The sequence below is a fragment of the Paroedura picta genome, chromosome 5 (genome assembly GCF_049243985.1).
Source record: "Paroedura picta isolate Pp20150507F chromosome 5, Ppicta_v3.0, whole genome shotgun sequence".
Lineage (NCBI taxonomy): Eukaryota > Metazoa > Chordata > Lepidosauria > Squamata > Gekkonidae > Paroedura > Paroedura picta.
This window is the reverse complement of record NC_135373.1, coordinates 49,080,684-49,342,496: the sequence shown is the minus strand read 5'-3', so window position 1 is coordinate 49,342,496 and position 261,813 is coordinate 49,080,684. Positions and strand designations below refer to the sequence as shown.

The window sequence follows — 261,813 nt, the reverse complement described above, 5'->3', positions numbered from 1 at the left end:
ATAAGTGTCAGAGGAGGAATAGAACAACTGACAGACAGAGAGCCATACAAACAGTGCCAGAATCTAAGATCTTACCTTGGCCTTTAACAAGTTCCAGTCAGGAAGAACAAATATGTATCTGGAGCTACTGAGCCTATGCAGTAAACTGTGAATATGATGCTTCTTCCCCCTTTCCACACTATGGTGATTTGACTCTCTCTAGTTGCTATTTCCTCAGGTGGTGGAGGGCAGGAGGGATATAGACATTAAAGTCACCTCCAATTTCTTTCTGCAAGGAAAATAGCAGCTTAATTCAACAACTGATGTTTGCAGGATGGTGCAGGGGATAAGACACCAAGGCCATGAGAGCTTCACCTCCCCTGACCCGACTGAGCTAAAAAGTAGCTGGGGCAAAGTGGGGTAGGGCTGCAATGGGCCTTCCCTTCCATAGGTGGTACCTGATAAAAGATGGCCCAGCTGAGAGAGGGTAGGAAGGACAGTAGGGAAAGGAGACTGCCAAGGCTGCCAAGAAGGTTGGCAAAAGTTTTTTGCAGGTGACTTGCTCAAGGGAAGAGACAGGGTTCCCAGCTCTGGGTGTGGAAATACCTGGACATTTTGGGGATCAAACCTGTGGAGGTTGGGGTTTGGGGAAGGACCTCAACAGGGTACAATAGCATGAATAGCAACTAGGGTTGGGTGCTTCGGCGCCCAAAGCAGCCGGTCTCCCTCAGTGCAGCCAGCGCTGCGCTGCGGGGGTGGGGAGGCATGGGCGTCAGTACATTGGCTGTGCCGGGAGAGACCGGCCACTTCAGGCACCGAAGCACCCAACCCTATAGTCAACCCTTCAAAGCAGCCATTTTCTCCAGGGGAACTGATCTTTATCATCTGGAGATCAGTTGTAATACCAGATCACCAGGCCCCACCGGAAGATTTGCATTCCTACTGATCAAGCACCCGAGAGCTAAAATAACCGCAGAGAAGGAGCTCTGGAGCGATGGGGTAGGATGGACACTGTCTATATCTGGGAAGCCATGCAGTTGTCCAGAAAGATTCTGGGAGCTTGTAATGTATCCTGAGAGCCTCTTGTGGCGCAGAGTGGTAAGGCAGCCGTCTGAAAGCTTTGCCCATAAGGCTGGGAGTTCAATCCCAGCAGCCGGCTCAAGGTTGACTCAGCCTTCCATCCTTCCGAGGTCGGTAAAATGAGTACCCAGCTTGTTGGGGGGTAAACGGTCATGACTGGGGAAGGCACTGGCAAACCACCCCGTATTGAGTCTGCCATGAAAACGCTAGAGGGCGTCACCCCAAGGGTCAGACATGACTCGGTGCTTGCACAGGGGATACCTTTACCTTTACCTTTAATGTATCCTGCCACACACGTTGATACCTTCTTGGCTAGGCATCCACATGGGCTTAAGCCAAGGTAGGGCATTACAACAAAATTCTAGATGTCAACCATTATCATCATCATCATTATGCCACCACCACCACCACCCCACACACACAATTTAGGGTTCACAAGGCAGTGAATAATCAAAACATACTAATAAGCATTAAAGTACACATGAATGTATAGAGATCATTTAAAGCAATTTAATAAAACACAGACACATAGAGACACAGACACAAGCAGGAAGAAGGGCCAATGAAAGTTATTGAGGGAATGCCAAACAAAACAAAACCCACTGGTGGAAGACAATAGCAGAGGGAGACAGATGAGTTTCTTTGGAAAAGGAGTCCCATAATTTTGGTGCCATTCCTAAGAAAACTCTTGGGTCGTCACCTGTCTACCTCTGATTGTTGGGGTACCCAAGGTAGGACTTCTGATGATAACCAAAGAGGTTGGTTAGCTTCATATGGCTCCAAACGATATAAGAGTATAGTATTAAAGTATGAAATATCTTTTTGGCTGGCTGTCTTAGAATGGTAACTTTTAAATTTTCCTAACACATGACATGAAAAAAATATTTGGTAGAGACAAATTTTGTTTCAGGGCTCAGGCATGGCTTGCTTGATGCTGGTTGCCCCTTTCTGCTCTGCTGCATCTGGCATTTGGCTGGAACTCAAGTCTTATGTGGTCCCTCATTAGCAGTGATGTGTCATTGAAGGCTATCCAGGTCTTTTTCTTTTTGCACCCCTGGAACTACCTTTGTCATCTGAGCCATTGGGGCCAGTTTATGTGCCAGAATTGTCACACTCAGCAGTTATGTTTGCAGTGGATGAGGGAAAATTCCACACTTGTGGTAAGCTGCAGGTCCTATAGGCAAAAGAGGCAGCTGTCTGAGCTTCCATAACTCCAAGCTGACTCCCAATCACCCAGGATGCAAAGTTTTCACTGGTGTCCTTGAGTTTCAGCCATTTGGGACATCAAGAGCTATGTATTCTAAATTGCTTCATGTAAATCAGTTACTGAACATTGTGTATTGCAATGAATAAAGTAAAACTGAGTGATTGGAACTTGCTATATCATTGTCCTTTCAACCATACTGAAATAACAATTTAGGTTTGTCTTAGAGAACCAGTTTGGTGTAGTGGTTAAGAGCAGCAGCTTTTAATCTGGTGAACCAAGTTTGATTCCCCTCTCTTCTACATGCAGCCAACTGGGTGACCTTGGGCCATGCACAGTTCTCTCAAAGCTCTCTCAACCTCACAGGGGGTCTGTTGTGTGCAGAGGGAAAATATGTGATTATAAACTGCTTTGAGATTCCTTCAAGTAGTAAAAAGTGGGGTACAACCCCCCCCCAGCTCTTCTGTCTTTATCCCCCTGGCAAGGCTAATTATGAGAAAATGTTGAAAATATCAAAACCGATGTAGGCATTAACCAGTGCTGGGGCACCATCTTGACCAATGTGTGCAGTTTTTGCACATCATGCCCCTGGGGTGTTTATCTTAGAGTAAGCTTGCATTTTCTTTGTAGCTGTCACTAGATGGTGCAAATTCTCCATAATAAAACATTGGTATGGTTGAGAAGAATGATTTCTCTTACAGCCAAAAGACAATCCATCCTTTTAATTGGACATTTTAATACCATTTTGTGTTCAGGGCATACTTATTGGCACAGAAAGTCCAAGAACAGAACTTTGAGTAAGTACACACTATCAAATAATCCTCATCACAGTTTTAAATAGCATTTCATTTTAGTATTTTTATGACAAATGACCACTTTGTATTTGATATCTGATTATTTTATACTGAGTTTGGTTCTTGTACAGAGTAAGGCATATCATATTAGAAGCTAATAGTAAATTAAGAACTCCTTTTGTAACTTCTGTTTTGCTACTAACTGTCATTAATTTACAGCACAGAAGTTTCAGTATGAATGAAATGTCTTTTAGCATCCAGTATACTCTACTACTGAGTGGTCATGCCCCCTTCCCATTGATATCCTGTTTTAATTAAGCTCCAAAATCAGGCAATCCCTTTGGGCAGCCTCTGTAATAAGAGTAGAAATACAACAGCAAATCACAAAACCCACAGAGAAGTTTCTCTTTCAAAAGGAAACGACTGATGAGCTAAGCATGATCTAGAGCAGGAAAAGACAACCTATCTATGCAAGGTGATGTGACTACCGAAAGAACGATAAAATTCTTAAAGGGAGGTTTACATTTGTCTTTTCAAAGAGCGAGCAAGGGAGGAGGAGGTCCCTTGTCAGAAAGGCTCATGTCAGGTTCACATGGCTCAGGATCTGTAAGCCAGTAACCCAGGGAACCAGTTTGTTTGTATTAGTGTTCTTTCTAAACTGTTTTGCATTTTCTCATGTGTATGAAATCCTTCCCTCTTTGTCCACTGAAAGTAATTGAATTTCCTTCTTATTCTGTTTTCTCCAAATAAAATTAGGATTTGTTGTTTAAGAGAGCCTGTGTCATCTCCAGAATGCTTGGGTGTAAAGAGATACAGCTGTGTGTTGGCCAATTTGTAAGTGAACCAGGTTGTGTGTTTAATTGAGTGTGAGACAGAAGTGGCCCTGGCAGACTCTGTTTCAGATATCAAAATGACAGGTGATGGCAGCTACCCAGGTGAGTATATGTAAAATTTCATTTCAGGGACAAGCACTTCATACCCACGATAGGGACTAGGCATGTGCAATTATTTTTGGATAGTCCAGAAAGTGTCCAAATCAATAAAGATTCAGGCATTTTTGGACAAATATGATCAAAATTGCACTTCCCTTTAAGTTAAACTGCCCGAATCGGCCTTGGCCAAATCACTGAACCTTGATTGCATGTGATTCGTTCATGTGGAGATCAGGCAGTTTAAATTTTCCTTTTTTGTCTATTCTGTGGTTGGGGGGGAAGCACCAAATTTGCTGTGTAGATGAGGAAGCCTCTCCTCAAAAGAACCAAGCCAAGGAAGGATACTTTGGGTACTTCAGATTTGGGCAGAATCAATTCCCACCAAACCCAAAAGATTTCTGGCTGCATGTGTGAGAGAGGGCTGTAACAGAAACAGGAAGGAAGGATTATTCCCTGAGAGTGTCAGTCTATAGATCAAAGGGGACAGCAATAAAAGTAGAGACAAGGAGGATGCTAGGGCACTAGCCTAAAACTCTCTCATAGCTCCCTCTAAATGCTGAGACCAAAGACACATCACAAGGTCCCTCTCTTCCAACAGAACAAAACTTTGTTGGCCTTAAACATGGTACTGGCCTCAAACTTTATTTTGCTAAGTGATTGATTCTCAAAATGCAGGCGTGCTGAGATATATCTGATAGTGCTTGTTAAATGTTCAAGTAAGATTTAAAGGCTATATTTATCACTTTACTAGTGATTAAAAAGCGGTAATTCTATTTTTCCCCCATCAGCTACATTAACTGGCTGTCAAAGTTTAAAAGTCCTGTACTTTTCCTGACCAACTAGTGAACATTCTATACTGGCTTTGAGAAGTGCATAATAATACACAGGATTACACGAATATCATGACACAAATAAAAGAGACAAAGAAAAGAATGAGAGGTTATCAAAGAGAATTATGCACAGCAAATAATCTCAGCCCATTTTCATAGCAGTGGACTGAAACTTAGCTACTTGTACAGAGATTCTTTGATCCCTGTTCCTTAAGTATGGCCCCTACCAGGGTCAGGGCTTTTCCCCACCACCAGACTGGTAAGAACACTCTTCCTGGTGAGGACCCTTCAAGACTTCAAACAATTCTGCAAGATAGAGCTGCTCTGCTAGGCCAATGTTTGAGGGCAGGAAACTAACATCAGCAAGATGCTGGCCTCCCTCCTTAAACACCATTTTCCAAAAGAAAATCTGGCCAAACACCAACTAAGCCCCCCCCCCCACCCCGGTAAGACTAATCATAAGGAAGAAGAGGCTTTTAATATCATTTTGTTGTTGTTGTTATGTGCGAAGTCGTGTCCGACCCATCGCAACCCCATGGACAATGATCCTCCAGGCCTTCCTGTCCTCTACCATTCCCCGGAGTCCAAAAAAATATCATTTTAAAAATATCATTTTAATAACTTTTTATTGGTATCTTGGTAATTTATTAGAAACTGAATGTTTTTAAACCCTGATGTTACTCATCCTGAGCTGAATAGGGAAGTGTGAGATATACAAAGAAAATAAGAATATGTATAATTATTGCAGTAAGAAGGTGGGAGGAGTGTTGCAAGTATTTTAAAATGTACCCTGGATGTTGTGCTGGAGACTACTTGGAAACTTTAAACAAGTGTGCTACAACAGGTGACATCAGCTTCAAGATAGATAGCAAAGCCTTATTCTGTGTGTAAAGTGCCATCAAGTCATAGTTGACTTATGGTGATCCCAGCAAGGAGCTTTCAAGGCAACTGAGAAGCAGAGATGGTTTGCCATTGCCTTCCTCTGTAGTCTTCCTTGAAGGTATCCCTTCCAAGTAAGGCCCTGTTTAGCTGCCAAGATCTGACAATATTTGACTATACCATGCTGTCTTCCCTCCCTCCCCAAACCTTATTGCCTCAGAAGAAATTTACTGCTCATTCAGGACCAGACTATACACAGCACATCAGGTCACACATATACAACTGGATCCATAGTCAGATGTACACGAGGGGAAGCTCACCTTTAAAAGCACTCATTCCCTCAGTGCTGAGAGAAGTCTGTGAGGGAAGAGAAGGAGCTACTTCCTTCTCTGCTTTTTCCAGCAGAAAGGGCAGGGTGAGCTTTTCATCCCTTTTCTATGATTGATACTTGGAGCTAGAGAAAAGGGGCAGAAAGCCCCCCCCCCCACTGGCAAAAGTTGGGTGGGAGGAAAACAAGAAGCCCCTTGTTCTCCCTCAGAATATATTGTCATTGCATTGGCATGGAAAAGGATGTTGAGGAATGGGTGCAGTCTTGACTCATTTCTTCTGTCAATATAAGGAAGGGCCAGCAAGAGGGAACACCATTAGGAGACATCTGCTACTCACAACACCTTGGGAATTCATTCAAGTTGACCTGAAAGGCCCACTACCATAAATGTGAGCTGCAAATCAGTATCGACGGGTAATGTATTACTTTTCAAAATATGTGGTGGCACAACCACTTAGAAAGAAAGAACAGAGATGCACTCATTAAGTGTGCTGAGTTGTAGTTTGACTCACCAAACTATATCTACAGTGATCATCATGTTTTCTGCACAAATTGGGCTAATAACCTCCCAGTAACCAATGTATCAGTGACAAATTGGTCAGGCCAGTGACTAATGCTAAGTTACAATAGACGGTCTCCCTAAGGGTGGATAGTTTTCCTATAACTACATTGGGACTGATCCAGCCACATACCAGTGGCAGAGACATGGCAAAATTATCCATCCCAAGAAGAGAGGGAAGTCACAAGAGCAGACCCAAGAGACATATCTGGCACCCTCCTCTGTAAGTTCAAAGGAGCTTGAATCATTGCATTCCTTATTCTTGTGGCCTTAGTCTCTGGTTGGACACTTGCGTGTCCCACTGCACACATTGGCAGTTATTGGGTAACAAAGAAAGATCAAGCAGATTTTATTCAGTTAGGCAAAGTAATTGGTGTTTCGGTGTCAGTTGCCAAGGGACCTGCCAGCAGTCCAATGAGAGTGAGCAGCAGAGATATTTCTTGCTCTCTGAAATGCAGATCTGCTAGTGAAAACTGCAGTCCCAACACAACTCTTTGCTTCCTCGCATTTTATTACATGGAAATAATAGGAGGTTGCATTATTGAAATGTACCTTGTGGGAGGCTATTTAATTTCAAGAGATTCCTGTATAGAGGTTGAGACGACACATAGTCAAAATTAATAACAGTAATTAAGCAATTAAAATAATCCACTTTATTTCTACACTTGGAGCTTTTAATATTCCTTTTTTAAATAAAGGTAGCACAAAAGTATCCAAGGAACCAATCATTCAAGGATCATTTTTTCAGTTTATGTCATGCTGTGGGGCAATTATAGATTGGCCTGTCCTTTTTCAGCAGCAGCCCCACATTCCATGCAACACTTCATTCATAGAATCATAGAATCATAGAATCATAGAGTTGGAAGGGGCCATACAGGCCATCTAGTCCAACCCCCTGCTCAACGCAGGATTAGCCCTAAGCATCCTAAAGCATCCAAGAAAAGTGTGTATCCAACCTTTGCTTGAAGACTTCCAGTGAGGGGGCACTCACCACCTCCTTAGGCAGCCTATTCCACTGCTGAACGACTCTGACTGAGAAAAACTTTTTCCTGATATCTAGCCTATATCGTTGTACTTGAAGTTTAAACCCATTACTGCGTGTCCTTTCCTCTGCAGCCAGCAGAAACAGCATCCTGCCCTCCTCCAAGTGACAACCTTTCAAATACTTAAAGAGGGCTATCATGTCCCCTCTCAACCTCCTTTTCTCCAGGCTGAACATTCCCAAGTCCCTCAACCTATCTTCATAGGGCTTGGTCCCTTGGCCCCAGATCATCTTCGTCGCTCTCCTCTGTACCCTTTCAATTTTATCGATGTCCTTCTTGAAGTGAGGCCTCCAGAACTGCACACAGTACTCCAGGTGTGGTCTGACCAGTGCCGTATACAATGGGACTATGACATCTTGTGATTTTGATGTGATGCCTCTGTTGATACAGCCCAAAATGGCATTTGCCTTTTTTACCGCTGCATCACACTGCCTGCTCATGTTTAGTTTACAATCCACAAGTACCCCAAGGTCTCGTTCACACACAGTGCTACCTAGAAGCGTATCCCCCATCCAGTAGGCATGCTTTTCATTTTTCTGACCCAGATGCAGAACTTTACACTTATCTTTATTAAATTGCATCTTGTTCTCATTTGCCCATTTTTCCATTGTGTTCAGATCTCGTTGAACTCTGTCTCTATCTTCCGGAGTATTTGCCAGTCCTCCCAATTTGGTGTCATCTGCAAACTTGATGAGTAGTCCCTCCACCCCCTCATCTAGATCATTAATAAATATGTTAAAAAGTACCGGGCCGAGCACCGAACCCTGAGGTACCCCGCTACTCACCTCTCTCCAGTCTGATGAAACACCATTGACAACAACTCTTTGAGTGCGGTTCTCTAACCAATTCCCTATCCACCTAACGATCTGAAAATCCAGATTGCAGTCCTTCAACTTATCCATCAGAACATCATGGGGAACCTTGTCAAAAGCTTTACTAAAATCCAAGTAAATGACATCAACCAAATTTCCCCGATCCAGCAAACCTGTTACTTGGTCAAAAAAGGAAACTAGGTTGGTCTGGCAGGACCTGTTGGAGACAAATCCATGCTGACTTCCTTGGATCACCAAATTGTCCTCCAGATGTTTGCAGATCGCTCCCTTTAATATCTGCTCCATTATCTTCCCCACAACAGAGGTCAGACTCACTGGTCTGTAGTTTCCCGGGTCATCCTTCCTCCCTTTTTTGAAGATCGGAATAACGTTTGCTCTTTTCCAGTCCTCCGGAACATCTCCAGTCCTTAAAGAGGTTCCGAAGATGATGGACAAGGGCTGTGCAAGTTCTCTGGAAAGTTCTTTGAGTACTCTCGGGTGCATTTCATCTGGACCAGGGGATTTGAACTCATCCAGTGCAGCTAAATGCCTCTCGACCACCTCTCTATCCATGTTAATCTGCCACCCAGACACTGTCCTTTGGCTACAGCCATCTCTAGATGTGCCTAAACACTTAGACCTGTGGGAAAAAACAGATGTAAAATAGGCACTAAGCCTTTCTGCTTTCTCTGCATCTTTCGTTAGAGTTTGTCCATCCGCACCCAACAGCGGGCCTATTGCCTCCTTTACTTTACGTTTGCTCCTCACGTAACTGAAAAATCTTTTCTTGTTACAATGGGCTTCCCTGGCCAATCTTAGCTCACTCTCAGCTTTGGCCTTTCTGATGATTGATCTACAGTGCCTAGTAACCTGTAGGTACTCTTCTTTAGAGCTCTGTCCTTCCCTCCATTTCCTGAACATTTTCCTTTTCTTTCTTAGTTCCTCTTGAAGTTCTCTGTTCATCCAAATAGGCTTCTTAGAGCTCCTGCAGTGTTTTCGTATTTCTGGAATAGTCATTGATTGAGCATGCAATAGCTCTTGTTTGAGTAGCGCCCACCCTTCACATGCTCCCTTCCCTTCCAGCATTCTCGTCCATGGTATGACACTCATCATGTCTCTGAGTTTATTAAAGTTTGCCCTACGAAAATCCAACATCCGCGTCTGGCTACAAGCTTCCTTGGCTCCCCATCTCAAAAGGAATTCTATGAGGACATGGTCACTTCCCCCTAGGGTCCCCACCTCCTTCACCTCATCCACCAACTCTTGCCTGTTGGTCAGTATTAAGTCCAGTATGGCTGAACCTCTTGTGGGTTCATCTACCATTTGATAAATGAAATTGTCAGCCAGGCAGGTCAGAAACTTGCATGACTGAGGACGCTTCGCAGAGTTTGTTTCCCAGCACACATCTGGGAAATTGAAGTCACCCATGATGACAAGGTCCTGCCGTTTGGATATTTTCTCAAGCTGCTCACAAAGTGCAGCATCCACATCCTCTCGTTGGTCAGGCGGTCGGTAGCAGACACCAACCACCACACTGTTTGTTTTCCCCTCGCTTATTTTCACCCAGATGCTTTCCACTGTAGATATGCTCTCCTTCACTAGAATTTCCTGACAGGTAAGCCCTTTCCTCACATACAGTGCCACTCCTCCACCTCTTCGATCTATTCTGTTTTTTCTGAACAGTTCATATCCATCCACCATTACATTCCAGTCATGAGAATCATTCCACCAAGTTTCTGTGATGCCTACTAGATCATACCTTTCCATCAGCATGAGAAGTTCCAGCTCTTCCTTTTTATTGCCCATGCTTCGGGCGTTAGTATAAAGACATCTGAATCCTTTTACTTTTGGTTCCCTATGAGCTGGCCTTGCCGGTTGGGCTGCCTCCAATAGTTTTCCTTCCATACACTCCCTATGTTGATCGTCTCCTTCCCCTAGTGGCTTTAGTTTAAAGCTCTCCTGATGAATCTCCCCAGGTTCCTGCCAAACACATTCTTCCCCAGTTTTGATAAGTGCAGTCCATCAGGTGCTAGTAGGCCTTCCTCAAGAAAGCCTATCCCATGGTCCCAGAAACCAAATCTCTCCTGCCGGCACCAACTACGCAGCCAGTGATTCACCTCCATTATCTTCCTCTCCCGACGCATTCCTCTTCCCTTGACAGGCAAGATTGAAGAGAATACCACTTGTGCCCCCATTTGCTTGAGCTTCCTCCCCAGATCTTGATAGTCTTTTTAAATAGGAGCGATGGTATTCAGGGACATGTCATTCGTTCCCACATGGACTATCACAAATGGGTAGCGATCCGTAGATTTGAGGAGTTTGGGCAGCCTTTCTGAAACATCTTTAATTTTCGCCCCTGGCAAGCAACACACCTCTTGGGTTAGGGGGTCGGGCCCAGCCACGTTCTTAAGAAGAAAGTTCAGGTTTCCTTAATCTGTGCTGTATTCTCAGATTACAACCAACCAACAAATTAATTGATTATAATCTGAGAATAAGGCATAGGTTATGGAAGCCTGAACAAGTTTGTTAAGGACTGAAATGTCACAAGGAATTCAGGGTGATTGTTGTAAAAGACAGCTAGGCTGGTTTCACCTCATCCCCACTGAGTAATATCTACTACAGCTCACCCCATTTCCTATAACTGGAAAAGTCTATCCCTAAACTAAATTCTCCCCTTCCAAATCTTCTTTCAGTCTACTCTAAAGAACTTGTAAGTATGTACCCTCTCTTTTGAAGATTGAATTTGTTCTTCACATTTAAGAAGTTTTTAGTGTGGGCATTGGGACTTGGAGAGTGAAGGAAAGAAATGGGGTGTCAACAGCTGGCCCAACTCTTCACCTCAAGGTGTAGCTGCCAGTGACATCATGAACTGGTAGCAGCTCAAGGAAGACTTTGTCAGCTGAGAGGGACCTCATTCAGGCTGAAGACCAAGTGGACAGGGAACAGGAAGTGGGAGGGCACCAGGGAGAGCTTTGGCTTCCCAGTGTTGATGTCACCTGTCAAGGGTAAATCCCATGGGAACTGGGACAAGTGAATGAAGCAAAAATGGCATTGCAGGAGACAAGGGTGGAAATGTAAGGTTCCCCATTAAATGGGAGATGGAAAGAGTGCATATTATCCAAAAGAGGGAAGTTCCACCTCCTTAATAATCTCAGATCAGGGGAAGATGGGAGAAAGAGGATTGGTTCCCATTTTGGAGGAGCAGGGCCAAAGAAGACAGCTGCCACAACCAGCCAGGGAAGATAGGAGGCTGAGTTCTGAAAGGGAATGGGAGACAGAGAACTAACAAAGCATGAAGAGACAGCTGTGGGTCAGGTAGAGGGATTGAGGGTAGCAGAACCTCCTTTCCTTATCCATTTTTGAGACCAGAGTGGAATTGTACCCACCATCAACAGGACAGCTGAGGGCAGAAATAGAGGCAGGAAATGGTATCTCACAAGGTGGTAAACAATATGGGCATTGACACAGCCATGAAATATCCCACCAAGGTAGACCAGCAGCTGGCTGATACTCTGACCACTCATACTGAAGATGCCCACACAAAAGCATGCCACTGTGGAAGTGATTCCTGGGAACATGTTGGAAATTGCTACACGCACCATGAACTTCATTCAGTTCAGTCAATGGCTGGCTGAGCACCAAGAAAGGCTTTTCTAAGATCTTGTTGTCTACCAGTGGGAGATGCAGGCAGCCCTGATTCAGAACTATGCCATGTCTTGGAGCATAGCAGGGCCTTCAACCTAATAGCACTTGTTGGGGTTGACACTTTTAAGTACCAACCCTGGATGGACACTCTGCTTCCAAGTGACAAAAGTTGGAGCTGGATGATGATGTGGATGCTTATGTGGAAGCTTTTGAGTGGACTGCTGAGGCTATTTGCTGGCCAAAGGAACACTGGGCCTTTATCTTTGGGCTTACCTGATGGGGGAAGCTCAGACTACCCTCTTCCTAAGGAAGGAGCTGATTATGACAAGCTGAAGGAGCTGATAAGACAACACATGACGGTTGTAACTCCAGAGACATATTGACAAAAGTTCACAGGCCTAGTGGACTGGAAGGCAAACCAACCTAAGGCGGTTGTTGCATTGCTGCAGCTTATCACTTTTTGGGTTAGTGAGAGCTCTTTCCATGGTTTAGACACAGTTATTACCACCCAGTCTCCCAGTGCTCTGCATGACTGCCTTCTCCAACTTTCACTGTCATACAGAGCAGTGTCCTTTCATGTGGGCTCAGGTTATTTGTCAGGGACAGACAGAAGAGATGGATTTGGCCTGCATAAAAGTTATACCCTTCCAACTACTTCAGGGCTAAGACACCCCTTTTTTCCAACAACCATTGCACAATCTCAGAGATTACTACCAATACCATTTCTTCTGGTGCAATCGCAGTGCTGAGATGTTGGTACATAGCCACCTGACAGATTGTTGGATATGTAAAGAATGTTCATCCCCCATCATCTGGCTGGCTGCCCTCCTGGTTGTCCATCTATCATTGCTGCCATCAGCTTGGTGCTGCAGGAACAACAGTTTTAGCAGCCACTGTCATCATATGTACAAATCAAATATATATTTGTACATAAAGAAGGTGCTGCCATCTAAAGGATCAAATGACATTATTTTCTCTCCCCTGGCTCACCGGCTGTCTTCCTCTGATTACTCTGATCTAGCTTAGTAACTTGTAAGAGCCAGGGCCTTGAATCCCGTGTCCTCTAGACCGGCCCCAGAGTTTTCTCCGTCAAGGAGTATAACACAGACAGGGAGACTATCACCTTATTTCCTGGATGTTGTCCTTCTATAGGCTATAGCTGAAATAGCTAATGTATCAGCAGTCTCTGTAAGTCCTGCTGATCTTACAGAAGACATTAGTTCATGAGAGTGTGACCTGCAATTGTTTTATCTTCCTATTATGAACCGCCTTGAGCCCATTTGCAAAGAGGGGCAGTATACAAATGAATGAATGAATGAATGAATGAATGAATGAATGAATGAATGAATGAATGAATGAATGAATGAATGCCAAGCAGTCTGAAGACATCCACGTTCAGACTCAGGTTCCTCAAGGAGCTTCCTGATGACTGCTCAGTTCCACTTTCTTCTTTCCTCCTTCTCAATTCTGGCCTTGTGTGGACCAATAGTCAGGTCTGAGGGAGGTTGTAGCTGCTGGCTCCGGACCAATAAGATTTTTAGAAAAGATTGTAAAAGGTGAGAACATCTGTGTGGACTATCAAGACCAGCTTTGAGTGCTTTTCAAATGGAATTCTGTTGACTCACTTAAGGAATGACAGTTGGGAGCTGTCAATTGAAGAAGAGCTTATTAATCACTGACTATGGACTAGGAAGGAGGTTAAGGAGGATCCTCATTCTTGCCAAAAAAAGGGAAATGGCTTCTAGCAAAGAGAGTTATCTCTCACTTGTGAATTTGGTTGTATGTGCTTGCCTTCTAAACTTTGTGTTGGTGAAACTCAGAAACCTATGCTTGAGTATTTAAGCAGAAATTGAAAAGAAAGCTTTTCTTCTTGAAGTGTTAAAGACCTTGCAGAAACACTTATTTGTTTGCAACAAATTATCTGGGCTTTGTGTGAACACAAAGTTACTAGCAATTCAGCCTCTCTGATGGTGACCTCTCATGATAACTAAGCCTCTGCAGCATTTATCACATTATGAAATATGACATACTAGCTGCAAAGCCTGTTCCTAAGAACGGGCCTTGAAAGGGCCCCTGGCCAGGCAGCTTAAGGTGGCTTTGGGCGGCAGTTCACAGCCAGATCAAGTGGGGTGGGTGGGGGCTGGGAGGCCCTTGTTAGCAAGGCCAAGCCCAGCAGGCCAAGAGGCCCTTGTTAGCAAGCCCTCCACCACAACCCTTTGGCCAGGGCCCTCTTACCTGCTGCTGGCTCCAGGCACTGAGGTGTCTGAGAGCAAAGAGGGTAGAGTCCAGGGATGGAGGACGGGAGCTCCATGGGCAGGGCCAATCAGAGCAAATCTGGCTGCACCCTGATTGGCCCTATTCCAACTTGGACAGCCAGACACATCCCAACCCCTAGGCTGTTTCATAAATATATACAGGAACAACAATGGATAAGGATGGACCTAGTGCTCAGGAGTGGCAGCAGGTTGGAGTGCAGGACAATTGACAAGTCTTATGCCAGGGATGAGATGGGAACCAGAGGTTCAGTTGGAGTCTTGGTACCACCAGTTCCTTGTCCTTAACAGAAACAGGTTGGACAGAGCACATGGAAAGGTACTGTAGTGCTTCTGATACCAGTTCTGTTTCCCAATTACTCCAGTGTTAACCAGTGCAAATATTTAGATCCAAGTATTGATTACATTAAGAAAAAGCTATTAATCCAATGTAAGATGAGAGAGCCAGTTTAGTGTAGTGGTTAGCAGTGATATCAGGGCTCTGTCAGCCTTACCCACCTCACAGGGTATCTGTTGTGGGGAGAGAAAAGGGAAGGTGACTGTAAGCCGCTTTGAGCCTTCTTCGAGTAGAGAAAAGCAGCATATAAGAACCAACTTCTTCTTCTAAACTCAAATGCAGTGGGTTGTGTACTGGTTGAATAGCCATAAAATTTAGTATCCTTTCCCCAAATTACAAAAGGCAGCCATGGAAATGACAAGTTAATGAACAGAAGTAGTATAGAAATGAAACACATTTCCATGATGGACAGGAAATTAACTGTTTGTAAGTTAGACAATTTATTGCCTCACCCCTTTGCTATAACAGAAAACAGAGGCATCTTAATACTAAATGTATTCATTACTCTTGTAGTCTGCCCTTTCTATAATGACTAAAGGGAAGATTCATAGTTCCTCCTCCATCAATATGCTCTGAAAGAGTGACTGGCAAAGTTTTTTCTAGTGAGATTAATATCTAAATATCTGAACCTAGTTCTCCTCATTCTGGGCAATGCTCTCTTCACCACATTATACCCTCACTAAACTGCTATACTACAGCATGCTACAATTGCATTTCTTGCAAATAGGATTTTAAATTAGGAAAAAAATTCTAGATCAATAATACTAGCATTTAAAACTGGATTGGGGTGCTTTTGTACTTCGTAACTATTCTAGATGAAAGCTATTTTATAGAAAAATAATATTATATTTAATGTTCTCCTGCTTAGACAAGGTGCTTGTTTGAGATTCATTCACACCCTTATTTAGTTTTCCCTTGAAGAATAATTACCTTTTTTCTTTTCCTATATATTTCATATGATTTTCTCCAATCCTGATTGGCAAGGTTGCTGTTTATAAGTGTAGCTGCCAAGCTTTCAACGCCTTGTCATCAATAGTCTGTGAATGACAGACAGTGTGAATGTTGGCACACTCCCATGCTCCTCTATGCCTTTCCCAGATGTAATTATGCCACACACACTGCAGAAGAAAATCTACAGCTTTGTGCTCCCCTAGTAAGCAAGCAATTAACGCATAGTACTGCATGAGACACAGCGGCAACCTTATTAATCCATAGGGTGAATGAGATTTGGAAAGCAGTGCCTATTATAGAGCCCTACTCGTCTACTGTGCTGTACATCAAAGTGATGAACCTGTTCTGTATCTCTGACCCAAACTGTGTGTTTCTCTTATGCCACAGCCCTTTCTGGTCTTCAGCAAATACATGCATGGTACTTCACTTTTGACACAAACTGCTGAAAAATCTATAAAGGTGTTTAAAAAATACATTGTCCAGGTCTTCCCAGAAGTGACATCTCCCTGTCACAATGGCTACCCTCCCCCCACATATCCTGTCACAATAGCTACCCTCCCCCCACATAGCCTGTCACAATGGCTACCCTCCCCCCACATAGCCTGTATTAGAGGATTCCCTAAGACCATGAAGTAAATTATTGTTTCTGTTGGTTAAAATCTTCTTTGGTAGATATTTAAAACTGGCACCTCAGTTTCTGATTGGTCCAGAAAGGTAACTCCCCAGTCTTGAGATAGTCCTAAAACAGAAGTTCAAAATATGCAAGGCTTTGTCCATCCACTAAGCCCGAGTATACCATTCAGGGAGGGAAAACTGATTAATTTCTCAGGTATAAAGACACTTTTCAGATTTCAGCTATGAAGCATATTTTATGAAATTTGCTGTATTGTTTTCCTCCATCCTTTCCTGTAAACCTGTCTCACTACCTGTGCTTAGAAATAAAAATTAGAGAACCTTTGACTGGAGAGACTTAACCATGAGCCTGCCCTCCCCTTGTGAAGGGATGTGGGAACCTAGTTGTTCCTCACACGCAGGCAATCATTGCATCCCAGAAGCAACTTGCTGAAGAAGCAAGTTATTTTACCTGTGAAAAATGCTTTCTTCCATCTTCATTTTGCCCAGAGGATGGCTCCATAGTCTCATCCAATTGATCTGGGCATGTGGATCCATGTCACAGGCTAGGCAAGGCTAGACTATTGTAACTATTGAGGCTAGACTATTATAACACTTTCTTCATTAGCCGGTCCTTGAAGACAACATGGGAGTCTTCAGCTGGAACGGAACACTATGAAATCTAGCTGGAGTACATGATACATCTATTTCACAGTCACTCCATTGGTTACAGACTGATTTGGGCAGACTGATCTGGGCAGTTCAAGGTGCTGGCTATTACCTGCAAACCTTCCATGGTATATAACCTGCATATCTTTAGAATCAGGACCATTTTTGCTGTTATACTCTGTGGCTGCTGCATCTAAGGAAAGCCTCTTGGAGGTGCCACACTGCAAATGGGTAAGACCAACAGCTGCCCATGTCTAAGGGTTTTCTTTTATGGCTTGGTCCTGGTAGAATAACCTGCCTGGCAAGTTCAAGAAAACTCCAATGCTTCTCAAAGGGCATTGCTCAGGATGACCCATTTTATAAAGAGTTGCGCTGGTCTCTTGCAGAGAGGGAGCTGTGCTAGTCTATTGCAGCAAAACAAAACAAACCCAGTGGTATCTTAAAGACTGACAATATTTATTCCAGCATAAGCTTCTCCTAGTCAAAGCTCAGTTCCTCATGTGTGATAGAAAGAAATTTATTTTCTTAAGTTTTATTCAGAAAATTACAGAAGGGAAGGGTTCTGAACAAAACCAGGTGTCATAAATCAGGTAAACCTTAGATTGTTATACCTGAGAACAAAGTCTAAACTGGATTTTTTTCCCTTAAAGCTACAGTATTGTTTCTATTAGTTCAGAAGTTTTAATCCTCCACTGTATCTTAAAAAAATATTTTCCCCCCCTGCAAACCTGGGTTTCTTTCAGGTTTGTAGTTAAATCTTAATTCTTCCATCTATCCTTGGCCTCATTTTGCTGATTTTTTTGATCCATACTCTCTGACCTGGTAGGCAATTAAATATATGATTTAAAACAAATTTATGCCCTGTTCTTCCATTCAAAAATAATTCCATGTGTCATTTTATAACAAAATTTTAAATTATACATCTAATTACAAACTAGTCCAAAGATTGTGTATTAAGAGATCCATAAAATAGATGGGAGAGTGGGATTCTATTTAAACTGCCCAGAGTTGTAAGGAAGGGCGGTATAAAAATCTAAATAAATAAATAATAAATAAATAATAAATTCTTTACAAATCCAATGGAAGTTCCACATTTGCAGAAAAAATTGAATTCTAAAGGGGGGGGGCTTAAAACTCCCCCAAATAATAGAAACAATACCTGTAGCTTTAAGAAAAGAATGTGCACTGAGCAATCAATCACAATTTGGAAGTTGCTAGACAATCACAACAATATTGCCACAAGAAAAATCTTTAAAAATACAGTTGTGGATTAAAATGTAGAAACAACACTTGTTTTAAGAAAAGAATTCAGACTGAGACTGCTTTCTGTAAAGTAAAGCCATGGAAATTAATGGGGGTGTGTGGAAAGGATGGCCAAATCAGCTCTCCTAAGGGTCCTGTCCCTCTCATATCCTTTGATGGGGAAGGACTCACTGCAGAAAGATGTAGTGGCAACCACCAGAGGCTCACTACCAGTGTGAGAGTCAGTGTGCCATAGTGGTTAAGAGCTCTAATCTGAAGAACTGGGTTTGATTTCCCATTCCTCAACATACAGCCAGCTGGGTGACTTGGTCAGTCACAGTTCTTTCAGAACTCTCTTAGCCCTACCTACTTCACATGGAGTCTGTTTTGGAGAGAGGAAGGGAATGCAAAAAGGGAAGGGTAAAGCGGGGGTCTAAAAACCAACTCTTCTTCCACCCACAGAACTCAGACAGGCTCAGTAATAATCATCATACAACTCAACAAAGTCTGGTGTAACAAGCCACCATGCAACTTGGCTGAACTTTTCCTGGGAAGAGGCTATTGGGGGAGAGAATGAGAGAAAGCTGAAGCTCTCTATCCTGTATCTTTTAAGATGCCTGGAGTCTAGAGTCAGATTTGCACATATGGTGATGCTCATGTGTCTTGAAAGAGGTCTCCTTTCTGGTAACACTCCCCAAATACCTATGTGGTTAATGACCTCATCAAAGAGGCCATAAAAGGCTTCATTTAAATAGTGGAAGATTTGCTCAAACAAGATGAATAGAAAGGAGCAGAAGCACTGGCAAAAAAGACAGGAAGAAGAAGGTTGATAGTAAGGCAAGCAAAAAGATTAAAGATATTTGTACCTAAGCTGCTGTTTTTCAGAACTGAGTTTAATATAGGTAATGAAAGATTAAGTTCTAGTACTGATGACCAAATTAAAGCTAAGTTTCCAGGTCCAGATAAAATATACCCAAGTGATCTAAAAGAACTCAAGTGTGGAATTATTGATCTTCTGATCAATAACTTCTGTAACTTGTTAAAATTGGCCCATACCCCAGAACATTGGAAGTTCCAGATCAATTTGCCTAATGGTTGTTCTGGGTAAATAGTCGAAATAGTAGAAATTGTTATTAAAGAGAGAATTATTACATGCATCAAGGATCAAAGCCTGCTGAGGAAAAATCAACATGGCTTCTGCAATAAGAAGTTCTTCGTAAGCAACTTTTTGGAGTTGTTTGAATAGGTTAACAAGCATGCTGATTAAGATGATCTGGTAGTAGATGATGGTGCTTTCGTGATGGCCCTGGAGAGGTTTCGCCAATTGAGTGGAGGTTAATTCTTTTATATTTCAATTTTTTTAAAAAAAGTATCGTGATATGACCATATATGGTCATGTTGACCTACCCACCCCTCTCCAAATAGCCAATGATGGCGGTGGGGAGGGGCCCCAGCCATACAAATTCTTGTTGATTAAGGCTTATCACATGTGGTAGCGACTGGAGCCCTGAGAGGTAAGTACTTTCATTTTGACTTAACTGGGTGGGGGTGCAATGGAGATGAAACAGGATAGGCCTACCCTAGACCTATTCTGGCATTGGAGGTGGGGGTTGGAGGTGATGCAGTGGCATAGGCCTGCTCTGACCTTTTTGTCTGCAGGTTCTCACTGCAAGCTCCCTTTGGTGAAGAACAAATCGGTAGCCAGCCCAGTTCACATGTTATCTGAAAATATTTCTGTGCGGTCACTTCCTGTGCTGTGGAAGTGGCTTGGTGATGTCACTTCTGGTGACTTCTGAGGCATGACAGGAAGGTGTGACATCACTTCCAGGGTTTCTCAAAGCCTGAAGGGGTTTCTCAATGGTAAAAACGTTGAGAAAGCCTGTTTCATACTTACTGACATTTGTCACATTGTCACCCACTCATCCAGTTTGTGGAGACTCACAGGGACAGCTATTTAGAACCAGAAACAACTGAACTGCGGCTGCAGGCTTCCCCATGGCTCAGCTGTTTCAGGCAAGAACATCTCAAACCTGGTTCAGTTCACATGCAATCTTGAGATCCAGTGTGGTGAAGTAGTTAAAGAGTACCAGACTCTAAAATCAAGAGCTAATCTCAAGAGCTGGGTTTGATTCCTGACTCCTCCAAATGCAGCCAGCTGGGCTGCCAACTTCCAGGTGGGGTCCCGAAAACCTTCAGGATGATGAAAGACAGGATGAAAGAGAGAAAAATAAAGAGGGTAGAGAGAAGGAAGGCATCAAATTCTCCTGGAGAAAACAGCTGCTTTGGAGGGGCACTGGCCCTCCTACCCCCACCCCCATACAACAGTGTCTATACAGGTCACCACTGTCCCTACCTTCCTAAACAATGCCACATTTTATAAAGGCCAGGCAGGCTGTGGGGGGTGGACTGCCACCTTCCTGCCCCCCACATCTCCCAAAGCCCAGGCTGCCTGGGGACAGCCACAGGAGATGGGCTGCCTCCTTCCCACCCAGCCCCATCTCCTAAAGAGCAGGCCAGGAAGGCTGTGGGGGGCCTGACTCCTTCCCACCACCTCCCCCACATTTCCCAAAGGCCAAACTGGGTGGGGAAGGCCACAGGGGGCCTCTTTCCCACCCACCCCAGCATCTCTCAAAGGCCAGGCTACTCATGGAAGGCTATAGCAAATGGGTTGCCTCCTTCCTACCCATCCCATTTCCCAATGGCCAGGCTGGGTAGGGGAGGCCATGGGGGATGAACTACCTCCTTCCCACCCCCCACCCCCACATCTCTGAAAGGACAGGCTGGACAGATAAGGTGAGAGGGGGGCTGTCTCCTTCCCATCCCCCCACATCTCCCAAGGGCTAGGCTGGGTGGGTCAAGGCTGCTGAATCCCCCCAGCCCCTCTGAGGAGAGGGAAGGTGGAGAAAAGCAAAGAGCACTCAGATGGCCAACTTTAGGTCCATGGGAAGGTGTTGTGAGCCCAAGTTCTGTTACTGAAGACTCAGAGAAAAACCCTTGCCAGAGTGAGGGCTGAGAGGCTGCTGACAGACTATATTAGCTTGAGGCTGAGAGACCTGAGCTGTGGACCTGCTCCTTCTGCTGATGCCCTTGGACTGCCTGAACAAACTCTTGACTCCCTGGACTGAGTTAAGACATTTATTGTATTCTATCTGTCCCTTGGCATTCTGTTGTTGAAATACTGATCATCTCTGCCTCCCTGTGTCAGCTCATCTGGGATTCTTTCCAGCACAGGGCTGAAACCAACTCAGGAGGCAAAGGAAGCAGTTAGATTCCCTCCTTTGCCTGGGGGAGATGGAGGATAGGAAAAGGCTGAGGGTGGGGAAGCTTTCCAGCAGCAGGGCCTCTCAGAGAGGCCAACACCTCTTCCATCCAGCAAGCAGGAGAAAGAGGAAGACAGATAAGCCTCAGGATTGGCTGAGGATTATACCCTAATGGGGATAGTGCTCTCTTCCTATTGGTGGCACACCCCCAGAGAGAGCCAATCAGGCAGGGTGAGTTTTCTCCATGCAGTTTGAAGTGATTAGCCCTCATTGAGCCAGTGCCTTCTCTTCATCTGCATGCAATTTGAAAGAATTGGCTCTACAACAATCTTGCACCAGTGTCATGCTGCCAGCGTAGAATTGTATCGTATCAGGAATATGTGGTAAGTGTACTTTGCTGGCTTCCTAAGATTCTGTAGTACCATGCATGCTCCTGCTTGAATAATGTTGTATTACTGAAAATACTGGGACATCACTAAAATCCTATAGAAGGCCCTACACTGAGGAAATGCAAGTTTCTTTACTTATCTTTATTGTACTACCCCCAAGGACCAGCATGGTTTAGGCTGTTCAATAAGTTTGCAGAAAATCACATCCTCCCCAGCAGCTAGTCATATGCCTCTGAACCACTATATATTTTTCAGCCAAGACACACAGCCCAGATTACAAGGTGCAGGGCATGGGGCATTTATCCATCTGCATGTATCTCATACTTAGAACACACATGGGAGGCTTTGAATAGCTTTACACTTAGCACAGCATGGAGACACTAAGAACAGGCATTGCTATCTATCTATCTATCTATCTATCTATCTATCTATCTATCTATCTATCTATCTATCTATCTATCTATCTATCTATCTATCTATCTATCTATCTATCTATCTATCTATCTATCTATCTAATCCAGGTGTAGTCAAACTGCGGCCCTCCAGATGTCCATGGACTACAATTCCCATGAACCCCTGCCAACAAATGCTGGAAATATTGTAGTCCATGGACATCTGGAGGGCCGCAGTTTGACTACTCCTGACAGTACTCTGCCCAGAATCTACAGGTACTCCATCTGAGGCCATGGACAGCAAAGGACATGGAATCAGCTCCTCCAACTGAGGTATAAGAACAGTACACTCCAGATAAACAAGAAAGGAATCCATGCCTCAACAGTGGGACAATGCAACTGTTTATCCTATGCTTGTTCTGCGTATGACCTCTACTACTCTACCGTGTAACTGAGGGCTAAACTACATATTGTGGCAGGAATGGGCAGCTAACATCATTTTAGAGGAAAATCGTAACAAGAGCCTGATAATAATGGCATGGTAGCACCAGGTGAAAATGTCCCACATATATCTTTTTAAGAGTTGAAAGAATCATGGAGGAGGGGTGGGGAGACTGTTAGGGCACTTAAAAAAGGTAAGGAAGGGCGAAACAAGATTGCTTGAGGCAGCTGTGCCGGGCCCTAGTTGCAATTTTAAAACTGCTAAATTTTCCAATCTATTGGTTGGATCTGTGTCTGCTGTAATATGTAGTTTGGCTCTAAGCATAGTGCAGAAGAGGGAAGGTGTTGGAGATGCTGTCTGCATAATGCCATGTATGTCCAGGGAAGTAAGGAACAAAGATTGCACAAATGTGGTCCATTGTGAACTCAAGCCACTTTCATCTGTGTTCCTGCTGGACAACTCCTATGGTGCCTCTTGATTTGCAGGATCAGAGCTCTACAGAACAGCCCTGGCAGAAAGTGCAGACAGTGCTTCAATGCAACCCCTGCAATGGCTGTCTAGGGATGCTGAATGGACGGATTACTTGTTTGGAATGATTGGAACTTCCTGTAAACTTTTCTTTCTTTGATGCATTCTCTTATCGCCTTCCTGCTGTTTGCTACTTTAGTATGACTCTATCAACCTGATAGATGTACTCTTCATATATCTTATGAAGTGAACTTGCAAAAGCTTGTCCAGTGGTCACTGATGTTTTAGTTTGCTTTATTACTGTGTAGTGACACTTCAATTTATTTATTTCACTCAACTCCATCTTTTTATCTATACAACAACTCTATGCTGTGAACTAGGTTAGGACAAAGCAACCTTTTAACCATGGAGGTACTGCTAAAATATTTTTTCAGGCTTTGAGGTACCAGGAATTGATGTCAGCTGGTCATGGCCCCTGCCCCGCCCCCACCCTCAAAAGTGAGAGGAGCCTTAGGTGGCAAAGGTTGAAATGGCCCGGGTCTCTCTCCATCCCACCCCTCCAGGCCCATCATTGGCCATTTTAGGAAGGGGCAGGTCAACGTAACCAAATTATTGTTTATTTATTCAGTTTCTATACTGCCTTTTTCTTTCACAAGGTGGGAGGGCTCTCCCTAGCCATCATTTTGAAACCCCCCTATACTATGGTATCCTTAAGGGGCCTTTACGGTACCATATGTTATGTTGGAACTGTGATTGGGAAACCCTTGGCTAAAGGGTATGTGAGTGGTACAAGATCAGAGTGGGGATTCACATCTGAGTCTCCCAACTCCTGATGTGACACTGTAACCACTACACTAGACTACCCACCTCCTTTAGCAGCTGGAACTTGGAATGGCACAGTGGCTCACAGTGTTCATTAAACAGAGTGGGAATTCCCTGAGTGCACATAATGAAGATGAGAGCAGGCAATTTCTGCTAGGTGATGTGGAGTACAAGGATGGGCTGGCATCTACTGGGGCTCCAAGACCTGCTGGTGATCTTTCCCTGGGGAATCCCGATAACCCCTTCCCATCAATGAAGACAAGGAAACGGACAAGGCTGAGAGCTCCTTGAATCTTGGCTCTTGGAAGTGAGGCACTGCAATGGGGAAGGGGGGGGGGGTGAATTCAGCGTGCCCCCCCCTGCGCCCCGGAGCTGAAGGCGAAGGCGGAGAAGAGGGAAAGGGACACGCGAAGCCGGGCTTGCCGGAGGTGGTTGCTGCTTGCTTGTGAAAAAAGGAAAACAAAAAGCGATAGCGGGAGAGCGCCGTGTTATATGCCCGCCTTTCACCACCAGCTCTGCGCGGAGAGTGAGTGCTGGTTGGGGGGGGGGGGAGTAGGGGAGGAGGAGGAAGGCTTCCTTTATTTAGAGCTGCCTCTTTCTGTCAAGGGAAAAAAGCGGGGGATGAAGATTGGCGGCGGCTCCTTGTCCCTGATGCAGGAAGCGGTGGTGAAAGGAGCAGCCAGGTTCAAGGCTGGCTCGGTGTGAGAAAGCAAGCCAAGAGAGTCGGAGGTAAAAAAAAAAAAAAAAAGCTGGCAAGAGGGCTTGGGACTTGCTCCCCTCCGCCGCCCCTGGCCTTAAATGCAGCCCCCTGAGCCAAGGCGGAAAACCCTGAGGCGTCTCGATGTGTTTTAGGCTTCAGTAATAAGAGAAAGGAAGGTCGAGACGCCACTTCCTCCCCCTCCTCCCTTTTTATTTTATTTTTTTGTCTCCTGAAGGATTTGGGTGTTTATTTATTTATTTATCTACAAAACGTCTTTCGGCTTCTCGTGCCCCCGCCCTCCTCTCCCGGTCCTTGCCTTTTGCCTTTTCTGTTTGCAGGGACGTTTCGATGGTCAGGAAGCGGCCGGGCTGTCACCTCTTTCTTTGGTCGCTTATTAGGGCGTGTGTATTCCTCTCCCCCCCCCCTCCCCCGCCTGCGGTTTTCTTCCTTTCTGCGCCTTTCTAGATTTTTCTTCGTGACTAGTCGCGAGCTTGCGAAAATAAAATGGGGAAGCTGGCGGGGAGGCAGGCGGGGGGAATCCTTTGCACATGGGCTCGCAAAGTGTGTCCTGGCTTCGTGCAGCCCCTTTGGAAGTTACTTTTGTTTGCAGAGTTCCAGTGGAGGCTCCTCAGGGCAAAAGAGGCATTACATGCCCGCTGATGGAGTCAGAGCCCGCTGCATTGGTTTCCAGAGGGGCTACTGGGTACGATTCTGTCTCCCTTTCGCGGGTCTCTGTCTCTCTGCATGACTTTTTTTGTTTTGTTTTGGTTGCAGAGCATGACTTTATGTCATAATGTAATGCCACCTAGCGATGCACCCAAGTCTTGTTCTGGGGTGACCTTTGCTTTGGTCAAGCCGAAGACAAAACCTTTGCGTAAATGTGACGGCTTCAGCAATGCTAAAAAAAAAGTGTTTGTGTTTTTTAAAAGCCCTGCAGTGCTATTTTTTTAAAGTTTCAGAATATGAACCTATTTTGTTTTGTTCTTTTGAACGATTCAGTCAGATTTGTTTAAATAATTGATTAGAAATGAGTCTCAGTCTGAATAAACCACATTGACTCATGATCCTGCTGGAAGTGGAAATAGCTATAACAAATATAGAATGTTAAACAAATCATAACTTATACTGCAATGCTGTGACGCCCCATCCAGATATTAATTGAGACCAGTGGTCCAAGCTGCAATTAACTGGAGCCTCCTCACTTTCGGTGGGGCTTCATTCATGACTGACATTAGCTGGACTGGGGTCTTGGATGTGAGGCTATTACTATTTGCTTGTGGCCATGATGAATTTGTACAGGATGTTTTACAGGCCTCTGCCATACAGTTTACTGCATTTACAGTAACAAAACAAAAATATGAAGACAAGCCAGGAAACAATATTGGGGCTTGACTACAAGTCCTACTGTCTCTATTTGAAATCTGCAGTGGTTTTTATTATCTCCATTCCATCAGACAAATACACTTTCTGTGCAGAACTGTTTCAGGAAAGATTAAATCCAGCGATGGATCCATAACATAATCAAATGTTGTTCTTGAAGTTCTGGAAATGGTCAGTTAGCATCTTCTCAAGTGCACAGAGTTGTTTGACAAAGAAGTCATTTTTTCTGAATGCTATTTTGAATAATGTGAAAATGGAAGTAGTCTATGAGCTAGCAGGAGACTGAGAAATGTTTGGACACAGATATATGAGGGGCTATAAAAAAAGCCTAATTACCTGCAATAGAACAGAAGGATGTGCATGAACAACCTGGAACAACAAAGAAGTTTGTTGTGGCTTTTATTTTGGTTACATAATAGATTCTGCTGCTTGTGTTTCAATAAATCCCTCCCCATCTTACTTAGTATGGTGTTATGTGTGACGTTATATATGGTAAGAAGGAGGCATATGCAAGACTGTAATTTACCTATCAATAGTAGATTTAAGCTGCCCTGAACTGAATAGCTCAGTTCAGGGGACCTCTGTAGGTCCCCTAAGCAGGGTGGGCCCTGGTCAGTATTTGAATGGGAGCCCTCCAAGGGATACCAGGGTTGTGGCATGGAGACAGACTATGTCAAACAAGCTCTGAATATCTCTTGCCTTGAAAACCTTATAGACTTGACTGCATTTACCACCACCAGGTTTAAGCTGCCCTCTTGAGGTTAGCTTATTATGTTGCACACAGTTTTGATTTCAATACAGCCTTAAAATTGCTACCTGCAGAGAATTGCTATTGTATGTCTATACATGATAGTATTGCATGTTTATACGCATACCGTATCTCCCTTTCCTGAGGTTTAAGAAATGCATTTTTGTTGGAATAATTGTCTGCTAGATGGTATACATTTTTTTTACAAAACAGGTGATACTGATTCTGTTAATAGCCATTAATCACCAGGAATTATGTTTTCAAATATAAATATATAAATGGCAGGATCAACTTTTGCCTTTGCTTAACTCAAGAGTATTCATTAGAAGAGCCGTTAGTCTCTTTGTAAATAAGGTCAGTAATATAATTTTAAAACACACAATCACTTGTGAAAAGTACGTTTTTTAATATATTGTAGTTTTGGTGAGCAAATGATTTGGTTCACTAATATGTTTGTGGTCAAAGTTATAAGCTTGCTTGTTGTAGGTATTTATTCGCTACAAATTTTATCCAGCCCAAAGGTTTAAGTTTAATGTCCCACTTAAACTGCATGCAGTAGAAGAGATATCAACAGGTATTTAGTGAGGGTAGTGTTACCAGCGCAAAGGGGAAAGGTTTACACTGTGAGGTACTTAGACAGGGCGCTGTTGATTTCACTTTTTGTTAAAAAAAAACAGCTTCATTAGTATTTAATATAATTACTAGTGTACACTGAAATTGTTTCATCTGATAATATATTATTTTAAATCATGGGGTACCAGTAATAAGTATTGCAAATCACGCTTTCACTGTCTAGTTATTAAAGCAGAAATGATTCTCAGATTAAATGAGATTCCCTTTCTTGTGGATGAATAATAATTTACAGGTAGTGTGTGTGTAAGGTTTTATATTAATATACATCAGTTTTGGCTCCTTTATGTTTTATTATTGTTGAAGTAAACAGTGGTGAGAAAATTTGAGTAAAAATAATATAACTGATCACAGACTCCTAACTTATAGCTAATTATTAAAGTTTATTGGTTAATTTAGATAATTTAGATAGACTGCACTGGAAAACCAGTGTGTTATCACAGGAGAAATTTAAAAGTTTGAATGGTAACATTATTATTCCCTTAGAGTGCACAGCAGGTACTGACCAGCATGTTGCTCTTAAGCATGCTATTGATGTGAAATGAAAATCGGGAACTGGTTATTTATTTACCTCATTTATGGTCTGCCTTCCTTATGGGGACTGAAAGCACATACGGTATCAAATGTTGAACCTGCTCCCTGTGTGGATTGATAGGGGCCAAGTTCAGACTGGGCCAGGGTGATCTCCAAGTGTTTTTTCTTTTAAGTGAAAAAATATCCCAAAATGTATCTGGGGTTTTAAATCCCACTTAAGGAGGGCCATGGGACAGGCAGAACAGATGTGGGAGAGGAGCCACTGCTGCATATGCCACTTAAATGGGCAGAAGAGGGAGCAGCCAGGCAGGCATAGGTGGTGGTGCTGTGGGTGGGAGGAGGGGAGGAATGGGAGTCACATTTTCCCCCCCTCCCCAAAGCATGAACCAAGCACCTGCTGAAGGTGACTCTGCAGGTGGGCAGTCTGGTTGAGCAACTGGCCAGCAAGAGTGCGTGTGTGTGTGTTTGTGTGTGGACAAAAGTGTGAGATTACCCCCACAGGTCTCATAGAACTTAGCACTAGGAAAATCAGACCTAAAAAAAGAAGAGTTGGTTCTTATATGCCGCTTTTCTCTACCCGAAGGAGTCTCAAAGTGGCTTACATTCACCTTCCCTTTCCTCTCCCCACAACAGACACTCTTGTGAGGGAGGTGAGGCTGAGAGATCCCTGACATTATTGCTCGGTCAGAACAGTTTTATGAGTACCATGGCGAGCCAAAGTCACCCAGCTGGTTGCATGTGGGGGAGCGCAGATTCAAACCCGGCTCGCCAGACTGGAAGTCTGCACTCCTAACTGCTACACCAAGCAGGAGAAGGAAGATGGAATACCCTTGGAAAGGAAGGACTATTCCAGTGGTCTGGTAGTGGTCAGAGGAAGAAGCCCAAGTTGTTGTTGGGTGGGCAAAAGTGCAAATATGAGGAGCTGGAGCTGCTATCACATGAACCAGGTGGGATGAAGAGGTAAAGGCGTTGCTGCAGCAGCCAGCTGACCAAATATCAAAAGAGACCCTGCCACCAACAGGGAAGACCAGGAGCTGATGTTCTACCACCTCCATCTCTGTGCGAGCCAAGCATTATATAAGTACTACTTGTAGACACTGAAAACAATGCCTATTTTATACCAAAACATGCCAACTATTGCAGTGGATGAAGAAGCTAATGTTTCAGCAGTCTTTGTTTACTAATAGTGGCCATATTTTGCTCTGTGTCCAGCTGACCTGTTTGAAGATGGCTTAATTTATAAAGCTCTCTACCCCCAGGAATTGAGCCAGTTGCGTGTAATGTTCTTACATATATATCAAGCCCCTCATGTACTGCCAACATTGGCAAAGAAATAACTCATTCAGTTGTCCTTTCTCTAGTAGCCTTCATGTTGAGATTAGAAGAGTTGGTTTTTATACCCGGCTTTTTACTACCCGAAGAAGTCTCAAAGTGGCTTCCAATCGCCTTCCCTTTTTTCTCAACAACAGATACCCTGTGAGATAGGCAGGGCTGAGAGAACTCTGACAGGACTGCTCTGTGAGAACAGCTGACTAGCCCAAGGTCCCCCAACTGGCTGCATGTGGATGAAGCAATCCTGATTGAGTCAGAATATTGTTTGTTTGTTTGGATTTTTATACTGCCCTTCCATACGTCTCTGGGTGGTTCACACAGAATGTTGTAAAAATAGTTACACAGAACATTATAACAATCTGTAAGATAACAATCATAACATCACATAGCATGTCAACCCGATCAGTATTTCAACAAAACAACAACACTGACATATCCCTGGGGAGGTCAGATTGTTCAGTCATGGAAAAGCCGTCTGAGGGGGGGGGGGGGGGCGACCAGCAGATGTTTTGAGTCAGTCGGTCTCAAGCAAATGTCTGGTGGAGGAGCTCCCTTTTGCAGGCCCTGCAGAATTGTGGAAGTCTGACAGGGCTCTGATCTCCTCAGGGAGCTCGTTCCACCAGGTGGGGGCCAGGACTGAAAATGCCCTGGCCCTTGTTGAGGTCCAGTGTGCTTCTTTAGAGCTAGGGATACACAGTCAGTTGGAGGTGGCGGAGCATAAGGCTCTTTTGGGGGTATAGGCAGGGAGGCAGTCTTTCAAATACACTGGGCCCAGACCACATATGTGAATGTGACAATAAGGATTTAAGCTTGAAGATAAACTGTACACTATCTATGAGATGAGTAGTCCAGGGATATTCAAGTGCTCGGCAGAGAATAAGGGAAAGGTTCTGGGGAGAAGCATTTCCATGCATCCATCTGTCACATGGGGAAGAGAAGGTGTCATGGTAGCATCCTTGAAAGCAATGCTGACAGAGTATCGGTTCATGGTTTTAAATGATAAAGAAGCATATTTAGGGTGAATATTGTTGTTGTTGTTAAGATTTATTGCCCGCTGCTATAAGCTAAGCTGTCTCGTGGTGGGTTACATCAGTGGTCCCCAACCTTTTTATCACCAGGGACTGGTCAACGCTTGACAATTTTACTGAGGCCCGGGGGGAGGGGGGTAGTCTTTTGCCGAGGGACGTCGCTGCCTAAGCCCCTGCTCCACTTGCTTTCTCGCCGGCGCCCCTGATTTCCCGTTGCCCACTGGGAGGCGCTGCCAGCAGCATCTGTGCAGTGCCACACTGAGGGGGAGCCCCAGCCACAGCGGCCGCTGGACAGCACCAAAGGTGAGCAAGCAGCAGAGTGGCAGGGCAGCCCACGAGGCAGCAGCTGGGGAGGAGGACGAGGAGGAGCCACGGCCCAGTACCGACTGACCCACGGCCCGGTACAGGTCCCCGGACCGGGGGTTGCGGACCGCTGGGTTACATAATATAAAATCCCACATAAAAATACATAAAAGCATTGAATTGTAAATTCCCATTTTTCTCAAATTTTAGTCCATTGCAGCATGAGAAGTTTGAAAAGTGACCTTCACTAACTTGCCTTACAAAAAAGGTTAGGGTTGCTTCAAAAGCTTTCAATACATGTCACACACAACTTTCCTTCCCCCTGCAACCTTTGATTCAGTGTGTTCAGATGCTCTGAGACAGTGGTTCTCAACCTTCCTAATGTTGCGACCCTTTAATACAGTTCCTCATGTTGCGGTGACTCCCAACCATAAAATTATGCCAAGTGTTCTTTCACAGAAATTAAACCGAAACTGACTAATGGTGTGAAGATCCATTGTTCATAATTGTATATAAATTGTTTCTTTTCCAGGGTTTCTCAATTCACCTCTGCCTCTTGTCCCACCATGCTGATCTCGCTCTTTTCCGCTGCTCCAGGCAAATGAATGCTCTCTTGATCTACCCTGCAAGGCTGTTGTGTGGATGGCACCCCCTTGCCCAGCTGCTTGCCCTGCCATGACCCCTGTGAAAGGGTCATTTGACCCCCAAAGGGGTCCCGACCTCCAGGTTGAGAACCACTGCTCTGAGTTATCCGTTAAGAAAGCCAAATGAAAAATCCATTCAGGGCCAGAAAGTGCTTCTTGACCATTTCCTTTCTCCTTAAGAAAGACATCAATTTCATGATGAAGACTGAAAAAATATTTGAGAACATTGTCTCTGCTAAGCCACCTGACTTCTGCATGGTACAATACATCCCCATATTTTGCATCTACCTCTGAGAGAAAATTTTGAAACTGACAATGAGCAAGGCCATGATGTCTGATGTAATTAATACTGGATACAACAATATGCATCATGCTTTTCCACTGAAGAATCTTACTAAACAAGGCCTGCTGATGGGTGATGCAGGTTACCATTCAATTTCAATATCTCTTCATTGATTTTTGCAACTATATCAGTTTTACTTCCCACCACATTTCTTGCACCATCAGTTGTGATGTTTTTCAATTCATTCCAACTCAGTCCAAGATTTTCTACTGATTTACATACCTTCAAGAATAGGTTTTCTGCAGTTGTGGTACCTTTCAAACTGTGCAGTGCACACAACTCTTCTGTAATTCTGAAGTTGGAATCTATCCCTCTGATAAAAATTAGTAGCTGAGCAGTGTCTATGATGCCATTGCTTTCATCTAATGCCAAAGGAAAAAAATCAAAACTTTTTGTTTTGACAAGCAGGTTCGAGGGCCTCACAGAAAGACGTCTCATGTGGCCTGTGGGCCTCAGGTTGGGGATCCCTGCTCAAAGGCATTAAATCTATTCCTTTATGTGGATGACATCATTCTTATATCCTGTACTCAGGTTGGACAGAGAAGACTATTAAACTGCTTTTCAAAATACTGTAAATTTAAAGAATTTGAGATCAACTATTCAAAATCAAAGATTATTCTCCTTTTTGGAAAATAACGGGATATAAAATATATAAATGAAATGAATAAACTATATGGAACCCATTCAAGAGAGTTGTCATTCATTACTCCCATTATATCCAATGGGCCTTTAGAGAGCTTCCATTGTTTAGTTTATGAAGTTTTAATGGGAATTTTTATAGTTTTAATGTATTGATGTATTGAGTTGTAGTGAATTATTGTGAACCGCCATGAGCTGGTCTCTGAAAGTGACAGTCATACAAATCAAATTAATAATAATAATAATAACAATAATAATAATAGGCATTTTTGTCATTTGGTTTAGTAGAATCTGCTAGCTCCTAGTGGAATGGCCAGTTCTTGGGTTATCTGATAAGACCCCACTGCTACACCAGGCTTTGCTTAGCTGGGTGAGGAGGAAGTAGGAAGGGAGAGGTGACATGCAGATTGCATGGCAGTAGAGCATGACAAAAGTAGCAAGGATGGTGATGCTTTGCTCTCTTAGTAAGCATGATCTTTTTATTCACTGCTGCACAGTGAATACTTTCTTTCACCTTCTGTTTTAACCTCTTACATTTTACATTCTGAAAATCCTTCTTGAAAATTCCTTCTTTTTCGTTTCTACTTTTATTGCAGCATTATTTCATCACACAAATGTAGTATGAGTGAGTGTGTGATTAAACAAACAATTTAATTTGACATTTAGGTTACCTCCCACATGCTAGTAGTTATCTTATTTCATAAATTGTCTATGCAAGGAGCTCACACCATAATTCCCAGCAAACTAGGTCTATTTCTTTAAACAATGAGAGACAATCTTGTTCTTTAGTTAGATAGCAGTCATGAAGAATGATATGACCTGCCCATCACCATTCTTAGTGTTCCAAAATAGAATTTTGATAGTGAAGACACCTGGACACTTTCTATGAAAACAGGATATATCTTCACTATGTAACTAAATGCCCAGGTAAACTTGGCACAGTTAAAATGCTTAAAGTACCACTTTAAATGTTAACCACATGTGGCAAGCTGCCATACATGTACATGTACATGTACATGTACATGTACATGTACATGTACATGTACATGTACATGTACATATATTTTAAACACTGCATGGTGAACAGAGGTTTCTTATATATCACCATAATTTGTGTGAAAAACCCTACTTATGTTTCTAACCATTCAGAAACTTATATGACAGAGCTTTTAAGATAATGGTATTGAGCTCAAAATATATATGGCAGCAGTGAACTTAACAAGTTGGGTTTATTTGCTTTTAAATATTTCTACTTCCACTCACTGAGTAGAACCCAGGGCAGCTTACAAAAAAAAAAAAAAGGTCTCATCCAGCAGTACAGTACAAGCAGCAGCAAAGTCTTTGCCAGAAGATATTATATGGTGTTTCTCAAGCTGTGATTTCTACAGGAGAGAAAAAGTAGGATATATAAATACCACCAAGCCAACTTGGTGTACTAGTTAGGAATGTGGACTTTTAATCTGGTGAGCCAGGTTTGATTCCCCACTCCTCTCCCACATGCAGCCAACTGGATGACCTTGGTTTTGCCACTGATAAACTGTTCTGACCGAGCAGTGATATCAGGGCTCTTTCAGCCTCACCCACTTCACAGGGTGTCTGTTGTGGGGAGAGGAAAGGGAAGGCTACTGTAAGCCGCTTTGAAACTTGGGTAGACAAAAGCGGCATATAAGAACCAACTCTTCTTATTGGTTGTGGAGGAACCAGTCTCACAAGTCTTGTCATGTCTGGAACCTCAGAAAAGTCCCGCAGCTAACCTCGGTATCTGTCCATTGAATTCATCCTTTCCCTTACTCCCACATATATCAGCTTCTCTCTAGATGGTAACCACTACCAGCAATAAATCTGAAAGTGTGTCTTCTGCTAGATGGATTTGGGCATCTAGCACGCTGTATCTGCACAACTGGTACACTCGACCTAGCTGCTGCTGCAGCAAAGGTCAGGATTTTAAATGCCAGCCGAGTAGAGCTAGTATAAGGTGCCCAGATTGCCCCACTTTTGGAGGGACATCTGGGGGTACCTGGCAAATTGTACTTATGTTGAAATTAAAACATATATATTACAATACTATTTTTTGCATTCCATGCGTTCTATGAAACTTTTTGTTGCTCCATATAGACCAAATTTTTAATCAAGGACCCCCCCCCCCCCAGGTCAATGGTGTCCCGCTTTACCAATGTTAAAATCTGTTCACCTTAAGCTAGTATAATGTGAAGCTTGACCATTTTGGTCTCTACTCCAACTTCTAGCTGAACCCCAGTGGCTTCTAAATGTGTCTATTCATGGCTGCTGAGAGCTATCATGGGCTCCTCTATGTGACCCATGTGAACAGGATAATAATTCTTCATTAGGTAAGAAGCATTAAAGGAAAATGGGCAAGCTTTTTAAAGAGCACAATTTAAGTTAACTAATTTATGCAGTGCACAATTCAGTAAGGCAGGCTTTCTCAATCAGGGTTTCTCAACACTACCTAGCACATGTCAATATGAGAGATAAAACAGATTTGAATAAATGTAGCTCATAGTACTCCGTGAGTTCTCACTCCCTTTGTCTTTCTTTTAGAAAAAAGGGAGAAGCTGATTAGAGCTAATAGGTATATTGGCTTTTGCAGCTGGCTCCTGTGGGCACCATGGCATCCATAAGTGTATTTCTTAGCAAGCACTTTCTTCATCCACCAAAGCATTTCTTTTCTGAAGGAAAGAACAAGTCCCGGCAGGTGATCAGTCCTCTTGCATCTGTATTAACTTTAGAAAGCAACTCTAATCCCTGGATACTGAATTCAGCTGGCTCCAGTTCTTCCCTCCCCTCCCCTCTCCTTCTTCTGCTGCCTCCTTGAAAGCAAGAAAGAACACAGAGAATCCCATCCTTTGCTCCCTATTTGTAGGCCTTGCTCTAGTTAGCTGGATCCTGTCCATGTTAACTCAAAGTGTGACTGTGATGGGGTTTACTTGCATGTAAAGGTGCAACCTCAAATTTCCTCTCTCCTTTTTTTCTTCCCCATGACTCCCCCACTCCCCCACCCCCAAAAACATCCAACATCCACCCGTTTCCATTCACCAGCATGCAACACCAAATCCCCCACCCCCCTGCAATTATCAGATCTAGGGGCTACCAGCTTTTTCTTGCTAGCTCTTACTCTTGTGCATCTGTCAGCAGCTTGAATGCCAGGAACAAACCAGTAACAAATGTTTGCTCTGACTTGTCAAAAGTTTCCTTGTTGATTTCTAAAGGTGTGAACAAGCCCTCTATGTTGATCAGATGGCAACTTTATCACAACACCCATTGCTTTTTAGACACTGATTTCTTTCCCCCTATGATGTTCATTCTGAGCAATTGCCTGGAAAGTTTTTTGCCTCTCCTGCATCACAGTGTGACTCTTAACAGCCCTGCACCCTCCATAATGGGGCATGAAATAATTGAGAAGTCCCCCCTCCCTCTACCTCTTCCACTGCCTCCAGCTAGGGACTCATTTATCATATGACAATCCTGTTCTCATGATAGAGAAGCTTCTCTGTGCAGCTTGGGAAATGGGTCAGGGAACAGAGCAAACAGTGAGCTTTTTTGCAAGGCAGACCATGACAAACAAGGGGCTGGCTGCTGCCAGACAGATCATCATACAAAGGAGAAGGAGAACCTTCTCAACGCAGAGTATGAAGCTGGCTGGCTACCCAGGTGCAGGAAAGGTGCAAGCAGAGGAAACTGAGCCAGATGCCAGTGTGTTAGGTGTGTGGGGGAGGTGGGGGTTGGAGAAAGATTCCAAGAGAAAGGGCAGAGCTGAGGCATTCCAGGGAAAGCTAAACTTTCCCCTTTGTATCCAAGAATATAACAGGCGCTAGAGCTTGGCAGTGGAAAGAGGAAGGGGAGGAGTTGTCCAGTCTGTAAGGGCATGGGGTTGAATGTGTGTGTTGTGTGGGAGGTTGTGTTGGCGTGGTGGCAAATGAGGGCATGGGTGTGGAGATATGGGTGTCAATAACCTGTGATTTGGAATGTTTGTTGAGTGTGGGAGAGGACTGACGTTTGGGAATTGTGGCATGGTGGTTACAGATGGGCTTTCCAGAGCCATGTCTTCAGATATGTGAAGGGAAAATCAGATTGTAGACTCTTCTTAGGGGAAGGTTACATAGCAACCAATTCCTCCCAGTTTTGCGTCATTTCCCTTCTTGTGTGAATTAGGCCACAGACACTGAAATGCCCCTCTGCCCTAATACACATGGGGTAGTCATAGTACACAGGTTTCTTCTTTTCCATTTTTTCACTGTTGATAAAATGTTATGTGCCCACATGCTTCTTTCATGGTTGCTCCTTAGAAGAAGAACAGATTTTTGTACCCTGTTGTTTACTACCCAAATGAGTCTCAAAGCAGTTTACAAATACCCTTTCCCTTCGTCTCCCCACAATAGTCAAACTGTGAGGGATGTGGGGCTCTGAGAGGTCTGAGAGAACTGGGAATGGGTCACAGTGACCCAGCAAGCCTCAGGTGTCTCAAAGCATTTTCCAATCGTCTTTCCCTTTCTCTCCCCATAGCAGACAACCCATGAGGGAGGTGGGGTAGAGAGCCTCACATGGAAGCTGGCAACCCTAAGAGGAAGACTCTCTGTGCACATCAGTCTTGACCTTAGTAAGGTTTTTTATACTGGCTTTTTGTTTGTCAGGCCAAGGTTGAAAAAAGTCATTTTAGTTCCCATGTCACTCCAGCCATTTACTTGTTCACTATTTACAGTTTCAGGCTTTAAATATTTATTTAGATCTTCCTGCACTTTCCAGACTCACAGAACTGATGCTGGTCTGCCTGTCTGCACCCCAGAATACAAACAGCTGCTGGTAAGGGCTGGCCATATCCCAGGAGGGACACACCTGCACCACTCCTTCCCAACTGCAGGCAAAAATGGCTCCTTTGAAGGCTGGACTCTGAGGCATTGTACGATTTTGAAGTCTCACCTCCAAATCTCCAGGAATATTTCCAACCCAGGGGTAGCCAACGTCCAGGTGGGGCCTGGAGAGCTGCTGGAATTACAGCTCACCTGCGTAGTAAAAAGATCAGCTCCCCAGGCAGAAAGGGCTACTTTGGACAAGGTTGTGGTAGAGAAGATACATTTAAGGCTTCTCACATAGGTTGTTGTTGAATTGAAAGACTTGAGGCCTACTGCACAGGGTTGTTGTGCAGATGAAACAGGAGACAAAAGAATCTCCACAACAGCATCCAGGTTGTCTACAGAATAACGCTGTGCGGTGACCTCAAATCTGCAGAGAGTTGCAAAAAAGAAAGACACATGGCTTGGCTGTGTCTAACCCCCGGCCAAAGCTGTATTTTAATTCCTCAAAAGGAATGTGCACTCCCATGCCCTGAGGCTTCCCTGCGTTGCTCTCGAAAATGCCTCAATAGGGGCTGTTAAAGGCTCCTTAGCAGCAGGCCTGAAGGGAGGGGGAGGGAGCCCACTCACCAGCCTCCTGCCAGCTCTGTCAGGGTTCTGAGGCAATTTATAGTTGGACTTGACCGTTAGGACAGCCTTGGGGCGAAGAGGGCTGGCACGCATCCTGTCCAAGCCTCTGCTCTCATCCCCCTTGGCAGCCCTACTGACCTCCTCTCCCTGCGGTGGTCAGGGGCAGACTGGCAGCGATGTCTCCAGATTGCCCCTGGTTGGGCTGGGTGGGCAGGCCCTGTCAGAACTTTGGCTTTGTGCCCACCGACTGGATGGAACTCTGGTCTGTCCTGGTGAGGGCCCAATCGGAAGGTGTTTCGCGCCTTCTGATTGGCCCCTCCAGTTGTCAGTCCAGGGCCAATCCAGGAGTTTTGATCCCAGACTCGGCCCACCCCAACCCCCCTTACTGTTAAGAGGGACAGATATGCAAAATCTGCAGTGTGCATGTTTGAGTAGAATATAAAGAGGGTCCTGCAGGGGGTGTTGTAGGGGGTGTGTATTTAACATAGTTAGAATAGGAACTTCCTGATGATTTTCAAATTATCTCCTCCAGTGCCATAATTGGCTCAGTGAGAGACTTCCTGCTCTTTTGAACACATCTCTGTTTGCCTCTGGTTGAACAGAAGAATGACTGCAAACAACAGCTAGCTAGATAGACAGTTCTCTCCCCCCCCCCCAGTGATCTCTTTTATGAATAAAAACTTATTTTTATGTTTAGTAGTTGTTACTCTCCAATTAAACTATGAAGAAACTCATTAGGATGTGAATATTAGAGGCCTCTGAACACTTACACAGTAAAGTTTTTGTTGGGGTCCACTGAGGAAGCATTAACAAGCAAAATGCAGGATTTACTGGTTCCTCGTTTGGATTTGGAATTTCCAGAAGCATTCCTACATCTTCTTAGTATCTTTGTGGTATTACTATGTTTTGTTTGTGCATTAAAAGCATTGAATAAAGCTTTTATCTATATTGTACAAATTATTATTGTCTTGTCTTTACACAGTAATCCCCCCCCCCTTTGGTATAAATGTTATACACTGTGTATCCCATTCTGTATTTTTGGGGTCTCACCTGGAGGTTGGTCCCCTTACTGCCCTCTTAACAAAAAATGTGCCAGGCATCCAATCCCCTTTCCCCATGTTTTAAAGGTCCCCCGATGCCCGCTAATTTTTTTAAAATTAATACTTCTCTGTTTAAATGCCTATGCATCTAATCATAGATGTGTAGTGTTTTTTGAACAACCACTTATAGAATCACAAATTTTGATACTTTAAAAAATTAATCTCATTCCTGATTTTGTGTGTGTGTGTGTGTGGGGGGGGAGTTGACCTGCTTTGTGTTTCAACTTTGGGAGAAAATTATTTCTGGCATCACCTGCATGCTTGTCCGTCTATACGTTGCTCTGAGCTGTTCTTAATTTTTAAAAAGCACTTCCCGTCCCCTGGAAGAATGGAGAGGGAAGTGGTTGCAAGGGTGGGGCATTGGAGGTGGAGGTAGCGCTTCTTCGCCCCCACACATTTCTTTCGCTGGTGGCCTGCTGGTTGCTCTCTGTTAGCTAGCGCTAAATAGGTTGGAGAATCCACTTTATGCGATTCCCCAACTAGCACTTTAAAATGGAGGATGTACCGAGCAGTTTGCTGGAGAGACACGGGATGTGGGTGACATCATGTGGAGCCCCTGGAATATAGGGTCTTCAGAAGATAAGTGTGACGCTAAATTTATGGTGTGTGGGAAGGCCCCTTGTTTCACATTTGCTTTGTCATAGCATATTTGATCTGAAAGGATATGAAATATGAAAAATACAGAAAACAATACATTTATTTATTTAAATTTGTATACCGCCCTTCCATATGGCTCAGGCCGGTTTACAGTTTGGTGCCAGAGCCAGTTTGGTGTAGTGGTTAGGAGTGCGGACTTCTAATCTGGCATGCCGGATTCGATTCTGCACTCCCCCACATGCAGCCTGCTGGGTGACCTTGAGCTCACCACGACACTGATAAAAGTGTTCTGACCAAGCAGTGATATCAGGGCTCTCTCAGCCTCACGTACCTCACAGGGTGTCAGTTGTGGGGAGAGGAATGGGAAGGCAACTGTAAGCCACTTTGAGCCTTCTCTTCTACTAATGTTGCGGGGGGATACATGGAACAATCTAACATATAACATAGTCAAAGATAACATCATGAATAATCCAACAGTCATACTGAATCACACCCCAGTATGTATGAGACTACATGCCAAGGATATTCAAACTGCGGCCCTCCAGATGTCCATGGACTACAATTCCCATGAGCCACTGCCAGACATCTGGAGGGCCGCAGTTTGACTACCCCTGCTATATGCCAATGTTTTTTTTATTCACTTAATTGAATAGGAGAGAAATGAAACGCACATATAAAACATTTATTGTGTACCCCTGTGGCTTTTGCACCAAATAAGAAATCTCTACTCCAGCTGTTTGCTCAGGATAAAGCCTGATTGATGATGTGTGCACAAATTATCAGTAGCTTTTTGAAGTCATGTTGTAAAGTTGCATTCTGTTTCATATGGAGCATCTGGAAATATGGTAAATTATGGAGGTATTCTGGGTGATGGTAACTAAAATGTAAAAGGGTATTCCAATCGGTGGGTTTTTAGAAAGGGTGAACACAAAGCTGGTCAAGAACATTCCTGCAGACCTCAAGGAAAGTAATTTTGTTAGGATGGTAACTTGAAGAATATTCAATGTTTGAATCTATTGAATTCATCCAGTCCTTAAAGTTGTCAAACTGCATTTTGTTCCTAAAAATAAGGAAAACAACATCTTTAACCGCTCCTGCGAAGCGGATTAAATAAAAGGGTAAGGACTATTGGGGAGGAGTTAGGGCGGGCCCTGTCTGGGATAAAAACTCAGAGGGCCCAATCAGGAGCCGCGAAGCGTCCATCCAGGGCCAAGCCGCCTGGCTGCTTGGCTTGGCCTCGCTTGGCCCGGTCGGGGACTCACCGCGTCGACAGACCAGCCAGTCTGCACGGTAAGTCCTCCGGCCTGGGTTCTCCTACACCTAGGGAAAGGAGCAGGGAAGCCGCGCCAAAGATGCCCCGGGTCCCTTGCCGCTGGGGGGGCGCGGTAGGTGGGGGCCTTGTCCCAGCCCCAGGAACAGCATCTGCAACACGGCTGCTCCTGGGGCCGGGAGAAGGCCCCGGGATGCTGCCGGGTGGGTGGTCGGGTGGGCAGCAGCCTTCTCCTGGCCCAGGGACCAGCCTTGCCACATTCCGTTGTGGCCACAGCGAGGCTGCTCCTGGGGCTGGGACAAGGCCCCGGGATGCTGCCAGCTGGGGGGGGGGGGAGGCTGCGGCCTTCTCCTGGCCCTGGGACCAGTCCGTGGCTGGAAGAAAGCCCCAGGTCGCAGCCAGGTGGCCACGGCGTCCCAACCCCCGGGAACATGGGCATAGCGCCCATTTTATTTAAATATTTGCACCAAATAAGAAATCCCTACTGCAGCTGTTTGCTCAGGATAAAGCCTGATTGATGATGTGTGCACAAATTAGGAGAGAAGATATATTGGGGCTCTCTCAGCCTCACGCACCTCACAGGGTGTCTGTTGTGGGGAGAGGAATGGGAAGATGACTGTAAGCTGCTTTGAGCCTCCTTCGGGCAGAGAAAAGTGGCATATAAGAACCAACTCTTCTTCTTCTTCTTATCTTGTCATATATAAATTTAGTATTTTGGGTGCTGCTGGGCTCCCTATGGCAAGCCTCTCTATCTGGCAATAAAACTTGTCTAGTGATCTAAAGACATTGTGCTCCAGAATGAGATCTAGCAACACCAATAAAAAATGTAATGATGTAACCATTTCCTGTGGCTGCCTATAATTATTTGCTTTCAAATTTAAGTGCCAGCTATCAGTTCTCTGTATTAGATAAGTGTTAATTGGGAGAGAAAAATTATAATCCAATTATATTAATTCTGTGCAAATTTGTCTTTTAGGTGGTGCAGCTTTGATTATGTGAATGTAGGGTCATGAAAGTCTTGGTGGTTTGCGAACTGTAAGTTTTTACTCTTTGTTCCTTTACAGAAAATAGATTTAAATAATTGAGAGCCCATTAAGAGCTACTTTTTCACTGGTTTTATTAGGTCTGGCAATGCTGAAGCTTCATTTACAATAGAAAACATGGAAAGTTGAGAAAATCCTATATAACAGGGAAAATGCAGGATTACATACAGAATTCATAAGCAAATATGTGTTGTATACTTGTGTGATTTTTCAAAAGATGATTTTAGAAAAGATTCTTCTTTTTAGAACATCTAGATTTTTCTTTCTATTCTACTCAGTTTAAAGAGCTATTGGGGAATTTAGCACCTGATTTTTTTCAGAATGAATGTACAAAAGCAGCATGTCCCTTTGAATCAAGTCCTCAAACAGTTGGAGATAGCATTTTTAAATACTTGTAGAAGAGAACTGGATATGCCCCTGAACATATTCATTCTTTCTCTCTACTCTCTACTGCCGAATCTCCAACTAAATGAGAAAAATGGATGATCAATCAAAACACCACACTCTACAAAATGGGAAACTGGTTATGTTGGTTTGTGACTGGGATATGAAAAAACAGCAAGCAATGAATTTACTTGCACAAACCTGGAAGTCATTCTTTTATCTGTTGCTAGCATTCTTGTAAGATGTGATGAGTTTGTGACATGTAATTTAGACATTCGGAGGGGTTTTTACGAGTTATTTAATGAATTGATAATATGTCTGCTTTTCTCAACTTTTTTTATTATTGAGAACCCCATGAAACATTTTTCAAGCGGTTTGAGAAGTGGTTCAATTGTGCAGAATACAGTTGAGAAGCATAGCTGTATACTCACCCAACCAGAGCCCCTCCCCTTCCCTCCCTCCAGGCCCATTATTGGCCATTTTGGGAGGAGGGCGAGCAGTTGGACATGACCATATATGGTCATATCACCTAATAAATGCTTAACAAATTAAAAAAAATATTTTAAAATTAATTAACTCCCACCCATTCAGGAAATCCATCCAGGGCTATCAGGAAACCACAGGTTTTCACAAAACCCTGATTGAGAAAGGGTTATATATGCACATTTGTGGCAACTTTTAAGAATTTGACAATGTATTTTAATTGGGTCTATTTTGAGGTTCTACTACACAAACGGAGGACAAGTTATAGACCCAGTCCTGAAACTATTTACTAGCAAGGTCATCCCTCATCTCTTGTACACTCTGAAATCTGGGGTTGGAAGGAAGATATTACCTGCCTAGGAACTATCCAAAACCTTTCTCTCAGGCTTATCTTAGTCCTTCCAAAGGGGACATCAGCAACCCTGATGACAGCAGAAACTGGTCTGCCCTCAATTAGGGCTTGAATACATTTAGCCATTGTAAAAGTATGGAAGAAATGGAAACATGGAACATCAAGTTCATATTCGCTTAATGAACAATCATTTAAGCTTTTGATGGCCACAGATCTTACTCGCTCCAGATTTTTAAACATTTTGTCACATTATTCCATCCCAGATGACCTGTTAATCAGTAGATAATAACCAACTTAGAAACTAAGTATATATCTCAGATACCTTGATTGATAGATCATTAATCTTTCAATCTAAAAGTTCACCCTGAAACCAATTAATCAAAACAAATAACTTCAGATCTTCCTATTTAGTCTATCTTTCAACTCATAGTCTCAGAGTAGCTTTTACTTCTATACAATCCAAATAATGTCAACAGCTCCGTTGAGTGGACAATACAATAAAATATCAATGCTTCTGTATCTTCGGAGCCTTAGTTGTGGAGGATATCCCACATTACATTCTAACTTGCCCATTGTATACAGATCTTAGGGCCAAATTGCTTGATGACCTACTAGATGGGTTAAATGTTAAATTGACTAGGAAAAACTGGTGTTCTTGTAATCAGATACCAATTGATTTGTCTCTAACAGAATGCCATTAGTTGCCCTTATGGCTAAGACAATAAGGGCCAAAGTGGTCCTTCAGAGAGCAGATACGTAGAACAACTGTAGGACAGGTTAATATATGTAATCTAGAAAAGTTCTGATGGTTCTTATGGTGATTAGTAATTGTTATCTGTGTTGCTTGTTCTCTTATTTACTATTTTATTACTGATTTGAAATTGAAATGTTTTAAATCTTTAAAAAATATTTTAATATTGTAATCACCTATGGCTACATGAAATAAAATCTGACTTGACTTGAATATGTATTTATTGTTGCAAGTGTTAAAGGATTTGCTTGAGTAATTCTTAATTTTAGGAATTATGTTGAACCATAGGAGAAAACATACTTATTTCTTTGAAATATACATTTGTTTACAATCTGTGCGTGCACAGGCACATACATTCTCCATTGAAGCAACAATATAAATATTCAGGCTGCGCTCAGGAAGGAAGTGGAATCCAATAACTGTTTATGCAAAACTTTTACATTTGACGCATGATTTTTATGTAATAAATCATTATTCAGTGGATTTGTGATTAAGGCTGTTGCTGTGCTGAAGAAAGTACTGTAAAATTCCCAGCCATTGGAATATGTTTTTTTAAATGTTGTTTTCCTTCTTTCTTTCTTTCTGATTTCTTCCTTCCTTTATTAAATTGTTGAGCTGGGTAGATTTGTAATGTTAGAGCTGTTAGCATATATTTTCCTTTTCTAAATGTATTCAGTTACGTATAACTCGGGTACATTAGTTGTCAACCCTTACACTTTTTCAGCTTGTTATAGGTTTACAGAATGGGTACATATGGATCATGAAGTACAAAAAGTATGTGGACGTTTTAATCTACCATGGACAGATAGTGGAAATGATTCCCTGAAAAATTAGTGTTACCACACAGAGCAAGCATGGCTTTTGCCCAGACGCACATTATGGCGGCTCGAAGGCATCAACACAGTAGACTCATAATTGAAGTGGATGAGTACAGCACAAACCCAACACAGGCGTTCACGTTCTACAACATTAATCAGGGACGTTTCCAGCCTCCACATGTGCAAATGTGAGTATTATTGTTATTGCTATGGCATAGACTTCTGAATGGTTATTGCTGTGTCAATGTAGCACTTGCTGTTCCAGTCAAAACAAGACTTCTAGAGAAGTAGGTATCTTTGTTAATGAAGGCAAGGCGAATGAATGTTCATGGCATCAGTAAAATAGCAGTGGTTGTAGTTTTTTACTGATTAATTATGCCATTGATGAGTAATCACGCAGCATTACTCTTAATATCAAATTAGAATTAGAACCAAAATATTTTCATTATTTTGCCAGAAATTCAAGAGCTCCAGACTGTCAGAACAGCAGCAACAAATGAAATAGTGTGGATAGCAGTCTGACAAATCCTGCTTCAGCACTGACAGTATGGAAAAGGCACAGGGTGCTATAAGAGTAATAAAATTAATGTGTTTGGCTTTTGATTTTTTTGCCTTAATGAAAACATCTGTAAAGTTAATCACTCTGAAGGGTGATTTACTTTTAATGTAAAGCTGAAGATCATTATGGCAAAATGAAACATGCTAATAAAGTTTTAAGGCAAAAAGGGAAGAAAAAAGCCGATTAAGTATTAAAATCTACTGTAAAATACTTGGGTAGGAAATCAAAGGTATGTTTTATTCTGTTAGAAATTACTCTCTCTCTCTCTCTCTCTCTCTCTCTCTCTCTCTCTCTCTCTCTCTCTGATATTAGAGAACATAAAATGTACAAAGCTCAAATATATCAGGTGTAATTTGGGTGATTATTTGTATGCTAACTATATACAATGGCTGGTGAAGATTTATAATTAATTGTGGTTTAAAGATTGGGATTGTGCATACCTTGTTCCCTATGCTTCTCTCTTACACAAATACCTCCAAAACTGTTCTATATTTTTATGATCCATACTTCAACTTTCCTTAAAAGGAGCCAGGGCTAGATGACTCTAGTATCAAGTCACCCACTGACTGCTGTAAGGCTTTGCCCTAAGAGTTCTCAGACTTTTCCTTAAAAGCTTCAGTGACCAATCTGCACCTAAGTTCTCTGTCAGGGTAAGAAAGTCAAAGGGCATTAAAATAAATGAAGCAGGGGGGAATTTAGGTTCCCTAATAGCTCATAATGGTTTGAAGATTGCACATGGTTGCCTCAAGTTGATAACTAAGGGATTATAGATGTGTAAACCACTGAGGTGTCGGTGTTATTGATTAGTTTGCCTCCTTTGAATTGTTTGGCTTGATTGGCTTTACGCTTTGCGGGTACAAATAGGCTGGTAGTCCTCAACCTTCGCAAGGTTCGCCTGGCCTTCACCAGAGCCAGGGCCTTTTTGGCCCTGGTCCCTACCTGGTGGAATGAGCTCCCAGAAGTGCTGAGGGCCTTGCAGGAACTTTCTCAGTTCTGCAGGGCCTTCAAGATGGAGCTCTTCTGCCAGTTATTTGGTTGAAGCCAGGTGGAGGAAGATCTGGCCCCTCCTTCAGTGCCCTTGCCATCTTTGGCACCCTGTCCTTACATCTCTCTGGGCATTTTGTGGTAGTAATCTGGCAACTTGGTAAGGGACTAGGTTTAGAGGGTGGCTTGGGGTGGATGGGAAGGGAATCTTACTGTCTATCAAGGAACATTTCCACACGGAGGCGTAAAATGTGTGCTGCCTCCTGCTTGCAAACGTGCGATAGTAAACCATGCGTTTACATTCTTCCTGACAGAAGACCCCTCCCGCAGTATCCTGCCATCTTGTCACAGCTTTTTGACTCGATACGAGGTGGTGGAGAAGCAGGAAGCATGGGCAACTTGAGGTTTTCCTCCAGGTCCTCAGGTTGTCAATCAATGCAAAGCACCAATTCCTTCACAGCAGTGGCTTTGGGGACTCAACCTTTCATTCCCCCCCCCCCAAGTCCTAAAATTAATTTTAGAAAACTACTTCAGCATTGCCACAAGGACATGCCACAACAGTAAAACTTTTTTAAAAACCTTACAATTCCACATTGCTATGGGATCATGCCACAACAATAAAACATTTATTTAGATCTCTTTTCGGGATTCTTTGTATAATGGTCTGTTTTTATGTTCGGGTAGATTTGTGATAGGCCGGTCATGGTAATTGGACCCTGATGATTGTGTGTTCATAATGAATAATGAGGGGTTATGCAGGGACAAATTCCTTGTGTAGAAATGGTGTTGAGCTGCTGCGCCCTAACTGGCTAGGAGCAGCAGCATACAAGCTCAATCAATCAATCATTCAGTCAATCAATCAATTTATCAGAAAAAATGGTCCTTTTGGTCCCAGGTAAAGCTAATTATCTATCTTAAAAGCCCTTATAATTTAGGCAAACTCATGATAAACTTAGACCTTTGTGTTGGAGTCAAACTATAGGGAATAAGACTGAAGAATTAAGAATCCATCTCGGAGCAATTTATCTTGATCTCTACCTTGCACTATTGCTTCACATCTTTTCGACAGTTTAAAGGATTTGATTTATTTCCACCAATATATACACCTGATTGTTCAGCTAAAAGTTCTTTGATGTTATATTGGGAAGCTTGTGGTTTGATGAAGATTGTAGAGCATTCAAGTTTGCAATATGTTATATGCACTGTCAGTTTAAAATTTGTAACTCAAAGCATATATCTACTTCAGAAGTGGGAATATAAAGTTTTAAAATTTTTGGCGTGCTATTGTAGAAAAAATTAATTCTAGATCCCTCATTTCATATCATATTTCTGCTAATCATTGGAAAGAACATTTTAGGGTTCTGTATTCTGATCCATCTGTAACTGACTTTCTTCTGTCACTCGAAGATAAATCTCTTGTTTCAGCTGAAGGAGTTAGAACTTTAATAATACAAATGAAGTTAGGTAAAACTCCTGGCCCTGACATGTTCACCCTACCCCCAATCCAACTTGGTGGGCAGAAGTTTTGGTCCCAGTTCTTACACAAGTTAATGATACAAGTATAATGCATAGGATTCAGTGTCATGCTACCATTTTGCCAATACACAAGAAAGGAGACTCATCTGACCCTTGTAATTACTGCCCTATCAGTCTGCTGTCAGTTGTGGATATGCATCCCTGCTGTGGGGCAAGTTGGTAAGTTAGTTAAAAAACAAGGCAATCTTGGGGAAAGCACAGTCTGGCTTCTGAAGGGGAGCAAGTGCAATCGATCACTGCCATGTTCTTATGGACAATAAGAAAGGATCATTAAACGCAGCCTTCACAGAACTTAAAAACGCTTTTGCTACTATGCCTAAGGATAAACTATGGGCAAAATTGGGGAAACTATTTATGGACAAACATCTTTTATTTCTTATTTATTTATGGCAATCCATCAAGTTAGGTGCCGGCTTTCTAGAATACTGACAGATCCTGTTTCACCAGATAAAGTCATTAAGCAAGAATGCACTTTGGCCCCTCGGTTATTTAATCTATATATTAATTATCTTAATTCTTTTTAAATTACAAGATGATTGCCTTATCTCACATCAATGAAATTGCTAGTTCTCCTGTATGTGGATGAAGGTCTCGATCTGTGTAAACATATGTCTATCTTCTAAATACTGCTGTAGGGAAGGTTTGGTAGGGAACTAATGCAGCAAAGCTTAAGGCTGTTACTTTTATTAGCAAGTAGAAAGTAAGGTATTATAAATGGACTGTGGTTGGTGTGCCTGTGCAACACATCACTCAATTTAAATACTCGGGGATATTGTTCAGCACTGATCTTTCATGGAGAACTCATGTGATGTTGGTAATAATAGCCGTGAACAACATTAAGAAAGAAATCACTAGATTCTTTTATATTTCAGGAGGACATTAGCACCCTCAGCCCACAAGGTATTTAATTCTAAGGTAGCTGGCCATTTGTTATGTCCTACCAGTGTATGGATAGAGGCTGTTATTGAAAATATTGATCAAAAATTATTTCTTTGTAGTATACTGTGGGATACCAAATATGTGGCAAGGGTTGTTCTAAGAATTGAGGTGGGTGAAGTCTCTTATGAAGCTAGGGCATGGAGTGGGGCATTTAATTTAAAGTTAAAGAAACATATCCAAGTTTGCTCAGTCTTAATAAATTAGACAATAGTAAGAGCAACAGGGATATATTGTAGAAAGATAAGCTAATGCATCTAGGGATTTCAATAGAATTGATGGGGAGAGGAAAGAAGAGCTGTTTTTTATACCCCACTTTTCACTGCCCGAAGGAGTCTCAAAGCAATTCACAATTGCCTTCCCTTACTCTCCCCACAACAGACACTCTGTGAAGTGGTTGACTCTGAGAGAGCGCTGAGAGAAACTGTTATGTGAAAACAGCTTACAACTATGACTAGCCCAAGGTCACCCAGCTGGCTGCATGTGGAAGAGCAGGGAATCAAATTTGGCTCGCCAGATTAGGAGCTGCTACTCCTAACCACTTTACCAAGCTGTTAATGAGCTAAGACATCTGATTGAAATTAGTCTGAAATATATGGATTATAAAAGTACAGCAATAAAGTCAGAGTTTTCTTAACCTCTACAGTTGGCATTCCTCTACCACTTTTCCCCTCCCAATGTGTTTTTATGATTGAACATATCCTAAATATAGCCATGCCTTTACATTGGTGCATCTTAATGCTCTCCCATTTGCAATCCGGAGGAGTCAATATACTAGCATACCATATTCAGAGAGACTATGTAATTGTGACCTTAATTGCATTGAATCTATTGACCACATACTTTTTAGCTGCCTTGAATTTTTAAAGCTTAGACAGTAACTGATTCTCCCCCAACTTAGTAAAGACTCTGCTTATCCAGCTGCTGAGACTTCTAGGCTACTGAGCAATGTAGATGGGTGGGTTACATGTAGGGTATTTGGGAGCCATTGCAGAAACACAGGAACATTCTAAAACAACTGTTCTATCGTAATCTGTTGGGGAGATCCCATTATGTGGGCATCTTTCCATTAGTTTCTTAAATATAAACTCTCAGCAGTTGTTCAGGACCACTGGGTCAAATATATAACAATAGGAAAGAAAGAAAGAGTCCTTCCTCAAAGGCCAAAGGCCTAGAATAGGACCTCAACCTACCTTTCAACCCAGAAACCAAGCATGGAATGATGTGGTTGCCTAACAATGGCCATTAAAGGCTTCTTTCTCTTAAAGCTACAGATACTCCTTTTATCATTTTGATTTTTTAACCTCTCCAATGCTTTTTTTAGATTTCAGATTTTTAACCCCTCCAATGTTTTTTTTTTAAGATTTCAGACAGATTTTCCTTCAAACCTCAGCATTTTTCAGATTTGTAGAAAAATCTTTCTTCAGCTCCAATGACAGGGCTGAAGAATCCTCAGATTTGGCTAACTTCACTATTAGACTATATGATAAAGTACCTGTAAGTATACATAGCATATCTTCTAATAATTAAATTAAAGACTCTTCACATGTAGGTCTACAGTCATAGCATAGACTGAAGTACTAGTACCTCTGTCTTTACGACTTTAAGCCTTACCAGCAACAAAAAACTCATGTAATTTTACATAATCCAATCCTCATCTTTCCTTCATTTGTCACAACCCTTCAAAAAACATATTAACAACTTTTCTGCCTGCTCTCCTGACTTATTGAATGCTGGCACTTCTCCATCAATGAGTCTGTTTTCAATAATAAGGCTTACTACTTCTGAGAATATGTGGGATACCTCTGCATCATCATGGAAGAACTATAGATTCTAACCTCCCTGCATTCTTATAGGAATCTTTGTAATTAACTTGCCTCAAAATACAGAAAAATAGATACCATTTTGGAAGAATGGGTGGGGGAAGCAGATGTTCTGGTTGCTTGTGAGAAGTGCTGCATCAGCATTTCACAAGAGTTTATGGTTTCTTGTTTATATTTATACACATATTTCCTGTCTTTTTTTCTCCTCTATTATTTTGATTAGTCAGGACTTATATGTTCTTCTCCTTTTTAATTAACTTATGTTAGTTAGTTTGTTTGTTAGTTTTATTACGGTGATAGACCAGCACAAGATGACACAAAAACATCCATTAAAACCAGGAATTAAAACATCTTAAAACAGAACAATACAAAATAGAATAATAATAATAAGGTACATAAACACAGCTGTCCAGTTCACTTGAAACAGACCATTCTATTACGAATTTTGATCGCTGCTGTGCAGATCTTGGTAACTCTATAGGTTGTATCATTATCTATATCTGTAAGCAGCAGAGAAATATAAAATTCTCCTGAATGTCCTGGGAATCTGCCTAATAGTGGAAGAATTAGACTAATTCAAATGTCATTATAAAATCGACATTGAAGGAGAACATGTTCCATGGTTTCTATATGACCAGAGCCACAGGTACATTTCCTTTCGATATAGGGTATTTTCCTATATCTTCCTTCTAATACAGCCGAAGGGAAGGCATCACAGCGTGCCAAAGTGAAGGCCCTCCTATGACTAGTTACTTCATGCTTGGCCAAATATGTCATAGGGAAAGATGAGTATCTGTTGGGTTCACTGATTAGGACCCTCGCAGCCATAGTTTTAACAGCTGCAATTTTCGAGTCAAGGACAAGGGTAGGCTCACATAGAGCAAGTTACAAAGTCTAGTCTAGAAGTGACCATTGCATGGATCACATTCACTTTTAATGCTTTCATTTTGAATTCCTTTTAACCCATTCATTTTTATTAATTTTTATTAACTGTTTCTGATAGTTCTATTTTCTAAACTATTCTTAATTGTTTCCAATTTTTTATTTTCTTTTAACTATCTTTAACTATTCACTAAGGTAAAGGTAAAGGTATCCCCTGTGGAAGCACAGGGTCATGTCTGATCCTTGGGGTGACGCCCTCTAGCATTTTCATGGCAGACTCAATATGGGGTGGTTTGCCAGTGCCTTCCCCAAGATTATTCACTAGTGGGGTTTATAGAATTATAGAAACAGGAACTATTATAGAAACAGGAACTAGAAAAATAGAATTAGATCAATAAAGCTCTAAGACAATGTTTTCCAGCCATGGTTATGCCAGAGTAGAGTTGTTCACTTCGGTGTCCAAAGTGGCTCTTCCAGGCCGAAGCAGCGAGTGGCACAGGGGGAAGGGGAGGTGCTGGTGGTGGCTCGCAACCTGGTACCTGCACGCAGGTGCCACCACTCCCCTTCACGAAGGTGCTGGCTGCTTCGGCCTAGAATGGCGTGTGAGCTGGCGATTCATAGTTACCATGTTCTCCCAAGTGAAAAGAAAAATCCCCCCCCCTGCACGGGTGTGATTTTCGACCGAAAATAAAGGGAACTTGCAAATGAGGCTGTGTTGTACTTGGGGACTTAAGGGAGCTTTAAAGCACTTCTGTGGAGGGACTGTAGCCAGAGAAGCCTCGCTGGTTCGTTGCTTTCTGCTAGTTCCGAGAAAAAAAAATGGTGATTGCTTCGCCGGTGGTTCGGAGGAGAGAGCCAGGGGGAGGGACTTTGTTGGAACCGCAACAATGAGAATGCACAGGTCTTTTTCGCTAGTGTTGCAGATTGTTCGCAAGAGTGTAGCGTTTTTTGGAGGGTGAATCCACTTTTCCCAATTTCTCTTTAAGCGCTACAACGAATTGCTTTTTGCGGGACTGTTTCAGGAGTGTGGCAGATTGTGTGCGACGTCTTGCGGAACTGCAAATTAGTAGCGTTTACAATTTTCAAGCCTTCTGCTACATTAAAGTCATGCGGAATGGCCCTATATATTAGCGAAGAAAAAAAGACACTTCACTTCCAGGGTGCATGGCAGGGAGGCATGACCTGCTGGCATCACTTGAATCCTAAAGAATATTTCAGGTGTTTTGCAGTGGTAAAAAGGTTGAAAAGGCTGCCCTAAGAGGAGTCTCTGAGTTCAGAAGATTAGTTGAGGTTTGGCAGAAAGCCACCTTCTTCCCACCCACCCCTTCTTCCCCTAAATTCCCCCCAACTTCCCCTTCCCCCACATATTTGTAAATCTTAAATTATATGTTCAGGCTCTAAAGTTTATCTGTACACTTTTATATAAGTTTTATGTTTCTTGTTTACATTTTTATACTGCTTTTATCCTGCTTTTATCCTATTTTTAATTTAGCTGAAGAAAGAGCCCTTCTCCTTGTAATTAATGTTCTCAGGCGTTCTTCCAGTAAAACACTTGGCACTTGTTTTGAGCCATTTGAGCTATTCCCACATCTTCAAGGCTTATTTTATCTCGGTGTGGGGGAAGAGAGAAAATAGGAAAAGAGAGGGACAGAAAAGAAAACGGTTTTTCATACTAAGTTACAAACTAAGCATTTTTCTAGTATTATCATGAAAAGGAAGAGAGAATACCCTTTTGAGCCACATGCTCCTAAACAGAATAAACTGCCATCAAACTTCAGAACAGATTCTCACCGTTATCTGAGGAGATTGAGGTGAATGAAGAACCCAAATCTGCCAAGGAATTTGGTTATATTAATCTGAAAAAGTGTCCATGCACACAAAAGCATATACCTTGACTTTGTTGGTCTGAAAGGTGCTCCTGGACTCAAACTTTGTTCTGCTGCTTCAGACCAATATGGTTATCCATCAGAATATATCATAGTATGTAAGTTTCAAGGCTAAATAAACCTCTGAAAAGGAGGGGTTTTTTTAAGGACACACAGTCAGTACCGTAAATGATACATTCACTGAACTTCAACAACAAGGATAAAGTCTCATGTGGAAAATCATGACCTACCTTGAATCCTTTGGGAGAAAGATGGGCTAGAGATTTAAATAAATTAAAATTGAAAGTAATTGGGAAAAATAGCTGTCTTAAATAGCTTAAATAGCTGTCAGGTTTCTCGGTATCTATATCATACATGATGAAAAATTCTATATATTAGAACTGCAAAGAAGACATGTACAAAACATGATGCATTTCATTTGCATTTTGTAACCATGCCTCTCTAATACTTTTCACATAGGGTGGATCCTGTACCACATGATGCTCCCAAGCCTCCAGGATATACACGTTTTGTCTGTATATCTGATACTCATTCTAGAACAGATCCAATCCAAATGCCGTATGGAGACGTCTTAATACATGCTGGAGATTTCACTGAGCTGGGACTTCCTAGTGAAGTTAAAAAATTCAATGAGTGGTTAGGTAAGTATCACATTACAAGTAAATATGAAAATTAATTTGATTTAATGAATGTATAAAGCCATGACTCAGCTGATTGAACAGGAAAATGTTAATGGTTCTCTAGCATTGGAAGGGCCAACAAACAGCATAGTTCTTCTCCTGGTGTTGGTTCTTAACACTCTATTGGTGGGCTAGAAATGCTTTAAAAGTAAGTACATATGGATTTTCCCATTAGTCACTATGGCCACAAGCAGTCTCCATGAAGCTGTCTAATCCCCTTTTAAAGCTATGTGTGTTCGTGGCCAGGGATTTGGAATGGAATGGTATAGCCTGATCTCATCAGGGCTGTATCTGCACTAGGCTTTTTATCCCCAGTGACCCTGAATTTTAAAAAGTCATCTACATGTTACTCGATTTCCATTCTGATATTTAGTGTTTTATATTTTCTCTCTGCAACATCTGTGATTGATCCGTGGTGACACTACCTTTCCCCTGTGATATCCAGGAGCGGATATAACTTGCTATGTTTGAGAAAACCACTCCGAAAGCCCCAGTATTGTGTTTTGCTGGATTAACTTCCTCCCTCGTGCCTCGTGCCTCCAACACTGATGTAGTGAAACAGTCTGTTGCTGATTGGTCAGGGCATCAGTTCAAAGACTGCCTAGTTCCTGGTTGCCATTCCCTTGCAAGACTTATTTTTGCCCTCATTTCTAACGTGGCTATGCCTAATGCTGGCAGGGGCTCATGGGAATTGTAGTCCATGAACATCTGGAGGTCCACAGGTTGACTACCCCTGCTCTATAGAATATTGGAAAACCTATGGTAAAACCATAGAATTTCTAACAATTCCTAAATCAGAATGATGTAACTTCCAGGTTACCAACAGAGCAGTAGCAGGAGCTGCTGAATGGCAACCCTATCATAATGCATACCAGGCTGAGTTCCTCATCCAGTGTTAAATCCTTGATGATGGATACTTTACTGTAAATGAACCTGGCATTCAGCGGTAACACTCTTATGCTCTGTGTGATCAACAAGATTAACAGGGTACCCCCTTTTTGAGAGAAGGATCAAAAAAAGGAAAGGTTGACCTGCCTCTTCCCTTGACTAGGTTTGGCCTTCTTCCACTGCTATATCATAGAAAAAAGAGTTCTTAACATATTTATGTCCATCTTCATCTTTTGCAGGTAGAATTTAAGGCCACTCCTTTTGTCTTGTATCATGATGTAGCTCTATGAACTAGATGTCTGAGACACTAAGGTCATTTTCCTCTGAGGCTTTGAGCAGCTCTTGCATCCATTGCTTTGTAATGAGGATGTAAGTTATGTTGTCTGGAATATTGTACCTATCACAGATGCCTTGCCTCTACATTCACTTTCTTGTGAATAGCAATCACATGTCACTCATACAAGAGATTTAATGGCAATTTAAATTTCATTTATGAAATACATTCTGGCTTGATGCTAAGTGCATGTTACATAGAGATGCATACAACAGAACCCTGTCAGCTGCTTTTGTCAGGTTGCACATACATATATATAATTAGAGCTTCAGGGCTGCAATGCTTTTTGTTCAAATATATAATCTTGGCCAGGGAAATTGGTTTGCATGTTTGAAATGAAAGCTGGTTGTACTTAGCACTGTTGGGCTAGAATTGTGATGTTACAAACCTACATTTCCTCTTTTCCTGAAACATTTCTTTCCTCTTCTTAACAAAAAAAAGGGTGGGAGATGCAATGGAGAAATACACATGTGATGCCTTAGGTTTTTTTTTGTTGTTTTTACGGGGAGAAGATACAAGACAACTCTCTGAAATCAGCACCCAGAGATTCAATAGAAAAGTCTAACAAATATATTACAAGGTGAAGGGCAGCCAAACTTGCCCTGTGTGAGAATTATAGTATTAGATGTCTACATCTAATCCCCAAAACATTTTTGGGATTTAATGGCAGAAAAAAAGTGGAAAAAGTTAGCCCACTCAACAATATCTCTGTTCTAAGTTGCTTTCTCTGAGACAAGGAACTGGCAGCAGATTATTCCATAAGTCTGTAAGTAATGTGTAGTAAGGATATAAAAAGACCACTGTACTTAGTTCCCTTGATATCCCACTAACCACTCCCTAGTTCTTCTTCCCATCATGGTCTTTTTCCCCCTTTTTTATCCACTGATAAACCTGGGGCAGACTGTCTTTCAGCCATTCATGGTACTCTAGAATTGTGGTTGAAATCAAGACATGGATGCATCCTAAATATGTCTTTGGGAAGAAGGATAAAGTGTGTGGATACAGGAACTGAGATGTAAAATTTCCATGAAGTCTGAAGCCATGGAATTGTCCCATGGAAATTTGGGCAGGACCAAAGGATTGAAATATGTGCAATACTTAATTTGTTATCAAACTGCTATTTTAGTGCTTTACAATCAGAAAATGAATCATTTAGAGTTTTTTGCTGTATAAAAGTGTACTGTTTGGCATAAGAAATATGTACATATAAATGTGTTAATTTCATATATCTTAGTTTTGGTTTTCTGAGAGGTAGAAAAAAAGTTGAAAACAGCACAGATTTTGGAGTAAAAAGAAAATGTGTTATTTTTGACAGTGCCCCCCTCCCCGGGGACTCGGGTTTCGGACCCGAAGCAAAACATCATCAGGACCTCCTCTCTACCCGCTAGTAGTGGGAGGGAGGGGGGGAAATTGAGCTGCCGTTCTTGCCATGCCGGTAATATTGGCAATGTTATTATTGTTTTTATGGGGTTTTAATGGGGATTTGTGATATTGTTACCCACCACGAGCCGCAAGGGAGTGGCGGGATATAAATCTAATAATAATAATAATAATAATAATAATAATAATAATAATAATAATAATATTGTCATATAGTCATGATAAGTATGATCTATATATAAACTCTATAACATTGATAACGCCCAACTATTCAATAGTGAATAACCATATAGAATACAGAAAAATAATTGTGGACAAACTTGGTCACATTTAAACAATAGATATATTTACTAATATTGCATAAACAGAATGCTGAATAACAAGCTTTGTATGTATGTTTCTATACCATTTGATAATTCCTGCTTACTGAATGACTTAAATGTTAAATTATATATTAATTAATTAACCCCCGTCTTCTTTGCTGAGAATCAAGGCATAAAATATAAAATAAACAATGCAATACAACTGAATCACAATATAATGCAAACAGGTAGCTGTCTAAGATAGTGTTCTCCAACCCTGTTTGTTCGCCCTTTATGTACCTCTGAAATTTTGAGAGGGAGTGATGAGTACCACCCCCAAAATGGCAGCCATGGAAGTGAAATCAAACTCAGAATGGCTTCCAGAGGAGGCAGAGCCAAACATATTATCTCCCTCTTTGCTTTGCAAAAGAATTTCATAGTAACCACACTGAAGACATGGAACTCTCTTATTCAGAATCTGGCCATTGGCCTGTCAAGGTTAGTATCCTAAATTTGGTTGGAAACATGGTCCATACATGGTGAGAAGCATTGGGAGGACATCGAGCCTGAAGGAGTAGATGGGTTTCTTCTCTTGATCACTTATGTCACTTCATCAAGCCGCCCCACTCCATGGACTCTGGAATTTAGTTCCATCTCTGCTATGGAAAAAAAAACCTCATGGCAACCCTGTGCCAGACCTGAAGGGAGAATGGAAACACACTGACTAAGGAATGTCTGAGAACTTACCAGTCTTGATTTTACAGTGGCTACAGTTCCTACTTCTGCCTTGGAAAACCATTTCATTTGAATTTTTTTAGTGGAAACTGTGGAAGCTCTCTGAAGACCTGTTGGATGTAATGAGAACCAAGAATGCCAGTCTATTTGAATAGGCTTCATAGAGTATATTTCATTTCATCGATACATCACCATTCTCCCCAGTAGGGACCCAGAGTGGCTAAACTCATTCTTCTCTCCTCCATTTGGTCTGAGAGAACTCCTGGAGACTTAGGAAGCAGTAGCTGAAATATTGCAGTGCTCATAGTTCCTTGGGGCCGATGTGTAATGTTGCTTTGTGATTTGTATTGCCTGCCCTTGCTATGTAGTTTCCTTAGAACCCCTACACAGCCTGTATGTTTGTAAAGTAACTGGTTATTATAATGACATTGTAACACTTCTGCATTCTCTAGTGTTGCTGGATTGGAGCAAAAAATGTTTTTTCTTGAGGCATGATCAGATAAAGACCTCCAGTCATCAAAGGCCTCCTGTGCTCCTCCTGAAAGACCCTACTTGAGTATTAAGCTGTTGAGTGGAGCAGCTGATCACTGTTAAAAAAAATTCTCTCTCTCTTTCAGTTACGGGTGAAGAGAGTTGTATTTTGCTCAGGTTGGGGGGGGGGGAAGACACACTCTTATAGTGCCTTCCTCTCACTTAGTCTCCTTCTTCGACAGTATCCTTTTGTGAAACTGTGCAGGCAGTGTTGGGCACTGTAGCTTCTTACAGCTTGCCTTCCTAGATCCCAGCTCTTCCTACTGGCCTTCTCTTTCTCTATGCTAACTTTACATTTCAATTCCTCTCCCCACAAAGAATATGGAAAGCTCAAGGGAGGGGGAGAGATCCTCCTCTATTCAACCAGTAGTCATGGCAAATAGGAAATGAAAACCAATCACAGACACTCTGCCAAAGACATAGAAGAGATAAGTGCATCAGCATATTTAGGTGTCTCCCATCTCCTCCACCACAAGACGCATGCCTAAGGTGCTTTGGAAGGAAGGGAAGCTCTCTGAAGTGCTATCTATACAACATGGAGATTTATGGAAACAACAACAGTGAATGTCCATGTATAGCCAATCTTCCACATTTGCAGGGTATTACCTTCAGAAGGCTTTGATTAGAATTGCAAAACTATCATAGCAGAACACAGCAGGAGAGGTAGTTCTGCAGGTATACAGATCCAAAGCCATTAATGGAGAAGGTAGAAGGCACTGTTAGTGCTGGGCTGGGAGGGACCACAGAGGAATGCACTCAAGGCAGAAGAGGTAACAGAGAGGGCCATTTCGCACGGCTTCAAAGTAGCAGAATGGTTGCTATTTGGAAACGCTACTAATTTGCCATAACCCACGACGTCGTAGACAATCTGCAACGATCCTGAAACCAATCAGCAAAAAGCGCTTCGTTGTGGCGCTTTCAGGGGAATCCAGAAAAGTGGATTCACCCTCCGGATAGCGATACACTCCTGCAACCAATCTGCAACAGTAGCGCTAAAGACCTGTGCGTTACCATTGTTGCTGGTTCTTCAAAGTCCCTCCCCCTGGCTCTCTCCTCCAAACTTCCGGCGAAGCGATCACCATTTTTTTTTCTCCGAGCGAGCGGGGATAAACGCACCGGCGAGCCTCTTTCTGTTTAGAGGCTTCCCTGGCTTCAGTCCTTCACCTTTAGTCACTAAGCACAAACCACTGAAAAGCCCGTTTGCTGAAATAAAGTCCCTTTATTTTTTACAAATAAATTCAGCGGAAAAACGGGCACGTGAGAGGGGGGGGGATTTTTTTTTTATCACTCGAGGCAGCGTGCAAACGATCATACAATCAAATGACAGCTCACATTAGGCAGCTGGATGGGTCTCTCCGTAGCAACGAATCTACCTAGATTCGTTGCTATGGGTCGTTTTTTTTTTTTAAACCTTTCTTAAAGGGAAAGGGGCTGTTTGGGAGCATGCTAACGGCTGCCCATTGGCTGCTTGACGGCCAGGGGCGGGACGAGCTTGGCAATAGCGCTTCCTTTCTAGCGATTTCTGCCGAGACCGGAAGCCTGTGGGAAACGCTAAAAAACGCAACTGATTCCACTACAAAGGCAGGTATGCATAACGACGAATTCCACTATTTTAAATGGCGATTTTTCATTCCGCAAACAATTTGCAACAAAGATCCCTGTGCGAAAAGGCCCAGAGTAATGATGTGTAAGGTTTAAATGACTCTCTCCAAAGGGAGGGAAGCAAAAAGGATTTGTGGAATGGCTTGGAGCCATTTAAATGGCCTGAATCACCTGGCTTACCCAAATCAATTTGGGCTTCTCTGAGTCAGACCATTCATTCTAATGGGATTGAAATTCAGCTTGGGGGAGCTCCCCCCCCAACTTGAATCAAGTATTCAGGTATTGGGGTGGGGAGATTCTACTGAATCACACTTCCCTACTGAATGTATGTATAGCATTCTGATCTCATTAGACCAAGTGGGGACCAGAACATAGAACAACCTGGCCAGTTGGAGTTGGCTGAGCGTATTGCTTCTTGAGGAGCATAGGCAGAGAGGCAATCCCTCAGGTATGCTGGGCCCAGACCACGTATGGCCTTAAAGGTAATTACCCTTAAATTTGATTCAGGATTCAACTGGTAAGCAGTGGAGCTGTTGGAGCACAGGCTGGATGTGGGCTCTCCAAGGCGTTCCCATGAGGACCCTGGGTGCTGCATTCTGTGCCAGTTGTAACTTCCGGAGTAGGGATAAGGGTAGGCCTGCGCAGAGCAATTTGCAGAAATCCAATCTAGAGATGACCATCACATGGATTGCTGTGACTAGGTGTTTTGGGGCTAAGTAGGGCATTAGTATCTTAGCTTGGTGAAGGTGGAAAAATGCAAGACATGCTACTCTTTGACCTGCACCTCTATAGAGAGGGTCCAGGTGTCTGTCACAGTGAGCTACTGACAGTTGCACCCCATCCAGGCTTCCTCAGTAGTACCCATTCTGCCCAGCCATAGGACCTCTGTCATTGAAGGGTTGAGCTTCAGATGACTGTGCTTGAGCCATCTCATCACTGCTTCCAGACATCTGGCTAAGAACTCTGGGGGTGAATTCAGGCAGCCATCTATCAGAAAGAAGAGCTAGGTGTCATCTGCATATTGATGACACCCAAGTCCGAATTTTTATACCAGCTGGGCAAGAGGGCGCATAAAGATGTTGAATAAAACTGGAGAGAGGACCGCTCCCTCTGGCATTTCACATGTGAGTTAGCTGTGGCACGATTGTCTCTCCAATTGCTACCCTCTGTCTGCAACCCTGGAGAAAGGAGATCAGCCATTGGAGGGCTGTCCCCTGTATCCCGGTGTCAGCAATGCAGCGAGGTAAAAGCTCATGGTTAGCTATATCAAATTCTGCTGTACAGTTGATTACCATGAGCAGCGCTGACCTGCCTTGATCCAGCTGGTGACTGAGGTTATTTGTCAGGGCGACCACTACTGTTTCCACTTCTTGGCCAGGCCAGAAACCAGACTGGGATAGATCGAAGTCTGAAGCTTCATCCAAGAATTTTTTTTAAATTCCTATGCTTTTTTCATTTTTGGATTTTAACATAAACCCAAGTTAGTCTTTGGATCTGTCTCAAGTTTGTAAGGAAGAGCCTCCTTATCCAAAAATGGTGCAGAGGTTTTAATTGGTTCTCTTAGACCATTGTTCAGAACAAGATATATCAATGAAATTAAGTAGTATGTATCCATTTGCACATCCTTGGAGGACCCCAGTCAGTTTTTCTAGCAACGTGCTGGTCTAACTGCTACAACAAATAATTTCATGTCTGGAAAGTTGTTATCCCAAATCATTTGGAAAGAAGTTCTGTTAAGATCCGTGGGAATTTCTTTCAGGTAAATTGGTTGAGTTTTAGGAAGGAAGCTTTTTTTTGAGTAAAGGGAATGTAAGTTGGTTCTTTTTTACATTCTGTTAATGTTGTTGCTGAAGTATAAAGTATTTATTTGATTCTCAGAGGTTTTACTTAATTGCTAGCTTTCACATTTCTGTGGTGCTTAGATATAGCACTTTATGGATGACTTAAGAAAGTGTATTCATTTCCAACATTAATGTAAATTTTCTAGACATCAGCCAAACGTTGGAACACCAAACTGTCAATGAGATGCTAAAAATGTAATCTAAAATAGTTATACCGTCGTTACTATATCACTCATCGTGATTCTCTAAAAGGCTGAAATTTGAAAGAAAAATGGTTAAGTGGGCACTTATTATGGTTGCCCAGTGCCTCCACTATTACTGAATACTAAAATCTATTGAATAAAATATCTGAAGAAAAGCTCTGCTACTCTTAGCAGTTTACGTATTTTCGAATATTTTAAAGTTCAGTGAAGTAAAGGAAAATATTTAATCAAACAGTTAGATAATTGATAGGCTTTGTTCTAAAGCTAATGCTTGTTGTAAGATATAAACTTACCCATGGGGACTAACAGTGTAATCCTAAACAGCATTCATTGGATTCAATTGTTTAGAAGGATTGTAGTGTAAGTCCCCATAGAATCTAGCAAAGGTTGATTAAGCTTAAGTATTTAGCTTCAAGGAAGAAGCAACAATCTAAGTTCAAAGCCAGGCAAGAATTAGATGCAAATAAACAGTCCAGGTATTTAACGTTTCACCAGTTTGGTCAGTTAACCAGTCAAGTATTTTTAAATAATATCAAACAATGGTAAAGCATTTTTAAAGTGTTAACTTTATTGTAATATAAAATAATAGATTTGGTGCCTATGCTCATTACAAAAAACGAATTAGTGACTACTGTTGTGAATTCCAGTCCCTCACAGGAGCAATACACAGCAGACATCGGATCACATAGGAAGTATATTCCTTGATGTTTCCTGGAGAAAAAAAGAGATTTTTTAAAATGACATCAACATTCTGCACATATTAGATCTATATCAATGCTTGAACAATATATGTTTCATATTTATGTAAGATCTGGGATATTTTTTATTGGATTTGAATTTATTTCACTTTATGCTGAAACTAGAAAGAAAGCCCATTTTACCCATGGATAAAATGGGCACTAGGATGGGCTGGGAGAAGGCGGCGTGACCCCCCTACACACACCGGCGGCCCTCTGGAGCCTTCTCCCGGCCGCTGTAGTGGCCTCGCCACGTCTGCGATGCTCGCCACGTCTGGGAGAAGGCGGCGCGGCCCCACAGAGGACTCACCGCATCGGCTGGCAGTCCAGTCTATGCGGTGATTCCCTGGCCGGGCGAAGCAGCCAATGGGGAGCCGCGCTTTGCAAATACTGGCAGGGGCTCATGGGAATTGTAGTCCATGGACATCTGGAGGACCACAGAAGCCTAGTGGCATCTTAGAATCCCCATTTCTGTTTTTTTTTGCCAAATAAAGTCTCTTATGATTTTGTAGAAGTCTGAACATAGGAAAGTTTATGTTGAAATAAATATTGTTAAAGAGTAAGTTGCCACTGGACTCCTGTTTAATTTTGCTGCTACATACTCACATAGCTCCCCTTCTGTAATTTTCATCTTATTAAGCTGTGCCTTAAAGCACTAAGAATATAGTTCTTTTATTATCAGAGGGAAAGAAGTCAGTTGGGGCGGAGAGAAGTAGGTGAGGAAGGAGTGCAGGAACTGATATATGCACAAGGAATTCACCATGTGGTTTTTGGGAGAAAGTTACTTCATAAAAAGGGGGGAAATGAAGAATTGAGCTTTCACCTGGTGGTGAAATCCCCGTATGTACTATTGAGCCCACTAGTTTTGACAAGAGTATGACACAAAGTGAGGCTTATCACAACATAATTTCCCCCTTTGCTGAATCAGTGTCATATTCTCTACTGCTCCTTTGGGTCACCATCATATTACCCAGCATTTTCACTACATCCTGCTGTTTGCTTCTCTCTCCTCCTAGTACAAAATCTCAGGGCAAGCATCTTTATCTGATTTGGTTGCTACAGCAACCCAATCAGTGCTCAGACATCAGTTGGTTGCTTTTTTCTCCCAACATCTGTGGATGTGTAGGTGTCACTATAAAGTTTTGGGGTAGGATGGGAATTGGTTACAGGTTTTTCTACAGTGTCCCTAATTTTGCAGAAATCTCACTGGTACTCTGATGCACAAATTTCACTATCCACACAGATGCTAGTCATCAGGGATTAGGTATTCCGGCTAGTTTTAACCCCCCAAAACACAGATGTTAGTAGCAAATAATAATGGGGTGGAGTGATGCCACAAAAGATTTTAAATCCCTTTCCAAAAGACATGGTTAAAGCCTACAAAGAAGTATTGTATAACAACCAGTAGTCACTGATCTAAATGGATAAGAGCATAGGAATTTGATATGAATTTTAAAGTTTTGAATGTCCCTGCATTGAATTTTATACAGTATCATGTGTATTGCCACTTTCTCAACTCAATATCAACATAGCATTTAGATGCTAATGGAGGCAATTTATTGTTAATTCTTTTGAAATAAAGGGAATTGCTATGAAAACATTGGTGTCATTCATAACATTTTTAAAAATATCTGTGTAGCTCCTTGACCTCTTGAAGGTATTCCTATTTTCATCTTGATAATTCTTTTACAACATCCAGCTATATTTTCAGAATAATTATGCATAATTTATTTGAGTTTTTCATTCAGCAGTATAACAATAAATGGCTTTACTCTGTTTTTTTCCTTCTATTTTAGGCAGTCTACCATATGAATACAAGATTGTGATAGCAGGCAATCATGAGTTGACATTTGACCAAGAGTTCATGGCAGACTTAATCAAGCAGGACTTTTACTATTTCCCCTCTGTATCCAAGCTGAAACCAGAGAACTATGAAAATGTACAGGCTCTCTTAACAAATTGCATATACCTGCAAGATTCAGAAGTGACAGTCAGAGGCTTCAGGATATATGGATCCCCTTGGTAAGCATTTCAAAACATAGGAGTCCTGACACAGAAATTTCTTTTTCATATCTCAGTTATTATGTGAAAGAAAATGTAACATCAGCTTCAAGGTACTTTAAAATTCTACTTGGTTCTAGCAAGTGGAGAAGGAAAAAGTATCAGTGACCACATAACAAGAGGAGTTTCAAGTGTATTTTATAGCCCTTTATACTTATAGAGCTTTTGTACTGGAACCTTAAGCACTTATTTGCCTAAGAGGAAGAGATGGTTAGACAGTGGTCCTGTAGGATTCTCAGTTAAGAGACCATATCCAGCAGAAGGAACCAGATAAATCAAGCGCAAGTAGTTAGGGGAAATGCAAGTCAGACATGCATAAATGACAAATGCAGCAAGAATCAAAGCCTCTGGGTATTCCGTCTCATATTCATCCTGTTCAGTTTCTGGGTTCTTGACTTCCTTAGTTGCTCTCAGGGTTCCCTCCTCAGAGAAGGCTGATGGATTGGATGGAGAAGCTGATGGAGGCCTGAATCCATCAGGTTAATGCAAACAGCCTTGGAAATTAAAGTGCATCGAATCCTGAATTCTTTTATCTGGAACTTGCAGTAGTGGAGAGAATTAGCTGGATAGACAACTGTAGTGGCTGACACTGTTCTAAGGCAGGTTAAGGACCACTTCCTGGGTTTATTGTACCTCCCTGACAGTTCTGAATAATTAGGATTCTGGTGTTGGAAAAGAGCATCTACATAGCATGCAGAAGGTTCCAGCAGTCCTTGGCATCTCCAGCTAAAAAGATCAGGTGGTAAATAAACCAGGACTTCAGCCTTTGTTGGCTAGTGAGATCAACTAAAATGTGCATCTGAGCAGTATGCTCCCTGATGAAAATGGGGCATGAATTAGCAGATGCAGTTGACAAACCCTCCAAATACTTGCAGTTTTTTACAGTGAGAGGATGGCACCCAAAGGGATGCCTCCAGAAGGCCTACAAGCAGACTACAAGAGCCCTAGCCTCCCTCTTTTAGCAACTTCAGATATAGTGTTCAGAGTGTTGTGACCTTTGAAAATGAAACTTCCATTTAGTTGTGTCCATGTGTTGTTTTCAGTATCTTTCCTGGCATAGAATTTATGTTTTTTGAAGTATTCATCAAGCTTTGTGCCAAAATCCTAAAATCTTCAAGCTCCTTTGATTCTGATCTTGAGCAGCAAATAAGAAACCTTCATTTCTTTAAGGAAAATATGGTAGAGAGATACTTGGCAATTGTCAATGTAATCCTTGGGTCTCTATCCACCAGCAAATAGGGGACTATATTGTTTTTTGTTGTGGTTGAATGTAATTTGACTCAAGTAGGGGAAAACTTACAATGTAGTAATAGTTCTATCAAGAGCATTTCAATATCATATGAGATAGAGAGTCAGCCTTTTCTAAATTGCATTGGCAAAACCTATCCAAATAAGGCTGGTTACAATATCTCCCATATAAAACTGCCAAAAGGGCAGTATTTAGGTATGCAAGCATTAATGCTCTGCAATAGCAAGGAACTGTCAGATTTCTAATATAAACTGGGGTAATTGGGGGTGGGAGGATGCCAAAGAACTGGGCAGAGCATACTCTCTGAGATCATATAATTGAGCTGGTATCATCTAAGTCTTTTATGCATATTGTAATAATTAATAGATATTTGCTTTTCTCAAGTCTTAATAAATCATTTTGCTATGCTAAAGCCAAGTAATTTCTTATTCTTGCATCCAGCTAGTTTAAAACTGATTTTAGTTGCACTCATAAAGCAGGCCCTCCTTCTTTCTTGAAAAGATAACCTTTAATCTGTGCTTGAATGCGTGCAGCCATGCTTTAGTTTTGACAGAACTCTAGACTAGTTCAACCTTTATGTTACCCCAGCTACTTTGTATATTAAACACCTACAAGCCTCCTGGAATATATCTGCCTTCCTTGGAAAAATACGGAAGATAAAATTCTGTGAGGTGAGAGCAGTTGCAAGATGGTTTAAATACAGGTGGAAAAATAAGGGTGCCACAAGACAACTTTGCTTAACTTCTCTATCAAGATGCAAATACTCCATAGGTTCTCTCTTGTCTACATAGCATATTCGAGCCACACAAGAGGAATAAAGACTTTTTTTTATTAGCCAAAGCATCTTTTGTTGATTGAAGTATGCTCCAATTTTCTTCACAGTCTACTCCTGGGTATTGTGTCAAAAGCTCTTTTAAGATCTATAAGAGCGATATACAATTTACTTCTAGGTGGGGGAGTATATTTATTTGCTAAGTGGGCTAAGATTAAACAATGCTCTTGAGCAGGAAAGCTGTTCATAAAGCCAGGTTGTTCTCTCCCTAAAATATTATTAGAAGTTATCCATTCCTCTAATTTGAGTATGAAGTTTGTAGCTTTACCTCTGATGAGAGAAGGTGAATGTGGCAGTAGTTTGCTGGATCTGTCTTGGAACCTTTCTTGAAAATTGGGACAATTATAGTGTTTCCAGATTTGGGGAATCTTTCCCCAAATTCTAGCATTGAGATCACCTGCAATAAGGTTTGAAGAGTTAAGGAACCAGTGGGTCAAAATACCATAAGTTTCTAAGATGAAAGACAAGTAATAGATCAATACATATTGATTTTGAATTGGAGGGATGTAAGTTGTGGATAAGAACAAATTGACCAGTGGAAAGAGTTATTTAGTCTTCCAGCCAGCCGTATTATGAATTAATATTTTTCATATTACTGTAAGAATATTGTCATTTGTCTATCAGATATGGAATTTCGTATTGGACCAGCTGACAGAACAACATTGGGATTTATAGAATGTATTTGAATGTTGGGTTCAAGGGCAATTGGAGCTGAGGAGTCAGGTAATGAAGCACCATGAGAAGGTTTCTTTGTGAGGAAGGGAATGATCCATCCCATTGGTTTTTGCAGATGAGTGTGTGTTTCCCCTCTGATTTTGTCATGGGTTGTTTATTTATCTCTTTAAATTGGGAGTATCTGTGTGCTTGTAGTATAATAATTTCTGCATTATTGTTATTGTTCTTTCATTATTAGTGCATTTAATTATGTTCTTTTGTTGGACCTTAATCAAGTGAGTTTATAATTGATCAAATTTCTTAATAATATTTATTTGCTCTTCAAGGGGGAAGGCATTAAAAGAATTTAGAAATTCTAAATTTTAAGCCATCTAGGTTGTTTTCCTTCAGAAATATTGAGGAACAATTTTAATTTCCCCGCATCCTTTATGGTTCAAGCACTTGTAAAGTTGGTGGTTCAGTTAATTTAATTAATGGAACTTTTGAAGCTTCTTGGCAAATAAGGATTAGCCTGCTTCTTGACTAAGAAGGATTTACTGCCGTTATTTTTGTACAATGTGGCCTAAAGAGCCACTGGAGGTCCTTTGGGCCTTGGGGGAGTGCATCAGGTCAGGGACAGTCCCACAATGTGCCTTATGGATCAGAGCTAGGAAAAAATGGAAATAGGTGATGGTATGGCCACTTCCATTGCTGGAGCTATGAGGGCCAATAGCAACAGAAGTGAAGTAGTTGTGGCTTAGGAACCATTTATTTTACACATAGGATGGGTGGGTTCCCTCTACTGATGTAGTATCATGACAACTTGGGCCTAAAGGACTTTAAAGCTTTGAATTTACACCCCATCAATAATGAGAAGAACTCTCTCATTCTGTGCAAACAGCTTACCAACCAGCATTGCATCCAATTTATCTGGTTTCAGTTTCAATTTATTCCCTCAGCCTATGTTCAGGCACTAGCACAGCATAGGGATCTCAGCTTCTGGTTATTAGATCAAGATGATATGAAGCTGAGTATCATATTTTGATGACACTTAATTCCAAAATTGCATATGATTTTGTTCAAGGGTCTTGTGTAGTTATTCAACAACCTTATAAAGAAAACTCATAAGGTATGTGAAGGTCTGACTTTGTGGGTAAATAGGTTGCTTTTCTTAAAATGTAGTTAGAATTTAAGTAAACTGGATAAGAGTAAGACATTTGCAATATAGCTTATAACAGAAGGAACCACACAAGGAATGAAAGTCAGGTCCAGGGAACACCATCCCAACTTGCCAAAAAAGCCCCACAACATATAGTTTGTTTCTTGCAATTATTTGGCAATTTCTGTTTTCATGCTTCTTTCAAAAGCACCTATCAGGACCTGCTGGAGCTAGATCTGAGGCCAGAGCTGTCTTATCCTCCAGGGTTGCTTTTTGTTGGGCAAGTGTCCTAGGAGAGAGCCTTAGAATAGATCAAGAAGAAAGGTTTTCTCCAATTTCCCCGTACTCCTCTGCTAATTCCTTATTCTCACCTTCTGGAGAATGAATCTCGCTCTTCCTCCCTAGTTTCTTCTGGGCATACAGTTTAAATGCTTCCCAGTACCAATCCTGGGTTCAGCCTCCCTCCCCAACCTAGCTCTTGGGAATGACAGGCTCCTGGGCTAATGGATACTTGCCTCGGATTTGTGAGCTCACTTGTCCATTCCCCTGGACATCTTTAAACAGCTGGCTTCCCCACTTGGCCTCCTTTATGAAGGTTAGTGCTGCCTGCTGTCTCTCCTCCCATCAGAGCTCCCCTGTGTCTCACTGCCAGGGTTCTCCCTGATAGAAACTCTACTGGGGTTGGCTTTTACTGTTGAGAGCTGGCTGGACTCCTTCAAGCTGCTTGACTCTTGAGTATACTCCATTAAGGTTATGCCCTGCTACAGGTGGGAACCACAAAGGTTAGGGATAAAACCGAATATAGGAAAAGACAAACAGTTTATTATCAGAGCTCAAAGTGTTTAAAAAGCATATCTTATCTATTGGACACATACAAAGCATCTTCATATGTATACTATTTATTTATTTATTTTTATTTTTATTGGGATTTATACCCCACCCCTCCCAGCAGGCTGGCTTGGGACGGTTGCTATCATTTAAAAAACACATAGGTAACCATGTGTAAAATTCATCTATTTGTTGTTGTTATGTGCGAAGTCGTGTCCGACCCATCGCGACCCCATGGACAATGATCCTCCAGGCCTTCCTGTCCTCTACCATTCCCCGGAGTCCATTTAAGTTTGCACCTACTGCTTCAGTGACTCCATCCAGCCACCTCATTCTCTGTCGTCCCCTTCTTCTTTTGCCCTCGATCGCTCCCAGCATTAGGCTCTTCTCCAGGGAGTCCTTCCTTCTCATGAGGTGGCCAAAGTATTTGAGTTTCGTCTTCAGGATCTGGCCTTCTAAAGAGCAGTCAGGGTTGATCTCCTCTAGGACTGACTGGTTTGTTCGCCTTGCAGTCCAAGGGACTCGCAAGAGTCTTCTCCAGCACCAGAGTTCAAAAGCCTCAATTCTTTGACGCTCGGCCTTCCTTATGGTCCAACTTTCGCAGCCATACATTGCAACTGGGAAGACCATAGCCTTGACTAAACGCACTTTTGTTGGCAGGGTGATGTCTCTGCTTTTTAGGATGCTGTCTAGATTTGCCATAGCTTTCCTCCCCAGGAGCAAGCGTCTTTTAATTTCTTTGCTGCAGTCCCCATCTGTAGTGATCTTGGAGCCCAGGAAAATAAAATCTGTCACTATCTCCATTTCTTCCCCATTTATTTGCCAGGAATTGAGAGGGCCGGATGCCATGATCTTTGTTTTCTTGATGTTGAGTTTCAAGCCAACCTTTGCACTCTCCTCCTTCACCCGCATCAACAGGCTCTTTAGTTCCTCTTCACTTTCTGCCATTAGAGTGGTATCATCTGCATATCTGAGGTTGTTGATATTTCTCCCTGCAATCTTGATCCCAATTTGTGACTCCTCTAATCCCGCATTTCTCATGATGTGCTCTGCATACAAGTTAAATAGGCAAGGCGACAGTATACAGCCTTGCCGAACTCCTTTCTCAATTTTGAACCAGTCAGTGATTCCATGTTCAGTTCTCACTGTTGCTTCTTGACCTGCATATAAATTTCTCAAGAGACAAATAAGATGCTCTGGTATACCCATCTCTTTAAGAACTTGCCACAATTTGTTGTGCTCCACACAATCAAAGGCTTTAGCATAGTCAATGAAGCAGAAGTAGACGTTCTTCTGGTACTCCCTAGCTTTCTCCATGATCCAGCGTATGTTGGCAATTTGATCTCTAGTTCCTCTGTCTCTTCGAAATCCTGCCTGTACTTCTGGAAGTTCTCGGTCCACATATTGCTGGAGCCTAGCTTGTAGGATTTTGAGCATAAATTTGCTAGCATGAGAAATTAGTGCAATGGTGCGGTAGTTTGAACATTCTTTGGCATTGCCCTTCTTTGGGATTGGAATGTAAACTGACCTTTTCCAATCCTGTGGCCATTGTTGAGTTTTCCAAATTTGCTGGCATATTGAGTGTAGCACTTTTACTGCATCGTCCTTTAAGATTTTGAATAGTTCAACTGGAATGCTGTCACCACCACTAGCTTTATTGTTGCTCAGACTTCCTAAGGCCCATTTGACTTCACATTCCAGGATGTCTGGCTCCAGGTCAGTAACTACCCCAGTGTGGTCATCAGGGATGTTAAGCTCGGTCTTGTATAGTTGTTCTGTATAATTTTGCCACCTTTGTTTAATCTCTTCTGCTTCTGTGAGGTCCCTACCATTTTGGTCCCTTATCATACCCAACTTTGCATGAAACGTTCTCTTCATATCTCCAATTTTCTTGAAAAGATCTCTGGTCCTCCCCATTCTATTGTTTTCTTCTATTTGTTGGCACTGTTCATTTAAAAAGGCATTCTTATCTCTTCTAGCTTTTCTCTGGAACTCTGCATTCAATTGGGTGTATCTTTCTCTTTCTCTCTTGCCTTTCACTTCCCTTCTCTCCTTAGCTATTTGTAAAGCTTCCTCAGACAGCCATTTTGATTTCTTGCATTTCTTTTTCTTTGGGATTGTTTTAGTTGCTACCTCTTGTACAATGTTGCGAACCTCCGTCCATAGTTCTTCAGGCACTCTGTCTATCAGATCTAATTCCTTAAATCTATTTGTCACCTCTACTGTGTATTCGTCGGGGATATGATTTAGTTCATACCTGAGTGGCCTAGTGCTTTTCCCTACTTTCTTCAATTTAAGCCTAAATTTTGCAACAAGAAGCTCATGATCTGAACCACAATCAGCTCCTGGTCTTGTTTTTATTGACTGGATAGAACTTTTCCATCTTTGGCTGCAGAGCACATAGTCAATCTGATTTCTGTGTTGACGGTCTGGTGATGTCCATGTGTAGAGTCGTCTCTTGGGTTGTTGGAAAAGAGTGTTTGCTATGACCATTGTATTCTCTTGACAAAATTCTACCAGCTTGTGCCCTGCTTCATTTTGTACTCCAAGGCCAAACTTGCCTGTTATCCCGGTTATCTTTTGGCTTCCTACTTTAGCATTCCAATCCCCCATGATGATAAGCACATCATTTTTTGGCGTTGCTTCTAGAAGGTGTTGTAGGGCTTCATAGAACTGATCAACTTCATCCTCTTCAGCAGCAGTGGTTGGGGCATAGACCTGGATCACTGTGATGTTGAATGGTTTGCCTTGGATTCGAACTGAGATCATTCTGTCATTTTGGGGATTGTATCCCAAGACTGCTTTTCCTACTCTCTTATTGATTATGAAGGCTACTCCATTTCTTCTGCGAGATTCTTGTCCACAGTAGTATACCTGATGGTCATCTGAATTAAATTCACCCATTCCTGTCCATTTTAGTTCACTGATTCCTAAAATGTCGATGTTCAGTCTTGTCATTTCTTGTTTGACCACGTCCAGCTTGCCTTGATTCATGGATCTCACGTTCCAGGTTCCTATGGAATAAAAATCTTTACAGCATCGGACTGTCTTTTCGCCACCAGTTACTTCCACAACTGAGCGTCCTTTCGGCTTTGGCCCAGTCGCTTCATTCATTCTGGCGCTACTCGTACTAGCCGTCTGCTCATCCCCAGTAGCATATTGGACACCTTCCGACCTGAGGGGCTCATCTTCCGGCGTCATATCGTTATGCCTATTGGAACTGTCCATAGAGTTTTCATGGCAAAGATACTGGAGTGGTTTGCCATTTCCTTCTCCAGTGGATCACCTTTTGTCAGAGCTCTCAGCTATGACCTGTCCGTCTTGGGTGACCCTGCACGGTATAGCTCATAGCTTCACTGAACTACGCAAGCCCCCTTGCCACAACAAGGCAGCGATCCTTGAAGGGGGAAATTCATCTATAAATAGTATTAAATTAAAAACATTAAAACTTAAAACCATTAAAATCTTTAAATGATTTGCCATTGGATATTCAATTTTGCCTTTAGTTTTTGGTTTTGGTTGGGAGGGGTGCAGTCATATAGAGCAGTGGTCCCCAACCTTTTTATCACCGGGGACTACTCAATGCCGGGGACCACTCACCGGGGACCACTCAACGCCTTTTACTGAGGCCCGGTGGGGGGGTAGTTTACTCCTCTACTCTCAACCACTGCCCTAACGCTCTCTGATCACTATTTAAACATCCCTTCAAAATAAGATACAGACATGCCACAACAATGAACATAAAGAACATTTTATTTTCATGGAAATTTTAACTCATGACAATGACAAATCAACGGGAACCCTGAGCTTGTTTCTCTGCAACGAGATAGTCCCATCTGGGAGTGATGGGAGACAATGACACCCGAAGTGTGTTGTAAAGGGCCGGGGGGGTGAAGTAAAGGGCCGGCGTGGGGGGGAGAAGGCATCCTTCGGGGCCCACCTCCAATTAGTTGAAGGACCACATGTGGTCCGCAGCCCACAGGTTGGGGATCGCTAATATAGAGGGAGCCTATCAATGTTTTTGTTCAAGTTGTTGTACTGTTCATTGGCCCCAACTAAATGCCTGGCAGACATGCTCCATCTTACATGCCCCTCAAAACTTTGCCAGCTCTTGAAGCTCATTCCAGGAGCTCTTTCAGGAACTCATTCCACCAGGTTGGGGCCAGGACTGAAAAGGCCTTGGCCCCAGTAGAGGCCAGACATACTTCTTTAGAGCCAGGGATCACCAGTTTGTTGGAATTGGACGATGATAATGTCCTTGGGTTGGGGGGATAGTTAGCTAAGCGGTCCCTCAGATACGCTGGACCCAATCTATTTCTGAGTTCAAGCCTTTAGGGCGACTAAGCTCTAGACCTGTAAAAGTCTGTATACTTGAACATCTGAGCTGCATAAGAAACAAGAGAATTTCAGCATCACTCATTGAACTTGGCTAGGTTCTAATCACACAAAAAAGGATTTGCAGTTTTGGGTCATTGAAAAAGTCTGCACAACAGACGAACAGCTCAGAAGACAAATCAGAAGGAAAAATACATTCTGAATTTATACACTGAAATGTCTGGTGCCTGAAAGCTTGAACTCGGAAATAGATTGGTTGTGTTTATGATTAGCATATAGGGTTTTTTTCTAAATAAGAATTGTGTTCAATACCTGAGTTGGATGCATTTTGCATTGCATAAAAAGTAGTTTTTTTTTAAAAAAAATTATTCCATCCCCATCTTACCTCTGTATATCACAGCAAACAAAAGGTTAGAGTGATTTACAGGTGATTGCATCATTTGGAGTCACCTAAGCTGTATAATCACCTGTAGGAATACAAAATCACCTCTCACTCTTGACCTTTTTTGCAGAGAAACACACAGCAGGATTTTCCAATACCCAGGGGAGGTTTGTAATTGAATACATTTTATGTACATGAAGTCTGTGCTTTGTATTTTGAAGACATCAGTGTATATTTATTAATTATAAGTTATTTATTAGGAACAGAAATATATGCTGGCTGAGAATTCTGCCTGGCGCATAACCACCAATATGAATATATTGCAGGACCAGAACCAGCCATAACAGATTAAAGAAGTAAGCAATTATTATCTTATATAATTTATATAATTCAATAGAGATAACAACAGCACTATTTTTTTTCATTATGTTACCTAGAGGTATTTACCCCCTTGTTGAAAATTTATTTTTTTTTGTATCTGCATATTGGCCTCTGCATATTGACCTCAATCAGTATGACTGAAATGCATTGGGTCAGAACCTTTTGGTAATAGTGGTGTACACACTGAGATGCTTTGTGTGTGTGTCCAATAGATAATAAGATATTCTCTTATGGCTTTAAACACTTTGAGCTCTGATAATAAATTGTGTATCTTTTACCATATACAGTTTAGTCGCTAACCTTTGTGGTTCTCACCTGTTTTCCAGGTTGGGTTTTTGTTTCCCTTTATGTTATTTCATGCCCTGCTGCAACCTGGCAGACAAGTGCTCCAACATTGGGGCTTGCTGGTTTAGCATGCCTTCTGTGGGGTTTGCAGTCCTCTTGGGTAAATTCAGGGCAGAGATGTTGACCTTAAAGGATGACTACGAATATATCAGTCAACTTGCCAGATTTCCTATCCAGTTATTATGTAAGGTAGGGGAATATTTTGTTAACTTTTCCCTAGCTTCTCTACATTCATGGTAAAACCAACCTTCAGATAAATTTCTAATTCCATTCAGAGCTTATCATAAGTTAACAAATGACTGAGACATTGGAAATTGTCATGACAAAGTTTAAGGATACCTGTGTCCACAGTCAGTGTTTTATTTCAGAATGAACAAAGAGATAGGGATGAGCAGGAATAGCTCTGACTGGGATTTGGCTGGATAAGGGGTAAAAGTGAGGATAAGCTTTCATGAGGTCTCTGGAAAAAATCTCTGAGCTTTTGGGTGTGGCTTGGAGCAGCTCAGAAAGCCAAATCCACTCAGAAACTCTGGTGCAAAAGTGCCAGGCAACAGTGTGTTGGGTGGTATTTTCCATCTGTGGTAACACCAATAGGGACCTTGAAAAGCTTGACAGGCACTCCTGCCTGCTAATAATAGAGTAATAGGATGGGAAGCTATGCAAGTGCACAAGGAGCATGCATCCCCTTTGTTTTCATTGCGTTTTTGGGTGGAAAGAGTATACTCATTTTGCGAAAGAACTTCACTCTTGGGCATGGTGGTGTTGGAATTTATCTAGCTAACCCATTTAGGGGCCGGGTGCTTGCTTTGCCCTGCTCTGTGTTGTGATTTGTTTTTTGTTTCTTTGGGGGGGGGGTTGAATTCGCAGAGCAATTCAATGTGTTAAAGAAGGATTTTCGTTTAAGGGGATCTGTTTAATTGGTTTCCTTTTTGTTTTCATTTCATTCCTCTGCTCACTTTGGATTGCAGTGGGGATTGTTCTTTGGGTACTTCTATGAAGGATACCTCTGTACACTGATCCCCATGTTGAGGTAAATTTTCCCTCTAAAATGAAGTTCACTGACACACGCAGTCCCTTTTGGAGCCTTTTGGCTTTATTTAGCCCTGGAAGTTTCAAGGAAGTTGTAGAGGCATATTTTATTTTATTTTTTAAAAACTTGATCAGAGTGGCACTAAGACTGTTTTTCAAACAAACTAATTACAGATTTTATTTACAAAGAGGAAACGGTTGTTGGCATTGAGAAATCACTATATTTTTTACAAATCAGTTGTTTCACAGCTTCTAAGTCTTAATTACAGACTTTTCAGTTGTTTACAGACTTTTCTTACAGATGGCATTAAATCTTTACACTGAAAAGTTTATTTCACTGTGTTTATCTTTGTGAATCCTAATGAACTACCCTCTGGTTCTTAGAAAGTGGGCACTCTCTGGATGAATCAGACTCCCATTACCTTCTGAGGTGACAAAGTCTACCTTGTACACACATGTCTTCAGAAACATTTACCTGATTTCCCCTTACCAACTAAGCAGGATCCTACCTTCTCCTCTTTCTTAGAAGATTTCACCTCACACTTCGGCTTAATTCAGGAGCAAACACTTGTCTACCCAAATTATCTGCTAAATCACTGCCCTAGTTGATCACACACTGTGTAGATTAGCTGTGTCAATCAAAAACCCAGTACTCTCACTTGAGTTTCTCCTCAAAGGAGTTTTTAAGCTACGGATTTATCAGACTTCTCCCAGACCAGTCTCAGACTGAACTGTCTTTCCTCTAGCCCACAGCAGGTACAATAACTCCCTCTCAGCTGTGGTTGGCCAATCACAGGGCTCAGAGCAGCCTGTAACCCTGGCTTTTTCTGCCTATTGAAGATTTTTAACCCATGTTTTTTACCCCCCTCCTCCGCTTAACTCCCTTTCAGTACCTGGAATCTCCTTTTCCAGGTGCTGCCTGTCACAAGTTCTTTTTAGGACACTGGTAGGCTGGAGCTGCAAGTTAGTTTTTTGCCATTTTATCACCAGCACACAAACACTCTAGGCTGCCTTTTGCTTTTGGGGGTATGTTTGTCTCGTTTTTACTGTGGTGACTTAAGTTTACTGCTCTCTGTTTGAAACCCTACTCCTGGCCACCTCCTTGTTGGGTGATATACGTGTCTCAGCATGCCACCGAAGGCTGCCTTGGGGTAACAGAGATTTTACAGTTCCTGGGGTTACTTTCCTCTAATTCCCCCTTTTCAAGTCATACATTTCTCCCACACTTTGCTTTGGGGTAGCAATCATTCTACATTGTCTGAGATGACTGTTCTTTACTTTCTTTCCCTGTTTTCCTGTTTTAAACTCCGCCCACACCTTGCCTTAGGTAACAGTTGTTCAGTAGTGCCTGTGGCGACTTTCTCTACTTTCATTAATTTTAGATGGTCCTGTACAGAGCCATCCCCTCTCAGTCTCCTTGCTGGCAAGGTGACTACTAGAAATGAATGTTGACGGTTGCTTATTCCCTGGGGCTCATCAATAAACACCTGCTATCATTCAGGCTGATTATAGGCTTAATTATTTTCCTTGCTGTGCTGGCAAAGTAGCCTGGCCACCAACACACTCTGTTGTTTTCCTGGTGGCCACCAATACCTGTGCATAGGGTTGTGCAATTTGGATTGAATTGCTCAGAATCACTCTGAAGGGGTCCCACTTCGGAGACAGATCACTTTGAGGCAGTCCGAACCACACAACCTATCAAAAGAATGGGGCTGGAGCAGCCCGCTTTGGAGCGCTTCAGCTGCAGCCGTTTAAAATTTAAAGAGATGCATACCTTGCCCCAGCTGTTCCCAGTCTTTCTCCCACCCTTTGCCTGGGCCCGTCCATGGTGAAGGGGAGGGGGAGGGAGGGAAACCTCCAAAATGGTGCTATTGACTTTAATGGGATTTTTGACGTTTCTGCTTTTCCTGGGGCCTGAGAGGAGTGGGGATTTAAGTTGCAGCCTCCAAACCTTCAGTGTAGCTCCAGGAGGCCCTTCTATGGCTCCCCTCCAGGTTTCAAGAAGATTGAACCAGGGGGTCCAATACTAGGGGCTCCCAAAGAGGGTGCCCCATTTCTCCATCATATCCAATAGAGAGTCTGTCCCATAAGATATAATGGAGTGGATTGGGAGTCCCTAGAATTGGACCCATTGGTCCAATCTTTTTGAAATATGACGGGGAGTCAGATAAGAGCCTCCTGGAGCTACACTGAACGTTTGCAGGGTGTAACTTAACCCCCCCCCCCTAGGCCCCATGCATTAAAAAGATAAAAAGGCTCAGATTCACACATAAGCTTCTACTAAAGGGGAAGGGAATTTTTATTTTTTAATTGTGTGTGTGAGTGCGCATACTGGACACAATACAGATATGCCATCTCTCTCTCTCTCTCTTTCTGTATATGGTTGACAGATTTTTATCACTTGTGTCCAGTATTTTTGTTGATGCCATCTGTCAATTCTACTCCCGCAGATCTCATCAGCATGATCAAAATGAATATTTTAGTGCTCGATAAAAGTAATTAAGATAATTACAAGATTGCAGCACTTCCCTATGAGGAAAAGCCCTAAAAGCTTGAGACTTTTAGGTTAAAGTCAACGCTCTTTTCCACTGCTCCAGACAGATAAACGCTCTATCTCGAGCTACCCCGCAAGGCTGTTGTGTGGATGGTGCCCCCCAGGCCAAGTTGCTTGTCCTGCCGCAACCCCTGTGAAAAGGTTGTTTGACCCCCAAAGGGTCTAGAGGCTGTAGGGACAGGTTTCTCCTGTAAGAGCAGTCCAAGGGTCACAAGCAAGAAAGATTGTTTCCTGATTATGACCTTTAAACTCTACAAAGTGGCTCAAGCAATCTGAGTAAAAGATGCTTTTCCAGTTGCTATAAGCAAACACTGTGGTAATTCAGTGCCTTTTTATAACCTCCTATATCAAAATACATGTCTGGGTATATGTTGTGCAAGAGAGAGAGAGAGATTTTTCAGTAATACTTAGTGAGTCAACACATAGAAATTCTGCTCTTATTTTTAAAGAAGCAAAAATCCTGAATAAAATTTTTTTACATTCATTTTTGTGGCTCTGAAGTGCCCAACAAAAAAGTGGGAACAAGATGAAGAACTGGCATACAGAGGTATCTTTTATAGGTACACTTGAAGCAACACTGGGAACACTCATGTGACACCATTAGCAGGCCTGTACAACACATGGCCCACCAGGCCAAATACAGCCACCCAGCCATGTATTGGGGTCTGACAGATGCTTGCTGACAATCTTGTTCTAACACATCCCATATAGCAACACATTGAATTTTAATAAACCTCCTGTGGATAAACATATGTGGCTGAAGAGCTGCCCTTGTCGTGGCTGAACACAAATGGTGCAGATCAGCCTTGATGTATGACAGAGATTTTCTTATTAAAACCAGAATTTAATGTGCAAGAGAATTGTTAGTGGTCATTATTTGCAGTTAACTTAGGCAGAAATGTAAACAAACTTAGCGAAAGAAAAAAAGTTGTCCCCTTTGTTTATGGAGATAACTTCAGCTGTTGCTAAATTATGTTATATGTATTTGAATTGTTTCAATTGTAGTGTCTACTATAATTCATACCAGCTTTGAATAAGAAAAATGAAGTTGGCGTAAAGCTAGTCCATATGTTCCAATTACTTTTTGTAATTTGAAAGGGGAGAAAAATGAAAACCCTGTGTGAGACGTTGAATTGAATAGTGGATCCTGCCCTGTTTAGACTTTCCTAAGTCTCAGTATTGCTTGCTTTTCCTAAATGTTGTGGTCTTCCTTCTGTTGGAATTGTATCAGCAGGGTTATGGGAAGCTATATGTTAAGCCTTACAACCATGAAGTCTCATCTTCCAGATTCCTGTTCATGCATGTGAAGTCACATGGTGTAAAGGACAATGATGAGTCTTATAGACTGAAAAGCCAGTGTAGTTGGAGTGCTAGACCAGGGCTGATTCTGCACTTTGTTTTTTTTCCGGTGTGGATCCTGGTGAATCCAGATTGATTTCAACTTGGTCTTCCTCTCCCCCCCCCCCCCCCACTGAAACAGAAAAGTGTTCTGCACGAGGTTAGGGAGGCTCAGAAGGGGAGGGGGGAGCCAAGCCCAGATGGAGCCTCTTTCCTTTCTTTTCTTTAAGGGGGGGGGGATAAGATTGAAGACAACAGAGGAGGGAGAAAAAAAACCACAAGGCAAATCTCTACCCACAGAAATTACTGCTTCTGCAGCTTCCGGGGAGAGAAAATTAGGGCCATTCCGCACAGCGCTAATGTTTCTGAAATCTAACTGTGGTATAACACTATTTTTTTAACATTATGCATGACGTCGTACACAATCCTCAACACTCCTGCAACACTGCCGCAAAAAGTGCTTCGATGTAGCGTTTTTCGTGGAATCGTAAAAAGTGGCTTCCCCCTAAAAAAAAATGTTTTACTCCTGAGAATAGCCAGCAACACATCCGAAAAAGACAGTTGCGTTCTCAATATAGTGGTAGAAAGAATGTCCCTCCCTAGCTCTTGCCCCTGAGCTTCTGGAGACGCGAATGCTATTTTTCCCCCTTAAACCAGCGAAAGCAACAAATAAGCAACGATTCTTCGGCTGAAGTCCCCCCACAAGCAATTCAGAAGTGCTTAACAGTAAATTAAAGCTCCCTTTTGCAATTGTCTTTAAACTTTCCAAGAACAATACAGCCCCCTGTTCGAAACTGCCTGTAATTTTGGCCAGAAATTGCACCCATCGGGAGGAAAAATATTTTTTTTACTTGAAGAGCATGTAAACAATTACGCGCCAGCTCCTATGCCAGTGAAAAAGATCTTTCTGAAACATCGAATTAACAAATATTTGTTGCTACTGGTGTTTTGGGGTTTTTAAAAAACAGTTTTTTAAGGGAAAGGGGCTTTTCGGGAGCACGAACACAACAGTTCATTGGCTGTTCTGTTTGACTGACGGCCAGGGGCGGGAAGAAGTGTGGAAAAATATCGCCTCCTTTGTTGTGATTCTGGTGAGACCAGAAACTTGTGGGTAATGAAAACAGCACTAGTGGGAGAGCCTTTTTTCCGCTAGAAATGACTGTGTGCGTTATCAATACCTGCCGCTATTAATTGTAGCGCTTTACAATAGCACTTACATTTAGCTACCTTGGCAGTAGTGCAGAATGGCCCTAGGATTTCCCCTTTAAGAAAAGCTTACAGCCTGGACAGCTTTGACCAATCAGGGCTTCTCTACCATGGGAGTCAGCCCTGACCAATCAGGGCTTCTCTACCATGGCAATGCGACGCAGTCAGAGATCCACATGCTTTCTCAATCTGATTCTGAAAATATTGAGGGTTATTTCCACTCCTAAATATTGCAAGATAAAAGTGACTACAGATCAATCCTGCTAGTTGCAGAGAGAAAATTTAAATCACCCAAAATCAAAACAGAAATCGCATTCTGTGTAGATGGCAGCGACTGAATCAACCTGGGATTGGAATAAAAGCTCCGTGCCGCTTACACTTAGGAATGGACAGGTCCAGTTTCCTACCTTTGCTTGCCAGGTGCTTTGGGCCAGTCATTCTCTCTCAGAGTGATCTACCTCACAAGGTTTTTCTGAGGATAAAATAGGATAAGAGACATATATGCTGATGCTTTAAAGGCAGGGTGGGATAAAATTCAGAATTTAACAAAGGTGATATTTATCTGGATTTCATTAAAAATTGACAGTTTTTCAAGTTTGATAGGTGACACACTCCTTTTCTGAAAAACTTGGAGGCAATTTTGCTCTTTCTTACAACCTGAAACATTTATAGTTAGACATTGCCATTACAAATTAGCCCTCTCAAGAGTCTGCCCTGTGTTTTTGTATGTCTCCTAAGTGAAGAAGCAAGGGCTTGGGCAGAATTTCTGCTATGGGTGGATAATTCTGCTATGTTTTCAAATCAGAAATGAAGGGGGGTAAATTAAAAAGAGGCATGCACAGAGCAGGGAATCATGGAGAAGCACAATGAGCAACCTTTTTTTGGCGAGGGTCTTCGGGCTCACATAATTGGGGAATGAGCAAGACGAAGATTGAATCCCACATGTATACACTATAGCTCAGCTACAGAAATATGGGTGAGACAAGCAAAGACAAAAAGACAGAAGCCAGAGAAACTCAAAACAATATGAATGGGTTGGTAAAGCATTCAGTGAGATGGGCTGTTCAGCACATCTTCAAAGAACCAGGGGATGAAGCTTGATTGTGAAGACAGAATGTTTAAAGCAGAGGTAGTCAACCTGTAAATGAGTGCCCAGCTTGCTGGGGGGTAAACGGTAATGACTGGGGAAAGGAATGGCAAACCACCCCGTATTGAGTCTGCCATGAAAATGCTGGAGGGCGTCACCTCAAGGGTCAGACATGACCCGGTGCTTGCACAGGGGATACCTTTACCTTTACCTTTTACCATTTGCTGGCAGGAACTCATGGGAATTGTAGTCCATGAACATCTGGAGGACCACAGGTTGTCTACCCCTGTTTAAAAGGATGCCCAGCAAAAATGAGATGGAAAGCTGGGGGAAAATGGTTGCATTTACCTGTAACTGTTGTTCATCAAGTGGTCTTCTTTGCAGGCACAACTTGGGATGAGGGGTGTGCATTCAGACTTACCCGAGCCAAAAATATACCCGAAAACTACCAGATCGGTATTTTTTGGGTATATTTTGGCTACCTGAATGTATCCAAGCTTTCTCTGGAAGTTAAAAAACTAAATTCCGAGAAAATATATTTGGGAATTACCAATAGATCCCAAAACAGTGCAGAGGCAACAGCAGATTGCAAAAGAAAGCCCAAGGATCAACAGTGCCAAGAAGAGCAGACTGTTGTCACTGGCTTGGCTTGAGGTTGGCTTCTTGTACAATCCAATTTAAACCAGGCTGCAGGAGAAACCAGCCCCAGAAGTGGCAGTGCCCCAAGAGACAGTCTACTAACTGCAGCACAACAAATCCTGTGGCCAGCTTATCCTGCAGGATAGTTTAAACTGCACTGCTGGAGAAGCCATCCCAGTTAGGATCTGTGTGCAATAGGAAGAGACCTCCCTGCAGCATGCAGATCCTGGTGCCAGATTCCCCTGCAGGGTGATTTAAAAATCCCGCAGGAGAAGCCAAGCCAGCCCCAGAATCAGGCTGACTCTTTTTTAACAGGTATTTTTTATTTTCTGGTCTATTGGACTTGGTAGATAGAAAATGGAATTTCTGAAAAACTTCAGAATTGAATACCATATGGTATTTGGATTTGGTTAAAACAGTGGTCCCCAACCTTTTTATCACCGGGGACCACTCAACGTCTTTTACTGAGGCCCGGTGGGGGGGGGGATAGTTTACTTCTCTACTCTCAACCACTGCCCTCACACTCTCTGATCGCTATGGTAATGTTTAAACATCCCTTCAAAATAAGATACAGACGCGGCACAACAATGAACATAAGGAACATTTTATTTTCATGGAAATTTTAACTCATGACAATGACAAATCAATGGGAACCCTGAGCTTGTTTCTCTGCAACGAGATAGTCCCATCTGGGAGTGATGGGAGACAATGACACCCGAAGTGTGTTGTAAAGGGCCGGGGGGGGGGGATGAAGTAAAGGGCCGGGGGGGGGGGGAAGGCGTCCTTCGGGGCCCACCTCCAGTTAGTCGAAGGACCACATGTGGTCCGCAGCCCACAGGTTGGTTAAAACACACACACACATTTTGGAAGTAGAGGTCCGATAGACCTGAACCAAAACAATATAATGAACAAAAATTGTACCCCCCTATTGGGACTGTGTGTACTTAGGCCAGCCACAGAAAAGATTTCCAAAGCTCTGTTCTCATGTCCATTCTGCATTGTTTCTCCTTGGGAACACAGATGTAGGCTTTTGACCCAAACACCTTCAGGTGGGTTCTGTTTGGTTTGTGCCCATATGACATCTTTCTGGCACTTTATTTATAGTCAGCCTGTTATGTTAATAGGTATGAGTGTTAATCGTATTTCCACAATATTTTCAGGTAGCTTTTAGGAGCATATTATGACAGATACCTCTCTACATCTTTCCATTTTACCCAAAAACAGCAAATGTGAAACTGGGCAGTAATTGGCTGGATCAGATGGCATAACCTTGGCCTCCTTTAATCTTTCCAGTAAAGTTCCTGAAACTGGGGGCAGATTGATAATGAGCGACCCGAATTTCCTCACCACCTTCCTTCACCATCCATGAGAGTCGTGGGTCAAGGAGGCACTTGGTTGGCCATACAGCTGCCAGAGTCTTGTCCACATTGGCCAAGGAAAGCAGATTGAAGCAATCCAAAGTTTAGTTCCCTAAAATTATAAGTCTGGGAAACTGCAAGGCCCACCCAGTGACCAGCTCTAGGAAATTCAGCAGGGCCAGGGTGATAGGCATCACTACATCTACTAGCAGTGAGTTCAAGAATGTTAGTGAGCAATGAAGTCCATGCCGAACCTATTTGATGTCAACATCATGTGTTCCAGCCTTACAGAGTCAGCCTGAACTCATAGCTTGTCTGTTCCATCAGCTGCATCACTGCCCCTCCTTCCACAGCTGAAGCTGAAGGAGGAAACAGCCCGGAATCAGTGGAGAATGTCCTCTTCCTCTTCCCCAAAAACTATATATAGGAAAGACACTCTTGCTTTGGATCTCGGTTGTGACTTCCTCATCTGCATCCCCCCCCACTGTTCTCTCAAAACACAGGGCCATTCCGCACAAAGTTAAAAGTGGCTAACAGTATTGCAAACTGCTTCCCGGGACGAGCTTGCTTTTAGTGCCCAAAACTAGAGGGGGGGGGAGAACAGACAAGTAGCCAAACTGCACTCATCGTTTTGCTGGCAACCAGCCTCTCCAACCAGTCCTTTTTTTAGCATTCGGATCCAACCAAAATAAGGCAAAAGGGGGTCCTGGCAGAGGAAACTCAGGCAAAACAACAACAACAAAACCCAAGAAACTTTTATCTCTCTAGCGGGTTCTGTGCACAGCTGCATCTAATATGTAAGTCTGTTTAGATTTGCACTGTGAATTTCATAACTTTGATGGATTGGTGATTAAAAAACCTTGTCTTTGAAATCTTAATATAAGAAGCAGCTCATAAGAAGCAGCTCATTGTTCTGCCAGAGGCCATTACAATAGCATAATGCTTGACAAAATATAGTGAAATAAAAAATAATACGCTAACAACAAGAGTCAGTGATTATAAGGTAAAGGTATCCCCTGTGCAAGCACCGAGTCATGTCTGACCCTTGGGGTAACGCCCTCTAGCGTTTTCATGGCAGATTCAATACGGGGTGGTTTGCCAGTGCCTTCCCCAGTCATTACCGTTTACCCCCCAGCAAGCTGGGTACTCATTTTACCAACCTCGGAAGGATGGAAGGCTGAGTTAACCTTGAGCCGGCTGCTGGGACTGAACTCCCAGCCTCATGGGCAGAGCTTTCAGACTGCATGTCTGCTGCCTTATCATTCTGCGACACAAGAGGCTCAGTGATTATAGGGTCTCCTAAAAAAAGCATGTTCAGTCAGTCAGTAACCTTTTATTGGCATAAAAAGTATGTTAAATACATTAATAGGTTCTTCACTATGCATCTACACTAAAAGTAGAAAAAGATGCATATGCTAAGACTAACTTTTGCCACCAAAATATCTGCCTGTTGTGTTTTCCTGAAAACGATATTGCAAGTCAGATGGCATGGGATGCCCCATTCAACCACACATTTTAATTCCAGTCAGTTCAGTGATAACTGAGCTGTTTGAGACCCATATATCTTCAATGTTTTAATACTGAAGTCAAATCTCCTTTATGCACTCCTACCCTGTAAACTAAATTACATGACAAATCTGTATTTAAACAAAAGAATGCAAACATTTAAATTACAGTAATTCTTTTGCCCCAAAAAAGCAGAACTTAAATATATGTATTCTAATAAATAGTTAACAGAAAATTGCACCTGTCCATTTTTGAGGTATTTAGGCAAGGTAGTAGGAAAAGGTAATAGGAAAGGACACTTCATAGAAAATTGGAGTACTAATTATAGCTAAAGAGGTCATTCATTGGAGGTTAAATTGGTTTAATTAGAATTTATCTAAAGGTTACATTACAGTATAAAGAGATGTTAAGGGGTTAACCCATAAAGATTACACTGTAGCCAGTGTTCTGTTAGAGTCTGAATTAATTTTTCCCATGGGTTTTTCACATTCTAATTTTCAACTAAATGAGACATCTGTTTCAGAACAGAAAAATTTGCTTTGGTTGTCATAGTAACTATCATTCAGTAAGAAAATGGTTCCAATGGTTACTTTGCAACAGAAAGACAGAAATTTGGTGCATAAAGCAGGACCCAAGAGTTGTAGAAATACAGTCGTTTTGTATTTGAACTCTAAAAGTTGGACATATATTTTCTTGCCATTCATTTTCTTCCTTGAGCCTTGTACATAGCCACAGCTTTTCTGTCATAGCCATAACAGCATTTTCTGTGTATAGAGAAAAATGTATTGAGAAAAATGTGTTCTCTGGGAAGGAAATCTAAGTTAGGATACATTGATTTATTATAAACATCGGTCAAATGCAACTAAGTTATGAATTTCATGAGGTGAGAAGATCAGATCATTTCTCTGACATATGGTAAAATGCTTCATAAATAAGTGAAAGGAAGATAAAAAATGTATTGTTTTGACCACCCCCAAAAAAGTTTGGACTGAGGACAAAAATCCAAGGAGTCAAGCTTAGAATCTCAGCTTCAAATATTAAATCTGTAATTGCTATCTAAAACCATCTCAGACTTTGTTTCCCAAAAGCTCCCCAGTGCTACCTACCCCATCTTATAAAAGCATTATTCAGAATAGCAGTTTACATGACCTACTAAGGAAAATAACAATAAAATTCAAAACAGTAACAACTTCACATTTATTCAAAATCCAATTAAAACTTTTTAGTTTAATTTAGTAAAATTGATCCAGTGATATCAGCTTTCCAGATAGTCTTGCCAAGAATATTAGATATTGCTACTTTTCAGTAAATCCATAATGCAATGGATTGGCTTGATGACATTATATCAGTTTCCCAATGTCTGTTTTAAAGTCACTCAGCAAAAGTCTTAAATCACCATGTTCAGTAATCTTGAGCTGATTTCTTTGCTTGGGGAGGTTGGATGACCACACTAAAAACATGTTCCATCAAATATAATGTTTCTGCTTCTGCCATTTCTATTCTGAAACAAAGAATTTTTTTGATTAAATATTAATGAAATCATGTCAAAATAAATGTGTATGCATCCTTCGTATCACCACAGCTTAAAAGTAAATAAATATTCACAGTAAAATCAAGACAATTACATATGGAGATCATCTTTTTTACAAAGACATTTAAGTTACACTTACTTAAACTAGGAATATTAATATTCAACAAGCTGCATAAAAATAGCACTTATGTAGCCAAAAGGCAGATTTTGTAATCAACCTGTTCAGTAACAGAGAACATAGGAAAAGTAATTCAATATTACTATCATAAGAACTTGCAAAAACTTGAACATGATAAAAACATATGTGGTGATGACAGCTTCTTAAAAATGTGATATACTGATCACAGACTAGAGCTCTGGTGGCATATTTGTTAAAAATCCCAATAGTTTCCACCAGATTTCATCACTATGCAGAAGCAAGAACTAGGAGTGCCATTTTTGTAGAACTGTTTATATGCCACCTATCCTAGGCCGCGTAAGAGCCTCTTGTGGCGCAGAGTGGTAAGGCAGCAGATATGCAGTCTGAAAGCTCTGCCCATGAGGCTGGGAGTTCAATCCCAGCAGCCGGCTCAAGGTTGACTCAGCCTTCCATTCTTCCGAGGTCGGTAAAATGAGTACCCAGCTTGCTGGGGGGTAAACGGTAATGACTGGGGAAGGCACTGGCAAACCACCCCATATTGAGTCTGCCATGAAAATGCTGGAGGGCGTCACCCCAAGGGTCAGGCAGGACCCAGTGCTTACACAGGGGATACCTTTACCTTATCCTAGGCCGCGACTCCCTTCCTTCACTATTTGTCCTCTTTTTCCAGGTTGAGCACTGTTTCTCTTGCAAGAGAAGCTCGAGGTAAAGTCAGCATTGAGCAGTGTGCCAGCATCTAAGCTCTAGCCTGGTCAATCATAAGTAAACAATGTGGCCAAAGGGGCATATCTCCAGTTCTCTCCTGCCACCCCCTTGCCTCTTAGCACTCCCCACTTTGGGGACCATCTACTAGCAGTGCTGTAAATATTAGACAATGCTGTCTTTGAACACATGATGGTTCACAAAGTTTTCATATCGTGTGAATGGTGGTTCCCCCCTTTTCACACATAATCTTTAAAAAAATTGTTTTGTAAGGCTTCACAAGAAGACACAAATACCATGTTCTTAATAATGGCCTTAATCTTGCATTTGGGGCCTGTTTCTAGGGCTTCATATTTTAGTTAGTTTTCCAATATTCGTGGGATTGTCACAAAAAGACAGCGTAATGACATATCACTGAAGTGTTAACATTGCCTTTGCATAAAAGAACAGTTGCAACCGGCATAATTTGGCAGTTCTTAAAAGTATATATAATGCACTTGCAAAGTACAAGAGGAAAAATAGGGGGATTTTTCTTTCCTTATTAAGCTGATGGTTTATATTCACAAAGGAAAACACAATTTCTGAGAGGGGCAAAAATATGGGTTATGAATGTAGCAGTGGGAATTTGCATGTATTTCTACAGTTTCTTAGGACTGATTTCAGAGCATGATTTGGGGCTTGTGGTAGCCAAGTGATCATAGCAACACCATTTATTGATCTTTTGATCATTCAATATCAGTGGTGTGAACAGAGAGTTATTGTAAGATACTATTTTTATTCCTTTGTTGTACCTAAAGATACCTATAGGTTTTATTTATGATGGCATTACTTGCCTGCTTTCCCTACAATGGGGACTTAAAGCAGCTTAGAAATTGATTTAATTTAAATAAATAGAAGACAATTTAAATATAAAGATAATAAATGGATAACACTAAGCAACATCCTAGGCTGTTATTTGAGCCACTGCAACAATTATTGAAGGCTGTGGGCTTGCAAGTCAGCGTGATGTGGTGAGGGAGTCAGTGTGGTGTACTGATTAAATAGTGGTGGACTCTAATTTGGAGAACCAGATTTTTATTCCCTGGTCCTCCAACTGGTGATCTTGGGCTAGTCACAGTTCTCTTAGAGATGTTCTCACAGCAGCTCCATCTGAGCTCTGTGTATCCCACCTTCCTCACAGGGTGTCTGTTGTGGTGATAGGAAGAGAAAGGTGTTTGTAAGCCACTTTTGAGAGTCCTTTAGGGAGTAAAAAGCGGGGCATAAAAACAGCTCTTCTCTCTCTCTCTCTCTCTCTCTCTCTCTCTCTCTCTCTCTCCACCGGTGGTGCCAGATTTTTGAAATGGGCCAGTAGGCCCCACCACTCCTGTGTTCCCATGGGGAATCATTTTCAGTGGTGCACCCCATCCAACCCAGATTTCTGCCTCCACATAAGGCAGCTGGGGTGGAAAGTTTCTGCCACATGGGGGTGGGCAGCAGGGGCCAGTTATTTTTCTGTTTAGGAATGCAGTAGCAATGCCTCATTCCTAAACAAAAAAACAAGTGCTCCAGGCGGCTCGATGGTGCTGTACAACACTGTGGAACCACCTAAGGCATGTTGTGTCCCTTCCAGCACACTATAGTTGGCCCAGGTCAGGGGAGGAGCCAGGCCCCATTAGCTCCTGGGGTAGAAAAGGTGGGCCACAATTGGGACAGACCCAGGCTGGCCCCAGTGTTATGTGGAAGTGGGGCTTAGCCCTGCAGCCAGATGAGTGCCGGCCTGGGCCTAATTCCTCATGTGGAAAGATCTCTCTCTCTCTCTCTCTCTGTCTTTTTAAGCCAAGAGTCCTTTGGCTGGTGCCTCTGGCCATATCCAACCTTTAATACCTGCAAGAAGATGGAAACAAAAACTTCACTGAGATGCTGAGCCACCAATAGGCCACTTCCAAATTGCCCTCCCTTATTACAGATCTTTTTCTGTGTTAGAAATAATGGTGTCATCTGGTCTACTTTTTTGTCTAGCAAGAAAGGAACGGAGGATGAGGTAATGTTTTGTTTCATATGCAAAAAGAAATAACCATGAAAAATTATAATAGTGATTCAAATGTATATTAAGTAAGTACATTGAATAAAGATTTGAGTGGTATGGTTCACTTGCATGAATGATCATGGAGCTAGGTTTACGTTATATCTAATGTTACACCTAATTTAAGGTGACCAGATTGTCCCACTTTTGGAGGGACATCTGGGGGTACCTGGCAAATTGTACTTATGTTGAGATTAAAAATATATATATTACAATACTATTTTTGCATTCTATGCGTTCTATGAAACTTTTTGTTACTCCATATAGACCAAATTTTTAATCAAGAACCCCCCCAGTCAATGGTGTCCCACTTTACCAATGTTAAAATCTGGTCACCTTAACCTTATTTAATCTCAGTAAACTGAGAGTTTTAAGAAGCTTGCTATGCAATGCTACCTGATCTTGCATAGGTTACTTTGTATTTATACCAATGTAAGGGATGCCATTCATGCTCAGTTAAGCTGAAGCAATGCTTTTATATATGTTTTTAAAAACTGGGGGTTCAGAAAGGATTTAATTATTTATTTCACACTTTCATAAAAATTGTCTAACTACAGAATACAGCACTAGAAACCCAGCATGGTATAGTGTTTAAGAGCAGTAGACTCTAATCTGGAGAACCAGGTTTGATTACCCACTCTGCCACTTAACGCTTGACCCTAGGCCAGAGACCTTTAAGTTCTCTCAGAGCCCCACCTACATCACAAGGTGCCTGTTGTGATGAGAGGAAGGGAATATAATAGTTGCTCTGATACTCCTTAAGGTAGACCAAAGTGTGGCATATAAAACTGGTTTTCTTTTTCTCTTCTATTTGTTCATGTCTCTAATTGAAAAAAAGGAAGGGGGTAATCCAACCAAATAAGCATTTTGAAGCTTCTAGAATGTTCACCCTTGTGTCTACAATCTATGCAGAAGGCTGTAGACATGCACAGAGCTTTCCAGTTTGATCTTGGTGAAAAGGTCACAAAACTTTGTTTTATTGTTGCCCTCCCGTGAAAATCATTGGAAGACTTGTTTGCTTAGTGCAGGGCGGTTTTCATCAACAAAAATGCAATTATAGAATTCCCAAAACCGATGGGAAAACAACAGATTAGAAACTCATTAGAAACAGAGTTTATAATTTATGGAAACATGTAAAATTTTGTTATGGCTAGAGAAAAAGATAATTAAGAGGATAGTGATAATTGAAAATCTGAAACAGAGAAGCAGAAAACAAAATACATTTATTGGTGTGAGTATAAGAAGAAACCCTTTTATAAAAACGGAGACCCAGACTGAAGAACCAGATTTTGAAGCCCCTAGGAATTCCAGTGTAACTCATATGGTAGTTCCCCAAAGTTAATTTTTATCTTTCAGATTTAAATACAGGAATAAATAAATGGCTGTTGGCAGCCTCCACCCCAGTTCTTCCCAGTTTTCACTAATTTTCCAGATTTGTGTCATATGTAGTGAGGGCATATCATTACGATATTGGCATTTTATTTTCCACTACTTTCCTAATATTTCCTAGCTTGGAGTTTGCCTTTTTCATTGCTGTGGCACATTGGTTTGACACTTTCATTGAGCCATCCACTTATGACCCCAAGGTCTCCTTCAGGCTTGCTTACAGTTCAGGTTAGACTAAGCCCAACCTAGAAATTTTACTTAGAAGGATGGTTGGAGCACTTTATACATTTTAAATAAGAAATTAGATTTTAACATGTTTTTTAAATCATGTATGTATAGGGTTTTACATGCTGTTAAACTCCCTGCGGCTGTCTACAAATCATCATCCAATAAATAAATAAAATTAAATAAATAAAAAATGATGGCGAAATGGAATTTCCATGTTTGCAGCTGGTTTACTTTTGAATGCCAGGTACTAGAAAGGCAAGAACAGGATGAAATTTTGATATTTCTATCCTTGTTTGTGTCCTGGTTGGTCACTGCAGGAGAAAGAACACTGGGCTGGGCTAATCCAAAACTCAAAAATGACGTGGGCAGAGCATTCTAAAGGATTTATACCACCTAATTTCTTCTAAAAAATAATGGTTTTATGCAAGATTTATTCTCTGTGCAAGCTAGTTTACATTTACAATAGCTTCTGGTAACAAAGGTGTTTCTTTAAGACATTCTCAAAAGGGAAAAAGAAAGAGCAGCAGATTGCAGACAACACATCAATTTCAAAATGCACTAAAATGCATCAGCTGTAGAAGCAAGAGAATCACAGTTTCATGGACATTTCCTTTTGTCTTGACATATAGGGTACAAAGAAAGACATAAAGAATGATTCAGAGACCTTCTTTAAAGAAGTCTCACAATTTCTTGTTGATGCTGTGAGGGAGTAGTATGATGTTTTCCCTGAAGTAACATCTGAAAAGGAAATATGGTTGATGTTTCTATATTAATAAGCACAAAGGCTGTAATTATAAACATTAAGTCACTGCACCCTATTCATTGTTCTTCTGTGTAGGAGATACAGTAAATACCCCCGCCAGCAGCCAGAAAAAGATCAACCATTGCAAATATTCAAAAGAATCAACCTCTCACACTACTTGTAGTGTTTAGGCACTGTAACAATAAATGCAGAATTTTAACCACTGCCACACTAATCGCATATTTAAAAAAACACAGAGGTCAGAGTGATGCCACCAATCACAAAGTGGTGTGCCCCAGCTGAGGATGCCAAATACTATTACAGGTCCTGCTTATACAAGTAACATCAAAAGGCAGGGGAGCAAAGATTTCCTGGCCCCTTTATTCAGTTGGGGTGTGCATGTGTGTGTGTGTGTGGGGGGGGGGAGCACAACAGTCACACAGCAATCCAGTCATATTTATACACTATTAATAGTCATATGTCTGTTCAGTAAGACCCAAACCTATCATAAGCACAGGTTTGGCAAGTTCTCAAATAGTTAGAGACCCATAGATACATGCCTCCACCCGCAGGTCCACTGCTGTAGCTAACTAACAATAAGCTAAGCCATTGTACTGCAGAAGCCTCCATATCTGACAGCTACCCAAGGGAGGGAAGAAAGTGCTGATCCCAAACACACGCACACACACACCCCCAACAAATGTGCATCAATAAGAAGAATGTACACACCCTCATAGAAGCAACATGTTACCCATAGGTAACTTGGGAGGTTGTCACAGCTACCTTTTGTGCCTTGTGAATGCCTGCAGCTCCAATAAAAGCTGGATCCAAATGCATGAGTGCATTCAAGAATATAGGAAGGAACATGTGACTGCAGTAGCTGTCATTTTGACTGGGGGCAATATCAGAAAGTGGAAGGAGGGTGGAAGTTTCGCCTATGTTCTGTGACAGAAACAAAGGGTAAACCAGAAGACCTGGGGACAACAAGTGGATAGAGGAAGTGACATTACTGAACCTCTCTCAGGGCTCAAACATGGTGCATGGAGCCCATTAAAACAATGGAAGGCAAGAACTTGTTCTTTAAAATAGAAGGCAAGAACTTGCTCTTTAAAATCTCATCTAGTTTGTCCCTATATATACATTCAGGCCTGTGTTGGAGCTTGGTTGTCATCCTAAGCATTTTCCAGAATCATTTTAGGATGATACCCTCAATCTCTCATTGGATGAAGACCTTCCAGATTGTGCACTAATTACACCAGCCTTCCCCCTGTGTCTTTCTGAAAACCTAGACTTGTGCTTGTTCCCTTATTCCCCCATGCTTGCACATGTTTCCATGACCAGCCCCGTGTAAATTACTTGTGATCTGTGAAACCAATTGGAATTGATAACCACTGGCTGCTTTTATTGTGTGCTGAATTCTGAAGATTTTATTATATGCCAGTTGTGTTCTTTGTATGGCATTATTTTACATTGGTAAAAGCATACTCTTTGGGCTTCCACAATGCAGTTTGACACAAAAGCATTCCCCAAATTGCTGATCTTGATTGATTTTCTAGACATGTTTGAAGCCCTGAAGACCATCTTCTTTTTTGGCAGGCAACCTTGGTTTTATGGCTGGGGCTTCAATCTTCCACGAGGCCAAGCACTCTTAGAGAAATGGAATCTCATTCCAGATGGAGTCGATATTCTTATAACACATGGACCACCTCTTGGTAAGAAAATGCTGAAAACTGGTTATCCATTTCAGTTCATCCTAATTCATCTATGTACCTTTGAGGTTAGAGAATGGTTTCTAGCCTATGTTGTTTCAGCTTAATTCTTGGGATGTAAAATTGGCGTGATTCTGAATTTCATTACACTGAAACAGTATTCTGAGTGTTCCTAATAGCATAGTCATACCATCAATAAACACCATTGATTTAATAATCAGCATAAATACAATTCTAAAAATGAAAACAGGTCCAATATTATTTTCTGTTCCCCAATTCTCTGAATTATAGAAATTCCAGAGATGGTGATGCATCATTTCCTTGACATGAGAATACTGAAGACTCCTTCAGTCACTTTGATTTATTTATAAATATGCATGTAGAACATACTGGTAGAGCAGGCAGCAAATCAGCTTCCTTGCCATTTGATTCCCAGACAGAACTCAGTTCTAAGCTCTGTGTCATTCTCTCTGTTGTTGTCTCTTAATTTAACTGCAGAACACCAACTTATGCCAATTTAATACCAATTTAACTGCCATATTTTTGAACTTTGAAGGGTTTCTGAAGACTGTGTTCCAAGAAATCAGTGATTAAGATCTATTTTGCTATTTTAGCTAAATTCCCGCTGTTTAAAAATCAGTAAAGATGGGCATACTTACAGTACTTGCCTTTTCTTAACATTCACACTGTAACAAGCAAGTAAAGGATATGACTGGGAAAGAAATTCAGGACAATGACCAGATGTTCCCAGCTGACTATATTTTTGGACAGAAATGGTCTCTTGCTTCTCCAGCAATATCATCTGCTACTGTAGACCACTATTTTATTAATAGATGAGCAAATGTTGGTTATGTTTTAACAACACCAAACCTTTTGGGTGATATTCATTGTTTTTCTGAGGGTTCTTGTCCAGTAATTGACCATCAACCATTTTATGCTCCAGCTAATTAAATTTGATAAAACTCTAAATAATCAATATGAGAGAACCTTAGTACTACCTCCACTGGAAATTACTGTTGATAGTTGACTGAAATGGTCTCATGTACATCAATGACGGATTATGCACGGTGGTGGCCACACCAGGCCTTAGCCAATTTCTTGTGGTGGGGCATGCTGTCTTGCCACTTCCTGTGTACTAACGGAGGAAGAAATCCTTCAACACACATGGTCCACACCAGAGTTGTGCATGCACAAGCACAAATGGGGCAGAAAGGGTCCGCTGCATCTCACCATGGCACTGGGGGGGGGAGGGCAGGGAGTGTTTCACTGTACAAAGGGGGAATTATGGCCCAATGCTATCCCACAATTGTGGGTGTGAAAAAATGCCCCATTTGGCATCAATTAAGGTGAGATAAGAGTTGGCTTTGCCATCAATTATAGTTATATATTTCTGGTAGAATATTTGGATCCAGGATTTTTCAGAAACGACAATTTTTTTCAGATCCAATAGACCCGAACCAAAAAACTCAGAAGGGAAAAAAGCAGCAGCAAAGCTGCTAAAAACAGCTGAGAGGTGGGTCAGCTGTGGCTCTTTGTGGTGGTTCCTTTAAACTGGACTGCACAAAGAACTGGCCAAGCAACTGATCCAGTGGGGAGTTTTTGGATGGGGCCCTGCTAAGCAGCCCAGTTTTCCTGCTAATTCCTGAATATATCCAGGAGTTTTTCAGAATGCCCCCTCACCCGGTTCTCCTGAAAAATCTGGATACATTTGGGAAGCCAAAATATACCTGGAAAGTGCTGATAATGTGTTTTTCGGGTACATTTTTAGTTTGGGCAAACCCAAATGCGCTCCCCTACTTGCAACTGGTAGTAGTGAAAGATCCCATTTGAGTGTGCTCCTATGACTACTAATCCATTGAAGATTTGGCTTATGTTATGTTTCATTGCCCGAGATATGTAACTGTTTAGGTGAAGTACCTTAGAAATACTTTAAAGCACTTGCCAAGAAGATCCAAGTAAAATAAATTAGTTGTGTTACTGGCAGATATAGATAGCTGGATCACAATGCTAAATAGCAAAGTTTGTAGCATCAGTTACCAAGAAACAATTAAAATTATTGAAATAAATTATATTGATGGATAAATTCATTTAATAAGTTCCTTTTGATGGGATTTAGTACATTGTTATACGTATTTTTATGGATTTAGACTTCTTAATAGGGTTGTAAGTTTTATTGTTTTACTTATTATTTTATGTGGTAGTTTGTATTGCCATAATTTGATATTAATATTATTTGCATTTTCTTTTCTTTTTTATGTTTTGTTGATTGGTATGGCTAAGCTGAAGCAATAAAGTTTGGGACAATGTTCATGATTCACTAATTCACTAGTTCCTCATTGACTGCACATGTAGTTTTAAAGTTAGAGAGGAGATTTTGGTTAGGATTATGGGGGTTTTCAGCCCCTTCTCCCTAGTGGTTTTTACAACAGAAATTTCTTTCTTATTTATTTGTTTGTTTGTTTGATTTTTATACCACCCTCCCCCATATGGTTCAGGGCAGTTCTCCCTCACTTTCATGCAATAGTAGCTTAAAGTAAAAGTGAGGGAAAAGCAGTTACTGTTTGGTTTGCATGGTTGGTGTTAGTAATTCTGGGATCCTGGACAAAGTTGCCTGAGGGGAGGGGGAGAAATTACCACCCAGTTTCCAACTAGAGTGGCCTCTGTGGTCTTCTCAGCCCAAGCAGCAGCACCTCCCCCCATCAACTTTGCCTGCTTGCCTATCTGCCACTAATAGTCTTCCAGTGGCTTTCTTCATAAGATGTCCCTTAGTCAGTCACGCCTCCCCCCTTAATACCTGGTGTCTCCCTGAGTATGCTCATTTCACCACCTCTTCGCATCACCCACCACTGTCTCAGGTGCAGCAGCAACCTTGGGCTTCACCACATGTTCTCTTGCTCATACATACTTCTTGCCCTCATAGCTCAGTGATGGACAGACCTTGTCTCACTGGAGGGACATTCACCATCTTTTTATCCATCCACCCCCAAGTCTGCATGTCTGGCTGCCATGGATGCCACCAATCAGCTGCAAGCCCAGATCTACCTAACTGACCTGCTGGGTCACTGGCTGTCTCGCCTGTAGCCTCCAGCCACGTCTCTTGCAATGCAGCCTCTACAGAGGGGGGGACCATCCAACTGATTACTTCCCCATTGCCACTGCAGTGGTTGTGGAGATGCATCAGCAGCCAGCACCAGTGACACTGAGCAAGGCATGGGGGGACTGCCGTTAAGCTGATGAAGTTCACCAGGAGGGAGGCCCTGACTGCTTAGAGTCCTGCCCACTGCCAGAAAGGCAAGGGAACCAGGGGGCAAAATTGTGGTGGCATGGGAACAGCTGAGTGTCCCCACCCCCCCTCATCCCCCAAAGCACAGGCTCTGGGGAAGCTGCCATGTTCTTAAGATCTCTGTTGCTGGTGTGAAAAAAATGGGCCTTCACATTGCATACCTTTCCCCCCCTGCTAAGTCTGACAGCATCTGCATACTAGAGACTCTCATATTCACAGCTGGCCTTAGCTAAGATGTTTGTTCGCTTTTGGTAGGAAAGCTTAGACAACTTCAGTGCTGCCACCTCAATAACGTGATAATGATTTTAACCAACCCGGCACAGTTTTTGTAAGGTTTGCATCAAGGTAATGTGTCTCAAGTGCTTTGTGTGGCAGAGAGGGAGAGTGGCCAGTGCACTTTTCCCTGCATTCCCAGACGGGGAGTGTCTCCTTCCTAAACCCTTCTTTATAAGGAGTCAGAGAAATCCTTAACAGAAGTCTAATATGCATGAATTTGAAACACAGAAAGGGGCAAACCTATAACATGCAAAAGAAAAAAAATCCAAAAACCATTCAAAGTTTTCTCCCCTGGCCGGTGCCAGTTTAAAATCCAGCCGAGATCTCAACACCCAAGGAACTTCACCCTCTCAAACATTCCATTCTACTCATCTCTTTTAGCTAACAGATTAATCAAATTTAAGCTGTTCATAAATCTTAAATTGAAGCATTACATTTTGAAGTGGCTAGTATGCTTTTTTGAGAGAAAGTGCTACATTAGGGAGGGGCATAAACCAGCCAATGAATCATAGAAGAGTTGGGGGAAGGCAAGTCAAGGCAGGTTGGTATCTGAGGCTATACCCAGCTAGAAGAATGTTGGGGATTTTTTCAGCTGAATTAACTTGTTTTTCCAGCAAGCGTCAACAATGGGAAATACAGTGTCCTCATTGTTCTGAAGCACTATTACTTTCATCTTGTCAGGATTAAATTTCAACTTGTTCACACTTGGCCATTGAACCACAGCTGTCAGCTCCTGGCTCAAGACCTCTCCAGTGGCATCCTTGGGCAATTTGGGTAAAGGGATATGATGCTGAGTGTCATCAGCTTTTTGATGGCAACCTACTCCAAAACCACAGATAATTTTTCCTAAAGGGTTTTGTCATAGCCATGGGCTCCCTTCTGTAGAGAGCCATCATAGTGCAGTGATTAGAAGCGTGGACTTCTAATCTGGTGAGCCAGGTTTGATTCTCCGCTCCTCCTCCACATGGAACCAGCTGGATGACCTTGGGCTCGCCACAGCACTGATGAAGCTGTTCTGATGGAGCAGTAATATCAGGGCTCTCTCAGCCTCACCTCCCTCACAGGGTGTCTGTTGTGGGGAGAGGAAAGGGAAGGCGACTGTAAGCCGCTTTAAGGCTCCTTCTAGTAGAGAAAAGTATATACAAACCAACTCTTCTTATTCTTCTAAGGGGAGAAGGGGTGGATTTAGGCACAGAGCCTTGAGGAAGGTAGCAGCTCATTTGCAAAGTTGAGAGAGCTAGTCAGGCCTGCTACACCAGACAGGAGGAAGACCAACCAGCACTAGCTCCCTCTGCAACAAAGGACTGCTTTTGGGTAAAGCCTTACTTAGAGATGGGGCTTCAGGAGTAGGGACAGAAAGCATGAATTGCTAGGGGAGACATAAAAGGCTTCGGATGAAGCATGTAGGGGAAGCAGCTGGCTGCGAGCTAGGAAGGAGAAGAAGTGAGCAGGCAGGCTTGGTGTTTGGCCAAGCTGGAGAATACAGTATCTCCTGGATAACTCACAAGGCAATATTCCAGGCCCAGATGGAAGCCAAGAGGAACTTTGCCTACCTGGCCGAGGAACACTGTCTCCCTTCCCCCAATGTACTACTGCAGAAAGTGGGCAGTGGCCAGGACCAAAGTTTAAGGAGCTGGCATTGTAATACTAGCCCTCTTCAGACTTTGGGATGAGAAAGCAACAAAATCTGAACATGTCTAATGCACCCTTCTTTGTTTCTCCTATAGGAAACTTTTAGTCCTGATTTTTTTTTAAGCTTCATTTTCTCCTTTAAGTCTTTATCAGTAGCAATCTGCTTGATTGGTGGTGACAAAGATTGATACTTCCAGCCAGTTGCAGATCCCTATTTCAAAGAAGCAAACATTTTAAAAAAAATCCGAAGCGATCTCTAATTGTTAGCTAGGTGTAATCAATTATTCTTAGCTTGCGTAGTCATGTATACATAATAAGCTGCAAACATATGGGAAAGCTTCAGAAGGCTGATATTGCATGCAAACACGAACATGTTCAACATAAATAATGCTTAATTTAATGAAGAAGTTAATTTCATGGATTTTAGTTAGCAAAGTTTTTGAAGTGGAAATGCTTTTTGCCTTAATGTACAGGGCTTATTTACAATTAACTCTTTCCAACCACTAAAGGCATCTGCTTCTAGACAGTCAACAGGATTGCCATGTCTTGGGGTAATTTCCCTGTCTTGCCAGTTACGCTAGAGCATATGCTGTAGAGCAGTGGTTCTCAATCTTCCTAACGTCACAACCCTTTAATACAGTTTCTCATGTTGTGGTGACCCCCAGCCATACAATTATGCAAGTGTTCTTTCACAGAAATTAAACTAAAACTGACCAATGGTGTGAAGATCCATTGTTCATGATTGTATATAAATTGATTTTTTCCAGGGTTTCTCAGTTCAGTTCCATCCCACCATGCCGATCTTGCTCTTTTCCACTGCTCCAGACAGGCGAACACTTTATCTCGATCTACACTGCAAGGCTGTTATGTGGATGGCACCCCCCTCCCCGGCCAAGCTGCTTGCTCTGCCGCGACCCCAGTGAAAGGGTCGTTTGACCCCCAAAGGGGTCTCGACCCCCAGGTTTAGAACCACTGCTGTAGAGTATTGTGTTTTATGGGCACTTTGCTTCGATTAGTGCTGCTTGGCAAGTGGACTGATTGCTCCTGAGTCCTGACACACCATTGACAATGCCTTGATGCTAAAAGAGGAAAAAAACCTTTCCCAAGGCTACTTAACAACATTAACAAAACTAATACAGGATAAAGAAAAGTAAAAAGTCTCTTCTTATTATGTAGGTTTATTGTATTTTACAACCAGAACGGGTTCCAGATATCTCCCGTTTTCAAAGGGAATTTTCCTCAGTGGTTGTTCCTCTCACTTGTGTGAAAATTGGTACTTCAATACCTCTATTCAATCTCAAAATGTTAAGAATATACCCCGGCCTTGGGCTCTATACTGTAGGGAGGCTAGTAATCCAACTGCTCCCCATTTGTTCTGCTTCAGTCTTCTGGCACATCTACAGTTCCTCCAAGAGATCTGAAAAATGATGGACAAAGTTTCCACAAGGTCACAGGAAACTTCTTTGAGCACTCTTGTGTACACACTATGCAGCCCAGGGAATTAGAACTTATCCAGTGCAACCAGGTGCCTCTTAACAACCTCTCTGCCCATGCCATTCCAAGCCCAGACAGTATACCTCCCCTACTACCATCCCTAGATATGTCCATATTCTTCTGGAAAAAACAGAGGCAGAATAGGTACTGAGCCTTACTGCTTTCTCTCTGTCCTCTGTCAGAGTCTCCATCTTCATCCAACAGTGGTCCTATTGCCTCATTTACTTTACATTTGCTCCTCACATATCTGAAGAAGCTTTTCTTGTTATAGTGGACTTCCCTGGCCATTCTCAGCTCTCTCCCAGCTTTGGCCTCTCTGATGACTGACCTCGAGTACCTCATAATCTTCAGATACTCTTCTTTAGTGGTCTGTCCTTCCCTTGTTTTCATGAACATTTCCTTTTTCTTCCTTAGCTCCTCTTGAAGTTCTCTATTCATCTTCATAGGCTTCTTGGATCCCCTACCATGTTTCTGTCTTGCCGGAATAGTCATGGCTTGAGCATGCAGTAGCTCTTGTTTAAAGATGCCCACCCATCACTTGCTCCTTTCTCTTCCAGCATTCTTGTCCACATCATTGTGTAGCCATGAAGATCACTACTTCCCCTCTTTGCTGGCCTGTTTACAATAAAAACCACCACTGACAATAAATCAGTCTCAGATAATGGAGGTGATGTGATGAAGTCCCAGGACTAATAAAGGACAGAAGACATGACTCAGATGCATTTAATGGAATGTTGATCTACACACTGAATAATTTTAAATATATACCTAACAGTATATAGCTTAGATGAGACGTAACTTGTGTTAAGTAGTATATAGGTATTCTCTGTACTGTATAGGTATAATTGGAGTAACAGGATTGGCTGCAGCAGTCTGTCAATTGTTCACTCTATTGCAAATGGAGAGCCAGCTTGGTGTAGTGGTTAGGAGCATGGACTTCTAATCTGTCGAGCCGGGTTCGATTCCTCGCTCCTCCGTGTGCAGCCAGCTGGGTGACCTTGGTCTCACCACAGCACTGATAAAGCTGTCTGACTGAACAGTAATATCAGGACTCTCTCAGTCTCACCTGCCTCACAGAGTGTCTGTTGTGGGGAGAGGAAAGGGAAGGCAATTGTAAGCTGCTTTGAGACTCCTGGTATAAGAACCAATTCTTCTTTTTCAATTATAAATCTGATGCAATGCAATATATGGATTGAGATGCAAAAGTCTGGATTGAGATGTGAAGAGGCCTGTAGGGAAAACAGCCTTTAAACATTTTTTTCTGATGGAATGGTTAGGAAATTTTGAGAAGCACTGAAGAAAACTCATATGCAATAATTTCTTTTCTAGAAGAGTTGGTTTTTATATCCTGCCTTTCATTATCTCTGTTAGCAGCTCATTCCACCAGGCTGGAACCAGGCCAAAAAAGCCCTGCCTCTAGTTGAGGCCAGGTGCACCTCTCTGAGACTGGGGACAATCATGTTGGGTTTTGTGGAACAAAGAGCTCTTGGGCGGGCATATACAGAGAGATGGTCCCTCGGGTCACAGGTCCCAGACTGTGCAAGGCCTTGCATTCTGTTTTTAGGATGTTATAAATGATGCCTTTGGTAAAAATAAATTTAGATTTATTTTTCTCCATTTCCCTGTGGATTAGAGTGCAAGCAAAGGCCAATGTAATGGGTAAATGGGATTACTTTCCAATTTTTCATCCTGATGTATATGTCTGGATTATGCCCATAAGACAGTCACTAGACTGGCATGACCCAAACCACATCTCGTTCCACCTCTGAACAAAAATGTCTAAGTGAAGAGTACAAAAAGAGTAAAGAATAGGAGGGTGGGAATTCTTTTCTGCTGTCACTTAATAAAACCGTACCATTAGGGAGGCCATGAACAGACTCACAAGCTAAAGTTCATGACAAATTTTGGCCAATTTATGGTTCAGGAATTCCCAACCAGAGGTCAGTGGACTCCCAGGGGCCTGCAAGAGTTAGGATGGGGTCCATAACATTACCCTTCCTGTCTTAATGGACTTGGTCACAAGCTAGGGAACTAGCAGCTTCCATTGCTCCCCCTCACCCCTCACAAACTTGAGTCAGTTCTCTCATGGTTTATGTGCCTGGGTGGGGGTGGAGCCTGCATACCTTATTGTTAGTTGCGAAGTCGTGTCCGACCCATCGCGACCCCATGGACAATGATCCTCCAGGCCTTATTGTCCTCTACCATTCCCAGGAGTCCATTTAAGCTCACACTGACTGCTTCAGTGACTCCATCCAGCCACCTCCTTCTCTGTCGTCCCCTTCTTCTTTTGTCCTCAGTCGCTCCCAGCATTAGGCTCTTCCCCAGGGAGTCCTTCCTTCTCATATGGTGGTCAAAGTATTTGAGTTTCATCTTCAGGATCTGGCCTTCTAAAGAGCAGGCAGGGCTGATCTCCTCTAGGACTGACCGATTTGTTCGCCTTGCAGTCCAAGGGACTCGCAAGAGTCTTCTCCAGCACCAGAGTTCAAAAGCCTCAATTCTTTGACGCTCGGCCTTCCTTATAGTCCAACTTTCACAGCCATAAATTGCAACTGGGAAGACCATAGCCTTGACTAAACACACTTTTGTTGGCAGGGTGATGTCTCTGCTTTTTAGGATGCTGTCTAGATTTGCCATAGCTTTCCTCCCCAGGAGCAAGCGTCTTTTAATTTCTTTGCTGCAGTCCCCATCTGCATCTTGGAGCCCAGGAAAATAAAATGTCACAACCTCCATTTCTTCCCCATTTATTTGCCATACCTACATACCTACTCCTGCCTTAAATCACCACCTATCTTTCCCCCTCCCTCAGTCCTCCTCAAGACTGACTGTAACGCACATGGTGATATCACTTCTGGTGACATGGAATTTATGGGAGCATGATAAGGAGGCGTGGCCAGCTGATATCACTTGCTGGGCTCCTTGAACCCTGAAAAATTGAACCTTTTGACCATGGTCTAAAGGTTGGAAAAGGCTGCTGTGGTTTATGAACTCAAGTTCATGGCAGGCCACTGGCGTGAAGTTTCAAGCAGTTCATAGCATGCCAGTTCATTAATAGATTTATTTCCAGTCAGACTGTCTCCACTAAATCTAAATGTTACCAAACTTCAAAGCAACAGGAGGGGAGGAACTTGGAAGGCATTTAAGGGAGAAACTGGGAGAAGTTTGCTGCAACTTTAATATTTCTAGATCTGTTCTATACAGTCCTGATCCTGGGCCTGTCAATTCCTCAGAAAGCACTTTCCTGAGAACACCTACTTTGGGGAACATAACTCAACCCCCTAAATCCAGTCCTCATCACACCAGGAGGGCAGGTAGTGGAGAGTCAGCTTGAAATTTCCTGCAAGTTTGGTGTATCTAGTATGGGGGGGGGGGAATTCTACCACATCATGAACCTCAAAAATAAAACTGGTTTGTTTGGAGGCTAAACGTTCGTGACAGTTTGTGATTCACAAACTGGGCCCTCCATGAACCAAACTGTCTCTCTCAATTCATGTCCATCCCTGCATACCATATCAGACTACAATATGCTAAATATGATTCTACTAAGATCCAATTCAAGCAATCTATTTCTTCATAAGGATTTTTTTACAGGTAAGTTATAATGCTTTTATTCTGAGGCAAAAATATTTGCTATTTTGGTGCTATTTTATTTTTTCTGCTCAGTTTGTAAATCACTTTAATTAACATGAAAATACAAAGCTTTGAATACAAATAGCTTTACTAACATCATATATAATGCATCAGAATAAATGTCAGTTTTTAATCACAGTTATAATTGTATTGGGTGCATGAGAAGTTGGTAGAGGCCCCAAGTATTGAACATTATGGCTCCTTGTATTCTGCTATCTCATTACTTCAGTAGGACTCAGATGGCATCTTAAACAACAGCTGGGAAAATGAGATGAAAACTTTATAATCATTAACAAGAACAATTATATCAGTACTTATTTAAAATCCCCTGCACCTTAATATTCTGAGAGGGAAAGATTTCTTTTCAGTAACTGTTTGTGTCACAATGAACTCTGTTTGCATAGTTTTATTATTCTATTTTATTCAGTTCTTTTTCTGCATATTGACCAACGATTATATAACCTTTCAAAGGTAATTCTCCAGACATTCTCATAAAAATTAAGAGGCTTTCAACTATGTGAATTTTTAATATTTAAAGTATAAATTCCCACAATTAATTTGTTTTGTTCTTTTACTTTTCTTTATTGTGAAGGTTTCCTAGATTGGGTTCCCAAGAAAATGCAAAGAGTGGGGTGTGTTGAGCTGTTGAATACAGTCCAGAGGCGAATACAACCTCGTCTTCATGTTTTTGGACACATCCATGAAGGTCAGAAGCCTTACTTGTGTATGAAATCCCAGGCTAGGCAATCATTACTGTGATGTAAACTACGGTTGTCAACTAATTTAAGTTCTTAAAATCATCTTGACTCAGGCAGTGAGTCACTGGCCTGTCACTGATGACAACATAACAAACAACAATAGATTCCGGTATCTCAGCAGAGAGAAGAAGTGACCCAATCCCAAAGAGCTGAGAGCAAAGCAGCTGCCCCAGGATCTGTAGTGACAATGTTAACACCCACCAATCATGGTGAATCCTGTCATGTAGAAGGAAGAATACCTCCCACATGGCACAGCATTTCTCTTATCTCAGTGTAACAGGAGGTATCGTAGACCATTTGAAATCTTCTATTGTCAAAATTAGTCATGTATACTAGAATAGGAAAGAGTGTACAGAAACCTATAGTAGTGTGGAGTATATTGCACAAGGTTAGTTTACCTGAGGGCTAGGAATTCCCTGAGAGTGCTTGACCAGGCTCCCTAACTGGGGAGTTTTAAACCCAAGGGATCGGTGGAGGGGCTTCTCTCCAAGGGTCAACTATTTATTGGGCTGTGCATGGGGAGAAGCTCTAACCAGCCTTCCCCACAAAGCCCAGGGGATCTACAGAGAAGCTCTCCATGGATCACCTGTTTGCTGGAAGGAGGATGATTCAAGGGAGAGAAATAGGTTTCTGGATGAGACCTTGAAGAACCTACTTGAACTGTCCCCTTCCTGGGCTGACATGTTTGAGTTGGAGGGCATTTAGCTGAGGAAGAGGGAAATATATGGGACCCCTTCCTCTGATGATGGACCAGTTTTAATGGGGGATTGGATAGATTCAGAGAGAATAGATCTCAGTGGCTACTAGCCATGGTGAGTGAGGAGAACCTCCGTGTTCAGAAACACTAAACCTCTGAATAGTAGGTCCAAGTGACAACATCAAGGGAATATCTCATCCTCCCCTGTTGTTTGCCCTCTGGAGGATCTGGTTGGCCATTGTGTGAGACAGGATGCTGGACTAGATGGACCGCTGGGGCTGATCCAGCAGGGATCTTACGTTCTTGCAGTTGAGAATAAAATTTATAAAACTATGAATTTATTTCAGTAGAGGGAGTATGTATTGTATTCTTTTCATCTTTGATCAAAGGAACATAGTTTTTATTTTGTTGCTGTCTTAAAACAATAAGCTAAAACTTTACTTCATCTCTCACCACTTTTCCAATTTGACTGGTACAGACAAATCAAAGTATATTCTGCTTTTCTGAAAGTACATTATTTAGTTCATATTTAACCTTTTGGAGTTCCCAATAAAATATCTGTTACGGAAGATATAGCACATTAACTAACCAGATATTTTAATCTAGCTTCAAAGTCCTTTCATTTCTTTAAACTGCTTCTTATGAGAAGCATAAGCAATGATTCTCCCTCTAGTAAAAGCTTTACAAGCATCTCTTTCAATAGCACAAATTCTTGTTGTTCCTTGATGAATATTAAAATACTCTGAAAACTCAGCTATCATCTGATTTTTAAAAGTCTCAACATTAGGAAGAAAAATATTAAAACATAAATCAGATTATCTAATCTGGGTTGAAAACTGAAGAACTAAAGATACAGGGAGAGGGGTGTGTAGGTTAGAGATAAATAGCTATATCACAGGCAGTAATCTGGGGCATCGGACAAGCTGAACCAAGAACACAATTATGATGCTCAGAAGAAATTAAAGATTAATCTCTGTGTATTGGATGCAAGAATCAATCAAACTTATTTCAGCCATGTAGGATTTGTGTGGATTTTATCTAATATGTCATTAAAAATCACCCTCCATCAACAGATAGTCATATGTAAAATTTACCAAGCGGCTGAAACATGGATGGAACATACCTGGTGAATTCACATTTGGACCATAGACATTAATCATAAAAATAATACAATCGGAATTTTTCAGACCAAAGTAATAAAGTGACCATTTGGATCTGTAATTACTTGCTGAACCTGAAAAGAAACCCAAATCTTATCCTTTGCCATTATATGAGTTTCTTGTAAAACAAACAGTCCTATCAGCTTTTTCTTTCAACTTCGAAGTAACGTTTTCACGCTTAAGGGAATTCTTGAGGTTCTTAACATCCCACGATATCACATTGAATATAACACTTATCCTAAATGTTCAAATCCCCTGTCATTGAAAAGTTACAAAATGTCATAGAACCTTGATGTCTGTAGAATATTTACCAAAAATGTTTAAAAAACATATAAAGTTAGTAAGACAAAACAGAGGGAAAATAAACTAACCTCCAACTATATGACAAAACAATGGCCATCCCAAAACAAAAGTAAATTAAACAACTTTTTTTGTGCGGCTTCCAGATTAGATGCCAGAGTTTTCTACAGCACTGGCGACTCCCATTCACTTGCTATTAGATAACAATGGACAAATGTCAACAGTGACAGATTAAAACTAATAACACATGGGAGAGTGAAGTCATAGAAATGTCTGTTTAAAGCCTGAGAAATAAAACAGATGGCAAATAGGCCTGTGCACCAAGGGCCGATCCAGACCAATTTGGCTTCAGCACCCATTCAAGTCAATGGCACCACTGACTTTAATGGGAAATCTGGCGTTCCTGCCCTTCCCGGTGACTAGGGAGGTGGGGGTTCCAGTTTCAGTTCAATACTGAACAAGGTTCCCTTAAATCCTTGTTTCAAAAAGATTTCCTCAGCAGCAAAGCTAAAAAATAACAAATAAAATATAAAAATACAAAAATTAAATCCCAAATTACAATCCCCAAAATTACCGTATATACTTGCATATAAGCCAGCCTGCATATAAACCGAGGTACTTAATTTTACCACAAAATCTGGGCAGATTTATTGATTTGCATATAAGCTGAGGGTGGGAAATGCAGCAGGCTACTGGTAAATTTACAGGGTGGCCAAAGCGCTTAATCCATGCTCAATCACCACAGGCTTTCCTATCCAGCCCCCCCCCCAACAAATACAGAAAAGTCAAGAGGATGAATAGCTGCTGGTTTTTGTACCCCCTTTCTCTGTAAGTCTCAGGGCCATTTTGCACGGCTTCAAAATAGCACAATGGTTACTAATTGGAAACGCTACTAATTTGCCATAACCCACGATGTCGTAGACAATCTGCAACAATCCTGAAACCGACCCGCAAAAAGCGCTTCGTTGTAGCGCTTTCAGGGGAATCCAGAAAAGTGGATTCACCCTCCGGATAGCGATACACTCCTGCAACCAATCTGCAACAGTAGCGCTAAGGACCTGTGCGTTACCATTGTTGCTGGTTCTTCAAAGTCCCTCCTCCTGAGCCTGTCCTCCAAACTTCCGGCGAAGCGATCGCCATTTTTTTTTCTCCGAGCGAGCGGGGATAAACGCACCAGCGAGCCTCTTTCTGTTTAGAGGCTTCCCTGGCTTCAGTCCTTCACCTTTAGTCACTAAGCACAAACCACATAAAAGCCCGTTTGCTGAAATAAAGTCCCTTTATTTTTTACACATAAATTCAGCCGAAAATCGGGCCCGTGAAAGGGGGGGGGGGATTTTTTTTTTATCACTCGAGGCAGCGTGCCAACGATCATACAATCAAACGACAGCTCACATTAGGCAGCTGGATGGGTCTCTCCGTTGCAACGAATCTACCTAGATTCGTTGCTATGGGTCTGTTTTTTTTTTTTTTAAACCTTTCTTAAAGGGAAAGGGGCTGTTTGGGAGCATGCTAACGGCTGCCCATTGGCTGCTTGACGGCCAGGGGCGGGACGAGCTTGGCAATAGCGCTTCCTTTCTAGCGATTTCTGCCGAGACCGGAAGCCTGTGGGAAACGCTAAAAAACGCAACTGATTCCACTACAAAGGCAGGTATGCATAACGACAAATTCCACTATTTTAAATGGCGATTTTTCATTCCGCAAACAATTTGCAACAAAGATCCCCGTGCGAAAAGGCCCTCAAAGTGGCTTACAATTGCCTTCCCTTCTTCTCTTTATGACACCCTGAGAGAGCACTGACAGAACAGCTCTGTGAGAACAGCTCTGGCAGGAGAACCAAACAGTGCCTCCCAGGCCAGCAAACCAGAGCAGAAGAATAGTACCCAAAGTTGGCAACCTACTACAAAAAGTACAACAGCTACCAAATTGGGGGCTACAGTGCCCCCAAACAACAAAACACTGAAATAAAGAACTGTGAAACTGAAAACTGAAAGAAAGAACTGTAAAAACCAACTTTTAAAAGAAACACAACCCCAAGAAGAAAAGGCAAACAATGTTGCCCCTCAGATAAAAGAAGAAAGAAACACTAGAAGAAACAGTAAATCCCAAAGCACCCCCAAAAGCCACCCCACCCACAGAAATCAAAAGAATAATTTGGAAGAAGTAATTAGAAAAAGCAGGGGGAAAATATCGGAATTCCTCAGTCAAACCATTGATATCCTACAAGCTGCCAGAGTAAGCTCAGCTTTCAAGATATTTGCAGAAGGCAAAGGTTAACTGGGAGCAACTAGCTCACTTGCGAAGAGCTCAAGTTGCAAATGCAATGAGTAAGCTCAGCTTTCAAGATATTTGCAGAAGCCCATGGTTAGCTGGGAGCAATTAGCTCACTTGCAAAAAGCTTAGTTTTTAAGATCTTTGCAGAAGGCAAAGGTTAATTGCAATTAGCTCACTTGCAAACTGCTGATGGTGCAAATGCAATGCTGCGACTGGATTGCTGGGGGCAGGCTGTTAATCAATTACCCGTGTATAAGCTGAGGAAGTCTTTTAAGTGCTAAAAACTGTGCTGAAAAACTCGGCTTATATGCAAGTATATACGGTACTTCATTTTGCTTAGAATGAAGAGTTGTTCATATAATAGACTTTTTACTTTTTTTCATTGTGCGTCTCGACACAGATTCATGTTTTAGCCATACAATTATTATTATTGTTGTTGTTGTTGTTTAATTTATATCCCGCCTCCCCCCGGAGGCTCGAGGCGGGTCACATAAAACCAATACACTAAAACAATAAAAGCACAATAAAACATAATACAATTAATACAAAAGTTAAGACAAGAATGGCGCCAAAATTCAATATAGCTAACCCAATTCCACACCCACTAAGAAGGGAAAGGGCAGATGACAGATGCAACCGTCACATTTGTAAGGGGGGCTAGATCTTCTTGCTGCCCGGACTCAACTGAAAGCCTGGCGGAAGAGCTTTGTCTTGCAGGCCCTGCGGAATGATGACAATTCCAACTGGGCCCGCAGCTCTTCCGGGAGCTCATTCCACCAGGTTGGGGCCAGGACCGAAAAGGCCCTGGCCCTGGCCAAGGCCAGGCGAGCTTCCTTGGGACCGGAAATGACCACTAGGTTAGCCCCCGCAGAGCGTAAGGCCCTGCAGGGGGCATAGGGCGATAGGTGGTCCCTCATATACACTGGGCCCAGACCACAGATGGCCTTGAAGGTCAAAACCAAAACCTTGAACCTGATCCGGAAGATAACTGGTAGCCAATGCAGCTGCCTCAGCACTGGCTGGATATGTGCCCTCCAAGGTGTAGCCGTAGGACCCTAGCGGCCGCATTTTGGACCAGTTGCAGTTTCCGGATCAAGCCCAAAGGCAGGCCAGTGTAGAGCGAGTTACAGAAATCTAATGTGGAGGTGACTGTCACATGGATCACTGTGGCCAAGTGCTCAGAGGACAGATAGGGCGCTGGTAGCCGAGCCTGGCGGAGATGGAAAAATGCCTGGCCAGCTACCTGTTTGACCTGTGCCTCGAGTGTTAGTGAGGCATCCATGGTCACCCCCAGGTTTCTGGCCTGAGACGTGGTCTTAAGTTGTGTCCCGGCTAGAGAGGGCAAGCGTGCTTCCTGGTCTGCTCCCCTACGGCCCAACCACAGGACCTCCGTCTTGGAGAGGTTGAGTTTCAGGCGACTCTGATCGAGCCATCCAGCCACTGCTTCCAAACATCTGGTGAATGGTTCCGGGGGGGAGTTCAGGTGGCCGTCCATTAGGAGAAAGAGCTGAGTGTCATCAGCATACTGATGGCAACCCAGCCCATAACTCCGCATCAGTTGAGCCAGAGAGCGCATAAGGGACCCCACAAGGGAGCCGGTAAGAGGTATATAATTCCTCTCCCACAGCTATCCTTTGTGTTCGGTTTTGGAGGAAGGAGTGTATCCAGCGCAAGGTTGTACCCCATATCCCCATACCGGCGAGACGGCTCACTAGCAGCTCGTGATCGACCACATAAAACGCGGCCAACAGATCTAAAAGAACTAGCACAGCAGAGCCGCCTTGGTCAAGCTGGCGATGGAGGTCATCCAAGAATTAGTTGCTTCTTTTGTTTTATTAGATTGTTCCCATGTTTTCCTATAGTGTTTAAATTCTTCTGAAAGTTTTGGGGTAGAATGGGCACAATGGAAGGCGCAGACAGAGGCTCCACAAGTTTCAGGTGCGGGGAGCAAGCTTGAGGCCAGACCATTACCCCAGACATCTCCAACATACTAACATCGTTTTTGTGTGACATTAGCATGCTGCGGAGCTCCTGGACCATGCTCCCACGTTGTCGTCCCCCTTTGCTGATTCCACCTTGTTACCCTATCTTCAGATCAGTGTTTTTGTATTTTTTAAAGAACTCTCCATTCACTGCTTTTGAATCCTCAGCTTTTCCCTCTTAAAGCATTAGAGATTACTATTAACAGCTATAATTTTGTTTGTCTGTATTTAGGTTATGGAGTTATGGCTGATGGAACTACAACGTATGTGAATGCCTCTGTGTGCACAGTGAATTACCAGCCACTCAATCCTCCCATAGTTATTGATCTGCCTACTCCAAGAAACACTTGATTATTGCATGCCATAGGCCTGGAGTCTACAGCACAGCATTTACAGCTTTGTGCCACTAGCAAAACATGTGAGAAATTACACAAATGCTTTTCTATGGACAATCTGGAGCAGTGTGAATGGATGGGGGGGGGGGCAAAGGCAATTTGGGATAATGGTCTTCTAGAAGTGCTTTAAGGAATCCAGCATTTTCCATTTTAAAAAGAACTTTTTAGTAGAATCTTCATTATACAAAGAGACATCAGTACTTTTTGTATGTATTCTATATAAAATTAAGCTTACTATAAAGAAATTGATTCCCTAAAATGTTTTGTTATAAATGTTTACAGTTTTAATGTGTTAAATACAGACATTTATTCATTCAAAGCTGTCAATCAGATGAACATGCTGGGGCGGGGCGATTGTATTACATTTTTAAAAATTACCACTGCAGGTATAACATGGTACGCTCATGTATTTAAAAGGTTATTTTGTATGCTTTTCAAATGTACAATCTTCCAGTCTCTTAAACCTAGTGCAGTTAAAACTTTTGTCTTGTTGTATCTGACACAAAATCTGAAGTGATATGTCCAGATTGTTTAAGTGTTGTAATAAATATAAGAAAATGCAAAAAAGGACATGGCTTAAAATTAGCTGTAAACTCAGGACTTGAAAATTTGCCCCCTCTGTAAAAGCTAAAGCAAAAAAAAGCTAAAGAATTTTGTTACTGTAAATCCTTTTTCTGTTTTAATTCTATGGGCAATATTTGTACCAATGTTCAGAGGCTCCAGTAAAATAAGTCTCATCTATTATAATGTTCCACGTTGATTATTTGTGGACAGTAATACTAGAATCAAGTGAAATCCACATCTACTCAGATTTAATTGAAATGTACTAGAGTATGATGTTGTTACTACTCTAAAGAGGGGAAAAAATCAACTTTTTAGCCCATCAGATACAGCACTTTGTCAAATCATGCATTGAAATTCACTTTAAAGTGCCAACGGGGGGGGGGGGGGGGGGGAGAGAGAGAACTCTAAGCAGCTTTTGTTTTAAGAAAAGGTTTTCCATACTGAGTGGCAATCCACAAGAGCCCACTATTAGAAACATGAATATGCATTTTGACAGCAGTATCTGCCCTTCCTTCCTTTCTATAAGCGGGGGGCTCAGGATAAAATCTGAGGTATAAAGACTTATAAATTTGTTTCATGTTGTTCTCCAATTTGTACTCTCAGGATAAACCCACACACATTCAATAATCTCTTGCCAGCCCTGAAACCTGGAACATAAAACCAGCCTCATCATTTTATGGCAACTTTGTATTATTTATGGTCCATACTCATCTCTGCACACTCAAGTGTATACTTTTAGGTTAGCGTACTGAAGGGTTCATGTGAAATAGGTTGTTTGTGCAGGGAGGTGGCAGGTATCACTAATCACAGCTGCAGGGAAATGTGTAAGTATTCATGCAGCGGTAGCTGCCATCTCCCTACATGTACAACGAAGTTCAACTTGGTTTTTCTGCATGTGGTCAGGCAACTGTGAAGAAATTTGAGATTGTGAACCAGTCTTGCTATGGCTAATTTTAAAAGCCAAGTCTGGTTAGGAGCTTTTCTGCATTCTCATTTTATTTGTTGTTAAATTCTTACCCCCCCCTCTCTCTCTCTGTCACACACACACACACTACCCCCCCCCACCCCATTCTGCACATTCTTTGCTCCCTCTAGGAGTTAATTTGATTTCAAAGAGCTTCATTTCCGATTTATATGCAGGGAGATATGCTAGAAATACAGCTATATCAACCATTAGAGGGAGCAAAGGGGTGTGTGTGTGAAAAAATGGGAACTTAACAGCAAGTTAAATGAGAATGTTGAAAAACCCCTAGGTTTTGTAGTGAAAAGCCAGAAAGTTGTCAGCATAGCACTTCAGAAACATTTTTAAAAGGAGGCAATGCTTTCCGTTACAAGAGGCCTTTTTCTTTGCCTCAACAAAATTTCTATGGTGTTTAGGAAGTATTCCCTAAACAGTATTTTTCCTTCAAGATAAAATGCAGTTGTTACCTTTAAAAAGGAAACATTAAGAAGCATTTGAGGTTATCAAAGTTGAATCATTTTGGCACAACTGGATGTTGTAACTATATGTCAAGCATGTTAGACAAATAAAAATATTTTAAAATCTTGTTTTATTGTGTGGTTTAAGTATTGATGAGAAGCAAGCTGTTGTACACAAAGAATGCAGCAATTATATTTTTATAAATATCTGAATTAGCAATGCTTTTTCAGTCTCTGTGCATCACACTGATAGGAATTTGCCTGTGCAGAGTATAATTCAAAATTTCAAGAGCTAGAAAAACAATTTCTGTGCTGGTCAGTCATCTTACGATGTGACTCTGATAGTTGGTTCAGTGGGCTTACCCATTTTTGTCTGCAACTCCTTCAACTGCAATCAGGTTCTTAAAAGGTTTAAGGAGGTTCTCCTCAACGACACCCTCCCTCCTTCATTCCAGGCAGATCTCCTCCCTCTTTCACTTAACAAGCAGGTCCTAGGAGGCAGGGATGAGGGCAAAGTTTTTCTTCTTTCTCAAGCAGGAGCAGAATGGCGCTTTTACACAATAACAAAGGAAACTAACCCAGCTCTTTCCTACCCAAGACTGGAATTACTTTCCTAGGTCAGATCTGAGACCAGAACTCAGCCAGGCATGCTAAAACAAAAAAATGATTCAAGAGCCCAAGACAAATATGCAAGACAACAAGAAGTGCCCATGCCTTTCTCCCTCTGGTGTCGCTTAAATACAGCACCCCATTGCTCGCTTGATAAGTGAATATGATGGGCTGCCTGACTTTAATAGCAAATGAGAAGACGGGAAAATACTTTGCTCCTGGGTGGTTTTCTTGAAACACTACACACTGAGACACTGCAGTTTTCTTTCATAAGAGATGCAGCTGGTCTGTATTATGGCCTTTCACTGCTCCTTTGATTTGGTGTGTCTTGTGGCAAGACTTGTACCTTCTGCCACCACCCCTGCTGCAGTCTGCAAAGCAGGCTTTCTGCCTATCTCCCCTACCCACCCACCCTGCCTTTGCCTTTCTAGCAATTACAAGCAAAATGCTCCTACCTGTCTATAGTTCGTTCTGTTCCAGACAATGGAAGCATACCTCAGGCAAACAGATGGGCTTACACAGAATAAGAGCATTCTCCTAAAGTCATCAAGAAGGTGCAATGACTGGTGGAAAGTAAAACAGCACAATATGCTAATTAAGGGCCTGTGGCTGAAGTCCAAGTTTCCCAGCCCCTCTCCCCGCTGCTTTAAAAAACAGAACCAGAGAAGGCACCAGAATAACTGTTCATCTAGAAGGGTTCCAAGTACTACTCCAAAATGTTGCAAATCGTTGTGGAGGTGTAGAGCTCCTGGTGGAAGGGAATGTCTCAGGCGTGGTATAGCCTGATCTTGTCAGATCTTGGAAGCTAAGCAGGGCGGGTACTTGGAAGTGAGACTGCCAAGGAAGACTGTCTAGATGAAGGCAAGGGCAAACCACCTCCGCTTTTCACCTGCCTTGAAAGCCCCTTGCTGGGATCTCCAGAGGGTAGCTGCATTTTGGCAGCACTTTACATACCCAGAGCTTGTGATAGGAAGGGAGGATGTTTTGACTGGATCTTGGATGGAAATGATTTTTAATACAGAATACTAAGGCATTTGATAGCAACTGGAAAAGTAGGGCACAAGCTTTCAATCGTGTGCCTTTTAGAATTCATTTTCTTAATAAAACATTTTAATTTAAAGAAACTAAAGCTATTCTTTTTTGAAATGCCAATTAAGAATCTCAGTCTAAACCATCACTGTAACGGTTTTTATTGTTTTCCGTTTTCCCAGTTAAAAGGATTATCTAAAAATTAACAGCCCTGACAATGGAAATATTTCCGCAGTCCCCACAGTAGTTTCTCCTATGTCAGCGTCAAAAGATTCCTGATGAACTGTTTAATCAAGAGATTGGATTTATGTAACTTTATTTGATTTAAATGAAGGAATCAGTTTTGGTAATCACACTGCTCTTGTCTACAGAGCTCTCAAGACTGGAGATAGCTCTCCCTCTACTGCAGAAATGCTCGGAGGAATTCGTTGTAGGAGATTTTGGAAGTTAAGGCTTTGTCATAATATTCCAAGATGTGAAAAAACTCTTCTTCGGACAAGTTGATGCTATACTTTCGGAGTACCTACAGAAAACACACACACAAAAAAACACTGCTTGTTTTAAATTAGGAGCTACCTGTAAAAGTTTGCAGCAGCAAAACAACAGGGAATGCATACTCTTGGCTGAAGGTAAAGCACTTCATTCTGCCCCTATGGCTTATGTAATATTTGAAATTACTTTTCTCAGTGTTGTCAGGAGAACAATATGGTTCTACGGTTCCCACACCATCTGCTAAGAGCCCCCTGCCCCTCATGTCACTACTAAAAAGTCAATTACCTGTCTGAAATCCTGAATGCTGAGGAGTCCATTCCCACTTGTGTCATACGTCTTAAAAGTTCGTCTCATTGGCCTCCAGCAGTACAGGATCTGGGGCTGAATTCTCATCATTGCATTAAAAAATGTTGGCGTTTGTGGCCCAAAGGATTTCTGACAAAGACAGGATAAATTGTTCTCCATTAATACATCAAGACTCTTAAATTTCACCATTAAGCTATCACAGGGAATAGACTTCTATTCAGGACTTGAAAAAGAAAATATTGATTTATAAAATTACAATTGCCAAATGGCCAGAATGAAGAGAAGGCTTATCAGTTAGTAATGTCTGCCTAACAAGCTATCAATAATAAACAGAACGTGGCAAAGAAGCAAAGCCTTATTGTATGATTAATGCAGTCTCTCAACTTTACCATTGAGAAGCCTCTGAAATATTTTTCAGACTTTGAGAAACCCCAGAAGGGCCCAATTGTGCAGTAAAAAACCCCGACACTGAGACTTAACGGTGTTTGAACAGACGGGGGGGATCTGCCTCCCTTGCTGGGCAGGAAATAGAGGGAGGAGGGCGGGACAAAGCTGCTGAGTGTATTGCACCTTTCCCCCTCCATACGTTCTTTGACCTGGTTGCTCACTAGTTGCTCACTGGTGGCTTGCACATTTAACAGTGGTAAATCCACTTTTCACAATTCCCGAAATCACGAGTTTATAAGGGTGAAATTGTGAGCCAGCTGCTAGCCAGCCTCTGGATGTAGGCGACATCATGTGGAGAGGCCAGAATACGCCGCCTACATTCGGAGGCTGTATAGCTACATTTTTCCCATGCAGAAATGACCTGAATTTATTACTTATGCTGACTTGAATTTATTACTTATGCTGACTTGGCCATTTGATTCTGGTGCAAAATGTATGGTTGGCTGCTTGGTCCTGATGTTAGGTTTTACCTTAAGTGAGTTGAGGCTTGTTTTGTGCAGTGTGTATTTCCCCTCCTTTTTTCTGAGGCTTTTTCTATGTAGTGTGTGTTTGCCCCCTTTTCCTGTGTCTGCTGATTAAGGTGAGTCACCTGATGAGTTGGTTGAGGGTGGGGTCTGCAGTTGCACAACTATATAAATAGCATCACAAAGCTAGTGAGCTTATGATCAGGAATGAGTGAACCTGAGGAACAAGCAAGAGAGCTGTTAGATCCGTGGTTCAAAGAACAGGGAGGCACTGGAATCTTTCAGCTCTTTATTAGTTCAGCTCATGCTACAATGTTACTGAGAAACCCCCCAATATATACAGAATGGGAACTTCCCATTGGCTGCTTGTTAGTTTCAACCGATTGGATCCCTAGTGGATCGTGCCCCAAGTTGTCCAATCCAAGCTGCAGTGACACCTTTGAATTGACTAGATCCTGGGGTTGGCCAGCCAGGCACAAGCCAATAAGTGGCCCAGGATTTTGATCCTGCCTTGGACCTCAAGCTCAGTCCTCAGCAGATCTACATACACAACAGGAGTTAGGCAGGGAAGTACAAGAAAGACTGGGGTACTTCCTATATCAGTGGTTCGCAACCTAGGGGTCACAACCCCATTTGGGGTCGCTTGGCCTGATCTGTAGGGTCCCCAGGTTAGTTGCCGTGGCGGGTAGCAGCAGTAGTGGGCGGCAGCTGCAATCAGCAGCAACTGGCGGCAGCAGCAGGCAGCGGTGGCGGGCAGAGATGGTAGGCGGCAGCAGCAGAGCCATTGCAATGGCTGCCTCCCGACTGTTGTGTGCCTGCGCGCCTGCACGAATGGGCACGCTGCACATGTGCATGCGTATGTTGCCTGTGCGCATGCACACACCGCCGCTGCTGACCCCGCCGCCACATTTGGGGCCGCTGCGTCAAAGTGGTTGAGAACCACTGTCCTAGATAGATCAACATGGTGGGTCAGAGAGCTGAGGAGCAATGGAGGAGATGTGTGCTTTGCCTAGTTAGAGTAGGAACTTCCTGATATTTTTCAAGTCTCCTCCAATGTCCTCATAGGCTCAGTGGAAAACGTTCTGCTCTTTTGAGCACACCGCCTCCCTGCTTGCCTCCAGAACATACTGAATTAATGCAGAACAACAGTTGACTCTGTCTCCTCTCCTTTTATACTAAGTTGTTTCTCTTCTAAATGAAACTATTGTGTTCTTTGAAACACCTTGGTCCTTTACCTCCATTTTATATATTTAAACTCTGCCAAGTGTTTCCTGGTGTCCTAGAAGGTTAGACTAGAACCAAAGGATAGACATTTTTAAAGTTTCCCCTCTAAACACTAGAATAGGAGCCTCTTGTGGCGCATAGGAGCCTCTTGTGGCGCAGAGTGGTAAGGCATCAGAAATGTTGTCTGAAAGCTCTGCCCATGAGGCTGGGAGTTCGATCCCAGCAGCCGGCTCAAGGTTGACTCAGCCTTCCATCCTTCCGAGGTCGGTAAAATGAGTACCCAGCTTGCTGCTGAGGGGTAAACGGTAATGACTGGGGAAGGCACTGGCAAACCACCCCGTATTGAGTCTGCCATGAAAACACTGGAGGGCGTCACCCCAAGGGTCAGACATGACCCGGTGCTTGCACAGGGGATACCTTTACCTTAAACACTAAAAACAAGTTCCTAAAGCTTTGGAAATTATTAAGCAGAGGCTAGATAGCCATATGACAGCAATGCTGATTCCATGAATTTAGGTAACTTATGAGAGGAAAGGCAGGAAGGGATGAATCAGTGCTTGGCTCTTGTGGCCATATTTATATGCCCAAGGAAATGCTTTGGGGTCAGGAAGGAACTTTCCTCCATGCCAGATTGGTCAGAGAACAGAGGTTTTTTAAATCTTTCTCTGGGCATAGAGCAGGGGTCTCCGGGGGAGGGAGGGAAAGGTAGTTGTGAATTTCCTGCATTGTACAGGAAGTTGGACTAGATAACCCTTGAGGTTGCTTACATATCTATGTTTCTGTTTCTTTCATTTTCAGTCTCAGCCATTTCAGACTCTTCAGCATATGCTTAAAAATCCCCCTTCCTTAACAACACAGAACTTCATTTGCCATGTTGTTGCCAATTCACCCCATTCAAAGACATCTTCCTATAGTTCTTCATAGTCTTAGTTTTTGTCATCCTGAATAATTTCTTTTGAAAAATACTTAGACATACTTTTGTTTGGCTTCAAAGATTCCCTCTATTTGCCCAACGAATGCTTACCGGTATTTGTGGATTTTGAATCACAGTCCTTTGTAGAGGAGATGAGTCTTGTTGTTTAAACAACAGCACACAGCTTTGTAAGAAGTCACAATATGCAAATTTGCCAGAACTTTGAAAATCATATTTCGTTACTAGTTGCTTACTTTCTTCTTTGGTTAAATTCAAATGAAATTTCTCTGCTATAGCTGAAATAAACACAGGAATATCTGAATAAGTAGTATGCCAACTATGTCTTTACAGTACAATTAGTTCTGGACAAGAATAATACACATTCAAAGAAAACATGAAAAAGTTTATCAATCCTATTCAGTTCCTATTAGAAATAACTCTCTCCAAGGTGATACCTCTTTGCCTTTACCTGCAAATGGAATTCGCTTTACCATGGAGTTAGTGAGATAGATAAGAACACTGACCTGTCCCTAGAGAGTTAACTTCCTGTTTCCTACTTCCTTCAAGGCTGAAACATGGTGAGTAGGGAGATGCCTCCAGCACCTGTCCCCATCCAGCTAATTAGATTAGAATAGAAATCTTCTCTTTACCTTTTTATGTGTAGAATTAAGTTTACTAATAAATAGTTTCTATATTACTAAAGGACAACCTTGGAGAAGGTCTTTGTTGTTTTCTGACCACACGCACTCAGCTGCACACTGCACTTATCACCCAAACCAGGCACTCTGATAACTTTTAGGATATTAAGACTTTACCACAAGTCTACCAATTAATATCCTTCAAGTTATGGGACCAGCCTATATAATATTTTAATGATTTGTTTTTTTACAAAAAGGCACACATGGTTGTTGCAACTGAAGCTTTTGGCACATGTTGATCTCCTCCAGTAACAAGAGGCTTGCTTGGTAGAAATCACTGGACAGAGAAATCAGCTTGTTTTCTCCCTTTTTGAAGAGCACAGATTGATCTCTGTTGTTGTACAGCTATGAGTGAAACTGGCAGATCAGATTTAAGAGCAAAACTAATCTGCAACTTTTTCAGACAGGGTTGGACACCTGAAACTGGTACTGAGAGCAGAGAAATTAATCAAAATTGTGGAAGAACCTCCTGTAGCTCCAAATGCAAACAAGAATATGGAAACCGGACAGAGAAAGATGCAAAAGCCTCTAAATTATCACCTAATGTACAGCTGAAGGCCCTGATATACTAAGGGGCTTTCCGCATTCGTCCAAAATAGCACAATGGTTACTAATTGAAATCACTACAGTTTTGCTGTTATGCACGACGTCGTTGACAATCTGCAACACTCCTGAAACCAATCCGCAAAAAGCGCTTCGTTGTAGCGCTTTCAGGGAAATCCCAAAAAGTGGATTCACCCTCCAGAAAGCGCTGCACTGCTGCAACCAATCTGCAACACTAGCGGGAAAGTTCTGTGCGTTACCATTGTTGCGGTTTCTGCAAAGTCCCTCCCCCTGGCTCTCTCCTCTGATCTTCCGGCGAAGCTCGCTCTGCTCCGAGCGAGCAGAGATCAACGCAAGGCTTCCCCGGCTGCAGTCCCTCTGTTTAAAGTCACCAAGCACAAGCCCGTTTGCTGGTTTATTTTCACTTTATTTTCACTTTATTTTCACACTGTTTTCGGCCGAAAATCGTGCCCGTGAGGGGGGGATTTTTTTTTTTTTACTCGGGGGGAGCGTGGCAACGATGAAACGGCAGCTCAAACATCACCTGCTAGCTGGATGGGTCTCTCCATTGCAACGAATCAACGCATATTTGTTGCAACGTGTTTTTTTTTTTTTAACCTTCCTTAAAGGGAAAGGGGCTGTTTGGGAGCATGCTAACGGCCGCCCATTGGCTGCTTGACGGCCAGGGGGCGGCTCAGCAATAGCACTTCCTTTCTAGCGATTTTTTCCGAGACCGGAACCCTGTGGGAAATGATAGAAATGCAACTGGATTCCACTACAAAGGCAGTTATGCATAACGACAAATTTCACTATTTAAAATGGTGATTTTTCGTTCAGCAAACAATTTGCTACATGGATCCGGTGCGGAATGGCCCGACAAAAGTCTGCCCATGACATGCTGAAGCTTTTGGAGACAGCTCTTGTTAAAAAGAGATGGACTTACTCCTACAGACTAATTAGGAGACAGTACAGCATGAATTATCAAGGAGAATCCTTTGAGCATATATTGGAAATTAAAAAAAATACTTTTTCAGGAGATAGATAGCTCTGATGCTGTGCTATCAAATGTAAACAAAATTACTGCATTATTTCTCAGTGTGTCCTATGACTCATCTGCACAACCATTGAAATGATCTATTGCACAAATAGTACCGCAAAAAACAGTGGGACATGTTAAAGGCACTCCAGAACAATGGCCATTTCCACAGAAGGAAAATGTTCTTGGACAGCCTTGGGATGTTGACAGCATATATAGCCTCCTCCACATGGTGTCCCTAACATCCCGAAGCTGTCCAGTAGCTGGGTTGGGATTTGGCCATTTTTAAATTGTGATGTGGTAAATCTAGGAAAGTGGATTTACCACCTTAAATTGCGCAAACCACCGGTGAGCCACCAGTGAGCAACTAGGGATAAGACCATTTGGAGGGGGAAACATGCGATAGTCTCAGCAGCTTTGTCCTGCCCTCGCTCCCACCCTCCCCTATTTTGTGTTCGCTCTGAGTAATTTTTCTTTTTTTAAATGGCACAGTCCATGTTCCAGCACAACTGTAAACCCACATTATCCAAGGTGAAATAAAATCATCTTTAAAATGCCCACAGTCTTCTTGGGATCAGGCAGGCAAAACACAGCCCCGTTTCTGTTTTCTGGAGATGAGAAATAAGCTGGGAAAGGGGGGCGGATGATCTGTCAGCTTTCTCTTGATCATTCAGCATATCTGCACTTTGTTTTTAAGCCTCCCATTAGCACAAAATGTCTTTTTGGGCTTCAGTTACCTGTCCAGCCTTCTCACAACTGGGGCAGACAAAAACAATCCTGTTTGCATCTTCGGGGGGTGGTAAATGCAGGCCCTGTGGAATTGTGGAAGTTCAGGCAGGGCCTTGATCTCCTCAGGGAGCTCGTTCCACCAGGTGGGGGCCAGGACAGAGAAAGCTCTGGCCCTTGTTGAGGACCGACATGCTTCTTTGGGGCCAGGGATCACCAGCCGGTTGGAGGTGGCAGAGTGTAGTGCTCTTTCGGGGGAATAGGCAGAGAGACGGTCTCTCAGGTACACTGGGCCCAGACCGCATATGGCCTTGAAGGGAAGAAACAAAACCTTAAGCCTGATCTGGAATTCAGTTGGAAGCCATCTGAGTTGTTGTAGGTCAGATGTGAAATCTCCATGGTGAGAATCCTGGCTGTGGCATTCTGAACCAGTTGTAGTTTCTGGATCAAGGATAAGGGTAGGCCTGCGTAGAGCGAGTTGCAGAAGTCCAATCTAGAGGTGACCATCGCATGGATCCATTATGATTAATTATCAGTAAATGTTTGATTTGTATACCTATTTTATATACCCATATACTTGGAGTCATGTAAAGATTTCTCACATGAGAAGGGGTCCTGAGTGGAAAAAGTCTAGGAAGCCCTGGACTAGATGACTCTTGAAATCCCTTCCAGTTCTGTTTCTACATTTCTAATTGAGATAGACACAGTCTTATAAATTTGTAGAGTGAACTTTAGATGTGTTTCTGGACTCAAATATAATCCCAAGACCACTGTTATCCCACAGCAGCAGTGAATGTATATTACCAGGCAAGTAGGTCAATAATCATAGAGAAATATTTATAAGGGGAATTGATGGAAGTTAGGGTTGTCATATTGCAACCAAAATCCTGCATTCCACTAGCAGAACATATTTTCATGATTTTAATGTAGTCTAATTACATAGGGTTTGAAACGTGGATAAAATAAAAAGGGAAGTGGGGAAGAACAGGTGCATGGGTAATTATGAAACAATATAAAGGAACGATATGCATTAACAGTAGTATCCTAAGAAGAGTTACAAGCGTCTAAGTTCATTGACTTTATAATATAGCTTATGTCTATATAGTAGTTTTAAATCAGTTTTGAGATGCTGTAATTGTCATAGCTCCCAGTGAGAAGTAACCCTGAGAAGTAACTCTACTTCTAAGACGCTAAGAAAATGACCTACTTAAGAAATCTTCTGTCGGGATTTCTCCTACACGGTCAACATCCTTCTCTCGGCATTCCTTCAACATATCTTTCCAGCAGTGTTGGACCCTTTTTTGGATTTTATTTTCAATTGGTTTGCAGTTAAGAAGAGGCGGAGTCTGAACTGCAGCAGTATATGGCCTGTTGGCATCCGATATCTAAAAATAAGAGAACGGTAGCTTTAAAAATGAGCATAATTAAAGACTGAAAAGCAAATTAATTGAATGGTGAATAAGTCTTTTAAGATAGCTTTTTGTTTAAATTCAGAACATTAAATACATCTCATTTGACATTTCAAATTTAGAAAAATGGATATAAGATCTCCAGAACGAGTTTCACTGAAATGAATGGGACCTCCACAAGAACTGTTAACTTCCAGCCTATGTAGATTTCCTTGGGAGAAAGGCCCAGTGGGCCACTGCTGTATACTGAAGTATAAGATGAGGCAATGTGAATGATCCATAAGAGAAACCACACATCAGTCAGTATTTCCACATTACATCAAGTGCAATGCTTTTCAGTGGAGTCAGCCGTCTAGAATAATTTAACATTCCATGCCCCTAACGTGGTGGCACATACCGGTTTTGCTCACTTATCTTTTACTTATCAAGAAACAGAATGTAGTTGAAAACAAATAGATGCACACTTTCTCTAACTGATTTGGGGCTTGTTAGTTCAGGTGAAAGATGAGGTTTATAAAATTATGCATGTAGTAGAGAAAGGGATAAGAGATTTTTCTCCCTCCATCTCCCATTGATGGGAGCTCCATGAAAATAATGGGAAATATATACAGGACAAATAGTGGCTAACTTGTGGAATTTGCGCTTGCAAGATGTAATGATGACCACCAGCTCTGGTGACTTGAAAAGAGAGATTAAATAAAGTCCTGGGAGATGGGAGTATTTGCCTCAGTGGATCAACTGGATCTCCAGAGTCAAGCAGTGACCCTCTGAACAGCAGCTGAGGGAGGCAACAATAGAGAGGCTTTGCCTCCATGCCTTGCTTGTAAGCTTTCTGGAGGCCTGGCTACACTGTGAAACAGGATGCTGGGCTAGATCTGGCATGGCTGCTCTTATGGCTCTATCTACTTTAAGGTATTTAAGATTTTTTTATTTTTCAGAATTTTAAACCAGAATGTGGATCAAAAAAACAGCAGACTGCAAGTTTGTAGCTGCCTTTAGGGGAATGTGTGTGTGTGTGTGTGTTGCTTAGTAGCCTCATTAAAACATGTAGTGGATGGAAGAAAGAGTCAACAATTGTAAGGAAGCAGTGGCTGGTGGTGAGGAAACTCGGTAAGGGAAAGAAGTGGGGGCTCTTAGATGAGTAAGGCAGCCAAGACTGCTGCTGCAGCCACCACTGCATGAGAAGCACATTTAGGAAAAGAAGGAGTAAGCAGAGATAGTGCAAGTGGATGACAAAGAAGAAGATGACACAGGAGAAGGGAGAAGGAATCAGGAGGGTGGGGAAAGGAAGAAGGGGGAAGAAAGAGGAACAGTGACAATGGAGGGAGGGCAAAGGAAGAACAATGCTGGCAAAGAAAAGGAGGCTGAAGGGAAAAGGCAGCAGTGGGAGCAGGCAGTAAGAGGTCCGAGAAGAAAATGGTGACAAGAGGGGGAACTTCCCCATGGGTTTCTTGCAAACCCTTGCTTGCCCTTTGGTGGTGGAAAGTGCCATCAAGTCACAGTTGATTTATGGCAACCCCGTGAGGCTTTCAAAGCAAGACACATTCAGAGGTGGTTTGCCATTGCCGGCCTCTGAGACACGACCCTGGTCTTCCTTGGAGGTCTCCCTTCCAAATACTTGCTAGAGCCAACCCTGCCTGGCTTCCGGAGCCTGATGAAATCCGGAGCCTGGATCACCTGGGTCACCTGGGTCAGGGCCACTTGCAGTTTTGTTGTTGTTAGGTGCGAAGTTGTGTCCGACCCATCGCGACCCCATGGACAATGATCCTCCAGGCCTTCCTGTCCTCTACCATTCCCTGGAGTCCATTTAAGTTTGCACCTACTGCTTCAGTGACTCCATCCAGCCACCTCATTCTCTGTCGTCCCCTTCTTCTTTTGCCCTCAATCGCTCCCAGCATTAGGCTCTTCTGCAGGGAGTCCTTCCTTCTCATGAGGTGGCCAAAGTATTTTAGTTCTATCTTCAGGATCTGGCCTTCTAAGGAGCAATCAGGGCTGATCTCCTCTAGGACTGACCGGTTTGTTCGCCTTGCAGACCAAGGGACTCGCAAGAGTCTTCTCCAGCACCAGAGTTCAAAAGCCTCAATTCTTTGACGCTCGGCCTTCCTTATGGTCCAACTTTCGCAGCCATACATTGCAACTGAGAATACCATAGCCTTGACTAAATGCACTTTTGTTGGCAGGGTGATGTTACTGCTTTTTAGGATGCTGTCTAGATTTGCCATAGCTTTCCTCCCCAGGAGCAAGCGTCTTTTAATTTCTTTGCTGCAGTCCCCATCTGCAGTGATCTTGGAGCCCAGGAAAATAGAATCTGTCACGATCTCCATTTCTTCCCCATCTATTTGCCAGGAATTGAGAGGGCCGGATGCCATGATCTTTGTTTTCTTGATGTTGAGTTTCAAGCCAACTTTTACACTCTCCTCCTTCACCCGCATCAACAGGCTCTTTAGTTCTTCTTCACTTTCTGCCATTAGAGTGGTATCATCTGCATATCTGAGGTTGTTGATATTTCTCCCTGCAATCTTGATCCCAATTTGTGACTCCTCTAATCCCGCCTTTCTCATGATGTGCTCCGCATACAAGTTAAATAGGCAAGGTGACAGTATACAGCCTTGCCAAACTCCTTTCTCAATTTTGAACCAATCAGTGATTCCATGTTCAATTCTCACTGTTGCTTCTTGACCTGCATATAAGTTTCTCAAGAGACAAATAAGATGCTCTGGTATTCCCATCTCTTTAAGAACTTGCCACAATTTGTTGTGCTCCACACAATCAAAGGCTTTAGCATAGTCAATGAAGCAGAAGTAGATGTTCTTCTGGAACTCCCTAGCTTTCTCCATAATCCAGCGTATGTTGGCAATTAGATCTATTAGATCTATAGTTCCTCTGCCTCTTCGAAATCCTGCCTGTACTTCTGGAAGTTCTCAGTCCTAGCTTGTAGGATTTTGAACATAACTTTGCTAGCATGAGAAATGAGTGCAGTGGTGCGGTAGTTTGAACATTCTTTGGCATTGCCCTTCTTTGGGATTGGAATGTAAACTGACCTTTTCCAATCCTGTGGCCATTGTTGAGTTTTCCAACTTGCAGTTTACTAACCCACAAATTCATAGCTTGTCAAATTAAAGAGGAAGGAGGAGAGTTAGTTTATATACCCCACTTTTCACTGCCTAAAAGGGTCTCAAAGCAGCTTACTATTGCCTTCCTCTCCTCACAACAGACACCCTGTGAGGTAGGCGGGGCTGAAAGAGCTCTGACAAAACCGCTCTGTGAGAACAGCAGTATTAAGACTGTGACTAGCCCAAGGTCATCCAGCTGGCTGGATGTGGAAGAGTGGGGAATCAAACCCGGCTCTCCAGATTAGAAGCCACCACTCTTAACCACTAAAACAAGCTGGAGACACAGTCTCTATGTGGTGAAAATTGCATCATGAACATGAAACTGACTGCTATGGAGCTCATAAAAGACATTATTTTGTACAAGTTGTGGTATGCACATACTAGATGTTCTGGATGGCTACCTACAAAAGGGGAGCTGATGCTCTTAATTGGAAAAATCATCAGCATATAGCAGTTCACTTTGCATTATAACTTGAGCACCAATGCAGCGGACAGAGCTTGCACAACTGGCAACGTCCCTATTTGTGCAGTCTAAGACAGGAAACAATTACATGTGATTTGGCTTGGTATAAAGAGATCTGGAGAGGTCTCTACTCTAATCTCTACTCAGCCATTGGGTGACCTTGGTACAGTCTTTCCCAATTGTGACGTATACCGCCATAAAGAGTGACAGTGCAAATGGTGTAAGTAAAAGTGAGAAACTGGGATTTCTTTTTCTAAACCATACCATACCATGAGAAGAATCCTGTCCACTTACTTTGTTTGGAGATGTCGGAGAGGATGCTGTTTTGGGACGTGAAGGCAATGGTGATGTGGGCTCAGCCGGCGTTGCAGGCATGTCAGCGCCTTCAAAGTGGTTTGCGCTAGGTGTATCAGGCATTTCTGACGCTTCAACACTGTACTTCCTCAAGAATGCAGGATATTTCAGTTTCCCGTTAAGGCCAAGAGGGACTGTGTTCCAGAGACTCTCAAACTATTCAAGTAGACCAAATTACCAGTGAATAGAAAAAACAGGCAAAAACACACAATGCTCTTTCCTGAAGAGCTCACTCCTCCCCGCAAGCCCCTTTGATCTGGAAAACATTTCCCAAATCCCTGGCACATGGGGCCTCTCTGTAGCTACTCAGTGGAGACAGAAAGGCACTCTGAACTTGCCCAGGGAACTTTCACATAGTGCCCAGGACATTTTTCATATCTCCCAAGGTGGGAAGTCTTGTGATTCGTATCCAGGCAGGAATCCCCCAAACTTCTGTTTGTACTTTGCTGAGCATGGGCCAGGTTAGGAAGATAGCAAGTTCATAAGAGGGGGAAAAATTACATTTACTTGCATTTACATCATTGATAAAACAGGGTTGCGCTTACCTGTAATTGTTATTCATTAAATGGTCACCTGAGTGGTCACACATTGGTCATTATGACATGGAGATTTACCATGGAGACATGCTGAAGCGCAAACATTCTAGGGGAGCTCCATGTTCCTTTCTCACCTTTTGCCGCATAAAAGAGGGGGCAGAGTTCCCTTCCCTCAGCTGCTTTTTGCCACTACTGATGAGAATACCTTGACTAATTCTATAGGTCAGACCTCACAGAGACCAGCAATAACAAGACGAAGTGTGAGTAAAGGCACCAAAATCACACCAAGTGGGGGAAAAAATCAAAATGTGTTCAACGACAATAGAAACTGATGGTGCCAGAATGTGAGCTGGCTTCTTTGTTCTCTGAGCTGGATGCTTGCTGGACCCTAGTTTTCCTCAGCTCTGCCATGGCAGGCTGGCTAGGCAAGTGGGACTGCAGAGTTCTCCTCCTGCCTGTGGAGAATATTGCTCAGCTCTTTGTCAGAGGAGGCCCCATGACTGGAGGTCTCAGCTGCCCATCCAGGTGATCCACTGTGACTGAAGCAGCGGGCAGGAGAAAGAAGGCAAGACACGGGGGGGGGGTCTTTTTTCAGGGAATGACACACAAGAAAGCACACAAGTGAGAAAGGCAGGGAAAAAGGGCAATCAAAGAGCTCCTTTAAGGGAAGTCTCAGGAGCATTCTCAATCTACTGTTCTCACAAAGAGAGGCAAGGAAAATATTAATGGTGTACCCCTTCTCCACCTGGTGTTGGAAAGTACATTCATTTTCTTGCCCCCAGGAGATTGCAGGAAGTGGGGCCCAAGCACCTCAGACTATCCTCCTCCCCCTTGAAAAAGGACCTCTGGAAATGTCCTGGAAAGCAGACCCAGCCCAGCCTGATCAAGGCATGGTGGCCATTATATATTTTGACCTAACCAAGTAACCAAGGCGATGTAATCAAGCTGACTTCATTCCCTTCATGCCCAAGATTTCTTCATACCAGCTCTTACTCTAATGGGCCAATCCTCTTTCACATCTCCAGTCTCTCCCTCTCTGAAAGTATGGCAAGTCTCTGATCCGCTTCTCCCTCCATCCTTTGCCGATCATAATTCATTCTAACTTTTCCAGATTTTCTCTGTCTCATGGCAACTCCATGAATCGTGCTTTCTAGTGCAGAACAGGATAGCTAATTGTGTCTCGCTATCTTCTTTCCTACCACTGTTTACTTCTTGCTCCCCTTTTCTCTTGTGGTTTGATTGCTCTGCACACTACTCTGTGGAGGCAATGACTGGCTGGAGGCCCAAATCATGGACTGTTACTGAAGGGCTGTTTGATATTCTGTGCTGAAATGTATCAATATGAATAGTTCTCTTCAATAAACTGGATTAATCCAATTTATTATCAGCTTTGGGTTTACTTTCTAAGCCTAAACTGCCCTGAGCCCCCGGGGAGGGCGGTATATAAATATAATAAATAAATTAAGTAAATAAATATTTTGGAACTTTTCACTCTATTCCCAGGGCTATGACCGTGCAGTACTTTTTCTCCTCTATTTGAGTCTGGATCTGAATCCTCTACATAGAGACAAGAAAGTTTACATAGGCTGCCCCAAGTATATTTGGTAATAGGCAGAATTACCGACTTTCATGGAGGCTGAATGGAAGAAGACATGCAGAGATAGGGAACCTCCCCTGTGTTGGGTATTGAGCCCCTGGTGGCCACTAATATTTTGCACAGGCTTGGTTGGGTCACAAACAGGCTATAGTGGCTTGGATGATCACAAGTTGCACAGGCCAACATACACACAATGTTATTTATGAGTGCGGGGCCCAATCTCATGAAAACAGTTTCCATGCCCTGGCAGAAACTCTCAAAACATTCCCTAGTAATATTTGAAGAAGACCCTGTTACAGAAGCTCGCATAAATATCTGGGAACAGGGATTCACATTTTTGTGTCCATGTTTGACATTTGATAACTAGGAACTAGAATGGGAATAGGGCTGTAATAAAGTTTCTGAAATTGTAGGCAGTTCATTGGTATTGTTCATTGTATATTCTATGCCATATAGACTGGACTGTTCTTAACACTGTAATCCTGTTTCACTGCACTGTTTGTTGTCTGTATAATATTAGCCTTAATTGCATTGTTTTTAATTGTATACAGTCCTTATTGCACTGTTTTAATGGCATATTCCACCTTTTAATTATATTACTTTTCTTAATGCAATCCCCCTTGAGTCTCAGCAAGAAAGACCCAACCAACAAATAAATGCTATCTTTAATAGCATAGCAGATAATTCTGCAGGTGACATACCTCCTACCCATTGCATTCCTGGCCTTTCTCCTCAATCTCCCTTGTAGAATATTAACATACTGTGTGTTAAAGTAACCCAAGGATAGGGGCAAACAATAGCTGAAGAGAGAGCACAGTCTTCTGCTGCACCATTTACTTTGAATGACAGTTCCATGGGTTACTATTGACACACATGCAAAGATCCATTAGATAAATAATTACACTTAAGAGACTTTGGGAAAATTCCCTTCTGCTTGTCTTACCTGCTGATCAGTCAGAAGCATAAACCACCGATGGCAGATACTTCTGAAGTCTTCTTTGGACACAAGATTTGCTTTTGCACTATCCGCATTTTTAAAGTCTTGCTCAATGGCCTGAAAACGAGCACTCACTACTTCTCGTATACGATCCAATACCTGTTGATTCGTCAGCTCCCAACAAGCACATTTCATACGCTCTCTCTCAGTCTAGATGGGACGTACACAAAAGAATCACCATGGAATCCACTGACGTATGGAAAAGAAGGAATTCCACAGACAAGGCCAGCTTTCCCTTCATGCATTAATGCAGTCAATTGGAAACGAGGCTAGCGATGCCACACAAATGGCAAACAAACAAAAAGTCCTCCATCAAAATAGGGATTTACTCAGCACAGCAAGATGGGAGATATGTATAGATGGCACACTGTTGCACAGAAAGCTTAAAAGTTAATTGTAGAGAAGTGCCTTTAACACTTTGAAAACTTTAAATTATATAAGTACATGAGATTGTTTTAACCTGTATACACTGTATTGGATTGTTTTTTAAGATGTGTTGTTACCTGTCCTGAGCTGCTCAAGGAAGGGTGGGTTATAAGAATAGAATTCCAAAACTACTACTACTACTACACATTATTAGCCAAATTAGTAAATACGAACAAAATATGGCTTCTTTTTCCCTTCTTCCCACACTTGGATGCAAAAGGTCTACATAACCGTCCCTCCATGGGAATCTGATATTTACACCTCTCAGTGGTACAAAATCACATCTCAAGGAAGGAGATTCCAGTGTATGTACTAATTACCACATAAAGTAATCCATATATCATTTACATTATTTTTATAACATCATGACTGTACATGGTATTTTATGATGTAGTGTAACACAAAACTGAACATTGCTCCAGTGAGCGAACAAACTAGATTGGGGACTGTGGAAGGGTAAGAGGTGAGGAAATACAAGACAACACATTTCAGATTCATTTCGATAGGAGATGCAAATGAAGTGGCTGCTTAAGGATTTAGACATTGTAGTAAGGCCAGATCAGGTCATTTCAGTAACTCTGGAACAAGTCTCCCAAGGCAGGCTTGGTGCAGGGAGGAGACTGAAATACATCACATGGTTCATGACCATCCCTAGAAATCCGACTGCTACAGAAACCCAAGAGGCACAGAAACCATTGGCTATGCAGTGATTGCTGTTCCAGTATAAACAATGATCCATTAATCCATTGATGATTTTGCTGAAGCAGTTTAGGAAAGCTAAGAACTCTTTAAACTGCATGTTGTTTTCCTGAAATGAAACTTAAGCAAAACTCCTTTCAGAAGTTCAGTTCCTCCCTGTCAGCAGCATTTCTTCCCAGAGAACATAACCTGGTGATCTATACCAAAAGGGACTGCCCCTCTAAAGATCCAGGAAAAATCAAGAGGCCCACTCTCTAAAAAACAAAATACCATCAATTCTTAGTTGATGCTAAGTGTGGCCTAGCAGGAGGCAGCCTGCAGTATCCAAATTTCGGGTAAGGTGTATTCCAGAATCCTCTGCCACAGGGGAAATGGTGGTTGTGGGCCTTCAGTTCACAGACACCATTCTTCTCAGCTTCCCACCAGCCCACTTCGGCCACAGGGGTCATCTTATGTAAAGTAGGCCAAAGCTTCCCCAAATCCAGGACTGGCCCTGTCTCTGAAATTTCATTTCCCCACTGCTTGACTATACCTAGTGGTTCTGACGTTTAACAACCTGCAGAATATCCTTCAGTTGTTCAGTTCAACTGCCCTGGAACTCTGAAGAGAGGGCATTCTGCCAGCCAGTTTAAAAGGGCCAAGCACTTAAAAGTAATTTTGCTTCTAATTGCGAAGCAGCAAGGCAGTGCACAAAGAACACACAACCAAGAATAGTTTGGGGCATAAACAGGGCCATAGCTTTATTGTTATTTACATGAGTGTAGGCACACCAAAAGTGCCCCTCCCCATGCTGCAGCCAGCAGAACACAGCCCCACGGAGAGGGAAACCCATCAGCAGGCCTGCCCATGGGGACCGAGCAACACACCGATCAAGTTCCCCCTACCCATCAGGCCTGCTGGACCCTGGTAAGGCTTTCCTGAGTGAAAGTTAATTATTTTGTATGTATTTTTTTAATTTGTTAAACATTTATTGGGTGATGTGACTATATATGGCGATGTTGACCTGCCCTCCCTCCCAAAGTGGCCAATGATGGGCCTAGAGGTGGTGGGGGAGGGGCCCTGAGTAGGCGTTTATACAGCTCTGCTTCCCAACCATATTCTGCATGATCCTGCCACTTCTGGGGTTTCTCAAAGCCTGAAGAATGTTTCAGGGGTTTCTCAATGGTAAACAAGTTGAGAAAGGCTGCTCTACACAGCTAACCACCCTACTTTAATGTATCTGAAGGAATTTGCATCTGCCTGTGCTAAGTCTCTCAGTTCTCATACCCAGAATTAAACTTTGTGGGTCTCAGAAGTGCCACTGGACACAAACTTTGTTCTGCTGCCCCTTTACAATGGACATTCCAAAAACTATTTGAGTTAGCTCCTCTCTGGAGAGATGAAATTTTCATCCCTCCCATCTTCCAGTGCCAACTCCCTTTCCTCACCTCAATCTTAGCCAAAACATTTAAAAGGTTATCCCTCAGTCCATCCAATTTGTAACAGGTTTTACATGCCACTCTCTTACCCCAACTGTATAGTTGGCCCCTCTACTTTTCCATCTCATTCTGCTGTGCTTCTCCAGAGGTGCCCAGCTGTCTCCAGGAAGCAGGTGTGTATGTTTTTGAATCTTGCCTTTCATTTTCTCCCCTAGTAGCACATAGTTTGCCACAGAAAGTGTTTGAACTGTACCTGTCTGTACTTCACACGTGCATTTATTTCCTTTCTGAAGTGCCCTGTTTTGGTGTGTGAAATGTGTTTTAGGCATCCCGAATCATTCCAGGATTAAGTTCTGCAATACAAAAATAGCTCCACTACCCTTTATAGTAGTGTTCTTTCACTGTTCACTGTTCTTAAATGAACAGTGCAAACAAATAGAAGAAAACAATAGAATGGGGAGGACCAGAGATCTTTTCAAGAAAATTGGAGATATGAAGAGAACGTTTCATGCAAAGATGGGTATGATAAGGGACCAAAATGGTAGGGACCTCACAGAAGCAGAAGAGATCAAACAAAGGTGGCAAAATTATACAGAAGAACTATACAAGAGCGAGCTTAACATCCCTGATGACCACAATGGGGTAGTTACTGACCTGGAGCCAGACATCCTGGAATGTGAAGTCAAATGGGCCTTAGGAAGTCTGAGCAACAATAAAGCTAGTGGTAGTGACAGCATTCCAGTTGAACTATTCAAAATCTTAAAGGACGATGCAGTAAAAGTGCTACACTCAATATGCCAGCAAATTTGGAAAACTCAACAATGGCCACAGGATTGGAAAAGGTCAGTTTACATTCCAATCCCAAAGAAGGGCAATGCCAAAGAATGTTCAAACTACCGCACCATCGCACTAATTTCTCATGCTAGCAAAGTTATGCTCAAAATCCTACAAGCTAGGATCCAGCAATATGTGGACCGAGAACTTCCAGAAGTACAGGCAGGATTTCGAAGAGGCAGAGGAACTAGAGATCAAATTGCCAACATACGCTGGATCATGGAGAAAGCTAGGGAGTACCAGAAGAACGTCTATTTCTGCTTCATTGACTATGCTAAAGCCTTTGATTGTGTGGAGCACAACAAATTGTGGCAAGTTCTTAAAGAGATGGGAATACCAGAGCATCTTATTTGTCTCTTGAGAAATTTATATGCAGGTCAAGAAGCAACAGTGAGAACTGAACATGGAATCACTGACTGGTTCAAAATTGAGAAAGGAGTTCGGCAAGGCTGTATACTGTCGCCTTGCCTATTTATCTTGTATGCAGAGCACATCATGAGAAATGCGGGATTAGAGGAGTCACAAATTGGGATCAAGATTGCAGGGAGAAATATCAACAACCTCAGATATGCAGATGATACCACTCTAATGGCAGAAAGTGAAGAGGAACTAAAGAGCCTGTTGATGCGGGTGAAGGAGGAGAGTGCCAAAGTTGGCTTGAAACTCAACATCAAGAAAACAAAGATCATGGCATCCGGCCCTCTCAATTCCTGGCAAATAGAAGGGGAAGAAATGGAGATAGTGACAGATTTTATTTTCCTGGGCTCCAAGATCACTGCAGATGGGGACTGCAGCAAAGAAATTAAAAGACGCTTGCTCCTGGGGAGGAAAGCTATGGCAAATCTAGACAGCATCCTAAAAAGCAGAGACATCACCCTGCCAACAAAAGTGCGTTTAGTCAAGGCTATGGTCTTCCCAGTTGCAATGTATGGCTGCGAAAGTTGGACCATAAGGAAGGCCGAGCGTCAAAGAATTGAGGCTTTTGAACTCTGGTGCTGGAGAAGACTCTTGCGAGTCCCTTGGACTGCAAGGCGAACAAACCAGTCAGTCCTAGAGGAGATCAGCCCTGACTGCTCTTTAGAAGGCCAGATCCTGAAGATGAAACTCAAATATTTTGGCTACCTCATGAGAAGGAAGGACTCCCTGGAGAAGAGCCTAATGCTGGGAGAGATCGAGGGCAAAAGAAGAAGGGGACGACAGAGAATGAGGTGGATGGATGGAGTCACTGAAGCAGTAGGTGCAAACTTAAATGGACTCCGGGGAATGGTAGAGGACAGGAAGGCCTGGAGGATCATTGTCCATGGGGTCGCGATGGGTCGGACACGACTTCGCACATAACAAACAAACAAAACCCTTTATAGTACACTTTAGCTCTCCATCCCATCCCATCCCATCCCAGCTTCATATGCCAGTTTATCTACCCTCACCTCCTCTAGTGTGGAACAACACAGCTATCTTTAGCATTTTCCCCTCTCTGGGATGTAAACAGATCGCTCTTCTTCTGTGGACCTGAGTTATACTTGAACCAGTGGTTCTTCTACCGTTCACTTTAAAGTGCCCTTTGCTGGAGAGCAATGTGGTGATTTGTATAGACTGCTGGATTTGTACAGAGTGCTGGATTGGATTAGGGAGACCCAGGCTTAAAGTCCTCCTCAGCCACTGACCAGAAGCCAATATAACAAACTTCCCAAGGTTGTTTCCACAGTTCTGTTTGAAGCCAAGTCAGGATACAAATACAAGCAACACAATATAAACAAATCTGTCCATGTTTTGGGTCTCCAGCCTTTCTCAAATCGAATGTCCAGTTAAAAAACAAAAACAAAAAACCAACTGCTGTCCCTCATCCCCCAGCCCTGAGCATCATCCTCATTTGAGAGGGCCTTGGTAGCATCCTTACCTCTGAGAGAAAGTTGAATTTTTGAAGGAAATATTTCCAGTCTACAGAGTGCTCCCCGTGAAGCCGCTGAAGTCTGAGGAGATGGTTGAATTGCTTTTCTGATAGCGTAAAACAGAAGTGGTGAAGCACCTGCCGGAAATCCTGGGCTGAAATTGCCCCTGTATTCTCCTTGTCAAAAGCAGAAAAGGCCTGCCAACAGCAGAAAATAAAGGCAGTTCTAAATAGCTGGCATTTGGGAAAGCGATTTCTAACAGAGCTATTACTGAACGACAGAGGCAAATGTATAGGTAATGCACAGCTCTTGGAGTATTCGACATACAAAATTGCCAATGAAGATTCCCAGTGGATTACCCTTTTAGCATTTTGCCAACTTTTCCCCAAGAGCTTTTGTTTCCTAGCAGGGTTCATTATCAGGTGGAAAGTGTCAGGTGGGTAGGCAGTCTGCAACAGGTCTCCATGGAACTGAAGGCGACTCTGAGTGTTTCAAGATGATCCGTGAGCTTCACTAAGACCATGGATGACAGGGAACATAAGCATCTGCCTCCTAGTGAGCCCACTGGTGTGACTGACCCTTTCCACACATTACAGGGTAGAAAAATAGGGCTTTGTGAATGGGCTGGGGCAGGAGCCAGTATTAGTGATCTTATTAGTATTTTCAAATATGGGCTTGTCGTTATTCACATATTACATTTATATGCAGAGGTTTTTAAAAAAATCTCTGAGCACACACACAGAAGTAATATGTCACTGAGCTTCAAATGCAGCCCACTTAACATTAACAGGTACTCAACAAATGCCCACAGTGCATCCTGAAACATGTGAGAAGAAAACTCCCTGCAGAATGGACATGCAGGATGTACAGGGTTCTGTTTTGTAACTGCAGGTTTCCCTCTCACATATAACATGGAGGGTACTTGCAGTATGTATGTGGCACACCCAGTAATTTTGTTATGTACCAGATCCTGTAAAAATAGGTTTCTTAATGATATATTAATGGTTAATTGGTGTAGTCATACTAATGGGTTCTAAACCATGCAAAGTTATGTTTGGAAGTTTTGGTGGAGGGATCACTGGGGCATGAAATTGGAGTCACTGTGGGTGGGCAAGTAGTTGTGAGTTCCTGCATTGTGCAAGGGAATGGACTAGATGACCTTGGAGGTCCCTTCCAACACTATGATTCTATGAATTTTCTGGAGTTTGTTGTGGAACTTTTTGGTAGCGGGCTTGAGCCAACTTGAGAGAATGAATGCCAGTTTTCACACTCTTGCTTTCCAACGCATTTCTTCACTGACATGGCAGATAAATAAGAGCTCCTGAAGTGAGATGGACAGCAGGCTTTGAGTCTGTGCAGGTGCCCACTATAAACATCCATTACATGTGTCAGCTGTTTTTTTTCCTTGTAGTCATTGTCTAAGAAGGTTGAAGCGCTCCCCTACAGGTTTTTCAGTCTACATAGGGCAAACAGGTCAAACCCTGCACCCAAAGTATTAATGGACGTAGTCTGGTATCAAAAACCACAGGGCTAAAAAAAAAAAGTAGGGAAACACTTCAGCCTTCCAGTTATTACAGCACTTAAAACAATGGCATATCCTGGACTCAACAAGGACATAGGTTTTTTTAAAATCTCACTATGCATGCTAACCTCATTCAACACTTATGCTCACATTCCTTACAATTCCCTCTTCTTTTTAGTTTCATTTATTTGGGACAATGTGACTGTAATGTGATGTTAGTAATATGTAACATCATTCTGAATCTCTGGTCTCAGGACACGATAACTTGCCAGCACAGGACAGTTTTATTTCTCTGATGTTTTTGTGAACTACAACTGAATTCAAAAGGACTGATTAGCTGTTTTAGCAAAGAATTATCATATGGCATAATATAGATATTATGACACAGTTTACTAATTTGCCACTAATTTACCTTTGCTCTATATCTGTATGGTCATGATCCTTGTTCTATTTTGTCTGAGGAAAAGTGCCTGCACACAAAAGCTCGCGCCTTGAATAAATCTTTGTTGGTCTTAAATGTGCTACTGGACTCAATTTTTGTTGTGCTACTTCAGACCAACACGGCTACCCACTTGAATCTATCTTTATGGAAGACGTATTATTGTTTAGACTTACAGATTAATGAGAAAGTGCCTATAATTAAGCAGTTGTCTATCTAAGGGAAAATATGATCTCTAGTCAATGGAGGTGTGCATGTCAATCACTTCCGAAAAGTGGGCCACTGCTTCATAAACACTGGGTTCACAGCAGAGAACAGTAAGCCAGAAAACTGCAAATCAAAATAGAGAACAGCAAGAGAAAAGGGTAGAATCCAAGTAGAAACAAATAAATAGCAACTCAAAAAGTATGGTTGAAGAGAAAACTGTAAATGCTGCTGCTGTGGTGGCTCCCACAAAGCAACTGAGCAGAAGAGCATGGTCCTTGCGCCTTAACAGCATGTGCACTGGTACTGATGCCTTTGTATTCTTTGCCACCAAACATTTCAGCATTAGTTCTATGAAGTTTTGAGCAAGGCCCCTGGCAGATGGAGAACTCATTCTGCTTGCCCAGAAACCATTAAAAAGGTCCTCATTTAGTATCAATTTGTTGTCAGTTGCCTAGCTGTGCCTGCCTTATACAACCTTTCAAAATTTAAGCTGATATAATTTTGATTCAAATCACAGAAGTCTTCTTCCTCTCCAGTGTAATGATGCTTTCATTCTGGCCTACCAGCTGAAGCCAGCCTCCTTGTCTACATTGGAAAGAGAGATTCCGCTCCTTACTGCAGCTTCTTCCTGAATATTATTGTTTTCATGAGTCTTATAATTCTTTACATAATATATTCGGGGTCAACAGTGACCCTGATCCTCTTGTACCAGTAAAAATGTGAAAAGATCTTACCCCTAAATTTGATAAGCAGAGTGAGGTGCACTGCCAAAATTGTAATTTGGTGCGGGATCTCATCCCTACTATATGAAATATGTGTGTAAATATTTAGCATAGCATCACTGCTAAATTTGAGACTGCATATTATATTGAATACCTTTAAGATGATCATTTAATTTACCTTGTATAAAAAATCTGATGAATCTGTAACTATCTGTTTTATCTTCATCATGGCCTCATCTATGCTCAGTTGCATGAAGCTGATAGGTGGCACAGGTGGCAGGATGCGTTTTTTCCTTCTGAATGCTCCACGATTACCAATGGATCTCAGAAAATCAAAATATGAGAGCTTGTTGTTCTGAATGCTAATGCCCAATCTGAGGAGAAAAAGAAAGCAGAATTCTCAGGCCTGCCTGTTGAAAGATATTTTTCACTAAACAATTTGTATATATTTAAAATAATTATTCAGTCAGATTTCTCTCTTGCACATCATGAAAGAGATGGAGAAGAAAATCTCAAATTGTAGCATCAAGATAAGAGCACATGAAGTCCCTGCAAAGATCAAAGCTTCCATTTTAACAAGTTCTCCTTGCTTGGCTTTCAGTATCAACTTAACTTCAGCTGGGCCAAAAGGAAAGTCTTTTTCTCCTTTTTGATTTGCACTCCCAAGTGTAGAGTCAGGCTGCTTTGCTGCTCACTAAGGTCTCAGAGAGTATCACAGAGAACAGTTGAGACTCTTAGAAGCTCACCAGTGTGTCAACAAGGCAAAAGACGCATAACAAAGATGTGGACCAGTAGATGTCATTTTTAATATGAAACTATTAAACCCAAATGCCTCTCATGGGCTGTATTCTCTGTAAATCATTCACTGTTGACTGTTTCCAAAATAACCTTTTGCGACAATATTTCTTGGTCACGATACTAATTAAATGGGGAGAGGCTTTTATTTTTAAGAAGGGATGTAAGAAGGGAACCCTGATACAAAAAAAAAAGACTTGGTTAAAGAAACGTAACACAGAGATTCATATATCTGCTGCTGGAAACAAAACAGAACAAAACAAAAGCCCATTCACGAGCAGTGCTTTTACATCTAGCAGCTGCAGACCAATCCCTGTATTAGCTTATGTCAAGCTGGCTCAGATGTTAGAGACTCAGTGGAAAAGGAAATAATCAAGGCTTTTCAGTGAAGGAATAAATCGCCAAGTTGGTATTAAAATTTTCGTAATAAACCAAATGCATATGCTAATCTACTCTATTATTTAAGATGGGGGGGGGGAAAGACTTCAATCTGGAAAGGACTAGTCTGCAGAAAATTACAATGAATGGAAGTGCTTATCATGAAAAAGTCTTTGAGAAAACGAGCAATGCAGCAAAAATTCTCATTAGAGATTTAATTCAGGGGAGTTTAATCACTCAGTTTATAGGTGGAGGAAAAGATTCTCTCTTCCTTTCAAACAGGAAAAAGAGAGTCTTTTCTGGAAATGTAAGTCTGCTGAATCCCAAAATGTCAGGTAGGAAGGTGAATAAGCAGAACAATCCTGAGGCATGCCTGCACTGCCATGGCTGGCCACAGTGTAACTATGACGCTGTTAGTCTGCTCCCCATAGGGTTTGGCTATGTGGAGGCCAGCAGGGAAAAAACAGTCAGTAGCTGGGTTTCAGTGACCACAGCTACTTTAACGTCTCCAGAATCTATACTGAACCATTCCATGGAGGGGCCATGACAGGCAGGGCAGCCAGAACCAATCAAGGGTCACCAGGCACAGGGTCAAGCCAAGTGCCCATCAGAGCCCAAAGGCAGAAAGGAGTGGGACTAGGGATGCTGGCTCTCTGTCCACAGCATATATCCCACTCCTTTAAGGAGACAGCTTCTGTTACCAGTCCCTGTGCACCTGAAAGTGTGGCCAAGTGGCCTCCTGCATGGACACCGAAGCCTGCCCTGGCCTGGTGCTCCCTTATGCTCTCTCACCTCTGCTCTTCATTCAACATGTTCACTTACAGCTCATGCTCTATGTCAGGCTGGCATAGCAATGGTAGAGAAGGCTCTGTGCTCAGTGATACCAGGCACATATCAGCAAGATCCATCTGTCAGACAGCACATGACTGGACTGCTTCTGCCTGGACAGGGCAGCCATCCAGGCCCTGTGTGAGGGATTCAGACCAGCTCTCCATGGCGAAACTCCTACAACAAATATTCTACTGATGTTTGTTATCATCTTAGAGCACACGGCTCAGGGGCTGACTGCAAAGAAACTCCTGGACTGAGAAAGCAGTTAATTGTAGAGATAAGCACCATTCACTCCAGAGGCAGTTAGAAGCATCTGTATTGGAAATCAACCTCCCCACCCACATTCAAACACCACCACCCCACAGTTTTGGCAAATGTTGACACTTTATTAGAGGAATAACGGGGGAGGGGCTGAGAGGAGCAGAGTCCACCTCCATGAACCTCAAAGGAAATGGGTGTTCTTTTCCTGGGATGAAGACACACAGGGGCAGCAGGCTGTAGACATTGTCAGCTTCTGAAGGTGATCTTGATCTGTGAACAGGAAACAGTGGGGCCAGAGGGAAAGTGGTCTGAGCCAGTGCTTACCCTGTTGGTTCTTTACCTGCAAGATGACAAAACACAGACAAGTGCAGCTACAAGGGGCCAAGACTGCTTTGGTGGCCACTGGTAGGTCCATTGGGGGTCACCAGGGGATCCATTATGTGGCCCATGGGGTGGTACTATACTGCAACCCATCCTCTGCCCCCCAGCAAAGGCTTGTGCCATGCAAAAATCCCTCACCTGTCTGGTATAAACATCCAAAACAACAGGAAATGACAGGAACACCTTGGTAGATACTCCCTAGGGCTCTGCTCCTGCAAAGGAATGAATTCAAGGATGATGTGATTACCCACTCCACTCAGCACGGTGTGGCTCAGCCCCTCTCCCCCCAAAAGTGTCCTGTCCAAGGGGTAGCCAGGCCAATGCATTGTCTGTCAGCCAAATGCAGAGCAAGAAGCTTGGGCCCTTTCATCAAATTGCTCTCCTGATCTAGACCCCATGCACCAATCCTGTTTGTATGTGAGGGGCCATGGTGGTGATGATCCATTGCTTCTGGTACCCCCACTGGTGCCTCACTACTGGGTTTGCGTTCCAGACACAAACAAAGGGAAAAGGGGGAAGCAGGTTGGGGAAATAGTTCCTGGCTTACCTGTCAGTGCACAGCTGTCCCTTTGGGTCCTGCCTCCAGAGATGGAGTATCTATTTGAGTTCAAAACTGGGAGAGGTCAGTCAGCTCCCTGAGCCCATTCTCCCCCACCCAGATTGCATTGTTTACTTTTAGCAAATATCAAGGGTTCCCGGTTATCATTAGTTATCTTTATTTTTGCATACACAGAAAAAACGTGTATTAATCTTGGTATTCAGGATTCAGATTTTTGTGCACTAATTTGCTGCTGTGAATGCTCCAGAAAATTAAAAAGAAAATAATCACATTTCTCATCAGCCCAATCACAGCAAGCAAAAATATTATATTTGAAATCATTGTATTTATACAGTATTGCTAAAATGTTTCTCTTTTTATATTTTGAATATTTTATATTTTAATTATTTGATGACTAAACAAAATTGCACTGAACGGATTCCTTACTAGGAATATGCAAAAAAAAAAAAAAAACAACCCCCCCTGGTATTTATTGGGTTTGAGTGTACTTTACCCCCAAAATATTAGTATTTCCTGATATTCCTGAATCCCAGTACCGATATGATATTTGGATTTGGTAAATATTGAGGAATGCTGAAATTTGTTAGCTTCATTATAGCTGATGTGAACCAATGGCCTTATAGAGTTTAATGGAGAATCGATCTGGGAGTATCTGGGGCTCTGGGAGAGCTGTTTTTTGAGGTAAAGGCATCAACCTCCCCCCCCCCCCCGAAGTTTGAAAAATACTGGACCAGAAGGTTTAATTTTATGGGCACCCAAGAAGGTTTCCTCATCCTCAAATATTTCTAATGGAGGAAAAGGGGCATTTAAACTTCAATGGGATTCAATGGGATTCTGCACTCACTTTGTTTATTCTATTGCAGATCTAAATTCAGATCAATTTGAACTCGGGTCTTCCTCTATCCCCACCCCCACCCCCAATTGAAATAGAAAATGTTGTGCACGTGATTGGGGAAGCTCAGAAGGGGGGAGGGGAGCCAAGCGCAGCAGGAGCCTCTTTCTTTTCTTGAATGCAGGGGAGGGGGGTGGGGAGAGGATTGGAGACAGCAGAGGAGGGAAAATAAATCCCAGGGGCAAATCTCTGCGGAGAGAAGTTAGGGCTTCTGGAGTGCAGTTACTTTAAAGGAAGCCTTGCAACCTGGGAACCAGGAAGACATTGGACTGATGCCCTGGCCAATCAGGGCTTTGCTACAGTGTTGGAGGCTTGAAGTAGCAAGTTAGTTCAAGGAAAAGCAGAAAGCTGCACCTTTACTCATGCCGATTTTTCAAATATCGAGGGTTATATCCACTCCAGGATATTGTGTGGGAAAGGTAGGGTCACTCCAGATCAATCATGCTTATTGCAGAAGGAAATTTTAAAACGCCATAATCAAAATGCAAATCAAATTCAGTGTAGAAGGCAGGGATTAATTTGAACTGGGACTGGGGGAAACGTCCCGTGCAGACAACACCTCAGTCCCTTTAAAATTTAAATGCTTTTAGCAAGCTGTGGTAGCAGCGCAAGTGAATGCGGCAACCTTTCATATACTGAAACCAACTGGACCTAAGTTATTTAATTATTTTAATTTGTAGTATTAGTCAAGCACTATGTTCAGGATAACTCAAATGTTTCAAGTCACAGATATGATACTTTTACGAAATGAAAGACCCATACAACCTGTATAGAAGTTCACTGTACTGCTGATAGTCAAGGCAACAGTTGAAGTTTTCTAGCATCTTGTGCAGGTTGTCCACTGTTATATAGCCTTCTTTATTTTTATCCTGCTGCAAAAGGGCCTTGTGGAAATCTTGGGAGCAATTCTGGTATTTTTCCCTAAAAAAAGGTCAATCATCATTTTAGTTATTCTGTGAAACAAACATTACAGTATTTAGCATTAAGCATTTAACTATGGATAATTATACTGGCATAGGTTGAAAAGATTATTGAGATGTGTGTAAAGTACCCCCTGCATATATCATATGTTGAATAAATACTACAATCACTACCATAAATGCTACCATCGGCCATCACTCATCCTCCAAGGAGGTACATGTTTTTCCTTCTTCCATTTTACTCACAAAGCAGTTCTGTGAGATGGGTTAGGCTGAGAGTGTATGGCTGGTCTAAGGACGACCGGGGGAAACAGGTCGAAGCAGGTCTACTTTTCATTAAAAGGGGCTTACTCCTAGGAAAACGTTTTTAGCATTACAGTTCCTGTAAGCTTCATGGCTGGATGGGGATTGGTCTCCTTGCACTGAGCAGGGGGTTGGACTACATGGCCCCATCCAACTCTATGATTCCTCAGTCCTAGTCTGGCATACTAACCACTGCATTACACTAACTCTCCATATATTTGAATGTCTCTTTAGGTTCCTAATACCATATAAACCACCGTAGTGTAATAGTCCAATAGCAGTAATTTTGAATTCCTTTTCAGATGCACATCACACCCACTCCTATATGATTAAAATTATAACTTTTCATCATTGCTGCTATCTTGCTTATATACCTTCTAGAGGAGAATAAAAAGATAGGCAATCAAACCCTTTCTGTCTTTATTTTTAGAATAACGATTTCTTGGACTGAGTAAATGACTGTAAAGCAGTAATTATTCAAATTTCAGCAGTAAAACTGAGCATATGCTTCAAACTACAGATCCTGCCTGGCTGCCCAACAAACCAACCAACCAATCTCATCCTACAGTTTGCATTTCTCTTGAAGTGCTGGAGAATTGCTATTCAAATGTTTGTAATTTGAGGTATTTGTTCTTCTTTAGTTGAAACAAAAGGAAAAATTATACACCCAGATCCTCTCCCCTGCTCTTGAGCATTAAGCTGTTCAAGCCCTCTTGTCAGTTGTACAGAGTTTAAAATGTACGCTAATGAACATGCTCTACAGAGTGTTTAGGATTCAACTGAAAGAGCATAAAACACTTAGTGTCAGGATGTTACAAGTCATGCTGCCACAGCAAAACAAGAGGCATTTTAATGTCTAGCAGATTTATTAAAGAAATAAGAACTGAAATAATAATAGTTTATTTCTCTACCTCCCTTTCCTGGTGGGCTCAGGGCGGTTGACAACAAAGCTCAAAACAGTCATATTAAAACATTTTTACATCACTGAAATAATAAAAACCATCTTTAAAAATGTGTCCTTATGAGGACTGCACAATGCTTGGAGGGCTTGTCTAACTGTGTGGTTTTTTGGCAGGGAGACCCAGATGTTATTCTTCTGGCCTCAACCACAGGCCTGGCACAAGTGCTCTGTTTTACAGACCCTCAGAAATTGTTTGAGATCTTGGAGGGCACATATCCAAAAAGGCCCTGGTTCTGATTAAGGCCAGTTTTATCTCCTTGGGGCCAGGAACCTTGAGCAACTGCTTGATTGGAGATGCATGAACTGAAACAGTCAGATGATTGCTAGGATAGATGATAGATAAATAGAGTACAGAAAAGAATTGTGAAAGACTGGTTCCTCCCACCTTGTTTGGCCTACTGAACTGTAAAGGGAAACTCACTGCAAATGGCCCTTATGAGCCAAATGGCCCCAATTCATACTTCAGTGGGTAATGGATTACCAATAAGCACCTCTAGATAAGTAACAATTGGATTAGTTCTCTGTTTGCTCAAGAAAGCCCCAAGAAAGCCCCAAAAATATTTGCTCACTGTACACTAATAATGCCGCCTTTGCTCCTCCCTTGCTGCCTCCCTGTCAAAATTTGAACTTTTCTGGGAAAGAACCCGCCTTTTCATTTATTTTAGCTATAAAGCTGCAAACAACTCTAAACAAAGCAAGACATCCCCATGTGGAAGAAATATCAGTTTTCTGTGTGCCATAAGGAGGAGAAAGGTCTCATTCATAAATATAAAGGTAAAGGTAAAGGTATCACCTGTGCAAGCACCGAGTCATGTGTAACCCTTGGGGTGACGCCCTCTAGCGTTTTCTTGGCAGACTCAATACGGGGTGGTTTGCAGTACGTTCCCCAGTCATTACCGTTTACCCCTCAGCAAGCTGGGTACTCATTTTACCGACCTCGGAAGGATGGAAGGCTGAGTCAACCTTGAGCCGGCTGCTGCGATCGAACTCCTAGACTCATCGGCAGAGCTTCAGACAGCATGTTTGCTGCCTTACCACTCTGCACCACAAGAGGCTCTATTCATAAATATAGAACCATACAAAAATATGATTTTCAGAAGCACAACAATAACAAAAATAATTTTCTTACTTACTGGATTTTAGTTACAATCTCATTGATGTCAGTTGCGTTCCTTTCTACCTTCTTGTAATGATGCATAAAGGGCACACAGTTGTCTTCTGTACACTGTCTGTTGAGTCCAGTGCTAGGAGGGGTTCGCTGTACTCCCAATTTCTGTAGAAACTCCTGGTGAGTGAGGTAGCCTTTTCCATTCACATCATACCTTTCAAAAGACATATTTCCTTTCATCAGATATTAAAGCTCAGCACAGTAAATCTTATTTGCTTCTTATTCAAATCAATGCAAAATAATGCAGTTATTATTCAACAATTGCCAAAGTCTGTCTAGTCTAACATTCTGTTTTCAAGAGTATCCAACAGGTGTTCCTAGACTGTCCTAGAGTACTGTGGTGATGTCTGTGGTTAATGACTTCTGACAGATCTAGCAAGGAATATGTCTCATCCTTTTAAAGAACAACCTAAGCTAGTAGCCATCACCTTGATATGGTATTGTGATGTGTTTTTAGTTCTTCTGTTCAGAACATAACTGGCTCTAGCAAGATTCCTGAAACTCATATTCTTTGGGAACATAAGAAATACAGGAGCCTATAATAGCTGGATTTAACATGAAGACAAGCATTGCAGCCCAAAATTCTACTGCGCCACAGGCTGCATTTTTAAGCCACAGATGAACTCCCCACCCTCCCCCTCATCTGGTTTTACCTGGCAATATTAGTGGTAGTAGGTAGCAACAGGTGTCAAGAAACAGCCCTCTAGAAGAGCCCAGCACTGAATTTTAGTAGTCCTTGGCCTCTTGAGCCTCTACTTCTCCCCACTTCTTTTGCTTGCTTGGGTGCAAACTACTCCTGGTTTCTAGCCTTCATCCCATCTGTGTATTTTTTTTTATTTAGTCGTTGGTTTTATTCTTATATTTTCAAGATTCTACCTTCTTAGAATCCTGAATTGTCAGAAGACATACACATTATTTAATTCTGATTTTCTGTAGGTATCAGATTTCCTATAGATATCTAATTTTCACTAGTTTCACAATTTTGCTATGTTGATTGCCATAACTTAATTTAATCACATGGGAAGATGGATTTTGTTTTCATATTATCTGAAGAAAAGCTTCTGCAGCAGATGGCTTAATGATGAAGACCTGCTGTCACAAGGCATCCTTAAGGGATAAGAAAGGAAACTGAAAATTGAGGAAGTAGAAAGTAATTCAGTGCTAAGTCACAACTAGGAAATATTTCATGCAGGCTAGGCACTTGGAGTCCAAGGAACTTTATACCCGAGTCTTGTATTGAAGAAAAATGTATTTTTCATGATAAAATGTGCAAGAGTGTACTGTATATATAATACCAATAAATATTGGTTTGAATACTGCTGGAGATGCCCGGGTGGGAGGGGGCAGTAGCTGTGTTAATCTATAGTATCAAAATAAAACACAAGTCCAGTGGCACCTTAAGGACTGACAACATTTATTGCGGTATAAATGCTTGTGACTGACATGTCAGATGTCATCTGCCTTTGTTCTCTGAAATCTGCATCTCGGTCCCCAGTGGCAGTTGATGTAAGTTTTTGTCCTCATTTTGCCAGATTTGTGAGGATGCTGTTTACATATCCACATGGCCCAACTGATATCCTGGGACATCTTATCACTGCTCACTACTCAGCAGACAATTGTATAGAGCAATGTTTTTCAACCTTTTGACTCTGGAGGAGCCCCTGAAATAAATGTTCAAGCTTTGAGGACCTCCAGAAATTATGCCAGCTGACCACGCCTCCCTGCCATCTCCCCCTGCCATCGGAAGGGATATCACCACATGCATCCTTCGCCCTCCTTTCACTTCCTCCCTCACTACTACTATGGCACCTTTACCTCATGTTTGTTTGAAAAACTGGCGGCCTGAAAAGACATCCCAGACTCCCCAACCATGACACAACTGACTCTCCCCTCTTTGAGCTGAGAAGACTGCCCAGACTCCCTATAACATGACACAATTAGCTCTCCCTCCTTTGATTTTTACACCCACCAAGCCCTCTGGGCAGAGGCATCTAGTTCCCTAGCTTGTGGCCAAGTCCATTAAGGTAGGAGGGGAAAGGCTGCAGACCCTCTCTGGAGCCCTCAAAGACCCCCAGGGGTCTGTGGACCCCTATTTGGGAACCCTGGTATAGAGAGAGGACAGTCCTGTAGATATGAGGATAGTAGGCCATGAAGGACTTTGCAGCTGATACCCAGTACCTTAAATTTAATCCAGAAACTCACTGGTAACCACTGGAACAATAGCAGAATAATTGGGACACACATACACTTTCAAGCTTGTGAGAGTAATCAAATCATAGCTGGAATTTCCAAATTATCTTCAACCACAGATCCATGTAGACTATGTGAAAACCAGTCAGAGAATAGATTATTCTGGATCCACATGGCCAGTTAGGGTGGGTCATGGGAGGAAATTATCATCAGGGCTAAATTATGATGAAAGCAATAATGTTGTCTACTATAATCCCTAGATGCTTAAGGAAAGTGAGGGTCCGCTGAACCCCCACTGAACATGAAAGATTCCAACTGTCCAGGACCTCAACCTTCTGGTCCTTTTAAAACAAAGATTGCTGTTTGTTGTTGGTTTGTGCTTTTATTGTGGTTATTTTGCAGACATGTGTTCTGACACAACCTTATGGGAATCATAGTATCCCCAACTGCAGTTTAATTATCTGACCTATCCATGATACTTGGGGATGAAGTGATGTCACCTCCTGCTGAGATGCTTACAAGAGGCTTGCAAGGCTGAAGGAAACCAAACACAACCACTGTGTCTCTTACAAAATCATCTGGCAGCCATTCAAGCTGGAGATCCAAGTCTCAGCTCACAACTGATCTTGGCTGTTAAACTTGTATATTTGTCTGTTAAATCTGTTCACTGTGAAGTTCACCTCATCCCTGGTGTTGAAGAAAGCAGAATTATTCCTTTGTGTGACTTTGTGTATGAGTAGTAACAGATATTGACTAGTGGGTCTGTATCTTGGAAAGGTGGTTGAATCACCTGTAACCCTGAGAGACTAAGAGTATTTCTTCTTACAAAGAATAGCCTCCATCAAATATTTTTGCTAGAAAGCTCCTGCGAACAATTTATTCCTTGGTGGTTCAGAACACACTTGAATTCTCTTGCTCCTTACAGTCATTTTCTTCTTTGCATGTTCTTCATACAAAACCCATCTCCTTTTTTGATGGTTGCCTTCTGCTGTTGTCCTTGCTGTAGTGCCCCTTGCATTCTGTTTTAGAACATCTCATTCTCTCTTGAGACGAGAAGTATGAAAATAGGGTTGCACTTACTCTACCTGTGTTAGTGATTTATCATGTGGTCATCTGTGCAGTCTCATATCTGCAGACAGGCCATGAAGCTCAAAAACTCTATGCCTCTTTCACATTACTTTCTCACAATTTCCAGGAGGGGGCAGAGCACCACAAAAGAAGGAGCGACCACCCTTCCCCCCCCTGGTTCCTCACTGACACCACTGGAGAGAGCTAGTCTTATACTTGTTATAATCATTACAGCTCACAGTGGCTTGATTTGGATATAATGGCAGTTTACTAATTTGCCACAATTTGCTTTTGCCTACAGTTATGATGATTGTTCATTTAGTCTGAGGAAGAGTGCATGCACTTGAAAGCTCATGCCTTGAATAAATCCTTATTGGTCTTAAAAGTGCTATTGGACTCTATTTTTGTTGTGCTACCAACATGGCTACTCACTTGAGCTCACAGTGGGGCAATAGGCATAGACACAAAACGGCAGGTGACACTTGAAGAGAAACAGTTCCAAGTAAGACAGCACTGATAAATCCTTGTATTTTTTTCTGCATACGTAGTTTGGTCCCCTTTCTTTACACCTATTATTACTGTATTTTCCTTCTCCTTCCTGAGACAATATGCCAAATATCTTTCAGGTTTGTTTGCATGTTCAAAATACCTTTGTTTAATGTCTTCTGTATCATTTCTAGTTAGTTTTTTGATCTCTGTTAACATGTCTTTATTGAGGTTTCTTTTTTTGGGGGGGGATGGGGTTCTTATTCCAATCTCTGGATTTTTTTCTGCTAATATCTTGGTTTGTTCAGATTTTTCTCATTTCTTTTTTGTAGCAGCTGCTAAGAAGATTCCTCTGATAAAAGCTTTGCTTGATCGCCAAATCGTGGCTGAGGACATTCCTTCTGTATTGTTTATTTTTAAAAATTCTTCCAGTTTTTTTTTTACACTTGCTTGCTACATCATCTTGTAATAGAAGATCATCATTTAGTCTCCATCCTCCTCTTAGTTTCCTGTTCTATTGCCAAACTACTTCTATGGGATTTTGGTCTGCAAATATCTTCAGTTGCATTTCTTCTTCGTTTAGATGCATTGTTATTTTATAAAATACCCAGTACATATCTTTTCTTGAGTATGTCTGCTGTCTATTAGAGAAGAAAGTAAAGTCTCTGCCCTATGGGTGCTTGATCCTCCAGGCATCTTCTAATTCTAGTATTTCAAAATATTGGAATAGATTTTGGGGTCATTTCCCACATTTAAAATTCCTGAATCTGTCCTTCTTTTGATCTAGTATTCTGTTCATGTCTCTAACATTTCATCTTGAAATTCTAGCATAGTCTGGGTAAAGTTCACAAAAATTTAACTTCAGCATTGTTTGGAACTTAAATCGTTGCTATCATACACGCTACCTTCCATGGGCCACATTTTTGGGATTAGATATATTTCATTTAATTCTTCTAATATTTATATAAACACATTTTGTTTTGAGCTAAAACAGGGTATTGTTTACTTATTTTTTGTTATTAAAATATTCTTTATACTAGCTTCAAAGCCCGTTCCTAAGAACAGGCCTTGAAAGGGCCCCCTACCCGGGCCCCCTGCCAGGCAGCTTAAAGTGGCTTTGGGCGACAGCTTGCAGCCAGATCAGATGGGGTGGGTGGGGGCTGGGCAGCTCGTTAGCAGGGCCGGAACAGAGCTCCTTAGTAAGCAGTCAGCAGGCCCAGTCTAGCAGGCCAGAAGGCCCTCGTTAGCAAGGGCAGCCTAGTAGGCCAAGAGGCCCTCATTAGCAAAGCCTCCACCACGACCCTTTGCCCAGGCCCCTCTCCCCATACCTGCTGCTGGCTCCAGACACTGAGGCATCTGAGAGCAAAGAGGCGGGAGCTGCAGGGGCAGGGCCAATCAGGACAAAGCTGGCTGCACCCTGATTGGCCCTATTCTAACTTGGACAGCCGGACACGTCCCACCCCTAGGCTGTTTCATAAATATATAGAGGAACAACAATGGATGAGTTACTTGAGTGTATCTTCTCTATATGAGTTACTTGAAGGTATAATATACCTGTGTTTTGCTTTTTAAGTTTGTTAGAAGTCTTTATATGGATTCATGGGACAGTTCATTCCATTAATATTTACTAACACTATTTTTAATTTATCCATTTTGCCCCAATGTTGATGCAACCATTGCTTCTACTTCTGAGCTCATAGGTAAAATTGCCCTCAAAGCTTTGGACCATCTAATGCTTCTCTATCAAACCCATATTCATCCCTGATGCTCCACTGAGCATCTATGCCTTTGAAGGCTTCTTGTCCTTTTTTTTAGGGTGTCTACTAATATCACTCTCCTTTTATAACTTCCCAAAGTCATTTGCCTTTTTGCATTTGAAGTTTTGGAGAGTCACTCCCCCTCTATCAAAACCATATTCTTCCCTGCTGCCTTGTTTTCCCAAGGATCTGTGCTTCTCCCTTAGTGATACAAGTTTAGTGTTCTACATGCCTTTTCACTAGACCTACTAGCCCAATGTAAAAAAAAACTTTTAAAAGATGGCAAACTGGAATGCCAGTGCAGATGGTACACTGATGAGGGAAGTAGGAGGGTGGAATGTACAGAGTGGGAGAATCAATCTCAATGTGGGCAGTGGAGGACTCCCAGACTGCATTCATCCTTACTGCCCCTCCCTTTTGAGTTTCCTTTGGCCTCAGCATGGGCTTTCAGTGCAGAGACTTTGGTTTGTGCTATGCAACCATCTTATCTCAGTGTTCCCCCTCTGAATGTAAACAAGTTGTATTTTCTCTAAAGATGTTTTCACACTTGCTATTGAGCCAGACTAGCTGTTTCTAACTTTCACACTTTCCTGGATCAAATGAGTTGTCTATGGGAACAGATTTTCCTGTGCAATTGGGTGAGGGGAGGTGAGCCAAAATTATAATTGCCCTGCCCTGTCCTGTTCGTGCTTTCTTGATTATACCCTCAATAATGACTAACCTAAGTTCATGGTTCCAATGCATGGAACTCCTGTTCTGAGGGGAATTCTTGGACTGCATCCCATGGATCATGACAGCAGCAGGAAAAGGGTAGAAAGAATAATTCCTATGGAACTTTTATGCTTTTGAATTATCTTTTGCTTTGGGGTGAAGGAAGAGGGGAAATGGCTGCAACCCCCCCTCCCAGAGAAGCAGTGAATGGAATGAAAACTGAATGCTGAAGGATGGAAAAGCAGTGCTGGGGGGGGGGTTGGCTTGATGCATGTAAAGTGGGGTGAAATACAGAAGGAGTAGAAAACTCAACAGGAATGCTCTGTGAAAGCGAAGGAAAACACCAGTGCAAAAAAAGTAGAATAGATGAATTTAGGGATGTAGCTTATTTCCTTATCATCATTTCACAAACATTGTTATTTCACCAACAGAACAGCTTATAGTCCATTAAAATATATTTTTGGTAAGAAAAGGAATGGGAGAAAGAGCTAATAAGAGTAGGAAGGGAGGATGGAAAGAGAGATCAATGGAAAAACAAATGACAAAAGAAAAAATAAAAAGAGAAAAAGAAAAAGAAAAAATGTGGTTTTGTATTATGTATTATTATAAGCAATTATACTTAGGGGAGGGAGAAGACAAAAAGCCATAAGAAAGGAAGAAAAAATTATTTGATTAATTTTAAGAGGCAATCTAGTATATCTCACCCAAAGAAAGGATATTTCACAAGTATAAGCAATAATAAAAAGTTCATCTGGGAGATTAAAATGGAGATTGCAGCCAGATCAAGCCTCCCTGTGTGAATCAGACCTCTATACCTGCTCTGTTTTATGTTAGAGCTTTCTTGAGGGGAGACCTTAAATTAAATGTGGTTCAATAGTTTACCTGTTCCCCTGAGGAAAATCTCATAAATCTCTTGTTGGTTCTCTGTAATTTGTAATTCATAAATTTTCAAAACTCCTCTTACTGGTGAGATACAATGGTGCTGGAAATCTGCCAGTCTTCTGAAACAAATAACAGGTCTAGAGCGGGTCTGTAAGATCTAGCCAAAAGGTCACAGATTTATAAAGAGAGAAGGGAAAAAAGGTAACAATAGAAGAAAATGGGAGGTTGGCCTTGAGGGTATGTCACTTATTCTCTGCTGATCTTGGTGTTATTAGAATTTTAATGGAACCTGTATAAATCAGGCCCTCTCTATGGATTCACCTATCAGTTGTATCTCCCCCATGTGGGGAGAGATGAGGATAGAGGAATAAATTCTCTCTATCCTCAGTGAAATACGTTTGGAGCCTTTAGATACACTACAAGTTTGGCTGCCCTTTCCCCAGAAGTTCCATCCTGTAGTTACTTCTAAGAGTCCCTCCATGACAGGGAAGGTACCTAGATCAGTGGAGTTAGGATACATCACCTTGAACATGGGTTCTGTAGCCCTTGGTGGGGGGGGGGCAGGAGATATTGATGTTAAATTACCTCATAATTTAGATAAGTTAATCACTACAGAGTGTAAAGTTAAAGTTTCAGATGAGCATCAAGCAAGGAGAGAGTTAAGGAAGAAGCCAAAAATTGAGATGTGAGTAAGAGGTAACTAGATAGGATTCTGTGGTCATTTTAAAATTAAAACGTATTAGCAGGTGTATATTTAAACTTCATGGGACTGTGTTCATAGTATTCAATGTAGTTAGGATTGCAACTCTACCACCTAGTAGGCCAGATTCACAATCCATTTTTTTTTAAAAATGTTCCTAGCCTGTGTATATAGCCCAGTGTTTCTGAGAACTGTAATGGATGGGGGGGGGGAATCTTCTTTGCCACTGTTGAATTGAAAATCCTCAGCTAATAGCAGCTAGAGTAGAATGGATTTAATGGGAAAGGGAGGAGTTAGGCCCCTAAAATTATGCTACTAATCTTTTTATTTATTCAAGGATAACATTGAAACTCTGCTGCAACTGCTGCTCTGCTAAAAAAATAACCCTGTAAGATGTCTGCAAAAGGAAGTTCTATTCCATAGAAACAAAAAATTGAACATGAGTACCGTGTCTTTAGTGACAATTACATCAGGCATCATGGTCTAATTTATCATCAGTTTCAAAATTTTCTTTCAGAGATAGATGCAGAATATAGGGATGTTTTGTACCATGCAGAAGTCAGGTGGCTTAGCAGGGGAAAAGTCCTCAAACTTTTTCATTATTCAACATGAAATTGAAGTCTTTATTAAGGACAAAGGAAAAGGTCAAGAAGCACTTTCTGACCCTGAATGGTTTTTTTATTTGGTTTTCTTAACAGATATCACAGAGCGCCTGAACACATTGAATCTAAGGTTGAAGGGGAATGGAAAGCTTGTGTGTGACATGTATACTGAATTGAAAGCTTTTGAAGCAAAACTAAACATTTTGTGAACCAAGTTACTGAAGGTAACTTTTCAAACTTCTCACACTGCAATGGACTACAGTTTGAGAAATATGGGAATTTACAATTCAATGTTGAAAGATACATTAAAGCACTGAACCTATTGGAGGTGGAATTTCAGAACAGATTCACTGATTGCCATAAGCTTGAAAAGGAAATAAGAATGTTTCAGAATCCATTTGAAGTAGCACCAAAAGACGAAAGTAACTTTTTTTCAGATAGAACTAATTGATTTGCAAGCCACTGGACATCTCAGAGACATTTACAAAGAAAATAGTCTGTTAGATTTCTATTCTTGACTACCTGGTATATTTATCAACCTAAATTAATTTGCTGCAGGCATGTTCACAGTCTTTAGCACCACATATGTCTGTGAATAAACCATTTTCCAAGATGAAAACTGTGAAATCAGAATGTAGGTCAAGACTTACAGATCAACATTTACATGACATTTTAAGATTGTCTGTCACAAACCTTGATGTGGACATCAATGCCTTGGCTAATGGAAAACAGCCACAAAAATCATACTGACTAGGTAAGCATGTGTAGCTAAATAAAAGGATTCCATAGTAAAATATAATTCCAAAATGGATTGCATTAACATTTCTTCATTTATCCTTGAATGTTTACTTTTGATCTAAATAAATAGGTTAATTTGTTACATTTTGGTTTAAGAGGTGGCCTTCTTTAGGCACTGGGCATGCGAATGTGGCCCCATGTGTCAAAAAGTTGGGGACCCTGGATCTACTGGCAAAGCAAATTTAAAAAAAAACATACTACTGAAACTGTCTTACCTTGCCCAAAGTTTTTCAAATTCTTTTGGATTTATTGGAATGCCACATCTGTACAGGACATCTTTCAGATCCTTTTTCAGAACAATGTTATTTCCATCGCTATCATATTCGTGGAAAAACTAAAACATGAGATGCCGTTAAAATAAGCTACTCACTTTTTCAACATTGCTTTCTCTATAGTCTTAATAACTATATACTTTGACTTCCAAAAAGTTTTTGACAAAACCCCTCATCCTGAATTTACAAACAGCTACAAAATAAGAACAAAGGTCATCTCAGGGTGGGGGCAGAATACACCACTCATTTGCCACACAAAGTGACTAAGAATGAAAGTTTACAGTATGTAACTGGCAGGCATACTAGCAGCAGGTATTGGAGCTGGGTGGAATTAATGCTGCTCTTAGACCAGTGGTCCCCAACCTTTCTGAGGCTGGGGACCGGCAGAGCATCGGGCCGCGCCCACGCGGACCGCGCCCGCTCATCAGGCCGCGCCCCCGCGGGCCACGCCTGCACATTGGGCCGCACCCGCACGGCACGGCCCTGATTCCCTCTCTCCGCCCTCCCGCAGTAAGAAGCTTCCCGGGCCGCAAGCTTGCGGCCTGGGAAGTTTTTTACTGCGGGGGGGCGGGGAGAGGGAGCCGCGGCCCGGCGCCATGGCCTTCGCGGCCCGGCACCGGGCCGCGGCCCGCAGGTTGGGGACCACTGTCTTAGACCTTCCAAATAGGTTAATTATGTCACTTATTGACACACATTAGATGCTGTTGGCTACTCTGCAGATGCCATAAAAATCATCATATGAGCCATTTCAGATGTTATACATGTACCAAGAGACCCCAGCTGTGCACAAATCCTCCTGACATGCATGTTGTCAGATGCTGACACATGTTTCCATTCTGTGTGATGCTCTCAGCCATATGGAGCTCCTTATTCCTCTTATCCCCTTCCCTATCCCACCTGTCACTTGAAATATGCCAGTGAGCTGAGAGATACATCTGTCCAGAGGGTGCTGTCGCATGAAAAAATCCCAGCCTTCCCTGTGAGATTCCTTTTCTACTCCCCCAAAACATTACAAGACTTTCAGGGAAGCCTTGGGTGAAATGGCTGCCATCATATGGAGGCTGAAGTTGGTTCCCAGTTCCTTATTTGCATTTTTCAAGTTCCTTTTTGCTAATCAAATGACAAATATTGAGGATAATTTTAAAGCTATGAACCCATAAATAAGTTTTCAACTACCACATTCCATCCACACCTGCTTACAAGGGACTCTATCCTCTAACGTGACCTATGTGGTTTCCTGGTCCAAAGTCCAGTTCTTGTGGGAGCTGCCTCAAAGAGGAGTGCCCCCAGAACGATCTTATGTATTGAGGGCTAGTTATCTGCTAAGATGAGTCATCACAGCTCTCTGCAACAGTCAAAATACATCTTTTTAATTAATTCTTATCCATGATATATGTGGCAAAACAGAGCCAATTAATAGGAAGGTTTAGAATCAACTGAAGATAATTTTCAAAAGGAGTAATACCCAGGAATTAATCTCTTATTTATGTAATCACCATATTTGTATACCTCCTATGTGTATTGAAATTGAACAAGACATTGTCATATATTACATATTGCATTATCTTGGATTTTTTATTTTTCATATGAAAATCAAATACACAATATTTATGCACGTTATCAGTTTGTTTTCCAGAGGTCTTTATTGCACAGTTTTTTTTCTTCATTTGTCCTCTACAAACTTTCCTCCCTTTTTCAGTTTGTGTATACCATATGGTTTGATTTGGGCCTTAAAACAGATACTTAACTGTTTTATGCAAATGAAGTTTTATATGGGAATGAAAAGTTTGTTCATTTACTGTGAAGTTCTCTTCTCAGTGGTTCTAGGATGGGGCCTTCACAACTCATGCATAGAAGCTCCTTCCTGCAGGCAGGTACTTATTTATTTTTATTTAGATTTTTGTTTCCCACCACTCCCAGAACCTGCTTGTGGCAGGTTACAAATAGTCCATAAACTAAAAAGTCCAATAAAACCCCATTAAAATATCAATATAAGAACATAAAAATTACAGCATCAAGTAAAAACATGGAGGTATAACTCAAGAACCCTTCCCCCCAACAACAACATCCAACAGAGGAAGTGGCAAAGGGAGCCAAAACCCAACACCATAACATGATATATGGCATAACTGCTTCTTCCCAGGAAAAGAACCCTGGAATGTAGGTTTGCCAGAAAGGCATCTCTCATCCAGTTCCTGCAATGATACTTATATAAAGCCCTCAGGAAAGAAAGGCAGTGTGGAGAAGAATAAATAAAAAACATGAAGAAAAGGGAGTTTCTGCTATGAAGTAGCCACTTGTCTACAAGCAAGACAGGGCCTACAATGGGGACAGAGGGAGAAACCCTACTCACTAAGAGTCAGCAAAAATGTATGGTCCTCCTTGCCTCCAGGGAGCAGCTTCTACCCAAGAGATGTGATTGCCCTACTTTCGAGCACTGGAGAAATATATATATTTGAATATATTCATACCCCATTCTTTTCCCCAGTACATATTCAAAGTGGCATATGTTGTTCTCAGCTTCTCCGTTTTATCTTTACAGCCTCGTGATGTAGATTATGGCCAAGACCCCAGCAGTCTTCCCAGATCTTAATTTGACATCCTAATGACTATACCTTGCCATGTTCAACAGAAGAGACTGCTCATTGCTATTTTGAATGAATCACTACTTTTGCCTTGTTCTCTTCATTTACCCTCTGGAAGGACCAGCCTTTTTCAGAACCTCAACACTGGACATGATTGGATATCTCAACCACACCCAGATATACAAGCAGAATCTCCCATTCCTGTGGAAAGTGCATTCTCAGTTTACCATAAGACTGGCCTTCCTTCTGCCAGTCAGGAGGCATGTCCGGAAGTGTGACTCTCACAGAAACAAGCATGGAGTAAATCTTACCTTTACACAGTGAGGAGAATGAAGTAACAGTAAGAGAATATCAACCAGTGGGAAATATATTGGGTGGGGGAGGTCCTCAGCAGCAATGCAGTGAAGTCACTTCCTGTGTGCCCAGAAGTGAATTCACAATGTTGATGAGGACACTCGAGCTAGAGCATCCTGTGTCACTTCCAGTTATCCCAGATGTAGCTTGCGTGCACCAGGGTGCCACTGGGATGCTGGGCTTTCCTCCCCCTCCCAATCCTTTCACTGATACTCAAGGCTTTGGAAAGCATCCAAGGTAATTACCAGGAGGCCTCCTGCTATATTGGTGGTTCTAAGAAAGAGAACCTCCAGTTTATTGCCACCAGTTCTGGAAACAACCCCTCTGAGCCCTCAGTCAGGAATTACAGAACGTGCCTCTATAGTAGGGCTTTTAAATTACATTTCTAAAAGCTGAGGCTTGAATTCCATGCATACAAGTGGGGGGTGGAGTACAATTTTTGCTGACTCCCCCTACTGTGGGAGACCTCTGTCTCTCCCCAAGATATTGCCAAGTGCCCTCTGTCCCCCAGGAGAAGCATTTGGGGATATATTTTGAGTTGCCATAGGTTGGAAGGATTGATGAAAATCCTCCCCACCCTTTGCACCCAGAGAAATCTAGGCAGCAAGCCAGGGGCTTGAAGAGGAAGATATATAGTATTGTTAAGCTTATCTTAAGTTCTGACCATTAATGAACTATTTGTTTATTGTAGCTAAATGGCTGCTGTTGTTTTTTTTTTAAATATCATCAAAGTTAAACACCATGTGAAGTTCTCAGATGTGTTTTAGAGAAGGATATTTATTTTTCAAAAGTAGAGCTTACCGTGGCTAGGTCATTCCATCTGCTTTGTGCTTTGATACAAAGATAGTAATGAGCTTGTTCACAAGCTAGATCCGCATCTGCAGCTATCTGTTTGGATCTCAGAAAGTAAGAAAAAGTATTAAGTTAACTGTGATTTATTTAATGATATCATTAATACCCCGCACAGTTTATTTGGGTAAAATCTTTTATTATAGTTTATAGTATACAGATTTGTATCTCAAGAATTTACATGCAAATGAATTTCATGCAAATGTTGTTACAGTTCTCCAACTGCAAGTTAGGGATGACACTTTTACAAGTTCTCTTTATCCCTGTTACAATTTGTGGATGCTTAATTGTTGCTGACATTTGAGGAAGAAGATTTATACATCAAAGAAAAAATATAAAAGACAAAGTGGTGATGAACTCTGAGAGGGAAACAGAGAACTGCTCCATTGTGAGCAGACACTAAAACAACCATGAAGAAGCTGAAATAAAATTCTATGGGTGAGACCCAGACAGCTTTAATTCCTCTCCTTAGCCTCCCACCCCACCCCCCAATTTTGCATGTTTTTGTCCATGCAGGTTTCATGATTCCCAGAGTAGATTTCTGATGGTCAAAAAAAGACCAATTCAACCGTGAAAACACGGTTGGATCAAACCATAGGGTTGCAAATCTTCTAGAATTCAGGACCAAACTGGATATGACACAAAGAAAGAAAAGCAACTGAAAAGGATGGCTGTTGAGGTGACGGATGGCCATGGTTAAGCAATCTCCATTCTTGCCCTCTCACCTGCTACTCTCCTCTTCCCAGTCACAGCTTCCCAACACATTTTAATTTTTTAAAAACCCTAGATACGAGACACTGTAGCATGCCATGTTTATTTTGGCCCTGCATTCTGCATTGTAGCACTTTAGGCTGCAGAAGGAGTCATATCTTTGATCACGTGGCATACATAAAAAGGTATCCCTCTCACTTCTCTCCATCATGCGTCATTTTAGGTCACCTGAGGTTTTACCGTATTTGCCAGCATATAAGATGACTGAGTGTATAAGACGATCCCTCAACATTTCCACTCAAAATATAGAGTTTGTTACATTACATTACAGTACCTGTCATTGTCACCATTGTACGGCCGCAGCACAACCGCAGCGCAATCGCAGTGCCTCCGGCCCGCTCCTGCATCTCCCTGTGACCGGCACTAGTGCGCAAGTGCGCATGTGCGAGCTCTACGTAGACAAGGGACGGGCCGGAGTGCCACTGATTCCTGCCGAGGAGAATGGGCCAGTCACGCCGAAAAGGCTGGCACCCCTGTCTCGCTGCTGATGCTCACTGCAGCCACGCTGATGATCCACGACGGCCATGCTGGATACCGCACGATACTGGATGGAATGTAGAATGAGGTGGGCGGGCATTGGGAGGCCACTATGGGCAGCTATGTCTATCCCAACTGAAGTGTACCCGGCGTATAGGACAACCCCCCCCCCCACTTGGAGGCATGTTTTTCAGGGGGGGAAAGTAGTCGTATACACCAGCAAATACTGTACTTCTCCAAAAATATTTTTTTATTATATTTTAACAATCATGAAATAAAGTTCATGCAAGAAAACTTGTGGGATAGTCTCTTCTTTTATTCTGGTTAGACCTTGTAGAAAGGTAGGGGACAGGCTTGAGACTCTGTTTCATGTTCTTCATGGGAAGATGAGTTGGTTCTTATATACTGCTTTTCTCTACCCAAAGGAGTCTCAAAGCGGCTTACAATTGCCTTCCCTTTCCTCTCCCCACAACAGACACCCTGTGAGGTGGGTCAGGCTGAGAGAGCCCTGATATTACTGCTCTGTCAGAACGGCTTTATCAGTGCTGTGCCATGCTCAAGGTCACCTAGCAGGCTGCGTGTAGGGGAATGGGGAATCAAACCCGGCTCGCCAGATTAGAAGTCCACACTCCTAACCACTACACCAAGATGGCTCGGAGCATAATTGTATGCAGCAAGTTAGATTCCCTAGGTCATGCATTATTGGAAGCGATTCCCTATGTGGAACTAATCATACAAGACCTTATTTGATGAAAAACACGGAACAGCCTTGATCTGGAAACTCTGTCTCCTGCCTTTTTACAAAGTCTAACCAGAATAAAAGAAGAGATCACTCATAGACCTCTGGATTACACCTATCCTGAGCAAGTATCAGCTGCCTCTTGAATCTCTGTGATCTTTTTTTTCTGGCAGACACACATCCAGAGAAAACAGATTTTCTTGCCAAATACAGCCATTACATAGATCGGATAAAGAGATTTGCCAAGCTGTGTTTTAATGTTTACTTACTGCTTTGTAGTTTTCCTTGTATCTGTATTGACTTTTCTCATGATTTTCAGTAAGAGGAGCATAATCATAAAGGAAAGGAAACATCCTCCTGGAGCTCTTCACAGCTAGGCTAGTTTTTTACCATCCTAAATAATTGTGTGTTTTCAACAAACTTAGCTACTACACTCATCACGTTCCATTCAAAACCATTTATGAAGAAATTAAAAAGCACCGGTATCCAATATTGATCTTTGTGATACCCCATTGCTCACTTTCTTCCATTATAAGAACTGCCTACGAATTCCTATTCTCTGCTTCCTGCTAGTTAACAAAATTTTAATCAATAAGAGGGCCCATGGTTTCTAGGCTTACTTAGGAGTCTTTGGTGTGGAAACTTGTCAAAGCCTTTTGGAAGTTCAAGTATACAATACCTATAAAATTGTCCTTATCCACAAGTGTCTTAACTTGCTCAAAGAACTCCAAAATGATGGTGAAGCAAGAGTTTCCTTAGCAAAAGCCGTATTGATTTTTTCCTCAGTAGGCTTTGTTCCTTGATGTGCTTAATAATTCCCTCTTTAATAACCGTGTTGAATAATATACCTGGAACAGGTATTAGACTAACTGGCCTGTAATTCACTGGATCCCCTCTGAACCCCTTTATAAAAAACTGGGTTGACATTTTACTTTCCATTAATCTGTCAGGGAGGCCAATTTTATTGAAAAGTTACATATACCTGTAAGTGCATCAACAGTTTCACATGGGAATTCTTTGAGGTGTATGCTATTTGTACCAGCAGACTTACTAGTTTTCAGTTTGCCTAGTAATCCTAGAACTTTATCTCCCCTCATGTTAGTTGGCACAGCACTTCATTAACCTGATTGCCACACATATCAGCCCATTCTGATCCTACAACTGACTCTGGAATGAAAAGCCTAGTTACAGCTGATAGGTGCTCATACTAATTTCTGGTCTGGAATTGAATCTTTAATTGGGTTGCCCGCTGCGGATGAACTCCCTAATCACCTAGATCAGCATCCATCACGAGGAGTCCTTTCTGAGAGACTTGAAGAGGGGCCCTCGTGCTGGCCTGGTTGGCCATTCTCACTATGCAAACTCCTTGCAAGAGCTGGTGACAGGTCAGAAAAGATATGTTAGCTATCATTAGCTCCACCATCACCAACCAGCTGGTGATCCCTGGATCCCTGTTGGACGATTGTTGACAAGTTATTTATGACTGCGTTATATGCTTAGACTGTTCTATGTATTACCCGTACAATGTGTTATGTGAACCGCCCTGAGCTATATGGGAGGGCGGTATAAAAAGCTAACAAATATTGCTAATTGTGCAACCATTGCCCAACACTTTAAAATTTGCACTTCTGAATTCTTACTATTTTGTGAAATGATGTTTTTCAGGGGAGAGAAGCAACTTCAACACTGAGGTTTATTTTAGCATCTCCCAGTTGGGGAGAATGCAAAAGATATTTTTTAGATGATTCTGGGAAATGAAGGGAATAGGATGTGCAAGCTGATTTCGCTTCCCATTCTCCTTATTTAAATTTAATCATGTTGTTGTGATAAATGTTAGCAGGCTATAAAACAGATGAACCCATCTACTTATTTATTTGTATTTCATTTCACAGTCTTTTAGGAATGATATCCAAGCTGTAATGCCTCTGAAGCCATGTGCACAGGACCCATTCATTTCACTAGGGACAATGGCCATAATTTGAAGGGGGGAAATTCCAATCCCCATAACAACACTGCTACAGCTTGGCAAATTGTGCCCAAAGACTATGGGAATTTCAGAGCGGATACAGCTCTTTAAAACATTGTATTGCTTGAAAAGTGTGGATATGGTCCATGACCACTGAAAGAATTAGTCCAATAGTAACCTAAGGAAGATATTTTATTTAAACTATTTCTATTCTCCTTTTCAGTCCAGTGGTCTACAAGAAGAAGAAGAAGAAGAAGAAGAAGAAGAAGAAGAAGAAGAAGAAGAAGAAGAAGAAGAAGAAGAAGAAGAAGAAGAAGAAGAAGAAGAAGGAGTTGGTTCTTATATACCACTTTTCCCTACCCAAAGGAGGCTCAAAGCGGCTTACAGTCGCCTTCCCATTCCTCTCCAGGCAGCCAACAAACAGTAGCTGTAGAAAGACTTCATTTTAAGCCCATGAATAAGTCTGAGAAAACTAAAATAAACTGATTTATTGCCAAATATGTAACAAAAGCAGATGGGGTGAGGATTTTTTTCACCCTTTTAAGTAGTAAATAACAAATTATTTTACATCTGTGTATTCTATAATAAACTATGTATCATAGCTTCCATCCTATATTATCTAATTCATATAACTAAAATATAAATCTTACTTGTAAGATGGAGCCAGCCAAGGGCGTATATCTTTAGTTGCATGATCCTGGAACAAATGAAGGAATTCTGGGTAGTTTAATGTAGATGTCATGTTCATACCCAAGATACCAAGCAGATGTGCATATTCTTCATCAGTCAAGGTGATTAAAAGGGAATCCAGGAGGCACCGGAAATCCAGCATGTTGACTATACCATCATGGTTCCGGTCTATTTTACGAAAGGCAATGTATGGGTCCTAATAGGAAATATTCAGTTTATTATCAACAATTGACTTATTCTGTTAAAACAAATGAGTCATCATTCCAAATCTTTTGCAAAAGGGCAAAATGTAGAAGACTGTTTCAAAACAGGATTTTTAGTATGTGTGTTGTGTGGCTGGTCGGCACTTACTGGTTAGTTTCTTGCTATGTGTGTTACTTTTAAACTGTAAGTAGAGAGTCTTCAAGCTGCATTAAATGTCCAAGAAGATAGCAGTTCTCCTCTCTAAGTTTAGCAATGTAGCAGTTCCCTGCAAAATTGCCAGGGAAAGCTTTAAAAGCATGTGTGTATGCATGTGTGTGTGCTCTTTAAAGTTCAAAGAGACGCCTGTCCTTTGTTGAGAATGCTTACTGCAAGAGGAGACAAGGATCAGGGGTCAGGCAGGGGTCTTTCCCCAGCAAGTATGTTGGCAGCAGCATGGAGGGGCACTTTAAAAGCTGCCGTCTTCGGTGATTTGATCCAGTTGTCTGTATGGAGACAACTTGGAATGGTGGATGGGAAAAAAAGAGCAGCTCTGCCAAGGCACAAAGCTGTGCCTTCTGCCCCATGGTTATGGTGTGGGTTTCTGGCCCAGGCCAAGCTCCATGGACAGAGCTGTCCACCCTGAAGTAATGGAACAACCATTGGAAGTGTGTTCATGTGTTTATTGCATAGGTACTTGTGAATGGTCTGGCTGGAGTTGAGACTATGCAATGGGTACTCTTCCCACCTTTCTTGGTTGAGGAAGTAGCAATGAGGTCCTGAGAAGTACATATATGGTCCCTTCAGTGTCCCACCACATCACATAACCTCTCTCATTCTACAGTTTATTGCTTCCTTTCCACCGTGCAGGAGTGCCTGCTGGTCTGATTGTTGAGTCCAGACCCCATGGGGTCTGAGATAGCACTGCTACAGCTGATGGGAGCCTGGGTGAGTCTAGGCCAGGTGTCAGCTCAAGACACTTAGAATATGAATAAAAAATAAAAGGCTGAATATGATTACCCCATATTCTTCCGCCATTTTATCACTCAACCGGTTTAGGCACTCTTCAGCTGACGCAAAGGGACACTTGCTGGTATTTACTTGTGTAGCATGTCCTAGTCCACCCAGCCTGGAATCTAAAATAATTACGTTAGAATAAAGCATTCAATGATCTCCACATGTCATGTAAAGTAGTATTGAACAGCCAGCATCAGTCTAGTTATTTATCAAGAAAATATTTACTTAAAAGTTACAGGTTTCACATGTTATTTATCATTGATATTTATTATTTATTTTACATTTATACCACCCTTTCCCACAAGTGGGCTCAAGACAGTTTACAATAATCACAAACCAGTATAAAATATCTTAATTTTAAAAAGAACCCAGAACATCCAGGAAGGGTCCCCCTCCCAGCACCAACTAGAAATCCTCTGCTGTGATGTATGCCATCACAACAACTGGACTATAAAAGAATGTTGTATAAATATAAATTATGGCATTAAGCCACGGATTGCTGCTCTTATTCTGGATCCGATTTATACGTGAATATATTTTAATACTTGAATCTAATTTCCTTGCTTCCCATGAACAGGAAAGAAGAACAGCAATCACTGTGGCATGGCCACCCCACCATCCTCCTAGCCAGCAGATGTACCATCAAACTTTCTGAAAAAAAGCCATGACTTGTCTAAGCTAATTTTGCCCTACAAGGAAGCATAGTCATCCACAAATTGATTCCTAAAACCTGATGCTCTTTGATGGTAAGAACCGCAATGTTTAGGGATAAAACCAAATATAGAAAAATAGAAACAATTTATTATTTGAGCTCAAAATGTTTAAAACCATAAAAGAATATCGTATCTATTGGGCACATATAACACATCTCCGTGTGTACACCACAAATGGCAAAAAATTCAGACCTAATGTATTTCGATCATACTGATCTTCATCAGAGGCCAATATATAGTTATACACAGAGGTATATAGCAATTCTTCTCAATTTACAACAGGGGGGAAGTTTCTTTAATCTAATATGGCTGGTTCTGGTCCTGCAAAATATTCGAATCGGCAGAATCCTTAGCCAGCAAATATTTCCTATTCCTCCCTTGGGTACTGAAAAATCCTGCTGTGTGCCTCTCTTCAAAAAGATGTAAAATGAGAAATGTAGCACAAGGCAATTAAGTGAGTCAGTGGCTGACCAATCACTGCAAGCCTCATATTTCCTCTCTGTTCATCCACACCCTGGTCTGAAAGAGGTTGATCCCTCCTTGGGATTCCAGGATATGTGGAACAGAACTTTGACATTTATTTACTTATATACTTCATTAGTATCCTGCCTTTGTCCTGAACGGGGACCCAAAGTAGCTTATACCAATCTCTCCCATTTTATCCTCCCATGTAGGTTGGTCTGAGAGAGTATGACTGGCTCCACGTTATCTAGTGAGTTTCCACAGCATGAGTAGTGATTTGAAGCCAAGTCTCCCAGATACTACTCCAAAAGTATTAACCACTTCACCACACTGGACATGGATAGTAATTTACCTCTGGGGTTCGAAATAATCCCTTTATCCTCTATCTGATCACTCCCCTTCACCAAGGTACTATATCAATAACAATAACAGAAATATAATTATATAATTTTCAAGTCATAAACATGCTTGTTAGGCAATAGGAATGACATAGTTGCAACTTCTTGTGGTCTCTTCCCATGCTAAGATTGCACTGAAGAAGCAAATGGAATGTATGGATTGCTTCCTACATCACAATTCATTATATTATTTTGGGAAAGAGCCATATCTTCAGCATCTCCCATATGATCTCAATGTTTTCCCATGTTACAGAGTAGTTGGGAGGAAATCATAACCTTTCACAACCTAGCTAATGTTCCTTGGATAAAATCTGCTTCTTTAATCACTGTTATGGTGTTTTGATAAATGGTTAACATATTAAATAGGTTTCTACCTAGTCTCAGACTGACTTCTATTTTAGCACAAATTCAGTCTGCAAAAGACACACTGATGAAGTCAGGCTTATAGAACTGAGAGAGGAAATTCTCAGTTGTTCCAGGACAAACACGATAAATCGACAGTAAGTATGCAGTTACCTTCAAATATTGCCACAAAATCAAGATAACTCAGCCCTCCATTTGGGAATCCTATTTTCTCTATGAGTAGATTAAACTGATCATCTTCCACTGGCATACAAATATCTTCCAATAACTTCAAGAGAATAAAAATAACAAGGTATTTCTTATTATTGGGCATAAGACATGAGACTTTAAACAATTTCATAGGGATAAAATGTTTTTAACTCTTTCCTTGGCTGGGTATATGGAATTTTGAACTTTAGAATATACTATTTCAATATTGCTACTGAGACCTGACTAATTGAGCTTAGATGGATCACCAAAAATTAATTCTTATCTGTAGGCATCCATGGTACCTCTTGCCTTGAAGTATCAGAGCCTCATGGAGCATCCCCAGCAGGCTATGCACAACAAGAACCAATGCAATTCCTGATAGATCAGTTGAATGGGCATGACCCATCCCTCAACACAATCACCCTACCATGTGGTGACCCCTCTGAGCCACAAAACACTAGCAGTCATTTCCTCGGTGTTATTTATTTTCCATGTATCTTTTTGGTCTCTGTGTAAACAGCAATTCAACTGGGCACAGACCTGAAATGATGTCATTGTCCACATTGTCTGGTACAGGCCACCAGCAGGGTAGGCTGTAGTTGTTTGTACTTCTGTATGTCATTCATAACGAAGTAGTCATTGGCTGGTGGGTGTTGCTGAGGTTGTTAGGTACTCTTCTGTACTTACTATGGTGTTTGAATCTTGTGGAGCGGTACTCACCATTACTTTCCCCTGGTTGACTGGCCACAGGATACCAACTAGAAACAATGGCTTGCTGGAAAGTAAGAAGCTATATGCTCAAAAGATCCACTGTGAAACAGGAAGCATAACTGGAGGTCAGAGATTAAAAGGGCCCTTAAAGAAAATGGGACTTTCCTTGAGAAGGTTAAGATATGACAGCAAAGTGAATTTTAATAGAGGAAAAGAAAAGACCATAGTTTTCAAGTTCCACCAACTAGTCATAATCAAATCCAAAAGTACATGAGACAGGATTCAAACTTTTGATCAAAGTTCAAACACAGAATATTTCCAAGTTAAACATATAGGATTTTCTAAAAAGCCTGAAGACACCTTGAAGAATTGCAGCTACTTCTGAGGAGAACATGGGAGAAGCAGATGGATGTATCATACTGTAAGGTGGAGAGCAGCAACATTGGGATGGAAAAGATTGTCCCATAAGAGGATGTTGAAGCTTTACAGGAACTGGATGTAGTAGATCTGAGACAGATTCCTGAGAGTAGCAAATCAGGCTTGATGAGGCAAAAGGATGTGACTAAAATACTGTAGGCCTGGTCTTTGTATAACTCGCAGATCACTCTGTCCAGAGAGAGAACTGGAAGGGAATGTAAAAAATATCACATGTCTAAACTAGTAAGAAAGCATCCTTAATGACAGGCTATCCCTAGCAGAAATATAACAAAAAAGCAGAATTTTTTGTATTCTGTTATGTAGCAAATAGATCTATCATATAGAAGCCCCATTGTGAAAAAGTAGGATGAAAATTATAACAGTGGATACGCCACATGGTGGTGGGTTCTACTCTGAATGTATACTAGAAGGTTGTTGTCCTCATGATGTGATTGACTTCAAAGACATAGGTGTGGGCTATGCTCCAATGCCATATGGCCTGACCCTCCAAGCAGAGTTAACTCTCTGCAAGCTGTGGTGTATGTAGTCCAGAGCAATTTGAACTGCTTTGCCTTGAAACATCATTCCAAAAGAACTTACAGCATATTTTATAGCTTTGAGCTCTAAAAGGTTAATGTGATAAGATTCAAGAGTAGACAAAGAGCCACTGGTCACCAAACCCTCACAATGAACTCCCTAACTAGTAAGGGAGGGACAGTGATCTCAGGGAAACAGAACAAAGTGGATTCCAAAGAATGAATTGCAAACTCAGGGACAACCACTCTATGTTCATACAAGGAATCTGGGAGAAAAAATTAAACAATGGGTCAAAAGTATGCAGAAATCACTTTTATGAAGGCCTCAAAGAGGCAGGCGAAAGGAATTATCATGGCAGTCAAAGCCATGAGGACTGACAGCCAAAAAAGAAAAAAAGTTTTTTTTATTGAATGGGCCCACTTTGTAGGGAGATTTTTGACTGGGCAAGAATCTAGGATTGCATAAATAAACTTGATGGAATAGAATGGGATAGGAACTGGATTTCTCCCAGTTTTAACCAATAAACCCAGCTGGCTCACTGTGTGCCAAATGAACTCCATAGGTGAGCAGGCCAGGCCAATGAGGAAGCACAACCAACAATTAATTGATGTGGGGGAAGTTACTACAACCTGTAATCTTATCTGAAACACTACTGTTGACATATATTTAATATGCATAGGAGGAACTACTGCTAAACAAAACATACCCTTTACGGTACAAAAATATCTCCAGGCTGAAAATGGAGAGATGTTCTACAAGAAGGTTGGATAATAAAACCTGTAGGCAACCTCAAATGATGGGACTTGTTAAATGGCTCTTTGTTGGGGAGAGAGGGAACCTCACTACTGAGCCCAGAAACAAGTAGAACTAGCAAACTAGTAACCTGAATCAACAGTAGTGAGAACGTCAGAGGTGATCTTCCAAATAGGTAAATAAGGTGCTAATCTGTCAAAGAATAACAAGGTGTGGGACAAACAGGTAGCCTTGGGTCTCAGATGAGAATCTCTACAAACTGAGCAATTTGCGTGTCCTATGGTTTAGAATATGTCATTTTGAAATATTGAGCAAGCCCATAAGAGGCCTTTGCAGACCAATACAAGGTGTAGGGTAATACCTACTGGATTAGTAGTAAGGGTTCTGAACAGGAGTCAAGAGTAGTGTTTTCCTTTATACTAAGGTGCTCCTGTTAGCCTACTTTTGTCCATGGCATCACCTGTCTGAGAGGTGAACAAAGGACAAGTCCTCCACTCAAACGTTAGTCTCATTAGGGAAGGCTAAAGACTTAAGCCATACATGAATTTTTGACAGCAAAGGCTATGCACCAGCTTACCACAGTTAGCCACATACTGAGCAAAATTAATCTACTGCTTAGAAAACCTAATGCTTTCAACCGGTAGCACCTTGGCCAATTTCTTGTCCTCTGTTATGAGGACCAGGAAATATGTTATTTGCTAGTATAAAAAGAGCTTATCATGACCTGCCCTGGCTTTGTATCCTTGAATTCTGAATGTCAGCAATTTAGAGTAATTTAAGGTTTTACGTTTTTCTGTTTTTTACTGGAACATAATTTTAACTTCTTGCGTCTCTATGCTTTGCCTTTGACTTCAATGTTCTGTAGACAGTTCAGACTGGCTGAACTGGGCCAAGAGGGCTAGAAATGTATCAACTGGATGTAACAGATATTTCTGATTGTTGAACCAACAAAACCAAAACAGTTCAAACTAGGCAGGCAGTACCATTGTTGGCACTAGATGGAGCATCTTAGGCTGCCAAATCTTTCTCCCAAAGAACAGTTTTAAAACAAGAGTCTCTGCTGGAGAGCAATTCTGGGGTGAACAGAGTATGGGATGAACAGTACTGTCTGATCCCCCATAGCAAAGGATCATCACTTTGTGCCATTTTTCTTGCCATCAATGATGTAATTAGAGCACAAGAAGAATATGGCCTTCTGGAGAATGGCAAAATGGTTAAGAACAAAGTAGAACGTAAATCGTCATTTTCCACCCCCCATAGTCATGTAGCAAACAAAGAAATCAATAAAGCAAGCCTCCTCTGCATTGCTAGAGCTGAGGAGAAAGGCCATGAAGAACAGAGTTCCCTGTCCATGGTGACAGAGAACTGAAGGGATGAACATTCTTTCCAGTCACATGTTGACTTTGACAGGAAGAAGTTGAGGGGTAGAAGCACTCCTTCACTTCTTGAAAATTTCCAGATTTTTCTGCAGCCAGCAATGTACAGTACCGATTTTGCGATTGCACAAAAGCCATGAAATTAAATAGGAAACATCTCCACAAAACAATATACATCATTTTGGATGAGAATGTCCAAATAAAATGGGAAATCACCTTGCGGAAATCAGTTTTACTCAATTTCCCACCAGCTTGCTTGGTATAGCAAAGAAAACAGTCTCTAAGGTTTGTTTCTCGTTGCAGGATACCGTCCCTCAGTCTTTCCATAACTTCATCCACAGTTCTGTTCTTGGTGCATTTGTAAGCATAGTCTTCAATCTGTTTGATTCTAAAATTGGAAGATTAGCAACAAAGGCAAGTATCTTAAATATAGCCACATAAAATATCTGAGTAAACATTTAATGATTTGTATTGTTGCAGTTACAGAGTACATTTGCCCATCAGAGGTTTTTACAAACTGTGACAATTGTTGAGAAAGCTATAATCAGATTTCAAGGATTATGCCATGTGGTCAGTTTTAAAACAGAGCGGTTGATGAGACAAATATTAAACTGACAGAGAACCTTGTGAGGGAATCTACCTCCTCCCACTGGCACAACTTCTATGGAACAGACTGGGTCAGCATGCCTCCTCCTCTCAGATAGAGGTACTGCCAATTGCCTGCCTTATTCAAGATCAGTAGCATCTTTAGAGACAAACAATATTTTCATGGTATAAGCTTTTGATAGCTATAGCTCCCTTCATCAGAGCTTTGAATCTTGAAAGATTTATACCCTGAAAATCTCATTGGTCTCTAAAGTGCTACATTACTCAAATCTAGCTGTTCTACTGCAGAGCAACATGGATAACCTATGAAACCAGGGCCTCCTAGCTGAGGCCGAGACAGCCCTTCAATGGCTGCTCCACTGCTGAATCACCTATGGGTTGAGGAAGAATATCTTCCAATAAATATGGTTGCCACCCCCCCCACACACACACACACAACTATGGGACATGGCTGAAGCTTCTAAGCCCTCTCCTGACGAAGATGGGGCAGGGAACAGGGAAGGAAAATAAGATAGAAAGCCTGTGGAGGTTCGTTTTCAGGCAAAACATCAGAAGACCTTCCAAGGAAAATAGAAAATTTCAGTGAGGTTAGGAAACTGACTTAGAACCATAGAGTTGGAAGGGGCCATGCAAGCCATGTAGTCCAACACACACACACACAGAGTTTTACATAACACTTGTTTCTAAACCCTTGGCAGAGAACTAACTACACTAGCAATCACAAATACTTTTACAATACCTTTCCGAAAGGTCCACCTGCCTTTTTTCTTCTCTTTGTTGACTTCCATGGGATGAAGGGCTGTTTACTATGGCTATTAATTCCTTTGGCAGATCTGCAACTCCTAAACTATGCAAAAGCATTCTGTAGAGGACCCCTTCTGTGGTATCATCTTGATACCTCTGATATAGCCTGAAAAAAACAGATTTAAATAGTGATGCTTGCATGGGGGAAAAAACTGTGTAATGCATATAAAGTATACCAGTGTGTAAACAAGGGTCAGGTCCCTAAAATGCTTAATATGCCTCTCTCACTAATTCTATTCAAAAATTAAAATATTGATATTCCACCTTTCCTAAGGGCTCTGGGCATCTTACCAATTACAGTAAAAATACTACAATTTAAATAGATTAACACCGCCTTTCCCCAAATGTCCACAGTCTACCAAATGTAGATTAGTTAATCTATCATATTTCCAATGACCACTTATGTTTGTGAAAGTTGGACCATGAAAAGATCAAACAAGAGTAGAATCAATTTGTTTGAACTCTGGTATTGAAGATGGCTTCTGTTAGTCCAATGGATGGCAAGAGTCACAAACAAGGAAATACTACAGCGCATAAAGCCTGATCTATCACTGGTAGGCAAAATCACGAAACTCTGGCTCACTTACTTTGGCCATATCATGCAATCCAACACAATGGTGAAAGCAATTGTGCTAGGATTGGTCAGTGGAAAAAGGAAACCATGCTGATGAACACAGTAGTTAGATACGATCAAAATGGATACCGGCCAGAACATTACACAACATTAAAAAAATGGTGCAAGATTGGAAATCATGGTGGCAGCCGTGCCATAGAATCGGCAAGAATCAGTCTCGACCGAATAGTCTCATCATCATCTATACCCCATTAAAAAGCACTTGCAAATAAAAAGGCTTTGCAGTGCCTGCTAAAGTTTTAGAATGACAGGTTGCTCCCCAAAGCATAAGCTACGATTGAAAACACATAGGTTGATGATGTCAGGTGAAGCACTTTAAACTGGGCCAGTAGTTGGCAGTCCGTAGACGGCACACAGGGACATAAGGAAAGAGAAAGTCTTTTAGATATGTAGGTCCTGGGCCATGAAGAGTTTTAAACCGAATGACCATGTGAACAACAAATGTTAGGACTGAGACCAACTACCACAACATTTATGAACAAATGTAAAAGTGTGTTCTGGGGTATATTCACACCCCAAGCCAAATTCTAATCTTGGGGATAAAAATCAGTTTGTGCTGGCAGAAGTTATTGTGTTTCACAATAACTAAATAGCTGGTGATTGAAACACTTTCACATGAGGCAGAATGTTTCTTCTGAGGGCAGTGTCCCATTCCTTCTTGCATAATGCATAACTAACACCAGTCCATTTTTAAAAATAAATCTATAATTTTCATTTTCAAACACAACAAAAACTATATTTTGAACCTAGAGTTTAGTAGATGCGCATAAACGTCCATACATCTAAAAACAATGATCTGTGCCAAGGAAACAGAGAAGGATTCACTTACTGGGCTGAAGGCAAGAGCTGCTCTAAAATAGGATGGGGTCCTGCTTGTAGCTCTAGAGCATGACTCTTGAAAAGTGCTTCCAACCTCAATGATCTGTTAAGGAAGTTTGACGTGCTGGTTTTTAGCCCTCCTGGGCACCAGTATGCTGAATTAGAGTGCCCATGTCTGATCCAGCAAGGCTCTACTTATGTTCTTAAGACATAATAGAGGGCATTGCATATCTCTCAGCAGTCCTGCCATCCACACCAGCCACGTGGAATAGTACTCCAAAGGTTCGATTTCCACACTGGGAGCATCCGGAGGCTGGCCAGCTAGATGTCTGAACATAGCTGAAGATGGCCCACTCATGCTGTCTGCTGACTGGCTTTCCCACACATCTGTTATATGGATTGGCAAGCCCCCCCATATACATCCTGCAATTATTATCTATGCCCATACACCATAGTTCATCAGATGCCAGCAGTGATGGGAGGACTATCTGATCTGCTACCATTTCAGTAAGAATCCTGTGCCTTTGAAAGCTACATTGACAGACTACAGACTTACAAGCCAAGCCATCCCAATCAACTTTAGTGTCCATGAAAGGGAAGGCTGTGCCAGACTGACAATTGTCTGAACAGCTTGTAATAAAGCAAGAGCTACTTGGCAACCCCATGTCAGAGCACAAATTCCATGCAGCTTTCTGCAGCTGTTGGTCATTGGTTTGGTATACAGTTCACACAGCACTGAGAATGGGGTCTTTCCTGGCCTCCTCACCACTCAGATGGCTGCCTGCACAGAGATCAAAGTGAGACAAGTACTAGTGAGTGACTATGTGACCAAAATTAAAGACAAACTGACTGTCAAGGTTCTACATGTTGCTCTGTGTGTCTCCCTTCTACCTTTGAAGGGGTCTTCTACAGAGAAGGCTGTTGGGGTACACAGCATAGACATACATTGTTTGTCGTAAGTTGCAGTGGAACAGTGACTGCTTTGTGGGAGCTGTCTTAGTGATGCTGGGGCCCTGTACAAAAGTCAAGGTGGGAGGGCTCACCCTTTCATTTTTACTCAAGCCACTCACTATTGCCTCCCCTGTTGCTCCCATCTCTAAATAAGACTCTGGAGGTTTCACTAATATCTCATGTCCATTTATTCATGGGGGAGGAGTAGACAAATGTCATATATTTGTGAAATCTGAATCTATGGGGGGAAGCTATACAAGTACGGGAGAGAACACAGCACCTCAGTTGCCCAAGTGTGGAATGGAAGATGGACAGAATATGTAGCCCTGTAGTGTTGGAGAATGTGAACAATTCCAACATTGGGGATGGGGACTTCTCTATCTATGGAGGGTGGAAGGAGATTATCAACTATGATTGTGAGGAGGAAAGAATCTTGCCCCTAAGTAAGTCTTGGGGAGGACGTCCCAAGTTGGGCTGGAGTTTCCCTCATTTCTGTATTTGCTTCCCTTTGGTTGTCATTACTCCAACTTCTTTGCTCCATTTACTTTTCATTTTCTGCCATTTTTCTACCTTGCTTCTTTCTGCCTTTATTCTTTTCACTCTTTGTTGTTGTTAGGTGTGAAGTCGTGTCTAACCCATCACGACCCCATGGATAATGATCCTCCAGGCTTTCCTGTCCTCTTGTTGTTGTTATGTGCGAAGTCGTGTCCGACCCATCGCGACCCCATGGACAATGATCCTCCAGGCCTTCCTGCCCTCTACCATTCCCCGGAGTCCATTTAAGTTTGCACCTACTGCTTCAGTGACTCCATCCATCCACCTCATTCTCTGTCGTCCCCTTCTTCTTTTGCCCTCGATCGCTCCCAGCATTAGGCTCTTCTCCAGGGAATCCTTCCTTCTCATGAGGTGGCCAAAATATTTGAGTTTCATCTTCAGGATCTGGCCTTCTAAGGAGCAGTCAGGGCTGATCTCCTCTAGGACTGACTGGTTTGTTCGCCTTGCAGTCCAAGGGACTCACAAGAGTCTTCTCCAGCACCAGAGTTCAAAAGCCTCAATTCTTTGACGCTCGGCCTTCCTTATAGTCCAACTTTCACAGCCATAAATTGCAACTGGGAATACCATAGCCTTGACTAAACGCACTTTTGTTGGCAGGGTGATGTCTCTGCTTTTTAGGATGCTGTCTAGATTTGCCATAGCTTTCCTCCCCAGGACCAAGCGTCTTTTAATTTCTTTGCTGCAGTCCCCATCTGCAGTGATCTTGGAGCCCAGGAAAATAAAATCTGTCACTATCTCCATTTCTTCCCCTTCTATTTGCCAGGAATTGAGAGGGCCGGATGCCATGATCTTTGTTTTCTTGATGTTGAGTTTCAAGCCAACTTTAGCACTCTCCTCCTTCACCCGCATCAACAGGCTCTTTAGTTCCTCTTCACTTTCTGCCATTAGAGTGGTATCATCTGCATATCTGAGGTTGTTGATATTTCTCCCTGCAATCTTGATCCCAATTTGTGACTCCTCTAATCCCGCATTTCTCATGATGTGCTCTGCATACAAGTTAAATAGGCAAGGCGACAGTATACAGCCTTGCCGAACTCCTTTCTCAATTTTGAACCAGTCAGTGATTCCATGTTCAGTTCTCACTGTTGCTTCTTGACCTGCATATAAATTTCTCAAGAGACAAATAAGATGCTCTGGTATTCCCATCTCTTTAAGAACTTGCCACAATTTGTTGTGCTCCACACAATCAAAGGCTTTAGCATAGTCAATGAAGCAGAAGTAGACGTTCTTCTGGTACTCCCTAGCTTTCTCCATGATCCAGCGTATGTTGGCAATTTGATCTCTAGTTCCTCTGCCTCTTCGAAATCCTGCCTGTACTTCTGGAAGTTCTCGGTCCACATATTGCTGGAGCCTAGCTTGTAGGATTTTGAGCATAACTTTGCTAGCATGAGAAATTAGTGCGATGGTGCGGTAGTTTGAACATTCTTTGGCATTGCCCTTCTTTGGGATTGGAATGTAAACTGACCTTTTCCAATCCTGTGGCCATTGTTGAGTTTTCCAAATTTGCTGGCATATTGAGTGTAGCACTTTTACTGCATCGTCCTTTAAGATTTTGAATAGTTCAACTGGAATGCTGTCACTACCACTAGCTTTATTCTTGCTCAGACTTCCTAAGGCCCATTTGACTTCACATTCCAGGATGTCTGGCTCCAGGTCAGTAACTACCCCATTGTGGTCATCAGGGATGTTAAGCTCGCTCTTGTATAGTTCTTCTGTATAATTTTGCCACCTTTGTTTGATCTCTTCTGCTTCTGTGAGGTCCCTACCATTTTGGTCCCTTATCATACCCATCTTTGCATGAAACGTTCTCTTCATATCTCCAATTTTCTTGAAAAGATCTCTGGTCCTCCCCATTCTATTGTTTTCTTCTATTTGTTTGCACTGTTCATTTAAGAAGGCATTCTTATCTCTTCTAGCTTTTCTCTGGAATTCTGCATTCAATTGGGTGTATCTTTCTCTTTCTCCCTTGCCTTTCACTTCCCTTCTCTCCTTAGCTATTTGTAAAGCTTCCTCAGACAGCCATTTTGATTTCTTGCATTTCTTTTTCTTTGGGATGGTTTTAGTTGCTACCTCTTGTACAATGTTGCGAACCTCCGTCCATAGTTCTTCAGGCACTCTGTCTATCAGATCTAATTCCTTAAATCTATTTGTCACCTCCACTGTGTATTCGTCAGGGATATGATTTAGTTCATACCTGAGTGGCCTAGTGCTTTTCCCTACTTTCTTCAATTTAAGCCTAAATTTTGCAACAAGAAGCTCATGATCTGAACCACAATCAGCTCCTGGTCTTGTTTTTATTGACTGGATAGAACTTTTCCATCTTTGGCTGCAGAGCACATAGTCAATCTGATTTCTGTGTTGACCGTCTGGTGATGTCCATGTGTAGAGTCGTCTCTTGGGTTGCTGGAAAAGAGTGTTTGCTATGACCATTGTATTCTCTTGACAAAATTCTACCAGCCTGTGCCCTGCTTCATTTTGTACTCCAAGGCCAAACTTGCCTGTTATCCCGGTTATCTTTTGGCTTCCTACTTTAGCATTCCAATCCCCCATGATGATAAGCACATCATTTTTGGGCGTTGCTTCTAGAAGGTGTTGTAGGGCTTCATAGAACTGATCAACTTCATCCTCTTCAGCAGCAGTGGTTGGGGCGTAGACCTGGATCACTGTGATGTTGAATGGTTTGCCTTGGATTCGAACTGAGATCATTCTGTCATTTTGGGGATTGTATCCCAAGACTGCTTTTCCTACTCTCTTATTGATTATGAATGCTACTCCATTTCTTCTGCGAGATTCTTGTCCACAGTAGTATACCTGATGGTCATCTGAATTAAATTCACCCATTCCTGTCCATTTTAGTTCACTGATTCCTAAAATGTCGATGTTCAGTCTTCTCATTTCTTGTTTAACCACGTCCAGCTTGCCTTGATTCATGGATCTGACGTTCCAGGTTCCTATGGAATAAAAATCTTTACAGCATCGGACTGTCTTTTCGCCACCAGTTACTTCCACAACTGAGCGTCCTTTCGGCTTTGGCCCAGCCGCTTCATTCATTCTGGCGCTACTCGTACTAGCCGTCTGCTCATCCCCAGTAGCATATTGGACACCTTCCGACCTGAGGGGCTCATCTTCCAGCGTCATATCGTTATGCCTATTGGAACTGTCCATAGAGTTTTCATGGCAAAGATACTGGAGTGGTTTGCCATTGCCTTCTCCAGTGGATCACCTTTTGTCAGAGCTCTCAGCTATGACCTGTCCGTCTTGGGTGGCCCTGCACGGCATAGCTCATAGCTTCACTGAACTACGCAAGCCCCCTTGCCACAACAAGGCAGCGATCCTTGAAGGGGGTCCTGTCCTCTACCATTCCTCAAAGTCCATTTAAGTCTTAGCCTCCTAAATATTCTTTTCCTTTCTTATTTTCCTTTCCCTCCATAATCTTCTATTTTGCTTCTCTTCTTTCCACCCACTTTCTTCTTTCTTTCCCTCTAGCCTTTCTTCCTGTCCTTCTTTACCTCCTCACACAGTACATCAATGGGGAAAGGCTGCTAGAGCCCCACCTGCAGGGAAAGCAAGGGGTAGACAGACACTTGTTGAGGGCCTTGGGAAGCCTTTGGCTATAGCTTATTTCCCCATCTCCCTCACTGTAGAAATAGCCGCGACTGTGATGGGTGACAATGGCAAAGGTGAGATTGAGGCTGCTGGCTCCTTCATTCTGACTGCCCTAATTGCCAGGCCAGCTGCTGCAACTGTTATTCAAGGGGCAGGTGGTGTGTAGGGCTGCCAGCTCGGGGGTGGGGGGGGAGAATTCCTGGAGATTTGGGACAGAAAGCCCAAGGAGGTGAGAATTTGGGAAGGGAAAAGACATCAATAGGGCATAATACCACAGAGTCTACTTTCCAAAGTAGTCATTTTCTTTCTGTTGCCTGAAGATCAGTCGTAATCCCAATAGATCTCCAGTCACCATCTGGAGATTTGACAACCCTGATGGTATGGCATCAGTGGGGAAAGAAACTGAAGAGATTTGATCAACAACCACCTGTGTAGGGTGGGAAAGGTTCCTCTGCCTCCATCCCTTGCTCCAGAGAGACAACCAGAAATGGTGGTCTGGGGTACTCCAACATGGGAGGGGGAGATTTCAGCATGGGCCCTTCCCAAGCACAAGGCCCAGGACAACTAAATTTGCCCTTGGCAATAGGCACCATGGGTGTGTGGCCAACAGTAGCATAGATCCAAGTGAGGTGGCTGGTAGTAACCCCAAACTACATTTGGGTTTCCTGTGTTTCCCCACCTGCAGGAAAAGTATTGATACCCTTCTGAATTCCTGGGCTGATACACAAAATAAGTTCAGGAAGCCAGAGAGTTTCAGTGGTTATCAGCAGAGGATTAAGCTTCCCTCCCTTGCTGACCTGTGTAGAGTACTTTGCCCTTGCACCTACCCTTTTTGCCTGTGCCCTGAAATGGATTACCTTTAAGTATTCTGATCAGAACACTGTTCAACAAATGCAACAACAGTGCTTATTCCCTCCCTTGGCTGTTTGTGCTAAGAGTCCCCTCTGTGCTGTTAAGTGCTCTTTAAGTGCTCATCTCCTCCAACATGCCAGCATAGTAGTTATATAATTTTTAAAATTTTACTGAATTTCTCTCTCTTTCCTCTCCAGTGGGGACCCGAAACAGCTTCCATTATTCTCCTTTTGTCCATGTTATTTAGTCATCATAAACCCTGGCGAGATGCAGTTAGGATTGGGTGGTAAAACTACTGCATTCAAGTAAGAGGAGAATTCATAAAGTGATAGGATACATCCTTTTATGAACATTGTTGAAAACCTCCTTGTTAAGGCAACATTCCCTGTCTCGGAATGGGCATCCCTTGTCAGATCAGTGTTTGCAAATCACTACTGCCATCCACTGTTCCTCAGAATTATAATTTTGATAATTTTGACAAAGGCAAAACATACAAAATAAGAGGGACTGTAGTGAAGGTTTACATAATGATTTAAAGAGAACAAAATCAAGTAAAAAGTTTATAGCACAAGGAAGAATCCGTATAATCAGAGATGAACTGTTGAAAATATAGTTTGCACACCTGATGTATGGTATGATAAATTCTCAGGGGAAAATTAGGTCATAGGAAGATCTGGCGAATGAAGGAATAAATATTTAATGGTTGTTATATTGTCAATTAACTTCAAGACAAAAGAAGGTCATAAGCACCAAAGTTGTAGTTTTAAGAGAGATGGTAGAATTTGTTGATCACAAAACAAAAAGAACATTTGTTAGTGTATTTATAAGTTACCATTCCAGCAAGAAACAGAAGACAGTTATTATTATAATGTTTTAAAAATTATTTTATGTAATGAAGGGAGTGTTGGAGAGAAAACATTTTCTATTTTTTTGTTTATGATATACAAATACCTTACTTTCTGTATCTGTCTAAAAATAAAAAATGTACAAAAAAGTATTAATTATCATACACAAAGGCTTTCATGGCTTGGACCCCCATTTCTGCTAGATCTTCCCTTATACTCCACCATGACAGCTTTGCTCACTGGACCAGAGGCTTCTACAGCTGCCAACCTACAAACAGGCAAAATAAACAACTATCTGTACACTTGTCTTCTGCATCCTGGGCCCCACCTTACGAAATGGCTGGCTTTAGGAGTTTAGGAAGGCTCCCATTCCCCTGGCTTTCTGCAAACTATGCAAAACAGAAGTATTCAAGAGCAGAGGTCTCCAACCCCCGGTCCGCAGCCCGGTACCGGGCCGTTAAGGCCATGGTACCGGGCCGCCAGCAGCTGTGCCTGCCTTCCCCTCCCCCCGCAGCGAGAGGGGGGGAAGAGGCAGGCGCGGCCGCTGGCACGCCAGCGACGCAAACGCACACGCGTGGAGCCGCCGCACATGCATGTTTGCGCCCCCTGCTGGCGAAAACGCACACGTGCAGCTGTTCTGCGCATGCACGTTAGTGCCACCTAGTGGCGAAAACGCGCATGCGCGGCAACTGCACGTGCGCGTTTACGTGCAGCTGCTGTGGCCGGGCCGCCAGCTCTCTCCCACCCTCGGAGGCGGTCCCCGACTACAAGAAGGTTGGGGACCGCTGTTCAAGAGGACTTCTCTACGCAGGTAGTAGAGTTGCACTATACTAATTGTTTCACAAAGTTACTTGGATAAATTATTAGGAACTGGGGGCTATATTTCTGTGTATAGATTGCTGAAACTAAGATTGTACTGTGTAATTTTTGCTTCACTTAATGTCACATATTAATATTTAAGCTTTGCTTCAATTCTGTTTTTAGACTTTTGGTTGGTTCTATAATCCTAATTCTTATTGTATTATTCTTTGAATGTCCCACCATGTTGATTGTACTGTCTCTCTCTGTGTAATGCACCTTGAGTCTAAATGAGAAAGGTAGACTATAAATATAATGTACATAAATAAATAAACGGGAACTACATTTGTACTAAACCATCTGTCTATAAGCTTTCAAAAAAAAAAAAAACAAAGTATGAAAGGCATTTAAAGGAAATATGCAAGTTTAGCCTGAATTCTGGCAGGTAAACACAACAACAAAAAATTATAATAGTTTGGATGTTATTACAAATTTCGAAGCTATTCTTAGTTTTCCAGAACTTTTTAAAATCAACAATTGCTTCTTAAAGCTTTTATCTAGCTCCACGGTTTTTGGTTTGATCACGGATATAAAATGGCCAAGAAAGAACTGGTTAAATACACTTGACAAATCCATCACTATACATCTGAATCTTCTATTAATCATCTTATTTCTATGAGATCTGCATACATACAGCTACTTAAGGAAAAGAAATCCGAATGTGCCAAACAGCTGTGGTTGGAACTTGAGCAGGTGGTTAAAGCAAAAAATGAGCTGTGATTTTAGGAGATAATCTTGTTAGGGTTTGGTTGTTTTCTCCCCCAGCTAGAAACCCAAATCTCAGGAACAGACTGGTTCTTGCACTTTAATAAAGTCTCTGGAGTAAATTTCCCCCCTCTTCCATTCTGGTGAGGGAAATGGACCATTGGGATTTCTTTTATGAAATCTCAACTTTACCACAGTGGCCCCTGCCACAGAGGCTGAGGTTAAGAATCTTATAACATCTCTAACACTAGAAGAGGATATGATACCTTTGGAAATATATACACTTTTTCCAGATTGATAGGCCCAGATTTTAGCAAAGATATTTATCCAGACTAATGAATCTGGAGTTTTCCCATCAAGTTGGAAATCAAGTCTTGTAGCTCCAATCCATAAGAAGGGTAATAAATCTGACAGAACTATTGTCCATTAGTCTACTTAACATCACAACTAAAATATACAGCAAACATCTCTTACAAAATTGGGCATTGGGAAGCTCTCAGTAATGTCATTCATCCACACAGTCCGGCTTTAGGAAGGGCAAATGCACAACTGACCATTGACAAACCCTCTTCTAGTCAGTTTACAGAGTATTCATGACCTACAAAAGCCCTTTTTGTGGCTTTTGTTGGTTAAAAAGCAGCCTTTGATTCAATTGATAGGAGCAGCCTATGGTTGAAAGTAGCCAAAATGAATATTGACAAGTGTTTGCTGTTTCTTATCCGAGAACTGCATAGCACAATCCATGCTAAAATTAAAGTTGGCGTCACCAGCTCCCTAGCTGAGGAAATTCCAATACAAAGGGGAGTAAAGCAGGGTTGCATACTAACTCCCATGCTTTTCGACCCTTATTTAAACAACATAATCCCAAGGTTATCTGACCCAAAGTTCATCCCACCATTGCTAGGATCACAGAAAATCTCATTTTGTTATATGAAGATGTTATATGCATTTAATATGGGCCTGATTTCTCTTACGGGGATGGGTTTTTAAAGGATGCTGCAAGAATTGGGAGATTATTGTATAGAGGAATCTTAAAAAATAAACCAATCCAAAACTTAAGTTCTGGTACTTCAAAAAAAACTCCCCAAATCTGGCTTATACATGAAACCACAATCTATCAGAGCAGTTCCTTTAAAAGTTTAGTAGTGACGTTACTTTTAACTGGAATGCCCATATGGCAATAGTAAAATCTCTCTCCAAAACAACTGGGGCCATTCTGAACCCCCCCCCCCAACAAAAGGGAGGATGTCTTATTGATTCAGCCCTGAAACTTTTTATATGTAAGGTCATACCCAAATCTTATATGTTGATCTTAGGGTATGGAAATATTACATAATTCAAAATCTGGAATCAATACAAAACCAATTCATTCACAGTACACCTGCAGCTTTGGTACAGGCAGAATTGGGCATGCCCTCAAGTAAGGGGCCATTCATGTCACTTTTCTGAAATACTGTACAAATTTCTGTTTCTAACAACCAGCTGAGCAAACTAACTTTTCATGCATTGAGACACACGGATGCTTTCCTCCTATTCAATCCTGGATGGCTTAACGGGCTTACTGATCCCCAGTTTTAATTTATGTGATTGGATTTTTAAGATCGACACCTCCTTTGATAGGCAATTAATATTCCAGTCTAAGTTCTCCCCTTTGTTTAAATTAATTAAGACAAATCCTGAAAGTGCTGCTAATATAGCTAACATGACTTCAAACAAACCTCAGAATGGCTTTCACCGCTTTGCAATATCAGACCATGCCATCAGCCTTTCTTACAGGAACATTTGCTCAGATTTCAAAAAAATTATGCCTCTTTTTGGCCCATTATGCACGGAGTAGAAGGTCCGCATTCGGGGTGGAACGGCGATGGCTAAAATCACCAATTATGCATGCTGCAGGCAGCAACTGGGCGCAGAGGCAACGTATGTCGCCAAAAAAGTCGCATTAACGAGATGCGGAAGAAAGTGGAACTTCCTGGGACCAGGGCGCAACCAGAAGTGGCTCTGGAGTAGCCGCATGCATAATCGGATACTCTGGGTTTTGCCGCCATTGCGTTCTGTCCCGTGCGTAAGCGGTTTGCTTCACTTCTTCCTCCTCCGCGTTCTCCATGCTGCCATTTCAGCGGCCATGCATAATAGGCCTTTATGTGGAGCCCCACTTCCAGAGGTTATACATTCTGTACTATTCTGTCCTCTTTTCAAAGAACCCAGTACCAAATTTCTAGATCAGATTCTAGCAATCATTCCCTCTTCTTCAGATTCTGAAAAACTCTCATTTCTGTTATTTATTGGTGATCTCTTTATAACGAATAGAGTAGCACTCTTTGCTCTACCTCCTTGGAAGCTATAAGCCAAGCAAGGAAAAGTTTTGGAAACAAATACTCAGCAGATATATCAGCTTCATTAAAACATGTTTCTTTTTGTTGGTTTCATTTGTACTTTTATTATAACAATTTATAAACATTTCTCTGGTATCTATGTTTTAATCTGCGTTTTGTATTTTATATTGCATATTTTGTACTTATTTTATACTACTAACATTTTACAGAGAGCCAGCTTGGTGTAATGGTTAGGAGCGCAGACTTCTAATCTGGCGAGTCGGGTTGGGTGAACCAGCTGGGTGACCCTGGGCTTGCTACAGCACTGATAAAGCTGTTCTGACCAAGCAGTAATATTCATTCATTCATTCATTCATTCATTCATTCATTCATTCATTCATTCCTTCCTTCCTTCCTTCCTTCCTTCATTCCTTCATTCCTTCATTCCTTCATCATACTTATATACCACCCTCCCTGGAGGCTCAGGGCTGTCTCAGCCTCACCTATCTCACAGTGTTTCTGTTGTTGGGAGAGGAAAGAGAAGGCAAATGTAAGCCACTTTGACCGTTTACACACTGAAGGTTTCAAGCCCGGCTGCAGGCTGGAGTTTTAGTCATGGCAGGTTGCCCCACCTCTTCCTGCACCCACACGGGGGAGCATTTGGCCCAGTGTGCCTCATCTGCCCTCGATTTGTGCTCCTGCACAGGAGCTGGGGCAGTGAAGTTCCCAGCGCGTAAACGGTCTTTGAGACTCCTTCGGGTAAAAAAAAGTGGCATATAAGAACCAACTCTTTTCTCCTTCTTCTTCTTATATTGTTACAGCCTATGGCCATACAAAATAAATTCAATAACTAAGAAAAATGTAAATACATTTAAAGGCTCTGATATCTGTAACTTACGCAATAAAATGGTCATCGGTTAATGATGGACAATAGATCTGAAGAACTTTTCGAAAATTATTTCTGCTAATAACACCTGTATTTCGCGGGTCACATGCCTGCAAAGCTTTGTCAAATTCATTCCAGTATCCCTTGATTTGCTCAGTTAGAACATCTTCTGCCTAATATGCAAGAATTTTGACAAAGGAATTTAAACATTTTCAATTAGTTGAAGCATTTTATGTAGCAAAAATATAGATTTAAATAAGTAAATAAATGTCCTTTTTAAAGGGTTACTTACAATATTCCAAGCTTCAAGGACATCAGAATGCTTTTTAGTCTTCCTTGTACCATTAAACCATTTGGAATCTGTCTGTTTAAATAATATGAATTAAACTGTTTCCAGTATACTGTTTCCTGAGTATGGTACAAAGTCAAAGACATTTATTAAAGTCAAAGCAATCTCTTTTCTCCTTGCTGCATGAATACCTGGATGGGAACTCTTGCCACACACACCCCTCCCCCCCAAGAAGAAAACTCAGCTTTATTCTGGTCCTGCTATATCAGTAGCTGAATAGATTCTCTGATCTGTATCCATCTTAAATAATATCCCCAAAATACCAGTAAGGTATTAGGGAGAGGGGGTGTCAGCTCAGTTTATGCCAAATGCAAAGCCCATGTATGATCATATGAACACTTACTATTGAATCCTGATCTTCAAACAGGTTTAAAAAATTATTGTAACTGAGTTGCCCAGTGTGCTCTGGGTCAACAATCTTGATTAGTTCTTCAAAGTCATCATCACTTATTTGGAACATGATACAATCTAAAATCCGTCGGAGTTCATTTTTTGCGATTTTTCCATCTTGATTCTAAAAAGACAAACACAAGCACATATAAATGAACATTAAGGATCATTCAACTATTACTTTAATGAATGAAGATTTTATTTATTTCAAGATTTAGAAAGATTATAGATCTCTACATAGGATTCATAAACAAATGAAATGTGATTTGACTTTTTGGTCATGAGCAGTGAATGTACCCCAACGTCCTGGTTGCTTGGTTACTTTATTTTCCACTTGAAGAGCACACTTTGTATTTCTTACCCTCAATTACCCATGTCATTTATGTTCTCTTGAACAGTGTAGCTGCTTCTCAGAACATGAAATAGAAAACGAGCATAGCAGAACCACAAGATTAAGTGGTGGCTGCGAAGTAACAATAAAGGTATGGCATCATAAATGGTACGCTATGCAAAGGTACACTTGACTGATATATCTGGGGTAAATATGTTACTATTAAGTAAATATTTAATGTGACAAATTATATCATTCATTTAAATTAAATGATACCCAGTTAATTTGTAACTTAATTTGTATTAGGCAAAACAGTATCTTATATACTGTAAGGATAAATGAAAATGCCCTTGAGGAGATGCAGAATGGGAATGATGGTAACTGGAATGGTATTTCTAAATAGACTGAATCCTAGCATCTTTGTCTAAAAAGTTAAGCATCACTGAAGGTCTGCAAGCATTGATTTAGTGGGGTAAAGGATATGAAACAAAGTTTTATTTGGGCTGCCTGAGGTGTACAGCATCCCCCACATGCATTCCTGAGGCTTGCACACATCCATAATCAAGTACATAAGTAGCTCATGAACTAGTCTTGGACCCCTTTGAAAGAAATGTGGGTAAATTCATCCATCCTTACATATATGTACTAAGTAATCAATTATATGTAACTGCAATAATGACAGCATCTCTCATTGCTGCTTCTCCTTATTTACACTGGGCTTGGAACACAGATAGGATGGATACAACATCAGGTCACCTGCACTCTAAAGCTTGAAACAGATGACAGCACCAGGTTATTATTATTACTTATTATTTATTTCTCATATTTATAGGCTGCAGCTTCAGAGCAGTTTTACTGCAGGTGTGAAATGTGCTGGCCCCAAGCCTTGTCTCTGTGTCTCTGATTGTCTACAGGGTGAAACTATGGGGAGAAAGGGGTCATGTGATCACCAACACAGCTTGCTGAACTTCACGGATCATGCCAAGGAACAGCTGGAATGGCCACTTCCTCCACACAGTCACAACTGCAAATGACTATGTGATTTCAGGCAAACAAGATTAGTATACTCATGCTCACTCTCCCTCCTTACTAAGGATGTGCATTTGGTTCTACTTGAGCCAAAATATACCCTCCAAATCAGTATTTTCAGGTATATTTCAGCATTCTGAATATATCCTAGTTTTCTCAGGAAAACCCCCCAAAAATCATGAGAAAATCCCAGATATATTTGGGAATTACTGGTAGACCAAAAAAACAGTCGAGAGGCAGGAGCAGAACACACTTGCATCTCCCCTGTTTGTCAGACGTCTACTGCAGCCCCATGAAAGCTTAAAGGAACTGCAGAAGACAGCTCAAGGATCAGCGGTATGAGGGGAAGCAGACTGTTCCAGCTAGCTTGACATGGGGCTGGCTTCTTATACAGCCCAGTTTAAACTGAGCTGCAGGAGAAGCCAACCCTAGAGGCTGCAGTGCCACGTGGAACGAACTGCTAGCCACAGCATAGCAGATCTAGGGGGTTCCTCCTCCTGCAGCATAGTGTGCGTAGTGGAAAAGGACCTCTTTGTAGCACACAGAAGTTGAGCCTGAAGGGAGCAGAACCTCAGCAGAGCCTGCAGGAAGACTTCTCCCTGCAGAATAGTCTTTTTGGTGAGCTCTGTCAGGCAGCTTGGTTTAAACCATCCTGCCCAGCAGAGCCCCAGTAGAGTTTAATGGGAGAACTCTCTCCGAAGGATCAGCTCTGGGGGTGGGCTCTGTTGGGCAATTGAGTTCTAATGATTTAGCAAGATATTGCAGGAAACAAACAAACAAACAAAAAGGTTAAGTAATGATAATAAATAATATTTCTCACTCTGTCAAGCATAAGAAAGGCTTTCTTTAGTGATGAATATGCATCTTGGATATGTCCATGCAGCTTTAGGAGAATACGGTCACTTGCAAAAGCTTCATTTAACTTTCTGCTTCTGTAAGAAAACACACTGAATTATCAGGCACTTATGCAACACAAGCAATAAATGTACATCTTCAAAGAACGCAGTGTTTTCCATCAGTTCTCTCTCCTTATCTCGGATCCACCAGCCTCTGATAGGTCCTAAGTTCAATTTCCTGATCATCAACCTGCCAGGCTCCATTGGTAGGAATGAATCTGAACTGACGGGCATAGCTCTCTTTTGTCCTTTTGTATTATAAGGATGTCATTTATAGGCTCCTAAGTAATATTTACCCTAAAAGGGTGGGCATTATCAGGTTGATCTTAGACAACCCTGCCCTGTCCTTTACTCACAGGCTGAAACATATTACGAGAGAGCAGGCCATAGTCCACGATACAAACCTTAAACAGTTCAAAGCTGACATCTGGCTTTTCCACACTCTAAATCTATGTCTCTAGGTAATACTAATTATGGGAAAATGCACAAAAATGTTGGACGAAGGAAACGGCTACAATTGGGGGATGGTGATGGAACAAGAGCTCTCTGTGTGAGAATGACAAGTTCTTTTGATATATTCAGCAGATCTACTGAACCCTAAAGCTAGGAGTGTGCATTTGGATATTCCTGAGCCAAAATTTAAAAAATTCATTTGAGTTCATGTTGCCTTCAAGGTGCTGGCTGCTTCTGTGGCCATTAAAATGATGAGCAGTAGACTGGGACTCCAAACTACAGAGGCCAGTCTACTGACTATTATTTTCAGCCTACCCAGCAACTGATTGATGGTGTAGTGTAGACCCTTTTTTCAGTGATAGGTAGACCTGGTCTTCAGAATTTGGAGACTAGGTCTTCCTGTTGAAATAGAGGCTATTTAAAGGGCTGGTATGCTGATATCAGTCTGGCACACAATACACACACTTTCTCTCCCCCCCCCCCCCGCTTCCTCAAGGAGTATCTTCAAGCCCTTAAAATACATTAATTTAACCTTAGGGGCATATTTTTTGAATGCTGAAATCCCAGAACACAAAAACTGCTTGAAATTGTTTAGAAAAATGATACCACCACTGACTCCACCCTCACAAATGTTGGCAAAACAGAAATACAATTAAAATGAAAATTGTTGAAGTGTGCACCCTACCTCAAAGCTCTTGATGATTATTTAATGGTTAAATAGACCTAAGTTCATATCCCTACTTTGCCATAGTTTACTGGGCTACCTTGAACCAGTCATATACTCTGAGCCTAACCTACCTCAAAGGGCTGTTGTAAGGATTAAATGGATAAGAAATTGATTTAAGCTTCTTTAGGTCCCCATTGGGGAGAAAAGATAGGATAAACAAACAAAAATATTTCTTATCTGTAGATTATTTCTGTAGATAGCTTTATTGACAGATTAGAAACATGGAAAATTTAGAAATAATGCCAGGAAAACACTGTCCTAATTTTCAGTAGGATCATACTGAACAATCACATTCAGAATAGCAGAGACCATGTGACCTCACAGAAGTCGGGTGAAATCCCCGAAAACCCAGTCTCCCCTGTGTTCTTGGGAACCCACAGAAGATTTCCAGTGAGTCATGTATAAGAAGGTCAGTAACATCAGACTAGCCTCCCCAAAAGACTGCTTAATCAGTGACCACCACTACAGTCTTTCTTTGCAGTGAGCATTTGCTGGAGTTTTAGAGGCATTCTCTCTTCACACATCACAATTTTTTTGGCGCACACCTAAGAATAACTGGCATTAGTGCAGTAATGGCTATGGTTTCAAAAAGTGTGGCAAACCTGGTCCTCTGCTATGTAGTATGTGAACCAATCCCTGGTGATAGGGCAAAGGAGTAAAGCTAGGGTATTCTTGGGGAATCATGGACTAGAATCTTTGAAAAATAACTGGAACCATTTTCTTACCGAAGGTGTTTTCTTGTAGGAGATGCCTGGCGACAATGAAATGTAATGGGATCTTGAAACTTATCTAAAAATCTTTCCCAAGCCATACTTTTAGACAATTTTATTCCAAATCTGATAAATAAAAAATGCATATTGGTTTTAAGATATTGTATTTTATAGAAAAGCATATATACTGTTTGGCAAAACTGAATCACACTGCCTGGGATGTTGTAAATGGAAAGACAATACAGAAATGTTCTAAATAGATATATTTAGCCAGATTTAGGGAACAATGTTAAGCAGGTCAAACCAAAATTAAGTTCCATTTCCTGCCTTACACCCAGGAAAGCCATTCCTGCTAGGATCTGCGTGTGGTGGAGAGAGGCCTACCTAATGCACACAAATCCTGGGGCCAACTTAAACCATGCTGCAGGAGAAGCCAGGCCAGGCGGGTTTTTTTTAACCAGTATTTTTCTTCTTACATCTATTAGACCTAGAAAACATTCAGGATTTTTAAAAAACCAGATTCAAACACCATACCAGTATTCGGATCTAGAAGCTTTCAGAAATACCTAATTTTTTCAGGTCTGATGGACTCAAACTGAAAATGACTGATTACAAATAATGTGCACCCCTAATTCTGAGTCAGAAAATTCAGGAATTAGAAGGTTGGAGTTATCTCATTTGCATAAAATTGTTGCAAGTGAGCAAGTATTGCACATTTCATTACTTATTTAAGAAATCCATATGTGAGTTTTTAATTATTAATAGCCAAAGCAACTATGACACACAATATTGAATATTTGTGTACTTCTGTGATATGGAGCCATATATAGGCCTTCAAAAAGTGTCTACCTTTTGCCTAACCTTCATCCTCTCTGTTGAAATCTTCTGAATGGTTAATCAGGCTTTCATCTATAGAGTCTGTATTGTCAGGCTTTCAACTATAGAGTCTGGCTGAATTGTTATCCCTGTGCCATGCCTTCATAAAAGGAACCCAGAATATGAGTCTGGGGTTAAATAAAGAGAGAAACTTGTTTATACATGGTTTGCAGTATCAAACAATAAATCTCTCAGTGAGGAATAGAGGGAATAGAGGCAGATGCTTCTAATTAATTTGCAGACTAGAAGCTGAGGAAAGTCTGGAAAAGTAAATGAGCAGGCCCGACCTGGATAGCCCAGGCAAGCCTGATCTCATCAGATCTTGGAAACTACGCATGGAAGGGCATACTGGGTATGAAGAGTGTCAACTGAACAGTGTAGTTATTGGGGTCTGGGCTGCATTGGAAAGGAATGTAAACCAACAAATGACCACTCAGTGGTAGGATGATCAAACCTAATGAAAAAAAAAACTGAGTTGAGGCTTCCAAGTCAGCTGTGATAAGAGTAATTGTTTACTCAAAACAATTGCTGAAAACCACTCTAGTTGAATTGGTTTTTCGATAGTCCTCCTCAGCAGCCAGTATCCTAAAGTAATAAAGACAAAATTCAGAGTAAGATACAGTTCTGTAGTACGATATATATTGTGGGTGACCTAGATATATCATACTTCAGAATTGTATCTTATTCTGAAATTTGTATTTTGGATGATGGCTGCTGAGGAATTCTATTGAAAAACTAGTTCAACCACTGTGGTTTTCAGCCATTGTTTTGAATAAACAGTTACTCTTATCACAGCCGACTTGGAAGCCTCAACTCACTGTTTTGTCTTTTGGAGAGGAATAGGTCAGCTCAAGATAAGGTTGTGCCAATGCTTTACGTTGATGGGGCAGGGCTTTGGAAAGTGCAAAAAAGATCAACAGAACATAATCTTACCAGTTTACTGCCCTCCGTGCATTGAGTGATTATGCATCGAGTGCATTGAGTGACTCGGGTTCTGGACCTGAAGCAAAACATCATCAGGACCTCCTCTCCACCCGCTAGTAGTGGGAGGGAGGGGGGGAAGTTGAGCTGCCGTTCTTGCCATGCCGGTAATATTGGCAATGTTATTATTGTTTTTATGGGGTTTTAATGGGGATTTGTGATATTGTTACCCACCACAAGCCGCAAGGGAGTGGCAGGATATAAATCTAATAATAATAATAATAATAATAATAATAATAATAATAATAATAATAATAATAATAATAATAATAATCATCTCCAATTTTCTTGGGTGCAGCAAGGGATCAGGCATGCCAATAGCTATTGGGAATGTTTCTAGGGACTGATGGAGATTCCCAAGAAGTGGCATCAGCTCAATGAGGCTGTGCTTATCCCATGCCTGACTGATCATCTTCTACAGGGGCAACAGAAGGTAGAGCATCCCAAAAGACATTGAGTACAAGTGGGTATGGGAACACATTTGGCTTAGGACACTTGTACTCAATGTGCCCTTTGACATCCTGTATTACGGCTGCTTCCTCAGACTGTGCGCTATCCTTCCCTATGACCCAAGAGCCCTCTGACAATCCCTTACAAGGGGTGGTGGAAGCTGCTGAAGGATAGCAGTGTTGTGGAGCATAGTAAAGATGGTAAAAAGCTTGTTGACTGCCAGAGGCTGGATGGCCCACTGCCCTCCTGTATGGCAATGAAACTGTATTTTCAGCTGGTCAAATGCCTGCTTGATGGCCATGCATGTCTGGTGGTGTGCTTGTTTGTAGGCTGTTCTCCAGTGCTATCCTGGGGTGATATTCACTTACAGTTGGGTGTTCTATACTATTCCTACTGCATTGCTTGTTAATGGTATAGCCTGCCTTGAGAAAGAAATGAATGAAGCCTTAGATTCTACACAAGAAAAGACACAAATTATATCATCAATGCAAATATGCTATAGATATCGCACCCCCGAACACTGATGGCATAAGGATGCAATGCTAAAATATATTTCCCAAATAAAAACACGCAATCTTTCACCTGTTCATTAGCTCTTGAAAAACATCAGCTCGTATGGGAAATATAAACGTGTTAAGGACTGATTTTAAATATTCCAAAGAAACAAATCCACTACGACCAACGTCGAATGCTCTGAAGGCTTTTACAAGGTCCTGATAGACTGCACACATCTGCAAAGAAAATAATTGATAGTGCTTAGCTCCTAAGAAAGCAAGCCGAGGAAGCTGTTTGAGACTCATATACTTTTCAACTGAGACTTCGGTTGAAAAGTGCAAGAATTCAGTAGCACCTTAAAGATTAACAAAATTTGTTTCAGCTCATGCTTTTGTGAGTCACTGATCACTTCTCCAGACTTTCCTCTTTAGTTTAGGAAAACAGTGTTGGAAGAAAGCCCTTCTTCCCTGTGCCACTCTCCCAAGCCAAATTGTGCCTCAGAGCACTTGATAATATTCCCTGATGTTACATGTGACTTCAAGTTGGGTCAAAGAAACAGCCCTCCCATGGCTTTGTTCCCACTTGACAAGGCATGAGGGAACAAGAACTTTTGGGGTTGCTGCACCGCATGCCTGTGCTAGATTAGGGTCTCATGTTAATTTTTGAAGATCCACAAGATTGTGTTGGCAGCCGCAGGATGGGTCTATGCCTGCTGTCTCTTGGGTGAGTGCTGAAACATGAAAGATAATCTCAGACTGAGAAGAGAACTTATGCACAGCACACAGATGGGCCCTCTCAATTTTAATTCCATCATCATGGAAAAGGTGGTCCTCCTCTTCATTTGAATTTAGAAAGTAATGCAAGTCAAAGCTTTTTAGGTGAGCCTTTTTAAAAGTGTCAGACTAAAAGCTGATCGACCCAGGATTTAATTGAATCCCCACTCTGGTATTGAAGCTAGCTAGGGTGACCATGGACCAGCCACACACTCTCAGAAAAACCCTACATCACAAGGATTTTATGAGGATAAAATGAAGGAGAGAACAATATAAGCTATTTTGGATCCCCATTGGGGAGAAAGGTGAGGTATAAATGAAGTTAAAAAATTAATTTTGATTTTGTTTTTCACATTTATTATTAGTCTGTGAACTACCTTGAGTTTCTTGATAGAGAAAGCCAGTGTGTGGGGTCAATGCCTCTGCCCTTGCACTTACCCCATGGAACTGCAAGCCCCACTGCTGCACCAAAATGCCCCAAAGTCAGGGCAGTTATCTGCCAAGACTCAGCAGTCTATGCAAGAGTCAGCCACCCTAAAGGAGCACAGCTGACTCTCAACAACAGAAGCCACCCATCCTAATTCCTACCAAAGACCACCCCAGTACTAAGACCCAACGAAACTCTGACAAAGGGGCAGGGAGAACAGGGAGAAGGCTGGGCAAGAAAGCCAACTCTTTAAAGAAGTCCACCAGGAAGAGCTAGGGAGCTCACCAATCCAAGGCAATGATCCATTGGACCAGGGGCATGTCACTCCCCAGGATTGAGTTAGAGAAGGAGGACTGGCTGAGCTCAGGATTGACCCTCCCTTGTGGAAGCAATCAGAAGGCATGCTTCTTTAGAAGTATCCATGGAGAAATAGCTAGATCCATTTCCTGGCAGGTGGGAATAGGTAACTGCCACAGCAGAGAGTAGAAACTGATTGAAGAGAGGCTTCCTCTTGGCTCTATTCTGAGGTTTCGTCTTGAGACCCCTGCCCAACTAAGTCAACCTTGGAGTGTGAGGCAACCCTGGACTTAGATCCAGTCCCAGTGGAATTTGACAGTGAGGCATCCAATTTTTTAAATAAATAAATCTACATGACAAATATACTAGCCTCGTGCCACCATGTCATGGCTTTCTGAACAAATAGCAGAAGATATATGCAGTGGCTGGACGTGGTCAAACAAGAAATGACAAGACTGAACATCGACATTTTAGGAATCAGTGAACTAAAATGGACAGGAATGGGTGAATTTAATTCAGATGACCATCAGGTATACTACTGTGGACAAGAATCTCGCAGAAGAAATGGAGTAGCCTTCATAATCAATAAGAGAGTAGGAAAAGCAGTCTTGGGATACAATCCCCAAAATGACAGAATGATCTCAGTTCGAATCCAAGGCAAACCATTCAACATCACAGTGATCCAGGTCTATGCCCCAACCACTGCTGCTGAAGAGGATGAAGTTGATCAGTTCTATGAAGCCCTACAACACCTTCTAGAAGCAACGCCAAAAAATGACGTGCTTATCATCATGGGGGATTGGAATGCTAAAGTAGGAAGCCAAAAGATAACCGGGATAACAGGCAAGTTTGGCCTTGGAGTACAAAATGAAGCAGGGCACAGGCTGGTAGAATTTTGTCAAGAGAATACAAAGGTCATAGCAAACACTCTTTTCCAACAACCCAAGAGACGACTCTACACATGGACATCACCAGACGGTCAACACAGAAATCAGATTGACTATGTTTCATGCAAAGATGGGTATGATAAGGGACCAAAATGGTAGGGACCTCACAGAAGCAGAAGAGATTAAACAAAGGTGGCAAAATTATACAGAACAACTATACAAGAGCGAGCTTAACATCCCTGATGACCACAATGGGGTAGTTACTGACCTGGAGCCAGACATCCTGGAATGTGAAGTCAAATGGGCCTTAGGAAGTCTGAGCAACAATAAAGCTAGTGGTGGTGACAGCATTCCAGTTGAACTATTCAAAATCTTAAAGGACGATGCAGTAAAAGTGCTACACTCAATATGCCAGCAAATTTGGAAAACTCAACAATGGCCACAGGATTGGAAAAGGTCAGTTTACATTCCAATCCCAAAGAAGGGCAATGCCAAAGAATGTTCAAACTACCGCACCATTGCACTAATTTCTCATGCTAGCAAAGTTATGCTCAAAATCCTACAAGCTAGGCTCCAGCAATATGTGGACCGAGAACTTCCAGAAGTACAGGCAGGATTTCGAAGAGGCGGAGGAACTAGAGATCAAATTGCCAACATACGCTGGATCATGGAGAAAGCTAGGGAGTACCAGAAGAACGTCTACTTCTGCTTCATTGACTATGCTAAAGCCTTTGATTGTGTGGAGCACAACAAATTGTGGCAAGTTCTTAAAGAGATGGGAATACCAGAGCATCTTATTTGTCTCTTGAGAAATTTATATGCAGGTCAAGAAGCAACAGTGAGAACTGAACATGGAATCACTGACTGGTTCAAAATTGAGAAAGGAGTTCGGCAAGGCTGTATACTGTCGCCTTGCCTATTTAACTTGTATGCAGAGCACATCATGAGAAATGCAGGATTAGAGGAGTCACAAATTGGGATCAAGATTGCAGGGAGAAATATCAACAACCTCAGATATGCAGATGATACCACTCTAATGGCAGAAAGTGAAGAGGAACTAAAGAGCCTGTTGATGCGGGTGAAGGAGGAGAGTGCAAAAGTTGGCTTGAAACTCAACATCAAGAAAACAAAGATCATGGCATCCGGCCCTCTCAATTCCTGGCAAATAGATGGGGAAGAAATGGAGATAGTGACAGATTTTATTTTCCTGGGCTCCAAGATCACTGCAGATAGGGACTGCAGCAAAGAAATTAAAAGACGCTTGCTCCTGGGGAGGAAAGCTATGGCAAATCTTGACAGCATCCTAAAAAGCAGAGACATCACCCTGCCAACAAAAGTGCGTTTAGTCAAGGCTATGGTATTCCCAGTTGCAATGTATGGCTGCGAAAGTTGGACCATAAGGAAGGCCGAGCGTCAAAGAATTGAGGCTTTTGAACTCTGGTGCTGGAGAAGACTCTTGCGAGTCCCTTGGACTGCAAGGCGAACAAACCGGTCAGTCCTAGAGGAGATCAACCCTGACTGCTCTTTAGAAGGCCAGATCCTGAAGATGAAACTCAAATACTTTGGCCACCTCATGAGAAGGAAGGACTCCCTGGAGAAGAGCCTAATGCTGGGAGTGATCGAGGGCAAAAGAAGAAGGGGACGACAGAGAATGAGGTGGCTGGATGGAGTCACTGAAGCAGTAGGTGCAAACTTAAATGGACTCCGGGGAATGGTAGAGGACAGGAAGGCCTGGAGGATCATTGTCCATGGGGTCGCGATGGGTCGGACACGACTTCGCACATAACAACAACAATATGCAGTGGCATGCAGCAACAGTTCCTAATATTACATGGGGAAAAAATAGAAAGACTCTTAAAGAAAAAATAGAGACTCTTAAAGACCTGCTGCTTAGAACTTGCTGCAGAAGTTGGTTTGGGATCATTGTTCAGAAGCCACATATTAATGAAGTGTCTATGATACTTTGCATGAGGGAAACCTCTGATAAATTAAATATATATCTACTTTATCAGGAAGCTCTCGGTAAGGGCAATGGCATGTTTGATCCTGAAGAAGACAATACAAGTGTTGCCCCTGCTACAACATGCCACAGGACAACACACCACAGCAAACCTTGGCAGAGCAATTGGGCACTGGATCAACAACTTTGCCCTTGGAATGGCACCAGTGACCCTGAGAAAAGGATGCCGCAGTGTTGTAATGGGCCTCATGATGAAGACTGCTACGGTCCAATTGTCAAGGCATTTGGAACTTGGCTCCCATATGAGGGCAACCTGAATGCTTTTCAAGAGGTCATAGACAGTCCAGGGGTATACCCAATCTGAAAAAGGCTCTTTAAAACTATGGAGGAAACAGGATGAGGGGTATTTTTTCCACTTAGTTTGGTGCAGAAAAAAAGAGAGGACTATAAGATACTTTTCATCTGTCTTCTCATCAGGATCTGATTGTCTATTTAGCATAATTAAGATGTTGATGGGGGCTTGTATACTAGCTCCATATACAATAACAGCAAAATTGAGAATCTGATATCACTATGCTACCCCATGATCTCATCACTATACTTAGTAGTAGGGTTGAATAATGGCTACAGTCTGCAAGTCTCAACATTACCTAAAATGTAGGACTATAAAATTGCAGAATGGACCCATGCTTTTCCTCTGTTCCCTTCCATTTTTTTGCCTTTGCTATCTGAATCACAGGATTTGAATGCTCACAGAATTTGAATGGGACGGACAATGTAAGATAGATGTTTTTAAAATAAAAATAGTAAAAAGTTAATTTTTAAAGTTACAAATCAATTGTCACAATGGAAGTAGGTATCAAAGAAAAGACAATCTACCAGTAATCCCACATTCTTGGTATTCACTTTCTCTCATAAACAAAATGGCTGTGGTGTGTGTATAACTTTTTGAATTTCCCAAAGACCATACCTTCTCTCTAAAATCCTTTGCAATGCCATCTAGATGAATTTTTGTTAAATTATATTCTGAAGTGGTAGGTGCGTGTAGTTTTGATCGGCTTTTCCCATTCTCTGGTGAATTATTCTGGTTCTGCACTGTTAAGGAAAGCTATAGTTTAGTACGTCTGCAAATAACAATGGTTATTTGTCCACCAATAACAGCGGTTATCAGCGTAATACTCTTGAAATACAGGTATATTCCAGATCCAGTTACACATTAAAGAATCCCAGTCTATACCAACATCCTGATTCTGAATATTCCTGGTAGTATTTGGGATTATCAAGGATCATAGTTTTAAAGTGCCAAATCAGGGGGGAGGGAGAGGGAGAGCTCGTCTGGGGGGGGGGGTTGCTTTTTGCATATTTTACCAGGTAACAGGACAGCTGTCACATGCAAATGAAAAGGGGGCACTTGCCAGAATGAATCTGAAGGATTCTCTGGTTTGACACTTTTTTTTGTTGATCTTGCATTGGTACGGTGGCCATGGGTTCTAGTAGGCTTCTACAATTTTATATTCGGCTGGACTCCTTCCCCTTGTTTTGGTTGGTTTGGCTTGGATTCTCTGGTATGATACTGGATGTGTTGGGCATGCCACACTGGTCTGTGGTTCTGCTGGAATTCTCTGGCTTCACGTTTATTTAATTTTTTTCATTTCTATTTCTATACCGCCACTCTCAAATGTCTCGTGATGGTTTATAAAATCAATAAAATCATTAGTTTTGCAAGAAGTGACAGAGGGCAGGTTTTCTTCAATTTGCCAGTCTATTTTAGTGTGAAGTGGAACTTGAACTGGAGAGTGAACAGTATTCATGGTGATATTGGCCAGTGTATATTCATGATCATTCACAGTAGACATGGAGTAATCTTGAAATTGTATAATGCTATTACGATCTAAGTTTTCTGTCTCTCAACAAGACATATTCAGCATCATTATGAGTAAAATACTATAAGTGACTTCAGTGTTTAAAACATCATTGAAAACAGGTGCTTTTGGTAAATATCCCATCTTTAGAAGTGTTTTGTTTCAGTCACTGGACAATTACATTCCTATAAACATTCTTTAATGATCAAGAAGTAGATGTGGCAGCCTCTTCCCAGTCCTTCCTAATATTACTTGTTGTTTAAATTACAGTATTCAGTTAGTTTTGGAATTAGCAAGGCTGCAATAGAGTACTTTTCTATAGCCCCTTAACTCTCACAAGTTACTTTAAATTCAAATGAATAGCCGTGTTGGTCTGAAGTAGCACGATAAAATCAGAGTCCAGTAGCACCTTTAAGGCCAACAAAAATGTATTCAAGGTGTGAGCTTTTGAGTAGAGGTTGTAAGTCACTGATGATGCATTGTACTGTCTTGAGCTGAGAGCTATATGTAACCACTACTGATGAAGAGTGCTTGCACTCGAAAGCTCAAGCCTGGAATAAATCCTTGTTGGTCTTAAAGGTGCTAAAATACGAGTTAATTTAAAGCGCTCATTCTTTGAGGATCTGACCATTTACTTAAGTTACCATAAAGTACCAATTCTGACTATCACGTTCAACTCAGACCTCTGTTATCTTTGGGGCAGCAGGGTGCCAGCATAATGCTCTGAAATTTAATGGAATGGCTGAGACTGTGGACTGGAAACTCCATGCATTAAATACTTTTGGAAATAAAAACGAGAACACCTCAAAATATACACATGAATATGTTAGTTTTTAAAGGTCTCATGTATTTCAAGCCAAGTGGCTTTGCCTAAGTGGCATCTGAACCACTTTCTTAGAGGAACTGCTGAAATGATTTTAATGTCTATCAAAAAACAAAATTCAGCTTTGTCACAAACTCTATGGGCTTCTAAGATGTCCTCAAGCTTGTTTTAACTTGTAGCCTCAGAAATTATATTTAATGAAATAATGGATTAAGACTGTGCCAGGGAATCTCCTTATAAATGCCTACCTGAGTCTTTTGCCATAATTCTTTTCTTTTTTTTATCCAAATTTATTCCAAGATACTGCAAAAACTCTTTGTAATTCAATGTATTTGTTCTACACACGCAGTATCGATTCCACAGTCTAAAAAATAAAAATACTGTTTGAAATCTAATCTATATGGAGAAAAACACCAGAATATGACATAAAGTTAGTAAAAGATATTTATTTAGCTGTAAGATAATTACACAATGTTTATAAACATTTTTTATTTAAGAATTGGGTAACACTTTTTCACATTTATACATTCAGTTCTCCAGCCAGAAATAATATTGTACATTTAGTGAATAGCCACATAATAGAACCTTCCTTTGGAAGACAATTCTAGACTACAGTACTGATACATTTGTTTCATTTTTATTTCCTCCTCCTCCTCTAAAGAAGTAACAGAAGTATGAGAAATATTATCTGGCCCATGTATACTTAACTGAAATGAAACTACACATTTTGACCTAATGGCCTTGAACAGTATCACACTAATAAAGTTAAAAATGATCCTAATAACTCAACCCCACATGCACACATTTATGTATTCATATTATTATATATTGCTATTGCTTGGGGGAGGGAGAAACTTTGCAAACAAACAAAGTAGATTTGTGCTCTGTAATTACTAGAAGCCCTTTCAGTTTCTCTCCAGTAGATATATTTGTGCTCCCTTGAAGAAGCAACAAAAGCCATAACTCTCATATATCTGAGTAAACAGACATTCTAAGAAACAATCCTCTATCAATTTGCCCTGACAGCCACAAACATAATCTATTAGAGTAAGGAAGCTTCTTATAGTGACCATTCATTAGTAGAGAAGAAACCCTGAGGTTTCTTGAAGGGTTTTCTGAATGGGTGGGAGAATTCATTTTTAATATATTTTTAAAATCTTGTTAAACATTTATGACCATATTGACCCCGCCCTCCTAAAATGGCCAATGATGGGCCTGGAGGGGATGGGAAGGGGAGAGGCTCCAGGTGGGCATGTACACAGCTATGCTTCCCAACCATATTCTTCAGGATCACACCACTTCTGGGATTTCTTGAAGCCTGAAGAATTTTAGGGGGTTCTCAATGGTTAAAAAGTTGAAAAAGGCTAACTTAGGGACATGAAACAGCCTTTTAAAATGATCCTCCTACATTTGGGCAGAGATACAAAAAGGTACAACATTACTAGAGTCTGTTGAAAATGATACCAACTTCCAGGATTAATTTGTATTATTTATCTCTAAGGCCCCCACATCAAGAAACTCCAAGCCTTTCTAATGGTTTCTTGCTTTTCACATCAGCACCAAGATCTAAAATTCTGCTTAAATTGAAATAAAATTGCAAGGAGCCTTGAATCTCAATATATTCTCTATGGGCTCAGTGTGATAGATTTTCCAAATACTTACATTCCTTATTAAACCACTGGTTCCTCTTTCTATAATAATTTGTTCCATTGGATTGCACAAGAAATAATTGAACCAGTAGCTCTGGCAATGGTTCCACATGTGTTACTTCCCTAAAGCGAAGGAGATTCTGTGCCTCAGATGAATTTAAAACTTCTGATACTCTTTGTTTCAGAATGGGAGACCATTATATTGCATTCAAATATTCTCCTTCCTGGAAGTCCATAGACATCCCTTTACAAAGGAGGAAAGTCATAATCTGGAGTGAAACAGGTATATGGTCACTACTAACAAATGGTTCTACTTGGAGTTTTAATACACTAGGTAGCAAGTCTGCAGACACTAGAAAATAATCAAACTAGCACCCTTTGGTCTAACAAGTAATCAATCCTTTGCTGGCCATTTGAGATAAGTAAGCCAACTCTAACAATGAGATGTGTTACTACCTAAAGAAGTCACAGTTTACAATCAAGAGATCCGTTAATATTTGTCCTGCCAGACTGACATTTTATCATACATATTGTCCAAATCATAATTTATCATATCACAAGCCTCTAACTACTGCTCATAATTAGTGCCAATCCTGGCATTAAAATCACCAGCTACTAAGAACCTATTCTCTCTCAGGTTTTCCATTATACTCAACATCTCTTCACTTCTCCCAACAGAGAGATATAAACTGGTAGTATAATTCAAGTTTTCTTTTTAAACAACAAAATACACAACACAGATGATGAATATTTTTCTTTAATTTTTTTACCTTAATAGAATTGGAGCTCAAACAGGCTATGCCTGTCCTAGCTCATCCACCCTTCTCCCCTATTTGAGCCACTGATAAAAATGACACATATATCCCCAAATAAATTTCCTCTATTGGCCCCATTTCTTGAAGAATAATATGAACTCTTTTCCAAAATGTTTCTATTTCTGAGATCACAACATTTAGATACTACTCCACAATGTTCCATGACAATATTTTAATAAGGATATAAGAGCCCTGATGGTTCAGACCAATGGCCTATCCAGTCCAGCATTCTGTCTCATAATATGGCCAACCTCTGGACAGCCAACAACAGGGGATAGAGATCAAGGCCTTTCTCTGATGTTGCCACCTGGCTCTGGGATTCAGAGGCTAGATGTCTCTCACCGTGAAGGTTTCCCTGAGTGACCATTGCTAGTATCTATGGATAGACTTCATGAATCCATCTAATCCCCTTTTAAATCTGTTTATGTTTGTGGCTCTCACTACATCCTCTGGCAGTAAATTCCATATTTTAATCACTATCTGTGTAAAGTATTCCCTTTTGACCACCCTGAAGCTACTGCCCATCAGCTTCATTGGCTGCCCTCAAGTTATAATAATAACAACAAAAAGACTGCATAACCTACTACATCACAATTATACAGAAGCTCTCAACCTATCTATTATTGTATTTCTTATGATGTAAATCACCCTGAGCCCTGGTAGTATAAAAGGGTGGTATAAACATTTAATTAATTAATAAAAAACCCAGAGATTTATTTTTATTTATTATGAAGAGATGTTTAGGCTGCCCAAAAATGGTCTCAGGGAGGCTTACATCAGCGTATAAAACATATCAAATACAAATTCAAGTAAAACAAAGCTTTACGCTGAAACAATACTAGAATTCTTACTGTAAGCAAACAATCCATGAGCAAAGCAAAAGAAAATAAAGGGGGGGGGGACCTTTCACAAAGTCATGGGAGAAATTATTCCCTTTCTTGTAAAACGCTCTTGCAATGCTCCATCATCTCTCTCTTCAATTCCAGTCCCTCTTGAACCCAAATTAGGGTTGTGCGCAGTACCATTCAAATCGGCTGTTCCAGGCTGTGTTAGCCTGGAACGGCCAATTTGGATGCTGCCGTACACAACCCTAATCAGATACACTCTACCAATCCCAATGTTGCCTATTCAGTCAGCCCAGCCAAAAATACCACTTCTGACGGTCAATGACAGCACCAGTTTGGTGCAGTAGTTAGGAGTGTGGATTTCTAATCTGGCGAGCTGGGTTTGATTCCACACTTCCCCACATGCAACCAGCTGTGTGACCTTGGGCTCGCCACAGCACTGATAAAGCTGTTCTGACCGAGCAGTAATATCAAGGCTCTTTCAGCCTCACCTCCGTCACAGGGTGTCTGATGTGGGGAGAGGAAAGAGAAGGCGAATGTAAGCCGCTTTGAGACTCCTTCGGGTAGAGAAAAGAGCCATTTAAGTACCAACTCTTCTTCTTCTTCTTTGTAGCAAGCTGGAATGTGGTTGGCTGGAAGACTAAATGCCTCTTCCCAGAAGTTAGTTCCTTTTAATCTATTTTTGATATTATTTTATTACAAGAGACTTAGCTAAATAATGCTTTCTCAGGATGTATTACTTTCTCTTAAGAGACTCCAAAGGGGGAGAAAGTGAGGTGAGAGGTCAAGAGATCAGTTACTCTGTCTCATGTCAACAGCCCTCAATATCTCTGAATTGCAAATGGTGTCCTCATCCAATCTGATCTTGGATGATCTGATACAACTGATTTTTCCTAATAGTATTTTGGGAGAGGGAGACAAATTTCTCTTTGTTGACTCTCTCCACCATGTCAACTCTACCTGTCAAATCTCTTCACAGAACAATCTAGACAGTCTTGCACACTCCCCTCTGAGTCTGCTGATTTTTATGAGGGGTGACAAAAACAGTATAAAGGGAAAGGATGAAATTAATGGGAAGGGATGAATTACTGGAGCCACTGGCTAAGCAGACATTTTTGATTGCTCGCACACTCCAGGAAATCCATCAAAAATTAGATATTATGAGCCAAAGATGCTTGAATAACCTATTAGTAAAACCAGATGCATTTTCCTGAGATTTTAAGCAGGGGTGTAAAGAAATGGGAAAAGATAAATCTAATCTAATTATGGATCTATAGTCTATAATTTTAAATATTTTTCCTTACCAGGGGAAGCATATAGATCGGGCTACTAAGCAGAGAGCTATATATCACTTGTTTCTTTTTAATACTGCATATGCTGATTTAAAATCTGTAAAGAGAGTCTATGGACCAATCTATTATGATTGAATATAGCTTTTCCACTTGGAAAATCCCCATCCCTTCAGTAAATAAGAGGAACTTTTTGAAGTCTTTTGGTGTAATTCAACAGCAGTACTTCCATGACCTGGTTTTAAAACCCCTTTAAGTTACCGGAAAAAAGGAGAGGGGAGCCACAAAAAAGGAATATAGATAAAGCTGTTCCAAATATGCCAGGACCCCAAGGATTTTATTCCTGTAGTCTCCCCTCTCTGCAGCACTGAACAAAGCATATTTATCATCAATAGTAACACTAGCCTTATTCACAATTTACAATAAATGCATGCATGATCTATGTACAGTATACACTTGATTGTTCTTGTGTAGAGCTATTCTCATGAAACACACAGCTAAATGTGTGATGCAAGCCCCCATTTATTCAGATACTGGTCCCCAGTTTCATTTGTAAAGTGAATATGCATCGGCTCTTTCATACAACCAGATGTACAAACATATAAGCAGGATGTACATGCATTCACAGTAAAATGTGAATGGGATTTTTGAGTATCTATGAGATCAGGCCTCAATCAACATCATGAGTCCAGGACCTGGTCTAGTCCAGTGGCCAAACAGATGCTTCTGGAAAGATACAGGGCATGAAAACATTTCTCCCCTACTGCCTGTCTCCATGTTTTTGTTGTTTGTGGGTTTTTAAAATTAAAAACCATCAACAGAAGCTGCCGGTTTTGTATAACGGATTGGCAGAAGGGCCACTTAATACTTTCTGTATTAAGTATTCTGTTTAAAATAGTCCCCCAGCTGATTTTCCAACAGCAGAATAAAAAAGTTCTACCTCATTAACCAACATCCACATCACAGCACAGCAACTACCTCATGGAACCATATTCACCTCAGCAAACATCTACCTCAACAAGCATCTGCCTAGACAAGCCCCTGTTTGACTGCCCCCTTCCACTGCATTTGTACAATTCACAGTCATAATAGGTGATCTCTTATCTGTACAATGTGTTCTGCCAATGATGAAGAACCAGAACTTTTGCCTAGTGGTGATCTTTGCTCAGAGGATATATGTGCTTGGGCCTGAGGCAGCATGGGAGCACTGGGAACACACTTCCCATCCTTGTGGTATCTAGTAGAGGTGCTTGTCAACAACTGTGGGGTTATTTTGGGGAGCCCTTATGGAAAATTTAGAGATGCCTAGTTTGCCTTTCCATTTGTACTTCATAATGCGTGTTTTTAGACTTTTCAGATATGTTTCTTCAGTGTACAAGAATTCACCCCAGTGGATGGATGTGCTCTGGATCCAGCTGCAGAGTGGAATAATACAGCCCCCTTGGTGGGTGTGCTCTGCATCTGTATGTTTAACCTTAGATGGTGCATGCCTCAGACATTTATTGTACCCTCCCAGGTGCTGTGTGGTTACTTTGGGGAGTCCTCATCAAAGAGACTGCAGATATCTGTCTTTCCTCCAAATACTGGCTGTGTATTTCAGCCCTGGAGGTGTAGGGCTGTGAGAGTTGTGGGCAAATCCAGTCCTCACCAATTGTGGACAGCAGGCAGAAGAGTCAGCCCTGTGAGTTTGGTGTCTCTAGCACACTAGGTGGAAGCATTCTACCATATCATAGATTTCACAAAATAATTCAGTTTGTCTGAAGCCTTTTTAGTTTGTGACCTTCCATGGTTCAGTTTGTGGGTCTTATCCAATCCTAAAAACTACACATTTATAAAATTGTGAAGCAGCTACTGATAATTGCACCCTCATGAGACACTTTCCTCTCTTATAGTGTCACTTGCTATTTCATGTTATTACAGTATGCATCCCCCTCAGACATTGGCAAAGGCATGAACGTGTATGTATACTGTAATAAAATCAGGGCATGGAATATTACATTACATCTTACTGCAGCCATTTGTTTTTTTTATAATATTTGATAATTGAGAGGAATCTTACACTGATTGCTTTAAACTGCTCTGCTAAAAAAAATATGCTGAGAAATGTGGCCTTGATATGAATGCAATAGCTCTAATCCCTCTAAATGGCTCTAGCCCTTATATTTTCTTTACTTACTTATCGTACTCACAATCCGTCATCTTGAAGCAATTGACCTCGAGAATTCGTCTCAGCTCATGCCTCTGGATCTGCCCATTTTGATTGTAGTCAAACAGTCTACAGGTCTTGATAAAATGTTTCAGCTTCTTGGATAACTATGCAGTATTTAGAAAAGATCAACGTTAAAATAAAAGTACATGGTGATACAGTCTGCGGTCGAGATTCTAGCTAGAAGCATCAAAAGGGACTGCAATTTTTCTCTTTCACAAATGCAAAGAAAAATTCAAGAATTCTCTTTGAAATATTATATTTACTAATATGAGGGTAATTTTCTCTCTAAACAACACTTGGAAAAGTGAAAATACTATTTCAGGAATTAGTTCCAAAACTAGGGATTTTTGTTCTGCAAAATATAAATGACACTGGACAAGTCCAATGTTTTCCTGAAACTAAAATCTGTTAAGATTGGGAAGGGGTTGAGTGTTGGCCAATTTTCAAGGAGTGCTTAGGTGTACTAAATACAGCATTTGCTGGCGTACAAGACTACTTTTTTCCTCTGAAAAACATGCCTCCAAGTGTGGGGGGGGGGTCGTCCTATACGCCGGGCGCACTTCAGTTGTGGCAGACATAGGTGCCCATAGTGGCCCAAAGTACTGTAATGTAAAATAACAAACTCTATATTTTGAGTGGAAATGTTGGAGGGTCATCTTATATGCCGGCAAATATGGTATTTACTTTGTAATCTCCATATGGTAAATTTAAAGAGGCTATTGGAACTTTTATGCAATTATTTTCCTAATGAGACTAGTGATATTTGCCTCCCTGGAATTTATTTCTCTTTCTACCTGTCCACAACCCAAACAACCCAGCATATGCCGGAAAAGGAAATGCTAAAGGGTGATGGCTTCACTCTTATCATTTCCAACAATTTTCATCTATCTCTCTCCCTTTCTACAAGTAAAGACTTTACAGATATCCTAACCAAACCTTCAGATGATGTTCACTGAATATGAAAATTGAACCCACAACCTCTGTCCCAACATTTGAAAATTCAGTGGAAAATATACTTTATGTATTTCTATCCTTCTACTTAAATAAAAAGAATCATCACACCCAATAGCTTTGGGCATTATTGCACTAATAAACTCCAGACTGGGACTCATTTATTTATTAAATCTTTGCAATGGCCAAAGTGGGCTTGTGTGCAACAGCTGCTAAGAGCACTATCAGTTTCTCTCCAGTAGTTATATTTGTCCTCCCTTGAAGAAGAGGAAAAATCCATAATTATCTTAAATTTGAGTAAAACACATATTCCAAGGGACAAAGCTCCAATATATCAATTAACCTCGACTGACACAAACATAATTTATTTTAGTAAGGAAGCTTCTTATAATGACCATCCATTACCCAAGAAGGCATCACGTTTAATCTAGCTAACATAAACACTCTTCTATGTTGTGGAACGGTTTAATATCTTAAATGTTCAAGAAAGGCCCTTGTGTATGACAGACCTAGATAGAGGGCAGAGCAAACTGTATGTACTTTAACGTAAGAACTCAGGAAATCCAGTTCATATACTTGATTTATTTATTACATTTGTATACCACCCTCCCCTAAGGCTCAGGACAGTTCAGAATCAACATTGACCCTGTGAAGGCACACATGGGAACTGTGCAAGCCAACAACTGGAAGATTTTAAGCTAGCATAGCAACAGTGTAGGAGAAGCTCCTCTCAACTAGAGCAATTGAACCCATTTCTCATTTAACAGTCATGTGGTCCCTCGGTTCTTCTGAGTCACCACTCTGAGCTCAAAAAAGATACAACCTTTGGAATGACAAAGGTGTTCCTTTTTTAAATTTGGATGCTCACGCGAGAGTAGGAAGAAGGGATGTGTGCCTGCATAGGGATACTTTGATGAACAACAGTTACTGGTAAGTGCAATCCCATTTTCATCTTTTTTGTCCTGAAAAGTCCCACATGGGAGACTAACAGGATGACATACCTGGAGGTGAGTGAGCAGCCTACTGGAACATGAACTGTAAAACAGCTACACCAACTTGTTTCCTTTCTAATGCTGATGTCTACAGCATAGTGCCTCTGAGTACATACATGGACTCTAAATGTGAACTTCAACCTCAAATTATCTTTGCTTGTAAAGAATACCCACTGGAGTACCTGCTGAGCATTCCTTGACAAAACACAGAGCAGCAATGGTCTGAAGCATGTGGAATGCTCTTCGCTTACAATTTTATTCATCACCAAAGAAAACCAATCCATGGAAGGACACAGCTGTGCATACATGAAGTACTATTCAACACCAAATGAATTGGAACAAAGTCTGTTAGTTTTTGGCTCTGTATTCTCTGCAGCACACACTAACTTGTCACATTATATTGATTCCATCTGTTTGCACTCTGCAGAAGATTGGCTTTCTACAGCAAACATTTCCTATTTACCAGCTGGTAAAGACAGGCCAAAACAGATAGGAAGACAACAGATAAAATGAAAGAAAAATGAACAGAGAAACTGTGGGGAGTGGATGTAGGACAGCTAAGAAAATAGGAGTGACAGTGGTTCAATAAGTAAACCTATCCTGCCCACACACACACACACACTACCATTCACTCTAGGTCTGGTATATGTTGCCTTTACATTGCCTTTTGTAAGCCTAAAAACCCTAAAAGATTTCTTTAAAAAATAAGGGGAACAATCCAAAGTTAAATCCTGGTTCATATCTGATTCAGCTGGTAGCAAGTCTTTCTATAGGATAGGATGGCAACTAGGAAAGCAATCTCTGGGAAAGCAATCGATAACTTCCTAACAGATATCACACCTGGAATGTTTTTCAACATTGTATGTGGCTGAAATGTCTTCTGGCCAGTGTCCATTATTAAGTATCTCCAAATGCAGCAGTGACCATAAATCTTCCCCAGTAAACATCCTGACCCCAGATGCCAAAAATCAATTGATAAGATCCCCCTCCTTGGTTCTTTACGGGGCACACAGAACTTGGAAATGGGCACTTTAGTTAGGATGGAGACGGAAAGAAACACAGAATCTCCCATCTGCTTAGAAGAACTTGGCAGATGGGACGGGATCATTCTCTCTCACTTTTTTGCATCCTTTGATGACACTCAGAAGCAATGAAAATCTCTCAATGTTTCCAAATGTCTCCAGAGTTTGGCACAGAGGTGAACATGGGCAATCTATTATGTCCTACTGGTTAGAGGGGGAAGTCAGAAGTGGCAACACTGCCTTTCCTTCTTACAAAGATGAACATGAAGCAAGGTCTATCCCTTCTTCCAAGTTTGTTGCGAAAGATAAATAACTCAGACAAGGTTGCTAGCAACTGTAAATAATGAGTGACAATGAAAACTAATCAAGTTAACGGATCCCTGCCTAGTTAAAGAGATTTGGCCTTTTCTAGCCTGTGGTTCTTTTATACTATAAGCTAAACGAGGAAATCTGGTGAGAAACAGCTAGTTCCTATTAATTCAAAACATATTATAGTTTATATCAAAAACATCAGTGCTGCGATTGGAATTTGTATCAGGTTAGCAGAGGGACACCTTTTTTTAGAGAGGATACACACAAGTAATGCCAGATACTTCCCTTCTGAAACTGTGCAACATTATCACTGTGATATCAGAAAATCTAACATGATAATTGTAGCATGGATGGACTTTGCAGTACCTTCTCCCGTAAGAGGCATTCCAGCTGACTTAGTGTCCTTGAGCGGCTATCTCCCATACTACTCCACCTAATAAATAAACAAAAAACATTTATTAGAAGTAAAGTTTCTGATTAACAAAACCTGCTTCTGAAATGAATGAAATATTGACATGCTGCAGATGGAGGCAAGATAAAAAGAGGCATGTATGTCTCAGGAAGTGAGCTACATTTTTCTAAATCTTATGCTGGAATAACTTTATTTAGTCTTAAAGGTCTCACTTTGTTTCAGTTTCACTTTACTACTACAGTAAAACAGCTATCATTTGGAATTAAAAGTCTTTGGGTGACCAAGCACATAGGCACATAGTTTTATTGACCCTCAATACCAACATAAGAATTCTACAAGAATGTGAAAAAGATCCACCATCTTGAAAAGTAGTGGCTGGAGGGGAAATGGCTGTCTCTACAGATAATTTAATACTATATCTGGCTCTACTGACCTCAAACCATCTATTTTGACACCCAGATGGGCATTCTAAATGAATTTTAAATATCGCACTAACCATAACCACCATCAAGGAAAATGGCATCTGCAGGAAAAAAATCCCCAAATTGGAAACTCAACCCAAGAAAACTTTGAAGCAGTAGTGCCCTGAAACATGCACAACCAATAAAATTCTCTTCACACAAACACAAAAATATAAATATATATGTATTCAGCCCAGGGGCCCTGTTGTATATCAAGTATGATAGGGTTCACTAGGAAAAGGGTTGAAAATAACATTGACAATATAGTAATGTGCATATACTTGGCCCTGGAGTGCACACATATGGAATACTTACAGTTCTGGCCACTGCACTGGAAAAAAAGTTACTGAAGAGCTAGGAAAAGTGCAGGAAAGGACAAGCAAAATCATCACATGATTAGAAAAGACCAATTATGCACAGGAGGGGTGCGCTGGGCCAATGCTTACATGTCAGCGGGGCAAGTCCCCATAGATGCACGACGTTGCCGTCAGCCTAGCCCCTTCGCAACCCTGGTCCATATTGGGGTCTCTAATACCCCACATTAAGGGAATGCTGATTTTTTCAGCATTCCCTTTCTGCCAGGCTGTGCCCGTGCATCATGGAGCCAAACGAGGCATTTGGTGACCCTCACAATGGTGAAATAGCGTAGGTTCGCTATCCCACTCTCTTGTAGAGACACACACAAACCTCACAACCCTACTGCCGGTGCAGTGCAGCAGAACCTGTCTGCATGCACAATTCCAGAGTGGACTGTGTGTGCTGGGAGATTTCATCCCCCATGCATACACAGGAAGCGGCAGGGGCATGCTGTCCCGCTGCACAGAACCGACAGCATCCCAGTGTGGCCTCCGCCATGTATAATTGGTCATATCTAACAACATTTGTGGCAGGGTATGAGTTTTCTTGAGTCACTGCTCTTTTCTTCAGATACTACTCAAGTGAGTTAATGAATCATAACAACTGTAGGTGAAATGACTAGTTTAGAGCTAGCCATGACAAGCTATACAGGAAAATGGGATATAATAATCACTACCCCCCCCCCCACGTATTAACATGCCTGTCCAGGAAAGGCTAGATCGACCCCATTGTGTCTAGAAAGCCATTCATGTAGAATCACCAACCCCAAAAAGATGACAGTAACCAGAAGCATAGGCCTCATGTATTTTTGCATGAAGAATCCTGGGAGTGGGGTGGAAAATCACCACAAGTAAAAATATATTACTGACTATCCCAATAACAACAATGAAGATTTATTTCAGTCTTCAACCAGATCAGGCTATCCCAATTACAGAAAGGAATATTCACATAGTAAGATAAGATAAGATACATTTATTTGTATATAGCCATAGGCCTTTACAAAATATAAAATACAAATTTGCGAACAGTAAAATAGAATAAAAGGAACTGTATCTTATTCACATAGTAATGATATCAGCATATGGGACAGGCATAGCTAAGCACTACATGGAGGGGGGGAGAACAGGAATCTGTCAATACAGGGCATAATTTTCAGCAGCAGCAGCTCCATGTTCTTTGCAATGTTAACTATTTTTGATTCTGCAAATCTCCAAACTTTCCCCTTGATTCAACACTTAGGATGCATATGCACAAAACTAGCATCAGACAATTTTAGCCATTGTTAATGTAATATGTTGAGCCAGGAGGAAAACTGATTCCTTTTGATGCGTCATTCCATAGCAGGTAGCTGAAAGTGCTGCCAAGTCACAGCCAACTTATGACGAACCTGTAGGATTTTCAAGGCAAGAGAGAACCAGAGGCAGTTCACTATTGTGTGCCTCGGCATAGCAATGCTGGACTTCCTTGGTAGAGTCCCATCCAGGTACTAACCAAGACCAAAGATCTGACATAACCCAGCTATCTTGGCCCATCCAGGTTCTGGAGGACTATCACAAAATACATCACAAAAAAACAAATCTTACCTTGTGCAAAGGCTCTTGATGGGCTTAGCAAATCGTGACAAGAACTCAAGATATGGAACAGTAACTTTGTTTGCGCCGGGAATCTGTTTAAATACAAAAAAAGTTAACATGTTCTGTGATCAATTCCCTCCACCCATCTAATCCTAAATGCATCATAAACTTTCAACAAATGACATGTGACTTCATATCAAAACAGTTTGTCTCTAGAAGACAAAATAAAAGCTTTATTTTTCTGTGGGTTTTTTTTTCTTGAATGATGCTGTTTATTATTATAGCTGTTAGTTATTATTATTGCTGTAGCTTAATGAATATAAAACATTTACCGGAATTTAACATTTGTTGCATTGTTATTGTAGGATTTTTATGCAAACTGCCTTTAGCGTTCATGTGCAAAGGCATAACAGAAAAGCAGCAACATTGCTTTCACTTAGAAATATAAATACAGCAAGAATCCTTCATTAGAAACCCTGCAGGTTATTCCACTGGTCCGTTTATATAGCCTGCAAAATATACGGTGAAGCGTCTTCATTCCATAATGGGAAGGCTAGTTGTAATCTGATACTTCTCCATGAAAATGATACTTTTACATAGACAAGCAGAAATACTATACTGAAATATACAAGAGTCTTCCCTCTCTCTTATATACTACTACAGCCTGAAGACGTACTGTCAGATTTCACTGGTATATGAAAAAGGGAAAAGCTTTTAATATTTGATATTGGAGATGTGAGGATTGAGGGAGGGGGGTGTTTTATTCCTCAAGGCCTTCTTTTCCCAATAGGAAATTTGGGGGAAGCAATAAAAAAAACCTTTCCTGTGAAATATTTTCTTTTTGAACAAGTGAAATGCTTTCAAGACAACCCAGCCATGCTACAAACATAAACAAGATGGATTTCTGCGCATAGAAGGATGCCTACTCTTCATGAAGGGAGCATGCAGAACTTTTATAGCTTCTTGACTGCTGGATGCCTTGTATTGTCCTTTTGACTCTACTCTTCCCTCAGATTTGACCTTTTTACTACTCCCTCAAACCAGTGTGACACATATACACACAAAGTGAGTAACAAGCACCTATTACCCTACCGTATCAGTGAAGGGGGAACAAAGCCTCAGAGGAAAACACACAAATCTTCATTGAAAACTGAGCTTTCTCACCAGTAGTCCGAGAAGGAAGAAGACAGCACGTAGCCAGAACTAGAACTCGTTTTGCAGATATTATTGAAAGCCAAAAGTTTCAATTTATTTTGAATTCAGTATAAAAGAGTACTCATAGTCTGATCACATGTTTTATGCATTTCGTACTTCAGTTTATTTCTACCACTAATACTTTCTGAACAAATCACTCTAATTTTAGTAGTGAGGTCTGAGAAAAGGGGCTCACAGTCAGTCTTATTGGGGAGGCCCATATCAGAAAACTGTGATATGCTGCATCTGCTCTATAGGGTCCGTATATGCATGGCATCATTAAATATCCTTTTTTCTCCCTACCTCAGCAAAATAGTGCAGCTGTCTTCTAACATATGGAAGCATTTCCACACTTCATATTCTTCTGGGGGGAAACTGTGTTGTGCAAATACTGCCAAATGAAATATGTATTTCCAAATGCTATTGGTATGATCAAACACATGGTTGCATGTAGAAAATGCCCAAGACACATTAATAGATTTTTCATGAAAATAAGTGAGGTGGAGGTTATGTCGAGAAACAACAGGTTTATATTTTGATATTGTAGATTTTATAGCAATAGTTTTTAATTTACCCTGTACTAAGGTAGCACAGAAATTTTGGGTGCTTCATCAAACTGGGGCTTTTTCTTCCTGGAGGCATCCAAGATCCTAACTCCCTCTGCTGTGCCAAGTTTCTGTCCCCTACTCTGCTAAGCCACCTGCTGCTGAGTATGAAAAGGTGGGAACTGCATTACTTCTGGTCAGGTTGTAGCACACTCACACACACCTTAATTGTTATTTTAGAATAAGTGCAGGATAAAAAATTCCCCAAGTAAACAAGCTTGTTAAAATTGCAAATGAAAAGCATAATTTTAGAAGAAGCTTTACTCCTCTCACATGTATGAGAGACTGCTTCTTCTCAGAAAAGGCCTGCTGAGGCACGTCATGCTTCCTCTAAGAATATTTTTTGTTAACAGGCAGTATTTATTCATGTGCAAATGTGTATAGATTAAACATTAGACAATTCAGCTAAGATTTCCTTAACTGTGCCTAACTGTAAGGGATCAGAATGAAAGCTTATAAAATCAGAAAACACACCTTTGCCAGGAGAGCATCCAATTGTTCTTGTGTTAGAGGGAAGATGAATGTTTCAATCACTCTTCTAAATTCACCCTTTGTGACTTTTAGGGTCTGATCAATGTCAATTGTTTGAAATGCTTGTTTAAGTTCTTCTTCTTTTGCAGCCATCTTCTGAAGCAAGATCTCTTCAATATCCTCTGAGGACAATGTTGGATTGGGGACAGAGCTGACAGATACAGCTATAAAACACAGTTTAGTGTTTAGCGCATTCTTGCACTTGATAGAAATCAGACTTATTTTTAGAGACCCAGGTACAAGAAATGTTACATTATTTCCCCAAGTTAGAAATCCTTCAGGACTCCACAGTAGATACAGAAAGACTAGCACATATCCAATAACAGCCAGGGAAGTTTACATGCAGGGTATGAAGGAAAAGCCTTCTTCTGTACAGTCCTCAGTATGTGATAAGTCTGAAGCATACTGCCTCTAAACACGTAGTTGGATCCAGACTAAACTGGCAGTATTACCAATTCACCCTTCCCACTTTAGATGCCCTCAGGGTCCATCATCCCCTAGGTACAGCAATCTTCCCTGCTCCCATCTTAGAAGATAGCACGTTAGAGGCTGGCTTGATTCATCCCACAATTAATTGGAATAACTGCAAAGTAGTTTTTTGTGAAGGCTGGTGGTGGGATACCCTGAAAAATCTCCATTAACATCAGCCAAGGATGTAAAAAATAAGTTATTTTAGATTCAATGTGGGTGGGGGAACCATATGCTTCCTACCATCTTATTTGAAATACCCCTAGAAAAATCTGTTCTATATTCTAAAACTCCTAGCTCTGCTGCTTTCAAAGTCTCTAAATTGAACAGTTATGCAAACACTTACTTGAGGTCGATTTGACAGAGCTCTGTCTGCTGCAACTTGATGATTTTTCTGCTGTAGCTGGAGGTCTTGAATTAAACACGATTCCATGAGACTGTGGGCATAAACTAGTGTAATCAAACGCACTCACCACTCTGGACATGATTGCTATGGAAAATAAAAAGGAGAACACTGAAGGACAAAAAAGGACAAACACTGAAGTGAGAAGAGCCTAGCAGGGTAAGCTTATAGGGATGACTAGACTGCATTGGGCCTGCTTGGCTTTTTTACAGTAAGACTACAGTAAGCCTAAGACTCCCAGAACTTCATATACCATGAAGAGAAAAGCAGTCACCAGAGTCAGGAATGAGTACAATGATCTGTGTCCCATCTGTCACCTGACCACTATGCAAGGCACTAAGGGGCACCCATTTAGCAACATGTACTTCATCAACCTGGCTCCTTTCTGTCCAGGATGAACCCCTTATTGGTTTTAATACTTGGAGGAAGCATACTGCTGTTTTATTTGCTGTCAGCCCATGCTACTTAGAATGATCTTTGGCACAGAATGAGGCTTAGAATTTTTTTTTTTTTAAGATGGATGGGTAAATATCAGAAGCATAATAAAGTTTTCACATGTCAAGGGCAGAGAAAACTCACAACAAGGATTCTATAGAAAGAAAGCTTTAATTGGAAGTAGGTCTGAACACTTAAACATCTGGTCAAGACTGTTCGATATCGGGGAAGCAAGCAGTTATCAATACAATTCTCCCGCCGAAACCAGACCCGTTCCCAAGGGGAGGGGTGTCATCCTCCACCCAGGTGCCATCCTGGGCTTCCTGCCAAAGTGTCTCTGTTGGTGCGGCCTTGGTCAGCTAGGCGCCTCAAAATGTAGATAAGATGTTTACAGGGACACTGGTAACAAAGTATCACAGCAGGGAGAACATGCAGTGTGAAAGCGGAAGGGGGATCAAAGTTAGGAGGGGATCAAATGGAATACTACAGAGCCAAAAGCATACTGGTTACATGGGAAAGGCAGCAAAAGTTACACACACACAGAGATGGAGTCTCTCTGGTTCAGTTAATTCAGACATGGCAGAGAGCAGGGGACTGATCCTGACACCACCACAGTCAAGTATCAAAGGCTAGAGCACAGAGATAGAAACACATTCATACAACAAAGATGACGTTCAAAACAATTCTTAAAGTAATTCTTATAAAGCTATGTCACACACATATTCCTAGAAATTCTTATGAGATGGGCCAGTATAATCATCCCATTTTACAGATGAGGAAAGAGGGCAAATGCAAAGGCTGAGATATAATGGCTTACTGAGAGTCACCAAGGAAATCACAGCAGAGCTATAAACCAGGAAATCTGTGGCTTGCATTTTAAGCTTTTAAAACCACTATACTATATCTACTGCCATGTTTGAGCCACGGTTATTTGAAGGAGTGCCTTCTCACAGACCTGCCCAAGCACTGAGATCTCAAGGAGAGAACCTTCTTGCAGTCCAACCTCTCTCAGATGCAAGGGGCGGTGACATGCAGGAGGGCCTTTTCTGTGGCAGTCCCCCTCACAGCTTCCCCTGGTGACTCACCTGATGGATGAGTGGGGTTATGTTTTTAAATGTTTTAATGTCTTTTAGATTATTTTATTCAGTATTTGTACCCCATCATGGGACCTTCAGGTGCATGTCCAGGATATAAACTTCTTTATAAATTAATAAATGACATCCAATCCCTTCTCCTCTGTTTTAAAAGCATATATTTTTCATAGAATACATCATTTGAGAATTTCATCATAGTTATTCCTCTCATTTCTGGGGGGAGGGGTGTGGCAGAGAGGAGGCATAGCCAGCTGACATCGCCTCTGGGTACCCCAGAGCCTAAAAAGTATTTCAGGGGTCCTTCCACGGTCAAAAGGTTTTAAAAAGTTGGGTTAGAGTACCAGACTAGGATCTGGGAGACCTAAGGTTCTGCCGCTGTCATAGAAGCGCATAGGGCAACCTTTGTTCAGTTGCACTCTCAGCCTAATCTGCCTCATAAGGCTGCAGTGCTAATAAAATGTAGGTGAGAAGAGGGGTGTATACCCCTTTAGTACCCATTGGGGACAAAGTCAGATAATATAAACGAACTGAATACATAAACAAATGAAGAGAAGTGTGTGATTCAGGAAGCCCCCCTCCCCTCCATTACAAATCTCACATTTGCTGCGAATTGACAAGATGCTACTGAGCTAGCATGTCGCTCACATCTGCAATGTGGGGGTGGCTTTACCGTCCCTAATTTCAGCCATCTGATTTTGTAGTGTTCGGAAACAAAGCAGACTCCAGGCAGAAAAACTGTATCATCCTTTGCAAAACTTCCTTTACGTCCTCTCTTTCCCCCCCCCCCCGGCCAGCAGTTCGGGAGGCGCATCTTCCTCCCCCATTACCTGGTGGGATTTGCGCGACGCTCCCGCGACAAGAGGGACCCGCGTCCAGGCCGGCCTCTTCCCCAAACGCCCCACTTTTAGCCCCCCACCCCGGCGCCTCCGCATTCTTCCGCAAAGGCGCGTTTCTAAGACGCCGTTGCCCTAGCAACGGGGGAGGCCTTCTGGTTGGCCGGCATCTACGGGAACCGCCTAGCAACGGCAAGGCGTGTGACAATTGGATCCCGCTGCTGCAATTGTCGTCCTCCTGCTCGTTCGCCCCTAAGTTTCACGGAAGTACGTTTGAGTTTACTCACGAGTAAGCACGTGGAATATGCTGGACTGGAAAGGTCCCGCCGAAAGAGGTTGCATCTCCTCCTAAAGTAGCACAGAGACAAAGCGGTGAAGAGGGGAGAGGGGCCAGATCCAAAGGGCATTTTCCCGCGACTAGGCTCTGAAAGGGGTCCCGCGGCGGTGGGGGACACGCCAGCTCCTCGCACCGCCTCTAGTTCTCCCCCGACGAGATATACAAGCTGAGAAGCCGGACAGGTGCCTTCTGGAGCCGTTTCCGCAGGCGACATTCAGTCAACGAGGATTTTACGTTTCTGGCATCCAAAATTCCGCTCTGCTTTCCAAGTTGATGAAAACTTGTGCTGGATCGTATTTTTCACGCATAAACACAAAAGGCGGACATAAATCGAATTGCAACCAAAGCGGTGTTTTTAATGTCAAGTGTGAGAACAGGGAATTTCTTTCTCAATTATATAATAGTGCTGATGCTGATAATATATCGCCTACACTTTGCATTACATAAATAATATCACTAGTAATAGTTCTCAAAGGGCAGTCATGTTAATCTGGCTACACAGTTAAACAGTATTTTAAAAACTTTCGAGATCCAGCGTGCTCACTTCTTCGGAAATATTAACTGTGCTATCACCTGACAGTAGTGCAGTACTTAATTCGCTGGTGGGATCCACTGCCACTAGCCTAGATGGCTCTTGAAAAGGTTTAGATTAGTGATCCCCAACCTGTGGGCTGCAGACCATGTGGTCTGTCGACTAATTGGAGGTGGGCCGCGAAGGACGCCTTCTCTCCCCCCCCCCCTTTACAACACAATTCGGGTGTCATTGTCTCCCATCACTCCCAGATGGGACTATCTCGTTGCAGAGAAACAAGCTCAGGATTCCCATTGATTTGTCATTGTCATGAGTTAAAAATTCCATGAAAATAAAATGTTCCTTATGTTCATTCTTGTGGCGTGTCTGTATCTTATTTTGAAGGGATGTTTAAACATTACCATAGCAATCAGAGAGCGTTAGGGCAGTGGTTGAGAGTAGAGGAGTAAACTACCCCCCCCCCACCGGGCCTCAGTAAAATTGTCAAGCTTTGAGTGGACCCCGGTGATAAAAAGGCTGGGGACCACTGGTTTAGATAACAATGATAGTTAACAGAAACCTAAATTTTCAGATGATCTGTGAAATCTAGTTGTAGTGTGGTGACTGAGCATTTGAACAACTTTCATGACAAGTGGAGAAATAGGAAGAGGAAAGATTTTAAAACCATTATTATTATTATTATTATTATTATTATTATTATTATTATTATTATTATTATTATTATTATTATTATTATACAGCACTTCTTAGCTGGTTATATATTACAGCCATGGGGCTGTGTTCTACTCCCACCTGCTGGAGAATTCTTAAAATTTCAAATCAGTCAAAATTAGATCCAGTTGGTTCATTAGCACACCATTTACAGAGTCTGTATAATAAATGTTTGTGTACTGGGACCAGAGTTTTTCTCTACTCAGAACCTTGTTGGAGAAAGCAGGCATAATTGGAATTGCATATGATTCCAGTTGCAGCAGTATAGAACATACCTTCCAGATCACATGAGTTGTGTGTTCAAGGAAACTCCGGGAAACGGCCAGCAGAACGTTGCAACCCAGGAAAGCTGCAGGCATTTTGAAACCAGTTCTTGTAAGAGTTGTGTAGTATTAAGTGAAGTCTCTTTGTCACAAACTCCAGTTGGCTGTGGCACCATTTTACAGAGTGCCTTCAGTAATATATGAATGGCTTTAAAAATATATATATATTACTGGATATCACAGTTTGATTATGGTACCACAGGTGGGTCCAGCCTTCTCTTTTTTTAACCTCCAATTTTTATTTTCTACAAAAGATGTAGTCAACAATCATGCACAGAACATAATTTACAAAATTAACATTTATTAAAAGCAGTTTTTACTCATATGTCCAGTTAGAGAATGATATATTCTTTGTCGCAGTTCACTGATGAAGTTAAAATGAAAACAAGTCTATTGTACCTAGGAACTCGTTCTGCTTGTATTTGATTATAGTGTTTGAATAAAGTTTTTGCCATCACCAGCTTGAAAACTACTTTCTTCTGTCTACATGGATATTATTTGGCTTGTGGTTGTATTTCAACTTCCTTGTAGTTGGCCATGGCTCATTTGGATTTACAGTTTGCATTACAACTGCTGACTCCATTACTTTCAATGCTGCAGCTCCTGTCTTTTAGCATGAAGAATTCCATAGACTTGTGTGTGGCTTACCTCTGATGTCTAAGAAAAAGGAAGTGGCAGCAACAGGAGTTTGTAGCCTTATCGGCTGCAAAACAGTTCCATGCGGTCACCAACCACCTTGGAAGCTGCAATGACTTGCAGGTTGGTTGGCATGCTGTGGCTGGAGTGTGCTTTCCTCACAGGTTCTGGGTTGATGACAGAAGCCAGGACTGGTGGAATAACTTTGTCCTTCTTTCATGGAGCGGTGAGATGTGGCTGAGCATCTTTAGAATACTATGGGCAACCTTCATGGAGAATATCGAGGTTCTTAGACCAAGGTTGGAATGTCAGCAGACAAGGATGTGCTCACTGGTGCCCATGGAGAAGCATGTTGGGGCAGCCATTTGGTACCTTGCAGTCGGCAGCAGTTACCATGTCGTGGGGCAGCAGCAGCATCTCCACAATGACAGAAACGGTCCTGGAAGCAGATGTGTTGGAAGCAGAATTGTACTGCAAGGTCATGTGCTTCGATGATGAGATCAGGAAGATGCTATTTTAATATTTTTTTTCTTTTGCTGATCAGTGCTATTATGCCACCATGACTTGGTCCCTAAATTTTATTTTTGGAGGGAATATTTTTATCTCTGGGTGAGGATGTGTGTAGGGGGCCCTTCATAGATGCCATGGAGAGTCATGGTGTTATACAAATAATTAAATGATGCATGGAAGATTGCCTAGAGACTGTGTGTAGTCTGTAGCCCCGTTCATAAATACACTGGAATCTTTCCTTGAGATATGATTTTGTACCACTGAGAGGTATGAATACTAGATTCACATGGAAGGCCTGATCTATGGACCTTTTGTATCCAAGTGTGACCCACTTGGGAAGAAGGGCAAAATAAGCCATACTTCCTTCATATTTACAAATGTATTAGCCATCTAATAAAAATGTATTTAAAGCCTGTGCCATTTATACGTATCTGCCATCTTGCTGTACTAAGTACAGAAGGCAACATCAGGGGAACATCTCAACCTCTATGATATGTTGTTGGCCATCCAGAGGAACTGTTGGATGAGATATGGTTTTGGCTTGGTTTTAGGAACAACAATGATCTAGAGCAGGGGTAGTCAAAATGTGGCCCTCCAGATGTCCATGGACTCCCATGAGCCCCTGCTAGTGAACACTGGCTAGTGGCTGGCGGCGGCCCAGTACCGTGGCCTTTGCGGCCTGCCACCGGGCCGCGGAAAGGGGGTTGATGACCCCTGGGCTAAATGGTTACCTTCCATCCTTATCTGAAAGGTTCTCCATGATAATTGACAACACTTTTGTTACCCTAGAGGTAGCCCATAATGGAAGGGTGTCTCACACAGAGACACCTTCATGCACAGAAGCTCATGACTTCATGCACAGAAGCTCATGACTGGACTCTGAGCAGGTGGCACACACAGAAACCAGCCTGGCAGAGACTGACTATGGAATCAGTAAGGCCTCTCAACAAACCTAGGAAGCCAGGCGAGGTGCACGTTATCTAAATCAGTGGTCCCCAACCTTTTTATCACCGGGGACCAGTCAATGCTTGACAATTTTACTGAGGCCCAGGGGAGTCCCTTTTGCCGAGGGACGTCGCCACCGCCTGAGCCTCTGCTCCACTTGCTTTCCCGCCGGCGCCACTGACTTGCCACCGCCCGCTGGGGGGCACTGCCAGCAGCAGCTGCGCAGTGCCACGCCGAGGGGGAGCCCCAGCCATGGCGGCCGCTGGAGAGCACCAAAGGTGAGCCAGAGGCAGAGTGGCAGGGAAGCTCCCAAGGAAGCAGCCAGGGAGGAGCCACGGCCTGGTACCAACTGATCCACGGACTGGTACCGGTCCCTGGACCGGGGGTTGGGGACCACTGATCTAAATCACCCCCCCCCCCCCAGCCAAAGACCATTAGACTATCTACAGGAAAGGAATATCCCTTCCAGCTACTAACTGCAACTTCTTTTGTCTCTCTTGCCCAGTGTAATTTCTGCCTAACAGCACCTCTTATCCCCAAATGTCTTCCCCCAGTCCTTCCTGATAAAACAAAGACAGGGCCATTAGCGACACATTACAACTAGCCAAGGTATTGTTCTACTTGATGAGATTACTCCACACCTCCCACTCTAGTGACCTCACAGTTCAAACCCACCTATCAGGTACTCATAATATCAGAGACCAATCAACAATCACAGACCTCCTAGTGGGCAGTCTCTGGGGCTGACCCGGGAATTTCAAACATTATATCAAGCCTTGCGCACACCCTGTGTGTGTGTGTGCTGTTCCCCCCACACCCGGCATTCTGTCCACCCCTGTTGTGTGTGCGTGTTGTGTTGTCCACACCCGGCATCCTGTCCACCCCGATGTCGTCAACCCTGTGTCTGGGCTGCTTGGATCCAAGAAAGGTGCAGTATCTTGAACTTGTCCCCCTGTAGAACTTTGTGTATGCATGTGTTTGCTTCTGTGTGTGTTTTGAATGTACCCTGATATTTTCCCCAAATAAATCCCGAGTGTAAGCTTTTGTCTTCTTCATTTAAGAAGGGTTTCTTCCAGGGAAAGGACCCTGTAAAAATTGGTAGTAAAGATCCTGCGTTACCCGGCCTCTTGCTACATTCATGATTCCCCAGCAATTTGGGTAACACTTTCCTAGTGCTCACCAACTGTTTTTAGAAAGTGATTGGAGCTTTTTGAGGTTTTGAGGTTTGTGGTATAATGCCAACAGTGGCTTTATGTAAAGTACTTGTGCAAATAAAAGAGTGTTATTAAGGAAACATAGTGGGACTAGGTTCTTAATAAACACAATTGGGCTGCCTAAGTAAAAAGCTTAATGCACCTAACTGGAACTTATATTGAAGTTATCAGATTTTCCTAGTTTCAATGTATCATAAATCAGATGGAGACCTTAGGAATTTATAAGATACCACCAGAGATTTTTCAAATGGACCATGCCTTAAGAACTATTTTGAGGGCTCAGAATGTTACTTTTGCCCCGAGGCCAAAAGCTGATGCAGAAGATTGGCTTATTGCACAAAAGGTTTTTGAGCCAATGGGTCACACATCCTGGGACACTCCCTATTATTCTTTTCTTGAAACCTAATGGCAATACACCTAAAATATGCATTTGTAGAGAAGATAGAATAAAAATCTCTGAAGAACTACCATAAAATGGTCTTGAATCTTAAGCAATTATATAAAAACATAGCAATATTTTTCACAGCGGATGTTTATTTCTTGTCTCTGTGATCCCATTTGTACCTACAACAAAATGCAGGTAAGATTTTCAAGCATTTCTGGAACTCCTATATTTTTATCACATTTTCTTGAAAAACGAAGTTACTGTCCACCGCAATCCATCAAAGGCTGTCATATTCCCATGGGAAGTGACTAAGAAGCCTTTATTGTGTTTCCACACAGACTTTTCTGGCTCATTCCAAGGCAAAACGTTCTCAATTGTTGTGGCTTCCTTTGCAAAATGGCCCTAGCCGCAAATGCCATCATTGTTCGTTGTCATCTTCTTGCTGCCATCACAGTTCTCTGCCAACTTCTTGCAACTCAGACTGCCAGACATAAAACTTTCAGATTGTGGCATGGTGTTTACCACTTCAGTTTTTCAAGACTTCGCTAATAACAATCTCATTAGAACTATTGCAGTGGCAACATGTAGACCTTGGGGGAATGGACAAGAAGAGAGTACAATGCAGACCACAAAAGATGCATAGTAAAGAATATTTTCTGGGAATTGGAAAATCAGATTGATAAAATACCTCTTTGCACAGCATATGACACCATGACATGCAACTGTTTCCAGTCCAGCCTACTTGTTTGTGGGCCATTAACTTAGGATGTACCTAGAAGATGTCTACCTTGACACTGCAAGAGACCTGCAGTCTGAGCAATTTCATAATTTAAGGTCATTTAAAATTATGTTGTTAGCTTCTTTGACTGTAAAAGTAGACCATATTCTCGAAGTAAACAAATATCTCTTAGTAAAAAAATACCAAACTTTTTCCTTTTGTCTCAGTTAAAAAATTCTAGCATCTAGCCTGATGACGAGTTCTGATGAACTTGAAAACTTTCACACTGCTTTGTGTGATGTTGGTTTGTCTTAATAACAGGTATTTTGTGGACTGTGGCTGAAATCCTAAGGATATTTCCTTGGGAATGATCTCCATTTGTTCAATTCTAACTGGGTTAGAATTGTTACCTGTGTTGCTGCTTTTAGATTTTATTTTTGGATCAGCATTGTTCACTGTATTTAGCTAAGTGTAGACAAACACAATACTATGTGTGTGTATGTTTACTCAGAATGAAGCCATACTGAGTTCAATTCAACAAGGAGGGACAGATAACAAGAACCATTCTCAGGAAGTCTTGTGCTTTACTGTTACATACACCCCAACCACACAACCACCCTTACCTTTCATCATAATAGGAACCCCTCACTAATCTTTAGTAAAACAGGTGGGGTGGGAGCAGCTTAACTTTGCTGTGCTTTCTCCCTGATCATCTGCCACAGTATCAATTTTACTAACTGATTTTTGTTTCTTTTGCTCCCACTGCCAAGAGGCAGAAATAAAATTGCTTGGCTTTGCATTAGGAATTCAAGGTGGTATGCATGGTTCTCTTCTTCCCCTTTTACCTCCACAACAATCCAGTCATTCAGGCTGAGAAAATGTGACAGAGCTCTTTGTAAAAATTTTACAGCTGCATGGGAATTTGCACTTAGGCCTCCCTATTCCACGTTTGACACTCATATGGGCAGTAGGACAGCACAGCCAGCCCAGATCTCATCTACCTTTGCAGCAGCCCACCAACATTTAGCCCAGGAGGCCCCTCTGGGCCTTCCTAAAGAAGTAAGCAAATTGCTCAGTTTCTCAGCTTCCTGGTTCTCCCACTCTGGCCAGAATTACAGCTCATCTCCAGACTAGAGATTAATTCCCTTGGAGAAGATGCTTTGGAGGGTGGACTTTATGGCATTGTCCCCCACTGAGTTCCCTGTTTTTCTCAGGCTCCATCCTCAGATCTCCAGGAGTTTCCCAGGGGACACATGGCAATCTGCCCAGGTAGACTCTATTACTGTTTTCAGAGCCAGCATTTGTTCATATTTTTTATTTATTTCTTTTTCTTTGCGGGGCTAATGGTTTCAGATTAAAAAAAATAAAACAGTGATATTGAAAGATGAATTTTTAATGATGGACTTTATGACCTAACTCTCATTCTAGGGGTGAAGTGGGACCCCTACTATTTATGGAGTATCACTCTCTCAGAAATCATGCAAGTAATACAGTTGTGATAATGAAAAGAAGCCCCTGCATTTATCCATTGTAGTCAGCAGATAAAAGTGCTTGTTTACATTTTGCCATGCTATAACATTAACAGCTCTACTCCTGAGATCATTTTAGCACATCAGTTTAACCTCTAACACAGGGGCAGTCAAACTGCGGCCCTCCAGATGTCCAAGGACAGTTCCCATGAGCCCCTTGCCAGGGGCACACGGGAATTGTAGTCCATGGACATCTGGAGGGCCGCAGTTTGACTAACCCTGCTCTAACCTATTTCCCTCAGAAACAACCTGGTATGTGGCTTACTGGAATATTTTTAGATTCCCAATGAAAAACTTATATAAGGTATTTAAAATAAGTAATCAAACCGGAGCAGAAAAGATATACATCCCTCACTGAATATATAATAAAACTTACATAATGCAGTCTATGCACTTACATAATGCATTCTATAGAAGCTGTGTAGTCTTGATACTTTTCCTTTTCTTAGCATGCTGTTGCTCACTGCAGAAGGACAAGATCAAGGACTGAATCTGCTTAGATTCTGTTTGGGAGCAATGCACTGGGAAGTTCTCCTGCTCTTCCAATGAATGAGAGTGATGCAAAAACATGGCCAGTGAAAGGCTGGAATACCTTCCCCATGACAAGAGGCTAAAGCTCTCAGACTTTTCAAGTTTAAACTTGCAGCTTTATGCTCACTTACCTGAAACTAAGCCACATGAAAAAACCTGGGACTGATTTCTAACTAAAGCAAGCTATACTGCTGCAGTCCTATGCACATTTCCCTGAGAGTAAGCTATGCATTTTTCCCCCTTAGGAGAGGTCCTTCTTACTTGGACCTCTTCCCATATTAGTCCATTTTTAAAGAAGCCCTGCTCTCCATGCCCCTGCTGTGTTGAGGTGGGTGGCAACCAGAAACAGGGCTTTACCAGGGGTGGCATCTCACCACGTCAGCCTCATCTACTACCTACATTGCTTTCTTTTAGTTGCCAGACACAACTTTTTACCTAGGCTTTTAGTTAAGGGGTGGATCTTCAAAATTATTTTAAGCTCTCTGTGGTCAGGGTTTTTTATGATTTATGTTTTTATGTTGGACTGAGTTTTAGTTTTAATTTTTAATACTGGATTTTTAATTCATTTCTTAATGTTTTGTTCTTATTATTTCTATTTTGTAAGCTGCCTTAGGCATGTTCATGGAGAGGCAGCATATTCTGAATTTCTGAATAAATAAATAGTAAAAAGGAGTGGATTTCGTAGCAACAGCATAGAGGTTTAAAAATTATGATGGTGTAGAGAGAGACTCTACAGTCTGAGGTCACCCAAGGAATTCAATTAGCAGCACAAGAGAAAGAATAATTCATGTATAATTTTGAACCTGTGGCTAAAACAACAAAATCCTCTACCCAGTAGCACCAGTTGAGACGTCCAAAAAGTAATCCATACTTTTGTTTCATTTCATGCTTGATGTTTCATTTCATTCATCATTGTTAATCTAAATTATCTGTACTGTTTCTGTTCTGTTTCAGGTGAACCGCCCTGAGCCTTCGGGGAGGGCGGTATACAAATATAATAAATAAAATAAATACTATAAGTACATTTTAAAAATGGGAACCTTTAGAAGCCCCTAAAACTGGAGGTACACAGACTGTGACTTTAATTTTTTTATGTCAGCATAACCAGGCAATTTAAAAGAATAAAGAGTATCTAAGGGAAGGGAAAGAAAAAAACGGCAGGGGAGTTGCAGGAGAGAGGTAGCAATGAAGATGGGGGAAGGAGAGGTAGTGGTAGCAACATCCAAAGAAAAATTGTGGATTATAGTGAGATCCAATTGCCACGGCATTAGATGGTCTTGAAAAGAGGATTTGAGAAATTTACAGAGGTACATCTATCAATAGCAATTAGCCAGGAATATAAAATATAACTACCATGAACATCAGAGGCTGTGGAGAAGCAACAGGGGGGAATGCTCCCCTAATAGTTTGCTTGTATACTTCCCAGAGATGGGGGACCTTTGGTTCAACCCAGCAGCTTTCTCCTTAAAATTCATAACTTCCCAGTGCATTGTGTCCTTTATTTTAACTCTTGACACATATAACAAGTACGATTTTGTGTCTAGCAAGTGATAAATGAATGCAGAAAGCACTTCTACATAGACTCTTTGTATTATAGACATGCATTTTTTATAAATAAAAGTCAAATGCGAGGTCACACTTTCCCATCTTTTGCTTGTAAACCAAGTCAAATTTCTCGTTCATGGAAACAGTAAAGATGTCTTTCCACAGCCCAACTCGTCCTGAAAAAAACAGAAAAAACAAATTATAGTGATGATGCTATAAGAAAAAGTGCCACATGGACAGTCGCTGACAAATTGTTGACCTATATCTGAGGTACTAGTGCTAATTAAAATGTAATACAAGAAACAAGTAAAATGTCTATTATAATTGGTATCCATGTTTGCACAGGGACACATGCCTCCTCTGTGAGGTCTTTTGGACAAAGTACACCTAGCTCCTCTAGCACTGGATAGTTTGGCCTCCGCTGCTGTGCTTTGTTCCAAAGCAACGTTGTCTTCAAGTTCATCAGGAACATGGATGAACCACAGGCAACGTTTTCTGAATAGCCTCAATGAGCTGCATCAGTTACAGGTAACTGTAACCTTTGATTTACTGTGCAGTCCCAAATGGAAGATTAGCAAGCTCACTTACCACCGAGGTGGGTATGGGCCAGTTAATGAAACAAAGATGGTAACATTGCTTTTCCAACAGCTGCCTCTCTCCTGGAATCTATATTGACGGTCCTTGATGGAGAGGATCATGTTGCTGCTCTGCAGATCTCCCTGATGTCAAGGTTGCATCAAAAGGCACTGAAGATGCTTGAGCCCTTTTTGAATGCGCCTTTAGAGGAAACAGGCATTTGAAACCTGCTCTAGCGTATTCATTATGCCTGTTGTCTGTATCACAATCTCTTCTTCCTACCAAAAGAGGGAGACTAATACTGAAGTCCATTCCGCACTACTTTAATATAGCACTAGTCTTGCATTTTGTTTTTGCTACTAAAACTACGTTCCGCATGACGTCGTGAGCAATCTGCAAGACTCCTGCAACACTAGCGCAAAAATCGCTTCGTTGTAGCGATTCTGGGGAATCCAGAAAAGTGGATTCACCCTCAGAAAATTGCTACACTCCTACCAATAACCTGCAACACTTTCCAAAAATACCTGTGCGTTCTCAATGTAGCGGTTTCAACAAAGTCCCTCCCCCTGGCTCTCTCCTCCGAACTTCCGGCGAAGCAATCGCCATTTTTTTTCCTCGGAGCGAGCGGGGAAAGCAACGAACCAGCGAGGCTTGATTCACCCAGCGAGGCTTCTCCGGCTACAGTCCCTCCAAAGAAGTGCTTTAAAGCTCCCCTAAGTCCTCTAAGTCCCACTTCTCAGGATACACATCTCTGCTTCAGGAATCCTCTTAGATAATGTACATAAACTTTTGGGACACTTGCAGTGCACCATGTTATATATGCAATAAATGTATAAGAATGGGAAGGCCTATATGGCCTGGCTGTGCTGTAAAGTCAGGCCTGGATTTCAGGCTGTTACTGTGCTCCCTAAACCTATCCTTTGCCTCAACAGACTAGAAGCAATAGATTCCAAAGGTACAATTGGCCACATACGTCCCTTGCAGCACACTTGTCCACAAAGGTTGACTCACTGCTATTATGTCACTGTGCATGATATATGTATGATAAAATTTTGCAAACATCTGTTTTTCAACCACAGGCATGGATAGCTGGTCAAGAGGTCACCCACCTGGATTCATCAACTGATTCGTGACACTGTGATTTGTGATGGGCATAGAACAAATGTAAGGAACTTAAGCAGAGAGTTCTCTTCTGGGTAAAGATCAATGAGCTAAAAGGGGGGGAAATGAATGAAAACCAACATAAAGCAAATGATAAGATAAATGTAATGGATAAATCAAATATAGTTATAAAGCAAATTCTTTAGTCTTAACTCAGACTTTTAAATCACAACTTTCAAAAAAAAAAGAGGAAGAAGACATATGTGGCATTTAGGTTGACATTCTGAGAAAAACTACTATTAAACGACAGAGAGCAAAACCAATGAATTTTAAAATGAAGCGCTCATAAAAAGAAACAAAACCAAGCATTGAAAACCCGACACAAGGTTGATCAAATATTCTGGGAGAGAAAAATCTATGCCAGATGAAGTTAAACAGTGGAATGAACTATACAGGGTTCCTACTGAGGGGAAATGACTTTAGACACAAACATGGATTCAAGCACAATAACAACAGTGGTATTTTCCAGATTGCCCTAACATTCTATTTTCATTCCCCTACGAAACTGTTTTTTTTTCCTTCTGTCCAGACAACTTTGTTAACATCTTCATGCTGTCCTTGTTTTTCCTTGTTTTCCCCTCGTTTTCCTAAACTAGTTTTGCTCGTAGTTTAGTTCCCTTGCAGAATGAATTTCCAAGATAGCCCCTTGTTCTAAATTTGAACTTTTTTTTTTTACATCACAAAGGACAGGTTTTGGCAGAAATTTTGAAAACATTTCAGTGCTTCAGTATTGGGGGTCTCCTCCATCAAAACAAAAGTTCGGTCCCATTCAGAGGTCTGACACCAGCTGCCAATCATTGCCTTCCTTACCATTCCATTCATACTCAAAAACTCACACACCATTTATAAATACATTTTGCAGTGTGTTCTGCGTCTCTGAAAACATGGAAGGAAACAAGCGGTTGTGAACTGTACTTATGCAAGTCAGTGAAAGGAATTAAAATGGGGGGGGCAATATAAGAGAATACTCAAATGCGGGAAAGGAGGCAAAAAAGGGTGAGAGACAGACATCAGTTACGACTCTCGGGGTTGGTGTAAAACACTGCAATGCTTCAGCACATGGACAAAAAAGGGAGGGGAACAGAAAACTAATCTACATTGTGAATTAGATTCAAGTGGGTAGCCATGGTGGTATGAAGCAGCACAACAAAACAAAATCAGAGTCCACTGGCACCTTTAAGACCAACAAAGATTTGCTCAAGGTGTGAGCTTTCAAGTGCAAGCAAGCATAGTCTGAGGAAGAGTACTTGCTCTCAAAAGCTCATGCCTTGAATTTATCTTTAATGGTCTGAAAAATGCCAGTGGACTCGGATTTTGCTTTGTTGTGCTGCATTGTGAATGTGAACACATGGAACACTGAAGGGGAAAAAATGAAGAAAACATGCAAGTGTGTATTGATCACACAATACCAATGATGCAGTCTGGCAACTGCCAGTGACAAGGTATAAGAAAAAGAGAAGTCAGGCCTATTCCTGCCTATGCTGCAAACTATCTATCCAAGATTGCCTTTTACAAACTTCATACATACTTTACATCTATTTGTTTCCAAACAAAGGAAACTGCCATGCTTGCAGGTCACTGTGCACAGAAAACAGTCAATCGGCATTTTTGCATTTGCAGACCTCCACAACTATATTTATGTCACAATATGTTGGCCTGTCTGTTTATTTCGCTCCTGGCCAAAATTCTTAGAGACAATTCTGGCTGACTTAAGCTCAAGCACAGTAATGGAGAAAGTTTTATTTCTCATTGCAGATGAAGAACCAGTAGCCTCCCACAAGGTTGCCTGTTTTACCTTAGCTGCCAAGAAAATTTGGTACAAGCTTAAGCTTAAAGACTAGGCCAGCAAAATGTTCCTCCTTTCAAAAGCCAGTTGGATAAATATCTGAATGACCGAAAAATGTAACTTTTAATAGTGCATGTTAGCAATCTAGGTTTATTATTTCATTTACTCATTGTTATTTTTGTTCTTCCTTAAATTTAGTTTGCAATGGCCTGTGGATCAATGCAATAAAACTGTACTGAAGTAGTGGTTAGGTACTTGCAAATTTTACATACAGAATCAAAAATATTTATATGTTTAAATTCCACAAATATGCCTAATTTTATATGCTAACTACATTACAAATTATTCACTTTATGTTGTTAAATCATTACGGAAATTTAGATGTGATATATTGCATATATTTCAATCCTCACTCTCCCAATTCTTCCCCCTGTTGCTTCAACATTTCTGGAAATTTTACACCTCAACCTACCCCTGCCAATAGGAAGAGCTTCTGCATTACAGCACTGGTCAATGAGCTGGTGACAATGCTCCACCATGGATTCCAACTGTGCTTTATCATAAGAGACACCCAAGAACCTTGCTAGTTGTTCAACCATAGTTGTAAGGTCCTATGAAAAAAGATGATGCACATATATGATTATAAAAAGGCAGACCAAAGAGGCACAAGTTACCATTGCAACTAACCATAAACACTGAGAATAGCAGGTGTAAATGAAGCACCTAATTTCTCATTTTCTAATTCATACTGTTAAAATGACTTATGAGTATTTGGGTCAGCAAGATACGGTGCTGAAGACTCCTGGACTGATGGTTCTGGGGAACGACAACATTCATGCGGAGGATACCTTGCCAGAACTGCCCCAAGATCTATAGCACGATTCAATTGCAGTTTGGGGGTTGGTTGACATCAATACACTAATACCCAAGCCAAAAGCATACCAAAGGTGAGGCAGCTCAGAATTTGCTCTCTGGTGTATGTGATTCTGTTGTGAAGTTTTGGGTGATGTTAATTAGACAGAATAATATTTGTAAGCAGCTGGAATCAACCTTGAACAATGTACAGTGGGATTCCAAGCTTTAAAACAGTTTCTTAAAGATTGGTGCACAAAAATTGTGGAGAAGGCCACTATGCAACAACAAAATATAAGGAAATAGACATTAACACTGAAAAAAGAATCAAATTTCAAAGAAGGATGCCAGGAGAAATGATTGCAGATGCCAGTCTTACATTGCCAGAAGAAATCAAAAGGGCAACATTTGAAAGCCTTGATCATTTGCACCAAGAACTGGACACTCACTCTAAAGCACTGGATCAAATAATGGCCCAGCCATGTTTTCTGATTTTTGCAGAAGATAAAACACTGAATTTTTAAATCAAATATATTCAAAATTTGTGATGAATTTTTGGTGGAAATTTGTTGACTATGGAGATATTTGAAAGCCACTAGAATTGATCCTGAAGAAACAAAGACATGGGCAGTGTTGCAGTTTCAGCAATTTTATCGCAAAATAGGAGTTTTATGAATCTCTACCAAACATATGTAAGGCTTTTCCTATTTGTATATCTGTTGCTCCATGTGAAAGAAACTTTTTGAAATTAAAATTAATAAAACATGTTCTTCGATCAACTGTGAGCAAAGATAAATTGCCAAATCTGGAGATTTGTTTGGACACCCCATAAAATGCAGAGCCTTAGAGTAACACGGGGTCATCATCGTTGTCATCTCGTTGACCCTCTCCCCAATACGAGGGGAGCTACTGCTGGCATCTGGGAAACCCAGGCACCAAGGATTGCTTCATAAGGATGGGTGTACTTAGCTATGTGTATGTTTCTCCTGCCTCAAGGGAAGGAAGGGACTTAACCTTTGGGAAAGGAGATAATCTCTTGCTGTTTGGGGAGATGAGTCATTTGCTGCAATGCTTTGTCTGTCCAGTTGTTTCTCAATAAACTGCGTCAGCTGCGAATTTGTCTCTGTGTTGATTAGGATGGAAAGGTCAGTAGGAATCTTTGACAGTACACATTCCTGCTCTCATCTGTGAATTCGGACTGACTCCTCCCCCCCCCCCAACAACAGAGGCAGCTACAAGCGAGTTCCCCTTGGGTTGATATGCTGCAGTTCACCACTACAAGGTAGGACAGATCCAAGAAAATATCAAACCCAGAATCCTGCCTAACATTTTGATGGAAAAGTTATTTCCACCTCGCACTTTGACCAGCTAAATATGTGTCACTTGGTATATGAATTAGTTTATCCGCCATGCTGGTGAAGGGATTAATGTATAGTAGAACAATTTTTATGGTGTGCATGGTCTACTGGTTATTATTTTGTTAAAATTAATGGATAACAAAAACATGGTTAGTTTCTTTAAAAAATGTATATATTTTGAGGTTTGCTTACTTAACCTCTTTTGGCTATTTGATTTGTTTTCTTGGTTCAGTTCCCCGCCCCTTTTGTTTCTGACCCTTGGGGAAAAAAGAACAAAGAAAAACAGGGACTCTCTGAGTGCAAAACAGATCTTTCAAATGTAGCACCACAAACCTATTTCATTTATAGATTTATTTATAACAAATTATACATCAGTTTAGAAACACAATAGCAAAACACAAAGAAAATATTCATCAGAATATTAAAAGAAAAATAAGTAGAACAACAAAAAAAATCAGCAGTCCACCATCTATAATTCTGTTTCTCAAGTTTGGGCAGATCTGAGGATAGAAAAAATCTGTGGATCAGGATCCCCCAGGTTTGCAGAAGAATCCTACAAGTTGCAAGAAAATATATTGGGGAGTTTAACCCCCCCCCCCCAACAATAACATGGTATCTGTGGGGGTGCAGGTTACTTACCTGAACTGCCAACACAGTGGTTCCAGAGGGCCCTGCAGGCTGCCCGGGTCCCTGAAACCAGTGTGGCAGTTGGGGAGGGCCCTGTCACTGCTCTGGGGTGGGGTGGGGTGGGGTGGGGGAAATGGGAGTAATTCATTATTTACTATATTGTCTTTTATATGATTCTATTTGGCCAAACATTATCTGAGGTTTCTGGCAGGGATGAAGATCATGTGGTGTTTCTCTTGGCAGACATTTTTCCATCTGTTACCATGACAATTACCAATTTTATGTTCTGTTCTGTAATAATTAGGAAAAGATTTGTCTCCATTGTTAGCAATAACATCCATTAACTGGATTTAATTTTAATCTAATTTTAAATCCTACTTTTATTTCAAATATTTTAATGTACATATTAATTTCCTGCATGAGTTGCACACTGTTGGATGTTTATGTTATTTGTTCTTATGGTTGTTATGGCCTATGGCTGTTATTCACTCAGTCAGTCAGGGCTGCTGTGGGGTGGGGGTGGGGGTAGGGGGAGGAAAAAATGGACAGGAAGATAGGAGAACAAACACTGCATCTGCTGGGAGGAAAGAAGTAGGTTAGCAATGGGGAGAGCTGCTGCCACCACTGCTATAGTGGGGGTGAGAAGCGGGCAGGTGGCTGTTAGAGTAATGGGGGGCAGAAAGAAAGAATGATGGTATGTGGGGCAAAGAGAGAAAGTGGGATTGGGGCAGAAAGAAAGTGATAGCCATGAGGAACAGAAACAGTAACAAAATGGTTGGTGGGAGGGAGAAGGAGTGAGAGACTAAGAGAAGTAGAGGGAGAAGGTAGGAAGCAAAGGTGAGGGGGGGGGAATGGGATCCCCACTTGTGTATTCTAATAACAAAGTCTTCCTAATGGGAGGATACTTCAGTCCTGAAATTAGAGCTGTGAATGGACAGATCCCCAATGTTTCCATTAACATCTCAAATATTTAAAAATAATACATGGGGAGGGTGTTTAATAAACCCAGTGATAAAAGGAGTAGCTGTAGTTTTTACAAACAGTCCCCCTCAGTGGCTGTTGTTAGCCAACCACAGCATTCCAGCCTGGGATTCTGTGAATAAAAGGTAGGGGGGAGGGCAGGGTTCTTTCCAGGGCTTTTTTATTTCTCCATGGTGGTTCACGACAGGGTTGCCAATTCCAGGAGTGGAAATTCCTAGAGTTTGGGGGTAGAGCCTGAGAAAGACAGTGCTTGGGGAGGGGCAGGACCTCAGCATGGTATAATGTCTGTATAGCGGGAATGATAGTGAATCATCTCGTAGACCGTTTATGCACTGGAGGTTTCATGCTGGGCTGCAGGCTGGAGTTTTAGTTGTGGCAGGTTGCCCCACTTCTTTCTGCACCTACATGGGGGAGCATTTGGCCTGGTGCACGTCATCCACCCCTGATTTGTGCTGCTGCACAGGAGCTGGGGCAGTGAAGTTCCCAGTGCATAAACGGTCGTAGAGAGGTTAAATGTGATCTACTGTAAAGCTGTTTTCAGTATGCTAGGCATTTCTTTCTGCCACTGATAGTGGATCAGAAATATCAAGTCACCTAAGTAGGGATAAATCAATAGATCAGACAGTTTTCATGGCAACTTTGTACATAGCTTTGAGGAAAGTTTGGCCGTAGTTAAAGAAATCAGTGCGTAAGATTTTTGTTTCTGTCTGAGCTGCATCTTTAGTTTTGTGCTATATCTATATTCATAGTAAATGTTTTTGCACCATATGTACCCTGGTGTAGTCCTTAATGATTTACCATTTGTCAGCTTCCTACATTTACAATGTGCTGAAGAGAAATCTAGAAATGGAAACATGGAACATCAAGTTCAAATTTGCTTAGTGAACAATCTTTTAAGCTTTTGATGGCCAAAAATCCTACTCACTCCAGATTTTTAAACAACATTTTGTAATGTTATTCCATCCCAGGTGACCTGTTACACTATAACCAGATAATTTGATAAATTAACAGATTAAACAGTTTTCATAGCATCTGGGTACATAGGTTTGAGGAAACTTTGGCCGTAGTTAAAGAAATCAGTGTGTACGATTTTTGTTTCTGTCTGAGCTGCATCTTTAGTTTTGTGCTGAATCTATATTCATAGTAAATGTAAATATTCATAGTAAATCATTAATCATGCAATTTAAAAATTCACCCTGGTACAAACTAATCAGAACTCATAGTCTCAGAGTAGCTTTTACTTCCATACAATTCAAACAATGCCAACAGCTCCACTATACCCTAAGACAGAGGTACTCAACCTGTGGTCCTCCAGATGTCCGTGGACTACAATTCCCATGAGGAAATATTATTTCTATTTAATTAAGATGATGCTTGACAGACCTTGATAGGGCAAGGAATTCTATCATTTAAGAGGCCTTCCTCTGAGCATCCCAGAGCATTATAAATTATTATAATTTATTTTATTTTCTCCAACTGATCCATTCATTTTATATTACATCACTTCCTTACAGAAATTCTGATGGTTTCTACAAATAATGATATGTAATTAAACCATAAGCAGTACAAGAAAGAAGTTCTGGAGAGAATATCAGCACTTCGGGTCAGCAGTTCTTGGAACATCTACAGTGTTTGTAAAGTCTTTACCTTGTGCATATCTTCATACTTGAGAAAGAGAACATTGGAGTCCATATGATGTTCCCAAAATTCCTGCACGTGTTCAAACCATGAACCATACCCTACTGTGGAGATAAGAAATAGAAAAGCTAATACAAAAGAAAAATTATCAATATCCTTCAAATTTCCCTTGAGCACAATTTTTTAAGCGCAATTTAATTTTGATTGTTTTTAAAATATGATTACTGTATTCCCATTGAGAACTGTAACTGAAAAGGAGAAAAAACATATGAACCTGAAAAGAAATATAATCAAAGTGGGGTTTTGCTATAAGCAAGAACATTTAAAATAAAATTCAGTGCCAAGGTATGCAATCACACACAAATGGAAATTGTAACATGTACAGATTTGCTTATGCTTTGCAAACTCATTAACAAGCCTGAGAGCAATCCTGTTTTCCGATACAAAAACTGACCTGGAAGCACACATAACTGTTTCTGCCTAAACGCTGAGTTGGGTTGCCGGCTCTGGGTTGGGAAATACATGGAGATTTTAGGCATGAAGCCTGGAGAAGGCAGAGTTCGGAGAGGGGAAGTATCCCAGTAGTATATAATGCCATAAAGTCTGCACTCTAAAGCAGCCATTTTCTCCAGGGGAACTGATCTTGGTCGTCTGAAAAGCGATACCTGGAGGTTGGCAACCCTAAAGAGCAGGCACTGTGTGATCTGAATAGGATGTAGGTGGCCAGCCTGCAACACAGACAGCAGAGGTACTGGAAGTTATATGAAACTCTTGAATCAGAGCTGTAGAACCTGTGCGGCTGGCTGTGACATACAGCTAAGGTGAAATTCCTGCTTGCCTCTCCCTAGCTGCACTGCTGCTGAGTCTCTAACTGAATAATCAGCATTAGGGCACTGGGGGTCATACATAGTTTGAACGGGGGGCAGCCATCTTCAAAGAAAATATACAGAAATGTGTGGAAACATCTATACACAAACATTTGTTGCGCTCAGGAATCTGTATTTTATAATGAGAATAAAAACAATGGGATTCCACAGTCAGAAGGAGAACATGATAGGTTTTAATATCTCCCGATGCAGCTGTAAAGAGTCATGGAGCAAAAATTATAGGACTGGGTAAAAGAGGAGCATATGGGCTGCCATCATGAGGATCCAACATTATCCTTAGGTACGTGGTAGAGTCAAACAAGACCATTTGGTCCTCCACTGCATGAAGACAGCTGCTAATGTTTGAAAGGGGTTTTTAAAAGACATTTTCAATTATATACTAATAAGAATGCAAAACAGAATTAAAAATATAAAAACATCTATCCAGGCTTAAAGTCTCTTACACTTATCATTCATAAATCTCCGACAGAATTCTTGAAATGTTCCTCTGTAGCTCATGGTTCGAAGGGAACGGTGAAACTGGTAATAAGACACGACCAGGTCTTTGGGGTTGCGAGCCATATATATTACCTAAGAAGGTGAAAGGGATTCATCTTGCTGAATTATTCTTTTTCCCCCTTCCCGTCCCCCCCTCCCATTTCCATAAAGGTTTGCTTTTAATGGCATTGTTTATGTTGTTGTGTTATTTTTATTGAAAGCTGCCTCTACTAGGACTCAGAAGAAATGGCATAGAAAAATTCCAGGTAAATACATCCTTCACAAAACATCCGAATAGTCAAAGCTAACTTACCTTGGAATTGCCATTGTGTAGATCTGAAGGCAAAAATCGATATGGTAGGTGACTTTTGATAAGACGAGGAGATGTCAGCTCCTGAGTAAAAAAAAGGGGGGGGAGGAAAAATTTATAATATAAAGTATATATTTATTGTTAGAATTTAATATAGATTAAAGTATATATTTATTATTAGAACAATAAATGTTCTAAGTATCCTGTAAAGTGGGTCAGCGTCTATAATGGGGAGGGCAAGAAACAGCAGTAACCTTGGGATGAATTTTGAGAAACTTTTCTAGATAACCGTGCATATCACTTTAACCACAGCATCAGCTTTTCAAGTTAGTTTGGTGGATGTTACTTCCTACCCTGTCATAATGAACCTTCCAGTTCACTGTTGTATAGGTCCATGCACATTTAAGAATGCAGTTTTGGTTGACTTTGGAGATTGTGATGGGGTACAAATATAACCTTATCCAAAAAATTGTTTTGTAGATTATTGTTAAAGATAACAGACCCCTATGGGAATACCTTGAAGCTGAGTTTGTCCTTGATCTTGCTATATGTTATTATTAAATAACCTCAAGCCATTAAATATTGTTCATTTGTAATTCAAAAGTTTTCTCAGTGTTTTGTGCTATTTTGTCAGTTCTAATAAAAGATATTATATGGCTTTTGCTATTATCTCTGCTTGAACCGAGCATATTAGTCAAAAGTTGAATCTTTACTGGGCTTCAAACCCGCTGTAAAGAAGAAAGACACGAAACCATTTCTAAATTCCCACTGGAGAGACACACAAGCATTTGGTGACTGGCAATTCCTGTTTTGTATCACGTGAAGCTATTTTCAGCCAATCTGATGTTAGAACAAGAAATGTGTGATTAGTTCAGACTGCATTTCACAGAAACGTGTACTATATGAATCAATAATTTTGAAATAAAAGGTTTTAGTAAAATGTTAAGGAGAACCATTGCATTATGAATCATCTCACTACAATAAATATGCCCACTTGTAATGTGGAACAAAAAAGAGGATCTGAAAATGAATGTATAAAGGAGAAATATGGAATTAAACCATGTTAAAGAATTGACATGTATTCAGGAGATTAGGCTATACCCTGATGATATCCAAGCCAGGCTGAGGATACTCTAGGACTGGAAGTTGTTCATCTATATTCATTAACCCAATTTCATCAGGATCAGCTCCTTGGCTCACCAAATATACCACTTCTTGCAATAAACTGGTGCCTGTAAACAAGAGAGAACAGACTATGAGCCAATCCTCCTTCAACAATATCAAAAATTGGGTAGAAGGAAGGATAAATGCACTAGCATATGTATATCTGCCAATATAATATCATATAATTATTTAATTTAGTTAATTAATTAGAGCTTATTTAAAACATCTTATAAAATTAAAATAACATTATGAGACTGTTCCCAATTATCCCAGCCCTACTCTGGAGTCCTTGCCAAACTCAATAAGCATCTGCTGATTTGTGGGAAGGCGTGGAAGCCAATACATAAAACATCAAAACATTAACACTAAGGCAGGCTTTCTCCACTAGGGTTTCATAAAACTCTGGGTCTTCTTGAGAGCCATGGAAGGGTTTCCTGAATGGAATATATGCTATGCTAAGCTATACTATATTTATTATTCAATTTCTAGGCCTGTCACCTTGTGGAAGCTTACAACAAATAATTTACAATAAAACAATAAACAATAAAACTACTAAAGCTCCCAGTCCCCCCCCCCCAAACCAGTCCTCACCCCCAACTGCTGTATTTCCAGGCGAGCTGTTTCAGCTGAACACTCAAGGAGGGACAATATCATTTTCCTTCCACTTGGCCTCAACCAAATGCCTGGAGAAAGAGCTCTGTCCTGCATACCCTGCAGAATTTTGCTATTTCCATCAGAGTCCTCAGCTCTTCCACCAGTCAGGTGTCGTGGCCAGAAAGCCCTGGTTGAGACCTGGTGAACATCCCACAGACTAGGATCTCCAGCCTATTAGCATTCAAAGAGCACAAGGCCCTGCATGGGGCATAGGGACTAAGGAGTTAGGCATTCCCTCATTTATCAGGTGATATGACCATATATGGTCATGTCAACCTGCATCCCCCCCCCCAATGGCCAATGATGGGATTGGAGGGCATGAAAAGGGACTACACTAAGGATTCCCATCCAACTTCTAAAACATCTGTACTGAATTAGGTCTGTAAAACTAACAACCTAAATAAATAAATAAGAAAAGTGTAAAGTCAAAACACAACCACTTTAGTGGATGCTTCCACAGCAAGAAGCACGGTTGCCAAGTGAAAAAACCAAAATAAAATGAAGAAGTATCTAAAATAATTCTAGAGAACAGGAAAAAAGATAACAAGAGCAAGTAGAACCCAAAAAACTTGAAAATAAAACTCCTTGATGCAGAGCACAACCTTAAAGTGTTAGCCAAATTAGCAGCGGAAACTGGAAGTCATCTGTGAGACAGTTTGTGCCCATCCCTACACCTTACGGTCACCATCATTTATAGCCTGTGGCCCTGTTTTGCACATCAGAGGCAAGCATTAGATTGGAAGTCACTCGTTCTGCCCTGAAATGGTGAACTTAAAACAGGGTTATAAGAATGACCATCAGTCCTTTTTATAGGGATACCAAGTTTTTGAGTTGCTAGTGTAACTAGTATGGCTCAAGGTTTGTAAAGCAGTCATAAATTGCAAAGGACAATGTATGGGGTTTTTAACCACAAGCAGATAGCATCTGGGAATTCTCAGTTCAGGGTTGTGTTTCTCCCCAGTTGTTTTGAATAACTGACATTCAAAGAGAAAAGAGATTAACCTTTGGTAGGGTTGCCAGTTCCCAGATGGGATCTGGGAACCCTCTGGAATTATAGCTCATCAACTCATCTCCAGGCCACAGAGATCAGATCCCCTGGAGAAAATGGTTGTTTTGGAAGATAGACCATATCATTATACTACACTTAAGCCCCACCGCCCCAAATCCTACCTACTCCCAGCTCCACTCCCAAAGTCTACAGGTATTTCCCAACGTAAAACTGGCAACCCTTGTCATTTGAAATGTCCTGAAAGTTGCAAGGTCTGGCTGCAGAATGAGACCTAAACATTATACTAGCAGTGCAAACTCAGAAAGGGCTACCCCACTCATGCTTTTTGATTCCCTTTGAGCATGTAATATCCAGAAGGCATTCTTGTGCTCAAGATAATGTTGGGGGGGGGGGGGGCTGAGTGTCAATCAAAAATTAGAAGATCTCTTATCTACACACTGGTATGAAATCAAATCTCAAAACAAGAGACTTTTTAGCAGACGTAAGTCTACTATGGGGGCAAGATAGAATAAAAACTTGAATGGGTTTGAAAAGCAAATCCACTTGTATTTTTAGTACTTCCTGCATGTTATCAATATTTCAGAAGTACATCTTAAAAAAGCAATAAAGATGTAGCCATGTGGCTCTAATCTAGCCTTTGCATATTGCTGCTGCTTCTGAGCAGTCCACCACATTCAAGGAAACGTTTGCCAAGGCTTTGCAGAATCCTAACAACAAAAATGATGACTGAATAATATAATGAGCAGGTGCAACTAAATATTTAATCTGTGAACTCTGAGTAGATGGGCTGAGAAATGCCCTGTTCATTTTCATAGAATCATAATCTACAAGCAACACTGCCAATATAGCCTGTTATTGAGGGAGAGCTGCAAACCGTTGGACCCTGTGCTACCTTGGCATGCTAATCTTGTTTTCATCATCATAGTGCGTGGGGGTAGGGTTGGTGGAGATCAAGCCTGAAATTAGAGAGCAAATTTTAGGAGCGCATTATTTTAACAGAAAATGCCTCACAGTCACCATGCCAGTACATCTGGATGTCAGTCTGAATTTCATAACACTTTAAATAATAATATATAAGAATAAACATTAATAGTATATTAATTGTTGTCAAAATTATTCACAGTTACCACAAAAAACATTTAACTGAAACTATGATGGATTCAGTATCACCTAGTTCCCCTTCTTACTGTAGCCCCTATCCTATATGACTGTTGTCCATGTCAGCTGATGATCCTCAATATCAGTTCATGGTGGTCAATCTCTCCTTTTTAACATCAGAAAAGATTGAAACCAACCCCATAAGTCTATACTATATGTGTATAAACTGTAGCAGCTTCATACTGTTCTATGAATCAGGCTTTTCAAGGCAAAAGACACAGAAAGGAGGTTTGCCACTGAAAGTCTCCTCATAACCACCCTGGACTCTCTCCGGCGATCTCCCATCTAAGTCCAAACCATGGTCAACCCTGCTTAGCAGTGAAAACTAGCCTGGACCATCCAGGTCAGGCCACATACTTATCTAATGCTGAAGATTAATTTACATTTAAAAATTCATGCTATATATTTGAAATAAGAAAAGCCTTCCCTTTAAAAAGTATTTCCCTGAAAAGGAGGTTGAGAGGGGACATGATAGCCCTCTTTAAGTATTTGAAAGGTTGTCACTTGGAAGAGGGCAGGATGCTGTTTCTGCTGGCTGCAGAGGAGAGGACACGCAGTAATGGGTTTAAACTTCAAGTACAACGATATAGGCTAGATATCAGGGAAAAAAATTTCACAGTCAGAGTAGTTCAGCAGTGGAATAGGCTGCCTAAGGAGGTGGTGAACTCCCCCTCACTGGCAGTCTTCAAGCAAAGGCTGGATACACACTTTTCTTGGATGCTTTAGGATGCTTAGGGCTGATCCTGCGTTGAGCAGTGGGTTGGACTAGATGGCCTGTATGGCCCCTTCTAACTCAGTTCTATGATTCTATGAATCCAAAAGAGAAAATATTTCATAGTAGGGTTTTTTTTTACTGCTTTCCTGGAAAAACAGAGCTATAATGCTCTGTTTTCTACTTTCCTACATATCTATCTTTATGAATAAAGATGTTAAAAAATGGCTTGTCTAAAACTGCATAAGTTCACAGCTTAATCCGGGGCTTCCTGGGTCACAGCTCACTTTCTTAACACTTCCTGTTTCATGAATTTACCTATCTGCTTAGTTCCCACCCTACCTTTTAATCCAGAACAATTCCCAAGTTGCTTTTGGAACCTAACAAGACCTTGTGGAGGCTGCAACTGATCTTGTAATACCTAGCCAAAGAAGAAACAAATAATGTCATCCTATTCAGCATTTCCCTGCCCTTGGTATTACCCAATGACTTCTATTTGCAGAGCCATGGTCAATGGTAGAAGCCATTTGGCCTGGGCCTCAAGTTCAAATTTAGCCACTTTGCTGGCCGCACCCTGATTAGGCCAGATTTGAGTCCGGACACTCTCTGGGGGGGTGGGGAGACATGCTCCACCCCCCAGGGAGTTTCACAAATATTATAGAGCACCGTGGATAAGTATATATATACCCACCCACTCAGGAAACCCCTCCGTTTAGGAAACCTTTCCATGGTTGAGAAAGCCAGCTCTAAGTAGACAAAACAATGGCTGCATTAGTCACTGCGTGACCATCATTATTATTATATCCAATTCTGAACTAGACCTTGAAGTGTAGATCAAAAATGGGGGTCAAAGACAGATGGGCATTTTCTTACAAATTAAAGAAAAGCTCTAGATTTGCAGAAAAAGTGTAGATCTTTTTAAAAAATACATGGGGTGCTAAGAAAATCCCAAATAATAGATGCAAAGTCTGAAGCATTAAGATGAATGCCCACTGAGATCTAGCAAGACTACATCTTGAGATCTTGGTGGACATTCTAGGAGTTGCCAGACAACCTCAACAATATTTGCCAAATATTCCAAGCTTTGGTTTCTGACAATTAAAGGTGTTGGAAGCATGACTGAAAATGGTAAAAGATGGACAGGAAGGAAAGTAGTAGGGAAGGGAGAGAAAAAAAGAAGAATCTGAAAGGGGAAACAATTTTTTTTCCTTTCACAGCACCAGAGTTTTAATTTTTTTAATTGTTATATCACGGTATAGTGATCTATTGCCACTAATCTATTTCTAACTTCAACAGAACCATTATAGCTCTATAATTGACATGAAAAAGAAAAGGGGAGGAGTCACCTCAGCATGAGAACCAACCTGGAGCTGCAGCAGAGCACACGTGAAAGGGGAAAGTCAGAAAAAAGACAGGAGAAAGTGCACAGAAAACTCCCACTCATAGATGTTCTACTGCCATTACATATGCCTCCACATTTTCATTGTGCAGAGAATTTTCTTTGTGTGGGAACAGTCAGAAGGCCAACATCAATTCACATCAATACAAGTCTTCTGAGATCTTTGTACCATTTCGTGATTCTCCCTCTGTGAGCAGTTTGGAATAATCGACTACCTACCTTACCACTTCCATCTTCCCCTTGTTATCACCCCCATATCAAAATTGAGATTATAAACACACCAGGACAGAGACCTGTCTTTTTATACTCTATAGACCCCAATATACATGAATGGCATATTAGTCAAAGAACTATTACCTCACAGATAACAGGCAAGTCTCTTCCTCACTTTACTCTCCCCCCCCTCCCCATTAAACCAACAAGCTTGAGAGTTTTCATTCAGCTTCAACACAGCCCATTGCCCCCAGGGTTCTTATAACTTGGAACTATTTCAACTGATCCTTATGTATATTCAGCAGCAGATCCCACAGAAATTAGCAAGGCTTGATCCCAAACAACAACTCTTGGGGCAGAACTAGTGCTCTAAATGCTAACAATGTTCATTCTAATTATCATTTATTAGAACTAATTATGATGATGATGCTGCTACCATCAGGAGACAGGGTTCTTTTAATTTTTATGGGCTGTACCAGACCTGTGGACACTGTATCAGGCCCCAAAATGCCCAGAGCAGCAGTTCCAGTTGCACTCAGTGTGACTTGCTTCTGAGTAAACAGGTTAAGGCTCACACTGGACCTAGGTGGGAAGCTAGGCATCCTTTGCCCACTGTTCATTTTTCTTCTGTAATATATAGCACAGCAGGTTGGTCCCTCAAAAAGCAAGCAGAACATGTTGAAGATGCAGAAATTAACCCAAGAATTTGTCTAACAGAGCATGACTGGACAAGGCATGTCCATCTCTTATTCTATTGTACAGTTCAGGATGCTAGAGGGAATTGGTTTAAAAACCTTCCTTCCATTGTACATCTCTGGCACTGAGCACCCATCCCCACCCAGAACCTCATATACCATCACCTGAAATCATCATGGCGCCTTCTTACAAGTAATCAGGGGCGGCGGGGAGGGGGGGGGACTTATTACTTGGATGGACTTGTTGCTGAAAGGAATGGGGGGGGGGGGTGAAGCCTGGGGAAGCACTAAGGCAAGCGAGAGCCCTTCCCACAAAGGCACAGCAAATACAATTCCAAAGCGAGCCCTTCCCCCGCTTCCTTCGCAGCCCCTTCTCTGCAGTCACTCTCAGCCGTGTCTGGTACCTGATTTGGGGTAGGTTATAATCCAGACATCATTCACTCTCACGGGGAAATTGGCGATCTCCTCCATCTTCCCCCTACAGAAGGGCGGAAGGCGCACCCCGTTGTATTCGAAGTATTTGCTCTCGAACTCGCCGGGAGTGCTGGGGGTCTCGCATTCGCTCTCCGCCATCCTTCTTCCCTCCTTCCTCGCGGCCCAGCAAGGGCCAAGGTGCATCAAGGACGCCGAGGCGATCGCTGGGTGGGGGGAGTCGGCCGCGGGGCTGTCCTGACCCTTCGCGCTCCCACCAGGCACTGCCTCGCAGGCGGAGAGGGAGGGGGCGCCGCTTTCGCCTCCGACGGCGCCGGGAGAGCGAATGGGCTGTGGAGCCGGTGATGTAATGCAGTACAGCTCGAGAGGCAAGCGGGCGGGCGGGCAGGCCGGCCAGGAGGGATGCGGCAGCAGCGGCACTCCTACATTAACCCTCGGCGTGCTTCTCCGCCGCACACGCTAGACGTCGAGCCAAGGGCACGCCTCAAGAGGCCACAAAGCTGGCGGCGACCCAAAGTTTTCTCTCGAATCAACACGCTGTAATGTGGGTCACACAGAACGATTCTGGATACCTGGGGATGCCACTTCCCAGGTGGCATCTGGGGACCCCTCCCCCGGGTTTGCAGCTCATCTCCAGGAGACAGAAATGGAGAAAATAGCTGGCTTGGAGGGTGGGCTCCACAGCATTAGACTCCGGTTTCTCCCTGCCCCACATCCCACCTACTCCCTGCAACACCCCCAAAGTCTCCAGGTATTTCCGAACTCATAACAGGCAGCAATAAGGACCTGGGTACTTAATACAAGCTTTAGAAAATAAGCCCCACTGGGGTGCCTGTTCAGGGCTTCTTTTTGCCCAGGTGTAAAGCCACATGCCAACTGCATGCTAAGCCTACAAAAAATTAAGTTATAAGGTATTAAGGTATAGAAGAGAGCGAAGAGGATGATGTGGGGCCTGAGGACCAAAACCTTATGAGGAAAGGCCGAGGGACTTGAGAATGTTCAGCTTGGAGAAGAGGAGGTGGAGGGTGGAGAGGGGACATGAATGCCCTCTTTAAGTATTTGAAAGGTTGCCATTTGGAGAAGGGCTGGAAGAGGGTTCCTGTTGGCAGTAGAGGACAGGACCCTCAGTAATGGGTTTAAACTACCTGTAGAATGGTACTAGCTAGAAATCAGGGGGGGGGATCACAATCAGAATACTTTAGCAGTGGAAATGGCGGCCTCCGGAGGTGGGGAGCTCCTGCTCACTGGTGGTCATTAAGCAGCGGCTGGACAAGTATTTATCTTGGATGCTTTAGGCTGATCCTGCATTGAGCAGGGATTTGGACTAGATGGCCTATATCAGTGGTCTGCAACCTTTTTCAGGCTATGGACAGGTGGGGAGGAGAGCGATCTGGGCGCCGCACATGCACGGCAGGTCCGCAAGCGCACAAGCATGGTAATCCAACTGCCGTGCATGCATGTTTGCCGCCGCGCATGGCGCAAACATGCATGTGTGGACCTGCCGCGCATGCACGTTTGCGCCGGCGGACGCACTTCCCTCTCCCCCCCTCCCGCAAAAAGAAGCTTGCCGTGCCGCAAGCTAATCGGCTGCTTTGGCAGCCAATTTGCTTGCAGCCTGGGAAGTATCTCACTGTGGGGGGACAGGGAGAGGAAGCAGCGGCCCAGCCGTGGCCCGGAGCTTGGGGGAGCCACAGTCCAGTGGTTGAGGACCAGTGGCCTATATGACCCCTTCCAAGGATTTAATGATTCTTAAATGCTGAAGGTGAAATGAGAGATTAAAATATTCTGGTTCCTCCAGGCCATCACCCGGGCCACTCCCCACAACTAGATTAAATATAAACTTTTTTTGTTAATAATTTTTTATTATTGACACTTTTACATCCACAGTTTTTTAAAACCCTGTATCACAATAATATCAGCAGCAGTGTAAATTAGCTTGTCAGTTGACTAAAGACATGGCAGTGAAAGAGTTGTCCATCTACTAGGGTGCATCTACTTCCCTTGGTTCCCCAAGCACATACTTACTTAACTTAATGGTTAATCCAGGGCTGACTCTAAATATTATTATTGGATTTATTACCCGCCACTCCCACCAAACTGGCTCATGGTGCGTTACAGCATTAAAACCCCCCACAATAAAATATAACCATCTCCAACGAAAAACAATTCTGATAACCTCCCCCCCCTTCAACCATGCCCCTGTCCGATGCCTCAGGGGAAAGGACTTCCATCAGCAAAAGATTGTTCCCTGTGATGTCTTCAGGCACCAGCACCAAGCACAATGATGAGCTATTCCATTTTGTAATTCTTCTACCAGATTAGTGTAGTGAAAGGGGACATGACTCCTTTGTAGAGCTGATGGATTGCATGCTGAAGGAGTGCCTGGGATTGCCTGGCAATTTCTGGGAAAGGCCTTTCTAGGCCAGAATCTTAGAAGAACTACTTTCAACAGAGAGCAATTACTGAGATAGATGGATGAATGGTCAGACTCAGTAAGGCTGTTTTATGTGTCCGTTCAGATGGGTAGCTGTGTATCTTGAATAAAACTTTGTTGGCTTTAAAGGTGCCACTGGATTGTGGATTCAGTAAAACATGAATGCAAATCTCCAACAACCAGCTTTTTTATTAAGCAGCTAGCAAACACTGAACTTCAGACAACTGAGAACTTATATACAGTTTGAGGCATCCTGCCAAGACCCCTGATTAATGCCTGTCTTACCCAATAACTGTAGGGATGTCCAATAACTGGTAATTCAGGCTTTCAGTGAATCAAGACTCAGACTTCACAATACCACTCTGTGGCTTCTATTCAGCCACTTACATAACAATTAAGTTTTGTTCCACCCCAAATTGTAACTTTCAAGACAAGCAGACTGCTCCTTTCAAAATGCTCCAAACTATCACTGGCCCAGACTTTGAGTTCTATATAACAGCACTTGGCAGTAAATAGGTAATTAATTTGCTTGCAAAATCAGCTTAGGGCCAGGCTAAATTCTTATATCATGACAGAAAAACTGTTTCTTACATGATGCAGTACAACAGTGAAACTTTGGGGAATGTTTGTATGTCACTCTTGCATACCATGTCTCCATAACAATTATTGCCAACATGTCTTAAAAGTGAACTGGGTGTTTGGAAACTCAACACTAACTTTGGAGTCACTTAAATTGTACAGTGATAGCCATGAGATGGATAGTATAACCTAGAATGTTCCATACTATCATGTTCAGTGCAAAGCTTCATTTCTGTGTAGCCCATTTGATACAATTGCCCTAGATCTAGAGTAAGAAACTACTTTTATACCTTCATGTCCATTGTGAGCCAGGACAAATGCTGCTGTATCCATATGACTGGGAAACCTGCAGCTTCATGGTCAAACATGGTGTCTCCTGCCAATTATTGGCATATATTCATGAACAATGAACTGGTAGGATTGTTTGCTGAAATCAGCTTTGGGAGAATCCAAATCACACAGGGCAGTGTTATTTAAAGGGACACAAAGAAAAGCATTTCCAGAGTACCAAAATAGTAATTATTGCTATTCATTTTATTCCATTCACTCAAAGCCATAGCAAAACAATAAAAAACAAGACTAAAATGCATAAGTAGAACACAATCCTAGTAACTAAAAGAAGCAGAATTAACAACAACAATAACTTGCTAGTCCTATAATAATGAGTTTTGTCAAAGGTTTGTTGACAAAACTTGTGGTCTTACTGATATAACACTACATGAGAAACTGCTTAATTGGATACATGGACATATTCATGCACAGAGATGTTACAAAAATTCCTTCCAGCCTTGTGTGTGCTTACAAAAGGACCAAAGAATTTCCCATCAAAATAGCTGTACTAAATCTGCAGATGATTATAATGCAACAGTAATAATGTCTAAAGGGAAACAACAATGATAAAATATGTATCATCTAACCCACCGTATAAATCTGTATATTTTTAACATTGATTATAAATAAAGTAAATTAATCTGACTTTCTCCCTGAGATTCAAGACAGATTACAAAATTGAAAGACAATGATATTATCATGCATGGCATATATAAGGGATTCAAATTGAAAAATCCATTAAAACATGAGTTTGAGACAGGTGGATGAAAGTGCATGGCTGAGCCAAATTCCTAATGTAGCCACAGTATGTTTCTAAATTAGGGGCTCCCAAAATGAGCAGTATGCCCCCGTGGGGTGTGTGGAAAGATCCTGGTTGGTGGCAAGGAATTCTGGGGCAGTAGGGAGGCAGCAGCACTCTGACTCTTCCTGCTGCAGCTGTTTTCCTAACAAGAGATGTTCCAAGGTGGCTCACCATTGCCTGCCTCTGGGTAGAGGCAACCCTGGACTTCCTTGGGGGTCTCCCATCCCAGTGCTGACCAGGACCAACCCTGCTTAGCTTCCTGAAGAAAATGACAGCTTCAAATGGGCTGGATGGGCTCACATTCATGCTGAGCTCCTTTCTCTCCTCAGACTCTATCTTTCCCAGCATCCACCCCAGATCTCCAGCAACTCTTTCCCAAAAGTCTCCATCTTTGGGAGGCTAGAAAAGCCTTGCTTCTCGCTTCTCGCTTCTCTCTCCTCTCTCCTCTCTCCTCTCTTTCTCTCCCCCCCCCCTACTGAGGACCCAATGTAACTTTTACAAGGAAGTTGTGGCGCAGAGTAGTAGGGCAGCAGAAATGCTGTCTGAAGCTGTCTGCCCATGAGGTTGGGAGTTCAATCCCAGCAGCCGGCTCAAGGTTGACTCAGCCTTCCATCCTTCCGAGGTCGGTAAAATGAGTACCCAGCTTGCTGGGGGGTAAACGGTAATGACTGGGCAAGGCACTGGCAAACTACCCCCTATTGAATCTGCCAAGAAAACGCTAGAGGGCGTCACCCCAAGAGACAGACATGACCCGGTGCTTGCACAGGGGATACCTTTACCTTTACCTTAATATATTATTCCCAGACTAAAATAAAACTGCTGCACAATGAACAAAAAAGTACAGACAATATAGTGTGTTTTGAATTTGCACTAGACCTAACACAAGGAAAGAAGTGTGTGTTTATATGTGTAGGGGGGGCACTAGGTATGCAGCCTGGGAGCCAAGGGGGCAGCAGCCCAAAAAAGTTTGGGAACCACTGTTCTAAATTATTAGAGTGAGGAGTGTTGGGATATGCAATCTGTTATGTGTCTGATTCAAGAGCATATGAGGAAAATCCTACATGGGGCATTAGAGGAGATGTGTATTTAGCATAGTTAGAATAGGAATGTCCTGATGCTTTTCAAATAACCTCCCCAAGCATCCTGATTGGTTCATTTGGGGACTTCCTGCTCATTTGAGTACATTTCCTCTCTGCTTGCCTGCTGAACACATAAAATAAATGTAGAATAATGGTTAGACTATTAGGACTCTCTCTCCTTCTATTCAAAATGTATTTATCTTTTATCATTTTAAGCTTCAGGTGCTTACAACCTCTTTGCATATTTAAACTCTGCCACTAAGGAAATGGTTGCCTAAGAACTGAAGTCTTGACTGCCCCAGTGTTAATGATAAAACAGCTCATCTTCAATGAAAGTTGTCATGAAACAGGCAAAAATGATGAAAAGTCAGCTGGGTAGATTTAGAAAGCGTTTAATAACTTTTGTAATGCTATAGCGGCAACTTTAGTAGAACTGAAGGGGAAAAGCTTAGATAAAAATTGTGTGAGAAGAGTGTGTCTTTGGCGAAAGTGTATGGTGAGGAAGGAGGAAGGAAGACCTTCTGAAAAGAACAGTTGCTGGGATTGGTGAATGATGAATAGGAAGGAAGACATTGTAAAATAAGTTACTAGGAATTGCAAAACTATACAAAAAGGGGAAGTACTCAAAATGATTTCTAGTCTAAGCAGATGGACCATCTATGGTGGAGGGGGGGGGGTTAGAAGTCTGAACAGTGTTAACCTTAGGTTAAAATGAGCAGGTTAAAAAATATATTTTTATAAATATTAACCCACATACCCCTAACTCATTATAATCTTATTTAGGTATACTTGGGCTGTATTGTTGCTGTATGCTGGAGATAACCTGGAAACTTTAGCCTGTAACTCCAACTTAGAGTGTGGAGAGGTGGGGTTAGGGACCCTGACAAATGGGAATACGATCTAAAAGTGAATGCAGGACTAGCCTGCCTTTGAGAAGGCTTGTTTTCCCCAAGAGGGGCTCCAGTTCATTGCAATAATTTTTTAAATTCTGTCACCAACTCAGTCTGCTCACTGTATGACGTATCCCAATCTACTGCGGACAGGATTTTCATAACAGAATTGCTACAGAGTGATGTCAGCAAAGGGAGAAGCAATAGTCATCTCACAGGAGAGTTAGAATTCTAAGTACCTTGTTCATCTTCATGGTTTCTATGCTGTCCCATACAGGACTGCACATGGATGGGCCAGCCATAGAGTTGAAACTTCTTTAGCTTTCAAGTATTTTCTACAATGCTAGGAGCACTCTGTCCCTCTTCAGTTCATGTTGGCTCTTTCCACCTAAATTGACACTGTTGAAGAGTGGTAGCACAGCACTCCTTCCCTCAGCTCTTCCTTTGCCACTATCAAGTAAGACATGTTACAGCTTCATGGTTGTTTTTCTGAGAATTCTTTCTTCAGTAGATTTTTCTTCTAAGTTTGTCAGTCGTCTTGGTTGTTTAGTGAACTGACTCAATAGCACTTTTCAAAAATATATGTTGTTGTTGTTATGTGCGAAGTCGTGTCCGACCCATCGCGACCCCATGGACAATGATCCTCCAGGCCTTCCTGTCCTCTACCATTCCCCAGAGTCCATTTAAGTTTGCACCTACTGCTTCAGTGACTCCGTCCAGCCACCTCATTCTCTGTCGTCCCCTTCTTCTTTTGCCCTCGATCGCTCCCAGCATTAGGCTCTTCTCCAGGGAGTCCTTCCTTCTCATGAGGTGGCCAAAGTATTTGAGTTTCATCTTCAGGATCTGGCCTTCTAAAGAGCAGTCAGGGTTGATCTCCTCTAGGACTGACCGGTTTGTTCGCCTTGCAGTCCAAGGGACTCGCAAGAGTCTTCTCCAGCACCAGAGTTCAAAAGCCTCAATTCTTTGACGCTCGGCCTTCCTTATGGTCCAACTTTCGCAGCCATACATTGCAACTGGGAATACCATAGCCTTGACTAAACGCACTTTTGTGTGCAGGGTGATGTCTCTTCTTTTTAGGATGCTGTCTAGATTTGCCATAGCTTTCCTCCCCAGGAGCAAGCGTCTTTTAATTTCTTTGCTGCAGTCCCCATCTGCAGTGATCTTGGAGCCCAGGAAAATAAAATCTGTCACTATCTCCATTTCTTCCCCATCTATTTGCCAGGAATTGAGAGGGCCGGATGCCATGATCTTTGTTTTCTTGATGTTGAGTTTCAAGCCAACTTTTGCACTCTCCTCCTTCACCCGCATCAACAGGCTCTTTAGTTCCTCTTCACTTTCTGCCATTAGAGTGATATCATCTGCATATCTGAGGTTGTTGATATTTCTCCCTGCAATCTTGATCCCAATTTGTGACTCCTCTAATCCCGCATTTCTCATGATGTGCTCTGCATACAAGTTAAATAGGCAAGGCGACAGTATACAGCCTTGCCGAACTCCTTTCTCAATTTTGAACCAGTCAGTGATTCCATGTTCAGTTCTCACTGTTGCTTCTTGACCTGCATATAAATTTCTCAAGAGACAAATAAGATGCTCTGGTATTCCCATCTCTTTAAGAACACAAGAACACAATCAAAGGCTTTAGCATAGTCAATGAAGCAGAAGTAGACTTTCTTCTGGTACTCCCTAGCTTTCTCCATGATCCAGCGTATGTTAGCAATTTGATCTCTAGTTCCTCTGCCTCTTCGAAATCCTGCCTGTACTTCTGGAAGTTCTCGGTCCACATATTGCTGGAGCCTAGCTTGTAGGATTTTGAGCATAACTTTGCTAGCATGAGAAATTAGTGCAGTGGTGCGGTAGTTTGAACATTCTTTGGCATTGCCCTTCTTTGGGATTGGAATGTAAACTGACCTTTTCCAATCCTGTGGCCATTGTTGAGTTTTCCAAATTTGCTGGCATATTGAGTGTAGCACTTTTACTGCATCGTCCTTTAAGATTTTGAATAGTTCAACTGGAATGCTGTCACCACCACTAGCTTTATTGTTGCTCAGACTTCCTGAGGCCCATTTGACTTCACATTCCAGGATGTCTGGCTCCAGGTCAGTAACTACCCCACTGTGGTTATCAGGGATGTTAAGCTCGCTCTTGTATAGTTGTTCTGTATATAGTTGTTCTGCCACCTTTGTTTAATCTCTTCTGCTTCTGTGAGGTCCCTACCATTTTGGCCCCTTATCATACCCAACTTTGCATGAAACGTTCTCTTCATATCTCCAATTTTCTTGAAAAGATCTCTGGTCCTCCCCATTCTATTGTTTTCTTCTATTTGTTTGCACTGTTCATTTAAGAAGGCATTCTTATCTCTTCTAGCTTTTCTCTGGAATTCAAAAATATATAAAGTGCAGTATCTATCTACCTACCTTTCAGTTAGATTGATCTACCACCAATGGCACAGTTTATTGTGCCTGATTTGCTTGGGTGAATCTCATAATGGTAACACTTGTATAGCCTGCCAACAATTTACTCCCAAGGACTGGCATGGAAGAGTCTCCCAGTTTGAAAGCTCCTGATGCCCAGACACAGCCCCTCTCAAGAGGCAAGAAGTGAGCCCATGCACCTTCAGATGTGTCTGTGCCATAGGTCCCACCTAAGATTTATCTATCCAGCAAGCTCACAAGTTACCCTCAGTTCCAAGAAGTGCTTCAAACCACTGAAGAAGAACCTTTTTTGTATTCCACTCAAAGCAGCTTACTCCTACCCTTCTTCTAACAACAGGCAGCCTGTGAAGTAGGTGAGGCTGATGGAGCTTGGAGAAGACAATTGTGGCTGGCCCAAGGTCACTCATTTGACTGTATGTGGAGAAGTAGGGAATCAAACCTGGTTCTCCAGATTAGAAGCCACCACTCTTAACCACTACACCAAGCTGGCAGCCAGAAAGATGAATAGGGATCTAGAGGTCAATGACTTACAACCATACCTTGTTGTCTCACTTGCAACCAGTCCATGTCCCACTGCTGTTGGATGATGACAATGAGAAAGTCAGGCCCTTGACATAAACAGACCAAGTAAAGAAGCCTTCCAAGAAAAAGTTGGTTCTGGAGATGCTTCTCACTGCTGTTGTGAAGAAGAAAACTTGGTTTTTATATCCAACTTTTCTTTACCCAAAGAAGTCTCAAAGTAGATTACCATCGCCTTCGCTTCCTCTCCCTACAATAGGTACTCTGTGAAGTAGCTGAAGCTGAGAGAGCTCTGAGATGAGCTCTAACAAGACTGTGACTAGCCCAAGGTCACCCAACTGGCTGCAGGTAAAGGAATAGGGAATCAACCCCAGCTCTCCAGATTAGAAGCCGCTGCTCTTAACCACTATATCAAGCTGGCCCCTAGTGGCTGTACTCAGAACAAGCTATGCGCTGGTAGCCTCCTTGGTACCCTTATTGACCCAACCCTATGAATATATATGACTCAGTGGGGTGCAGCAGAAGTGGCTCCATTCAATGGTTCTGAGACTTGCAGCATTAAACTCTAAGCCCATTCCAGGCCCGTGAACTCATTGCCATAATTAGCCTACTTGACACCTGGGGAGGGGGATCATTTTTAACACTCCTCTATTTTTAGCATCCCTTCTCTATTTCCCACTAATAACCAGCTAACATCTGTCCACCTTTCAAACACTTAAAGAGAGCAATCATGTCCTCCCTCAGCCTCCTCTGCTCCAGACTCAACATTCCCAAGTCAGCCTTTCCTCAAAGGGCTTGATCATCAAACAGGATCAGCCTCATTGCATTTTTGCACCAGCTTCTGTGTGTCCACTGTAGTGCAGCCTGACCGATGCACTATACATCTGGACTATGACAATGTGTGATGTGCCTTTGTTGATATACTCTTTTTGCTGTTGCATCACACTGACAGTTATAGAATCATAGAATCATAGAGTTGGAAGGGACCATACAGGCCATCTAGTCCAACCCCCTGCTCAACGCAGGATCAGCCCTAAGCATCCTAAAGCATCCAAGAAAAGTGTGTATCCAACCTTTGCTTGAAGACTGACAGTTTGCACATGTTGCTGCTGAGAAGTCTGCTTCCCATATGAATGTTTCTCATCTTTGTTACCTAGATGTAGAACTCTGCACATAGTATTTGCAACATATCCTTGTTGATTGCAACTTGTTCATGTGCATCCACCCACTTTTCCGGTATGTTCAGATCTCAAAGTCTATCTTCCATCCTGTTTGCTGCTCCTCCAAATTTGGTGTCATATTCAAATGTAATGAGTAGTCTGTCCACCCCCTCATTTGGATCATTTATAAAAATACTGAAAAGTACTGGGCCCAGGGCCAAGCCTTTTGTTACTCCACCGGATATCTCCCTCCCATGAAATGAAATGTAATTGACAACTACTCTTTGGGTGTGCTTCCCATCAGAACATCTTGGGAAACTCTGTCAGAGGTTTTACTGATATCCAAGTAAACCGTCCCCATGAACCAGTAAACTGGTCAGTTAATCAAAGCAGTCAACTAGGTTGGTCTGGTAAGACCTGCTGGGAACAAATCTATGCAGCTGACTTCCGGGTGGAGGCAGCCAGCTGCTGCACCAAGCTGGCAGGCATGTCACATCCAACCATAGCTAGCAGCCCTGTGGGTGAAAGCTGGGCTTTATATTAATCGAATAATTAATTATATTTCTATACTGCATGGATCAACTACATCAATCAGGCAACAGTAACGTCCGTGACATACATGGAGTATTTGCTTATCCGTTCGACCATAACGCTACAGATTGGTCGCATGGGGGTGGGGATTCTGGAGGGCCCTGCGGAGCTGGGGGGGGGGGGGGGGGCTTAGAGCCAGGCCAGGCTTGCAGATGGGGAGCGATTCCTCCTCCGACAAGTCCCCCCCCCCTGTTGTTAGGATGTGGGGGACTGTTAGCGACGGATCGCGGGATTCCTAACAAGGCGCAAGTAGTCCTGTTTCTAGCCCGGCGCTTCGCTTAGCAACCACCGCCGAGGGCAAGGTAGGCCAAGCGGCGCTCTCGCGGCGGCCCGATCTCCGCCCTCGGCTGATTTGAATGGCGCCAGCCTATTGGCTGAGCCGTCTGGCCCCACATCCGGGGGGCGGGGAGACGGGGCCGTGTTGCCCTTGTCACCGGCGGGGCGGCTGATTATGAAACGGCGCCGACGGCCGGCGGGCGGGGCGGGCAGCGCGTCTCGGGGTCGCCACTCTCCGGCCAGCGGGGGCTGTGCGGGATGCTGGACCGCAAGGACGGCTGGAGCGTGTCGTTCGCGGGATGCGGCTTCCTGGGCGTTTATCACATCGGTGTCGCCACCTGCTTGCAGGAGCGCGCCCCGCATCTCATCCGCGACGCGCGGCGGATCTGCGGGGCCTCGGCGGGGGCCCTCGCCGGCGCCGTCCTCATCGGAGGCGGCTCGCTAGGTGCGTGTTGGGGGGGGGGGACGACCTGTAGAGCGCTGTCAATCAGTCTTTAAAAGGTTTGGTTTCATCAAAAGACTTGGACTTTAGAAAATAAGGGGCAAATGCCTGGCCCGGGAGGGTATCAGCAGCCACGAGCGTGTCCGCATTTTGCAGGAAAATGAAGGCGAGTTAAAAAACAAAAATCTTAGAAACTATTATTTTCATGTGAATGCTGTCTACAACTAACTGATTTGAACCACTGCGGCTGTTCGGTCCTTTAATAAATGGGAAACCTTTTTGGTCACTTATTTGGCCTTCATTCAAGGTTTCACGTGTTGAATACCTCCTTTAAAATATCATGTATGCCTCAGCTTTTATTGGTGGGAAATGTGGGATGGGTTTTCCCTGGGTTCTGTTGAGGAGCTTTGTTTTTGGGAAGTCAGAACAATTCCTTTTTAGCTAGCGTCATTTGGAGGGCCAATCAACAACAACAAACTGCCTACTTGCTGACATTAGTAGACAGAACCTTTGCATCCAGGTAATGGATTCCAGGAGTTTTATTTGCTCAACTAGTGGAAGAGTCTTAAGATCAGAGGCTATAAAGATTTCAGCACTTGATGTAATGCACATCAAATTGTTTTTCTGATGTGACCAAATTTCCTTATTTATGCCTCACCTTTCTCCCCATTGGGGATCCAGACCAGCTAGGGGTCTCCACTTTATCCTCACAACCACGCTGTGAGGTCTTTGTCTGTGCTTGTCTTCCAGGGTGCAAGAGCCCTGCCAGGATCTCTTGCATTTCTGCTGAAGTTTTTACAAGATGACCTGTAAAGCAGTAATAAAAAAGTTGATGGCGAAGTATAAACATAGTCACCAACCCTTGCCTGCAAGTGTTATTTCTTTAAAACGGCATGGAATTTCAGTAGGTGAAGCTTTTCTGTTAGGATATCTTTTGCGGGAGAAGCCATATGTCTGCCTGTAATTGTAGCTATTAAAGAGACAGAAGTTCTCAGGTGGGGGAAAAAAGCAAAATTGGCATTATTTTGATTGAGGGAGTGATATATCGATAACTTTAAAACAGCCCCAGCACCCTTTCCCATCTGCCTGTCCTCCTCCAGCTTAAGGCATGCACAAATGAGCCCTTGCTTTGGATTGGGAGAAGCAGTGTGTTATTAACTATCCCATTCCAACAAAATTCCAGATAAAACACAGCACTGGGTTTTTGTAAAAGCTGTTGCACTGTGGCTGGGAGCGTTTACCAATCTGCCATTTTGAAGTGGCTCTTGAGTAAACTAGCTCCCAGAGCATCAAGTTACTCTTCCTTGCTGTAAATGAACAGCTTCTCCTGCTCCAAGTGTAGCTGCCGTTTGTACCTTCCCAAAGACCAGAGATCAGCCACAAGTCTCCCTGTGTAATGTATAATTTGACCTCCTGCCCTACTGCTTGTCCAAATTCCAAACTGCAAATAGCCTTTTTTTAAGTTAAAAAGGTAAACTGGCTATTTATACCCTGCCATTTCTTTTTGGGTTGGCTGATACAGCAGCAGGTTAACAGAATAATACCAAGTTCATTGACTCCAGTGGTCTGAGAACAAAGCAACTCGGTCCATGACTGTACCATAAGAGTTCTTTTACGCATTGGAAAGAATTGTCTCTGTTGTTCTGCATGGCTGAGAAAAGGGGTTGTGGAACCTTTTGTCTGTATTTTTATTTTGCTAGAGTCGCATCTCTAGTCATTTGGTATCCTAAAATTGCTGTGACTATTCCAGAAAACAATAGGAGCCATACATCTCATAGGTGGAACATTTTAACTGGCCCTCTCCCCAGACAGATTGACTATTAACGCTACTGAGAAGAGTCTGTTGGTCAAATGGTCGGGGGGGTACTCTCTACTAGGTTCATCTGAACTGGGAGCACATACCCACTGAAAGAGATGGATGAATGTGAGCCAGAGGTGTAGGGAAGGCAGATTCATCATGTTGAGCTTTACCAGGTACAGGGAAGGCCCACACAGCTTCACCCACCTTGGCTAGGTACCTCCTGCTTGGGGCTGGCCAGGCAGGTGCTCCTTCCACATTGGACCCCTTTCCAGGGTGGTTTGTCCCCCATATCAATCCCTGTCAAGAGTCAGTATCACATTCATCTATGCCACATTTACCTGTGCTGTGAGAAGGTACTGCTTGGACCCTGGCAGAGGCTCAGTGTCTAGCTCCCAAACCAGACCTCCAAAGGCTCTGTGCAAAAAATTTGAATAAAAATAAAGGTATCTGTTCTGGCTTCAGACTTTCTGGTCTGCTGGTCTTGTTGAGAGCCAGATGATCACTTGGCAGGGTCTACTAGAGCATGCAAAGTCTGGAGCTGGATCTAGTATCCAAGAGTTGTGGCCTTGTGAATCGGTTGATCTAAAAGTGCTTCCTTCTTTGCCCTTACCTTAAACTGAGTGAGGAAAAGCAGCCCCAAGTAATCTGGAGGCAGTATATCTAGAACTCTCCTGGAAGAAGATAATTAGGACATAATGCTTTAGAACTAGGACAGGTCTGTTTACACAGGCTGCAAATTGGTGCGGTGTGTCCTTTCACCTATTTCAGCATGAGCCCTCTGCCTCCGCAGTTCCAGATTAGTGGAGGTGAATCCAGGTGAGTTGGGACCTGGTGCATACTTGCTTCAGGTTCTGGTGGATGATCCTTAGTTGCAGGCTCCTCGGATGGAGCAGTCATCTACTATGCAGGGGTCTCCTTACATTTCCTGCTTTCCCCCAGGTTATGTATCTATCTTTCTATCTCTGAAGCTCCTGAGTCCGAGTCCAGAGCCACATTCAAGGGAGATCATTACATGATTTGTTGTTCCTACATTGGTCCTGTCATAAACTGAATGAGACCCATGGTGGCTGAAGAAGCTACAAAATCCCGAACTAGCCCTCACAAGGTAGCCTCATCTTAATATTAGCCAGCCGGGTGCTGAGAGTCAGATTGATGTAGATGGCTAATAGCGATGGCCTCTAATCCAGAGAACCAAGTTTGATTCTCCACCCCTCCATGTGCAGCCAGCTGGGCGACCTTGGGCCAGTCACAGATCTCTCAGAACTCTCTCAGCCCAACCTACTTCACAGGGTGTCTGTTGTGGGGAGAAAAAGGGTAGGTGATTGTAAGATGCTTTGAGACTCCTTCAGGTAGTAAAAAGAGGGGTTTAAAAATAGCTCTTCTCTCAGTGTGAATTTTGAAGTCTCCTAGAACAGTGATCCCCAACCTGTGGGCTGCTGGAATTCCAGCATGAAGGCCAAGATCAACACCATCATCTCCCCCAGGGTGCCCACAGGAGTTCTAGGCAGCTGGTAAACAAGCAGAATGCTCAGTGTTTCTCTGAAACCCACCATAATGAACAGACATGCTTAAGGTTTTGGTTATCACCTTTAAAGCCATACGCGGTCTGGGCCCAGTATACCAAAGGGATCACATCTCTGCCTACACCCCTCAAAGAGCCTTGCAGTCTACCATTTCCAACCTTCTGGTGGTTCCTGG

General features: G+C 41.9%; 4 protein-coding genes across 12 annotated transcripts in view; 2 read left to right on the top strand and 2 right to left on the bottom strand.

Moving 5' to 3' along the window:
* The first annotated feature begins 24,103 nt into the window (after positions 1-24,103).
* MPPED1 (metallophosphoesterase domain containing 1) lies at positions 24,104-113,726 on the top strand. Of its 3 annotated transcripts, none has more exons than XM_077337817.1 (9): positions 24,104-24,468; positions 24,549-24,671; positions 41,605-41,663; positions 44,376-44,647; positions 53,525-53,706; positions 64,095-64,320; positions 93,628-93,743; positions 104,645-104,758; positions 111,453-113,726. In XM_077337817.1, the coding sequence occupies exons 4-9, from the start codon at positions 44,496-44,498 to the stop codon at positions 111,569-111,571; spliced, it is 909 nt and encodes a 302-aa protein (XP_077193932.1). In that variant the 5' UTR covers positions 24,104-24,468; positions 24,549-24,671; positions 41,605-41,663; positions 44,376-44,495; the 3' UTR covers positions 111,572-113,726. The 3 variants fall into 3 exon arrangements, with proteins under 3 accessions (XP_077193932.1, XP_077193931.1, XP_077193933.1); XM_077337816.1 differs by having other exon boundaries at positions 44,366-44,647; XM_077337818.1 differs by lacking the exon at positions 24,549-24,671 and having other exon boundaries at positions 44,366-44,647.
* A 1,809-nt stretch (positions 113,727-115,535) lies between these two features.
* EFCAB6 (EF-hand calcium binding domain 6) lies at positions 115,536-219,143 on the bottom strand. 5 transcript variants are annotated; one of them, XM_077337812.1, is made up of 31 exons: positions 219,063-219,132; positions 216,357-216,500; positions 215,486-215,706; positions 213,222-213,304; positions 210,775-210,841; positions 207,099-207,235; positions 200,573-200,688; positions 198,610-198,734; positions 193,383-193,531; positions 190,509-190,619; positions 188,528-188,639; positions 186,301-186,471; positions 185,901-185,972; positions 185,621-185,781; positions 172,518-172,688; positions 171,389-171,560; positions 167,343-167,457; positions 165,257-165,372; positions 164,017-164,252; positions 159,366-159,462; positions 155,569-155,687; positions 146,125-146,313; positions 143,573-143,728; positions 138,889-139,084; positions 135,829-136,017; positions 130,501-130,704; positions 127,365-127,580; positions 123,293-123,470; positions 119,194-119,378; positions 116,014-116,163; positions 115,536-115,759 (listed from the first exon to the last, which is right to left on the bottom strand). In XM_077337812.1, the coding sequence occupies exons 1-31, from the start codon at positions 219,115-219,117 to the stop codon at positions 115,637-115,639; spliced, it is 4,536 nt and encodes a 1,511-aa protein (XP_077193927.1). In that variant the 5' UTR covers positions 219,118-219,132; the 3' UTR covers positions 115,536-115,636. The 5 variants fall into 5 exon arrangements, 4 of the variants coding, with proteins under 4 accessions (XP_077193927.1, XP_077193928.1, XP_077193929.1 ...); XM_077337813.1 differs by having other exon boundaries at positions 172,539-172,688; XM_077337814.1 differs by lacking the exon at positions 219,063-219,132 and adding an exon at positions 218,770-218,856.
* Positions 219,144-224,497: 5,354 nt separating this feature from the next.
* On the bottom strand, positions 224,498-247,220 carry SULT4A1 (sulfotransferase family 4A member 1). 3 transcript variants are annotated; one of them, XR_013231061.1, is made up of 9 exons: positions 246,753-247,220; positions 240,446-240,576; positions 239,348-239,428; positions 239,001-239,127; positions 237,680-237,774; positions 232,687-232,825; positions 230,377-230,478; positions 229,280-229,545; positions 224,498-228,867 (listed from the first exon to the last, which is right to left on the bottom strand). XR_013231061.1 is itself a non-coding variant. In XM_077337811.1 (7 exons), exons 1-7 carry the CDS (start codon positions 246,964-246,966, stop codon positions 228,755-228,757), a joined length of 900 nt encoding a protein of 299 aa, XP_077193926.1. In that variant the 5' UTR covers positions 246,967-247,162; the 3' UTR covers positions 224,498-228,754. The 3 variants fall into 3 exon arrangements, 1 of the variants encoding a protein (XP_077193926.1); XR_013231060.1 differs by lacking the exon at positions 229,280-229,545; XM_077337811.1 differs by lacking the exons at positions 229,280-229,545; positions 230,377-230,478 and having other exon boundaries at positions 246,753-247,162.
* Positions 247,221-258,026: 10,806 nt separating this feature from the next.
* The window catches only part of LOC143837702 (1-acylglycerol-3-phosphate O-acyltransferase Pnpla3-like), a 19,044-nt gene continuing 15,257 nt past the window's right edge, over positions 258,027-261,813 (top strand). The window contains exon 1 of the mRNA XM_077337810.1: positions 258,027-258,317. Coding sequence (XP_077193925.1) covers positions 258,131-258,317 — 187 coding nt within the window. The 5' untranslated portion in view covers positions 258,027-258,130. The remainder of the gene's footprint in view (positions 258,318-261,813) is intronic.

Excerpts from the sequence above, each read along its gene's own strand:
- MPPED1 (XM_077337818.1), top strand. The coding sequence starts at position 44,496 with ATGGCTTTTGCCCAGACGCACATTATGGCGGCTCGAAGGCATCAACAC. Across the intron at positions 53,707-64,094 it reads AAAATTCAATGAGTGGTTAG|GCAGTCTACCATATGAATAC; the intron begins GTAAGTATCACA and ends CTTCTATTTTAG. Across the intron at positions 64,321-93,627 it reads AGGATATATGGATCCCCTTG|GCAACCTTGGTTTTATGGCT; the intron begins GTAAGCATTTCA and ends CTTTTTTGGCAG.
- EFCAB6 (XM_077337812.1), bottom strand. The coding sequence starts at position 219,117 with ATGCAACCTCTTTCGGCGGGACCTTTCCAGTCCAGCATATTCCACGTG. Across the intron at positions 193,532-198,609 it reads CAAAGGATTTTAGAGAGAAG|ATGTGTGCAGTCTATCAGGA; the intron begins GTATGGTCTTTG and ends TTTTCTTTGCAG. Across the intron at positions 115,760-116,013 it reads GCATTCAGGATTTCAGACAG|GTACTCCGAAAGTATAGCAT; the intron begins GTAATTGACTTT and ends TGTTTTCTGTAG.
- SULT4A1 (XM_077337811.1), bottom strand. The coding sequence starts at position 246,966 with ATGCACCTTGGCCCTTGCTGGGCCGCGAGGAAGGAGGGAAGAAGGATG. Across the intron at positions 239,429-240,445 it reads CTGGCTTGGATATCATCAGG|GAGCTGACATCTCCTCGTCT; the intron begins GTATAGCCTAAT and ends TTTTTTACTCAG. Across the intron at positions 239,128-239,347 it reads TACACAATGGCAATTCCAAG|GTAATATATATGGCTCGCAA; the intron begins GTAAGTTAGCTT and ends TCACCTTCTTAG.